Below are 288358 nucleotides of genomic sequence, written 5' to 3'. Positions count from 1 at the left end.
TGAGTTTTGGCCACTGTGTTCTCTCTTACACAGTGGCTGCTCTCACACTGTAGGGTGTATTTCTTTTCCTACTTTTACCCAAACTTGCTCAGCAGAGCTTGTTTCTTTTTCTATCTTTAAAAAATCTGTGCTACTGTTTGTTGATGGTTTTGACCAATTCTTTGCTCAGGACTGCAAGAACATAAAAACCATCTCCAGAGGGGGACTCCAGCGCCCCCAAAACCGGATAACACTCCTCCCCTTTTCCTCCTCCTTCCTCTCCTTCTTTTTCCTCCTCGCCCCCTTCCCCTTCCCTCTCCTTCTCCTCCTGCTCCTTCTTGTACTAGAGATTGAACCAAGGGCTCTCACACTGAACTATATCTCCAGCCTTTTCTTTTTTACATTTTGAGGGTCTTGTTAAGGTGCCTCAGCCTCCCAGAGTGCTGGGATTACAGGAGTGTGCCACCATACCTGGCCCGTCTTCTTAAAACTTTAGTTTTAAAATTACCATTTTCTCCACAATGAATATAATCATTTTGTCCTGCAAGTGTATATTAATAAAAATATGACTTTTTGTCTTCTTTCTACCTGTACCTATTTCTTCTATCTTACCCAGGGGAAGGGAGCATCCCATACATTGTTAGCAACGGAGCAGGGGGAAAGACACATCTTCCCCTTAGCAAGAAACAGGTCAAGTCCTGAGAATCCCTCCGTCTCTTGTGCCCATGAGATGGGCTCCCATCCTACAGTGTTCTATCCTCCTTCAGTCAGATGCGTCTCTTTCTTTGCACCCTTTGTACTATCCTTTATAACAACCTGGTAAATGCGTTTTCTTGAGTTCTACAAGTTACTCTTGTGTACTTAGGAGAGGGTGGCAGGAACCTCAATTAATTTTTGTTTTCTGTATTACATTGATTCCCTTGCAAACCCTGACTACAACAACTTCCCACTTCCCTGTACAAGAAAGAATAAGGGACCTCAACTGTAGGAGTGCTGTGAGCAGATGGCACCCACCTGTCAGTCCTTTCAGGGTCTGCCTAGCTGCACAGAACCACCTTACTCCAAATCACACCATCTTGGGGACTGCCCAGGTACAACGAATGACTGAGGAAGAATATAAAGGTCTGGTCACCTTGGCCCAACTTGAGACAATTTTGAAATGCAAACTTGTTTTAGTGTTTCCAGGACAGTAGGCCAAAGTTTGCTGTCAGTACTGTGGATTGAACCCAGGCTTATTTTATTTTATTTTGAGACAGGGTTTTACTGAATTTCCCAGCCTGGGCTTGAACTTGTGATCCTTCTGCCTCTGCCTGTCAGAGCACTGGGGTTGCAGACATGTGCTATCACACCCTGGTCACGGTGTCTCATTAGTAAACACCCTTAAATTAAGTCTCAGAGTCTGCTTCCAGGGAATCCAATGTGTGACATTGATTTTTTTAATGCCTGTTAAGAAAACTAGATTTTGGGCTGAAGCTTTAGCTCATTGGCACAAGCACCTGCCTGCCAAGCCCAAGGTCAGGAGTTCGATCCCTGGTATCAAACAACAACAACAACAAAATAACTCTGGATTTAAAGCTATATTGGGGTCTTTTTGTTTGTTTCATGTTTGAGACAGGGTCTTGTTACGTAGTTTAGGTTGGTCTTGAACATGATAGCTGAGGTGGGCCTCAAATTCCTGGTAATCCTCTTGCCTCAGCTTCCCCAGTGCTGGGATTACAGGCATGGGCCATCATGTCCAGTCTGCTGGACTGTTAAATAAATTGCCTTTCTAACAGCAAGGCTATGTCACCATATACATTTCCTTTCAGAAATGATGTTGACAGTCACCAGTGACACCCCAACAACCACCCATCAGAGTGCCTACCTAGGGGACAAGTCCAGGTCTGCCCTTGAAGTTTTCTCTACAGGTGACCAGAGTTAGTCTTGTGTTGGTTACTTTTCTCTCATTGTTGAGACAAAATACCCAGTGCCTAAAATTAAGGAAGGAAAGGTTGATTTAGCTCACAGTTTGTGAAGTTTCAGTCTGTAATCAGCTGGTTCCAAGGCAGAGTGGCACAAGGCGGAGGGCAGCAGTTTATGGTGGCAGAAGATAGCAAAAGCAGTAAGAGCCAAGTAGGGAGTTGCATTCACAAAGAAGACTCTTTCTGAACCTTATATTTTATGTAGGCCACACTGACTCAGGTGTAGTACTTACATCCATAATCCCAGCATTGGACCATGAATCACTCATGAGCTCTAAATCCATGACTACATAAGGTTTTTCGGGGACATCTAGACACAAACCATAACAAGTCCGAAGAGATGCAGTCTATGGGAATATCTCATGGCTCAGCTACCCTCACCTACCCAATTCATTTATGCACACAAGAAATACATCATGGTTCAGAGTGTTGTTCAGTTGTGGAATGTGTGCATAGCATATACAAGAGGGAAACAAAGGAACAATGAAAAAGGAGAAATAAGTCTTGAATATATGCTAAGTCACTGTGCTAACTTTAGTACTCCTAGATCTCATGATAACCTTTAGAATTGTTTTAGGGCTGGGGATGCAGCTCAATGGTAGAGCACTTGTGAAACATGTACAGAACCCTGAGTTGCATCCTCATTACAGGGAGAGAGACGCAGAGAAAGAGAGAGACAGAGAAGAGACAGAGAGAGAGAGAGAGAGAGAACACACAAACAAGAGAGAGGACACCAGGGTCCCAATATTCTTTTCCAGGGCAAACCCCCAATGACCCAATGGTCTCCAGTTGAGCCCCACCTCCTAAAGATTCCAACTCCTCACTGTAGCACCATCAACTTTGGCCCTTTTACACATGAGCTTTTGGAGGTCATTTACCATCTCAACTATAACATATGTCAATGAAAGCTTAAATCTTATATTTGGTTTTTTTGTTTTTTGTTTTTTTGTCTTTTTCCTTTTTTATCGGTACTGGGGATTGAACCCACGACTGCCTGCTTGCAAGGCAGGCGCTTATGCTGCTGAGCTAAATCCCCAGCCCCAAATATTATATTTGAAAAGAGATAAAAATGCAAAGAAACTTTATCATAGAACACTAATGTGCATGGTCTGCCTTGGAATTCTTCAGCTGTTATCTGAGTCCAAATACCATCAATGAACCTTTGTCTGTAGTTTGGTTTCCCATATGGTGCTCAGCAGAGAAACATGGCCAAGAAGAGCGCAGTCAGAATTATCTTCAGTTCCTGACACTACTGAGAATCCACAAGTAGACACTCTGGACTCTGAGTTTTGTGATGAATTGATGAATTGTGGTTTACAACATGGAAATTCTTGGTTCCAATGACAAACTAGATTTTTGCCTCAAATGGCATTCAGTCCAACATTTCTTAAGCTCGAAGTATGAATACAAAGATAAAAGCATATTCTAGCTCTTGCATTGCCCAGAGGCAGATGACAGTACCCACCAAATGACAGAGTCAATAGAGCTATAATAGAGGGAGGAGTGGGAGGATACTGAATTTGGGCACCTCCTGTGTGCCAGGCACTTCCTTTATTCATGACCTCTTTGTCTCTCCCTTTTTTTCCTCATTCTATTTCTCCCATCCCCTGTGACACTGGAAAATGAACCCAGGACTTTGTGCACACTAGGCAAGCACTGCCGCTGAGCTACATCCCTGTCACTTTCAGTTTTATTTTAAAACAGGATCTCACTAAGCTTGCTGGGCTGGCCTTGAACTCATGGTCCTCTTGCCTTGCTAGTAGCTGGGATTACGGGCATGCGCCACTGTGCCTGCCTATGTTACCTCTTCAATGCTTGCAATTCTATTAAGTACTTTCCTGACCCAGTTTTAAAATGCACGGTCATGAGTTCAATCCCCGGTACCAAAAAAAAAAAAATGCTGTTTCACTGGTGAGAGAAACAGAACCTGTGGTCACACAGTAAGTGAAAGCAGCTCAGCCTCCTGGCTTGCAGACTTCAAGCTCTGTCCCCTTCAGCCTGGCCACTCTCATAGTACAGGAAATATGAAGAGAGCTGAAGATAGGGCTAAAGGGAGAGCCGTGCTTCTGGGCTGAGGGCCAGGGACAAGCTCATGGAATAGGTGCCATTTAGGGGAGGCTATGAAGTGTGGGTAGAATTTAGCCAGCAGGGGATTCTAGGGAGGGTATTCTGGCTGGACTGAATAGCACAATCAAGGTTTCTGAGGAGCTAGGCCTGGTGGCACAGGCCTGTAATCCCAGGACTCTGGGTAGCTGAGGCAGGAGGATCATAAGTTCCAGGCAATTTAACAAGGTTCTGTCTCAAAATAAAAAAAATATTTAAAAGTGGAGGTGAGATGGAGGTGGTTGAAGATGTAGCTCAGTGTAGAGATCCTGGGTTCAATCTGCAGTAATGAGAAGCGGTGTGTGTGTGTGTGTGTGTGTGTGTGTGTGTGTGTGTGTAGGGGGCTGTCCCAAGGAATGGGAAAGGCCTGAAGACCTGTAAGGTATATTTTATATTTTACATTTTACATCAGGTTCTCCAGGGAGCTTAGCCCCTCTGAGAAGAGGAGGAGGTAGGATTGTGCTGAGGAAGGTTTCCCATGTAGTCTCCCCAATGCCCTAGCCAATCTCATGGGTTGTTCTGAGGCTGGAATGGCTTTTCAGAGACAAAGATGCCAGGTCTCTATAGCACAGTCACTGAATGTGGCTGCCCCTGAAAAAGGAAGGTGAAGCTTGGATGAGGTGGGTTTTCAGCTGAGAGCAATCCCCAGACAGCGATACATCTGAGAGCTATAATTCCTCAGTCCTTTCAGTGGCTGGAGAGTGAGTACCTATGTCCTGAAGACAAAATGTGAGTGGCCCACCCCTAAGGGCTTTTTAATGTATGCCCTGGGCAGTAAGCAGGTTGAAGAGGGCAATCATGAGACTGTAGGAGTAATGGAAGATATGGTTAATGGAAGATGAAATAGGTGAACATTGAGGCATTGCATAGCATCTTTGTTTTCTTCCTTTCTTTCTTTTTGAGACAGGGTTTCACTACGTAATTCAGGCCAGCCATAAACTCACTATGTAGCCCAGGCTGGCCTGGAACTCACAGCAATCCCCCTGCCTCAGCCTCCCTAGGGCTGGGATTACAGAAGACATTGCATTTTGTAAGAAGAAAAGGTCATTAAGTTGTGTATTAGGCAAGGTCATGGCTAGAAGTTACACCATCATATTCTATGAGCCCTCCGAGGGTGACAGGTCCCCTGGAAAACCAATTGAAATTGGTTCCATGGTCCAGGTAGACAATGCAGAAGGGAGAAGTGAACATGTGTTAGCAGGAATGCAAAAAAGGGCATGGAAGTGGCAGAAACATTGAGGATACTGAGATTCTATGCTAAGTACTTTCCATAAAAGGCCTATGAGATTTAAAAGGTGTTAATACCTTACCACGATTCAAACAAATCATAGATAACTACCCAGCTTTTCAGTGTAATTTCTACATGGGCAAGGATTTTTGTTGTTTTCTCAGCATCTAAAATGATGCCTGACAAATAGCAAGTGTTTATAGCAGTTAACTTTTCTGTGATTACACTGAGTTACAAAACTTCCAAAGTTTCAGCACCTTGTAGCAATAAACATTTACTTCTTGCTCATGGTTGTACAGTCAACCGTAAGCAACTCTGTTTCAGGTAGTGAGTTGGCTTGAGGTCTGCTCTATGTATTTTATTATGCCAGGGACCTGGCATAAGAAACAGGGGACATATTGTTATTGTAGTGGAGGGCAGGGGCCCAAGAAGGCTGGAAGGCTGGAAGAATTTGCAATGTTTTTAAAAGGCTTCCGCTAGGATCTGGCACAAGATCTTTCCCACTATTTCCATTTTGTTGGTGTAAGCAGTTCGTATGAGCAGGCATCACCTCATGGGGCTGGGTGACATACTCCTTCTCTGGGGAACTCAGGGAAGGGGAGTGAATATTTACTGAAGAGCAATTGTTATGGGTTAAAAATTGGTGGTCAACTTAATGCCAGTTGAATTAAATCAGCAGGGCACTGAGCATAGATGTTCTACCTGACGAAAGTTGCCAGCATAAATAGAGATGTGCAGAAGGAGAAGGGAGGCACTGAGGTGTTGAGGCATTGTGGGTTCTCCTACGAGTTGCTGTTTGAGCCGTTGGTTCTTCTGGAGAAGCTCTGGTCCTCACATCAAGCATTGCTTCCTGGCTCCAGAAGGAAAGACATGTGCTGCTTGGTCTCCAGGATGAATTCCTCACGCTGGCTTCCTGGCATGTACCTGACTGTGCTTATCGTCAGTGGAGCTTGGGGTCTCCATGTCGCTGAAGATGGCTGTGGTGCTTTTCAGGACAGCCCTACTCTTTGTTGTGTGATTTCTTGGCTCCAGCGTAGAACCCTCAACCTACCAGCACAGCTCCTTCACCCTGCTGACATAGACTTTCTAGCTTGTGCCACTGACCTTTGGGCCTTCCCAGCATGGATCCATAAAAGAGACTGATGTGAGTCCTTCTTGTGGGCTCTAGACCTTCAGTTGGACCAATGGGAGGCATTGTCATGAGCTCTAGGTCTTATTTTGGACTCATGTGGGACATTGCTGTGTAATTCAGGCCCTTGGCTGAATATTCTATGTCTTTGGTGCTGTGGATAGATTTCCTGCATTTTCTTGTGTTAACTCTGGGTGACCATCATAAAATAATATAAACTCCATGTCCTGATTTTAATTGTTCTCTCAACTTCTGAGTACAACAGCAATGAAATGTACAATAATGCTCCATAAATGTTCATTGAATGATTGTATGAATAAATCTAAGTGTAGGGCCGGGGATGTAACTCAGCAATACAGACCCTGCCTAATAAATCTAAGTGTAACCAATACATATCCCATTAAGTAAAAAAGGCAGGTTGCAAAGCAAGGTATATACTAGGATTAATTTACAAACACACAAACCCAAAACAAAGCCATACACTGATATATGTGCATAGTTTTTTTTATAGATGCACAGGAAAGGAACTGGAAATGAATAATGCACTACACAGCAGTGTGGCTTCAGCACAAGGAGCATGATTGGGTAGGAATCAAAGGGGACACTTGTTTTGTCCTCATTTGAAACTTTTTTCCCAAGAAAACATTTATGCTTAACTTGCATTTTAAAAAATTGTTTAAAAAAAGGAAAACAAAATAGAATGAGGTAATGTCCATTGTGAAGCTCCTCACACAGTCTGGGTTGGAAAAATGTCAAATGAGTAATTTGGAGGAAGGAAGCTAATGTCATAGTAAGAGTGACAAATTAATAACAAAATGTGCCCAAACTCTTATAATTGTTCAGTTAGTGCTCTGACATTTAAAACATATTACAACCTTTATGATAAGTACTTTTATCTGGCTTATGGAATGATTATGAAATTACTTTAACTGTAGCTTGCACTGAGGTTGTAAAAAGAGGAACATTTATTTAAGCCGTGCCATGTACACAATGTTTGTTGTACTTAAGCAAAAGTCTTGGCAAACCTATTAGTAATTTATTTCCAGTTCACACAGGACTATTCAGTCTTTTCCATGAAGAGTAATATCCTCTAAATGCCATTCTTTGTCTGAGGTACCATAAGCCATACTGGGAAATAAACTGGACAGTCAACTTTTTACCCTTTTTCTAATGCCTTCCCAGGGTAGCTGCAATGTAAAGCTCCTGAAGACAATATCACTTTATTTAGCAATGTCTTAGAACATCCCACCAGGGTTATGATAGCCACTTTTCATAGCTAGCATCTCAGCAAAAACCCAAACAATCAAAAAAGGGCCTAAAAGTGTATCTCAGTGGTAAAGCTCTCACCTAGCGTGCTGGAGACCTGGTTTCCATCCTCAGAGTCAAAGAAAAGTGTATGGCGGGGGGGGGGGGGGATCAAAACATTTGATGATGAAGACTTAGAAAAGTAGACAGGTTAATAAAACCCCATTTCCTCACCTTTCACCCTACACATTGCACCTGGGATTTTGGGTGAGTGAAATTCATTACAAAAAACAAACACTGAGCTGGGTGTGGTGGTGCGCACCAGTAATCGCAGCACTCAGAAGGCTGAGGCAGGAGGATCATGACAAATTCAAAACCTGGGCTACAAAGTGAGCTCAAAGCTAGCCTGAACTGCATAGTGAAACCCTGTCTCAAAAAGACAAAAAGAAGGAAAAAAACAACAACAAAAACCAAAAAACTAACTCTGACTTTATGCCTCCCTCCAGAAAAAAAAAAAAAGCAAAAAACTCATTTTAAAATTTGGTGTGTTTCATGTAAATACTGCAGTGCACTGTTTCTCTGCTGTGAGAAAGCGAAAGTGTAAATGAGGACCCAAATGCATAATAGATACCATGAAACAGGGAGAAAATGTTCCAATGGGGAGCGGACCGAGGAAGCGGGCGGGGAGGGAGAAAGAAAAGAAAGGAAAAGTTAAAAAAAAATGAGAGAAGAAGGAAAAAAAATGGAAACAAAGCTTTTGTAAATGAGGAGAGGAGGAGGGGTTGAAGGGAGGGTGAGGGAATGGGAAAAAAAAAGAAACAAGTTATGTTATATACAGGTACAAATTCTCTATGATGAATGTGATCATTATATATACTAAAAAATGTACTAATAAAATCTGATTGGAGGAAAACAATTTGGTGAGTTTGTTTGCAGTGCCGGGGATGAAACTCAAGGCCTTGCTCATGCTAGGCAAGCGCTTTATTACTGAGCTATACACCCAGCCCCCCAAATTTAGCACTTTTTTTTTTGCTTCTCCAAACTTCTGGATAAATTTAACACTTTTAAGGAATCTTTAAGGTAGCTCTTTGCCGTTAATCATTTCTGCTTTACACGTGATTTTCAAATTGGCAGGTAGGCTCCAAAATTCAAATTTGCTGAATTATCTAAGGTTGAGCTCCCTAGTGAGACTGGCTAATGATAATCACATTCATAGGAGGCTCACTTACAAACTAGACCTTGAGTTTATTAATTTACTCTTACTTGACCAAATGTCTCCCAGAGCACTGGTTTCACCTTCTATCTGTATCCCCTTCCCAGTAAAGAAAAGCTAAATTAAGACCAAATGATTGGTTGACAAACACTGGATTCAAGAAGAGGAAATCATACAGTTTATTTTTGTTTTGTTTGTTTGTTTTTCGTTTTTCTCGGTACCAGGGATTGAACTCACTACCGCCTGCTTGCAAGGCAGGCGCTTATGCCGCTGAGCTAAATCCCCAGCCTCAATTTCCTGCTGTACTCTTAAGATGGCTCTTTCAATAGAAAGTGTTGGGCCAGGGATGTCACTCAGCATTGCAGCACCTGCCAGCAAGCCTGAGGCCCTACATTTGATTCCTGGTACCAAAAAAGAAATCAATAGAAAGCATTAGAAAATTAAAACTCAAACTAGTTTAAGTAAAGAATGGAAGTTATTTGCTCAACTTTGAATCAAAGACTCATGTACTGAAGGCTTGATTCCCCAAAGCAGCAATGTTCAGAGGAGGGACTTCGGGTTTGATTAAGAGCTCATACAGTACTAACCTCATTAGTTGATTCATGCTGTTAATCCATCAATGAGTTTGTAGCAGAATGTGCTCCTAGGTGGGGTCCTTTTGGAGGAAGCAGTTCACTGGGGTGTGCCTTTGAATGGTGTGTCTTACCTTGGGCTCCTTGCAGCTTTCTCTGCTTCCCAGCTGCTGGGAGGTGAGCATCTTTGCATGGCCACCACCTTAGCCACATTGTCTCTGCCTTGCTGTAATCCTGGAAGCAAGGAAGCCAAGTGAACAGAGATGGGACCATCTAAAGCTGTGAGCCATCTTACACCATTTCTTCTTTACACTGTATATTTCTGATAGTGCAACACAAAGCTGCTGATCAGAGCTTACCCCCCAAAAGTACAACAGCCATCCTCAGCAACAAGGAGGACCTGAACTCCTTTGATGAAGTGAACTATTGAGATTTTATCAGGAATCCAGCATGACAAGCTTCTCCAGATCAAACAGTATACAATCTTCCTCTCCAGAGCCAGGAAGTGATGCTCAAAGAAAGGACCAGAGCTCCCCCAAAGTGAACCAGAGTCATTCTCAGTGACAAGGTCCTGAGCTCATCTGACGATGAGAAGACCCAAGTTCATATCAGGAAAGAAGCTTGACAAACTCCTCCAGGAGAACCAGCGGCAACATGAGAAGCAACAACACCTGCTTCCTCCTCTCCAGTTCTCTTTTTTATGCTGTTGACAATCTTCAGGTGGGCCTTCCACACCCAGCACCACTCCGATTCAACTCAGCTGGATGTTAGTCTGATCGCCAGTTGTTAATCCATCACACCTGGCTTCTTTACAGGGCTTTTCTTTGTTTGGATTTGGGTTTTGCTGCCCTGGGTATTAACCCAGGAATTCCTACATGCTAGATTAGCACTTTACTACTGAGCCCTTATGTCATTTTTAAAAGAGAGACTAAGTGACTAAGTGACTTATTTGAACCTTTTCCTCTTTTTTTTTTTTTTTTTTTACTTTTCCTCTTTTTAATGTAAACTTTTTTTTGTTTTTTTTTTTAGATAAGGTCTTGCTGTGTAGTTCAAACTGGCTTTGAGCCCAGGCTGGCCTCAAACTTGCAGTGATTCTCCTGCCTCAGTTTCCCAAACGCTGGGATTACAGGCATGCAACCACCATACCTGGTTTAGATATTTTTCTTTTATCTTTTGTTGGTTTCTAGTTTGATTCCTTGTGGTCAAAGAACATAAACTGTAATTTCAGTACTTTTAAATTTTTGAACTGTTTTTCTATATTCCATGGTGGATTCTACTGTTCTTGTCACCAGCTAGCGTGTGTTTTCAGCTGCGCCTAGGATGGAAATTAAATGTGGGCTACTCTTGAGCTTGCTGACCACTGTCTTCATCAGCTGTTCCTTTCTTTTGGACCTTTTAAATGGGAGGGGAGCTGGGCATAGTGGTACATGCCTGTAATTTTAGTACTTGAGAAGCTGAGGCAGGAGGATCACTATGAGTTCGAGGCCAGCCTGGGCTCCATAGTGAGTTCAAAGCCAGCCTAAACTACAGTGAGTCCCTGTCTCTTGAAAAGCCAAAACAATACATAAATAATTAATTTTTTAAAAAACAAAAAATAAAACGGAGGGGCCCAGTACAACTTCCAAAATGTTGCCTACCAGCTGTGAGTTCTTGCTTAAATTGTCTGGCAGTCAGGAATTGGCAGTAGAGCTCTTGTGGTATTTCACCCTGGGCTTTCAGTGCTGGAGGCTGTTAGCTCTTTTGGTGTTACCCACCCTCCTTGCTTTTAGGTGCCAGTAGCTGTCACTGGTTTCAGGAATGCTCCGGTTCCTGCCAGGACTGGGTCATGGTAGTTTGTTCTTTGCTCTGCAGTGTTACTAACCTCACTGCTGGCAGCCCTGGTTCCCCTGAGCTTCAGTGTTACTAGCTGAGAATGCACTACCCCAAATAGAAATTACCAATAGACAAGGATATGCCTGCCATCTGGTTGGGCACAGTGGCGCATGTCTGTAACCCTAACACACAGGAGGCTGAGGCAGGAGGATAATGAGTTCAAGACAAGCCTGGATTACACAGAACAAGAACCTGTTTTTTTTTTTTAAAGTATTTAACCTCCAATTAAAATAGATTTTTCTATTTCTTTCAGTTGTATTAGTTTTTGCTTTACTTCTCTGTTAATTTGTGCATACATATTTTAGGATTGCTGGGTTTTGTTTGTTTGCTCTTGCTTTTTTGGGACAGGAACTCAGTCCAGGCTGGCTTTGAACTCCTTGTGTAGCCTAGGCTGGCCTCAAACTCACCTGATCCTTTTGCCTCAGTCTGCAGAGTGCTGGGGTTACAAGTGTGCTCCATCATGCCCAGCTTGTAATTTTTGATAGATGGTTCTTTTTTATCATTATATAAAGTTTCTCCTTGCCTATGGCAACTTTCATTGCTCTGAAGACTATTTTTTCCCTATTATGGCTAAATCTGCTTTTTTCCATTCAGATTTTATTGGAGCATTTCAGATATATATTATGATCACATTCATCAAAGAGAATTTGTACCTGTATGTGACACAATTTGTTTTTTTCCCCATTCTCTTACCTTCCCTTCAACCTCTCCTCTGCTCCCAATTTACCAAATCTTTGTTTCCATTTTTCCTTCTTTTCTCATTTTTTTACTTTTTCCTTCTTTCCTTTCCCCCAACACCTCCATTTTTCCCCTTCCCATTTGAACATTTTTATTCTATATCACAATATCTATTATACACTTTAGTCTTTATTTACACTTTTGGTTTCTCAGAGAAACAATGCAGTATTTACATGTGTGTCCAATTTGTTTCACTTAACAGTCTGAACTCAAGGTGCATTTGTTTAATTAGAAATATCTCAAACTTATCCTTATTTATGGCAGAGTAGTACTCCATTGTATTTTTTAAAACTTTATGTCTTTTTTATTGATTCACCAGTTGATGGTGAATCTTTTCCCAACATTTAGCTATTACAAATTGTGCTGCAATAAACATGGGTGCACATATATCACTGTGCTATGATGATTTTAATTCTTCCAGGAAAATATCAAGAAAAGCATACCTGGGTTGGATACAACCTCTAGTCTGACTTTTTTGAGGACTTTCCACACTGATTTCCAGTGACTGCACCAGTCTACACTCCCACAAACAATGGAGAAGGGTACTTTTTCCCCACAGCCCTGCCAGCATTTGTTATCGGTTGTTTCTTTGTGTGTGTGTCTTTTTGAGACAAGGTTTCATTTTGCAGATCAGGCTAGCCTTGAACTCACTTTGCAGCCCAGGCTGGTCTCAAACTCACAGCCATCCTCCTGGTCCAGCCTCCCAAGTTCTGGGATTATAAGGCATGTACCATCACGCCCAGCAGTTGGCCTTAATTTCAGGGGCACTGCTGGCTTCCACTCACCACTCACACTAGTGTAGTCGATGGTGTCCACTGCTTCCCTCTACTGCTGTGTCTCTCTGTGGAGGCCTCTATTGTTGCCAGCCGTCACTGTGTGTCTGCAGGATTGAACAAGTCTCTTATGCTGTGAGTCTAGTCTCAGGGAGAACACTCCACCCGCCACCCCCTTTTTCTTTTTTCCTATCGCCTATCCCCTCCCTTGTTCTGCTCTCCTCTCCATTTACTTCCTTCTTCTTTGTTGAAGTTTCTCTCTTCACTCTCCCCATGGCTTCAATCATTGCTTGAGATCCTTCCTAGGTCCAAGAGGGCCCACTTTCCTCCTTCTTGTCTTCCTCCCATTGTCATATTCCAGTGTCTGGACACCAGTCTCAGGCTCTTTCTCTGCTGCCTACTACTCTGCCCTCTTCTTGGAAATCCCCTAAATCTGCTTTCTTTTGATTGTGTATTTTTTCATTCTTTTATTTTCAATCTACCTATTTTGTATTTGAAGTAGATTTCATAATCAGGTCACATATTTTAATCCACTTAGTTAATCTCTGTCTTTCAATTGGTATAATCAGATCATTTACATTTAATGTTAATATATTAAGATATGACTTTTATTTTAATTTTTTTTGAGACAGGATCTCACTATATATTGAAAGCTGGATTTGAACTCTCATTTGTAGTCCAGGCTGATTGACCGGCGCAGCCCCCCAATGAGACAGAGGACGCTCTTGTTGGTAACAGGAACTGCCGCTTTATTGACACAGGTTCTGGCTTATATACTTGGCTGTGGCCAATCAGAGGTTGCCACGGAGTCAGCATGGGGCGAGCACGGAGTGAGCACGGGGTGTGCATGGGGTGGCTAGTTTGGAGAGGGATGTAGCGCATTGTGGAAGCTGACGTGGTCCTTAGTCCCGGGCGGGGTATGTGAAGCGCCTGAGCCCAACAGCTGATCTCAAATCCATGGTGGTCCTCCTGCCTTAGCCTCCCAAGTGCTGGAATCATAGGCATATTCTATTTGTTTCTTGTGGGCTTTTTTGTTTCCTTCACTTGTATTTCTGTGCATTACTCAGATATACTTCAGGATTTTCTTTTGATTTACCTATAGTATTTTTTGAAAAATCTATAATGGCGGGAGAACATGGCGGACAGATAACAGCAACTACCGGAGGCTCTCTGAAAGGCTCGGCTCAGAAGTCAGGAATGATGCGGACTAAGGAGACATGAGCCGGTAGAGATATGCTCTGCTGACTCAGGAATGAACTGGGCTGAGAGAAACCAACTTGGAATGCAGTCCTGGCACTAAAATAGGAACAGAAAAGACTCGGTGTGGAGGCTGGACCCCGCGCCATTGGAAACCGCGATTTGGGGTTCCCGCCGCTCAGCGGCCGGCTGCCTCCACAGCGGCTCGGCAAGGAGAGACGCGTAGAAGCTCTGGGAATGGGAGTCTGCGAATGGAGTCGAAAACAGGACAGACAAGGAGGTGTACACTGACTTGTGGCGAGGTGAGTGAGAGAAACTGACACTCTACCACAGTTTGACTCCAGCAGAGGACTTTCTGGGCTCGGGCAGTCCTGTAAGAGCAGGGCGCGGTGGCGACTCTAGCCACACATTCCCCTCTTGGACGGGATTGGTGAAAAGTGCCTGGTCTGCGTGACGCTGCGGGCGGACTTGGTAGGCTGGCCTAACCCAGATCCCAGAGCCTGACGGTGGCCCGGAGGGGTGACTGACTCCCGCGTAGGCTGCCTAGTCCGTAACTCCCTGGTGCGCAGTGGTGGGCGGGAGCACCTAGCCAGCGCAATTTGATCAGGCTGTAGCTGACAGGCAGGGAAGCTCGGCCTCCTATGTAAGCTTGCATATATATAAGGAACAGAGAATATGGGGAAGGGAAGCAACAAGAAAGGCTCCTCGGCCCCCAATTCTGAGAAACAGGCAATAGCGGACACCGCACCAATAGACATTAAGCGCCATATAGAGAGCCTCATAGACCAATTCAGGAATGAAGTTATCAACGACTTGAAGCTAGAAGTATGCAGAATAGTTAGAGAAATGCTAAGCACCACCCAGGAAAAAACAGATGGTGGAATGGAAGAACAGAAAAAGAGGGGAGAATTGTTTGATGGAGAAAACAGAGAAAGCACAGAGTACGTGAAGCAGGTTCAAAGGGACTATCAAGAAATTAAGAAGTCTATCCAAGACTGGCATAACAGCTTGAAAGAAACTAAGGACAGACTATTTGAACTGGAGGGCAGACTCGTAATATGGGAGAATGAAATGAAAAACTTCTTAAAAATAACAAAGAAACAAACAGCAATAATACAAAGACAAGAAGATGATAAGAGGATCCATAACTTAAGGATTAAGAACATAAAAGAAGAAGTAGGGACACAAACAAGTGAACTACAAAAGCTACTCACAGAAATAATCCAGGAGAATTTTCCTAATTTAGCAAAAGGTAAAGATACTCAGATGTATGAGGCATACAGGACCCCAGCTACCTACAACCCTAACAGAGAAACACCCAGGCATATAATAATAAAAATTCCATAAATTCAATACAAGAACAGAATATTAAAAGCTGTAAGAGACAAGAAACAGACCACTTACAAGGGAACACCCATCAGAATTACAGCCGATTTCTCTACACAAACCATCAAATCACAAAGAGCATGGGGGGAAATAATTCAAGCTTTGAAAGATAATAATCTCCAGCCAAGATTGAGATATCCTGCACAACTGTCCCTGGAAATTGATGGAAAAACAAGGTGCTTCCAGGATAAAGAGGAACTGGGGAATTTGCAACCACCAATTCAACCCTACAGAAAGTATTGCAGGATATTCTAAAAAAAGAAAAATACAAAGAACCCAGAAATAGTGGTGGGGAGGCCACAACGAATGGAGCAGAGAACAAAATGAAGACAAACTGACAGCTACTGATAGAAAAAGAGCTCAACAGAAATGAGACAGAGAAGATTGGATGATAGGAACAGCTATTTTGGAGAAAATGACATCTTAATAGGTAATACTGATTTAGTATCATCTTGTTTTGAAGTCTCATCTAGCTTTTGTTCTTCTGTCTCCAATGGTCTAAACAGGTTGTATCTTATTGGATTTTATTATGTACGATAGTATAAGCAAAAACCTTTTAAAGACAAGGAGATTATACAGAAACCATTGTTCATTTTCTGTTAGTCGATTCTAAATACTCTGTAATGCTGTCATTCTCTTAAATGGTTTTACATTGTTTTGATATACTTAATGCTACAGTATACGAAGTTGTACTCAAGGACTTCAAGGAAAGAGTCAATATGGTAACTACTTTTGGGTCGGAATTATCTGGTGGTGAAACACTATTCTGCTTAAATGGTTATGTTTTGATCTGCGCTGTTTCGCTGTTATGCCCTCTTTTTTCTCAATCTCCACTCCATTATTTACTTTTTTATTTTTATCTGTTTAATTAAAGGGAAAAAAATAGCACGATATAATATAGTAACCCACTTTGACTTTCTATTATCTCGATTTGAAGCCCTGTATTACTCTCACCATCTTGTTTTTAACTGATGTTCCCCTACTCTGTTTTGCTGGATAGTATCAGGTTCCAAAGTTTAGGCATCAGCTGTGAAGACAATGAGATTCATTGTAACGCCCATTCTCATTGACTTTTATCTACTTTTGAAGACCTACAATGTCTCCAATGTTTTGGTTTTGTCGGTTTTGTTCTTTACTGTTTTGTTCAATTGTATTATAACTAATGATATAGGCAATTCTATTAGAGATAGCGGGAGGCATTATGGTAACCATTGTTGATCACCTTGTATTATGCTTTTATATTATCTATTATGTCCACCCTTTTGACTTGACCGATTCTGTTCTGTTATGTCTCATTTGGTTTTACTCTCTTCCAAAAAAGCAATAAGAACCATGGGAGCAATGAAACCCAAAATGTGTAATAGTCATTGTACAAAAGAGAGGAAAAGAAAGTGCTCTAAACTATATAACTGCATGTATATTTAAGTGTATAAGATAGAAAATGATATCACAGAGTTTTATTGGATCATTGAACAGAACTGTTTGCAGTATCATTGTTGGAATGTCCACTCTACAAGCTTTAATTTTGTGACTTGAACAATTATTTCTAAGATGGCAATATGTAATCCATTAACTAATGATTTCCTACTGTTCATTTTTTTCTTCTGTAAATCTGTATAACTTGTACCCTTTCACTGTTTTTTCTTTTCTCCTTAAATAAAAAAAAAATTTAAAAAAAGAAAAATCTATAATGACATGTTCATTATAAAGAATTTAAATAAAGGCAAACATGGTGGTGAATACCTCCAGTTCCAACATGCTGGGAAGCTGAGGCAAGAGGACCACAATTTCAAAGTTGTACCTGGGTTTCTGAGTGGCATTTTGTTTCAAAATAAAAAACAAAAAGTTCCACAGTGGTATTCATACTACATACTAGATTAGGAAGATTTTTTTTTTAAAGACAAAAAGGTAGTGGTTGCAGAAAATCTGTTTTTGCTGGCATTGGTGTTCCAAAGGCAAGAGCTTTGCTGGGTGTGGGTGCACCCCTGTAATTCCAGCACTTGGGAGGCTGAAGCAAGAGGTTTGCTGCAAGTTCAAAGCCAGCCAGTGCTACAAAGTGAGTTCAAAGCCAGCCTGAAATGCATAGTGAGACTCTGTCTCAAAAAGACAAAAAAATAAAAATACTAGAGCTTTTACCTGGCAAAGGACCTTCAAAGCTGCCTCAGATTGAAGGTCCTTCTATCCTTGTGCCCCACCACATGATAGGAAAAGACTTGCTCTAAAATTTCCTTATCTACTTTAATGTCAAACCTCCCAAAGGCAACACAATTGCCTTTCATTTCCACTCTGAAATCTCATCTATGGGAGAAAAGAAGAATGAGGAATCTTCCACAGGTGGATAGATTTTATTAAAAAATAATGACTGACCCTTGGGCTCGTTCGAATTCCAAAATGAATTCTTTTATAAACTAATATGTGTACCCAGGATTATTCCTCTCTCCTAATAATCATTTATGACTCTTCCAAAGTATCTACATTCCCCATTCTCATCCACAAGTATAGAAAAGAGCTGTACAAGCTTTCAAATAATGTCATAAGCTAATGTTAATTACACAATGTGATTGCCTCTATGCAAGAAAAAAAGGAATAGAAAGAAAAAATGGAAACAAAGCTTTTATAAATAAAGAGGGCAAGAGGGCTTGAAGGGAGGAGAGGAGAATGGGGAAAAAATGAAGCAAGATACATCATGTACAGGTACAAATTTCCTATGATGAATGTGACCATTATGCATATCTAAAATGTACCAATAAAATAAAAAAAGAAGAAAAACTATTGCTCAGATAAAGATAACTCTATTAGAGTATGAATTATCTATGAACCAACTAAAGGAAACATTGATTAATCGAGACTGGGAGATAAGCAGACTCCAGTGTTAACTTGATGCAACTCTCAAAGGAAGGCTGGAGACAAACAGGATCCTGAACAAAGCCACTCAGACACTGAGTACAAGAAAAGGACATGTTTACTTTACTGATGTCTCTGCAAGAGACTCAGGTGTCCTGAAGAGCCTTGAACAAAGCTTTGTCTGTACTTTTATATCATTTCTTCTCCATGTGGTCATTTTTCATTGGAAATGAAATCTCTTGTCTTCTTCCCATTGCCGTATTCCAGTGTCTGGACACCAGTCTCAGGCTCTGAGGTTACAGAATTAGAGGAGTGATTAAGAAGATGAACAGTGATCAAGGGAGAAGGGGAAGCAGTGAGTTCTAACAGATCTTTCCAAGTCTGTTATGCTGTGCTGATGTTATGTTATAGATGCACCTGTACAAAGCAGGGGCCATACCCATCAATTTCCTCAGGAAGGTTAGCTATTCAGTTAAGCCACAGTTGCCCAGTTTCACCCAGGAGGTGGTTTCCTCTCTCAAAAGAACTTGATGAAGTAGGAAAGTCTAAAGAAATACCCTTTAAAAATATTTCAAGGAAAACAGCAAGTGCCAAGATGATCTGGCTACAATGGACGAGAAAATCAGGAAATCTTATTGGAATTGGAAGCAGCAGTGGAAACAAAAGAAGAGTGTGCTTTTTTCTCTGAAATATAAAAAAATCAAAGAAGAAGAAATGCAGAGTAGAGATCATGGTTATATAACTGAGGTGTCCTGATGGGAGAGCTTAATGGCTGCTAAGGAACAAGAAAATCAAGATTTGTTAGGTTGCAGGAAAATTCCCAAGTCAAACTGAAAAGAAGACTCTTTGCACTGTGGAGATAAGAAGGCACTGGTTAATCTTTATGCCAGTGGACTGTTGTGGGACCATTCCCAAAGGTAACAGCGCTGGGTTTACAAAGACTTCAGTTTATTTAACATTTAGAAGTGGGAAGTACAAAGCATTATATAATTGGTTACATGCATTGAGTCATATTTTGACAGGCAGGCTAGTCTTCAACAAATTTGTTGAAACAAAAGAATTATCATAATATAGAGACATTTCAGGAACAAGAGTAGGGGGCCCTTATAGGGTGAGCATAGTTAAAGGTGTCCTTGACTAGCGCAGGGTGCCTGAAGGTACAGACTATTACTCTGACTCAGTGCTTAATCAGAGGTATGCAGCTGGGCTTTAGACACTGTCAGAATCAACTGAATTCATCAGAAGCAGCATAAACTTGGTTAGAGACCTCTAATTGTTCTCTAATTTGTATCGTAAAATATCTATAAGTTTGCTACTATTATTAAAAATAAATGTGTTCTTACATTATAAATGTGCTCTAACAGTTAGATTTCAGATGCTTCAGACCTTCATAGAAGATTGGGAGCTCAAAGCCTATTGAGCTCAAGAAGAAAGCTGTTAGGGACCACAAATTCACAATAGCTAATTTTGCATATTTCCCTATGGGCTAAAAGGAAGGATTGGGATTATTGGTACAGCCCTTTTGAGATTTCCCAATGTCTCTTCTAAGCATAAGATCATCTCTGCCTTCTTAAGTCACCTCAGGGACTTAATTCCAGGTCAAGATACTTCTAAGCATAAGATTATCTATGCCTCCTTGAGTCTGTCTTCCGATGAACTGAAATCCTTTACTAGCCCCACCTATCACGCCTACACTGAATAGTGGCTGCTTTGAGAGTAGAGGAGCCCGACCCAGAGACATTGATTTCCCAGCCATTGATGGAATACTACACTTGTCTCTGTTTTTTATTTTTCTCACCACATTCTTAAGACTGACAATTGGGACTCTTGACCAGGTTCTGGATAGAAGTCAGTTCAGTTTGACTGGAACTTCTTTCTACTGACACAGAGACAACATCTTAGAGAAACAGTAGACCTACCAGAAAAGGAAATTCAGGAGCACATAAATGCACATCATACTTATGAATCTCAGATCTTATCAATGGCAAAAGCCATGGGTAGATTAGAAGAGATGAGCCATCAAGAAGACAAGAAAGCAAGAGTATTACATGATTTGTCTTCTCTTAGAGAACTTTGCATTAAGCTTGATTGAGGCAAAGATATTATGACCCAACAGTTGAATTCTAAAAACTCAGAGTTGGAGAGAACTCTGGTAGAATAAGTAAATGTAAAATCAGAATCAAATCTATTACAGAAAACTGTCAAGTGAGAGATGCACAATTAAAAACCTTGAATCACTGTTGGCTACAATGAGAATTTTGTTCTCATTTAATCTCCCACAAGGATACTAAAATTCAGCTACTTAAGGAGAAGTTAACCTTTTCAGAAAGCAGTTCAACTAGTCAAAGCCAGGAACATACCATGCTTCAAACTAAAGTAAGATAGTTACAGATTATGATACTTTCAAAAGGCAAATTTCAGCAGAGAGATGTGAATGAGAATAAGCAATCCAAGAGATGGGTCAGCATGATCTTCCTACACTATCCCTGAGTTGTAGTCTGAAGTCTCCTTCACATTCTCCAGAACATAAAGAATAATGGTTTTCCATGAAATCCTATGTGGATTTTTAAAAGAACACAATAGTGCTGAAGTATTTGAAGTACTCATCCCTGAGAATCATGGATAGTTTAAAAATGGGTATTAAAAAAAACCAGGGGCCAGGGATATATCTCAGCGGTATAAGTGCCTGTCTGGCAAGTGGAAGTTCCTGAGTTCGATTCCCAGTACAAAACAAAAACAAAAACAGACAAGTCGAACAAGGGTTGAGAGTTTAATTAAGTGCTTTGTGTAGCATGCTTGAAGTCCTTAGTTCCACCTCCATCCCTGAAGAAAAAAGAAAGTAAAATGAAATATTAAAAACTGAAGAGAAGCTGGATGTGGTGGCACATGCCTATAATTCATCCCAGCACTTGGGCGGCCGAGAGGCAGGAGAATCATCTTGAGTTTGAGGCCAACCTGGCTACCTAGTGAGTTCAAACTCAGCCTGAATTACAAAGACAGAACTTGTCTCAAAACTAACAAAAACTGAAGAGGAAAAACTTTATTCATTTACTCATAGCATTACTCTTTCCCTTTTTATTCCTTACTAATATTTTGCATTTTCTTTCTTTTATTGTTTTGTATTGTTGTTGTTTTTGAGACAAGGACTCACTACGTAGTTCAGACTGCCTGGATTCACCGTGTATCCCAGGCTGGCCTCAAACTTGTAGCAATCCTCCTGCCTCAGCCTCCTGAGTCCTGGGATTACAGGCATAAACTACCATGCCTGGCTTTTGTTTTGGTAGAGAGATTACTCTGAGCTATACCCTCAGCTCCTCTTTATTTTTTGTTTTCAGACAGTTTCACCAAATCACTAAATTGTCCATATTGGACTTGAACTTGTGATGCTCCTGACTCAGCCCCCCAGAATGCTAGTATTGCAGGCATGCGCTGCCATATTTGTCTTGAGATTTTTTTTTTGGTACCTAGGATTGAACTCACAACCCCTCGCACTTGCCAGGCAGGTGCTTGTGCCATTGAGCTATATCCCCAGCTGAGATTTCTTTTTTATCTTTTCAAGAATATAAAAAAGAAAGAAAGGAAAGAATTTCCTAAACTCATGACCTCACACTTTCCAGACAACCTTTAATCATTCTTTAGGTCTGCCAGTGACAAATACTCTGAATTTTCCTTCATCTGAAAACTTCTTGATATTCCTTTTATCCCTGAAGAGTATTTCATCTGGATATAGAATTAAGAGTTAATTGGTTTTTTTTTTTTGTTTGTTTGTTTTTGAGACAGGTCTTACTTTGTAGTTCAGGCTGGCCTTGAAATCACTATGTAGCTAGGTTGCCTTAAACTCAAAATCCTCCTACCTCAGCCTCCCACATCATTAGGATTACAGGTATGGATCACCACATCCCGTTTATCATTCTTGCTTTTGAACACTTGAAAAGTGTTGTGTCACTTTCTTATGGCCTAGCTGGTTTCTGATAAATCCATTGCTATTTGAACTGTTTCCCTGTTGGTACCATGTCTTACTCCTTTTGTTGATTTTAACACTTTGTCTTTACTTTTCAAAAGTTTATCATATGACAAAGCACAGATTTCTTGGAGTTCACCGTATTTGAGATTTCCGGCAGCTTTTTGAATCTGCAAGGTTTTTTGTTGTTGTTGTTGTTTTGTTTTTTTGCCAAAATTGGAAAAATTGAGCTGGACGCAGGGACACACCTGTGTAACCCCAGCTACTTGGCCGATTGAAGTGGGAGGATTGCAAGTTTAAGACCAGCCTGGACAATTTAGCAAGATCTTGTCTCAAAGTAAAAACTATTTTTAAATAGCTGGGATGTAGCTCAGCACTCCCTGGGTTCAATTCCCAGTACCAAAGAAAAAGAAGAAAAAAAAATTGCAACTATTTCAAACACAATTGCATTCCTTCTCTTTTGACTCCAAAGCATGAAAATTAATCTTTTCTCTTTTTTTCTTTTTAAGTGCTGGGTCTTAAGCCCAAGGAATTGCACACATTAAGTCTTTTAATATAGTTCTATAGGCTCCTGCAACTGTGATCCCTTGCCTCAGGCCCTCATGTAGCTGGGATTATAATCATGCACCATCGAACAGGGGTGCACCACCACGTCTAGCCTTAGCCTAATTAATCTTATTAGACATATTAATGATTTTTTCTGAGGAATGACAAAGTGCCATTTGTCCTCTCTAGTGAGTGGCACAGAATAGGCCTGTCTCTGCAAGTAGGAGAAAATGGTGTTGAGAGCCAGGAGAGGAGCAAACCTGAGAACTGGAGCCTTAGGAAGGGGATTGAGGGAGGAGTCAGTGTGGAAGAGGCTTCTGCTTCTGAGCTTGTGCTGAATGCTGGGGTGAGAAGAAACAATGTTAGCAATAAATGCTGGGAAAACAATAGGGACAGTGGAGAAAAGAGCCATGAACCTGAGGAGAGATTCTTCTGTGTTCAGCTGCAGTCTGTGGACAAAATAAGGACTCTGCAGCGGTGTGAGTCAGACAGGCTTGATTTAGTGGCTGCTGAAGTTTAGATTCAGTTTGTCCCCAGGGGGTATTGACAGGTGGTAGGACCTTTTAAAAAGTGAGGCCTACAGTAACTTTTTTGATTTCCTATTAACTTGTTTTGAAGTCCTGTAATACTCCCACTATCCTGTTTTGACTGATTAGACTCTGTTCCATTCTGTATGATAGTATCAAGTTTGAGGGTATAGGCAACTAATTTGAAAGCAATAAGATTCACTAAGATGCCCATTCTGGTTTGACTACTGTCTCCTTTGGAAGTCCTGTAATGTTTACAATGCCTAAGTTTTATTGGTCTTGTTCTCTACTGTTTTGTCCAACTTTATAATATCTAATGAGATAGACAATTCTTTTTAAGGAAGCAAGAGGCATTATGGTAACCATTGTTGATAACCTTGTACTCTGTTTTACATCATGTACTATGTCTATCCTTGGTTTTCACTGACAGCTTTTTTTACCATATTTGACTTTATTCTCTTCCAAAAAAAAGTAATAGGAACTAAGGAGTAATAAAACCCAAAATGTGTAAATTTTGTTGTAAAAAAAGAGAGGGAAAAAAAGTGCTCTAAAGGATACAACAGCAAGTGTGTTTAGGGGTGTTAAATAGCTGACCATGTTAATGTTTTTGGTTGGATCACTGAACACAACTGTTTGCAGTCTCTCTATTTGAATGTTCACTTTGTATGCTTTGATACTGTGACTTGAGCAACTATGTCTAAGATGATAATGTGTAATCTATTAACTGGTGATTTCTTACTTTTTTTTTTTTTTGTAGTTCTGTATTACTTGTACCCTTACACCGCTTTATTTTGTTTTGTTTTTTCTCTTTTTCCTTTTCAATAAAATTTTTTTAAAAACTGAGGGCTACTGGGAAGAAATTAGGTTCTGGGGCTCTTGCCTTTAAAAAGCACTAAGACCCATCCCTGGGGGAGGCGGTGTCTTGGGACTGGATTTGTTACTCAGAGAAGTTGTTACAAAGCAAGCACTTTCCACATGCTGAGCCCTTCCCGCCTGTGATGCTTGCTGTTCTTGTGCCAGTTCTCGTCACACGATGACATCTCGTCACACGATGACGTCACATGATGCAAGATGAGGCTGGTGGGGCTGCCTGAGTTTGCAGTTTTGTGTCTCCAGACTTACAGCCCAAATAAGCCTGTTTGCCTCTGCAAGTACCCAAGTACTTGCCAACCTCCAGTGTTTTGTTATAGCAGCACAACAGGGACAAAGGCAAAGGCAGGTCAAAGAAGAGGCATCGGTACATCAGGCCTTGACAGCAAGCAATGAAAGCAAATGCATTGCCTAGAGGGAATTTAAAGACTAAAAATCAGTTTCCTTTTTTATTTATTTATTTTTTTGTACAGGGAATAGAATTCATAACCTTGTGTTTGCTAGGGAGGTGCCATGTCACTGAGGTATATCCCCATCCAAATCAGTTTCTTTTGTATTTGCACCTTGACCTGGCAATTCTAAGTAATGTTAGTGATAAAATACTCCTTCCAAATGAAATCTTTTGTCACTCTAGGGCAGCACTGGCAATATAATGCAAGCACATATGTTATTTTAAATTTCCCAGTAGCCATATTAAAACAACAACAAAAAAGAAATAGGCAGTTAATTTTCATAATATATCTTCTTTAACCCAATATACCAAAATATTATCATGTCAAGATATAGTGAAAATCGACAATATTATTGAAATACTTTATAGACTTTTTCCATATAAAATGTTTGAAATACAGTATGTATTTTTTAATTCCAGAGCATCTCAGTTGAGCTACATTTCCTGAGCTCAGTACTCACATGTGGCTCTCAGCCGCTGCAGCGCATGGTACATATTTAAGATGCAAATGAAAGCTGTGGTTACGGTTGTCTTGTAATAATATGTTAAGACCTTCAACTTAGCACGATGTTATTACTTATTCTTTAATAACTACATGAAAGGCAGTCTGGAGAACTCCTTATCATACCATTGTCCCTCTCAAGTGTGAGGATTCAGGCCCCTGAGTTTGTTTGCAGGTCCATGAGTTAAGTTTGTAATGGCTCACAATTATTAGAGCTGGCTTAGGCACAGTTTTTATCTCTAATTGCTGTGCCTACTGCACATTCCTGAGATTAAATAGTGGATTAAAAAGAGCAATAAAAGGCAGTGGCTGTGAATGAGAAGAAACAAAATTCAAGATGGTTCACTTCTTTCTATGTTACCACTTTGAGTTTGTATTTGTTTTTAAATTTTAAAAAAGTGAAGTAAGGTACAAAATGTGATTTTATTTTTATTTTATTTTATTGTGGATTGGAGATTGAGCCTAGAACCTTCACACTGAGCTATATTCCCAGCCATCCCTTAAATTTTTTTTTTTTTTAAATTTGGAGACAGGGTCTCACTAAACTGCCCAGGCTGGGATTAAACTTGCAATTCTGTTGCCTCAGGCTCCCAGAATGCTGAAATTACAGGCATGAGTCGCCAAGTCCAGCTTGATATTTAATACTTTTGTTGATATGTGAAAATATATGAGATGTTTTGGTGTATTTGAATAATACTGTCATCTTAGTCCATTTGGGTTGGTATAAGAAAATACCATAGGCTGAGTAGCTTATAAACAACAGAATTTATTTCTTATAGTTTTGGAGGTTAGGAAGCCCAAGACTCAAGGTGTCAGCAGATTCTATGTCTGATGAGGGCCTACTTCCTAATTCATAGATGGTACCTTCTTTCAATGTCCTCAGATGGTAGAAGGGACAAACAAAATCTGTGAACCTCTTCCCTAAGGGCACTAATCCTATATATTTATTTTTTTGGTTTGACACAGAACATTGCTGTGTAGTTCAGGCTGAGTTGAACTCATTATGTAGGCTAAGTTGGCCTTGAATTTGATGGGATCCTCCTGCCTCAGCCTCCCGAATACTGGGATTACAGACATGTACAACCATGCCTGGTACTGATCCCATTCTTGAGGGCTCCACATTCATGACCTAATTGCCTCCCAAAGCTCCTTCTCTTAATACCATCACTTTGAGGGTTAGAATTTGAATATGAATTGGGGGAGCACAGTAACATTCACACCATAGCAATTATTAAAGTTGAAATGTACTCTAATTGTTCATTCTAACATTAAGTAAGGAATCAAGGAAATGAGTAGTGTATTTTTTCCTAGATAGATAGATATGCTACAAGGATCCACTCTGAGTGTCAGATTCAGTAGGTAAATTACCAGTTTAACCAAAGAATTTAATGTCCTAATTATTTATTTGTTTTTCAGAACCAGAGATTGAACCCAGGAAGCTGAGTTGAGCTATAGCCCCTGAACTTTTTATTTTGAGACAAGGTGCTTGCTAAATTGCAAAGGCTGGGCTCAAAAAAATTGCAATCCTCTTGCCTCAGGCTCCCAAGCAGGTGGGATTACAGGTATGTGCCACTATGCTATGGCATTTACATATTCCTCCTTCCCGCCCTCTGTATGTATCCTTTAAAAAGTCCCATAAATTATACTGTGACCTCCACCTACACAATCTAAAGTAGTTCAAATTATGAGTTGTATCAAAATCTGCACAGGAAAGTTCTTGTTATTGCTTCCTAAAGCAAAACCCCCACAGCCTGAGAGCACATTGCTCCTGGTGAACTCCTCTTGTCCACTGTAATTGTGGATGGTATGCTACAGTGATCCACTGAGTGTCAGATTCAGTTCTCATATACAGGACACCAAATCAGAGCAACTGAATATAGAAAAGATACCATCTCAGTGTAAATGTGGTGGAGGAAGGAATTCCAACCACGAGAATGATAGACTATTTTTTGTACCAGGAATCGAACTCATGACCTCACACTTGCCAGGCACTGTGCCACCGAGCTAAATCCTTGGCCTGAGAATGATTGTCTTGAAACTTAGACAATTAAAAATAAATGAAGTCATGTTTACAGTCTGTGACTTGAAGGACAAATACCACTTTGTGAATGAGAAGTTGGACTTTAGATATGCTAATTAAGCAAAATTGGATATTGTATAGGATGAATCTTGGAGCCTAAAATCAAAAAGATATAATGAAACCCTGCTATCGAGTGGTTCAGTTGGGTGAGGAGTATCTCTCTTATTCTGTGCCTCTTAGGAATACATGGAGAAGATTCAGCTCAGTGCCTGGTGGAATTAAGTCTGCAGCATTTGGAACAAGGCACATATGCCTCCCTGGGGAATTTTCTTTTATTTCTAAATAGTTTCTCAGCCCCTCATGAACAACAGAGCCTTCATTTTATCTGTGTATGCCTTTGACCCTACTGTTTTTTTTTAATTTAGTTTTCTTGTGCCATCATTTATTATGGTATTATACACCTATCTAGAGTGGCATTTGTTATAATAATTTATCAATCTTTATATAGACTTTCTCCCTCAAAATATTGAAACCATATAAAGCATCAAAGTACCCAAACCACACCATAAATCTTAATTTCTTATTCCTATGCAGTTAGAATTTCAAACTATTTCAGGTGACAGTTTGGTATCTGAAATGATTAATCTATGTATTTTCTACACATAGCTATTTATAAGAAACATGGTCTTTATTTTTTTATCTGATTTTATTGGCACACTTTAGATACACATGATGATCACATTCATCATAGAGAATTTTACCTGTACATGACACAACTTGGCTTTTCTCCCATTCCCTTAGACTCCCTCCTCCCCTCCTCCTCTCACCATTTATAAAAGCTTTGTTTCCGTGTTTTCCTTCTTTTTTTCTATTTTTGTTTTACTTTCACCTTCTTTCTTTTCTCTCTTCTGCCTCCCTGTTCCCCTTGGCTCTGTGCTCTTGTGATCTTTCAGATGCCACTCCCTTCACCCAGAAAAAAATTGTTCACTTGCAAAGAGCCCTTAGGCTTACCATGACATTTACAATGTATAGAGTGTGTATTTCATGTTTATTTCTTATGTATTTCCTCTGGTCAAAAAACTAATATGCAGTGTACAACATCCAAATAAGTGATTTGACATATTTTAAACAACACATGTTCAAGTAATTAATTTTCTCATGGAAATGTCATACCATTTAACTCATAGTTATGAGCCAAATATTTGTGCAGTAGTTTGTAATGAATATATGCATAATCACAGATTGCCCTAGTTTCTTTGTACTCAAATATAATTTAAAGGGACAGAATTAGGCTAAAGCAGACTTCACATTATTTAATGCTCAGTGCATACTAGGCTGTTGATAACTGCTTATTGGATGAATAAATTTTTTTATTTTATATTTTTGGTACTGAGAATTGAACTCAGGACCTTGCATTTGCCAGGCAGGCACTATGCCACTGAGCTACATCCCCAGCCCTGGATGAATAAATTATTGACCAGTTTGGCAGATTTTTAGCAAACTTGTGACTTTAAGTTCTTGGTTAGTTGGTTTTTTTGTTTGTTTGTTTTTTTTTTTTTGTACTGGGGATCAAACTCATGACCTCATGCTTGCCAGGCAGGTGCTTAAGCTGCTGAACTAAATCCTTGGCCCTTAGTCTTATTATATTATTATTAACATAATTAACTGTATGGTATGTTTTCAAGATATATGCTTGCCAACAAGTGCAGCAAAAATAGTTATGTAATATATGTGAGTAAAAGATGTATAAAAACTGATTTATATGCTTCAGGTAAGGACAGTTGGTTATTCCAGCAGCACTAACAGAAACAAGGCAACTCACTGGCTTAGAAATACAGAAATTCATCTTCAAAGGCAAAGGAAGCTCCAGCCACCATGTAGGTAAATAGTGTCCATTCCAACACCGCTTTTCTTCAAAGAGAAATCAAACTAATCCATTGAAGAGATGTGATTCTGCCCCTATACAAAAATACATTCATCAGGGCTAGGGATTTAGCTCAGTGTCTTAAGCGCCAGCTTGGCGAACGTGAGGCTGTGAGTTTGATCCATGGTACCACCACCAAAAAAAATATTATTAAGATACATTCATCAGTGAGTTAAGGAATGAGGACAGAATGCAAGTCTTTTCTAAGGTTTAATTCTTTTTTTTTTTGAGACAGTATAGGTAGGCAGTTCAGGCTGGCCTTGAACTCACTATGTAGCCCAAGCTGGCCTTGAACTCTCAGCAATCCTCCTGCCTCAGCCTCCTGAGTGCTGGATTCGTGGTGTCTGGCACCATGGCCAGTGAATTACTGCCTTTTTAAAGATCCTGCTTCCCACAAACTTCAGGACCAAACAAAGAAAGTGGAATTTCTTATATAGAAAAAAAGAAATGGTACTGTTAATTTGTATATTAACTTCTTTATCTTTTTCCATGTATATGCTGTATAGAATTTTTTTCCTATGAAAAATAGGACCATTCCGTTTTTGTTGTTGTTTAGGCCATAATTTGAAATTTTATTATTTTTATTTTGTAAAAGTTTCCTATGAAAAATGGGACCATTCTTATGCAAAATTTTGTGTATTGCTTTTTTCACATTTAAGCATTTCTCCAAGGTACTTAGTCTTCTGGAAAACAATGTCAGCTTTTTTTTTTTTTTTTTTTTTTTTAGTACAAGGCATTGAACTCATGATCTTGTGCTTGCCAGGCAGGCGTGAATGCTGCTGAGCTAAATCCCCAGCCCAATCTCAGCTTTTTTTACTTTTTTGGTTCATTTAAATTTTCTAATACTTAAAAAAAAATGATTTTTAAGGCTGGGTATGGTGGTCCATGCCTGTAACCACAGCACTCGGGAGGGTGAGACAGGAGGATCCCCACGAGTTTGAGGCCCACCTGGGCTACAAAGTACAAGACCAGCCTAAACTGCATAGTGAAACCTTGTCTCAAAAAAAGAAAAAAATGATTTTTAGCAGCACATACTAATTGTACACATTAACCAGGTTCCGTGTGATATTTCCATGATGAACACAGCATGTACTGATAATTCCAATCCCTGTTTTCCACTCTCACCCCACACCCAGCCTAATCTAGTAATCATTATTCTACAGAAAAATGATTTTAGATAGTCATGCCATAGCCATGCTTTGTAAGTACTACAATTAATTGAATTTTCTCCTTTTTTCAGTCTTTAAAAGATTCCTTTCAAAATGGAGATATGGGCCAGGCATGAGGGCACATACCTGTAATCCAACACTTGGGAGGCTGAGGCAGGAGGATCACCATGAGTTCAAAGCCAGCCTGGGCTACATAGCAAGAACCTGTTTCAAAAACAATAGTAAAAAGAGAAATATGATTTATAGACTGTAAAATGCACAAATCTAAATAAAGCACGTAGTCCTCAGAATTCTGAAAAACGCAAACGCTATAGTCAAGATAAAGACTGTTTCTATCAACCTCCAAAGTGCAGTCATGCCTCCTTGCATTTAATACTCTTACCCCACACAGCAAGGTTCAGATTTCTATGACCATACATTTGCTTGGTCTGTTCTGGAACTTCACATAGGAGTAGTTACGCAGGGTACACACCCTTTTATGTCTGGCTTCTTTTTTGCTCAACAATTGATTTGACATTCACTGATGATGTTGTGTCTGTCAGAACTTCATGTGTTTTCATCACTGGTGATAGTTCATTGTATGGACATGGTGCAGTGTGTGTGTTCACCAGTTGGTAGACATCTGAGTTGTTTCCAGCTTGGGTCCATTATGAGTAATACTACTAGAAACATTTTTTTCTTCAAATCAGTTGTAGACTGAGTGAGAAATGGTAAAAATGATAGATGAGTTGGCGATTCCTTTCTTCTTCCTCCCTCCTCCTCTCCCCCTTCCATTCCCTCCCCTCCCCCCGCCATGCTTCCCCTTTTTTTCCTATCTGCCTCTTCTTTTTTTTTCTTCTTCCTCAGTGCTAGGGAAACCTACGGCCTCCTGCATGCAAGGTAAGTCCTCTGCACAAAACCGTACTCCCTGTTCTGTTTTCTTTTTGAAGAGGAAGATAACAGTGGCTAAGGGTGTAGCTTGGTGGTAGAGCGCCCAGCACAGTGCCAAGGCCCTGGGTTCCTTGCCTTGCACTACCCCTCACCCTCCAAGAGAGACAAGATAGAGAGGAGCAGGTCATGCAGTTGAGGGATGACAAATGAGACCAAAGGCTTTAGAGAGATTGTTAGGAAAAAGGAGAAGAAGCAGCAGAGGTGGAGTTCAACAGGACAGGTTCTTTGCAGAACAAGCCTGAGAGGGACCGCTCTGGCCATAGACACCAGGCCAGCTGCTCTGGTCCCGGTCATGGGGTCTTCTGTAGGGTCCCGGGGAGGAGGAGTTCAGTCAGAAGGGGTTGTGGCTCCCTGCCAAGGTCAAGGCTGGAGAGAGCATGAGCCAGCAGGGCAAGGTTGCCCAGGGACGAGGCTTGGGGAAGCTCGGGGAGCAGAGGCTACTGTCATTAGCAGACTGAGTGTTCCGAGTCCCCAGACGCTGCTGTGCTGGAGGGGGCGCTTTAGAGGGGTCTCTGACAAGGATGGCTGGACTGGCCCGATTCCTTCAAAGATAACCTGAGGGGAAAATTAATTCAAAAAGAGAATTATTTAAATTGCCTAAGGATAAGAACTAGCAGTAAACAAGCAAACAAGTAGGGAAACAAGAAAGAAAAAGTCTATAAAAATTAGACTGAGCAAAAAGATTTAAAACCATGTAATCTTCATTTTTAATTATGTTCTTCAGGGTTCTTAGAAGGAAAATTAACAAACTGGGTTTTTTTTGTGGGGGGGGCCAGGACTGGGGATTGAACTAAGAACCTTGAGCTTGCCAGGCAGGTACTGTGCCAATGAACTACCTCTCCAGCTCCCACCCCCACTGCAAACCACACCTCTCTTTTGTTTTTCAGATAGTCTTGCCAGGTAGTGCAGGCTGGCCTAGGACCCTGGTGAACCTCCTGCCTTAGCCTCCCAGAGTACTGGGATTACAGGCTTGTGCCACCATGCACAGCAGACAAACAAACTTTGAAGTTTCTTCCACGGCAACTTCGGTCCCTTGAAAATCACTGAATGCACTAACATTTCCCCTTAATAGTTCCATGGGCCACAATTGCTCCAGCCCTGCCAGGGTAGAGCAGTTGTTCAAGCCACTTTGATCAAGGGTGCAGCATACTCAAGGCAATCTAGAAGGGAAGCCAGGATGGTTTTTAACTGAAAGATAAATGCTCCTTTGTCTCCTGGTTTCCTTAGTTGAAGTAGAACCTGCATCTAGGACAGCTTGGTGGGACATTGCCTGTTACATGGTCACATGGAGCCTGGCTTCTCAGTGAGAAGGGGTGGTGTGCATTGGAAAGGCAGCAGCGCCGTGTGTGTGTGTGTGTGTGTGTGTGTGTGTGTGTGTGTGCACGCGCACATGTATGTGTATGTGGACAATTACAGCAAAGTCTTCTCAAACACCAAGACTGTCAAAATTTCTGCAGAACTATAAGGGAGAGAAATAACAAAATCTACATTAATTGTATTGTATTGTATTGCTTGATTGCTAAGGATCAAACCCAGCAGTGCTCTAACACTAACCTACATTCCCAGCCCCTTTTTTATTTATATATGTATATAATTTATATATATTTTTTTGGTTTTTTGTTTCTTTCTTTGTTTGTTTGAGGCAAAGCTTCCTGTGTAGCTCAGACTGGCCTTGAAATTGTGTAGTCTAGGCTGGCCTTGAACTCACAGCAATCCTCCTGCCTTGGCCAATTTTTACAATTTTTCTTTGCCTTTTTGAGGCACGATCTTGCAGTGCAGTTCAGGCTGGCCTTAAGCTCACTGTGTAGCTCAGGCTGGTCTCAAACCTGCAATGATCCCCATGCCTGAATCTTCCAAGTACTGGGACTACAGATGTGCGCCACCACACTCAGCGATTTTTACAATTTTGAGACAGGGTCTCACTAAATTGCCCAAGCAGGACTCAGATTTCAAATAATCTTGCTTTAGCCTCCTTCAGTGCTGGAATCACAGGCATGCATCAGCATGCCTGGCTTAGATTTTGTAGAATTTTGTGTGTTTGTTTTCAGACAGGGTCTTGCTGTGTCGTTCATGCTGGCCCCTCAGTGCTGGGGTTACAGGTGTGTGTCACCACACTTGGCATTTTTGTAGAAATTTTCGTAAGAGAGTGGTGCATGATAGCTCACGTCTGTAATCCCAGCACTTGGGAGACTGAGGCAGGAGGATCCTTGCGAGTTCGAGACCAGCCTGGGCTACAAAGTGAGCTCAAGGCCAGCCTGGACTGCATAGCAAGACCCTGTCTCAAAAAAACAACAACAACAAAAGAAATTTTCATAAGAATTTTTATGCCATCAACCAGAGATGAAAGGATGCTAAGAAAGAAAGGCTACTATGTGTAGGGTGACTATGCTTTGGGGTGTGTGTGTTTTGCTAAGCATGTGCTCTACCACTGAGCTATATAAGTAAAGCCTGGTTGTTTTTGTCTCAAAGAGACTTCACAGGCCTGACGTTACAAATTATTTTGAGGTTGATTTGTTTGAAACATGTTCTTCCTATGTCAAACAAGGTCCCAGGCTGACCTTGAACTCAAGAGCTTCCTGATTCAGCCTCTGAGTAGCTGGGGTTACAGGTGTGTGCCATACACTAGGCTAAAGTTATTTTGCTTGGTTTTCCATGCAGGGGATGGAACCTAGAGCCTCAAACACATACACGCATGCACGCACACATATACATATGAACACATAGAGGCAAGTCATGCTCTACCTCTGAGCTATGTCCACAGCCCTAATGCTGGTATCATTTTAACACAGAATATTCATTTTTTTTCTTTCTTTCTTTTCTTTTTTTTTTCTTTTTCTTTTTTTTGAGACAGGGTCTCACTATGTAGTTCAGACTGGCCTTGAGCTCACAATGTAGCTCAGGCTGGCCTCAAACTCAGGGTAATCCTCCTGCTTCAGCCTTCCAAATACTGGTGTTACAGCTGTGTGCCACCATGCCCAGCTTTATTTTCACTTGAAGCCAGAGAGAAAACAAAAATAATTATCAGAAACTGGGTGTGGTGGCTCACACCTATAATCCTAGTACTTGGGAGGCAGAGGTGTGAGAATCAACAAGAGTTTGAGGCCAGCCTGGGCTACATAGTAAGTTAAAAGCCAGATTGAACTGAATAGCTAGACCCTGTCTCAAAAAACAAAAAAGAAAGAGAGAGAGAGAGAGAGAAGAGGAGAGGAGAGGAGGGGAGGGGAGGGCAGGAGAAGGGAGGGGAGGGGAGGGGAAGAGATGAGAAGAGAAGAGAAGAGAAGAGAAGAGAAGAGAAGAGAAGAGAAGAGAAGAGAAGAAAAAAGAAAAAAAAAAAAAACCAGACAAAGGAAGGTGAGGCAACCTGAAGGTTATATGGGAAGGTATCCCCAGAGGAGTTTTAGGGGCCTTTAATGGCATTCTAAACTGCTTACCTAGGGTTTTGCAATGAATTTGATGGTTGAAATTGTGAAGGAAAGAAGAGAATGGAACCAAGCATGGTGATACATATTCCTAATCTCAAGACTGAGTCAAGAGGGTTGCAAATTGGAGCTCAGCCAGCGATGATTTCAAGATGTAGCTGAGTGATAAAGAGTACCTGTTTAGCATGTAGGAGGCTCTGGGTTCAATTTGCAGAACTGAAAAACAAAAAACTCTACAATCCCAGGGAACAAGAAAGACAATGCAGTTTACAAAGATTTCTGATAGAAAAGAGGAACAAGTTCTTGATGTGACAAATACTGGAACACAATAATAATAATAATAATAATAATATGACACAGTTGGAAGGATAAAAGTGCTATGCAAATTCAAAGCATCGTTATTATGCAACCCTTAAAGGGGAAGATGTGACTGCACCTTTACAGCCACTGGAGTGGTAATAAAGATATGTGGTTCCTCAGTGCCTGTGGATTTCAAAATACAGGTCCCACTTCCCCTGAGACCAGATGAGATTATGCTGCAGGCTGGGGTCTCTTGGGGACATGACATGTTCTGGCTGCTGCCTCAAATTCCCAGTAGATCACCTCACAGATTCAGTGGGCTTTGCTGCTCCAATGTAAATGGCTGCTTCGCTTCCATTAAAAAGTCTCCAGTGGCGTGGAGAGCTGTAAAACATCTGCTCGGTTTTTAGGTGATAAATTAGGACACACATGAAGGTGGTAGATTTTCATCTATGAATGTTGGAGTAACACCTTGCAGGAGGCAGGCTGGAGTGAGGGACAGACAGTTCCACTGTAGATGTGGGGAGTGGGAACTGTTTATATGAGGGTTAAAGAGAGTTTTGTTGGGGAAGCCATTTTTGTACAGAAAATACCATTCTTTCACCACATAGCCTAAGGCTGAGGGTTGAGGGCCTTGCAGAAATAACCTTATCTTTTTTTAGTTCAACCTGGGTGTCAGGCCTTTCATACCTTCATATTAAAAACACAACAACCCTGTAAGGTAAAGTTTTACAAATGGCTAAATTCAGCCAGGTATGGTGGTGCACCCCTGTAATCTGAGCACTAGGGAGGCTAAGGCAGGAGGATCATAGTGACTTCAAGGTCCTACACTAGGCTATATAGTGAGTACAAAGTCAGCCTAAACTACATAATGAGACCACGTCTCTCCCACCCCACCCCCCCAAAAATAACCTGAGACCCGGAGATAGTACAAAACATGCTGGGGTCACAGAATCAGGATGTAGGCTTAGAGATTCCACCACAGCCTCCTCACCCCACACGGTTAGTATTCATGTCTCCTCACTGGAAGCAAGAGGCAGGATATTGATGGCTCTTCTCTCTCTGTGCTCTGCATGCCTCCCTGCCTGGACATAGTTTATTTGGGAAGTGATCCCAGGGAAATCTGGTAGGGAAGTGGGGAAGTGAAGGAAGGAAAGGAAGGCACTCAAGAAATGCTACATTGCCAGGCATGATGGTGAATCCCTGTAATCCTAGCTCCTTGGGAGACTGAGGCAGGAGAACTGAGAATTTCAAGTCAGCCCTTGCAATTGTGGGAGACTGTGAAAGAAAGGAAGGAAGGAAGGATGCATGGAAGGATAGATGACAGGATGAAAGGGAAAGAGCATTACTGAACAAATACTATTGCTGGGCATGGTTGCACATGCCTGCAATGCCAGCACTTAGGAGGCTGAAGCAGGAGGATCACCACAAGTTCAAAGCCAGCCTGGGCTATATAGTGAGTTCAGCGTCACCTTGAACTACACAGTGAGACCTTGTCTTGAAAAGATAAAAAACAAACAAACAAACAAACTGCTTGCTATGGGTAACTGGGAATCAGTTCTGCAGGGAAACTTTGGAAAATGATTTATCCTCCTTGAGGGACAAGGAAGCTGGTGCATTTACATATCCCCTGGTCCTGTCCCTCATTGGCTGAAGGCTGCTGGGTTGGGAGGTTGGGATGGTTCCTTGGTGTGACAGCTGACTCTGGTGACCAGAGACCACCTTTAGATTAAGAAATGAAGATGTTGGACATTGAGGTCCTGCTGGCATACACTGACTCAGCAAGGGTGAGGCAAGAGAGGCACCAATGCATGAGGACCAGTGGCCTTCTGTTTCCATGGTGCAGGCTAAGCTGGTGCTGAGCACTGAGACTGAACTGGTACTGATCCTTGGCTCTGTGCACTCCCACCCCCAGGTGACAGCGGCAGGGAATTCAGGCACTGTCTTGCCAGGGGTCAGACCACTGCTGTGTTATGCAGGAGAACAGTGGTGCTATTACTGTGTTTTTACTTTTATCTATGGGGAATTTGGATCTTAAATGATCATGTGTTGGTAGTTTGGCCCCCAGATCAGGTACTATGGGAAAGTGGTAGAAACCTTAAGAGGTGGGGCCTAAACTGGACTTGGTGATGCATGCCAGTGATCCCAGCATTCTGGGGGCACTGAGACAGAAGGATCAAGGGTGTGAGACCAGCCTGGGAGATACAGATGATAGATAGATAGATAGATAGATAGATAGATAGATAGATAGAGAGGGAGAGAGCACTTGCCTAGTGGGAGGTTTTTGTGTTGTTGAGGACTGCCTTTGAAGGGAAGTGGGACCTGTGTCCCTGTCACTTCCTGGCCATGAAGAGAGTAACTTTGCTCCATTACACACTTCCACCATAATCAGGTTCTTTACTATCGCCCAAAAGCAGTCGAGTCAACTGATCATGCATGGATTGAAATCTGTAAAAACTGTGAGCCGAAATAAACTTTCCTCCTTCTAAACTGATTACTTCAGGCATTTGTTACAGTGCAAAATGCTGATTAACACAGGAGATATGAAATCAAAATATCTGAAAGTCACTTCCAGGGACAGGGCTATGACAGAGGGGACATGATTCTTCTGGACACTAAGTTCCAGCCATTCACTCCAGATGTTGTGTAACTCTCTTCAAAGGCTCTCTCCATGTTCTTAGCTATTAGCATGTGTCATTAAAATCTTAATTACAAGGGCTGGGGATTTAGCTCAGCGGCATAAGCACCTGCCTTGCGAGCAGGCGGTTGTCAGTTCGACCCCCGGTACCAATTAAAAAAAAAAATCTTAGCTACAATTACACTCTTCAGTCTAAATCCTGGTTTCATGTTTTGCCTGGTCTTTCCATCCCTGAGCACATCAGTAATTCAGAGACCTGTAAAATAGACAAAACCCTATAGGAGATTTGCTATCCCAAACGACATTGAACATTTGCAATCCCAAATTACACTGAAGTCTAAAACTTTAAAATAAATCCTGAGGCCGGGGGTTTAGCTCAGCAGTTTAAGTGCCTGCTTGGCAAATGCAAGGTCATGAGTTTGATTCTCAGCACAAAAAAATAAGATAAGATAAAATAAAATAAATACCGAGGCTTATATGCGCAAGCTGATGAGCCGTTACTGTTAGTTTAATCAACACTTCTATTTTAGTAACAGATGAGAGGGTCTGTCTGAGCTACCTTTGAGACACAGACATGAAGACACTTTGAGACAAGAAACTCTTCCTACAGTGGGGAATGGTTGTGCATGCCTTTAATTCCAGGACTCAGGAGGCTGAGGCAGGAGGATTACTCTGAGTTCAAGGCCAGCTTCAGATATGTAGTAAACTCAAGACAAACCTGAACTGCATAGTGAGACCCCATCTCAAAAAACAAAAATAAGGATACTCATTGAGTCAATCCATCTCTGAGACAAAAATCATTTTTTTTTGTCTTTTTCGTTTTTATCGGTACCAGGGATCAAACTCAGGACTGCCTGCTTGCAAGGCAGGCGCTTATGCCACTGAGCTAAATCCCCAGCTCTGACAAAAATCAATTTCAAAGTACATCTTGATGATTTCTTTCAATTCTTCTGGGACACTGAATAAAATTACGCAGCAAGTTGTGTCCTCAGAACGAAGTCAACTTTTGGTTTGAAAACTATACAAAGTTCACATAAGCAGGAAGTTATTGAGGCCCTATAAGATCTCTGATCCATGAAAATAGATATTTCTTTCTTTTGAGACAAGGTCTCACAGCACCAGGAATTTAGCTCAGCAGCATAAGCGCCTGCCTGGCAAGTGCAAGGTCATGAGTTTGATTCCTGGTACTGAAAAAAAAAAAAAAAAAGAGACAAGGTTTCACTAAGTTGCCCAAGGAGCCTTGAACTTATGATCCTCCTGCTTCAAATGTTTGAGTGCTGATATTATCAAAGTGTGCCACCATGTCTAGCAAAAATTACATTTGGGGGCTGGGGATTTAGCTTAGCAGCATAAGCACCTATCTTGTAAGCATACAGTTGTGAGTTTGATCCCTGGTAACAAAAAGAAAAAAATTACATTTGGTTTTATATGATGTTCACCTTGTACATACTTCATGTTACAACTAGTTATATTTACTGAACAAGGCATGGTAGATCTTTCAGTGTGTTAATGATGATCAATTGGCATCTTAATGGCTATATAGTATTCCCATTGAACAGATTCATATACTCTCTCTTTTTGATAGACACAGAGGTTATGTTTTGTTTTTTCCCATGGTAAATAATGTCTATCATAACTGAGGATTTACTATGTGCCAAGCACTGTTCTAAGTACTATGTATGTTATAACTGATTTAACCCTCATAGCAAGACATATGAATGATATAATTATTCCATTACTGATAGAAAGAATGAGATAAATAATTTCTCCAGGGTTGTCCAGGTAGTAAGTTGTTTCAGCATCTCTATTATTATAAAAAGTAGTGCCCTACCTGTGTGTGGTGGTGTACACCTGTAATCCCCAAACTCAGGAGGCTGAGGCAGGAAGATCATGAGTTTGAGACTATCTTAGGCTACATAGCAAGACTCTTTGTCTCAAACAAAACCAAATAAAAACAAATCAAACTCAACATCTATTCCCAACCCTTTTCTCCTTGTTTACTTCCACCTTTTAACTAAAAAATCCAATTCTACATTTCCCAGCTTTCTCTTAGGAGCTAGAAGAAGCCAACAAGATAGGTACAGAAGTCTGCTGGGAGCGTCTAGCAAATACTTTTGTGTTTTGTATAGTCTTAAATACAGACTAGGTGATTTAAGGTGACACAGCCATCTCATCATCTTGCAAGTATAAGGGAAAGGCCAAGGGAATTGCAGAGATGCCGCTAAGTTTGAAAACCAATGCACGAGTTGCTTGTTTTTAGATTTCATAAAATGTTAGAAAAAGTATTTTTCTTATTTTTGGGGGGAGTACTATGAATCAAACCCTGGGGCACCCTATCACTGAACTGCATCTTCAGGCCTTTTTATCTTTTGTTTTGAGATAGTGTCTTAAGTTTCCTGGGCTGACCTTGAACCTGTGATCCTCTTGCTTTAGCCCCTTGATTAGCTGGGATTACAGATAGATATTGCTGTGCCTGGTAGATTCTTTTTTTGTTTGTTTTTGAGATAGGGTCTGCCATGTAGTTTAGTTTGGCCTTGAACTCACTATGTAGCCCAGATTGATCTTGAATTCACTGTGATCCTCCTGCCTCAGCCTCCCAAGTGCTGGGATCATAGGCATGTGCCACCACACCCAGCTAAGTAAATTCTTATTTAAGCCACTGCTGCTCTGCTTTTCTGTAACTTGCAGCCCAGAACATCTTTGCATACACATAGCACTTCTTTTGCTGCTTTATTAAAGAATAAAACTTGCTTATCTGTCGTACCCTTCTTGTTTCCAAAACCTAGCAGTACAAAGGACTGGAGACCAGCTCCGGTGTAGAGCACTTCCTTAGCAAGGTCAATATCCTTTGTCTCCATCAAGTTCCTACCATAGCAAAACCAACAAGCCAAAACCTACCTAACTCAACCCACCAACAGTGCACCGGAAGGAGGAAAGGAAAGACTCAGCAGCACCTATAAGAATGATCAAAGTAATTCAGCACAAAGGACATTCTTTGGGTTACCTACAATACTGAAAATGTTGACTAGAACTAAGGTATCTTTACAAGATTTCCATATGTCTGTGGAGGTGTGGTATTTTGATCTGACCACACAGAGGAAAAGTGCTGAGTAAAACTTTACCAAAAAAAAAAAAAAAAAAAAAAAAAAAAACCCAAAACAAAAACGCCCAAAGAAAAACAAATTTACAGAAATCCCAAAACCACTCTTCAAACCCAATTCTTCTAAGAAGTAGACAACAAATATTGCAGTTTGTTTAAATGTCCCCTCAAGGCCTCAGTGCAGTCAGGGAGGCAGCTGAGTATGTACTGAAACCTCCAAAAACTGTAAACTAAATAAACCTTTCCTTACCTAATTTTAGGCATCAGGTATTTTGTCTCAGCAAGATACCAAGGTAACATTAAATGGGTACCAATCCCCCACTACACCCCTCTCCCCCAAGGACCAAGAGAGAAACAGGGAGGGAGCTGGAAAAGGGTAGGGAGCCCAAAGGCTTGCCACCAGGGTGATCTTCCAGAAGGTGAGCAACAATTAGCATGAGGGTGGTAGATTGAGCAAATTGCAGACCACCGCAGACTTTTGTGGGCGTGGTCAGGGGAGTCATTCCTGAGGACAACTCCTTCCTCTGCTGCACTTCACTCTGACCTGTGCTCAGAGCAGGGCTGTAACTCAGTAGCTGACTGCTGGGCTGCTTTTGCTAGCTGCAGTTGGTCCTTTGAGAAGCTCTTTGTTTAAAGTACAACTTGACTACAATTTTCTCTTTTTTAAAAAAATTATTTTTGGCTTTTTGAGATACGGTCTCACTATGCAGTTCAGGCTGGCCTTGAACTCACTGTGATTCTCCTGCCTCAGTCTTCCGAGTGTTGGGACTGCAGGCGTGGTGATGCCCGGCTTGATTACATTTATATGAAATTCTGGAACTGACAAAAGTGAAAATATCGTGTAAGAAAATCAGAAGTGGACCAGGAATATACCTCAGCAGCACAACGCCTGCCTGGTAAGTGCCAGGTCCTGAGTTCACCAGGTCCTGAGTTTGATTTCCGGTCCCCTCCTCCCCCCAAAAAAAGAGAGGTTTCTTTTTCCTGGAAAGAAAAAGGGGCTGACTAAGGTGGAGACTAACTGGAGAGGGTGGAAGGAAACTTTCTGGGGCTGAGGATGCGCTCAGGGGCAGAGCATTTGTCTAGAATGTGCCAGGCCCTGGGTTCTATCCTTAGCGCAGCAGAAACAAAAACTGCTCCTCACGCACTGAGGTTACACAGCAGCGGCATTTGCTATGCCAAAGTCTTGGGGGGCAGATTCTTTAGTATTGTTGTTGACTCCTCCCTTCCTTGTGATACTGGGGAGTTGAACCCAGGGCCTCGGCACTGAAGTACATCCCCGGCTGTTTTATTTTTACTTTTTTTTTTTTTAAATCGGTACCGGGGATCAAACTCAGGACCGCCTGCTTGTAAGGCCGGTGCTTATGCTGCTGAGCTAAATCCCCAGCCCCCCTTTTTACTTTTTATTTAGAGTTTTGTGAAATCATTATATTGCCCAAACTGGGGTCAAACTTGAAATCCTCCCTCACCCTGGCAAAGCTCTTGGGATTACAGGCGTGCACCACCACGCCCAGTGACGATTGTTTGGAGCATTTCACTGTGTATAATTTTTATATAAAAATAAAAAACTGGAACTAAATATTAAACTCCAATGAATGCGCGGAAGTACTTGGGGTGAGGGAACTCTGTAATTTCCTTTTTTTTTGGTCTTTTTGAGACACGGTCTTGCTTTGTAGTTCAGGCTGGCTTTAAGCTCACTTTGTAGCCAGGCCGGTCTCAAACTTGCAAGATCCTCCTGCCTCAGCCTCCCAAAAGCTGGGATTACAGGTATGAGCCACCACGCCTAGCTCTTAATTTACTTTGGCGGTTTTGTTTTTGTTTTTTGTCTTTTTGGTACCAGGAATCAAACTACATCCTCGGTTTCTAATTTACTTTGAATGTGTCAAAACAGAGTTACTAGAGGCCTTCAGTTCTCCGGTGGGGTGTGCAGAACTGGTATTGGTGAGGGTATGTGGAGAAAGAAATCATGCATTGGTGGGAATGGAAAACAGGTTTCAAAAAATTACATAACAAGCTTATTTATAATGTAGCTGTGAGAGCATTCTGGTGCAACAGAGATACAAAAGTACAAAACGAATAGGTTTGTTGAGCAGAGGTTGTGGAAAGGAGCACACAACCCAACGCGGCGGCTGGGTTGTCTCCTTTGATCAGATACCGAGAGGCAGAGGGTCCGATGACCTCTGGCCGGAAGTGGTGCATGGGGCGGGCACTGATGACGTGTGAGGAACTGATTGGAACTCTGTGCCTGCAAACAGGAAGGGGAGTGACAATTAGGGCCGAAAAAGAAGCAGGAAGTGGTAAGTGTTCCCACTTTGGCTTTCTGCCATGTTAGACCACTGCCAGATTTGTACAGTAATTTGTACTAGGGTAGGGCCCTTTCAGTAGCTACCCCAGGTGTGCACGTACACCTATACTAAATGGTATGTTATTAATTAACTGGTGGGATTTCTATCACCTACCTGCACCCTAAAGACACAACCATTCTATTTTAAATTGCAGTTAAAAGTTTTTGGTTTTGTTTTTTGGTATCAGGGATCGAACTCACGACCTTGCGCTTTCCAGGCAGGTTCTTACACCACTGAGCTAAATCCCTGGCCCTGCAGTTAAAAATTGTAAACACCTAGATAATGGCCTAATCCCCTGGCTCCCTTCTCCCGCACGAATGTAGGCTTTGGCAAGGTAAGGATTCTCTTGCTCACTGTGGTATCCTCAGCACATAGATAAGTGCCTGATTTGTGCTTGTAAGTCAGTGTTTTTTGTTGAATGAATCTATAATGTGTAGGAAAAGATGTACGTGATCCACAGTTACAATAAAAGTCAGAAAAATAAAAATAAAATCACGTTTTCCCCACTACATTGCAGTGGGAGTCAAAGGCTAAAAACCATTTTTATCAAAGCTTTCTCCATGCCCAGGTGGGATCTGAGAACAAAGAACAGGCATTAAGTGCTCAAGTGACTGGAGAGGGAGGAAGGCACCTTTTTCTTTGCTACTCCTTGTTTCTGGGGCAACAAGTTAATGGAGGCGGAAGTTGAGGTCTAAGGAAGGTTACTGAGTGGGAGTATTACTATTTTTCATACTCATGGAAAGCATCAATTCTATTGTGGGAGAAAGGCTTGCAAATCAGGGCAATTAAGAAATAAGGAAGAAAATAACTGCTTGAAAAATAACTGCTGCATCTTAAAAGTAATAGTGTGGAGGGGGAAAATACCAATTCACCAGCTCGTAAATGATCAAGGCAATAAGCCGACCTTGGGCAGTGCTGGTGTGGGACTTGGAGTTGTTTTCAAGTGGATCCTCCCGGAGGAAGGGCCCTTGCTGAAACCATCCCCTTCCTAACATCCACCAGGTGACAATGGCCCTGAGAAGTAAGGGAAACTTATACAACTTACTATTGTATACTTTTAATACAGATTCTTACTCTAAAAGGAAGGGAGAATCAATGACATCTCTCTTAAATTGAGTTGAGAAATGCTTTAACTGTAATGAGGTCAAGCTTGGAGAAATGTGGGAATGTGCTGCCTGCCCTGTGCAGCTCGATTTGAATGTGGCAGGGACTTCAGTCGCGGCAAAAACGGTGGCTGCCACTTGCCCGTCCTCAGTCTTGTGTTTTCTGGGCTCTGAAGCTGTTTTTGCATCTTCTGGTTTTCTCCTCTTAGATAATGAATCTCAGTTCTCAAATTTAGTTTTTTTTTTTACGCCTTGGGCCTTTGAATTGTGGTAAGGTTCTCCCTCTGAGATTTGACTTGTCCAGGGAAATTACAGGACAATGACATTGTTTGCAGTGAGTTAAGGGGATCAGCAGCCTTGCCTTTTATGGTCAGATCCAGCTTCTTGTCTTGCAGAGAACCATACTGATTTTGTTGCTTTGGTACCGATTAAGTCCTGAGCCTCGGCGCTGAGTTGCATCCCAGCCTCTGTATTATTTTTTTATACGTTGAGAAATTACTCAATAAACTTCACTATGTTTTGGGGGGTTATGCCACTTGAATTTCTGCATTGCCAGTTTTGCACATTTTAAGGTTTTTGAAATGTATTACTCATGTTATTTTTTATTAGTACGTGTTTGCAGTACATAATGATTACATTCACTGCGGGGAGTTGGTACAGGTACATAACACCTTTTCATTCTTTTTTCTTCTCCTTCCCTCCTTCTCTTAAGTAGCTAAGTGGTCTGGGCTGACTTGAACTTACTCTGATGATAAGGGGAATGAAACTCCCGATCTACTAGATGTTGGCTATGAGTTCATGTCCTCTAAAATGGAAGAATGAATTTTAGGAACTACAGAGGTTAAGAGTGTAATATATGTGTTGAGAGAAAGAAAGCTTCTGTCTGAGAGAGACAGAAGGGGTCCCAAGTGGGTTGCCAAAGACTCTGTCTTCTTTAGGGACTTGTACAGAGAGAGTCATGAGGTGAGATGGGTTGCAAGGTGGGTATGAGGTGGGACAGAACTGGGGCCAACCAATAAGATGAATTGCTCAGGTAAAATTGATTAAATTAAGGGCAAATTGGGGAGCAAGTCACACAATAAGTGGGCATGCTTAACAGCAGTGACTATCTGTAGTGGGGTGGGTTGCTGACTCCTGACTTCCTCAGGGTGATAGAGAACTATTTGGACTGTGGATCCTTAGGAAGTGGTTGTATTTGATTTGCCTTTTGTCTTGAGAGCTGGCCCACAGCAGGAGGTGATTGTCTCTTTCGAGGCTGCAAGGTATCTGAACTTTGAGGGCTCAGCCCTGTCTGACTGCCTATAATATTTCTAAGTCAGCTGCCTGTAACCAAGGCAATCCTCCTGTCTCTGCCTCCTGAGTGCTGGGATTACAGGAGTGTGCCACCACACCCATCTTGTATTTTGTTTCTTTTAAAAATTTATTTTTTTAAAAAAGGGTAAAACAAAACAGAACAAAGCAGATCAGAAGAAAACAATGTGACACATTTCAAAACAAGACAACAGGAGATCTACAGTGGCTACCAAAATATAGTTGTCTATATCTTCGCACACAATGAATTCTTGTGTTTTATTTCTTGACAGAGCCTCCGTATGTAGTCTAGGCTTGCTTTGACTTTGTTATGCAGCCCAGGCATGCCTCAAACTTTATGATCTTTCTGCCTTAGCCTCATGAGTGTGGGTGATTGCAGGAGTGGACCCCCACTCTCAGCTCACATCTTTTTATTCTTTACATTTTTATGTGTGTGTGTGTGTGTGTGTGTGTGTGTGTGGTACTGGAGACTGAACTCACAACCTTGTGCTTGCCAGGCAGGAGTTTATGTGGCTGAGCCCTATGTTTTTATTCTCGACTTTTCAAAAACCTTGTTTGGAATATGAGGCTAGGGTGAGGGGGAGGCAGGAGGCCCTGTTCTGACCCTGCTAGGATGGTTTAAATATGGTCAGTGGGTGGAGGCCCAGAAATAAAGACCCTTGAGCTCCTTCCTGCTCTGAGGACAGACCTAAAGTCAATGCTATTGTTACAGGCAGCTGAGTTAGATAGAAGTATTACAGGCAGTCGGAGTGAGGCCCTCAAAGGAGCCAGTGCAGAAGCCCAGATACCTTGCACACATATTTCCTAAAGATAAACATCAGGGATTGATACTCTAAGTAAGTCTCTGTCACCCTGTGGAAGCCAGGAGTCACCATCATCCCAACCCACACCATAGGAAATCATTGTTCTTAGCATGCCCATGCCCCTTGCTATGACTCGCTTCCCTATTTGTCCCCGATTTAATCAACATTACCTGAGCAATTCATCTTATTGGTTGGCCACAGTTCTGTCCCACCTCATGCTCATCTTGTGAGTTCCCATGTTGTGGTTTTGCTCTATAAAAGTCCCTAGAAGAGACCAAGTCTTTGGCATCTCACTTGGGATGCCTTCTGTCTCTCTTAGAAGTTTCCTTTCTTTCAATAAATATATTCTGCTGTTAACTTCCATTGTTCCTAAAATTCTTCAGTGTTAGAGAACACGAACTCATACAGGACATCTAGTAGGTTGGGAGTTTGTTTCACCTATATCACTATACGCCATCTCTCTCACTGTACTGCTGGGCAGGGAGCCCAGAACCTGTCACATGCTAATGCTAGACCTGTACTCAGGAGCCACACCTCAGCTTGGTGCTAGATGATTTGGAGGTAGCCAGAAAACAAAGTTGACCCTGAGGGAAAGAGCATTACTTCTGTAGCCTGTAAATACGAAAGACATACTTTCTCTCAGGGATTGTGGCCAACGTCACTCCTGTGAGAAGTGAGTTAGCTCAGAGAGCAGAGGGTCAAGGCAATGGTCCCCCAGAGACAGGAATGCAGTATCACTTCCCCTCCCCCACACCTATCCTGCATGTGACGAGAGTGACCCTGTTGGTTTGGCCTAGGAGCTAGGGCTCCAGTGGTTTGAGGGGTTATTTTTGAGACTGTCTCACCATGTAATTCAGGCCAGGTTTGAGCTACCTGTGTAGCCCAGGCTGGCCTTAAACTCAAAGCAAGCTTCCTGAGTACTGGGATTACAGATTTGCATCATTGAGCTTAGCCTCTGGTGGGTTTTTTAGAATAATTTTTAATTTTTTTGAGACATGGTCTCTTTAGGTAGCTCAGCCTGGCCTTCAATTTAACTGTGTAGCCAGGCTGCCCTCGAACTTCAGTGATCCTCCTGCCTCAGCCTCATGAGTGCTGAGATTACAGGCGTGCACCAGCACCCTGCCAGACAATGTGCATGAGTGTCCATGGCATCTTCAGGATAACCCTGAGAGAAAGTATTTTACCAAAGTTTCTCAAGCCAGTCATGGTTGCTGCTTAAAATTCAGCTTCAATTAGGAATCCGTAGGTATAGCTTTATATGTTTCTCATTGGGATTAGCCAGTATCTTTTTTTTTTTCATTTTTCTTGGTGATACTAGGGATTAGATCCAAACCCTGCATGGAGCGCTACTTCCCCAGGCCTATTATTATTATTATTATTATTATTATTATTATTATTATTTAGAGACAGGATCTTGCTAAGTTGCCCAGGCTGGGCTCATACTTGGGATCCTCCAGCTTCAGCCTCTCAAAGTGTTGATCACACAGGCATGCACCCTGGTATAGCCAACATCTTTTTTAATATTGTTGGACAATATCAAAATGTCCAAGTTCCTCATGATCTGGCCACTGACACTCTTTTCAGTTTAATCACCTGTCACTTACCTCCCTCCCTGTTTGATCTGCTAAGCTACTGGCAATTCAATCTTTGGATCATTGTGTATGTAGAACATCTGGGTTTCTCTGATGAATTTCAGTTTATCTTTTTCTGGTCTGCTAAACTCTACTTATTCCATACCTTGTATGCCTGGTGTTTGGTTCATATTTGTATTTTTTAAAAATTAATTTGATTTTCCTGTTAGACTTTTTTTTGTACCAGGGATTGAACTCATGACCTCATGCTTGCCAGGCAGGCACTTAACGCCACTGAGCTAAATCCCCAGCCCCCTGTTAGACTTGTGATTCTTTGAAAATGATGACATTGTTTTTATTAATTGAATACCTAATACCTAGAAAGTATATTATAGACTTTAAATACAAAATTGTTTTGTCTGCAAAAAATAAAAACATAATTAATTAAAATAAATTTGGGGGAATTAGGGTTTGAAGAAGAGAATACACAGGTGGGTCAATATTCAAAGTAATATTATACGACCAAAATTGAAGGCAATTAGGCTGGGCATGATGGCATACTCCTATAATACCAGCACATGGGAGGCAGAGGCAGGAGGATCGCTGTGAGTTCGAGGCCAGTTTGGACTATGTAGTGAGTTCAAGGCCAGCCTGAGCTACATAGTGAAACTCTCTCAAAACAAAGAAACAAACAAAACCGGTTGAAGGCAATTGAGCTGTAAGATTTGGGCACCACCTGACGGAATCCTCAGGCAATCTTAATTTTGGAACATGTGATTAACATTGATTGTAACTATTTCCCTGCCTTTGAAGCTCTGGCTTTGTTTTATAGAGGTGTGTTACTGACACATCAAGCATGCAGCATACAAAGAAAGACGAAAGCTAGACCATAAGCAAACTTGGTACTTAAAATGAAGTTGCTATCCCACACAACACACATAGGTGTGGACTTTAACAAAACCAGAACAGCACTAAAGTACAGAGAAAATGCTGCTCAGAGGTGGGTTTTTTTTTTTTTTTTTTTGGTCTTTTTGAGACAGGATCTCTCTATGCAGTTCAGGCTGGCCTTGAGCTCACTTTGTAGCCTAGGGTGATCTTGAACTTGCCAAGATCCTCCTGCCTCAGTCTCCGGAGTGCTGGGATTACAGGAGTGAGTGAGTCACCATGCCCAGCGAGTTTTTGGTTTTTGTTCTTAAATTGAGTACCTGCATATAAAACTGATCTTAAAGAGTAGCCAAATTCTTTTTTTTGTTTTTGGTTCTAGGGATGGAGTGTATGATTTCATGCTTACTAGGCAAGTGCTTGAGCCACTGAGCTAAATTCTGCCAAAGCAAATTTTAATGGCAGTGCAATTCTTTTAAAATAGAGCTTCAGCAGCAGGCCGTGGCATGGTCTTAGAATTATTCATGCGGTAAGGGCCTCAAAATGTATTAACCATAAAGGAAAGATTTCAGACGGATATTTAAAACTCACAGTGTTTCTGCCATGATGACTTTTAAATGTGCACACAGTTTAAGCCCAAATACATGTTGCTTCATTCTACTAGTAGACCTTTGTTATAGACTCCCTACCCAGTACTGAAGACTGAACCCAGGGCCTCACCATTGGGGTACATCCCCAGTCCTTTTTTATTTTGTAGTTTTAATTATTTGTTTATTTACTTTGGTTTTTGGAGACAGGGTCTCACTATATAGTTGAGGCTGGTCTTGAACTCACTATGTAGCCCGGGTTGGCCTCCACCTCGCAGCGATCCTCCTGCCTCAGCCTTCCAAGTGCTGGGAGTACAGGTGTGTGCCAGCATACCTGGCTGGGGCTTACACTGAGTTACATACTCAGCCATTTTTAATTCTCAGTTTGAGACAAGTCTTTCCAAGCTGGACTTGAACTTGTGATCCTCTTGCTTCACTTCTTGCTGTTATTAGAGGTGTGCCCCACCACGTCCAACTTCTATTTTTGTTTTCTCTTTTTCTTTGGTTCTGGGGCTCAAATGTGAGGCCTCTACATGCCATCCATGTGCTCTATCACTAAGCTATGCTCTGAGACCAGAGTCTAGAACTGGCAGAAGTGGCTTACTGAGTGAGCCTAAACTGTCTGTGCAAACTGTGTAGTTTATGCTGAGCATTTACTCTCCTGGTAGTCTGGAGGAGACTGTATGTGCCAGACTAGTCCCTCGGAAAACCCCTGGGTACTAAATTTTAAGAGCTTTGGGAAAACACCCTATTGATTATACCCAGAGCAGGCTGTATGCAGTGTAGGTTTAAAGAGTTAATCCCACAATTAGCTTGTTAGGAGTGAGTCAGGCTGAAGCCCACGTGACTCATAAGAGCACTGCAGATGGTGCACAGATTAGCATTATCTCCCCACCAACAGCCACAGGGAGACCAGAGATATGGTCCTAATGCTGTGGGGCTCTGATATGAGATAACACAGCAGCGGAAGACAAGTGACTCTTTCCAAATTCCTTTTCCAGAACTGTAGTTTATTTTGCTTGAAAAATGAGTTACTCATTAACCATGATGTATTCTGGTCTCTTCAGTCCTTGATGCAAGAATATTTTGTTCCCTCCTTTACAAGCCTTTTTCCTGCATCAGTATCTTATGCCCAATAGCCTCCTCACCCTGTTCTGTAGATTATACAACCAATAAATACCATGGATCTGACTGGTTCAGGGTCTTTGCTCAGCACTGAGCACTGACCACCCCAGTTCCCTGTTTCACTTTTACCTTGTTTTTGAGGTGTTGTTTTGGTTTTGGTTTTGGTTTGCAGCCTTGTGTTGTAGCACTAAACAGGAGATGGGGGTCTTTGCTGCTGTCCTCGATAACATGTTTTGTCAGAATTCATTGCTGGGGAAATTAAGTGTGGCCTGTGTGACTCCTAGACTTCATAACATAATGTCTTTTTCCCTTGCTGATTTAGCTTTATAGTCTCCCACTGTAATAAATCACAGCTGTGAGTACAATTTTATAGTAGGTCCTGTGAGCTGTCCTTGCAAATTGTGAAACCTAAGGGTGATTTTGGGGACCCTGAAATACCATATATACCATATTTGGATGTTTCTATGACTATATTTGATTTTTTTTAAAGTGTATCTCACTGTGTAGTCAGGCTGGCCTCAAGCTCATAGAGCTTTTCCTGCTTCAGCCTCCCAAGGATTGGAATTACAGGTGTGTCCCTCATACCTGGTGAAAATTATTCTTATTTATTACTTTTAGACACTCTCAACATATCTGTTTTGATTGTGTGTTCTATTTTTGTTTTTTGACAGAGATCTATGTAGCCCAGACAGGCCTTGAAATTTTGATTCTCTCACATAGCCTCCCAAATGCTGAGATTACAGGAAATGTACCACCTCACCTTGCTGACGTAGCTTCCTCTTACGATAGGCTGCAAATACACAGTCAAGGCTAATTGTCTTCTTAAAAAAATGTGGTAGAGCAAGCCTCTAGAGGTCTTGGGTTCAGTCTCCTGTCCCCAAAATAGAAAAAAAAATTTTAAATCTTACTGTTCCATACATAATTCCATAAAACAAAAGGTAGCTTCAAGTTGAAATTTTTACCTCAAATAAGCCAGCCTGTAAGTGTGCAAATTTAAACTACATAAACACTGAAACCAATTTAGGGCATGTGTAGCCCTTTGGGACTATTATTTCCATGTCAAGACACCTGACTCATTTTCTAAACCTAAAAATGCCCAAGATTTCCTGTTCTTTTCCACCTGGCAAATCCCCACAGCCTTCAAGATTCAGTTCAAATGTCACCACACTGTAGCTCAGGCTTGGGGTGGTAGGGGGTATCTGTGCGTTATTAGCTTGCATAGTGTGCTTTGTGCCCACATTTTCCATAAATCAACGATACTACACTAAGATTTAGCTCTCCCTCTCTTGAGTGCTGAGGGTCAACACTAACCTTCTACCAAGTCCCTGGACGTAGGGTACCTTAGTATGTAACATAAAGCAGCTCACTGTAGGGGTGGAAAGGCTTTTTCTTTACCTTCCTTTTTATTTTGGAGAGTCTTGCTGTGTAGTTCAGGCTGTCTTTATAAACTCACTGTATAGCAGGCTGGCCTTAAATTTACAGCAATCTTCCTGTCTCAGCCTCCCAGGCACTGGGATTACAGGTGTATACCATCATTCCCAGGTCTTCTTGGGGTGAGTGGTTGAAACTGCAGATGAATCATATGTGTGGGGCTAAAGCAAGGCCAGCCCTGAGAACTTGGGCGGCACCCAAGGCCAGCCACATGGACAAGCTTCCAGCTCCGAGAATGCAAGGCACCCTAGGTGAGCCAGGCAAACCCGGAGTGCATAAATAAACACGCTGCAGTGGCTGGCCAGCTCTTTCTCTCCCACCAGCAGAGGACGCTCCACTGGACTTTAACTTTTTGCATTCTGAAAAGTTTTAATCCTCCACCATTCTCCCTATGGGAAATTCGAGAGCTGAGCTGGATGTGGCACTCTACCTTCTTAGGCGTCCCTTTCTGGGTCTCAAAGAGAGACTGAGAAGAGAAAATCATACAAATTTCTCCTTCTCTTCTTCTTTCCTCCTCTTTTTCCTCTCTTCCCTGTCTCTGTGTCCATCTGTCTGTCTATCTCTCTTTCCAGTACCAAGTATTGACCCTGGACATTTGCACATATCTACATCCAGTTCTTTATCTTTTACTTTGAGATGGTCTCACTAAGTGTCTACATTGCCCAGACTGGGCTTAAATTGGCAGTCCTCCTGCCTCAGCCTGCAGTGGGATTACAGGCGTGTGTCAACATGACTAGGTACATATTTCTTTAATATAAATTTTACGTGACAAGGAGCTTGCATAAGGAAATAAAAACCCAAAGAAATGTTTAAATCTGAGTGTTTTTACATTAGGTTTGGTGAATGGCAACAAATCATGGGGGAAAAAATGTGATAAGAACAAAATGTGGGTGGCTGGGCTAGGGATATAACTCAGTGGAACAGCGCCTGGCTGGCAAGCACAAGGTCCCAAGTTCGATTTCCAGTATGAAAAAAAATTGGAGGTGGCAAAGGTAGTAAATTGGGGGATGTTTAGCAAGTGCATTCATTCAGATCTCTCCTGGTGTCCCCCACCTTGGAAACAGAGTTGCTCTTATCCCCTGGGTGAGTATGGTGCTTCTCATATGAGGCTTGTAGGACCTGCTTTAAGGGAAGCTGAGATCCCTTCCGTTTAAAATACTTCTTAAGGGGCTGGGGATTTAGCTCAGTGGCATAAGCACCTGCCTTGCAATCAGGCGGTCATGAGTTCCATCCCTGGTACCAATAAGAAAAAACAAAAACAAAACTTCTTATGCCAAAGTGTCATACTGGGGGGCTGAGTTCTCAACTCCATCATCATGTAATAGGAAGTGAAGTACTAGGCATCTGTTGAATTCATAGACTAAACATATTTATGTTTAGAGGTCTTTTAAATGGTTGTGTTCTGAGATGTGATTGAATGATTTTGAAAATCTTTTACAAAGAAGTCATTCTATTCCTCTTGATCATTATTCTTCACTATCACTGAGCATTTCTATTAGTAGCACTAAATCCTGGGTGGGGTGGTACCACACATCACTGTAATCCCAGCACTCTCTGGAAGGCTGAAGCAGGCATATAGCAAGTTGCAGCTTAGCCTGTGCAGTTTAGTGGCTTCCTGAGATCCTATCTCAAAACAACAACAAACAAACCCCAAAACATTTCTGGCATTTAAAAATCCAAAGCTACTCTTCTAGCTCTTGTCTTGGAGCCTGATAGTTTCTTATGGCACATCATTCCGTCTTTTTAGAAACTGACAGTGATCACAGAGAAATTGGGAAAAGGTGCATAGTTGTACCACTACTTGAAAACAAACAAGAATACCAAACAACTGCAGCCAGCATTGCTGATCTCGTGAGGCCAGCAAGGACACCCTACTTGCCAATTGTGGTGGCCCTTCTTTAACATATGTAGGACCTGGAGGTGTTGTCTTCTTGATGGGGAAGGGAAGTGCTGGGCACCCAACCTAGGGCCTTGTGTACCCCATACAGCTCTAGCACAAAGCTCTGCCCGGGCCCAGCCTTCCAGTGTGTTTTCTTCTTGCTTTCTAGCCTTCCTGCATACTGGTAGCCATCTTCCAGTGCTTGTGTGCCTTTTCTGGCTTCCCTTCCAGCTCTCATGCCCTAAATGTGCTCATTTGTTATTTTTTTTCCCCTGACAACAAGATGTGTTTATTTGTTTATTTTATTTTCAGGTTAGTCATTCTTTTTTTTTTTTTTTTTTGTCTTTTTCCTTTTTATCGGTACCAGGGATCGAACTCACGACTGCCTGCTTGCAAGGCAGGCGCTTATGCCGTTGAGCTAAATCCCCAGCCCCAAGTTAGTCATTCTTAAGCCATCCTTGGACCTCTCTTCTTCCCTTCTCTTTCCTTTGCTTCTTCTTTTTTTGAGAGTGTTGACAGGATCTCATTATGTAATTCAGGCTATCCTGGAACTTGTGATCTTCTGGCCTCAGTCTCCCGAGTGGAGAGATTATGTTCCATGAGGACTGGCTGCCTTTTTTTAAATTTCTCTCCCTATTTGAACATTAGCAACAATCAAACTACCAAATATTTCTAGAAAAAAATTTTTTGGTCTTTTTGAGATAGGGATTCACTACACAGTTCAGACTGGCTTTGAACTCACTGTGTAGCCCAGACTGGCCCAAAAATCATAACAGTCCTGCCTTGGCCTCCCAAATTTGTGAATTATAGCCATAAGTCACCATGCCCAGGTAATATTTACAGTTTAATTAAGTCTTAAAACTATTTTATATGTATTATTATCATCCCCATTTTAAAGATGTGGAAACTGAGGCCTAAGTAAGCTAAGCCAAGCTGGGTATGGTGGTATACACCTGTAAATACACAGGAATCTCGGAGGCTGAGGCAGGACGATCACAAGTTCAAAACCAGCCTGGGCAACTTTCAGTTTATCTGAGACCCTGTTTTAAAAAATGGGGGTGGGTGGGCTGGGAATGTAGCTCAGTGTGAAAGCTATGGGTTCAATCCCCAGTAGTCCAAAAAAACCCAACAAGAACACTGATGCCAGATACATTCCCTGGGGCTTTGCCTTGCCACTGTCATTGGTGCTCCTTTGATGCTGGAATTGAATGCGAAATCCAAGTTGTCTTTGGGCCTTTCTCCTTCATTTACCAAATCCAGTAGGTTTCTTATGACTGAAGATTCTTTTTCATATGTTTCCACTGTTGGTGGGAAGGCAGATTGGTGCAACCACTGTGGAAATCAGGTGGAGGTTCCTTAGGAAACTAGGATCGGAGGTCCCATTCATATGTTTTATCTTTTGTATTCATGTTTTTTCTCATCTATTCTATTGCAATCTCCCAAGTGTCCACCCACCTCATTGTACCCTCTACATTCTCTAGAGTAGAGCTCTAGCGACTAAATAAATAATATCCTTGCTCCACAGCCTTGCTTATAAGCCACTGCAATTTGTTGCCAACTCTGATTCTCGGTGTTATCCTAGTGTTTTTCCTTTTGTTTGGTGGAAATTTTTTTCCACCATCTGTATCCATGTACCTTTTTATTCTTTATCCTTTAAAAATAGTATTTCTTTTATCCTTTTTCTTTTTTCTCCAGTACTGCAGGTAGAAATCAGGACTTTCACATTGAACATATCTCCAGACCTTTTAAATTTCTTTAATTTTGACATAGGGTCTCCCTAAGTTGCTCTGACTGGGCACAAACTTGAGAACATCCTGCCTCAGCTTCCCCAGAGTACTGGGATTACAGCCATACACCACCACACCTGTCTTATTCTTTATTTTTTTTTTTTTTGAGACAGGGTCTCTCTATGCAGTTCAGGTTGGCCTTGGGCTCACTTTGTAGCCAAGGTTGGTCTCAAACTTGCCACAATCCGCCTACCTCAGCCTCCCAAGTGCTGAGATTATAGGAGTGAGCCACCACACCTGGCTTCATTCTTTAGTTTATCAAGTATTTGATGCCAGACATTATTTTAGATGATCAATGCCAAGTGTCTGGCATCAGATACTAACCCAGCTTTGCTTAACTTATTCAGGCCTCCATCTTTAAGAAGTCTCGAGCTTATCCTTTTTTATGGCAGAGCAGTACTCCATTGCATAAAAAAAAGCCACATCTTTATCTATCTGTTGGTTGATCGGCATTTTGGCTGTTTCCAAAATTTAGATACTACAAACTGTGCTGCTATAAACATGGGTGTGCATATATCACTATGGCATGATGCTTTCAATTCTTTCAGGAAGATACCCAGAAGGGGAATAATAGCTGGGTCCAAAGTTATCTCTAGTCTTTTTTTTTTTTTTTTGTCTTTTTCCTTTTTATCGGTACCAGGGATCGAACTCACGACTGCCTGCTTGCAAGGCAGGCGCTTATGCCGCTGAGCTAAATCCCCAGCCCCCTAGTCTTAGTTTTTTGAGGAGTCTCCATACTGATTTCCATAGAGACTGCACCACTCTGCACTCCCACCAACAGTGGAGAAGTGTTCCTTTTTCCCCACATCCCCTCCAGCATTTGTTACTGTTCTTTTTTTTTTTTTTAATAATAGCCATTCTTTCAGGAGTGAGGTAGAATCTCAGCATTGTTTTACTTTGCATCTTTCAAATCACCAGTGATGAACATTTTTTCATAAATTTTTTACTGTTTCTACTTCATCTGAGAAGTGTTTATTCATTTCAGATACCAGATTTTGGATTTGGTCTTTAAATTTGCAGCGTTTGATTTCTTTTTTTTTTTTTTAAGTTACATGTTAGCCTTTTGTCTGAGGAACAGATGGCAATAAATTGCCTCCTACACTAGGTTGTCTCTTCATTCTGATATTTTGTTTTGTGGTGTAAAAGCTTTTAAAATAAGAGTTGTCGATTCTTTGTCAAACTTCTGTGTGATTGGGGTTTTGTGCATAAAAACCTTTGTCTACTCCAGTGTCTTTCTACCTATTCGATTTTCAAGAAGATTTAGTGTTTCTATTTTAATGGTAAGATCTTTGATCTATTTTGATTTTAGTGTAGTGCATGGTGAAAGATGTGGGTCTAGTTTTAATCTTTGGGATGTGGAAATTCAGTTTTTCCAGGTTCATTTATTAAGGAGGCTATCTTTCTTCCAGTGATGGTGTCGAGGATCAGGTGGCTGAGTGTGCTTGGTGTATTTCTGCATCTTTTAATCTATTCCATTGATCTTCAGGTCTGTTTGCCAGCACCATGCTGTTTTTATCACTGTACTGTAGCTTTGTTGTATAATTTTATTTCAGGAATTGTGATACTCCCTGCCTTCCCTCTGTTGCCCAGGATTGCCTTTGCTATTCTAGATCTCTTCTGGTTCTAAATTAATTTTAGTATTGTTTTCTCTTATTCTGTGAGATAAGCTGCTAGAATTTTCATCAGAATTACATTAAATCTGTATAACAATTTTGGAAGTATGGCTATTTTCACTATATTGGTTCTTCCTATCCAAGAGCAAGGGATATTTTTCCATTTTTTGTTATTCTCTTCAATCTCCGTTTTCAGAGTACTGTAGTTTTCAATGTAGAGGTCTTTTATTTCCTTCATTAGGTTGATTCTATTGTGAGAGGTACTGTTTCCCTAATTTCTCAGTGACTTTGTTATTCATATACAGGAAGGTTATTGAGCTTTGAGTGTTGATTTTGTATCCAGGTCAGCTACTGAATGTGGTTGTTAAATCTGGAAGTCTTTTGGTAGACTTGCTGGGTCTTCTGAGTATTGTGTCATATATGAATAATGATAATCTAACTTCTTCCTTTCCTGTCCTTATTCATTTCATTTCTTGCTCTTGTCTAATTGATATGGTTAAAGTTTCCACAACTATATTGAGTAAGAGTGAAAACAGTGGACATCCTTGTCTTGTTCCTGATTTGAGTGAAAGCTTTCAGTTTCAGTCTGTTTATTATGATGTTGACTGTTTTGTTATAGATGGCTTTTTATCAGATTGAGATAACGATCATCTATGTCTATTTTCTGTAGGTTTTGTATCATGAATGGGTGCTGGACTTTGTCGGAAGCTTTTTCTACATCTATTGAGATGATCATATGGTTTCTGTGCTTGGCTTTGTTGATGTGGTATATTACATTTATTGATTTGTGTATGTTGAGCCATCCCTGCATCCCTAGGATGAATCCTGCTTGGTCATGGAGTATAAAATTTTGTTTTGTTTTGTTTTGTTTTGAGACAGGGTCTCTATGCAGTTCAGGCTGGCCTTGAGCTCACTTTGTAGCCCAGGCTGGTCTCGAACTCACAAAAATCCTCCTGCCTCAGCCTCCCGAGTGCTGGGATTACAGGCATGAACTACCATGCCTGGCTGGAGTATAAACTTTTGTGGTTTGCTGCATTCTATTTGTCAGTATTTTATTGAAGGTATCTGTGTCAATGCTCATCAGAGATATTGGTCTGTAGTTCTATTTTTAGGTTGAATGCTCTCTGCTTTTGGTATCAGGGTAATGCTTACTTCCAGGATTGAATTTAGGAGTATTGTGTCCCTAAGTTTATTGAAGAGTGCATCAGTGAGTCTGTCAGAGCCTGGGATTTTTCTTTTAACAGGTTTTAAATATTTTTAATAGGTTTTTAATTATATGTTCAAGCCGTGGTGGCTCACACCTGTGATCCCAGCACTTGGGAGGTTGAGGTAGGATCGTTGCAAGTTCGAGACCAGCCTGGGCTACAAAGTGAGCTCAAGGCCAGCCTGAACTGCATAGCCAGACCCTGTCTCAAAAAAAAATTATATGTTCAATTCCATTAAATTGGTATTAGTTTATTTAGAATTTTTATATCTTAGACTGAGCATGGTGTTATAAGTCCATAATCCTTGCACTTGGAAGACTGAGGCAGGGGAATCTCTTAGAGTTTGACACTAGCCTGGACTATGAAGTGAATTCAAGGCCAGCCTGAACTGTATAGTGAAACTTCATCACAAAGGGGAAGAAAAAGGCATTTTATCTAGAGCATATAAAGAACTAAAAAAGTCAGGTCAAAAATGGGCATCTGAGATGAACAGACACTTCTCAGAAGAAGTATAAATGACTAATAAATATGAGAAAGTGTTTAACATCACTGGTTATTTGAGAACTGCAAATTAAAATGCTGAGATCGCATCTCACTCCAGAAAGAATGGCTATTATGAAGAAATCAACCACTGATGCAACCACTGTCAAAATCAGTGTGGAGCTTCCTCAAAAATTTTAGACTAGAGGTCCCATTTGACTCAAATATTGCCCTTCTGAGTATCTTCCTGGAATAATTAAAAGGATCATAGTACAGCGATATAAACACACCCATGTTTATAGCATCACAATTTGTAATAATTAAATCTTGGAAACAGCCCAAATGCCCATCAACCAATGAATGGATATAAAAATACAATGGTTTTTTAAAAATACAATGGAGCATCAGTCATCAATAAAGAAGGATAAATTAAGACATAGTTAAATGGGTGGACCTTGAGATCCTAATCATAAGTAAATTGGATACATGTATAAATATATATGGAATTATCTTTCTGGCATGAGAAACTGACAATATAAATAAGGAAAATGTACAATAGATATCGTCAAATAGGAAGAAACTGCTCAAATGGAAAAGTGTATTAGGGAAAGGGAGGAGGAAAGGAAAGAAGGAAAGGAAAAAAGTGAGAAAGAAAGATCAAGTGAAAATAAAGCTTTGTGAACAGATGAGGGGAAGAGGTTTTAAAGGGAGGGGATGAAATGGAAAAAAGAGGAATCAAGATATATCATGTGCAGGCACAAATTCCCTATAATGAATGTGATCACTATGTAGACCTAAAATGTACCAATAAGCTTAAATAAACAAAAAAATAATTTTTATATTCCCTTGATTTAGCTTTGGTAATCCATACATACGTCAGAATCTGTCCATATTTCTTCTTTGTTTTCTGTTTTATTAGAATAGAAGCTCTTGGTATTGAGCTGGAATTCTACAGGGTTCATTGTGATTTCACACTTTTCATTCTTAACTGAATGAATTTGAGTCTTTCCTTTGTTTTCTTTTTGATAAGGTTGGTTAAAGGTTTAGCAATTTTATTTAATCTTTCAAAGAACTTTTATTCATTCATTCATTGTATTTCTTGTTTCTATTGCATTAACTTCTGTTCTAATTTTTATAATTTTCTCCCTCATTAAAGCTTTGGATTTGACTTGGTTCTGATTTTCTATAAGCTTGAGGTTCAACATTAGGTTATTTGAGCTCACTATATTTTTCTTATGTGGGAAATCACCACAACAAATTTCCTTTGCCAGTATGTTGTATTGGTAGTATTATTTAATAGTAGAAACTGTCTAATTTATTCTCTTTTTTTGTTTTGGTATTAGGGATTGAATTAATGACCTCATACTTGCCAGGTAGGTGCTTATGCCACTGGCTAAACCCTTGGCCCTGAAACTAATTTCTTACTTAATTTTATCTGTGATACTCGTTGGCTGTTCAGGAAGGTGTCATTTAATTTCCATGTGTTTATAAAGTGCTTTGGCTCATTTTGCCATTGATTTGCAATTTCATTGAACTATGGCCTGATAATGTACATTTGATATTTTTCAATTCCTTTGCATTTCTTCTTATTTCTTTTTGAGATGGGGTCTTACTGTGTACTTTAGGCTGGCCTTGAAGTCATTATGTAGCTCAGGCTGGCCTCTAACTTGGGTGGTACTTCTGCCTCAGCTTCCAGAGTGCTGGGATTACAAGCATGTACCATACCTGGTTCCCTCTGTTTAATATTTTGACTTGCCTGGCTTATCCATTATATTGGAGTTCATGGAGCTGTTGTCCTTGTTATCTTTTTCTAGAGTGTCCTTCAGAACATTTTTTTTTTTGCCTTTTTGAGACAGGGTCTCTCTATGCAGTTCAGGCTGCCTCTGAGCTCACTTTGTAGTCCAGGGTGGTCTCCAACTCAAAAGGATCCTCCTGCCTCAGCATCCTGGGTGCTGGAATTACAGGCGTGAGCCGCCATGTCTGGCCCTTCAGAACATTTTGATGTGCTGGTTTTGTTGCCACGAATTTCTTCTGATGTTTTTTGCATGGAAACATCTTAGTTTTCTAGTAATTTTGAAAGATAGTTTGGTGGGGTACATCTATCTGGCTTGGATGCTGTTTTCTTTTAGGGCTTTATATATTTCACTCTAAGCTCTCTTTGATTTGAAGGTGAGTGTTGAGAGGTCTGCTGTGATTCTGACAGGTTTTCCTTTATAGGCGAATTGTTTCTTTTCTCTAACTGCTTTCAATATTCTGTTCTTGTGCTGAATTTTTGGAGTATTGACTATTTGTGTTGGTATACTTTTTTTTCCTTTTTCATTTTTTTATTGGTACCGGGGATCGAACTCACGACCGCCTGCTTGCAAGGCAGGTGCTTATGCTGCTGAGCTAAATCCCCAGCCCCAGTATACTTTTTTTAAAATCATGACTAATTGGAGTTCTGTATACCTCACTCATCTGAATGTCAAAAAATTCTTTTTTCATGCTTGGGAAATTCTGCCATTACTTCTGTGAATATGTTTTTTATGTCATCTGTGCTATCTCCTGTTTTTTTCATTGCTCTATGCAATTTTATGTTAGATCAAATGTTTTTGGCGGTCCCTTGCTATTTTTAAGAAGTCTTTTCATGATTGCTAACTTGAATTGTGTCTCCTATATCTAATATTGTGTTTCCTTATTGCTTTCTTCTGCTGCATACACTTTCAGTAGAAATTTTAATCTCCAAAATATCTATTTGAATTGTTTCATGGATCCCATTTCTTACGTTGGACCGTCATCGTTTCCCTGATTTTTCTTAGCTTCTCTATTTTTTAAAAATCTGTATCTGCTGTAGAGTCCCTAACTAAGTCTTTTGTTATAGTCACTATCTCTGTAGTTATCTGAGAAATTATTTGTGGCTCAAAATTTCATTTATTTATTTATTTATTTATCTACCTTGCAACTCTTGCTGTTGGCTCTCAGGGAGTCCAGGTGGGTGACTTGACTTGTTCACCCCCGAGTTTGTCTTTGAGTTTAAAGTCTAGGGTTGCATCTTGCTCGTGTCTTTTTTTTTTTTCTTCTTCTTCTTTTAATTGGTATGGGGATCGAACTCACAACTGCCTGCTTGCAAGGCAGGTGCTTATGCCGCTGAGCTAAATCCCCAGCCCCTCTAGTGTCTTTTCTTTCTTTGTTTTTTTTCAGTTTACTTTCTAGGTTAATGTTTATAAATCGCTTATGGCAAGGAGCTTTATTACTAGTATGTAGAGCCCTTAGGAAATGACTACTTCTAAAATGTCTTGCAGGTATAGCTGGCTTTTGGGTTTGGAGACTGTTGCAAGATCCTAGCATTTCCACTGTTTGGATGCTTAAATACAGATGTCTTGTACTCTGAGTAACTGATTTGAAGATAACAATTTGAAATGTATGCACCATTGTTACCCCCAGTTGTTGTATTTTGAAATACTGTTTTATTTTTTTCTCTTTAAAATTAAATTAAATTTAAAAAAAGATTCTAGCACTTCAATTTATTAGGGATGAGAAGTTGCTCCTATTTGGCCTAGCCCCTGGTTCTTGGGCACTCGCCTATAGGATTTCTATAACGGTTAGCTAATATCAGTCTAGGCATACCTGAAAGAACAACTAATTAGAACAATCAGTTCATCTTGGCTAAAAAATACAATCAGCAATAACAATAGCAATAGCAATAGTATCAAAGACAGCCTAAAAATGACAAACTGTGGTAACAATTGATTAGCTACCATTAACTATGTGAACTGTTTTTGTGGCTGTATAACAAAATCTAAAACCAGAAAATTGCATACAGTAAATAAGCCCCCTCATTATGGTGATTTTACTCTCAGGGGAGATAATTTAAAAGGGGTTAGGGGTGAAAAATAGAAACACAAAAAAAGAGATTAGAAGCATAGTTAGAGGACAAAGGAAGATCACACAAACTTTGAGAAACTATTGAAGAAAACAGGAGAGAGAAGAAATAGAAACAAGACTACAACAACAACAAAACTAGAAACAATGTCCATACTCATAAAAACAAGAACAGTGAAGAAGACAAAAACAGAAACCAAAAAAAAAAAAAAAGAGAAAAGAAAATTTAAAAAATGTCAGCTTCCAGACATGTCTGTGTTACCAGTGGTAGACAGATTAGGCAGAGAGAGCCTAGATCCCTGTCCATTAATCCCAGCAAGTCTGCACCTTCAGTTCCAATGAAGTTCAGGCTGTTTTCTGGCTGTGAAGCTAGAACTCGATTTGTTCAGCTTGAAATACTCTGTTTGCCTTCCGCTGGTTTGAACTCTGGCTCTTTGATCTCCTCAGGGTCAGGTACCACCTGACCCTGATTGGGAGCTGCTAGATGGAGCCTGCCCTCAGCTGCTCTGAGTGGCTGCTCTAAGATGGCTACCTGCCAATCACCCTCTTCTGAGGGACATCTGAACCCAAATAACTCAGGAGCCCCACAGGCTGCTGTGATCCCTGCTTTGCTCCACTGTTTTGTTTCTCTACGGAGGCCTCTAGGTGTCTACTAGTCAGTGTATGTCCACAGGTTTAAGCCCCTCTTCCCATACAGCGAGTCAGGGCTCAGGGAAAAAGTGCTCTCTACCACCCCTTCTGCATTGAGGTGTCTCTCTTCACTCTCTCTGAGAGCTTCAATTTGTGGGTCTTGGGGATTTTGTTCCTCAAGTTGGTATTTTCCAGCATCTGGACACATCTCAGAGAGATTCTGTCCCTGCTGTTCACCATTCCAACATCTTCTTTAAGGAGCCTATTAAATCTAAAAAGACCCATTTAGGAAGCCTTTTTATTGAACCATGAGTGAAAGTAATGAAAACTAATTTTGCAAAGTTGGAAAAACGGTGAGACTCCTAATAATAATTGTTTTTGAACTCTCTATTGCTTAACTCAATAATTTTGTTTCTGAGTGAAAACTTTTTTCTCCTCTTGGGAGCTCCCTAACAGATACTGAACTTAAGCAATAATTGAAGTTGCTAAGTACTCTGCAAAATGCAGATCATTTGCCTGTGACTTTGAATCACTTTTAAATGTTCCCTAGTATTGCTTGTAGTGCATTCATAAATGGTTCTCAAAATTCCTGCAGATTTATTTCAGTTTTGTTCTCAAGTTTGTGGCCCTCCACACCCAAATATGATTGTTTTTACTTCTGAGTAGGCTATATAGAGGTGTTTTCCCTATACAGGCTCACTGGTTAATGAGTTTGAGATATATGTATACATGTCTTCATGGAAGCAATTGGGTGGCATGTTGGACTAACTTTGCTCCTCTCCAGTGGCTACAGTTGAGCCCAGGGAAGTGAGCTATGAGACTGTGGGGCTCACGTATATATGAGGTAACATCTCCATTGAGGCCTGTGTGACCCCCAGAGAAAATCCTCTCCCAGAATTGACTACAGGTAACTCATTAACCAATCTGAATCTAGCTGTGCTGTTCTTTGCACAAGAATGCTTTGTTTCGTCTTTAACAAGACATGCCTGCACATCCTTTTTTTACTACAAATCCAGCCATGGCCCTTTCACTTCAATCATCCCTGGCATATGTGTAAGAAATAAACACTGAAGTTCTCCATGAACAAGTGGCCATCCCAGATCCCTGTTATATTGCTATTTTGTATCTTGCTGTTTCTTTTTGCCATGTGCCGTAACACCTTACAAGAGATTGGGATCCACTGCAGGGGTCCCCAGTAGAAGTTAAGTTGGAGTATTATAAAATTTCATGTTATTAGATAACAGTATATCTAGTTCAGTTCTTTTTTTCCCCCAGAGTTGAGAATTGAAGCCCAAGGGTCTTCTACTAGTAAAACTACTTTCCTGTTTGTTTGAAAAATTTTGCTTTGAGATGGGATATCATTTGGTTGTCAGGTGGTCTTGAACTTGGAGTCCTTTTACTTCAGTCTCATAAGTACTTTGGGTTACAGGCATTCACACTCTGCCCATAAATTGTATTATTTTAAAAGTATTTTAGGATGTGTTATGGTTTGGGTCTGGATGTCCCATCAAAAGCCTCTTGCAATCACAGGGCCGAGAGATAGACTGAATGTAGCATTTGTGATTTGTTCATTGTCTAGTGCTGAGATTGATAGTGTGAGTGGTGCAACTGCCCTGGGGTAGATAGCCTACATACCATATAAGGGAGCTAAAGGGGCTTGCTTCTCCCTTTTGCCATTTTACTCTGGTCTGCCACAGCCACCATGAATGATTGACTCTCAGCCACATCTACCTTGAAGCCAGCTGACTGTGGACTGAAACTTCCCAAAATTGTAAGCTAAATAAACTTTTGATTTGTAGAGTACCTTTGTTCTTGGATACAGGGTTTTGCTTAGTAGTTTAGACTGGCCTTGAACTGGGAATGTAGCTCTGGCTGGCCCTGAACATGGCAAACTTCCTGCCTCTCTCCCGTGTACTGAGATCACAGGTGTGCACCACTACACCCAGTTTATGAGATTACTTCTTTATAATTTGATGTCTTCCCTGGTTTTCTTTATTTTTGTTTTCTCTCTCTCTGGTATTGAGGATCGAACACAGGAGTTCTCTACCATTGAGCTGTATCTTCATCCCCTTATATTTTTTATCTTCAGAGATGGGGCCTTGCTAAATTGCCCAGTGTGGCCTTGAATTTAAAATCTTCCTCAGCTTCCTGAGTAATTGGGATTACAGATGTGCAACACCATACTCAGCTTATCTTTGATTTTTTTTTATTTTTAATAAGAAAGAGCATTTCTCCCATAAAATCAGTATATCATTATTTTATTGACAAACATTACTGTTTCAGATTCAGTTTGGGCAATAAATGTCATTCAGTAGAATATCAATGTTTTTACTATATATATATGTTAAGATCCAGCACTGAATCAGATAGAGACTCTTAGGGGTAGGATTCAAATCAAACATGTATCCTAGAAGGATGCCCAGGTGATTGTGGCAACAGTGGGCTTTCTCTTGGAAGAGAGAGTCTGGAATGATGAGCATAAACCATAACTAATCTGGAGGGGCAGGAGGGGTGGACAGTATAGCAAAGGCAAAAGACCTAGTGATGAGAATCTGATTTGTGTTGCTCAATGCAAGCCTCACTGGGATTACTGGTGACTAAGTTTCTGGGTGCAGGCAGGATGGAAAGATACATACTTGAGAAATATTTGGAGAGCAGTTCAAGACCATTAGGGCTGAGGCTGTAGGTCAGTAGTCATAAAGCAGTAAATTGCATGGGATCCCAAAGAAAGCCATTTGGACAAGGGGTAGAAGGGGTGCTTTATTGCCAGTATCTTTCTGCGCTAGTGTTTACCCAAGAGCCAAGAACAAATCGGTTTCCACTTTATATTGTTTCTATCTTATGGGGCAATTTCTCATTAGAAATCGGCATGAAGCAAAACAACAACAACAACAACAACAACAACAACAACAACAAACTACGAGTAAAGGGAAGTGAACAGTGATCGGGAAGCAGAGACTTCAGATAGACCTTTCCAAATCTGCTGTGCTGCACTGAACTTCACTCACAGTGGACCCTGTACATGATTGGCACCAAACCCACCAATCTTCTCAGGGGATTTTGGGTACGCCAATTTACCTGCAGTTAATCCATAGTTGTCCAGTTTCACCCAGGAGATGGTCTTTTCTCTCAGTTGAACTTGCCCAGCATGCTCGGGCAATAAATAACGCAATAAAATCCAATAAATTGTATGGGGTACAATCTTAAGTTGGTGAAATGCACTTGAGATTCACACATAGTGTTGCGTGAAATAGTACTTTTTAATTAACTGAGTAGTTTTACATTTTATGGATGTACTGCAGTTTGTTTCTATATGTACTCACTAAACATTTGTGATTCCAGTTTTTGCCAATTCCAGACAATGCTCATAGGATTTTCGATGGGTAGGCTTTCATTTCTGTTGGATAAATATCCAGGAGTAAGTATCTAGGTTATATACAGATGTGTTTAAGTTTCTAAGAAATTGCTATGGGACATGTGGTATGTGCCTATAATCCCAATACTCAGAAGGCTGAAGCCAGGGGCAGGGAGTTGCAAATTTGAGACCAGCCTGTATTGAATAGGTAGACTGTAACTCAAAAAAGGAAACTGCTAAGTGACTGTGCAGAGCAGTTATAGCATGTTGCATTCCCACCAGGAATAGTTTATCTTGTTTTTCATTGACTTATTTATTTTTATTAGCACATGCCTACAGTACATAATGGTTACATTCCTTGTGTGAAGTTGATGCATGTACATAATGCATCTTAATTCCTTTATTCACAAACTTTCTTCCTCCCCACTTCCTCCATACCTTGATCGCCTTTCCATTTGACAAACATCTTATTCCCTACTTCCTGTCTTTGTTGTTCTTTATTCATAATTTGTGTTTCTCACATAAGAGAAACCATGCAATATTCAAGCATATGTGTCTGATTTATTTTACTTTTATGGTTTCAAGGTGCATCCATTTTCATATCAATGACTCCTTTTTATGGCAGAGTAGTAGTCCACTGAGCATAAGTGCAACATTTTCTTATCCATTCATCTGTTGAGGGATGTGTTGCCTGTTCTCAGATTTAGCGATTATGAATTGTGCTGCTTTGAGGATGGATATGAATGTATCAGTGTAATATGATTAATGACTAACTCTTTGGGGAAGATACTCAGAAAGGGAATAGCTGGGTCAAGTGGAATTTCTAATTTCAGTTTTTTGAAGAATTTTGATACTGATTTCCATAGTATTATAGTATTTGTATTAGTTTTTTATTTTATTTATTTTAGTATTTGTATTAGTTTATATTCCTACTAACCATGTAGAAAGGTTCCTTTCTCCCTTCTGCAGTCTCATAAGCATTTTGTTTGATTTCTTGATGACAGCCATTCTTTCTGGGGTAAGATGGAATTTCAGTGTTGCTTTTATTTGTTTTTCTAATGGCCTGCACTTTTGAACATTTTTCATGTATTAATTGGCCATTTGTACTACTTCTGGGAAGTATATATTTATATCAGTTGCCCATTTTTGATTGGGTCTATTTGAGTTCTTTCTATTTTCTAGATATTAGTTCTCCATTTGAGGTATACCTCAGAATTTTTTCCCATTGTCTAGGTTGTTTCTTCATTCTGTTACTTGTTTCCTTTGCTGTGCAGAAGCTTTTTAATTTGTTGATTCTTGGTACCATTTCTTGTGTCACTAGGGTTCTATTGAGAGAGGTCTCTCCTGTGTCTATAATCTTGCAGCCTATTTAGTGTTTCTGGGTTTTGCTTTGTTTCATTTTTTGATGTGTGTGTGTTGTTTCTTGTTGTATGTGTGCGTGTTTTCTTTTTGAGATGGGGTCTCATTATTTAGTTCAGGCTTTCTCTGAACTCACTGTGTAGTCCAGGTCCACCGCAAACTTGCAGTAATTCTCCTGCTTCAGCCTCCCGAGTAATGAGATTACAGGAAACAACTCCATGCCCTTCCAGTGTTTTTATTTTGACATTTAGATATTTGATCCATTTTGATTTTAGTTCAGTGCATGGTGAGAGATAAGGATCTAGATAGGTACAGTCTTCTGCATATAGATAGTTTTACCAATACTTGATTAAAGAGACTGTTTATCCTCTAGCATGTGCTTTTGGCCCATTTGTCAAAACTCAAGTAGTTGAATGTGCTTGGGAGTGTTTCTGGTTTCTCTATTCTGCTGCACCAATCCACATGTCTGTTTTATAGAAAGCTATTTTTATCATTATAGGGGGGTGTCTTTATTTTTTGAGGCAGGTTTTCCTTATTTGTTCAGAACGACCTTGAACTTCATATGTAGCCCAGGCTGCTTTTGAACTCACAGTGATCCTCCTACCTCAACCTCCAGAGTGCTGGGATTAGAAGTGTGAGACACCACGCTCACTTTCTTCTCCTTCGCCTTCTCCTCCTCCTCCTTCTCCTTATCTTTTTAGTTCTTTGAGACAAACTCTCATTATATAGTCCAGGCTGGCCTTGAACTTGCTATGTACCCTAGGCTAGCCTTGAACTCCTGTGCCAGCCTCTGGAATACTGGGGTTATAGGCCTGTGCCACCATGCCTTGCCTAATATTATGTGTGTGATTGTGGTGCCTCTTGCTTTTGCTCCTGTTGCTCAGGATTCCTTTTGCTATTCTAGGTCTCTTCTGGTTCCATATGAATTTTAGGATTGTTTCCTGCAGTTCTGTGAAGAATGCTGTTGGTATTTTCAGTGATATTCTGTTACATCTATATATCCAGTTTGGGAGTATGGCCATTTTGAGTATATTGCTTCTATCTATCCATGTACGGAGGGTGGCATTTTCTTTTTCTTTCTTTCTTTCTTTCTTTCTTTCTTTCTTTTTCTTTCTCCCTCTTTCTCTCTCTCTCCCTCTCTCTCCCTTTCTCTCTTTCCCTCCCTCACTCTCTCTCTTTCTGTCCCTTTCTGTCTCTGTCTGTCTGTCTGTCTGTCTGTCTGTCTCTCTCTGTCTCTCTGTGTGTGACAATGTCTTGATCTGCAGTCTGGACCAGCTTTGAACTCACTATGTAGCCCCAGTTGGCCTGCCATCGTAGCCTCCCAACTGCTGGGCTTAGAGACATCACCACGCCTGGCTTTCTGTCAATTTTCTGGTGTTTTGATTTTCTTTTTTTAGAATACTGTACATTTCATTGTAGATGCCTTTCATTTTCTTAGGTTAATTCCTAAGTATATATTTATCTTGGTACTATTGTGAATGGTATTTTTTTCTGATTTCTTAGTGGGTTCATTATTAGTTTACAGGACCATGATTGAGTTTAATGTGTTAATTTTGTACATTGTTGAATCTGGTTATTCATTCTAAGTGTCTTTTGGTGGATCTTTTTGTTTGTTCAATATAGACAGTCATGTTATAGGTGATCATATTGTCTACAATTAATAATGATTTGACTTCTTTTCCTGTACCTGTCCCTTTGCCTCACTCATTTTTGTTTACAGTACTCATCTTTATCTTGCTATGTTTCTCTGTAATAATGTTGATAGTGATAGTATTTTGTTGTCTTCATTGTGAACTTTTGTGGCTGAAAGTTTTATTTTTGGGTTATGATATATTGTTTTTCTTGTACTTAAGAGGATTCATGTATCAACCATTGTGGAAAATTCTTTACCATTATAACTTTGAAAGTAATGTTTTCCATGTTTTACTTTCACTTTCTGGAATACTACCAAGTGCATGTAATAGAAGCATGTATTTTGTGTTTTTTGACATGCCTTTTTAGTTTACATTCATATTTTCCAGTTCTTTTTCTTTTTGTGTTGGATCTCTTTTTTTCTGAGTTATCTTCCAAATCCCCAATTATCTCTTCAAATGTATCTAGTTCTTTTAAGTTTTAGTGATTAAATTTGTGATTTCTAGAATTCACATTTCAATTATTCCTCATTCTTTTTTGGTGATATATTGTCCCTTTCTCAAATTTTATGATTTATCTTCAATCTTTTGTTTCTTGTTTTTTCTTTTTGGCTTTTTATTGGCAGGTGGCATTCACAGAATTTTTGGGCAACATAATGATTATTCTAATGATCCTTTGGAATGCCTGTCTAATTCCCAAAATACCTTCACTCAAACCAATACCTAATGCCACAGCATGTTACTGGCATCCCTTATAAGACACAAGGACCAGACATGGTAGAAAAGGCCCACTTAACAAATAACAATTACAAACAAATGAAAAAAAGATGTATATAGCGTTCTTCTCAAACTAAACTAGATTTTGCAATTTTATCTTACATTTCTTAAGTCCTTCCATACGTATGAAAACGATGCTAGTGGAGCTCCATTGGGCACTAGGCCAAGAACAATACACTCCTCATCCATAAGTTCTGTGGAAAGATACCAGGACTGGTACCTGGAAAGGCCGTGTGTCACTAATCCCATGGGGACAAAGGTAAATTTGTATCTTGACAGGAAATGGAGAGATGATATGGTTGCTATGCAGTATTGTGCCTCTTCTGGGGGAGTTCATTGATAAAGACACCTGGTGATTGCTCTGCCTATTCAAGTGTTCCAACTGGTAATTCACCCCCACAAAGCCCTCTGAGCACCTCCTGAGAAATCTGACATTGAGACCACAGAATGCTGATAATCCAAGCTGCATCATCCAGTGGGGAGACATGAAAAGGACCGTGCATGAGGTTAGGACAGTGACAGTACTTCAGGGGCTGCTGCACATACCAGCTAATATCCTACATGCCTTGCTGGCTTTGTTGGTTACTGAAATATGTATTAGGTTTGCGATGGCCAATGAATTTTTGGCCTGTGTTTCAAATTCACCTCTTTTGTTGTCTATTACCTGGATAGATCATGCTTCTGATATTTATCATGCTAATGATGGTATGCATCCCAGATTAGGTATGTTTCCAGGGTCATGCATCATGGTAGAGTTAGGTGAGCAGGCTGTACCTCTCATTTCATCTATTCGCCTTTATGTGTAACTGGTGAGAACCCATTACCTTCCAGCTAGGATTTAAAAATGGGTGGGATCGACAGACAGTAATTTGATTTTGATAACCTTGGGGCCTATGCCTAAGTTTGATCAACTTAGAGATTCTCATAGACTCAAGCTGCCCCTTTGTGTAGCTAAGGCTTATTTCCTACATTCCCAGGAAGGTGATTTATCTCCCTGGGATGCGTGTTAAGCCAAATAAGGAGAGAAAAAGGCATGTACCGTTTCAAATATGTAAATTGGAGTCCTCAAGAGGAGTGTTTGGGAAAAAAATAAACAGGAATATTGGCACCTCTTTCAGATGAAAAGCCAAGGAAATCACTCCTTAGTCTGTAAACCGACTAAATTTATTAACTGGATTGGATTGGGGTTTTCTGCTCTAGTACCTCAAATGCTCTACAAGGGTAGAGCAGGACCTATACCACATACTTTATGAAAATTGGATCTTTCCTTTCAGGATGTCAGGGTCAGAGTAGGTAATGAAGTGTTTCAGATAAAGGAAAATATGCCCTATTATATAAACTTTACAAGGTAGTTAACACCGGAAATATATATATATATAAATTTTTTTTTAATGGGTACCAGGGATTGAACTCTCGACTGCCTGCTTGCAAGGCAGGTGCTTATGCCGCTGAGCTAAATCCCCAGCCCTGGAATATATATTTATAACTCTTTATATGTTTTTATTTGCCAGTCTCATGGCAGAATAATCCATTCACTTGTTTTAATTGTGTTCTGACTCATTGTATTAAGCCTGGAAAGCTCCATTCCAAAATAGTAATTATGGGATGGATGCCTCACTTTTGACTGCTTGTCAATCTTACAGAGCCTTGAAAATACTTGCCCACCTCTTTTTACTCCATACCTTGCTCGATCATTTGATATGCCAAGTGAAGCGTATGGTGGGATTTCAATTACAGAAATTGTCTCCCTAGTTTTCCTCATCTCTAATCTCGTTGTCTCCTCTGACTCTTACACATTCTGTGCAGACTACACATTTCATTAACAGCTGGACCGAGACTGCAGATAACACCTGGAAAATCCAATGAGATATACAGACTAAGCCTCAGGTACAGAAATTGTTGGAAATTGCTGTTCTGTGGCTAGGGGACCAAAAAGAGGGTTTATGATTACAGCAAGGGCTTAAGTGTCACTACACTATCACATTGTTGTGTACCACTCCTTTACCCTATAATAAGTTCTCTCATCTGTAGGAACACATTAAGGAGCATATTGAAGGTGCAACCCATCAACATATTACTTTGGATATTGATAAATGCCAGAGACATGTGCTTTTCATGTCACAGCAAACCCAAGACTTCAATCATCAAGTTCAAGATTGGGAGAAATTCGCTGATTCACTCAATCAATTCCACCCATTTACATGTTTTAAGGTTCATTTCTGGTTTTATGTTGGTATTCTAGGCCTTATTGCGGTGTTTTCTCTATATTCTTAGTATGCCATATAAAAATTGTAACCAGCTATCAACTAGACACTGTGTAACCCTAACTTACCCTGGTAAAGCTGCTTCAGCTTCAAAAGAGAAAAGGGGGAACTTCTGAGGACCAGGGTGATATGGTGTACAGCAGGCAGGGATTCATACTATTAAGTTGGCATAAAGTAAGTTGAGAGTCTGTCCTAGGCCTGCCTGACCTTTGGTGAGTCCTAAGACTAGTGTGCAAATGACATTAATCCCCAGGCCATCAGCCATATTTGAGACCACCAAATACTTTGTGTAGTCTTTGCATCTCAATGCAAGATAACATCACAGCTGAGGACTATGTAACTCTTGCCTGAATTCCCTTCCCAGCTCAATAGGTGCAGTTAGCAGATAAAAGGGTTTGTACTTTTAGCAAGAATGCTTTGGTTCTCAATTCTCAGTAGTTACTTGTATCAGCAGTTCAGCCCCAGCACACCTCCTACAGCTTGTCAGCACACCTCCCAATTAAGGTGTGCATCTAATAAATACTGGAGACACTGGTTCCTCATGGTTTTAGTCCTTTTTGGCTTTGATCTTTTTAGTTCTCCCCAAAACTAAAATGTGTTTTATTCCTTCATCATATTCTTGAGCAGGAGATTAGTGGTCCTAGGCCAGGGCACAGATAGTCATGTATGAAGACATGACAATGTCCGGGGTGTGACAATTGAAGCAGAAGTTATTTTTGTGATAGAGTTCTATTGGTATTTTCACTGTAATTGATACAGGAATTTCTGATGTTATCTTTTAGGTTTTGTAAGCAGGTACACAACCGATGTGAAAATGTTCATGTATATCCTAATATGCAATATGTATTAAGAATTTAAGGCATTATTGATATTTTATGTGCCTGCTCACTACAATTTATTTATTTATTTATTATTGTCTTTTTCAGACAATTTCACCATGCAGTTCAGGCTGGCCTTGAACTCTTTGTAGCCCAGGCTGGCCTTGAACTCACAGCAATTCTTCTGCCTCAGACTCCTGAGTGTGCCACCATGCCCAGGCTTACAAAGTTTATAGTATAATAAGAACCTCCTGACGAAATAGAAGACCAGGAAGATATTAAACATGTCCTACAAAAAGTCCACAAAAGCAAAAGATACATCATATTGATGTAAGCAATTCATGGGTATGGAACATTGTCATGGTTTATGTCAGTGGCCCCCAAAGCCTTATGCAATTCTGCATTTGTGATTGGTTCATTGTTTAGCACTTGGATTGGTGGTGTGAGCGTTACACCCACCTAGGGGTGGGTAGAGCCAGAATATGATGTAATGGCAGGAAGAAGGTGTGTCTGTTCCTCTTGCCAGCTCAGGCTTTGCTGTTTGCAGCTGTCATGAACTGCGGCTCCAGCGTGCCACCCTGCCTTGGAGCCAACTGAGTGGACTGAAACCTCCAAGAACTGTAAGAAATAAACCTATCCTTTCCCAACTTTGGGCATCAGGTATTTTGTCCCAGCAATGAGAAAAAAGTAACTAAGACAAACATGCTGTTGTTCAGTGGAAAGACTGCCTTATATGTGATAATTAATGTAAAGGTTATTTTTGTTGTAGCATTACTTTGGTATCACCATTGTAGTTCATATAGGAATATATATTGTTATTTTTTAGTCTGTGTATACCAAAATGATTGATGTTGAAAATTTTGTACCTTGCTCTTAATGTGTTAGGTAAGCGTGGTGGCACACCCTTATAATCCCAGAACTCACAAGGCTAAGGCAGGAGGACACTGCAAGTTTAAAGCCAGCCTGGGCTATGAAGTGAGTTCAAGGTCAGTCTGAACTACATAGTGAGACCTTGTCCCAAAAAAGACAAAAAACAGGAAGAAAATTTTGATGCTTTTTTTTATAACTACTCAATAAATATTAAAATTCAATAACTTATTTTTTATAGATTTTTTTCCTGTTCAGTGATCAATGTAGAAATAATTCTAAAAAATAAATGTGGTTATTATACAGCCACAATAATGAACCTTATGATGAAATTGTCATTACATCCTATGAGCTACAGAATTCCTTCTTTCATTATTCCTTTCTTTCTCTTCCTTTTCATCTTTGTTTCCTTTATTCATTATACAAATTATATTTCATTCTTCTTTCTTTTCCCCAATCCCCTTGCCTGCCTTTAAACCTTTAAATAAGGAAGGGGAAACCCTTCCTTATTTACAAAAGCTTTGTTTTCATTTTTTCTTTGTATTCTCTACCTCCTTCGTTCCTCTTCCTGCTTGAATAATTTCTTCACATTTTTCAATATCTGTTACACATTTTGGTCCTTTTACCCTTTGATTTTTCAAACTAGTGAAACAATGTGATATTTAAACATGTGTGTCCTATTTATTTCATTGAACTATGGTCTCAAGGTACATAGAGTATGGTCTCAAGGTGTATGCAGTTACCTATATATACCTCAAGCTATACTTTATGGCAGAGTAGTACTCCCTTGTATAAAAACCCACATCTTCTTTATCCATTCACCAGTTGATGGGCATTTGGGCTGTTTCCAAGATTTAGCTAATGCAAAGTGTCCTAGTATAAAACTGGGTGTGCATATATCACTATGATATGATGCTTTTAATTCTTTTATGAAGATACCAAGAAGGGGAATAGTGGGGTCAAATGGAACCTCTAGTTTTAGTTTTTGTGGTGAATTGCCACACTGATTTTCACAGAGGTTGCACCGGTCTACACTTCCAACAACAGTGGAGAAGTGCTTCTTTTTCCCCACATCCCTGCCACCATTTGTTATTGGTTGATTTGTGGATAATAGCCACTCTTTTTGGAGTGAGATGAAATCTCAGTGTTTTAGTTTGTGTCTGTTTAATGACCAGAGATTTTGAATATTTATTCATGTATTCATTTGCCATTTGTACTTTATCTGAGAAGTCTCTATTCATTTCAGATGCCTATTTTTTTTGATTAAATCTTTCAATTTGTGTCTTCACTCTGTTGGTAGTTTCATTTCCTGTGCCAAAGATTTTTAATCAGATGAAATCCCATTTGTTTGTTTGTTTGGTATTTTGAGACACGATCTCACTATGAAGGTCAAGCTAGCTTTGAACTCACTATGTAGTCCAGGCTAGCCTCAAAGGCACAGCAATTCTCCTGCCTAAACCTCCTGACTGCTGGGATTACTGGTGTGCACTGCCATACCTGGCTCCAGTTTTCGATTCTTTGTGGTATTTACTGTGAGATTGGGGGTTTTGTTCAGAAAATATTTTCTTATACCCATATTTTCAAGAGTTCAATGTATTCCTTCTTCCAGTACATTTGGGGTTTCTGTTTTAATATTTAGGTCTTTGATCCACTTGAATTTTAGTTTAGTGAATGGTGAAAGATAAGGGTCTACTTTTAATCTTTGGGATGTAGAAAGCCAGTTTTTCCAGCACCATTTATTAAACAGGCTATCTTTCTTCCAGTGAAAGTGTTTGGCCTCTTTGTGAAAAATTAGGTGGCTGAGTGTGTTTTCATTATATTGGTTCTTTCCACACAAGAGCAAGGGATATCTTTCCAATTGATGATATCCTCTTCAATCTCCTATTTGAGAGTACTGTCGTTTTTAATGTAAAAGTCTTTTACTACCTTCATTCAATTGATTCCTAAATATTTCATTTTTGTCACCTCCTCCTGTATTTTTTGAGTCATGATTTCGCTCTGTAGTTCACACTGACTTCAAACTCGATCCCCTTGCTTTAAACTTCCCTCCTGCCCCTAGTGCTAGAATTACAGGTGTGTGCCACTGCATGTGACTTTCATCTCCCTGCCTTTTTTTTTTTTTTTTTTTTTGGTGCTGGGAATCCTACTCTGAACATCTTGCTTGCCAGGGAGGCCCGCTGTATTGCTGAGCCATATCCTCAGCCCCTCATCCCGTTTGGAAAGGTGTGGTTTCCTTATTTTCTCTCGGTGAGTGTTCCTTCCTTCCTTCCTTTGTTTGTTTGTTTTGAGATAGGGTCTCAGTGTGTAGTCTGGATTTGCTTTAAACTCAGTGTGTAGTCTAGGCTGGCCTGGAAGTTGTGGTGATCCTTCCGTTTTAGCTCTCCAGTGATGAGATTACCAGGGTATACCATCATGTCTGGCTGGGTTACTTTTGTACTGGAATGGTGTAGATTTTTGAGTGATGCTGCTTAGTTTCAGTGTCAAATCTATGATTTAAGTCTGTTGGTGGAATTCAGATCATCTATGTAGATTATCATCTCTTCCACAATTATGATTTCTTCTTCTTCTTTTTTTTTTTTTGGACCGGAGACGTAACTCAAGACCTTACACTTGCAAGGCTGTTGAGCTAAGTCCCCGGCCGATTTCTCTTTTTCATCAGTACCGGGGATCGAATTCAGGATCGCAGGCTTGCAAGGCAGATGCTTATGCTGCTGAGCTAAATCCCCAGCCCCTACAAATATGATTTCTGACTTGCCTATCCTTATTCCTTTTGTTTTTTTCCCTTGTCTAATTTGTTTGGCTGATGTTTCTACAATCATACTGAATAGGAGTGGTGATAATGGACATCCTTGTGTTTTTCTTGATTTTAGTTTTTTTTTTCTTTGCTTGACAGAGTCTGGCTGTGTAGTTCAGGCCAGTCTTATAGTCATTGTGTAACTGGGGCTGGCTTCAAACTCGCAGCTATCCTTTTGCCTCAGCCTCCTAAGTGATGGGATTACACACATGTGCCACCACGCTCAGCTTCTTGTTCTTAGAATTCAATTATTGGCTATTTATTGTGATATCTGTTGGTTTGTTACAGATGGTTTTTATCAGATTAAGATAAAGACCAACTCTTCCAATTTTCTGAAAGTTTTAAACATCATGAATATGTGTTGGACTTTTCGAAATGCTTTTACTGTATCTACTGAAATGATCTGGTGGTTGTTCTTTTTTCTGTAGATATGGTTTATTACACTTATTAATTTGTCTATGTTGAACCAATTCTGCATCCTAGGAATGAATCGTACTTGGTCATGGTGTATAATCTTGATGATTTGCTGGATTCTGTTTGTCAGTATTTTGTTGAGGATTTTTGTATCTATGTCCATTAGACATAGTTATATCTTTTTGGTTATATCCTTCTCCAATTTTGGTATGAATGCAACATAATGCTTGTTTCCAGGAATGAATTTGGGAGTATTGATTCCCTTTCAATTTCAGTCAAGAATTTGAGGAGTCAAAAACAAAAACAAAAAAAAAATGCCAAGAATTTGAGGGATGGTAGTGTTAGATTTTCTAAATTTCTTGTATAATTCAGCAATGAATCCATCAGGACCTGAGATTTTCTTTGCTGGTAGATTTTTAATTACTTCAACTTTATTGACTGATAGTGGGTATTTATAATTTTTACAGTTTCTTCATTCAGCTTTGGTATCTAGGTATCTGTCCATTCTGTATTTTCCATATTATGAGAATACAGATTTTCAATATTAAAGATCTTGATTTCTGCAGGATCTGTTAAGATTTAACTCTTTTTCTTCCTAATTGCATGGATTTGTGTCTTTCTTTCTTTTTTTTCCTTTTCTTTCTTTCTTTTTTTTTTTTTTGGTTCAGGTTGGCTAAGGGTTTATCAATTTTATTTAATCTTATCAAAGAACAAACTTCAATTCATTGATTCTTTGTATTTTTTTTTTACTCTCCAGTGCCTTCATTTCTGCTCTGATCTTTACAATTTTCTCCCATGTATAAGCTTTGGGTTTGACTAGTTCTATTTTCTAGAAGCTTGAGGTTCATTAGGTTGTTTATGTGAGCTTGTTTTGATTTCTTGATGTGGGAATTTAGTGCTACAAATTTTACTTCTAAGACTGCTGTATTGCATCCAGTATGTTCCATTATGGTGTACTGGTATTTTCATGTAAGTATAGAAACTGGCTACTTTCTTCTTTTTTTCTTTGTTTTCTTTTTCTTTTTCCTTTTTTTGGGGGGTGGGGTGGGGAGGGTGTCAGGGTCTTTCTTTGTAGTACAGGCAGGCCTGGAACTCACAGCAATTCTCCTGCCCCAATCTTCCCTAGTGCTGCAATTACAGGCATGTGCCATAATTTCTTCTTTAATTTCATCTGTTCCCCATTGGTTGTTCAGGAAAGGGTCATTTCATTTCTATGCTTGTATGTTGTTTTTTGTGGTTTATTTTGCCATTGATTTCCAATTTCGTTGCATTGTGGTCAGATAATATGCATGGAATGTTCACTGTTATGAGTTAGTGTATTTTATTTATAAATATTTTTTGATCATGGATAAGTGAAGTTTTATATGCTCATTTATTTGTATGTCAAAACTTTTCTATGCCTGGGAAGTTTTATACCAGTAGTTCTATGAACAGGTATTCTTTGTAGCTTTTGCTATCTCGTGCTTTTTCATTGGCTGTGATCAATTTTTGGGGGGAGGGTACTGGGGCTTGAACTCACAACCTTGCACTCACCAAACAGGCACTTATGCTGCTGAGCTAAATCCCTGGCACTCTGATCAATCTTATGATGATGTTCTCTGTATCATTTTGTAGGTGTTGTATTGATTTTTTGTGTGTATGAATGTGTGTGGTCCCTTGCTATTTTTAAGAAATTTTTTTCATGATTGCTAACCACAATTCTGTTTTGTAGATCTGATATATTCTGCCCTCACATTGGTTCATTCTGCCCAAGAGCCACCTGTGCAGGGAAATTTCTCAAGTTTTGTTGTGGTCTCTCAGGGGGGAAGTGCTTACTATGCTTTCTTAGGGTATACCATAATGTTTGGTGATTTTAGTATTGGTTACAGGCATCTAGCTAGTAGGGCACCCCAGTTCCAGACTGCCAGACTAGGAGATGGATTGTGCCCAAGTGAGAATGCAAAGTCCAGATGAAATGTTTCCAGTGCCCACATGAGCCTGCGGTGCTTGGCTTCTAAATCCCAAGGAGTTCAGTTGTACCAGAGAATGCTCTGGGGCTGAACGGATCATGGACTGACTCGGCGATGCTTTGTGAAGTTCCCACCACCTAATTCTTACTCTTTCTACCCACAGATGCATCACTGGAAATACCACATCCATCCCACCAATTTCCCACTTGGATGCCTTCTCAGGCACTGGGATAAATTTGACCTCCAGAACCTCAAGAACATTTGTATTCCTATGCAATAAGGTGTGGCCTGCATACTCACTTGGGGAGCAGGTGTGGCCACCTTAATGGTGCCTAAAGTATAACTGCATGCTCCAATTACAGCTTTTTAGTAAGAAACAGAGAAAATGGTCAACGTTGCCTTATACTCACACCTTCGTGACTCTATACCTCAAGCCCTAGAATTAATCCTTTGGAAGCTGATGTAGCTGAGTACTCCTTCTTGTCATCTTCTCCCCCCATAGGCTATCTCTTTACAACCCTGCTTAAGCAGTGCTCCCAGAGGGTGAAGACAAAATTCTGAGTCTATCCCATATTAGGTTTTGGCCTGCCCATTGTAAGCCTGTAGACTCACGGAAGTCAACATATAAGCCACACATCACTTCGTGCCTTCATAGTTGGCAGGCATAGGTTTTACTTTCTGATTTTAGGTTTGTCTGTCTGTCTTTTTTTCTTTCTTTCTAACAGTGTCACCATATAGTTCAGGCTGGCCTTAAACTCACTATGTAGCCCAGGTAGCCTTGAAATTAGTGGTAATCCTCCTGCCTCAGCATCCAAAATGCTGGGGTAAGAGGTGTGCACCACCATGCGAAGCCCTTTTTCTGTCATTGATATTCAGTGATGCAAATGGGCAAATTTTCTGAGGACTCTGAAAAGTTTGCTGATGGATTCCCTATCGTGACAATGGCTTTTGATCCGACATGGTGAGATGTTTAGCTCATCCTGGTTTCTTGCTGCACAGCAAAAGAAAAGGGAGCTGCAAGACAGGCTAGTGATGAAGCCTTTGCAACTGTATCCAGTTATAGCCGGCCAACGTTAACATTGTATGGGCCCCAAGAAGGGCTTGAGTGTGATAACACTGGGGGTAGAGAAATGAAACCAATGGCACGCATGCGCAAGGCATGTTCAAGCATGCTTTGCACATTATGATAAGCTCACAGACCTCAGTCAGGGCGCTGAGGAGAATCCTATTGCTTCCAAATACCAGCTTGAAGAGGCACTCTGGAAATAAATTTAAATCTAGGCCTAGAGAGGGCAAAATTATCCTGGGAGTGTATTTTATTAGCCAGTCAACTCCAGACATTAGGAGGAAACCCTGAAAACTCCAGCAGGGCCCACAAGCTGGGATAAGTCAATTGGATGATGTGGTTTACAGGATCTTTAACAATTGTAACAAAAATAGAGAAGAAATGGGAGTTGAGGAAGGAAGAAAGGCAGGTGAAAGCCATCCCGGACCTAATGGATAAGGCTCATGATAGAGCTCAGGTACTAAAGGCAACCAAGGTAACCCAAAGAGTGATAGAAAGCAGTCTGTGTATTTCAGGTGCTAGCAGTCCGTGAACTGGGCAAAGGAGTGCCCTCAAAAGCCACCAAATTCTTGCTAAGCTTGTCTGAATGCAGGTCAGGCAGGACCTCTGGCACTGGAAGAGGGTCCACCCTCATTCTCAGAAGAAGAGGAGGTCATTGCCCTGGTGGCTGGGTAGAAAAATGCCTTGCATGGTCAATGATGGTGCCTGAGTATGGCCCCTCTACAAGGACATCCTACCCTTTAGGAGCCTCAGGTAATGATGGTTGTAGAAGGTAGATACATTGCATCTTACTCAATTCTCTTCTCTTATTGGGCTGACATATCATCATTGTCCTTTTAATCAGTTGTTGTGGCCTTGAAGGAGTGAGTTGGTCAGTTTTATCTACCTCCATGCTGAGCTTCTTGTTGGGAGATTTCCTTTACCAAGCTGTCTTCAGTCATGGTAATAAATGAAGTGTCCAGTACTTCCAGTAATTGGCCCTCCTTTATAGCCTAGATCACATAGGGAGTGGCCAAAGTTCTGGGAATCAAATACCATCTCCACACTGCCTGGAAGCACCCCACTCAGGGAAATAAAGATGAGCCAGTCAAATCTTTGAGTGAATCTTAGCCAAGCTATCAAGAAACCCATCCTAAGTGAATAGGTCTCCTTCCACAAACCTTAATGAGGCTTCAGGCTACCCTCAAAAACAAAATTAATCTCAGCCATTTGAGATGCTTTATGTGAGGCCCTTCCTGATGTCTGAGCTGCTTACTGACACTAAAACTCAGCTCTTCCAGTATGTTACCCATCTGGGAACCTTCTAACAGGCCTTCATGGAATATGGAAATAAGATTCTTCTGCTTCCAGGATCTAACAATTGTCAGCTGAAGGTCTACCTTGGTGATCAGATCACAATCAAGATGTGAGAGGAGGGTAGGCCCCAAAACCAACTCACTTCAAAATAGAAAGGCCCTTTCTTTTGTTTTTTGTCTTTTTCGTTTTTAGCGGTACCAGGGATCGAACTCACTACTACCTGCTTGCAAGGCAGGCGCTTATGACGCTGAGCTAAATCCCCAGCCCGGGAAGGCCCTTTCAACAGCCCTCCTAACCATGTTCTGCCATTAAGGAAAGGGAATAGATTCACCTGTAGGGTGAAACATCCAAGCTGCCTGAGACATCAGAAACCAAAAAGAGAGACTACTGGCCTTGTATACCTCTGAACCAGTGGATGACCTCAAGTTTCTTTTTTTTCAAAAAAAAAAAAAAAACTCCAACCAACCTGCTGAGCCAGGTAGGTAAACCATTTTGTTAAGTGAAAGGAAAAGTTAGCCGTATGCTGGAAGTAGAGTCCCTTCCTGTGTGACTTGTGTAGGTAGTTTTGCCACTCTCTTACTTGCTTTGATTCATCCTCAGGTCCTTGCCCCAACTTAAAAATGACCTATTTTGGCTTCTTGTTTTCAGTGTTCTTGAGTTACTAAAAAATCACCTCCAGAAGAAATGATAGTGATTACACAAAACCTTAATTCTAACCTTGTCACTTTGCTATTATCAACAGTTACTCAGGGAACTGGTTACTTTTTTCCTTGATGCTGAGACAAAATACTCAAATCTCAAAATTAGGTAAGGAAAGGTTTATTTAGGTTACAATTTGTACAGTTCTCAGTCCATACTCAGCTGGCTCCAAGGCAGGGTGGCATGGCTAAAGGCAACTATCATGGTGGCCACAAGCAGCAAGAGCAAAAAGGGCAGAGGGGGAAAAGGGAAAGCATGGCTCCTTCCCTCTGTTATATTGTACACTGGTTACCCATCCCTGGGCAGGTGCAACACTCACATTGCCAATCCTAGCATTAGACAATGAACCAATCACAAATGCTAGACTGAACTGCCTTTGAAAGGCCTGCCTCCCCGTGATGACATGAGGCTTTGGGGGGACATTTAAACATAAACATTCCACCCTTGGCCCCCTAAAGACTTGGGCACATCCTTTTGTGGGAAAAGTATTTAGCCCATCTCCAAGAGTTGCCAAAGTCCTGTTTCAGCATCGCTGCAAAGTGCAAGTCCCACATCTCCTTCAAAATCTAAGGCAAACTCTTGATTTTGAGCTCCTGTATAGATGAAAGCAAAGTTAAACACTTCCACCATTCAATGGCACAAAATAAGCATCACCATTCCAAAAGGTTCAAACAGGAGGATACAAAGGAATGGAACCAAAGGAAGTCTAAAATCCAGCAGGACAAACATTAAGTTCTGAAATTCCATGTCCAGTATCTGAAGCAATCTGGTTGTAAGCTCCAAAAGGCTTGTCCACCCCCATGGCACTTCTGGTGGTTGTAGCTCCCACAGCTTCTCTCTTGGGCTGAGTTTGCTACATCTTTGCAGGTTTCCTTAGACAATCCACACTCCTGGCTTTTCCAAACTATTGTCGACCCAAATATTGAGTTCAGTCATCCAAGTATTGTAATCCTCTTTCTAGTTTTCCTCACAATCCAAAAAGTTATATTTGTAATCCCATTGAGATGTTACTGGAATCCTAGCAAGTTAATTCCAATCTACCACCACCAATCCAACCCACTGCAAGTGTAAAGACACCAAGACATGTTCCAAGTTAAGGGCAGCCAAGGGGTCCTAGGCCTCTCCCAGCATTTATCATCTTGTGAAGAATGGGGGGTGGCTCAGGGATGAGTGATAGTGAGGATGTGGGGATTATTGAGTAACTTGAGCTGGCTGGCCAGGTGTAAGAATGGCATCTCTGTAATTTACAGCGATAAAGATATGTAGAAGAATCAATTTGCATAATCCAATTAAGGTAGCAGTGGAATTGTTTTGGGGGGCTATGGCTTTGGTTTGTGATGTGCAAACTTTTTTTTTTTAATCGGTACCGGGGATTGAACTCACGATCACGTGCTTGCAAGGCAGGCACTTATGCCACTGAGCTAAATCCCCAGCTTTTTCTTTTTCTTTTTTTTTGATATGCAGACTCTTGTGCCCTGGGGAGTCATACCTTTAATCTTGAGGCTCATACCCAGTTGAGATTCCCAGAGCTATTTGCTCTAACATCTCACGTGCTCAATCCTGTATTGTGGAGAACACTGTGTGAGGAAACAGGACTGTCTGATGGCTGTAGACTTTGCATATTAGCACCTCGCTAGCCTTATTTGCAATGCTCAGAGCCAATTGAAGAGAGAAGGAAATACCCTAGCCAGCCTTTTACATATCAGTATAAGGAAATGAGTCCCCAAGTAATCAAAGTCACAGCAATTATTTTGGATTTAAAGGGAATCACTGGAGTTGTCTCCCACACAAACTTCTGGGTTCTCCACTGCATCTTTGGCTGTATACTCACAGCTTCACATATTGCTGTCTCAGGGGCACACTGCCTGGCCTCCCAGGCCTTCTGAAATTTAGGTGAAAGCATGTTTAACCTCAGATCTCTTGCATTCTGTATACACCTAAAACCAGTGCCGTGTGTATGATACCAATTATTGCTGCCAGTTGAAATAGTAGACAGGCTTTACTCTCTCTTGGCCATAGGGGTTGAATGCCTGGGCACTCTGAACCTGATTGTGAGGAACAGATTTTTCTATGCCACTGCCATTGTGGAACCTGGTGTGGCCACTGCTGCCATTCTGGCACATGGCGCTGCCATTCTGGAACATGGCACTGTGTGGCTTTCTCCTTAAAGCAAAATCTTTGTTGTAAAGGGTGAAGTCCCATAGCTTCCTGTGATGCTCCCTGGCTATCTTTTCTATTCTTTTGTTATTTCTTAGTAATGGAGACTTCAGGTCTATGTTTACTGGAGTTTTCTTTATGGCCAAACTCACAAAATCATTTTAAATCATTCCGCTGGGCTCTTTACTCTTGATTCACAACATAAATCTGTCTAAGAGCCCCCAACAGTAGCCATGCCACCATCTCAACATTCGACTACCTTGAAAATTCTGCCAGATTAGTTAGTCTACCACCCTTAATCTCAGTCTCAGTCAAAATCTCTGGACAGGAGCAAAATGCAGACAAACTTCCTGCCAAGCCATAACACACATTGTCTGGAGTCCAAAAACCAATGTAATCCTTTCTAGCAGAAACTTCTTGAGCCTGGTCTTTAGCAGCAAAATTTCTATTCACCTTCTGGTCTTTTGAGATTGATGAGAATCTCCTACATAGAACAACCTAAGCTGTTCCAGCTCTACTCCTTCAGGTGACTCTGAATCTTTCCAAGCTCTTCCCACAAGCCATTCCCAAAGGCTCTTGTACCACATGGTCAGGTACAGTCATAGCAATGATGCCACTCCACTGGTACCAAATTCTATCTTGGTCACTTTTCTCTTGTTACTGAGACAAAACACCTGACACCCTAAATGAGGGAATAAAAGGTTTATTTAGCTCACAATTTGTGGAGGTTTTAGTGCATAATCTGTTGGATCCAATTCAGGGTGGCATGGCTGAGGGTCAACATGGTGGCTGCAGTGATCTGGCCCACGGATCGGTCCATAGGCCTCGCCTGGAGAGGGGATGGGGATGGGGGCTGGGCAAGAGAAAAAAGAGACGGAGACAGGATGCGATTCCAATCGAGTCTCGTTTATTCAGGAAGTATACATGGCTTATATAGAGTCAAACGGGACGTGGCCTTACCCGATGGGCTGGCTTGGATCTTCTCATATGCAGTGGGCCTATCAGACTAGCAGGAAGTCATAGGTAGGCACATAGGTAAGCGGACGTGATGTCAACAAGAGGGGATTATGGGAGATGTAGGCTGAAGTGGGAAGGTGTTTATGTCATGCGCATTGTAGGCAAGGGGAGGATCATGGGAAATGTAGGCTGACACAAAATGCCCTCAGGTGGGAGGGGCAGAACATTGGCACCCATTCTGAGCCGCTCCCTACACTGCAGCAGATACCAGAAGTGACTATAGCAAATGGACAAAAGGGGAGAGCATACCTCCTTCCCTCCCTTATATTGTATGCTGGCTCCCACCTCTGGGCAGGTGCAGCACTCACACCATCAGTCCTAGCACTAGACAACCAATCACAAATGCTAGACTCAGCTGCCCTTAAAAGACCCACTCCTCACCTGTATGACTGCTTGAGTCTTTGGGGGGATGTTTTAACACAAACCATAACACCCAGAAACCTGACAGACAGTCTACATGAAATTGCCCTGAGTATTGCCATTCTTTGAAATCAAATAGATTCATCAGCAGTGGTGGACAAGGAAAACCAGAGGGCTGGATTTCTAGCTGGTGAAAAGGAGGCATTGTGTTTATTTCTAGAAGAAGAGTGTTACTTTTATGTATGTCACTGTGCACAATTCAGTCCTCGACATCCCAGCCAAAAATTAGGGATCATGGTTACTTCCCTTAACAGGGGTTTATTAGGACTTTTCATAGACTTACTGTTTCAACCATGTATACTTAGTCTTCTAGTCAAACTTGTTTCTTTTTGTTTAATAGCCATTGAGCTCTACAGATGATGGCATAAGCCAAGGAACCATTTATGGCTCGTCAGTAAATCCTCTATTAGAGTATGGTTCCCATAGTACTCTATATCAGACAGGATGAGAGTTTTCCTGTCTCTATGTAGGTAGAACCAGAGCTCCTATTCAACTAGAAGTAGCTAAAGAAGCTGGACCTTCTAACAGCTGCAACTCTTTAAGATTTTTGTGGACTAGGTCTCTGGGGAGGGGTAATATAGATAGTACAGCTGGGGTTATGGGACCACTTCCCTTCCACTCATCGGAACCTGGGCAACACCCCAGAGCCAAGCCTCTAACATTTTCATAAAGGAGGCCAAAATAAGACTAATGAAAACATCCCAGGAAAGTTCTGAAGTTCCAGGTCAGGTTGCCTGCATGTTAGATCCACCTGCATTACCTACAATGACCTTTCCTCTCTCTTAACTTGTTAAAGGTTCATACATATAAACTACATGTTACATATCCATGAGTAGATTAGATGAAAGATGAAAGATCACCTCAATTGCAGATACAATTGAGGTGACTTGGCACCCTGTCAATCATTGTCAGTTATGCTCTGAAAGACCCATGGGAGGTGCCCTAGGCAGGCACACATTGGCAAAATCCTTAAGCTTAAATCCATTTTATATGCTGTGTCTGCCTTTCTTTCTGCTACCCTGGTGGTGCCTTTCTTTCCCCTGCTCATACAAACCCACTTGCTCTTAGTGTATCTTCTGTGAACCTGTTAACCTCAATAAATGTAGCTGCTTTTTACTTACTGCTATGTGTATATCATCCAATTCTGTTTGTCATACACAAGAACCTGGAGCATACCTCCTGGGAACTCATCACTCAGCAGTATTATGCTGGGGGTTGAACCCAGGGCCTTCACACTGAGCTCCAACCCCATCTCTTTTATTTTTTATTGTCAGACAAAATTTCCTTAAGTTGCCAAGTTGCTCAGGCTGCCTTCAAACTTGCACTCCTCCTTCCTCAGTCTCTGAGAATGCTGGGATAATAGGTATTTGCCATCACTTGTCGCTGGTTTTATTTAGTATTGATCGAACACTAAGCCTATGTAAGGTACAAAGAATTTTTGTGCAGAGAACACTGGGGTTTATACCAACCTGTTTGAGAAATAGAACATTATTACCTCTCATGGTAGTTTTCTACTGCTCAATTATAACCTTTATCATTTATTGCTGTTTTCATTCTCCTGTTTTTCTTCATAGTTTGTGCATACGTTTATCTGTATATGTTTATATGTATCATTTGCATATAACTAAATATGATTTGTTTTTGTGTGCTTTTGAAGTTTATATAAATGAATAGTTGTGTGTGTTCTTGACCTTTCTGTGTCTTTTTGAGGTTATCACTATAATGGCATTGAGTAGAACTAATATTTTCAGTCTTCCAACTCATGAATGTAATATTTCTTTCCATTTGTTTAGGTCTTAAAATTTAAGGCTTTCAGTATAATTTATCATTCCCTCTCATCCCTTCTCCCAGTGTCTTTCCCATGTTTACACAGATTTATAGAAAACTACAAATTTTTTTATGTTGTCCTAAATGGTCTTTTTAAAAGTTACTTTTCTAGCTCTTTGTTGTTGCTAGACAGAAATGCAATTGATTTTTTTTGACTGAATGAAATCATTTAAAGTCTAGAAAAAGGAAAAAACATTTATTGTTTTTAGGATATACAAAGTGAAATTGTATAAATTTGGTTGGGAGAGCTGGGAACAAATTCGAGGTTAACATTATTTAGAGAAGCAGAGGAACTGGGATCAAGGAAAGGCACAAAGAGGACATTAATATTATGTGTAGCATTTTATTTCTTTGTGAAGCAGAAATGGCAACATACTAAGATTTGTGAAGGCTGCATAGCAGACACATGAGTGATTGTGTTATTATTCTTTGTACTTTTTTTGAAATATGTTGTAATTTTCAAAATAAAATACGCAATGTTAACTATGTGCTCAAGATAAATCGCTTTTATGATGGATGGCCTCAGAATCCATTAACTCCAAATTGGATATTGCAAAGTGGGAGCACTGTGCTGCATCCAAACCCCAGATGTCATTGTTTTTTGTGCCCTGTGATTTAAAAAATGGATCAGCAAATACCAAACAGTTTGCATTAGAATCTGAATTTTTGAATTCTTTTAAAAAATTAGAAATCTAACAATACTCTTATTTTCATGTGGCAATAATTTAATTAGATATTAGCACACAGTTTGATTTTTGCCCAGTTATTATGAAATTTCAAGTATTTTTCAAGAGAGAAGACAATAAGCTCCCAGATACCCGTTAATGAGATCTAACAATTCTCAATTCATTGTCAATTAAATTTTTAAAAAGCTTTTCATTTAAATTTCTTTGGGTGCTGGGGTTGAATCTAGGGTCTTTCTCACACTGAGTAAGTGATGTACCACTGAGCAGCCTAGCCTCTAAAAATGTATTCTTTTGGTGGATTCTGCTAGGTATCAAACCTAGAGATGCTATACTCCTGTGCTATATCCCTGATCCTTTGTGTTTTTATTTATTTATTTATTTAATATTATTATTATTAGTCTTTTTGAGACAGGGTCTCGCTGGCCTTGGGCTCACTTTGTAGCCCAGGCTGGTCTCGAACTTGCAATGATCCTCATGCCTCAGCCTCCAGACTGCTGGGATTACAGGCATGCGCTATGGTGCCCAGCTCTGTTTTTTTATTTTGATGCATGTCTCCTTGAGTTGCCCAGGGTGGCTTTGAATTTGCAATATTCTGCCATAGCCTCTGGAATAGCTTTTTTTGTTTATTTGTTTTGTGGTACTAGGTGATTGAACCTGGGGCTTCACACTGAGCTATAACCCCTCCCTGTTTTTCATTTTGAAACAAGTTCTTGCTAAATCATTGAATTGGTCAAGCCAGACTTGAATTTGTGATCCTCCTGCCTCGGCCTATCATTGCTGAATTATAGGAGTGTGCCACCATGTTCAGCTGAAGCATTTTATTTATTTATTTATTTATTTATTTATTTATTTATAGATCCTATTATTTATTGTGTCTCACTAGGCAGTTCAGGCCTCAAACTTGGCAGGGAACCTCTTGCCTCAGCCTCTTGACTGTTGGGATCACATATGAGTGAACTATCACACCAGGCTCATTTTTATGTCTTTTGAGAAATTCATAGTCAGATCCTTTGCCCATAATTTATTTGTATTGTCATATCTAAAATACTTAACTATAATTTTTATGCAATCAAATATATAGTCAATATTCATATTACCCCAATTTCTCAACTTTATAGGTTGTTCAAATAAGAATTCTAATAAGGTACTTGAATGTTTTATGCATTTCTCAAACATTTGTATCTGCTAGTTAAGTGTAGGCTAGCAACTTCCAATCAAACTAGTTATTTATTTGTTTGGCAATATTGGGGAGTGAACCAGGGAATGTTGAGCTACGTCCCCAGCTCTTTTTATTTTATATTTTGATACAGGATCTTTGTAAGTAACTAAGTTTCTCAACCTGGCCTTGAATTTGAATCTTCCTGCCCTGCCTCTAATGTAGCTGGAACTACAGGCATGCATCCAAACCAATATGCTCTTTTTTTATGCTTTCCAATGCTAGTGGCAGCTACTAACTGTGTATGCACTGTTGCACACTTGAGGACTGCTTTTCTTTCTTTCTTTCTTTTTTTTTTTTTTGAAAGTCAAGGTCTCACTATGCAGTTCAGGCTGGCCTCAAAGGGGTGGCATTCCTCTTGCCTCAGTCTCCCAAGCACTGGGATTGCAGGCATACACCACCATGCCTGGCTGAATAGTTGAAATGTGACTAGTGTAACTGAGGGGATGGATTTTTAATTTTAATTCCAATTATTAAAACTTTACTAACTTTATTGGCATAAAATTCACATATCATAAAGTTTACCTTTTAAAGTGTACAGTTTAGTGAATTTTGGTGTTCACAAAATTATACCATGAATACATCTGTGTCAGAATATTTTACTTCATCTCTAAAAGAAACTTAACTAGTAGCCACTTCATATTCTCCTCTTGTCCCGGCACCTACCAACCTCTAGTCTTCTTTTACTTGCTATGGATTTTCCTATTCTGGATATTTCATATAAAGGAGTCTTGGTTTTTTTTTTTCCACTCAGTGGAAGGTTTTCAAGGTTTTTCCATTTTGTTTTATGTGTCAGTTAATTTATGGAAGAATAATGTTCCATGGTATACATATTCCACAGTTTACTTCTTCATTCATCAGGTAATGGGCATTTGAGTTATTTTAACTCTGACTCCTGTGAATAATTCTGCTGTAAAAAGTGCTGTACAGAGATTTGTGTAGATACACATTTTCAGTTCTCTTGCCTTTGTACCTATGGGTGGAATCACTGTGTCATATGTTAACTAAATATTTAGCTTTTTGGTGAGTTACCAAGTGGCTTCCTAAAAGGAGATGCACCACTTTAAATTCCTGCCAGCAATGTATGAAGGATCCAATTTTTCTACACCCTCACCAACACATGGTCATTTTCTTTCTTTCTTTCTTAATAACCATATTTATGAGTTCAAAGTAGTATTCTTAAGGCATTGTGGCTTTGGTTTGTATTTCTCTGATTACTAATGACAGTTTTTGCATGTGCTCATTGGATATTTGTTTGTCTTTGAATACATTTTCTAATTGTTCTTCATATAATTTTTAGTTTCCATTCATTAATTAGTTTATTTGTGTTTCTTGAGGTCAGGTCTCGCTATGTAATCCAGGTTGGCCTTGAACTTGCAACCGTCTTTCTGCCTCAGCTTCCCAAGTGCTGGGATTACAGGCATGTACCATCATGCCTAGCTTTGTGCCATTTTTAAAGTGGACTGTTGGCTTAGGGGTGGAGCTCAGTAGTAGATCACTTGCATAGCATGTGCAAATCTCTGGCTTTGAAATCCAGCAGTGCAAAAGTGCAAATACACAGACTCCCACAATGAGCAGGGTTTATTGCTTTCTTTGTATTTCTAGAAGTGTAAGCTTTTAGATACATACAGATTCTAGATAAAATTGTGTTGCTTATCAGATACATGGCTTGCAAATGTTTTCCTCATCTTCTCATTTGCCCTTTCATTTTTTCCAATGTTGTCCTCTAAAGGAGAAAAGTGTTGAATTTTCATGAAGTCTGATTTACCTGTTTTACTTTTGTTGGCTGGACTTCTGATGTGATATTTTAAAAACTCTGACCTAGAACAAGTTCAGAAGTTGACTTTTAAGTGGGCAGAGTGGTATAGGCCTAGGCCTATAATTCCTGCACGGTAGGAGTCTGAGGCAGGAGAATTGCAAGTTGGAGCCCAGTCAGCAATTTAGCAACTTAGTAAGACACTCTTTTATTTGTTATAAAAAATAAAAGGGATGTGGATGCCACTCAGGGCAAAGACCCTGCATTCAATCCAGTGTATGACAAAAAACATAAAAACAAAATACCCCAAAAACAAAACAAAAAGAAAATACCCCTATGATAGAGTATTCTGGTGCAACAGAGAAGTAAAAGTACAAAAAAGTCAGGTTTATTGAGTTGAGAATGAGGTTTAGAGGTTTATTGAGTTGAGGACGTAAGAAGGAACACACAACCCATGGCTGCTGGGCTGTCTCCTTTCACTAGGATATGAGGTATGGGACATTATGTAACCTTTGACCGGGTGGGGGTGGTGCTTAGGGCGGGCATTGTGGACATGCAAGGAGCTGATTGGCATTTTCTTTGTGCACTGAGAAAGGAAAAAGGAAGTTGTAATAGGGGAAGGACGAAGTGACCTCAGGTGGCCTTCCACTGCGAAAATGCCCTGTAATGCGTTCTAGGGTAAAACTCTCACCCTAGGATTTATGTACTCCTACTGGTAGGTTTTCTTCTAAGAGCTTTGTGTTGTTCTAACTCTTACATTTGTTTTTTTATCGGTATTGGGGATTGAAATCACAGACATGCGCTTGCAAGGTAGGTACTTATGCCACTAGGCTAAATCCCCAGCCCAACTCTTACATTCTTACATTTGAGTTTCTTATCCATTTCAACTTAATTTGCATGTGAGTTCTGATCATTATATACAGGTATGTGGCAGGAACACAATTTCCTTATTTTGTTTGTGGATATTCAATTGTGTCCACACCATTCATTGAAAAGACTGCTATCAAATTGTCTTGGCATCTTTGTCAAAAATGTGTTGACTAGCCTGGGATGGTGGCGTACTCATGTAACCTCAGCAGTTGGGAAGCTGAGGCAGGAGGATTACCTTAAATTCTAGGCCAGCCTGGGCTACAAAATGAGTTCAAGTTCAGCCTAAAATAGGTAGTGAGATCCTCTGTCCAAAACAAAACAAAAACCTTTTGACTAAGATGAATGGGATGGTTCACATTTGTAATCTCAGCTATTTGTGAAGTGAGATAGGAAGGTGACATTTTTGAGGCCACTCTGGGCAATTTATTTACATATTTCTTCAATCAGATTTATTGGTACATTTTAAATATACATAATGACCACATTCATCATAAAGAATTTGTACCTGTATATGATGTAACTTTTTTTCCCATTTCTCTACCTTCCCTTCAACCCCTCTTCCCCTCCCCATTTACAAAAGTTTTGTTTCCATGTTTTCCTCCTTTTCTTTTTTTTTTTTTACTTTTTCCTTCTTTTCTTTCCCCCTCCCCTTCCGCCTTCCTTGTTCCCTTCTCCATTTGAACATTTTCTTCCTATTTTACAATCCCTGTTATTCATTTTGGTCCTCATTTACACTTTCAGTTTCTCATGCCAGAGAAACAATGCAGCATTTACACTTGTGTGTCTGATTTATTTCACTTAAGAGTATAGACTCAAGGTGCATTCATTTTCCTAGAAATGTCTTGAGCATATCCTTCTTTACAGCAGAATAGTACTCCAGTGTATAACTACTGCACATCTTCTTTATCCCATTCACCAGTTGATGGGTACTTAACCCTGGACAATTTAAAGAGACCCTGTCTTTTTGTTTGTTTGGTTAGTTCTTTTTTTTGTTTTTTGGGTCTTTTTAAGACAGGATCTCTATGCAGTTCAGGCTGGCCTTGAGCTCACTTTGTAGCCTAGGATGGTTTTGAACTCGAAATGATCTCCTGCCTCAACCTGCTGAGTGCTGGGATTGCAGGCATGAGCCACCCACCATGCCTGGCTGCTTGGTCAGTTTTTTGAGATGTTTTTGCTATGTAGTTCAGTTTGGCCTGGAATTCACTATATAGTCCTGACTGCCCTCAAACTCAGTTGTGATCCACTTGCCTCAGCCTCCTGAATGCTAGGATTAGAGGCTTGTGCCACCATACCTGGCAAGGCCCTGTTTTACAATAACAACAACAACAAAAAAAGGAGGGAGGCTTTGTAATTTAGTAGTATAGTGTGCAGGAAGCTCTGGATTCAATCCCCCAGTACCACTACCACAACAGCAAACAGCGCCAAATCCAATTGATCTTAAATATGAGCTTTTATTTCTATATGCCTAATTCTCTGGCTTTGGTTTGTATGTATACCTGTATACCAATACCATATTATCATTCCTGTAGTTTTGTAGCAAGATTTAAAATCAGAAGAGTGAGTTGTTTTTGCAAGATGATTTTGGCTTTTCTTGGTCCTTTGCACTTCTACATAAATTTTAGGGTCAGCTTGTCCATTTCTACAAAAGAAGGTAGCAGAGATTTTGATAGGGATTTCACTTAATCTCAATTTGAGAACTATTGATAAGTTAACAATATTCAGCTCAGTAATCAATGGAATTGATGGCTTTTCATTTACTGTATTTAGGTCTTTTATTGTATTTCTTTCCATGCTGTTTTATAATTTTCAGCTGGCCTTTTATACTTTTGTGAAATTTATTCCTAAATACTTTATTCTTTTTGGTACTATCGTGGATGGAATTGTTTTTGTGACTTTATTTTTGAATTATTTATGTTATTGCATAAATACATTTCCTTACTTCCCCCCCTTCTCTTTTTTCTTTCTTTCTTGTTTCAGGATTACATATAGGCCTTGCAAATGCTATAAAAGTATTCTACCACTCGGCCACATCCCTAGTCTTTCAAAGAATTGATTTTGGAATACTAATGTATCTTGCAATTTTGTTAAGTTTGTTTATTTTTATTTTTTTAATGTTTTGGTTTCCTTGAGACAGGGTCTTGCTATGTAGCCCAAGCTGGCCTTGAACTCACTTTGATCCTCCTGCCTCAGCCTCCCAAGTGCTGAGGTTATAGGTGTGTGCCATCATACCTGGTTTTATTTGTTATTTTCAATAGTTTTTTCCTGAAGCCCGGCGTGGTGGCACACGTCTATAATCTCAGCACTAGGGAGGCTGAAAGCAGGAGGATCCTTGCAAATTCAAGACCAGCCTGGGCTACAAAGCAAACTCAAGGCCAGCTTTAACTGCATAGTGAAACCTTGTCTAAAAAAAAAAATTTTTTTTCCTGTCTTCCCCCATGCATGTATGGGATTTTCTATATACAGGATCATGTCGTCTGTGAACAGAGGTAATTTTCCTTTTTTTTTTTTTCAGCACAAAGTAATATAAGGGAAAGAAATTCCCAACCTACTAGATGTCAGGTATAAGTTTGTGTTCTCTAAAATAAAAGAATGAATTTTAGGAACAACGGATGTTAAGAACAGAACATATCTATTGAGAGAAAAAAAGCTTCTGTTTGAGGGAAAAACAGGAGGGATCCCCAGTGGGTTGCCAAAAACACTATCTTTTCTTGGGACTTTTATAGAACAAAACCATGAGGCAAGGTGGGTCCAAGGTGGGAAAAAGTGGGAATAGGCAAGGCAGACGGTAATGAGATGGGACGGAGCTATGATCAAGTGGTAACATTACAAGTTTAATTGCTCAGGTAAAATTGATTAAATGGGGATCCAATGGGGAAGCAAGTCATATAGCAAGCTGGCATGAATACAGAATAGGGTCTTGTCCTGTTTGGAGTTTGGTTAGTGGCTCCTTCTGGCTCCCTCCAGGTGATGGATAAGTATTTAGAATATCCATCCCTGATGTTTTTATTTAGGGCATGGGTGCATTTGTTTTGTCTTTTGTGTTGAGATCCAGCTGAGGGGAGGTGTCTGTCTCCCCCATAGTTGCAAAGTATCTGGTTTTCTGCTCTGGCTCCTTCAAGGGCCTAGCTATATCAGTCTGCCTATAATATTTCTAATTAACTAAGATGCCTATAACAAAAGGATTGAATCCATGGCCTTGTATGTGCTAGATAAACTTTTCCTTAGAGCTCCATCCCTATCCCCAGTTCTTTCTGATTTTGAAACAAGTTTTCCTTAAATTACCAAAACTGGCCTTGAATTTGCAATTATCTTGCCTAGTGATTACAGGTGTGCCCTTTTGCGTGGGTGAAGATAATTTAGTTTTTTCATTCCAAATCTTTAAATTGTCTCAGCTAAATTCTCCAGTGCAATGTTGAACAGAAAGTGGTGAAAGGGAATACATATTCTAGTGTTGATCAGGCAGTCTTATGATGAAAGCACCCTGTATTTCACAATTAACCACGATGTTGTAGTTTTTCAAAATTAACCATTATTGGATATTATGCAGAGGACATTTTTTGTTTTTAGGTGGTAGAGTTCTTTTCTTTTTTTGTCTTTTTGAGGCAGGCTCACTAATGCAGTTCAGGTTGGCTTTGAACTCACAGCTATTCTCCTGTCTCAGTCTCCCAAGTGTGTTAGTTACTATGCCTGGTAAGTTTTGTTTTTAATAAGTAAAATTCTGATTTATTGTTAGACAGGATCGTTTCATACCTGGTATTAAAACAGGCCAAAAATGAAATAATAAAAATTTTTTAAAAAGGAAGCAAAGGAACCTTTATTTTGTCTTTTTGAGATAGGGTTTCACTATACATTTCACACTGGTTTTGAACTCCCATTGTAGCCCAGGTTGGCCTTGACCTCTCAGCAATCATCATGACTCAGTTGCCGGAGTACTGAGATTACATGCTGTGCCACCACACCTGGTTTATTTTTGGCCTTTTAAACTGTAGTGGTTGATTGATTGTGTCAATTTGAGACATTTAAAAGCTTAGCTAAATGGGCTTAGCAACTCTACACCCTATGGTGTAGAAGAAGACCCATCCCAGGGTGGATCATCACCTCAAGGTATAAAAGGGAAGGAGGAAGGACGAATCCATGCCATTCTTGGGAGAAGCTCCAGTCTTCGACTTTGGTTTGGACCTCGCCTCCTGGCTTCCAGTATAGACTCTTCAGCTTTCCAGCATAGACTCTTCCGCCTTTCATCACAGAGCCTTCGGCCTTCTGTTGCAGACCCATCAGCCTGCTGGTGTGGACTTGCACAAGACACTAGGGTGAACTCCAGACCTTGGATTGACTCCTTCGGCCTCTAGTGTATAGACACCCTCTGCAGGCTTCCTCATCTGACTCTGTGGCTGACCATCGTAAGTCAGTCTTGTCATTTGTATAAAAATCATCTCATTTAAACCAACCATTTAAGCAGGCCATACATGGCAGGGCATGTGTGCCTATGATCCCTGCACTTTAGGGAGGCTGAGGCAGGGGAATCACTTCAAGTTAAAGGACACTCTGCACTACACTGTGAATTAAAGTGCTACCAGACCTTGTTTCAAACAAAACAAAACAACCCAAAGAAACAAATGAAGTACTTATAATACATTTAAGTACATCCATAAAAAATGTTGCTGGAATGCTTGGAATGATTCTTTTGCTGCTGTTTTTGCTTTTGTTTACAAAGGTTTTTTTTTTCTCCTTTGAGGTTATAATGAGTATGATCAGTAAAGTAGGACAGAGAACACTCTTAATGCTGGTTTGGTCATCTGCAATCATCAAAACTGTCTGACCCTGAACACTACAAAAATATAAAATGTAAATAAAAATACAACTTTTCCTTTTTAAAGTACTTAGAAGAAAAAAAGTGAAGCCTTGGAAATTTTGGTTCTTTCCTCCCATTGCAAATTCACACTGTGGTTTTGATTGGGTGGTGCTGAGCAGGTGAGTGAGCAATGTCACCTGTGGGTGGCATTGCTTGTGGGGCATGGGATCTCTGTACAAAAAGTGATCTCTTTCTGAATCTGCCACCTGAAGTGCAGGGTGAATAGGTCCTTTTTTGCTGTCTAGTCACCCTCATCTGTGTTCTGCTTCTTGGTGTCCAAGCCATCACCCTCATCTTGATCATCTTCAGCTATCTGTCTGCTGGTAGTTGCCTTTGCCTCTTCATCTCCATCTCCATTCTCTTCTTTACCATCACATTTTCCTCTGCATGCCCACCTTCCTCTTACTCTTCGTCTACCTGCAGGTCAGCCTCCCGCTTGCCCTTCTCTGGGTTAAGAGGAAAGCGAGGGTTCAGGAACTGAGGAGACAGCTGCCAGAATCCCGGTGGAGGCGGTGCAACTACAGGGAGCTGGACCCAGAACAGTGCAAAGATGGCCTTTCAGAGCAGCCAGTCTGGTGGTTGAGTCTTGTACATGCTAAGCTTGTGCTACACCACTTAGCTACACGTCCACTCCCAATAAGTCCCTTCTATTCCTAGTTTGATGGAGTTATGTGGATTTTTGTTTTGTTTGTTTCCTTTTGTGGTACTGAGAATTGAACTCAGGACTTTGCATGTGCTAGGCACGTGCTCAACTACTGAGATATAAATATCTCTACCTCTTTTTAAAATTTTGAGACAGGGTCTTAGTAAGTTGCTCACTTGGACATTGAACTTGCAATCCTCCTGCCCCAGCCTCTGAAGTAGCTGCTGAATGTTTTATAGAACACCAGTATCGGATTTTATCCAAAAGAAAGTTTTGCATGTACTGAGATGATCATGTGGTTTTTGTCCTTTATTCTATTAATATGATATATTACAGGAATCATGCTAAACCAATTTTGCATTTTTGAAATTCTTCTTAGTCTCCGTATATAATACTTTTATATGTTGCTAGACTTGGTTCACTAGTGTTTTATTGAGGATTTCTGTTTGATAAGAAATATTGACCTATTGTTTTCTTGTGAAGTCTGATTTTGGTGTCTTCTGTTGTTTGGAATGTTTGTGAAGAAATGCTGGTTCTTTTAATGCTTAGAAACACAAAATGGTGAGTGAACAAGGGTTAGCTTTGCACAGCCGAGAAGAATGGGACAGTGATATTTATGGGAACATCAGGACAAGGGAGAACTGACAGGCAAGGTTTCACTAGGGGAGAAAAGGGAAGTTGCATAGAAATAAGGTCAAAGGTACTGCCTCCTGCTGCCCAGAGCTCTTGTATCTTGCAGAAAGTCTCCAGATTGCAGGATGACCTCATTCCTCAAAGGAGATTCTCCAACCCAGCAAATATATCCTTGCTCCTAGGCTGGTTGGAGCTTGCTCAGAAGTATTAATCCTGTTGGCCTCCCCTGGGCTTTCTTCATCTGTGGGTGTGGACATATACTCTTTGAGTGTCAGCAACAGTGCTTCTCAGAGCTGGTCTTGACACGCCCCAACATGTCTTCAGTTATTTTCAGGGGGTGTCTTGCAGTTCTCAGAGCAAATTTCCTTTACATTTATTTTAAAAAGAGAGAACTCCATGCCATCTCAGGTTTGCCTTTGTGGTACATGTGCCAGGGGAGGCAGAATGGGAAGCTATGTATCACAGGAAGAAAAGAAAGCAGTTTTAAGTTCCCATTTACAAAACACTGAGACTCTTGGATCTGGGTGTTTCGAAGGGTTGTGCTATGGTGGTGTGCTTACCTAGCATGGGCAAGGCTCCAGGTCCCATCCCCAGTATGGGGCAGTTGTTAATGTATACTAATCACTGATTTATTGAAGTATTTAGAAAAGGCCGTGGCACATCAGAATAGATGCTCAGTAAATCTAATGAAAAAGCACTAAATCAATGAGTCTAAGACATGTAGTTTGCATGTGGAAGAGTAGGCAGTGTCTGGAGTATCCAGTGAAGTGCAAATGTGGAGATATCACTATTCCAGAAGGAGGCTGTAGGTGTGAACATACAGGGTGATGGATGTGTGTGGCAGCCTTAGGTCTTAGGTTTTTCAGGCAGCCCTAAGATGCTTTTTTCTATGACCCTTTAGAAAATCATTCTTGGAATTGTTTGCTTTTGTTTGGAAAATATTCTCACTGTGGAAGGCAGAGGCCTCGTATGTGTGGAGCCAGGCTGTGACTAACTGGTGGCCAGTGCATGTGAGCTATGGCATATCAGAGAGAACACATTCTACTTGGAATCAGAAGGAGAGGAGGATGTGGGGAGGGTGTATAGAAATACTAGGTCATTTGAAAATAATGAACTTGAGCATCTGGTATTCACAGAAGCTCTTGTAACCTGTCTTTTATGGATATGAAAGGAATATTGTTATGTTTAAAATGATGAAAGACATAAAATAAGCCAGTATAGCTCAGTACTGTAGTAGAACCCATGGTTAGAATGCATAAGACCTCGAGTGTGATCTTCAACACTGACAAACACAAGTGAGAGAGATAATGAAAACAAATTACAATTAACAAATTTGATTTTTAAAAATAAAAATATACTTATTGAAATTAAGATTTTAATGTATAAGCTATGATCCTTTGAAAGGGAATTTAATATTGTCTGGTAAAATTGAGGCTGTTAAGACCCTATAGCTTTTGGGGGGGTCCTGGAAATTGAACTCAGGACCTCACACTTGGCAGGCAGGCACTGCACCACTGAGCTATATCCCCAGCACTGATACTCTAGCTCTTAAAAAAGTTGTAAGTAGAAAGGTAAACTGGACAAGGGTACAATCTTCTCTAGATACTCATGGAAATTTACAAATTGTAATAGTAAATGAGATACATTGGCTGGGGATTTAGCTCAGTGGCATAAGCACCTGCCTGGCGAGTGTGAGGTCATGAGTTCGATCCTTGGTGCAAAAAAACAAAACAAAACAAAACAAAACCAAAAAAAACCCCCACGCATCATGAAAAAAGAGAAACAGTAACATATATAATACACAAGGGGTTGCAACTTAATATATGGAGCTGGGACCAAAAATATCAATCTTGTCAATAAAGATGAATGAGTTTAACTCACTTAGTGAAAGAAAAATATCTTCAGTGTGGTGAAGTAAAAGGCAACTATATGTGGTATACAAGAGATACTTCTAAATCAAAGTAAGACAGATCGGCTAAAAATAAACACAAAGATGTTCCAGGCAAATTGAAACTACATAGAGAATGTGATCTTAGTATCAGACAAAATAAATCTGTCCAACAAATAACCAGCTATGACCAAGATGATAGTATGAAATTAAAAGCCCATGTTATAATGTAGGTATAATTATGAACCTTTATGCATGAAAATTATCATTTATTTATTTTGCAGTTTTGGGGACTGAACCTAGGGCCTTATACATGCTAGGCAAATGCTGTATCACTGAGAGAGGTCCCCCCATATTTACAAAGCAGAAACTACAGATGTTAGGAGAGACACATAAACATAACTGCTAGTAGCCAACTTTTGGGGCAAAGCAGATCAAATGACAGAAATATAAAGATACAGAAAAACGGAACAACATAATAGGTAAAATAGATTTTATTGATCTACACTGGCTGGACCCTAGAACCTACAAAATGCACTTTTACTGCTCATGGAGGGTTAAAAAGAATTTCATCAAATATTCGATCACAAAGATCGGTAAATTCTGTGCCCTAGGAGAATTACACACAGTTCCCTTTTGTCATGGTACAATAAAGCTAGAATTAAAAACAACAGACCTGGGCTGGGTTTGGTAATCCCAGAATGAGGATTGCAAGTCTGAGTCCTGCCTGGGCAATTTAGCGAGACCCCTGTATCGAGATGGGGGTCATGTAGGTGGCAATGTATCTCAGTGGTAGAGCGTCCCTTGGATTTGATACCCCCAGTCCTGTGGGAACAAGGACCAGAAAGAAAGAGGAAAGAATTATTTAAGGTTAAAGGAGAAGAGATATAACAGCTAACTACTTTGTGTGGTATTAGATCAATTTCTGGACAGAAAACATTATTGGAACAATCAATAAAACCTGAATTTTAGATTAGAAAATAATGTATTCTAATTTTCAATTTTCCCCATGCTACTTCAGTTATATGAGGCTGTCCTTAATCTTAGGAAATAGCACTGAAGTATTTAGGGGTCCAGGGCCAGATAGTCTATAACTTACTCCATAGTGGACAAGACTATGAAGAGAATGAAAGAGCTGGATATATTTATGCGATCTTAGGGTCTTCAAGATTTTAGAATGTGTGTTCCACTTCTTGGCAGGCCAACCACCTGGTGGGCTGTGTTAAAATGTGGACTACTTCCATGTGCTCAAAGCTGAGATATGCTGCCTATGGGGTTAAGTAGCTGGGACACAATTCACAGGTAAAATGCACCAGCACGTAGCTCCGATTATACAGGTTTATTGTCATTTAATCTCCTGGAAGGGAAAAAAAGGCCTGAGTAACTTTTCTTTTTTTTTTTCCCCTTTCTTTGTTTTGTTTTTTGTCTTTTTGAAACATGGTTTCACTGTGCAGTTCCTGCTGGCCTTGAACTCATAGGGATCTTCCTGCCTCAGCCTCCCAAATGTTGAGACTCTAATAGGCATGTGCCACCAAGTCTGGTATAAGTTTTATTTCTGAAGTTACAATTTGTCTTAAAATTACAATTTTAAAATTAAGATTTTCCTGGTCTCCTTTCTGTTGCAGACCACTATGAAGCGGCTCTGAGCAGGATTTAAATTTGACTAGTTGGCTTTCTATGTTTATCTGTGAGTCTGTCCTAGGCCTAGGCCTCTTGCCTGGCAATGGGAGCTGATTCCTAGTAAGTGAACCTCTATGAATCACTGGTCCTGGCTGAGGTCTGTAGTGGCCTGTGAAGCCAGAGATACCTCAAAGGGCAAGACAAGGCCATAGCTGCGGACACTCTGGCTCCAACTCCAATTAACAAGGTAGAGACTGCAGCTGCAAAGATTACTCCTACAGTCTCACTTCTACCATGTCTTCATGATAAGACAGAGTTACTGAATTGACTTGATTCATGATTTGGAGACGTCCTTGAAGTGACTCCCAAGGTCCTGCTCACTGCCTGTGCTTTCCTCAGTTTCTCCACCTTTTGTTCCTTGGTCCTAATATAAGTGGACTGATCCAGAGAAGTTTTTGTCTTAACCCTCAGAGTGGCGAGCTTAAAGGGTTTTGACCCTCCTGGAGCCCTAAAAAATCATACAATTTGCCTCTTTTTATTTAACTTCTGCTGTATGCTCCTTTGGGAGATCGGGGATCTAGGTCAGGACCCGGTAGCTTTCTGCCTATCATTCCTTCTGTCTTGCTTCAATTCTACCTGTAGGTAACTGCCCTAGATGATTTTCAAAGGAATAACAATATGTCATTTACTGCCCCATTGTTGATAACTAGTGAAAAACTGGTAGCAACCTAACTCATCAATATATGACAGCAGATGGAGAAGCAATGTGTTATAATCATACAATGTATTTAAAAGACCTGTTAGCTACATATGTTAACATTTAGAAATATCAAAAACAATAGGCTGATGAAAACAAAGTAGGTAACAGGAGATTGGATACAGTCTCTGCCCTGGGTTCAATCTTCAGCACAAAGAAACAAACAGGAAGGGTAAACTTGATGTGTAAAAGTGAGAACTTTGAAGAACACAGAAAACAGTAATGAATATTGTTAGAGCATAAAAGAAGGAGATACAATCTCTGTCTTGGAGAAATTTGCAGGTCTTTAAAGAAAAATCAAGTGAATGAAATGTAACTGCAGGTAGAGTGGACACAATACAGGTAGAGGAAGGGCAGGAAAAGGGGAAGGTTTTCTTTCCCGGAAATGGCAAAAACCTTCCATGTGTCAGAACCAGGTGCTGTATGACAAGAAGAGTTTTACCCAGGTGATAGATAATAAGGATGATGTCACCTGGAAGCCCAGGGGTCCTGATGCGTGGTGAGGAACTGGCCCCTGACTTTGTGGAAACTTAAGTTTTTTGTGCTTTTTGGTAGGGGGAGGTCAGAGTGTTGATATGTAGCCCAGGCTGGCCTTGAACTCCCAGTTGTTAGATCCCAGGGTTGGGTTCCCCACCCAAACAGGCTAGAAAAACTTTTCCATGGGTCACACCTTGCCTGCAGGAAACCCCTTAACACCCTGAGTTCCTGGTACAAGGAGCCCACAGAAGACTGTACTCTTTGCTCGGTGCCCAGAACCACCAACGACATCCTGTACCCACCCCGATAATCCTCTCTCCTGGAAAGCCCCCAAAGTTTTATCTCTCTCAGCAAGATCCCCTTCTCAACAAAAACCTCCTCTTCCCCATCTTGATCCCCCCTATAAAATATACTCACTCCTTCGTTTAGGGCCAATGGTCTTTTTGCCCTTGGTCCTACTGCACCTGGTCTGCAATAAAGTTATCGCTGTTTGTGTCAACCTTGCCTGCCTCATTGGTCTCAGTTGTGCACCGGTTTTAGCCTCCCAAGTGCTGGGATTACAGGTATGTGCCACCATGCCTGGCATTCTGCCCTTTTTAGGTGGTCATTGTTTCCTCATGGGCTTTAATCACATCACAAACTCACTGGGAAGAAATTTTCCAGTTCTTAATTTAAACCAGATCTCACTCCAAAGCAGGAGGCTCTTAAAAGAACATTTCGTTTCCTGATACTGAACGGTAGGCCTCAGCACTGTGTGATATTGTTAGTGCCTTGTTCTGAAACTAGAGGGCCAGGTATCAGAAGCAATGCACAGCGTGTGAACTTAAAATGTCACTGTGCTGTGTAGGCTCACTTTAGGTCGAGACCTAATAAATGATGTATTATTCATTGAAATCTTTTGTTCCTTTACATAAGCATGCTATTTTGGACCCTTCCTCCTTGTGCCTCAGGCCCCTTAATGTCTAACTTCTAGAAGATAGCATCATCTGCAAAAATAGAGCCTGATTTGGACCCTGCCCCTAAGGTTTCTCAATGGGAAGAGGAAGGATCAGCAATAGGCAGTGGTTCATGCTGGTACCGGTAGGTGTCCACTTGACAAGGACTCCTCAGACCACCCTAAGGTGGTTGATTGCAGGAAGGCAGCTGGGAGGGTTACCTTCTGGAAGCAGAAGACTGGTTGTTACGTTATAAATTACAAAAGGGATGCTTGTGTAATCTGGCTGGCCTCCTGGGTGCCGGGATTGCTGGTGTGTGCTGCCACAGCCTGCCATATTTTTCTTTTTCTAATGAATTAATTCATTGCTGGAGAAATAACCAGGGCCTTGATAATGAGCTACATCCAAGCCCTTTTTGTGTTTTTTATTTTGGTGGGGTTTTTTGTTTGTTTGTTTGTTTGTTTTTGTGAGACAGGATCTCACCATGTAGTTTAGACTGGCCTAGAACTCACTTTATGGCCCAGGCTCGAACTCACTGTGATCCTTTTGCCTCAGCCTCGTGAGTGCTGGGATGACAGGGGTGCACCACCACACTGGGCTCCTGTTTTTTATTTTGAGAGAGGGTTTCTCTTAAATCGCCCAGGCCAGGTTCGAACCCAGCCATCCTCAGCTTCCCAGAGTGTCAGGATTACATGGGTGCAACCTTTCCCCCACAACCACGCAAGAAATAATGGGGATTCAACAGAAATAGATTAAGGTGTGATTGGGACCCGCGGCAGTGTGTCCCTCCAACCAGTAGGACTCGGTGCAATTAGCTGTAGGTGTGGGGGGAACTGAGAAATTCCTGGCTTGAACATCTTGTGTTTTTGTGTTACCCGATTCTGCACCTGGCAACTGCTGATGAGACCTTACTAACCTTTAGTTCTAGAATGGAAATGTACAGCAAAGTGATCGGAAAGGAGTTTCACCTGGGCAATTTGTGGGTTTACATCAACTTCAAACGTTTTAACTATCAAGACCAAAGCAAAACAAAACTGCTCCATTAACTCGTGTTATAGCCCGACAGGTTTGAGGGCGTCATTAGTCTCTGTAGTTTGCTGTGCATTTGAACCAAATTTAATAACAAAGGCTGTGGCAAGAATTAGAGGAGCGGAACTATAGAAAAGGTTTTGAGCCCTCTGTGTAAAATGTATCTAGTCTCAAAGTAGCAGGAAGCAAGGAAGGAAGACTCCTCGGCTGTAGCTCTTTGTCCTGGCCCGGAAGGGAGGGGCCGCCCAGGGAGGCTCCGTGCCCCGCCCCCATCCCATCCAAGCCCCGCCTCCCTCCATGACGCAGCCCCCTCTCCCCGTCACTAGGTTACCCCCCGGGGGTTAGACAAGGCCGCCAAGACGCTGGCCGGCCTGTCGTTGTCCTGCCGGGTTCCTCGACCCATAACCAAGAGCTATGGCTCTGCCGCTGCTGCCGGGCTACAGCTTCAACCGTAATGTGAGTAGCCAGGGCATCTGAAGTCAGTCTACACCCAAGTTTGGGGTTCAGGAGGCCTTGGGGGCGTGGCCATCTCTCTGGATCCTCCCCTTCCTACCCCTTCTGAATTCTAGCCCAGCTGGAGACCTGTGGTTGATTCTTCTATAGGTTGGAAGCCACGGAGCCGGAACTTTACTGTCTCCCCCCCTCTCTGCAGCTGCGGCTGGCTCCTTTTCCTATAGTACATACCTAAGGGTCCTTGTAGGTGGCAGGACACTTAAAGGTAGTTGGTGATAGTTCATTGTGTGCTGTTGCAATGCTTTAAGCACTTCGCATGGTACTGGGTTGCTCCCAGCAGCCCTCTGAACTAGATACTACTTTAATTCTTATTTTATGGAAACTGAGGCACAGTGTCAATTGTGAGGTCTTTGTTTTCTTTTGGTATATATATATATATTTATTTATTTATTGGAGTCAGGGTCTCTTTACGTGGTTCAGGCTAGCTTTCAACTCGCTTACATAGTCCAGGCTGGCCTCAAACTCGGGGATCTTCTTGCCTCAACCTTCTGAGTGCTGGGATTACAGGTATGTGCCGCCATGTGCCTGTTCCTGGTGTTTTAGAGTCAAGGTCTGTTTTTCCCCCGCAACACAACCTGCCTGTACAGCCCAGTAACCTAATAGTTATTCTCTGTACTCTTATGTGAAATAGATATAATTTTGTTATTAATTTGAGAAATATGTTGCCATTAAGGGGGGGGGGGTTGGAGATAGGTAAGGGTTCCAGCAATCTATAAAGATTAGTCCTGTGAGGGCTGGGTACTTAGCTCAGCAGCATAATCGCCTGCCTGTCTAGTGCGAGATCATGAGTTCGATTCCTGGTACAAAAATATTAGCCCTGAATGGTAGAGAGGGATCCAATGGTAGAGGGCCAGATGAAAGCAGAAAACAAAACAAGAACCCTGGCTACTTAGGACAATAAGTGGCGCCTTATTCGAATGTTTATTTAGTCGTACTGGGCTTTTGTTTTTTGAGTTGCCAGTTTGCCCATGCTGCACTTGATTTGTAGTCTCCAACAGTAATCTTTCTGCTTCAGCCTCCCAGAGTGCTAGGATTACAGGTCTGTGCCACCATACCTCGATAATAGCACCTTACTTAAACAACAGCAGAACAATGATTTTGGATTTTGTTTTTCTTGGCTTTGCCAGTTGTATCTGCAGGAGCAGGTAAGTAATACATTGACGGGAGAGAGTTAGATGGAGCCACTCAGTGTATTTGTGTAAACTTCTTAGTTGTTTCAAAAGCAGATGGCAGATTACCTTTATGAATTTTGCACATCGTCTGTGTGTGTTGGTGGCCCTAAAGTACCAGTGTGTTCTGTAGCTTCTGACCCCACATATAGGTTGGTCAGTTCAGCTTTACAAGTGGGATTGTGCATATCTTGGCAACCACAGCCTTGGCTTTAGTAATACAGTCTCTCCTGGTAAGAAAGCCTTCTGAGAGCAAAGCATGGAAGAAGATTCTAGAAGTAAAGAAACATGTTGGGTAAAAGTAATTTTAATAAGAAATGAAAGTAGAGCCTACAGCGTTGGGTTCAGCAACACTTCTGAGCACCCATAACCACCGCCTGCAGTTGTACACTGTTCTCACATGCAGTGATTAAGGGTGGGAAGGAAAAGTGCTTGGAGGAGATGATGTTTAAATCCACAACAGTGCACTGACTGTACGCTTGCTTTTTTTAAACTGTTTTTTAAAATTGTGAAGAATAGCACATACCTCCAAAAATGTTCAATGACGTGATCACAAAATGAACATCATGAAATATAATGTTGCAGGGGATATAGTTTCATGATACCAGTACTGCACAAATCAAACAAATGAACAAACCACCCAGAATATTCAGGACTCCAGAAGTGCCCTCCCTTCTTCCTTAACTAAGGTTGCCTGATTTAGCACATAAAAATATGTGTCCTGAGTATTGCATGGGACTTATTATACTAAAGTATCATTTGTTTATCTGAAATTCTAATTTAATTGTGCATCTTGCATTTTATGTGCCAACTATGACCCTGTTTATTGCCCTTTCCCTGCTCCAGATGTAGCCACTATCCTGGCTTCTATCATTATAATTAAGTTGTGCTTGTTTTTGAAAATTTTGTCCATGGAAATGTATGGTGTTCTTTTGTGAGTGGTTATTATATATACATATATATGTGTGCTCCTTTTTTTTTGAGACAGGATCTTGCTATGTAGTTCAGGCTAGGCTTGAATCGCTCTAGCCCAAGCTGGTCTTGAATTGGTGCGATTCTCCTGTCTCAGGCTCCTGAGCACTGGGATTATAAATGTGTACTACTATCCCCAGTCGGGCACAGGTTCTTTTAGTTCAGTTATGTTTGTGAAATTCGTCCACATGGCTGACTATAGAGGTGTGTAGTGTACATTTTCATTGCTCTGGCAGTGGTCATGAACCTAAGGCATGCATGCTGCAGCCGGCTGTTGTTGAAAGCTCTAAAGCATTCACCATCACTGCTTTGTAGGATTCCATTGTGTGAATACAATATCATCCATAGCTGGCTTGTTTGGTGTTCTTACAAATAGTTTTGCCTTGACTTTTCTTGTTCATGTCTTTTGGTATGATTGGTAGATCCTAAGGTATTCATATGTTCTGCTTTAGTATACAAAGTGATTTTACTAATTTAAATTCCTACCAGCATTTTATTTATATAATTTAGTTATCATTTTACTATCTAAAATTTAATGTTAGTGTTTTAAATTGAGTATTTTGGTCAATGAGTACAGCGCAAGTCTTTTCCACTTTGACTGTGACTTCCATACTTACTAGTCTTCTGAGGATTCTGTTTTACATTGTGCCTACTTGTCACTTGTCTAATTTTCTACAGGTTTGCAGGCCTGTTGTTTTCTTTCTGGCTCTCTCTCTTTTTTTTTTTTGCCTTTTGAGACAGGGTCTTCCTGTGCAGTTCAGGCTGGTCTCTAACTTGCAGTGATCCTTCTGCCTCAGCCTTCTAAGTGCTGGGGTTACAAGTGTATACCACCATGCTTGGCTCAGGCCTATTTCTTATGATTTGTAGGAATGCTGTATATATTTTTGGGTATCTTTTGAGTTGTGGTTGGTCTTTAAATTCTCTTAATTTTTTATTGTTTAGTTGGGTTTGGTGGTGCATGCCTGTAATCTCAGCACTTAAAGGAGGCTGAGGCAGGAGTATCCTTGTGTGTTCAGGACCAGTCTGGGCTACAAAAGGAGTTCAAAGCCAGCCTCAACTGCATAGTAAGACTCTGCCTCAAAAAGCAAAAAAAATTTTTTTTCTTACTTTCTTTTTTATCGATACCAGGGATTGAACTCACGACTGCGTGCTTGTAAGGTAGGCGACGATTTTTTCTTTCTTAAGCAGTTTCAGGTTGCGTTTTCTTTTGTTTGGGGTGCTGGGTGTTAAAGTCAGAACCTGGCATTTTCTCGGCGAGTGCTAGGTTACTGCTTTTTGTCTCTTTTAGAAATACTGTCACCCAGATCATGAAGATATTTCCCATGTTATCTTCCGGAAACTTTGTACTTTTTACCGCTTTCATTTAGATCTAAATCTTAACTAGAATGCATGTGTGTGTGTGTGAAAAGAGGCAGAGGTCAAGTTGTATCTTTTTACTGTGATAGTCTGTTGATTTAGGATTATTATTTTTGGAAAAGGCTATTGTTTTTCTGTTTTGTGCAGAATCATAAATCAGGCATCCATCTATGTGTGCATCTGTTTCTAGATTTATGAGTGCGTTTAAAACATCGACTTATTTAATATTTATTTATTTTATGCTTGAGATCAGTGCAAATGCATGTGAATTGGAGAGTGATGCTATACTTACTAGATATCTTGGGCTGTTATTCAAGAAGTCAGTATTTATTTATTGTTTATCCTAAGATGTGACCAAATTAGATGGCTGCATTTTTTAAATTGTTGTATTTGCTTTGATACTAAATGTGGTATGTGTTGCAAAAATAATAATTTTTTTGAGACAAGGTCTCACTATGCAGTTCAGGCTGGCCTTGAACTCACTTTGTAGCCCAGGCTGGTTTCGAACTCAATCTCTTGAACTCAGTTTCCTAAGTGCTAGGATTACAGGTGTGCATGACCACCCCTGGCCAAAATAATGGAATTTAAAAACTTGTGATTAGTTGAAACATTGAATGCTCTCTGGATTAGAATGGCCAGAAAGTCAGTAAAGCTGTATTTGTCCTTTTATTTTCCCCTGCCCCCAGCCTGATGAATTGAATATGACATGAAAAACTTTGGCTTTGTATAAATAATGTAATTACTTAGCTGTTTGGGTTTAAAATTCTAAAATGAGATAATTTTTACATAAGGAAATGTAAAAGGAACATGTTTTCTTAACTTAGCTGTTAGTAGTCATGAACAATAGATGAATTTCTGTCCACAGCTAGGTAGTATACAACTTCTGCTTCTATCAGTAAAATGTAAGAAGTATTGTGCTAAAATTAGATGTTTTGTATCACTGATGACATTAAAATATTTTGATATGAATTAATTAAAAACCTTAAGGAAAGATTACAACTAAATTTGAAATTTGTCTGTTTTGCAGCACTAGGGACAGAACCCAGGGGCTTCACACTGAGCTACATCTCCAGCCCTTTTTTATTTTGCTAAGGCACTAAATTGCCCAGACTGGGCTTGACTTGGCTGTCTCTAGCCTCAGCCTCCTAGAGTGCTGGATTACAGGCAGTTGTCTGCCACTATGGTTGACTCCTCTTTTTCTAACAGTTTACTGCCAGGTTTGTATTGAGCTAAGGGAATCTTGGGCATATTGTCAAAATGATAGGATAATAGACTTAAAAATGGACTTTTCCAGCCGAAGTTGAAAAATCTTTTGTACAGCATGTTTTGTTTTGCTTGAGACAGAGTCTTGCTTTGTAATTCAGGTTGGTGTTGAATTCATATATAGCACAGACTGGTTTTGAGCTCATGGAGATCCTTCTGCCTCAGCCTCCCCAGTGCTGGGATCACAGGTGTGTGCCACCATGTCTGGTTCCATAGCCTTTTGGACAAAATGAATAAGGAGCAGCTCACTCTTCATCTGCTTTTTAAATTTTTCCCTGTCTTTGTGGTACTGGGGATGAAACTCAGGGGCTCGTGCCTGTGCTTTACCACTAAACTACCATCAAGGAATCCAGGGCCTCCTGCATGCTAGGCAAGTGCTCTACCACTTAGGTACACTTCAGCTTCCATTATTAATTTATAAGAAAGCAAATGCTTTAAAAAGAAAAACTATGTGAATTCATCCAAAAAATAAAGCAGGAATTTAATATATTGTGACTGGCTTTGAAAAAAAATGGGGGTGTTTTAGTTAGGGTTTATAAGGGAAAGGATTAACAAAGAACACATAATTTATAGAATTATTTTATAAAGTCACCCAAAGGATGAAATGCAAACAAATGTGAGAGATCTGTCCACATACTAGAGAGCCAAAGAATCCAGCTGAGAACCTGGATCCCACTGTTGTGTCCTGAATGAGTCCAGCTAAAGATCTAGACACCATAGCAATGTCCTCCATGAGTCCAGCTGGAGGGCTGGAGCCCACAATAATATCTCATGCAAGTCTGTATCAAGATTAGTCGTATTGTTTTTGTTTCTATTTTTTGTTTTGGATGTTTGTTTGTTTTTGAGACAGGGTATCACTATGTTATTCAGGCTGGACTTGAACTTACTGTGCACCCCAGAATGGCCTCTAACTCATTGGTATCTTCCTGCCTCAGCCTTCCAAGTGCTGGCATTACAGGCGTGTGCCACCATTCAGCAGCCAGATTTTTAAGGAGGGAAAAAAAGAGAGAAAAACCCTATAGTAAATTTAGCTTACCCTTGTTTCTTTTTCATGTACTTAAAAAAACTCATGAATCAGCATAATTTGTTTTTGGTAAACAATCTAAGATTGTTATTTCTGTTTTGATCCAAAGTAGGATTGCTTTTTCAGAAAATAGGTTCAGTTGATGTAATTTAAATGAAGGCATAGGTCTATGTTAGTTAAGCTGTTTGTAATATGAAAATATGATAATAATGTTAAATAGTAAAGTTACTAAAACCATTCAACAAGGCATTATGAATAAAAATACAACCCATGATACAGTTTTATGTAGGATTTAAGAATTAAATCTTTGTCCAGGTGTGATAACACATGCTTGTAATCCCAGTACTTAGGAGGCTGAGGCAGGAGGATTGCTGGGAGTTCAAGGCCAGCCTGAACTGCAGAGTAAAACCCTGTCTGAAAAAGAAGCCCCCCAAAAAAGAATTAAATTTTTTTCAACTCACTAATTTGATGAAGTTCAAATGGAGGAAATTCCAAAATTATAATCTTGGTTTCCTCAGAGACATATATATATTTTTTTTTCAAAAAGTAAAAATAATAAAATTTATCTCCTTTATGAAACTTATGCTTGTGTTTTGCCATATAGAAATTCAATTCTGGATGAAACTTGAGATAAATATTTACAGATTTCATTTTTAGCTGAAATGAGATTTCTGGCCTTTCCCATACCGTTAAACAAAGAAGGCTTTGCTTATGCACACCAGAAGCTGAAAACTGCCGCAAAGCAGCCATTGCTTTCCTATGAATGGCAGGACACTTGACTTCAACATAAATTCTGAGCTGGCCATATGGTAGATGTGTGCTGAATTTGATGAGAAATTACCCAGCTCACACTTCCATTTTGCATTCCCACCTGTAATGAAGGAGAGTTCTTGTTACTCTGAATCCTTGGGAGAATTGGAATTGGCACTGTGTTGGATTTTAGCCATTTTAATAAATGTATAGTGTGTCTTAATTTTGATTTTTATTTCCCTAATGGCTGTGATATTCAGCATCTTTTTATGGGCTTCTTTATAATTTGTATATCTCCTTTGGTAAAATCTCTGTTCATGTCTTTTACTCATTTTTAATTGAGTTATTTTTTTACTGTTGAGTTTGAGAGTTTTGAATAATATATTCTATAAACAAGTCCATTGTGAGATATGTGGGCTGCAAATATTTTCTCCCAGCCTATGGCTTGAATTTTTATTCTCTCAAAACAAGGATACAAAATGTGTGTATATTTTTAAAAATAAAATACAATATGAATTCAAGCTGATATTTCATGCAAATCATGATTTTGGTGTTTTAATGTATCTTTGATTTTATATTTATCTTTTACTTACATAGAAAATGTTGACTCACAAGATGTTAGCATACTTGTGTTTTATTTTATCATTAATAAATATAAATCCATACAATAGTTTTTGGATTCATAATGATATGATCAATTAGAGTTTTAAAAAATAGTTTAAGTTTTTTTGTAGTTTTTTCTGTTTTGTGATTATATCCCACTAGGAATGTACCATCACATTTCTGGGTTTTAATTACATTTAAATGACTGTTGGGAGTATAATGAAGTCATCAACTTGATACTCAGTTTCATTGTACTTGTTTTTCTTTTGGCCTTTTTGAGACAGAGTCTCTCACTACAGGCTTCCCCTGAACTCGCTTTGTGTCCCAGGCTGGCCTCAAACTCACAGCAGTCTTCCTGCTCAGTCTCCTGAGTGTTGAGATTGCAGATGTACGCAGCTGTACTTTCTTTTTTTGAGACAAGGTCTCACTATGCACATCACACTGGTTTTGAAGTCATTATGTAAGTTCAGGTTGGCCTCTTGTCTTGGCCTCCCTAGTACTAGGATTACAGGCATGTGCTACCACACCTAGTTTATTTCATTGTACTTTTGATTCTGTTTTTTATTGTTTCCTTCCTTATTGGGGATGAACCCGGCCTTTTGTTCAGTTTTTTCATTTTGAGAGAGGGTCTCACTAAGTTTCCCTGACTGGCCTTGAACTTCATGATGCTTCTATCTTGACCTCCCTAATTACACACATTAGGGGAATGCATATACTTTCAATTATTAATTTAAAATTTTGTTTTATTATAATGTAAAACATTTGTATGCTGTTAAAGTCAAATCTGCAAAGTGAGATACCGTACTTGCAGAGAGGGCTAGCTTTTATCCCTGCCTCCATAATCTTCCTTCCCTACAGCCCCCAGTCCACCCCTTTATTTAGTCTTGGCTTCTCCTTCCTCTCCCCTCCTCTTTTTGTTTGTTTTTTGGAGACAGAGTCTCACTCTGTAGTCTAGGTTGGTTTCAGACTTGCGGGATACTCTATCCTCGTGCCAGGCTCCGGGTTTTTTTTTTCTTTTTTCTTTTTTTTTTTTGAGAGAGTCTTGTTAATGTAGTTCTAGCTGGCTCTGAACTCATCATGTAGCCCAGGTTGGCCTTGAACCTGTGAGCCTCTTACTTCAGCCTCCCGAGTGCTGGGATTACAGACATGTGCTACCATACTTGTTCTTTCTTTTTGGTTTTTCAAATAACAAATTAGTAAATATATTTGCATGCTTTCCTTTATTAAATAAATGGTGGCATACTCTGTACATTTGCTTACATCTTGTTTCTTTTCACTTGAACAGTAGACCTTGGAAGTCATTTCATGATGGTATATACTGTGCAACTATTTCTCATTTCCTTTCACAGCTACAGGGCTACTCTGTTGTGTACACTTGCAGTTGTTTATTTGGCCCATCTTCTTTTGATGTACAGTTATATTACTTCCAGTCTTTTGCTGTTACAAACAGTGCTGCAGTACATTACAAAAGTTATTCTCCAAAACACATCATCAAAAAGTAAAAATGAAGCCAACCTGTAGTGTGAGAGAAAATATTTGTAAGGCATATATCTGATAAAAGACTTAGATCAGGGATATATTAAAAAAACCTCTCAAACTTAACCATAAAGGGAAAATAATCCAGTTAAAAATGGGAAAGGGTCTAAATAGACATTTCTCCAAAGAAAGTATATAAATAGATTGCTATTTAGAAATATATAAATAGCATTAAAAGATGCTTAACGTCTTTACTCATTGGAGACGTGCAAATTTCACATCCGTTTTGACGGTAAAACAAAAGACACTGAAAATACTAAGTGTTGACAAGACTGTAGAGAGAACCCTCTTCCACTGCTGCTGAGAATATGAAGTGGTGCTGCCTTGGTGGAAATCAGTCTGGCAGTTCCTCAGCTGGTTAAACGAGTTACTGATATATGCTACAACAGTCCTAGGCATACACCCAAGAGAAAAAGCAGACGTCCACACAAAAATGTGTACAGGAATATCCATGACAGTATTGTTTGTCCCTATTTTTTTTTTTCCAGTGTCGGGGTTGTGCATGCTGAGTGCGGGCTCTATCATTGAACCATACCGCCATGGTGGGCAAAAGTGGAAGCAATGCAGGTTCATTGACGAATGAATAAACAAAATGTGCTTTATATATTCAATGGAATATTATCCTACTATAAAAAGAAGTTAAGCACTGATACATATTAGAACATGGTTGAACTTCAAAGGCATTGTTTTTTGGGTTTTTTTTTTTTTTTTTTTTTTTTTGGTATCAGGGATTGAACTCACGACCGTGTGCTTGCCAGGCAGGTGCTTATGCTGCTGAGCTAAATCCCCTGCCCTTCAAAGTCATTGTTAATAACAATCTTCAAAGGTCACATTTTATATGATCCCTTTTATGAGAGTGGAGTAGTGGTTGTTGTACAGCCATGCTGTGGAAGGAAGTGATGACTACGGATAAGCACAGGGTTTCTTTTGGGGCTGATGAAAGCACTCTAACATTATTGTGAACCACAAGTCTAATTTTACTAAAATCCATGATTCATACATTTTGAATGGGTGAATTTTATGATACATATATTGTATCTTAATAATACTTTTTTTTAAAAAAAATAACGCTATTGATGTGATTTGAGTATTTTCCAGAGGCTCATGTGATAAAAGCTTGGTCCTTAAAGCTATGGAGCCTGTGGGCCAAATAAACCTTTTCTCTTATAAATTGATGACCTCAGTGATAGGTTTTTCCTCATGTACAGCTCCCCTTGGCGCTGGACAGTGTGCCCCCTTGTGTTCTTTTTGTAAACTCACAAGTCAAACCTCCTGAGTCAAAGGCTCCTCCCACCTACTGTCTATAAGTCATTCTGCCAACCCCTTTAGCTCTGCCTCTGTTAAATTCCAAATAAAAAAGCCGGAAGCATTTCCTGAAGCTTCTGAAGGGTGCCAGGGTCTCTTCAGCAGCCCTATGTTACCTCAGTAAAGGCCTATTTTCCTTCCTCCTGTTGTCTCGCCAGGATCCTCCCACCTCAGCCTCCCAAGTGCTGGGATTCTAGGCGTGAGCCACCACGCCCGGCAACAGGATCATTTTGATTTAAAGAATTCTGTTACTTTTTTCCCTGTAACTACTGAGCCATCTTTGAAATCACATTATTTTAGGCTGGGCCAACTCTTGAAGCTGCTATTCATACTTCGGAAATTATACAGTACTATGTTGTTACCCTAAATGTTAATTTGAGGCCATGTGTGGTGGCACACGCCTGTAATACCGGCTCTCGCCTATAATCCGAGCACTTGGGAGGCCAAGGCAGGGGGACTGCATAGTTGTTTAAGATCCTGTCTTAAAAAGACCTCCCCAAAGTTTATTTGAAGATCAGATAATTTATTTTTTACTTTTTGGACACAAGATCTTGCTTTGTGGTGTAGGCTGACCTTTTGAACTCAATTATGTAGCCCATGTTGGCCTTGATCTCACAGCAATCCTCCTGCCTCAGCCTCTCCAGTACTGTGATTACAGTTGCGTCCACCACACCTAATTTGGAGACCAGAAATTGAAGAGCTGCTTTCCTTTACATAACAAAAATCAAATTTATACCTAACTTTGGTCACTTTGAATTATGTAATGAAGTTTAAATGTCTTGTCACCTAGGATACATTTGACTGTATTTAAATACCTGATGAACAGTTATGAAGGCCAGGTTCATTCTTTCATGTTGTAAGAACCCTGGAATATGTAGCAGCTTTATGTTTAGACAGTGGCTGATGAAAGTTGTTAAAGGGCTCAGGCTCTTTTTATCTATTTTGCCATCTTCAGAATATTGGCTTGAGACTTCATTGCTGCAAAAATGGTTGCCTCAATTCCAGTCATCACAAGTACTTTCAACTACGTTAGAATGGATAGGCAGAGAGGGAGGGTGGAATAGTTCTTACACAGTAAAACAAAACGGGTCCTAGTAACCCCTCATCAGACTCCTTCCTTCTATTTTATATGCTGATATTGAGTCATATGGCTATCCTTTGCTACAAGGGGTGCTGGAAAGTCATACAGATTTTTCTCCATCTACTTTTGGAGGTGAGAAAGAGAAATGGGGTTTATTGACTGTTGGGGCTGGGTGTGATGGTGCACATCTGTAGTCTCAGCGCTTGGGAGGCTGAGACTGGAGGATTGCTGTGAGTTTGAGGCCAGCCTGGGCTATGAAGTGAGTTCAAAGCCAGCCTGAACTGCATAGCAAAACCATCTCAAAAGACAAAAAAAAAAAAAAAAAAACCACAATCATTTAAAAAAATTGATTGCTAGGAGCCAACAAACTTTGTGTGCCGTACTGATAGAGGGGAATGAAACTCCCAACTTATTATATGTCTGGTACAAGTTTGTGTTCTCTAAATTCAAAGAATGAAGTTTAGGAACAATGGAAGTTGAGGACAAAAATATATTTACTGAGAGAAAGAAAGCTTCTGCCTGAGGGACAGAAGGGGTCCCTAGCAGGTTGCCAGGGACTCGGTCTTTTCTATGGACTTTTATAGAGTAAAATCATGGGGTGAATTGGGTTCAAGGTGGGAAAAAAGGGGACTCGCGAGGTGGGCAGAACTGTGGTTAACCAGTAAGATTAATTGCTCAGGTAAAATTGATTAAATCAGGACCAAATACAAGTGAGTTACATAGAAAGCAGGCATTCTACAGAGCAGTGACTCTTCTGCTTGGGGGTTTAGATGGTAACTCCTGACTTCCTCAGGGTGATAGAGAACTATTTAGAATACCAATCCTTAGGATATGGGTGTATTTGTTTATTTTTTGTTTTGAGTCCTGGCCCGCAGCAGGAGGTGTCTGTCTCCTCCACTGTTGCAAGGTATCGGACCTTCTGTACTGGCTCCTTGGAGAGCGTAGCCCTGTCTCACTGCCTACAGTATTTCTTATTAACTCAGCTGCCTGTAACAATACCAGCCACAGACTTAATACCTGTGATGTGAGTCAGGGTGCTCTCCTCAGCCTAGCATTCCTTTCTTAAATTTTTTTTTCTCTGTGTTGTAAAATTATACAAGTAACACATGTAAAGAGCATTGTTGTAATGGAGTTCAACCAACATTGTAATATTGTTCTTTATGTGATGGAAAACAAGCCCAATACTCCCATTAAAGCAGCATGTGCATTGTCCTCTGAATGTACTTTGGCCTTTTCCATTTGGTTCTTAGTTTGTTGTCCCCTTGCTAGACAGCAACCACGTGTGTCTTCCTCCTCCCATGAAGACCCCAACCTTCCCTCCAAATTGTCTCTCAGCCCTCTCTTTGCTAAAGCCTTCCCTGTTCACCTCAGTAACAGATGTCTCTCATCATCTCTTCTGTTGCTAGAACTGAATATCAGAGACTCAGTAATTTATTTTTTATTTTTAATTAAAATTTAGTAGTATCTGTCGAGTCTGGTAACTTGAAAGCAATTGCTTTCTTATAGTTCTGCAGACTGAGAAGTTTAAGGGCCTGACCCCCTGCTGACCTTGTCTAACCCCTCCACTTCTCAAAGGCCTCGCCCCCAAGTGCCAACATAGGAGCTTTCCCTGACAGTTCTTAGCACCATCTCTGCCCAAACCCAAAGGCTCATGTTGTTCAGACCCTTCACTTCCTGCCTTATTTCCTGTGCTGTGCAAATGTGCGTGTGGCTGTCAGCTCACTGAGAAACCATGAACGACTGTTCTGTGGGTCCCCTCCTCACATAAGAGGCCCCGACTAGGGGACTGTCCATTGTCCATTGTCCTCCTCTACCTGCAGCTGCTGTGGCTCAAAACTAACTGTGACAAACACAGCGTGGGAGAGTCTTCTTTGAAATTAGCTTCTCGCTGCTGTTCTCCACTGCTGCTATAGAACAAAATAATTCTTATTTTAGCAACAGCAGATATAAAGGAGAAAGTCATTTGCTTTTGAGGCTTAAATAAGCTATAAGGCTCTTAGGATGCTTGGCTTATACAAAGCTGCTGGGGCAGGATGAAGATGTCACTTTGCAAGTTGTGACTCAAAGCTTCTCTGTGGCCTGTTGTGCCATGCTGAGGAACATTTCTGTCTTCCTTGTCGGCATCCTGTTTGGCTTTTTCTGGAAGCAGCAGATTTTTTTATGTGTTCATCAGTGAGGACTCCTTGGGAGGTCAGCCTCTGTAACAATAGGATTCCATATATGCTAATAGTGGGAAAGCAAAGGTATTTCATGAGCCATTTCCAGGGGAGTCTGTTCTGTTTGCCAGGTGCAGAAAGGGCAGAGGCAACTTCTTAAGGGGAAGGGGTACTCAAAGCAAAGGGAAGTGAGAGATGAGCATTGTTACTTTCTCTGCCCAGGCCCCAGGTGCTCTGATTCACTGTGCACTTCCATTGTGACAAAGTGACCAGCCTGTCTATTTGAAAAACATATTCTTTGCTTTCCTAATGACATATTTAGCATCCAAACAGTGAGCATTGTTGAAATTGTTACTTTTTAGGGGTCTCTCAGGCCAATTACGTGGTTTTAATGTTAATGTTACTTTGACTGTGTCCTGAAATCACAGTCATGCTTATTATTTATTTATTTATTATGTTTTGAGACAGGGCTTTGCCATGTAGTTCAGGCTGGTCTTGAACTCATTATTTAGTCCTGGCTGGCCTTGAATTTGCAGCAAACCTGCCTAGGCCTTCTGAGTGCTAAGACCACACCCAGCCCACAGTCACATTTAAAGTAAGGTTTAAAAGTTTTGATTTTCCTTTTCTGTTTTCTATCTGTATTTATTTCTTTTGTCTTACTTCAAGATGACCCTTTGTTATCCATTACCACTTGGTAATTGGAACAGATTGCTGTATCATATTGCAGCAGAAATGTTTTATCATTTATAGGACTATTTCTATATCATTTTTGTTATTTAGTCTTTTATTGTTCACCTGTGTTTGTCTTCATAACTAGCACTTTATTAAGAAACCACCTTCATGGAACCTCCGTAACCAGGGAAAGTGGGATACAGAGGTCCTGTATAACCTTCATCCAATTTCTCCAATGATAACATCTTGCAAAATTATAATATTGTGATACTATAGGCATTTTTTTTTCAAAAAACAGGTGTAGTTTCAGCTGGTCTTGAACTCACTGTAGCCTAGGCTGGCCTAAAATTCACATCAATCCTCCTACCTCAGCCTCCCAAGTGCTGGTATTACAAGTGTGTGCCTCCGGCCCTGCATAATCAGTATATAGACATTTATGTAAACTACCCATCTTAACTCAGATTTTCCTAGTTTTATTTGTACTCACTTGTGTGTGTCTGTGCATATGTTTGCATTTCATCCCTTGGAAAGATACTACCTCGAGTTGGGCATAATTCTAGCAATTTCTAGGTTGAGGCAGGGGATTCATGGTGAGTTTGAGGCCAGCCTGGGCTACATGGTGAGTTCAAAGCTAGCCTATACTATCCTGTCTCAGCCAAAAAAAATATATCTATATATCTAGATATATATCACTTCAGTTCTTCCTGAAGCACTTTTATAAGCATATCCTACCAATTTGCCACCCTGTGCCATCCCTAACTTCTGGAAATTACTAATCTGACCTTGATTTCTAAAATATTTCAAAAATGTTACAGATGTGACAGGACACACAGATAATGCCAGCACTCTAGAGAAGGCTGATAGGACAATTGTTAGTTCAAGCCTAGTCCGGCACAACTTAGCAACTTAGTGAGACCTTGTCACACAGTTAAAAAAAAAATTAATAATTTATGTACCTTTTGGAATTGTTTTTTACTTGTCAGAATTCCCTGCAGTTTTATCCAAGTTGTTTCATAAACCAGTTGTTAACTCACTTTTATTGCTCAGTTGTATTCCATGTACCACAGTGTCTATATTTATTTGCCTACTGAAGGACAGCTAGGCTATTCCTAGGTTTTAGCTGTTATGATTAAAGCTCCTTTGAGTATTCATGTAGAGGGAGGTTTTCATGTGATGAAAAGGATAAAGGCCCAAGAATAAAATTGCTGGCTTATAAGATAATCATGCATTGGATTTTATAAAAAAAACATTAAACCAGTTTCGCGAGCACATTCCCATGTCACATGCCCAGCAGCAATGCACCTTGGTCAGTGTTTAGGGTTAACCATTTTTCACTTGAGCTGTGTGCTCAGTGTGTAGTGATTTGTTTTTCTCGTGAGTTTAATTGCCATTTCTCTGATGGTTAATGAGTTGAACATCTTATGTTTATTTGCCATCTGTGTATCTACCTTAGTGAGATGCCTGCCTTTTGCCTATTTGTAATTGAATTGTGTTTTTAATGTTTAGTTTGGAGAATTATCCATTTTAGATACTAGTCCTCTGAGTTGTGGTTTGTGTATATTTTTCTCCCAGTTGGTAGCTTGTCTTTTTATCCTATTAACACTGTCTTTTGTACAGCAAAAATTTCTAATTTTGAGGAGGTCCAGTTTGCCAAGTTTTCCTTTTGTTGACTGTGCTTTTTTGTGTTCTGTCGAAGAACTTTCTGTTTAGGCTTAGATTCTAAAGTTGGTTTCTGTTTTGTTTTTTTAATTTTTTTTGTCTTTTTTCAGACAGGGTCTCACTATGCAGTTCAGGCTGGCCTTGAGCTTACTTTGTGGCCTAGGCTGGTCTCCACCTTGGCAGCATTCCTCCTGCCTCAGCCTCCCAAGCGCAGGAATTACAGACATGAACCACCAGCTTTAAAAAAAGTTTTTTAAAAATAGATTTACAATTAAGTCTGTGATACATTTTTAGTTAATTTTTGTATAAAGTATAACATTTAGGTTGTGGTTAATTTTTTGACCTATGGACGCCCAATTGCTGCTACAGTGTTTGTTGAAAAGGCTATCCTTCATTGAATGGCTTTTTCATTTTTGTGAAGGCTCCTTTGAGCATATTCATGTGGGTGTTCATCTGGGTTTTCTGTTCTGTTCCATTGATTTATGTGTCTTTTCCTCTGCAAATGCCACACTTTTGTATTATTATAGCTGAATAGTAAACGTTAATCTCGGGGTCAGTGGTTTCTCACAATTTATTTTTCTTTGTCAAGGTTTTTCTTTGTCTTCCTCATTTTTCCCACATTGTGCTCCCCACCTTCCTTCCTGTGGTCCCAAGGCAGCAGCTGCAGCTCCAGCCATCATGCATACCTCTCAAGGAAAGAAGAGGGAGATGAATGGCAGCATCTTCTATAACCGTCCCTTGACTCAACAGTATAAAAACCTTTTCTAGGGTTACAGAACAGAGTTCTGAAAGATGCTGAGGAAACAACTGCAGAGTGAAGCTTTTTCTGGAGTTTTTAATTGGAGACTGAGAAAGGAGAAGAAATTTGGCAATGGAAGTACAAGTCAGCTACAAGAAGCCAGTGAGCTTAACTGACTTTCGGGGAAGGTTTTGGAATTCTCGATTGATTGATGCCCTTAGTTGAATTATTTAGAGAAAAAAAAAACCCAGAGTCTTGAGGAAGGTGGCTGTACATTTCTCTAGATCTTAATGATTTAAATTTTATTTTCCACTCTGTTGACTGAAACACATTATTAAATATATGAAATTGCTGTTATTTTGAATTGATGGGTAAGAATCACAGCAAACGCAGCATTTCCAAGTTAGGTTTGGAAAGAGGAAAATTAGCTTAAAAATGTTTGAGGTTTTCGTTGACATACTTTTTTATTTGCACATTTGGGCTTATTTTTAGAGTGATTTCACTTTATTAATAAGTAATGATAGCTTTCACGCTCTCATGATCTCAAGCTCTAAGATCCTACTTTACCTGAGGCAATTTCATTATTTTCTCTAGGAGGTTCACAGTATCTGCTGAATGACTTTTTCTTCTCCATAGATGTGTAGAAAAGAGGAAAAGAGAAAATGAGATTCTAAAATAAATATATGAAGGGGCGGGGGTACCTCACACTCTTCTTGGAACAGAAACTAGTCTAGAAGTTGACCAAGCAGACATAGCTGAGAATGATAGTTTTAGATAATTTTTGTATTTATTTTTATTTTTAAATTCTTTTTTGGTCAAGGTAATTCTATATAAAATTTCCCATTTACCTTGAAAAGTAGTTAGAAAAATAAATATTAAACATTATCTGCCTCTCTTCAACTCCCACATTTCCAGCAACTGATTATTACTGTAGAGGATTTCTAGGGCGCTCTCTTGTAATACCTACTCTGCTTTTAAGGGATTGACTCTAGATCCAATTACCTGAAGTAGTTCTTCCCTTCTAGGGCATGATAGTCATCTTTGCTATTATATTTGTCAAAAGCAAAACAACAACAAACTCCCCCCCCCAACCCTTCCAAACCCTAATTAAGTCCTGTTAAGTTACCTAAGTGGTCTATTCCTCTTCTCCAAGGGGGTACAAAGAATGTGAGATCTAAGGCTAGGGGTTCAGACTTCAGATTTGCATCCTGGATTCACCATTTGCATTAGTTGAGTCATCTTAATGAAATGAAATTCTACTTCAGAATCCTCATTTCTAAAATGTAGATAATGATGTGACATAGTCAGATTTCCTCTGAGAATTTGGTATTTGATGCTTCTGAAGTACTTCTCACCATGCTGTGCTTTTTAGCTATTGTGGCTATAGAAATGACATTCACATCTGCAGAGCTAGTGAGCTGTCAGGATTGTGCCAAGCTCCTTGTTCTTGCTTTTGCACACCATCTGGGTTTTGGTGTACAGTGAGAAAGAAATGAGAGACTTCGATGTGCCGGTGCCCTCAAAGATTGCAAGTGGGTCAGGAACCCCTCATGCTCATCTGTGACTGTTCCCTGCTTCTCCTTTTGGGTTAGTTTTCCTTTCCTTTCTTTCTTTGATCTTTTTTGAGGAAGGGTTTCATTATATGGTTCAGGTTGGTCTTGAGCTTACTTTGTAGCCCAGGCTGGCCTCAAACTAGCAGGTGACCCTCCTGTCTCAGCCTCCCGAGTGCTGGGATTACAGGCATGTGTACCACTCCCTGCTTAGTTTTCTGGTATCTATAGTCCTTTGGTAATTTACTGATTGTGAGATTGTTTCTGTCTAGAACACTGCTGCTCTTAAAGGGCTTCCTCTGTTATTATTGTTTATGAATTCATTATGTTCTGTGTTCTAAGTACTGTATATGATTCTGGTGATACAAGTAGGAGTCTTGGGGCAAATACACAAATGTTTAAAGCCACAGTGGCCTTTAAGACTTCATTAGGTCTGTTCAGGAAAAGAATGTTCTGCCTCTCACAGCCAGGGAAGACTTCAGTGGAGGTGACGGTTAGACAATCTTTTATTTATTTCTTACATTTTTCCGGAGCTTGGGTTATTTTAAGGAAATTATAAATACTAGAAACCCAAGAGTTTTGATTTGCAATGCTTTACCCAAAGCTATTAAAAAAGACATATGGCTCACAAGATATTTTTGTCCCTGGGGCTGCTGAAATGGTTCTCATCAAGGTCACTGCAGTGTCCGTGTTGTCAAATCAGGTGTCATGCCTAAAGCCTGTCTTCTTTTGACTTTTCAGCAGCATTTGACCCCAGTAATTGTGACTTCCTTCCTCAGTTGCTTCCTTTACAATTACTGAGACACAAACATCTGGTTTTCTCCCCTACTCACCAGCTACTCTTTTTTTTTTAGTTCTCTTTGTTAAATCTACCCCCCACAATTTCTTTACAGTGGAATATTTTTGAGCTCAGTATGGGACTTCTTGTCTGCACCATAGCATCATTGACTTTCCTACTGTAGCCTTGACCAGTGGCCGTCCACTGAAGGATGTGGCCTCTTACCTGAATGTGAGACTCGCATATCTTGCCTGCTGGCCCGCATCTCCGCTTGCTTCTCTGAGTAATATCACCACCTCAACGTGTCCGAAATAGAACTGACTCCTGGGTCTGCTTCCTCCGTCCAAAACTCATGTAGGTTCCCCCAACACTGTTCCTTGTCTCCCAACACTCACTGCAGCCTTCTAATTGCTCAGGCGAAAAGATGGGAGTTGTTAACAACTCATCTTTTCCTACACCCTATAGCTAATACATCAGGAAGTCATTTTTTATTCTTCAAAATATAGCCAGATTTGATCCTCTTCACTTTTTTACCTCTATTACTTTGGTCTTGGCCACCACTGTTTTCTGCCTCTACTATAGTTATACAACAGTGATCGTTTTACTGGATTTTGAGGTGCTGAAGTCTCCTTCTGATGATGATTTCTAGGTTCTTTCTGTTCTGAATAATTCAACCAAATAGGCATAACTGGTGGAAAACTTTCACATTTATTAATTAAAGATTGGGGAAAAAATGGGCACTGCAGAGTGAACTTAGGCCAAGCAAAAGGAGGAAACAATAAAAACACACCCTACAGTAGGGCAAGCACCTATGAAGAGCTGACAGCACATACTTAATGGTGACTGTCCCTCTTGTGTATGACCAAGGTGGCATCATGTCCAGTCAGCCTGTCAAAAAGCTCCTTGAGTTCTCGTGAGTCTTCACACAGGGCTTAGAGCTAATTATTTTGCACATGTGTCCCAGGAGCCTGTCCTGTCTTCCTTTCCTAGCTAGTTTTAGCCACTTCCTATGTGGCTGCCTTAGGCTTTGTATCCTCTGCTTGAAACAAACCTCACTGACCTTTTAGGCCTATGCCTGTGGCCCCTGTGTACTCTGTTCACCTCACATGTCATGCTCAGGGCCCCCAGGCCTGTGGAGAGCTAGAAGAATGTGGGGGTCCTGCAAGGCAGGGCCCAGCAGGGGAGCCTCACAGCCGGCTGTTAGTGACTGTAGCGGCTGTTAGTGACTGTGGCGTTCTGTGCCCTGACTTGTGAAGGGGTGGATAGGAGGGAGTGAAGTCAGGCGCAGAAGCAGGACCAGGGACTGATGGAAGCCTGGCCTTCTGTGAAGTAAGAACTAAAGATGTTGAGTGTTTGGGAGGCTGACTCAGGAGGATCGCTGTAAAGCCAGCCTGAACTCCATCCTGAAACCCTGTCTCAAAAAGACAGAAAAAAAAGAGTAAGTGTCTTCATGCTCTAGAGAAAGGAGCCCAGAGGAGGAAGGGGTGAAGGATGTTAGCCACTGGGCCAGAGACAAAGCAAACCACTACTGCAGTCAGGAGCTGGGTAGCTGTGGAGATTGTAAATGCACTGCGGTCCTCCCGCTTTGCTTAGTTGTGTGGTTTCCTGCTCCATCAATCCCTCTTCTCGTCTGCTCTCTCCAGCTCCGGGGCATGCTTGCTGCCCCCCCCCCCCCCCCCCCCCGCAATCCTGTGTCTTTTTTGTTGTTTTCTTTCTGGGCTTCTGAACACTGTCAAGGGTCCTAAGGTCACATTGCTTTCCAGATCACTATTTTTCTCTCTATCCCAACTCTTGCCCTTTTCCTATATGCTTAAACTGATGTACTTCTGTGACATTTGTATCGTGGACTCGGACCACCAAAGTTCGTTAATGTGTGTGCTGCCATTGAGATTTGAGAGCGCCGTGTCTGACCCACCAGACCCATTATGTAGTACGTAATATCTCTCTGCAAATTGAACCACTTAGAACTAAAATGTATTTAAAAGGGAAATGGCATATCTGTACCATAAATGGAGGCCATACTACTTAATCTAAGTGGGAAATCATGGTAAGAGAAAAAGCATGAAAAGAAAAAGATTTCAGTTATGATGCCTAGAAAAAGTTGGGAGTCAGACTGAGGGTGTAATTTAGGATTAGAGCTCTTGCCCAGCCTGCACAGGCCCTGGGTTCAATTCCCAGTACTGGAAAAACAAACAAACAAATGCATGCAATGAGTCTAAGACCTTTTTTGTTTTTTTTTTCCCATTAGTAGGTATTGAAGCCAGGCCCTTGCACTGCGCTACATCCCCAACCCTTTTTATGTTTTTAATTTCAAGACAGAGTCTCACTAAGTTGCCCTGGCTGGCCTTGAACTTGGTGAACCTCTTGCTCAGCCTTCTGAATAGCTCTGATTACAGCTCAGCACCGCTGACCACTACCACCACGCCTGGCTTGTTTTCTTTTTGATAGACATGTGTTCAGGAGGGGGAACCCTTAATTAAGTGAATGCCATTAAATTGGGACCTATCCTTTCCTGCTCAAAAGGGAAAGGTTAGAGAAGAATGAACTTGCCAGTTCTCTCTGTTGTTTCTGCAATAACACACACCTAGCGAGTGGCTCAGACATTTATGTGCAAGGATTCTTCCTGTTTCTTTTTGTGGTGCTAGGGGTAGAACCTGGAGACTAGGTACATGCTGAGCAAACACTCTGCCACTGAGCCATAGATTTTTAGCTTATTGGCCTACTGTGTGTGATTTTTATCAAGTTCTTCACGATCTTTCTGTTAACATGTGGTAGTGGCTGCTTCACAGGCCTTTACACTTCAGATTGTCCCCTTTGAACCTACTTTGCTGGCTCCTGAGGACTCTGTTTTCAGATGTACTTTCTCATCCTGTCCCTTAATACCTTGGGAAAGTTTAATTACTCCTTGTTGCCTGTTGTTTTGTTCTGTTTTGTTTTGTTGAGCTAGGGTCTTTCTACATAGCCCAGGCTGGCCTTGAACTCACAACAATCCTCCTGCCTCAGCCTCCTGAGTGCTGGGATGACAGGTTTTCACTGGAGTTTTATGGGCTTCCTGTCTGTATAGCAATGTGTTACACAGTGAGATAGCACATAAAAAGAAGAAATGTATACCATAGTCCCAGAGTTAAACAACATTTATCAGACTGGGTGTGCAGTTCCATGCAAGAGCACTTTGCTAGCATATTTGAGCCCCTGGATTTCCATTCCCAGCACTACAAAGAGAACCCTAGGAAGCAAATTTTTTAAAATAAGGTACTATGTTGTCTTTTTGTGTTTTCAAGAATGATCTCCTGGGGCAGGGGAGTTTAGCTCAGTGGTGTAAGCACCTGCTTGGCAAACTCGAGGTCCTGAGTTCAATCTCCGGTACAAAAAAAAAAAAAAAAAAAAAAAAAAGAATGATCTTCAGGCCTGGGGATATAGTTCAGTGGTAGAGTGGTTTGCTTTTTTTTTTTTTTTAATTGGTACCTGGGATCGAACTCACAACCATGTGCTTGCAAGACAGGTGCCTATGCTGGTGAGCTAAATTCCCAGCCTGGAAATATTAATTTTCAATAAATTGAGCTATGAATTTTTAAAATCAGTACCAGGGATCAAACTCACCACCTTGTGCTTGCAAGGCAGGTACTTAGGCTGCTGAGCTAAATCCCCAGCCCTGGTAGAGTGCTTGTTTGGTATACTCAGGGCCCTGGGTTCCAAAAAGAGTCACCTAAACTGAGAGCAGTGGCATGCACTTAAAGTTCCAGCTGTTAGGGAGGAAAGGCTGGAGGATTACTGGAGCCCCGGAGTTTGGGGCAATCCTGAGCAACATAGTTAGATCCTGTTTCTTTAAAAAAAATTCTGTTATCTAGTTGGAGAGATAAAATGGACATGGATGTGTGTCCATTGTGGTATATGCATGTGACAGAGAGCTAGTGGGTAAGCAGGAGCCTCGTGATCCTGCCCATCCTTGGGCATGGTATTTATTAAGCTCATTTGAGGTTTATGAATCTTACACCAGCTGTTTGTTCCTCTAATTGGGGTAAAATCTACATAACATAAAATTACTTTTTCTTTCATTTTTTTGAGACAGGGTTTCACTATGTAGTTCAGGCTGGCCTTGAACTTACTTTGTAGCCCAGACTGACCTGGAACTTGTAGCATTTCTCCTGCCTCAGCTTCCCGAGTACTGGGATTACAGGTGTGCACCACCATGCCAGGCCCTTAAAATTACTATTTAAACCACTTGAAGTATGTAATTCAGTTGCATTTAGTACATTCACACTGCTGTACAGCTGCCATGACTGAAGAAAAAGTTTCTCACTGCAAAGGAAACCCCATGTCTGTTAGCATCTCTTTATTACCTCTTCTTAGCCCCTGACAATCACTAATCTTTCTGTTTCTGTGAGTTTCCTTCTTTGGATGCTTAATAGAACTGGAATCTCAGAATATGTGACCTTTTACATCTGGCTTTTTTCATTTAACATAATGTTTTCAAGGTTCATTCATGTTACAGCATGCATTGATACTTCATTCTTTTTGACACATTCTTTTTGATGGCAGAATAATATTCTTTTGCATGGCTAGACCAAATTTTTTCTTTTATTTTGAGACAGGGTCTTACTATGTAGTTAAGGACTACATATATAGCCCTGGCTGGTCTTGAACTTAAAGCACTCCTCCTGCCTTAGCCTTCTGAGTGTTGGTCTTACGGGGGTTTGCCACCAAACCTACCTATGTATAGTTATTTTGTATACTTGTTATTGTATCCTGTACTAGGAATATTATATAATCTTGAATTTGCTCATTATTCCCATACATTATCCATAAATAATGTTTTTGAATATTTCATTCTTTATGTAGAATTGCCACATTTTCTGTGCTTTTCTACCTACTTTTTACTTGCCATATTTTGAGATTTGTCTATATTGACACATGTAATTTTTGACCCCTCTTTTAATACTATTTGTATAAGGAGTGCACACTCAAGGTATTTTTCCTGCAGTTGGCAGGCATTTTGATTATTTACTGTTCATCTCTCTTTTTTTTTTTTGGCACCGGGGATAGGGCTCACGTCCTTATACTTGCCAGGCAGGCGCTTATGCTGCTGAGCTAAATCCGCTGCTTGTTCGTCACTCTTGCAAACACTGCAGGAGCAGATAATTTCATACCCAGTCCTCATGCTGAGGGGCAAGAGACTTAGGAGTCAGCTTGCCATGCCATGGGACATAACATTCCTGTCACTTTTCTCTGTCTCAAGTGGCAGCCCTACTTGCCTTTTCCCCGCAGTACATGAGAGGTGATCTTGGCCCACATGCTCTACAGTGCTTGGTGACTTTATCTATGCTTTCTCCTCTCTGGTGTTTGATTAGAGGATGTCAGCTCCGAGGAGTTCCTGTTACATTTCTTTGCTTTTTTCTTTTTTTTTTTTTTTTTTTGTAATTGAAACTGGGGATGGAACTCGTGACCTTGCACTTGCCAAGCAGGCGCTTATACTGCTGAGCTAAATCCCAGGCTGTTACATTTATTTTAATGAAGACAAAAATTTTTTTTCTGTTTCAGTGAAAGTAATATTCAAATTTCAGTGGAAAAGTTACATTTTTGCTATGGACTAGAGGAATGTTTTTTTCTTCTGGTCGTGTGCTTGGCACAGACACAGGAAGGCCCAGTTAATAAGCTGATGTTCTCAATGTTCACTTGATGTTGAAATGAATTTAAAGTGGGACATAATCTTACGGATAACTACCAGTCATTATGATTTGGTACTGCATATGCATTTTGTGGTAGAAGAAGGAAATTCTGGGAACATGTGTTTACATTTGAGACAGCTACGAGTCAGAAAGAGTAACTGGCCATTTTGTGTTGTTCACAGGCGGGAAAGGAGAAGTTCCATAAATCCCAACATTGGGGCTTTTGCAACAATGTTAGAATGCTGGTGAGTGAAGAGAAGCCTGGAATAGGTGGAGAACCTCTTCTTGGGCAACAAGTGAAGAGTAAATACAGCACATATCCGAAAGGAGAAGGAAATGATGGACCCTCTTGGGTGGTGTTTGATAGACAGGTAAGTCATATGCATTGCAATTTTAAAGTTTGACATGGAGATTTGAGAAAATTAGAGTCTTCAATGTAAATGTTAAAGCTAGTTTTTCATTTTCTTTTTGGCTTTTATACTTACTATCATAGTGTTTGTTCCCTTTTTTATTTTATTATTTATTTATGTATTTTTGAGATACGCTCTCGTTATATAGTTCATACTGCTCCTGAACTCACTATGGGCCCCAGGCTGGCCTCAAACTCCAGGTGATCCTCCTGCCTCAGCCTCCTGAGTGCTGGCATTACAGTCATATGCCACCATAGCCCAGCCAGCACGTTGCTTTTAAATATATCTTCATTATGGGATGGCAAAATCAAGCTCACTAGCATATGGATTACCTTGCATACTTACTGAGATGAGAACAATTAAAATCTGCTCTCAGCAATTTTGACTTTAAAAAGTATTGCTATTAGCGCAAGTCACCATGCTGTACAATAAAGCTCTTGAACTAATTCCTCCTAACTGAAGTTTTATATGCTTTGACCTAGACTGCTTCTTGGCTTGCCTTAGGGCCTCTTCATTGATTGGAAGGTGCCAAATAGCCATCTTTCCAGGTTAATGCTTAATAGCCTGTCTTTCATTTCCTTCTCCAGACAGGGTATGGTATTACACGCCTGTAATCTGTCCTTCCTTAGACACTGTGAATCTGAGCAGGTGGTCACTTACGCTTAGTGAGTTGCTATTAACTTAAGTAATTGTGTTAGGTTGTGAATGTGGTGGTAAGTAAAAACAGAAAACATCAGGGATATAGCTCAGTGGTATAGCACTTGCCTACCATGTGCCAAGTCCTGGATTCATTCTCCAGCAGCACAAAATAAAACCCTCAAAACAGTTTTGGAGTGCTGGTTTAGTGGTCATAAATATCCTCAAATGTTCTTTCTCATGGAAGTATCTTATTTCTCCACCAATTTTGAAAGATAGTTTTGTGGGGTATATAAATTTGGGTTGAAAGTTGTTTTTCCTTTAGACCTTAGAGCATTTCACTCCAAGCTCTCTCTTTGACTTGAGAGTTTGTGCTGAGAAGTCAGCTGTGATTCTGATTGGCCTTCCTTTATTGGTAATTTGTTTCTTTTCCCTAACAGCTTTTAAGATTCTATTCTTGTGTTGAATTTTTGGAATTTGACTATGATATACCTTGTGGTAGGTTTTTTTTTTTTTTTTGATCGCTGCTAAGTGGAGTAGTATATGCCTCGTTAATCTGTATTTCAAATTCCTTTCTCTAGTAGGAAAGTTTTCTGCCATGATGTCTGAACATTTTTAAATGTTATTTGTGGTATTGCCTGCTTTTTCATTGACTCAAATCAATCTTAAGTTATTCCTCTTTGTCTATTCTAGCAGCTGCTGGATTGATTTCTCATGGTCTCTTGTTGTTTTTGAGAAATTTTTCTTTTCCTGGTCGCTAACTGCAAGACTGTCTTCAGTATCTCAGATCCTATCTTCACATTGGCCTAATCTGCTTCAAATACTTTCAGTGGGGTTTTTATTCTCCTGGATGTCTGCTTAAAATCCTTGAAAGAAAAATGAAAACCCAGAAAGATTGGTTCACTTCTCCATACTTAATGTTTTTTCATCCTTGAGGAATAAAGGGTGGAAAGGCAAGAACTGTAGAAGAGAGCTGGCTATGGTATTACATACCTATAATGCCATCTCCTTGGGAGGCTGAGGCACAAGGATTGCCTTGAGTTCACGGTCAGACTGAACCACCTAGTGAGACCCTGCCTCAACAGAAAAAACGAAAACAACACAATAAAAGGAATTCTAGAAATGAAAGGAAGAGGTGCCATTATTAAATAGGATTCTGATTTGGTTTGAGTCAGGGTTTTGCTGTGTAGTCTAACATGGCCTTGAACTCTGCTTATTTTTTTTTTTTATTTTTTGAGGCAGAGTCTCACTGTGCAGTGAGGGCTGGCCTTGAACTCCCTTATGTAGGTCAGGCTGGCCTGGTACGCACAGCAATCCTCCTGCCTCACCCTCCTGAGTGCTAGGGTTACAGGCATGTACCACTATGCCTGGCCTAAGTCTGAATATTTTTCATGTGTATGTCTACAAATAAAACACACACACATATGCTGACATGTCCACGGATGAATAAGGGAATGCATTTTAATCTTTATTTTCAGTACTAGTGACAAAACCCAGGGCCTTGAGGATATAGACAAGAGCTCCACTGCTTAGATATACCCACAAGTCTCGAATATCTTAAAAAGAAACCTACATTGACCAGTTGTTTCCCATAAGGTTGCCATATGGAAATGCGAGGTTAGCCTTGTTTATAGCCCCATATTCTATTTCTCTAGTTTGTGAACATCTTTGTTTTTAAAATTGGTACTGGGGATTGAATGCACTACTGCGTACTTGCAGGGCAGATGCTTATGCTGCTGAGCTAAATCCCCAGACCCCCATGTTCTGTTATACAAAAAGAAGATTATTGTATTATCCAAAATTAAATTATTTTAGATTTTGTAATTAAAAAAGAACTCGGGACCAGATATAGACTTCAAATCAGTATTCTAAGCTTATCTGTTTTTTTTATCTTAAATATCCTTTAACATTGATTGGTTGGCAATACTTTGATTCTAATCAAACTATCCTCAAATATGGTAGAAGTGACACACCCCCATATCATTGTGAGAGGTACATCAATTACAGCACACACTGTCTTTGAAGCCAGGTTCTCATACTTACAATATAGAGATCTGACATACCATAGTAAGCCATAGAGATCTAGCAAGACCATAGGCTTGTTTCCTGCAAAACCATCTCTACTTTCCATGTGGGCCAGTATTTCTCTCTCTCTCTCTTTTTTTTTATTTTTTATTATTTTCAATATCTAGCTCAGTGCTGGAGCTAGAACCCAAAAATAGTTTCTGGGTTGACTCACTGGGGGTGACTATGCATGGTTATCTGTTATTCACAATTTTACAGGATATTCATTTTGTAAGGGCCAAGGAAAGATTTTTTTAAACCTCTGATGTCACAATGGAGGGTATCGACAGTATTTTTAACTAATCCATTACTAAATAAGTAATGTAGACCACAATTTATTGAACTATTCTCTTGCATTTAAAGTTGAAAATTCATTTTATTTCATGTTTTCCTCAATATTTAATATGTGCACGTAAGCCCATTTTGCAGGCCTTTAATTACTTATAAAATGATGCAAAATATTTCATGAAGTTGGAATAACTTTAGCTTTAGACTGCTTGAGAAAATCAAGAGCTTGCTCATTTCAGATCTAACTAAATGCAACATAATTCTTTTGTTTATTTTGCTGGTCAACTTCAATTAAATATTCATTGAGCTTTAAATGAGACCCTAAAACTATGAAATATTTACGTGTCTTGATGAGATCCTGAGCCACAGACTAGATCCCAGTTAATACCCAGAGCAAATTATAAAGCGCTTTCTCCATTAGTGGTTGAAGAAAACAAGTCAACACTTGTTAATCATTTTTCTTAAAAACGAAACACTTTCAACTTATTGCCCGTTTTTCTAGTAGTTCTTAATCCTAGCAGTATGTCTAGGTTGATAAGCTCACGATACAAAGTGAAAATAAAGGCAATTCTTTGGAGAGTCAATTAAAATTAATATCTGTAGCAGATGTTCTTGGTGCAGATCAGTATTACTACCACTTTCTCATCCCACAGCGGCAAGTGCTCTCACGCATGCTCAGACCTATAACCCTTGCTGGAGATTTGCTCTTGGCTTCTGGAATTTGCAGCTCCAGAAACTCCTGGAAAGTGACGCTATCCCCTCTCTTCAAGAGGGGCCAGCCAGTGATTTAGTGACCTAACAAGGGGAGGAAGTCTAGTTTCCTTGCCTCAAGATGGCCAATTTTGCAGTGATTCACACTGCCCAGTCTCGTGTGCATCAGGCCAAATCCTGACCGAAGAAATGTGAATTCCCTTGTTTCATTTCCCTTTCCTTTGCTGCCTCCCTCACTCTTACAAGTTTCTCTCCCAAGTGGGCCCTTAATAAATCGGCAGGGCTTAAATTCATTTCTGCTTGTACTTCTACAGAATCCAACCTAGGAGGATGTTTTAGTTTTTATCCTTAATTTAAAAAGTGACCATCAAAGTGCTCAGCTCAAGTAGACTGTCACATTACCAGTGGAGAAAACCCAACCTGCAGTCACAAAGAGCCAGAATTTGTTACGCTGCATGGTCTCCATGGGAAACATTTCTTGTTTCTCCTTCGTTTTCATCCTTCCCCCACCCCACCCCACCTTTTTTTCCCCTCCTGTGACATGGTGTTTCTATATAGTCCAGGCTGGCCTTGAACTCTGTGTAGCTCAGGTTGGGCCTTTAACTTGCAATTCTTCTGCCTCAGCCTTCCAGTAATTGCGATTACAGGTGTGCACCATCTTGCCTGGCTTCCCCCATTTGTACAGACAATACTAGATTTTTTCGTTTTTGTTTGTTTGAGACAGGGTCTTGCTATGTATTTCAGGCTGGCTTTGAACTTACAGTGTAGCCCATGCTGGCCTCAAACTTGTGATTTTTCTGTTTCAGGCTGCCCCCACTCCCCCATTCTGGGATTACCTGGATCTCTTCAAAGTGTTCATGTCCCAGATTCCTTGTTACCTAGGGCTGGCTGTGCAAGTCATTTCTGGCAATGACATATGCATTAGGATTCATTGGGTGAGGTTTCTGGGATGGTTTGTGTGTCTGTAATGAGAAAGAGTCAGGCTTAACTTGTGAAGTTTTAATGCCTCTCAGTCGCATTTCTTTTCTTGTTTGGAATTAGAATATGTCTTTGGGCCTAGGGGCCCTCTTATGAGGACCACAAAGATTAATGGGAACCAGCTTCATGTTGGCATCAGGCAGCCACCATTTCAGGCTCAGGCTGCCTCTCTCTGAACTTGCTATACAAGAAGCAACCTCAGTTTCATAAGTTCTCAGTCTGAGGTGCATTTGGAAATCTGTGGGTTGGTGGGTTGTCACAGTGACATGGGTATGACAAGGGAGGCACTTGCCTGGGATGCTACATTTAAATGATGCCCTGAAATTTAGCAACCAAGCTAGATAATCTTTTAGTAGACCGTATTTAAATGCAAACAATTCGTGATGAACGAAATAGCAATATTTTAAATAAAGACAAGATCAGTAACCATGTGAACCACATTAAAACTTGAGGCAAAAAGAAAAATCAGTCATGTGTTCCCACCATTACTTTTCCTTTAGGTTTTTGATCCTTAATGATGATTTTTTTTTTAATGGTTTGAAACCACTTCACCTTGGGGCCAGCCCTCCCCAGGGGGTAGTGCCACTATTGAGTACCTGCAGACCAAATGTATCCCGCACATCCAGCAGTGTGAAGAAGGCAACTCTTGTAACTGAAATTTCTCCTTTAGGAGAAACTGTTCCACCTAAAATGCTAACAGTGCATGTATTGAGAAACATGGTTCTACTTGTCTAAAAGCTCTAGCATTGGCAGGGTGGGGCACGCGTGGGAGTGGGGGAGGGGGTTTGGTCTGATACTGCCCCCATCTCCAAAGGCTAGTGACAGATCAAGACAAAAGCAAGACTACTCCATAATGAGTTTTGAGCAAGATCACAAAGATTATCTGAGTCATATCAGTTATTCTCACTTGTCATTCCCATACCTTCACTAAGAAGAAACACAGATGAACAGTCATTGTAAAAATGAAGAATCATTCCTTCTCAAGAACTAAAGCATGCCGGTTATGGTGGCACACACCTTTAATGGCAACACTTGGGAGGCTGAGGCATGAAGATTGCTGTGAATTCAAGACCAGCTTAGGCAATATAGTGAGTTCAAAGCCAGTCTGGACTAGAGTGAGACCCTGTTTTTAAAAAATGGGCAGGCAGCAGGGTCTGTGGTTTGGTATTGGACGCACTGTTTCTGATCATGGCCTGTCATTAACTATCTAGGTGTCTGTGTCTTACTTGATTTTCCTCTCAGCCTTTTTTCCTTGCTAGTATATAAGATAGGGCATGGCTAGCTGATCTCTGAAACCCTTTTGCCTCTAGCTGTCTAGCTTGTTTATCCTAGAACTGATCCCAGGCCCTATATCCCCTGGCCTGGGGCTCTTTGTGATTATAGCAGGCACCCAGCATTTTACTGCTAATTAAAATATGGCACTTAGCAGTTTATGAAATGCTGCAGTTGCCTTTGTATATGATCCTGTGGTTAGCTGCTTTTATAGAAACTCACAATATTTAGAAATACATAAATGATTGAATGTTTTTATATGACTTTTATCTGGGTGTTAAGCACAATTTACATAGACTCTGCAATTATGCTCTCATTTCTTTTCATTTGTCAGTGGCTGCTAGTTAGCCTAATTTGTTTGCTGTTTCACAAATGATTGTATTAAATACTAAGTGCCAGGATCAAGGTTGATCTTATGGGAGTATGCATGCATTTAAAACGTTTCATTTTTTCCTTCTATTGTAAACACAATAATTATTACCAAAACTACTGGCCACGGAATTAGAATTTTAATAACTTTGCATTAATTGACATTGAGTTTGTAGTAAGCTGATTATTTATGTAGTACTGTATGAATCTGTATGCTTTGAACAATGTAAAAATAATTTGATGCCTTGGGTCACCTTGATCTTTCTTCTTTTTTTATTATACAAATTGTTTTATTATTTTCTCCACTGAGGGAAAACACGCACCCCAAGCAAGCAACCATGAAATATGTCTAAGGCAGCAGAAGTCAGAGAAGACTTATGATAGGATTTGGGTTTATGTTGGGTAGTTTCAGGAGGGCTTAAGGAAGCAGTATTGTTCTGGATTGTGTGCTATCAGGAAGCTGGGATGCTTCTGTGATTGGATATTTTAAGAAAGCTCATTTATAGAAAGAACAGATTAGATGAATCAATTGCTAGAACTGAGAGAAAAGCAGCCTTCACTACTGTGAGCCAGGAGAGTGAATGTTTGCCATTTTGTAGCTTGGACCACATTCTTTTTTTTTTTTTTTTTTTTTTTTTTGTCTTTGTTCAGTTGTGATTATGGAGTGGACTTATTTTTTTCTTTACCCATCACAGCCAGAGAATGGCCTTGAATGTTGTTGGTGATCTCTGAAATTTTTTATTCAACAGGAGAACACCAAGTCCAGTTTGTAAAAGTACGAAGGCCAGCTAAGTACCAGGCTGACTCAGGCTGTTTTTCTTTCTCACTCAGTACCAGTCAGAATTTTTAATTTTTATGCAAGGAGATTAAGTTATCAAGCACGTTAGAGTTTTACATGATTAGTAAAGAAAAGTACTTAAAAACAGATTCTTGAAGTTTTGCCTAGAGCCAATTGGGAATGTTACAAGATTAGAGTATATAAAAATAAAGTACAATTAAGCTTTTTAAAAATAACTGGAAATGTGTCAGCTATTATACCTCAGGTTTCAAATGGAAACCTTTTCATAGATTTATATAATTTTCAGATTATCCAACTCCTGTTAGAAGCATTTTATAAAAGATACCAATATGTGTAATTGTAACACAATTTAATTGCAGTATATTGTTTTGATACCATGTTTTACATCACAGTTACCTAAATCTGTAGTTGCTTAGTTTTAGAGAAGAAATCAGAAGTCTTGCCCGAAATCAAATATATCATGTCCAAATTCACAGTTATCAATTCTGCCTTAATTACTAAAAGCATTATAATCTTTAAGTTTATGTTAAAGTGATAAGGTTTCCAGTTCATTATACAATATGGGATTCTTTAATTTTCTTTTGAAATTTAAAAATCATTTAATTAAAACAATCCTGAAATGTAGAATAAATGTTTAGAAATAAAAAGAATGAGATTTATAAATGAGACTTTTACGAAGAAGAGTCCTTTTCTCTTTTTAGAACCTAGACTTTAGCTACAAAACAAAATTTCAAGGCCCTCTTCATGGGCCTAAATGTTTTCTTAAATAAATAAATGCTGGTCATCATGGTCATGCTTGTAATCCTAGCTTTTGGGAGGATGAGGCAGGAGGATCCCTGCGAGTTTGAGGCCAGCCTGGGCTGCAAAGTGATTTCAAAGGCCAGCCTGAACTGTATAGCAAAACCTTGTCTCCAAAAGACAAATAAATAAATAAATAAGTAGGCTTATTCTCATTAGCCTAAAGTTAAAAATGTTTTTTTGAGTTAAAACTTTAGTAGATATCAATATACCCATATTAGAATGGCTGCAAATTAAAAAGTCTAACAATATTAAGTATTGGCAAGGATAAGGAACAAATGGAATCTTCTTATATTCCTGTTAGGAATGTAAAATGGCCCCTCCATTTTTAAAGATGGGCAGTTTCTCATACAGTAACTATATGGTTACTACATGACCTAGTAATGTCACATATATCTAAGAGAAATTAAAACATGTGTTCCCATGGAAACTGGCGTTGTGGCTTTTTAGAGCAGCATTATTCACAATTTTTCAAACCAGGGAACAACCCTAATATCCATTCATTCATAAAGGCTAAGGAGAGCCAGGGATTTAGCTTGGCAGCTTAAGTGCTTGCCTGGTAAGTTCAAGGTCATGAGTTTGATCCCCAGTACCATAAAAACCAAAGAAAACAAACCCACAAACCCCCCAAAATTTGACATAATGGATAAGAAAAAAACCATGGTATATCTGCATAATGGAAACTGTTCAGCAATAAAAAGAAAGTACTGGCCGGGCGTGGTGGTTCACGCCTGTAATCCTAGCACATGGGAGGCTGAGGCAGGAGGATTGTTGCAAGTTCGAGACCAGCCTGGGTTACAAAGTGAGTTCAAGGCCAGCCTGAACTTCATAGCCAGACCCTGTCTCAAAAAGACAAAAAAAAAAAAAAAACCCCAAAAAACAAAAAACAAAAAAAGAAAGTACTGATGTGTGTTAAAACATAGATGGTCCTCAAAAATACACTGTGACAGTACATAGACTTCCCATTGCATGATTCCATCTGCATGAAAAGGAAGTGTATAAGAAAAAGCAGATCAGTAGTTGCTGATGGCTAGCAGTGGGAGACAGAAATTTTGCAGGATGATAGAAATATTCTAGATCAGCCGGCATAGTGGTGGCACATGCCTGTAATCTCAGTACTTGGGAGGCTGAGGCAGGAGGATCACTACAAGTTTGAGGCCAGCCTGGGCTACACAGTGAGTTCAAGGCCAGCCTGAGCTACATAGCAAGACCTTGTCTCAAAAAACCAAAAACAAAGCAAACAAACAAAAAACACCAAAAAAGAAAGAAGAAGTAGGGGGCCAGGAATTTAGCTCAGAGGCATAAGTACCTGCCTGGCAAGTGCAAGGTTATGAGTTTGATCCCCGGTACCTCTCCCCCCCCCCCCAAAATACATAGTCTAGATTATGATCATTATGCAACTACAAATTTATGAAAAGCTTAAAAGATATAAGTTTTATGGTATATAAATCATCATAGCTTAATATACCAGTTCATAATATTTAGCCAGAAGAAAATATTATAGTCTGGGTGGCTTAAACAACAGAACTGTATTTTTCTCACAGTTTTGAAAGCTGAATTCCCAGGTCAAGAAATAAGCAGGGCTTGTTTCCCCAAGGCCTCTCTCCTGTCTGAGGGATGACTGTCCTCTTGCTGTCTTGCCTTGCCTTTTCTTTTCTTCCTTCTCTTCCTTCTTTTTCTTTCTTTCTTTGGAGAAGATGACTGCCCTCTTGCTGCCTTTATTTATTTATTTAGAACGGTGTGGCTATTGTTGCCCTGAATTGGCAAATTCTGCCCATAAATTCACAATCCTCTGTGTCTGGTGTTTTGCTGTGTTTTCACATTGTCACCCTCTCTGCACAATGAATATTGAATATAAAATTCTTGCCATTTCTAACATTTTAGTTCACAAGTTAGGTACCAAGAAGCACTATTTGATTTGTTGACTTAAAGTTTAGACTGATTCACATTTGTCCTACATTTTTGATCTCTAGAAGCATGGTTATTTATGTATTTTCCCCCTCTGAATTCAAACCAGCTGCAGGCTTATTTGAAATATTTAAAAATTATTTCTCTTCTTTGATTCTTCGTAGGATTCTGCCCTATGATAAGCTCATCCCTAAAAAAAAAAAAAAAAAGATAAGCTCATCCCTTTGTAGTGCTGATGGTGGTTGATAGTACAAATACTGATTTTAAAATCTATCTTCTTTTTAAAAAATATTTGTGAAGTAATTTTGGACTCACAAGAACTCACAAAAATAGTACAAAATTCTTTGATTTTTTTTTTCTTTTTTTTTTTTTGAGACAGGGCCTCACTATGTAGTGTCTATGTAGAGGTGCACCTGAAACTCTCAGCAATCCTCCTGTCTCGGCATCCTGAGTGCTGGGATTACAGGAGTGTAGCACCATGCCAAGCCACAGAGTTCTTCTATGCCCTTTTTTCAACCATTAATAACATCTTATATAACCATAGTACATTATCAAGCCCAGGAAATTGACATTGCTATAAAATTATTAACTGCAAATAAAATTTGGATTTCATCAGTTTTTATATGCAGTAACTCCCCTACCCCTCCTGCTCAGTTTTGTAGTTTTATTGAATTTGATCATATGTGTAGAGTCATGTGACAGCCACAGCAGTTAGGAAACAGAATACCTGTACTGCTTCAGGATTTTACTCTGAGTATTCATTTTTATCAAAATTATAGAGGTAAAGTAAGTTTTAGAATCAAGTTTAAATGACATATGTTATGGATTAAAAACTAGTGGTCAATTTAATGCCAGCTGCATTACATCACCATGGTGCTGAGCACAGATGTTTCACCTGAGGTAAGTTGCCAGCATAAATAGAGATGTGGAGAAGGAGAGAGATTGATGGTTGAGGCATTGTGGCATTGTGGGTTCTCCTTAGTGTTGCTGTTTGAGCCGTTGGTTGTCCTGGAGAAGCTCTGATCCTCACATTGAGCACTGCTTCCTGACTCCGGAGGGAAAGACTTGTGCCACGTGGTCTCCATGATGAACTTGTCAGCTGCCTTCTTGGAATGTATTCAACTGTGCTTGGAGGAGGAGGAGGAGCTTGGGGCCTCCTCCTGTTGCTGAGGATGACTGTGGTGCTTTTCGGGACAGCCCTGGTCTTTGTTGTGAGTGTGACTTCTCGGCTCCCGCGTAGAACCCTCATCCCACCAGCACAGCTCCTTCATCCCACTGGCATAGACTGTCTAGCTTCCACTGCTGACCTTTGGGCCTTTCCAGCACAGAGCCATAAAAGAGACTTGGCGTGAGCCCTTGTGGGCTCTGGACCTCCAGTTGGACCTCCGTGGGAGGCATTGTCATGAGCTCTGGGTTTTCATCTGCACTCATGTGGGACATTGCTGTGGGATTTAGATCCTTGACTAAATATTCTATATCTTTGGTGTTGTGGATGGATTTTCTGCATTTTCTTGTGTTAACTCTGGATGCCCATTATAAAATAATATTATTGTCCTGATTTTAATTGTTCACCTCCCAACCCTGGCTACAACAACAAAGTATGAATGACATACAATAAAATGAATGTCATATGATAAAATGTATGAGTGACAATATGAATGGCATAGAATAAAATGTACTCATTTTAACATACAGTTCCACAAGTTGTGACTCATGGATGTATCTTTGTGACTATCACTCCGAAAATCGTATGGAACATCTGTCATTTCAAAAAAAATTACCCCTTCCCTCCCATCCGGCTCTCCCCACTGTTCTGACTTGTTTCACTATAGCTTAGCTTTTGCCTTTTCTTGCACTTCATATAAACCATGTAGTGTGTTCTCTCTGGAATCTGGCGTAGTATTTGGGATTTAATATTTGATGGCACTCCTTTGATAATAAGTATGTAAACCAATTGCAGCAAATGAACATAATAGTCTACCATAGAAAATTTCTAGTATTGGTGTTTTAATTTTTATTATTTGGTTCTCTGGATCGATATCCCTTTATTTTTAAACAACATGTTAGTTATATTTCTAAAAGTAAATTACTCTTGTAACCTCTTGCAGGAATTTTTAAATTGTTAAAATTGTCCATATCTTTTTACTTATTTTTAATTATGTGCCTCAATTTAAACACATGACTAAGGCATTCATTGTATTGTTGAGGGTGGTAATAGTTTGTTTCTTAGGACAACCCGGAGACACAGGTCACGTTCGTCATGTTCCTAAACGTTTTGTCAGAGGTATAAATAATAGAGAGTGCAAGGTTTCATTGTAGAATGTCAGGAACAGGGAGATGTTGGGCAGAGGACATGGCTTCCTTTTATTTGTACGATCCTTAGCTGGAGAGGCTATTTTGCTGAACAGTGTATCTACTACAGAGAGCTTTGGATTTAGCAGGTATTCTGTCCCGGGGCTGGATAGTATTATTTTGTTTTAGTAAGGAAATGTTTTCAGCATCAAATGTCCATTTTGTGACCTTGGCTGTTGATGTACTTGTGAGCAGTAATATACTTTGGAACAATAGAATGACCCAGGATACTGTACTGGGGCGGGGGGGGGGGTTTAGCTTATTTCATAGTTACTAGTGTTGCCATTTGTGTCTGGATGTCTCCCCAAAGCCTTATGTGGGGAGTGGAGGTAGGGGCTCTTTGAAGGCAGTTGAATCTAGAGTTTGTGATTAATTCAATGTCTCGTGCTAGGATTAAGGATATGAGTAATACACCCACCCTAGGGCATGTAGCCTGCATACAATATAAGGGACAGAAAGAGATTTGTCTGTCCTCCCCTCCTGTTGCTTTTGGTGTCTTCTGCCACCAGGAATGTTTCCTCCCCTGCCCGGCCACCCTGCTTTGGAGCTGACTGTAGACCAAAAGCTCTACAAACTGTGAGCCAAATAAACCTTTCCTCCCCTAATTTGGGGTATTTTTTCTCAGCAACAAGAGAAAACTAAAACAACTAGGATTATGGAATAAATTTTTTGGCTTAAAAAGCATAAAGGGCATTGTTATAAAACCATTTTTCTTCTGACTTGGGTGGAATTTAGCCTTTAAAAAATTTTTTTTTGAGAGCTAGGGATTTAGCTCAGTGGAGTAAGCACCTGCCTGGCAAGTGCGAGGTTGTGTGTTTGATACCTGGTACCAAAAAAAAAAAAATTTTTTTTTTTTTTTTTGAAACAAAGTCTTACTCTGTAGTACAGCTAGCTCTTGAATTCATTATGTAGCTTAGACTGCCCTTGAACTTGTGGTGATCCTCTTGCCTTGGCTTCCTGAGTGCTGGAATTACAGGTTTGTACCACCATGCCCGTAGAACCAAGCCTTTTAAAAATACATAAACCAGGCATGGTGGTATGTGCCTGTAATCTCAGCACTCAGGAGTCGATGCAGGAGGATCAGTGCAAGTTTGGGACTAGCCTGGGCTACATAGTGAGTTGAAGGCCACCCTGAACTATATAGACCTTGTGTCCCCCCCCACCACCACCACCAAAAAAAAGGAACACACTATGTAAGATAAGAAAAAAAGTATGTATATAGTACAAGGCACACATATATAAATAAAATCTTTTATATGGCAGGTGCTTTTTTTGTATCTCATTGATTGAATAGGTCAGTTTCCTTTAATAGGTATGAAATTTCATCATTAGCACTGATAGGCATGGCCTCCTAGTGTCATTTTTTCACCAGGAAGTATGGTTTTTGAACAGTGAATCTGAACCTCATGTCTTAGTAATATCAAGTATTTTTAATTGCTTTGCTCAATAGACTCCATAAGGATGTGCAAAGACTATTTTAGATATAGTTTTGACAGTATTTATAAGCTTCCAGCTTTGCATCCTACACTGATTTATATGTTCAGTATTTTTATACCTTCATTTTATCTCCAGAGCTCTGTGATACATACATAATTTTCTTAATTCTTTAAATAGTGCTGCAGTATCCTGTGGTTAGCAAGGGTCGTCTTCCTGATTTTTGCTGAAAGGTTAACCAGTGAACAAAGAGTTTAAGTGTTTTGCACCAGTTATATAATTAGTGATAAAGCTATAAGCAGAATATTGTAGCATTCTAGCCACTTCCCTTTCGTCTTTTGTGCATTGTAAAATTGTTTCTTAAAAAGAAGCGCACAAGTAAAAATAATTTCATGGATAATTAATGCTCATACAAGTGTATTTCGTCTTAAACCATAGATTCAGTCATGAAAATTGCAGCATAAATTATAAGAAGATTAATGATATTTTTATAATACAAAAAATTCTTTGGAAATCATCCTTTTGCCATTCTTTTAACTTACCTTTATTGACTGTTGCTTAGTACAACAAGCTACATGAGATTCAGGTCTGCATAACTTGAGTTTTACTAAAATAAGATATGCCTATTTAAACACTGGATCCAGAGGCACCTACATTCAGAGGAACCTACATTCATTAAAAAATGAATTGAGTGCTGGGTGTGGTGACTCATGCCTATTATCTCAGCACTCAGGAGGTTGAGGCAGAAGGATTCCTGCATGTTAGAGACCAGCCTGGGCCTCAGAGTGAGCTCAAGGCCAGCCTAGAAGCATAGTGAGACCCTGTATCAAAAGACAAAACAAAACAAAACCAAAAAAAAAAAAAAAAAAAAAGAAAGAAAGAAAAAATGAGAATTTTGAGATTAAAATTTGGGCACTGGTACTCAGATGTACTTTGACCTCCACAATCCCAACTGAAATGACTTCCAAAGTGTTGGAGATGGGAGGGGGGTCGTATTCATGCTCAATCTTAGAAATTGCATCTGCTGTAGTGTAGTTGGGTCAAATTGAAGAAATATACCCAAAACAAGTTGAAATTTCACTTGATAAGAAAGTGAAAAGTGGGCCAGGGATGTAGTTCAGTGGCACAGTGCCTGCCTGGCAAGTGCAAGGTCCTGAGTTCCATTCTTTTTTTTTTGTCTTTTTTGTTTTTATCAGTACCAGGGATTGAACTCATGACTGCACACTTGCTAGGCAGGCACTTATGCTGCTGAGCTAAATCCCCAGCCCCCTGAGTTCCATTCTTAATACCAAAAAAAAAGGAAAAGAAAAGAGAAGAACGTGAAAAGAATTGACTTGGGGGTTTAGGACAACCTGTAGGGAGGGGCTTTTACCTGTTTTAATTTCACAACTGTTGATGGCTTGAGAGTTCACAGGGAAGCCCAGGAATTAAGGTCAAGCAGGCACACAAAGGACTGGCCATTCTCTTCCTGGAGTGGAGTTTAGGTCAACTTACGAATTTTTTTCTTTTTGAGGCAGGGTTTTATTATGCAGTTTACACTGTCCTTGAACTCACTTTGTAACCTACACTGACCTCAAACTCCAGGCCATCTGCCTGCCTCAACCTCCCAAGTGCTGGGATTATAAGTGTGCCCCACCACGCCCTGCTTCAATTTATGAAATGTTGGTATGCATAAACTGCATGTTTTTCCTGCTGGGGACTACTCAGCACTACTCTCTCATCATGCCATATGTGAATTTATATCAACCAGCTTCCTACTGAGAAGAAGAATCCAAGGACATTAGGGTGAGTAATAAAAGGGAATGGTAAGGAACACACCTACCCTAGTTTGACAGAAAAACATCCTGTGTAGAATATTCTTTGTTCAAGAATGAACAAAGAAACTCAAAGGTTTCTGAGAAGACTGCAACATGGACAACACAGTATGCCAGAGGCAAAGGAAGACAAACAATTATTTCAGAAGTATGTTTTCTTTAGGAATTGAGTATTTCTGCTAACAATGTGCTTGTGCTTTCTGTTGAGTAAAATGAAATATATAATACAAAAGTAAGTGGCGAAAGCAAACCCTGTAAAGTGAAAGCTGGGAGGAGAAAACAGAACAAGAGAATAAATAATTAAAAGTATTGCTGAGTGAGACATTAGGCATAAAAGCAGAGTTTGCTGCTGAGGGAAAAAATATTAGTGAAGCAACACGCATTACGTGGAAAAATACCCTCAAACTGGGAAGAATGGGATGAATGACAGGGAAGGCAAACTTGAGGAAAAAGTCATATGGAAGAGTAAGGGTTTGGGGGTGTGGTGACATATGCCTCTAATTCAGCACTGGGGAGGCTAAAGCATGATTGCTCTGAGTTTGAGGTTAGTCCAAACTACTTAGTGAGACCCGTCTCAAAAAAACCAAAACCAAAAACACCTTCCCACCCTACCCTGGAAAAGTTTAAGGTTGCACAGAGGAGGATAGAGTGCTAGCATGCAGTTACTCCTGAAATTATGAGAGGCTAGATTAAAAGCAGCTGCATGATTTAACTACAACAAGAAATCAATAAAAACAAAGCCAATTTTGGAGACCACAGATGTAGATGTGTAAACTGAGTGTTTACTCTGCAATAGAGAACAAACGAAGAAAGAATCAGACCAATAATAATTCATGTCCTGGTACATTTTACATTAATGTTGAAGGTAAAGCAGAGTACCAAACATTCGCAAAGCAGTCGCAGTGAAGCTCTCCCCATCCCTCGAAGTTGGGAGATCTACATTATCTGTACTACAGATGTAATACAGATCTGCAACACTGTATTAGATGCCAAGAGGCAAAGCATAAACTTTTAGAGGAACATATCTGTGACCCAGAAATTCTACTCAGTCAATATGTTTATTCGTTAGTGAAAGCAGAAGAAAGATGATCTCAGTTATATAATTTGTCATAAATATGTCATCCACATACTTTTCCTGAGAAAATTGCTTGAAGGTACATTCTAGCCAATTTAGAAATAAAGCAAATTAAGCAATTCAACCATGGGGGAAGTCATGAACTGAAAGGATTAGTGGTGAGCAATGGAATGAAACATATACTAGGGTAATTATTAAATATAAATAAAGTTCAAAACCAAATGTAAACATTTTAAGTATTTATTGAAAGATAAAAGAATTGGGGCTGGGGATTTAGCTCTACCAATAATAATAAAAGGGACCCTAGATGCAAACTAGGGATAGAAAAAGAAACACATGTTATTTAGGTGAGTTGCAGTAAATGCTAATTTTAGGAAACAAAATAAACTGACTTTAAAATTAAAAATTACAAAGCATACATTAAAATATCAATGGGGGAAACACATTTGTCTGTATATTCTTTTTCTATGACTGGTGAATGTTCCTCATTTAACTCTGCTGATAAACATACAAGTTTCATATTTATAACTATTGAAAAAAGACCATAAAAACTATACTAGAACATTAACATTTATGTTGGTTTTGGGTGAGATTGTTGTGGCATATGAATCTTCAGTTAAGTATGACTCGGTTTTATAATTATATAACATACATTATTTACAAGAGTATGCAATTTGACATAGCTTTATGAACAAACTATGTAGAGAAGACATCAATAGTGGTTTCTAAATAATAGAAATACCCCATGATTCACTGTATTACCATTTACTATGTACTTTATAGGGAGGAAAAGTAAACTTCTATCAAGATATATTCAGCAGAGTTACAATCAGAAAAACTTACGGTATTAAATGCTTGCTTCCCCCCAAATTAAAAGTAAACTAAATTTTTTACTTAGGGCATTAGTAAAAAACACAACAAAGCAGAAAAAAAAATAACTTTAAAAGGTCAGTCTTATACATCAGTACAAAATAGATTTGAATTAAGCACAAGTACAAGTGCTCTCAAAGTTGGTTGTTTAAAATGCTTCTTGTTTTTTCAGAAAAATGAAAATACAGAAAATAATGTATTTAAACCACAAGTTCAGAAGAAGTAAAACACACGGCATCTTATGCTTATTGTAAATACTGTAGTAAATATTAATTAGCAAAATTGATGCAAGGAACACAATGCTGGAAGTGGCCAGTGACTATGGAAATGTTAGAGAAAATTGCTTATGTGCTACTCCAAATGATAAAATGATGGTGTTTAAGTGGCTGGATTGTGGGCTGTTTGCCTCTCTTCTTTGTTCTTTTTGATAGTATCAAAAATTTTACATTAAGCAGTTAAAAATTTCAAAGTTAAATACAAATAAAGACAAACTGCTAAAACAAGATCCTTCTGTCTGGTAAGACAGACTTTTTTCTTTCTTTCTTTCTTTTTTTTTTGGAGACTGTTCAGGTTGGCCTTGAACTCACTAGGTAGTCCAGGCTAGCCTGAAACTCACTATAATTCTCCTGCTTCAGCCTCCTGAGTGGTAGGATTATTGGAGTGCACCACCATGTCCAGTAAGATAAATTTCACAGGTAGAAACAAGAGTTTTCTTTCTTTCTTTCTTTTCCTTTTGAATGGAACCCAGGGCTTTCTGCATGCAAAGTGCATACTCTATTAGTCCTTTCTAAAATTTAAGTGAAGGAAAACATCGATGTGCTCTAAGGACTGCTGAGGTTCAGGGAGCCTGGTTATGCACTTGAGTTGCCTGGTGACTCCAACTAGTGGCCCGGGGACTACTAATGGCAAACTGAATTTCTAGATCACTGGCTAGATCACAGCTCTTTAATACTTACAGAACAAAAAAGTTGACACACTTGGGACCATACAAACAGATAAATGCTAATTAATAAGTCTTTATCACTTAAGTAGAAAACTATTTACAAAGTGCCTCAAATCTTGCATATTTGCAAGGTTTTTTTCTTAGTAGCATGAATAGGCGAAGTGTTGTCTGCCCCATTCATGAAATAAGTAAAAGGCTGTGACTTTTGATTTAAGCCACCTAAATAGGACTATATTTCTAAAAAAAAAAAAAACCTGAATTATGGCAAGGTGCTCTCCTGCATGTTAAAGACAGTGCAGTACATGTAGTCATGCATTTGCCATACAGACCAGACAAGTATTTTTCCCATAGACAAAGATTTTTTTGGAATGGAAAAGTACTTTCTTTGTATATGTAGATCCTGTTTTTTTTTTTTTGTTGTTGTTGTTGTTGTTGTTGAATGTGTACTTATAAATGCAAGGTTTTGTTCCTGGCACATGTTTGTTATGTCAGGCATCAAATTCAAGGCCTTGCACATTCTAACTCTAGGCAAGTGCTGTATAGCTGGGCCATATTCCCAGCCCTAAATGCAATCATTTAATTCACACTCATCTTTGAAATGCCCACTTGGCAATGCCATTTAGTTCCCTTGAGGAATGCAGGTAGCAAAAAAGGTAAATGACAGAAGATACGGAAATCTTAAATGGAGAGATGCATGAAATGTGGTAAGGGCATTACATCAGGAGTATGTGAGTGAGATGGCATTTTTTATGCTGGTATTTATCCTATTATCTATCTAACTGAGAAACATCTTTTTGAGTCCTAATCATGTTTACTGATATATCAAAGGATATGTGAGATCCTGTAATTAAGAAAAAAAACTTGTGGAACTTTGTACAGCTCAGTATTTTCCCAAAATGTGTGTATGGAGCCCTGTTTTTGACCATTATTTAAAACAAGCTCAGGGCCTCTGTGTGTTGTGGGACATACTTTTAAGCAATGTTTGTTTTAAAATGTACGTTACATAGCAAAAGCTTACCTTAAAACACTGGCTTAGTGTTTGCAAGGTTTGTCTTGAAAAGTATCATCCAATCACACCTTGTCTGCATTAACAACTTATGTTGTACTGAAGGGAAATGAAGGATTATGGCTTTTATTTTTTTTGAACACCTAAACTTTCTTCTTTTTCAGAAGATCTTATTCTCAACAAAGGGGAAATCTATGATACACTCAGTCTTATTTATAGGAAATCTGAACTGTCAGTTTCCTAGTTAAGTTTGTCTTTCTCTTCATTATGTATGACATCTAACAATAATATATATATATATATATATATATATAGATAGATAGATAGATAGATAGATAGCATGCCTTTAATCTTTGCCTTTTGAGTTAGAAAAGGGTATTGGAATTACGGCTTATTTCTCTATTCCTTTCCTAGTATTGTTCTCTCTCCTAATATTGTTATTAACCTCCCAGGTGTTAATGAATTTAAGAAATCTTTTGTTTAGTGCCTGTTATCTTTCAGGCACTAGTCTAGTATGTGCAGGGATTAAGTGCTAAACAAGGCTGCCAAGTTTGTAAACTGACAACCTAGTGGAGCAAGATAACCAATGAACATACAAATATAGTAACAACAGTAACTGAGGCATGGGCTAAGTGCTGTGCTCAGAACAGATGGAGCCGGTGGGTCTTTTCCCTCCTAGATTGGTGGCCATGGAGGGCTTCTCTGTGGAAGTAACTTCTGAGTGAGAGCTAAGTGGTCAGGAGCCAGCTGTTTTTTCTGGAGATCCAGCTATGTGAGTGCAGAGGAAACCAGAGAAGTCTGTAGTACTCAATTTCCAGGGACTGTTTTCAGGGACTGTTTTCAAGTGTAAGAGATTTTTCATTTTTAAAATGGCATGCGTGCCTTGTCGAGTCATGGGACTTCAGATTTAGGTGTGTGCTTTGGCGTACAAAGTTAAATTTCACAACTCAAATGTTTTTCCCAAAATGTGAGTCATATTCTCAGGGAAAACTGCTGTTTGCCAAGTGGACAGCTGAAGCTCTCTTTCTATCCTGTTGAAGCTTTCTAAGTCCTCCTGAAGAACAGTATTTCTAAGTGCTATACATTTGCACTTGAAGAATGATAGCTTCAATGAACAGATGCTACTATTACATACTAATTTACAGAGATGTTAGGAGTTCAGGTTCAAGACTCATCTCCTCAGTGGCAAAGACTCAACCATAGATGTCTCTAAGGCCTCCACAGCCCCTTGCCACGCCATTAATAATAACTAGTTTTTGCTTATTGAAATTAACTTCCCTTCATATGAAAGGTTAGTTTTCTTTGTCTTTACAAATAAGAACCCTCAATTTGAAAACAACTGAATTCCTGAACTTAACAACAAAGTATGGATTATAAAATTCCCATAACATACGCTTTGAGAATAAATAGCAAATCACCTGCTCACTTTTAAAGTTTAACATTACGTAAAAAAAACCCAGGAGAGTGGCTTTATTCACCAACCACTCCAAAATGGGCTGCAGAGAACTCTTACTTACCATCTAGCATTTTGGCTGGAAGAAGAACTTAACATCAAGGGCTATTCCCTTTCAGCCCTCTTCCCCTCCCAGCATACCCCAATCCTACCAGAAGCAGAAATCTTATGAAGAGGTTTTTACGAAGACATCTTGTCCTGGAACTTTGAACACATACTTGACCTGGGACACAAGCAGAGTTCAAATGCAGTGTGTTTTGCAGTCAGGTTGCCCTTTATGGGAAGACCCCTGCCTGTCCTGTTGGATTAAATATTGTAGAGGCGACTGGTGTTGTCATGCAGGGTGGTTAAGACATGGGAAAGTGGCTGGTCTTTGATTCTGGCAATCTCTCGCACCGTATACAGAGCCAGACCTGGGTGGGAATACTGGCATAAACTTCGGGGAACCTGATGAGGAAGAAAGTATGGAGCATCAGTTTCGACGAGAATTCTGTCCAGTGGGATCTGTTTCACAGCATCCCGGGCCTGCCAGGCGGAACTGTAAGTGATAACTGCTGTGAAGCCCACCGACAGGTTGGGGAAATGCTGCAGCAAGGGCTCAATGACTGGGTAACTGCCAGTGAAGCAATGCCTGTGGATCTTGTAGTCAGGGGGCACTAGTTTCTTCATGATGACCAGTAGATCTTCATCAGCGTCGCGGCAGTGGATCAACAGTGGTAGCTTGAGAGATACAGCCAGCTTCAGTTGTTTCTCAAATACCCTGAACTGCTCCGGGATAGGTGTGCTGCACTTGTGAGAGTAATCCAAGCCTATTTCTCCAAATGCCACAGCCTTCGGGTGCTGTAAGGCACGCAGGATATTTCTTTCTTGATAGTCATTGTAGTAACGTGCAAAATGAGGGTGACAGCCAAAGGCCCCCCAAACCAGATCTTCTTTCAATAGCGCCTCCCATAGGCCATGTTTTAGAGTACGAGGATCACAGAAATCAGTGATGCAACCTTGAAATTCCTTAGGGAAGGACTTATATATTTTTCTGAATTTGGCAAAGGTCCCTTGGAAAGACAGCTTGGTATACGTCATGTCCAAGTGACAGTGGGAATCAATGAAACCCTTTGCTGGGCTGGACTGCTCCAAGTGACTAGTCGGCTGGAAGCCATACTCATGTGCTCCACTCGCCCATGACAGTGTCTCCTCTTGATAGTTTTTCTCCTTCAGTTCTGCTTCTAAACTTTCGGAGAAATGAAATGATCTGGAATTCTGGGATGCATTTTCTGTCATCTTTGTCTTTCTGGGCATATTTTGGGAGTGCATTGCAGAGTAGGAATAAGCACCCACAAAATTCCTGCTACCCCTCTTAGCCTGTAATGTAGTAGTGATACTGCTGTCACCACAGTCCAGGTGTGAATTCCTGACACTCTTGATCCAGGAGCTAGTGTAGTCATTCCACGGGCTATAGTACAAATTAGGCTGTTGAACGCTATAGTCATTCTGGTGGGTCAAAAGCGTTGAAACTACTGGGGGACTCTCTGAGAATGGCTCTTCCTGAGAGATTCTAAGTGTTGCAAGTGCATTGATGTCATGCCAATAGCTTCTTGAAGAAGGATGCTCGAGCACCACCATTTGTTTAGACTTTAGGGTTGGTGACTTGCAGTTATTACAATTCACAATTTGGAGGGGCGAAGAGCATTTTTCACAAAAGAGCACCCTTTGGTTACCATGTGGCTTTTCACTGAGCATTGTGTCAGGAGTTATAACCACTTTCTTCTCAACAGAACCAGTCATCCTGGGAGCTGACTGTTTCTGAGGGTAAGAGATTGTATTCCTGGCTGGCGGCATGCCAGGGGTAGGACGGTCTACCACTTTTGGTTTTGCACCAAGGGCACACCTCCCCATTTCTCTCCCCGAGATGCTCTGGTGAATCATCGAAGGGCCTTGTTCTTCATGCCAATCCCTCCTATTTTGGACCTTTGAGTCCTCCTTTTTACTTGGATCCTCAGTTTCAGAGTTCTTGGAGTAAGAGAAACTCTTTTTGTAATTGCGGCGGTAGGCGCCATCTCGAGAAGCCATCTTTGAGAAACCGAACGGTGGCGTGCTTGGCCGATGCCGCAGACTAAAGAACGTGATCAGCGAGTCTCTGGAGACTGTTCCATCCACACCTGGGCCTGAGCGGAGGAGGGGGGGGGGAATTTAGTGGCTGGATGAACCCTAGGAAAACCTCCACACAGGTTCCACAAAATTCTACTTTTGCAAGTTTCAATCCTCTACCCAAAATAAGGGCTTTTTAAAAGTCATGGCCCCGAGCCCCTTCCAAACCACCTCATTGAGTTCCCCGGGGCAATTGTGTCCCTTAAGGGATCTTACCTAAGGGCCACAGGGGTAGATCGCACTACTGCCGCACTTTAGGAAGTTTTCCGCAGCTTTCCAACTATCTGGTATCCTTTTCCGTGTCGTGGCGAGACAAGATTACGTCCACTGCGACTCACCAGCGACTCACCAGCCGTTTGGAGAAGTCTCAGCGATCTGGGATTCACAACGCACCCGGCTAGACATCCGAGCCCTTGCAGTGCCTCGGAGATTGCCAGGCGCTTTCCATGGCGCCTCAGCTACTTCCTGTGAAAGCACTGCAGCCGCTAGGGCGTCCAAGTGCTTCCGGATCATCCAAAGTGCAACTTTTGATTTGCAAGGGAAGGAGGATCCTTTGGGGGCATTAAAGCCCGGAATTGACTACGGAGTGCCTTAGGGATCATGCATGACCCACGTTTTCCTACCTGGATCTGGCTATTGGCCCAGGGGATCCTGAGCCTTAAGGGTGAGCACAAGGGGGCCCAATTGAGTCTCAGGAGCAGCACTAGACAGCTATGCTGGCCTCTACCCACTTTTGCCCCTACCCAAAGCTCTGCTGAGTACCCCCCTCCTGGCCTCCTCCAGCAGCTTCTGCCATCTCCGACCCATTCCCAGCGTTTCTGCGTGCGGCAGCCTCGCCGCGCTTCCACCAGAACTGCTGTCATCGCTGCTGCCATGTTGTGTGGTATGTCCCTCTCATCCCCGGTCTTTTGGAAAAGCCTACTCATAAATATGCATGTTGAAAAACATAGTTGTGGTACATATAACCATTGTTAGGCCTTTGTTATTTTCTCTTGACATTAGTGCGTATCCTAAGTATGTACCTTTTTTTTTTACTGTTGCATGATCCCCAAACCATCAAGTGTCTAAAGGCGTCTGAATATTCTTTGCAGTTCCTAGAGGCACCATGATTTCCCAAACCTTTTCTTTTCAGTACTCTTTAGAGCTCCTCATTTTAGTTTTTCTCCCCAATAATAATAAGAACATCTTGGCTCATTTAAGTTTGTTCCACTTTCATTCCTTTCTTTGTGCTGTATGGCCAGATTTGGAGTTCCCGAGAGGTTCCTCATAGCACCACATTGTCTCAGAAGTATTGTAGTTATTTAAAATTCCATCAATCTGGGCATGATGGTGCATGCCTATCTATAATCCCAACATTTGGGAGACTGAGGCAGGAGGATCGTTGCAAGTTCGAGACCAGCCTGGGTTACAAAATGAGCTCAAGGCCAGCCTGGACTGCATAGTGCGACCCTGTCTCAAAAAGACCAAAAAAAAAAAAAAAAAAAAAAAAAAAAATTCCATCAGAAGCCAGCTGCAGTGGTGCATACCTATACTTCCCTCAACTTGTGAGTTGTGAGGCAGGGGGATGACATGAGCCCAGGAGTTTGGACAAATTCTAACCCTAACAACCCCAACCATGATGAAGGGTCTGCTTTAGTAGAAATGCAAAATTGATGTCATATTGTAATTTTAGTTTACGTTCATTTCTTAGAGTGAATATTTTTTATTTGCTGACCCACTCTTGAATTTTGTTGATGCTCTTTCCCGATTTCTTGTTTATGAAATTATTTATATTTATTTACTTATGTATTTATTTATTTTTGGTCTTTTTGAGACAGGGTTTCACTATGCCTATTTTTTCCTTTTGGTACTGTAGATTGAACCTAGGACCTTCACATTGAGCTACCATGTCTCCCCTTCCCCACTTTTTTTGTGTGTGTTTTTGAGGCAAGCTATGTTGTTTAGACTGGCCTTGAACTCACTATGTAGCCCAGGCTGGCCCTGAATTCATAAAGATCCTCCTGCCTCAGCCTCCCAAGCACTGGGAGTATAGGCATATGCCTCCACTACCAGCCCTTAGCTCATTTTAAGTTTTATAAGTTATATTTTGAACCATGGTCTTGCTAAGTTGTCTAGGATAGACTAGAATTTGTGATCATTCTGTCTCTGGCTCAGAAAGTGCTGTAGTTAAGTGACACCATGCTCAACTTCTTTTAGGATTCGTAAAAAATTATTTTGAAAATTTTTATAAACTTTTGTCATGTATCCTAAAATTTTTTCACTAGTATGTTTGCTTTTTATTTATATTTTAGTTCATATTGGATTTACATCTTATTTTTTAAGTCAAATTTTAGTCTTTTCTTTCTTTTTTTTTTTTTTTTTTTGCCCCTAAGTATAATGTCGTCTTTTCCATCTGAGGCTTTCACAAGCCTTTTTTTTTCTTTTTTTTTTTTTTTGTGTTAATGAGGTTAATTTGTTTTATTAAAGCTAACGATCTGTCTGGTATTTGTCCTGGACTATAATTTGTTTTAGATGGGGATATAAACTCATGCTTTTCCAAATTTTTCTTTTTTTGCTTAGTGATGTGTGATTGCTATTTCATTATGTGTTAGGTTCATGTACTTCAATAGCATCTATTTCCAGACCATCAATTCTTTTCCACCTGCATATTAGTGTCTTGTTACTCTGATGTATTGTGTCATTTTAATATTTGAGGTGTTATGTATAAAATCTGAGAGAGCCTAGGTCTCCTTTATTGCCTCAGTTTTTATACTTATCTTTTAGAGGCCTATTGTGTAGGAGCTTTTTTGGAGGTTTCAACAGGGGAGTGCAACTACTAGTATACTCTTGCCGGAAAAAATGGTCCTCCTCTTTCATGGGTAGCTGCTTGGGTGAGCAGGCAGCTTTGCACACATGAGCTTCCTCCCTTCCCAAGGGACTTAAGTGTTGGGGTGGGGGAGGGAGGGGACATCCACCAAACCAGCCAGGTCAGCCTAATCAACCTTGGCCATTAGTGGGGTGACAGATGCTGCAGTGGGTACCCTCATCTTCTGATTGTTTATCAGGTTCATTTTAGAATTACTTAAAAGGCTCTCTGAAATACTAGTGAAATATCCACTTGAGCTGGGAGTACAACGTCTGTAATCGGGATCCCCACAAATTCAAGGCTAACCTGAGCTACATAATGACTTCAAGGCTAGCCTGAACCACAGAGAGACCTTGCTACAAAAATAAATAAATAAATATCCACGCGAAATATTAATTTAGTCTGTTATCCAGAATATACATGTCTTTTTAATCAAGTTCTTCTGTACCTACTAGGAAATATTTTGAGGTTTTTTTTTTTTTCTGGATTACAGAGTTAATTCTATTGAAACATATTTTGTTCTTCACAGTCTTTTTTTTTTTTTTTTGAGGGTCTCACCGTGTAGCGCAGGCTGGCCTCAAACTCACGGTGATCCTCCTGCCTCAGCCTCTTGAGTGCTGAGGTTACAGATGTGTGCCAGACCTTTCATAATATTTTTTACTGGTTGTTGCTATTGCTGAAAAATGCTTTTGATTCACTTGTGGTTATACTTGAAATATTTTATTTAGTCTTAGTTTTTCAGCTTTTGCCTGTACCATAATTTTCTCTACCCATGATGACAATTTTTTTGTCTTTTTTGCTAATATTTTTACTTTATATGTTTTTCCATTTGTCCAGAACTTCTAAAACCAATATTAAATAATTTTCTGGCAGTAAACATTATTGTTCTGGTCTTGATTATGGTAGTCACAGTTTAATTAAATATAATGTTGGCTGTTTAGGCTGTGGTTTTAGAGCAGATGCTTTGTAATCATGTTAAAAAATTACCTTTGCATTTAAAAAGTAATATGGTAGGCATGGTATGAGACTATCATAACATATTTGCTCTTATTTTCTAATTTGAGGCTGTGTTTGCATCTGAGAGGAAAATGCAAATTTTTGTGTGTGTGCAGGTAGTTTATGACCGTCACAGATTAGACTATTTTATTGTATGTTACTTATGTTGTCTAAATCATAATTAGTGAATGAAATAATTCTGTAGTAGTGGTTCCTTTTTTATTTTATGAAAAAGCGAAATTTCCTAACACGATAATAAGAGAACAATAGTTAATAGTTCTTAACCTTGGCTTGTGCTTGGTAAGCACTTGGGTAGCTTTGAAAATCACTGCTGCTTGAGGCCATCCTGGGAGCTTGTGCTTTTCTTATGTGGGTTGGGTGTATATATGGGAGTGGCCCTTCTCCTGTGCCTACTGCTGTTCCAGGATTTACAGGTTTCAGTGGTTTGCTAGTCTGGCAAGGAATTCACCTGCAGAGCTTTTTTTGTTTTGGTATCATAAGGGGAGTTTCAAGTTTGAAGCAATCTATTGTTAAATCATCCTGGTTGAAGCCTTTAAGGAGGGTAATTCTTAGATCATTATTTTCACATCTGATTTAGTTTTAGCTCATTCATTGTGATTTTGATGTCACAGTTACTACAGAAAATCATTTGTTTATGAATTTAAAAAGTTATTTTCATGTCTAATTGTGAGACAGTTTGTCTTATTTGTTACATTTCTGTTATGAACTATCTCATTTAAGTTCTACTGAGTTTTGCTAAATCTTAGCTATTTTGTTTATTTAAAGAATTGTTAAGGTTTATTTGTATTAGTTTTTCTCACTTTAAAATTTGTCTGTGCTTGTGTCCTTTTTTGCTTTCTACTTGTCTTCTTTTTTCTGCTTTTGGCTGTACTGAGTGTTGAACCCATGGCCTGCACACTGGGCTACTTCCCCGCACTTTTATTTTTTAAAAGGTCTCACTAAGTTGCCCAGGCGGGCCTTGAACTTGCAGTCATTTTGCCTCCCAGAGTGCTAGGTGTACAGGCATGGGTCACCATGGTTGGCCTTTACTCATTTCTTTATAACAATTTTTTTTCACTTTCAAAAGTTTTATTTGAACGATTTCTTACTGTTTTTGAACTCTGGCTACATTTCAAAATTACCTGCAAAGCATGTGGCAAAAAAGGTAATCTTTTCCTCCCCCATTGCAGTGTTTATAGCTGAGACCTCCATAACAAAAGATCTCCATAACAAATAAACATACCTGTTATTTAATAAAAGTCTCCTGTGCCACAGAAACCTTTAGAGATGAAAGGCCAAAGAAATAGAAAGTATTTTTATAGATGATGGGAAGACAAAAAGGATATTCTCTACTGGTAATAAACTGGAGGGAAATTAATAATGCCTGTTTGATCGGAATCTTTTCTGTGTCCATATGTGGCAGTGTGTTCCTAACTGAGGGAAAGTCAAGAAAAGTCACAGAGTGACCTTTTTAGATTTTATGGCCTGCTTCACAGGAGACTGGGGAGAAAATTGTAAGACCTTCCTGCTTCTGTTGATTTGTCCAATGTTAAGGATGCTGTGTTTTGGGATAGTGCTTCCTGAATCCCATCAACGGCTTGAAAAAAATACTCATTCTGATTTAAGGCCAGAGAGGTGTACTTCCACCTAGTGGGGAGGCTGAAGTAGGAGGCTCAGGAATTTGCAACCAGCATGGGAAAGATAGTGAGACACTGTCTCAAAATAAAATATGAAAGGGGCAGGGAGTGTAGCTCAGTGGTAAAGCATTTGCCTAGCATACACACAGCCCTAGGAACCACCAGAAAAAAATTATGATTTAGAATTTTACTAGATTTTTATACTTATATTAGTATTGTAAAATGTATCTTCAGCACACTAATTATTAGAAGTCACAATTTTTGCTTGTTACATTATTAATTTCTAATTATATTAATTTATGATCAATCATTTAATTTGCTTTTAAATATCCTTATTTTTGCGCACATTTGTAATCCCAATACTCAGGAGCCTGAGGCAGGAGGATCATTGCAAGTTTGAGATCAGCCTAGGCCACAAAGTGAACTCAAGGCCAGCCTGAACTGCATAGTGAGACCCTGTCTCAAAAAGATAAAAATAATTTCCTCATTTAAAAAAATTTTCTATAAATCTACCATTATCATGTGTCAAGGAGCCATCTTCTATATGTTATACAAGATATATTATTTATTTCATTGAAATAAATGTCTATAGTCATGACTGGCACTATTGATTTAAAAATAAGGTTTTTAAAAGAAACAAGCAATATTATATACATGTACCCACTCCCCAGGGTGATTGGAAACAATGTATTGCAGACATGTACAATTTAAAAACCAAACCAAAACAACAACAAAAAAACACAGCTTTTTTTGTTTTGTTTTTTAGTTTTCCTAAGACAGGATCTCAATGTGTAGTCCAGGCTGGTGTTGAATCACATATGGTCCAGGCTTGCCTAGTGGCAATCCTCTTGCCTCAGCCTCCTGAGTGCTGGGATTACAGGCATGTGTCTTCACAGCTGGCTAATAACAGCTTTTTAAAAGAAGAATAAAGCATCATTAACTGGATACAAAGTTTTATTGTTTACTAAATTATAAGAGCATGCATTTATCTTTTCTATTATCACCAGTTAAATTGGAGCCTTTTGCATAACATAGAGCATAAATATCTTATTTTACTTATTTAGTTGTATGTTAGGGCTATAAAACTAACTCTGGGCTTCCTGCTTGCTAGATAAGTGCTCTATCACAGACCTATGTCTCCAGCCATTTTTTTTTTTCTTTTTTGAGTCAGTGTCTTGCTATGTTGCAAATGCTACCCTCGAATACCTAGGCTCAAACAATTTTCCTGCCTCAGCCTCCAGTGCTAGTAGCCTAGATGTATTACAGTTATGATATTGGCCTCTTTTTAAAATGTTAAGCCTTACTGGTGTTTCATCTTTTTTTTCTAACAGCTTCTCTAGAAATTCAGCTATGGATTTTTGACACCTAGATATTTGATTCCTGAGTAGTACTCTCTATGACTCATGCAGTGGTAACACCACTCTTCCCATATTTAAAAATTGTGTGGGGTAGTCTGAGAGATGAGGCTTTAGCTTTAGTTTTATGGGTACATCCTAGCCTGCGAGGGCCAACCTTCTACACATAATTAGGTTTTGTGTGCCTGCTGCACTAGAAAGTGATCATTTTGATAGCATTTGAAGTGAAAATTAGCAAGCCAAGTTAACATCTAGATCTTTAGGATACACAATGTGAAGCAAGCAACTTAACTGACATAAAAATAGGATTATCTTTTTCCCTGGAAAGTTGATTTGCACCATATAGTAAGTTACAACTACTTGCTCATCAAAATGCATTTCCTACTGCTTTGAGGTTCTTTAGGCCTTCATTTTAAAGAGATTTTTGAGTCTAGAAATGTAAACATTTAAAAATTGCCCTCTGTAGCTAATTAATTTCATTTTTATATCCTCTAGGCTGAGATCAAAACACCAAATTCCTTGGGGATCTGGAGGGCAACCTTGTATAATTACCGAGGGACCTGCAGAAACCTGTGCAAAGATTACATACTTGCCAGGTGACATGTACATCTCATTGTCAACAATGCTGCAGCCAGTGAAGTCTTCTAGGACCTTATTTATCCAGTGTCTTATTGACTTATTAATGACAACAAAACCTTAGCTCCTATGTTCATTTCTGCAAGTTTTCATTTCTGTTTCATTTTAGGTCCTCCCCTCCCCCCCGGATACTGATAACATCCTTTTCAGTTGTGATTAGGACATTTATCTTTGTCAGATTGCTTTTAATATCTTTGGTATGTCTTGCTTCACATTCTACTTTGCCACATTTTGGAATTTACTCTCCCCCCCTTTGTTTTCATCATTCTTTGACTTGCTTTGTAGTTTTCATGTCAAAGTTTGGCAGTCCTATATTCTCACAGGATTAGAACATTGAAATGCCAGTCGGTCCTTTTTGTGGGCGTACTGGAGCTCAGGCTAAGATAATATTTCCTTCCCTTTATTTCCACTTAGCATCTTTTCTTTTTTAATACATCATTTAATGGACAAATATTTTAATGATTATATGCATGACAATTGTCAACTGACCTGCAAATTTATACCAGTAGCACTCTATACATTGGGGCGGGTAAGAAATATTTCTTCATACTTTCCTTCTACTTGATTGCAATGAAAAAAAAACCCTAGATTGAAGACCCCTTATGTTGAAAGCTTAATGAAGTCCCAGGTCTGTTCATTTGTTTTCTTTTTTGAGACAGTGTCTCACTAGGCTTGCCTTGAGCTCATGGTAATCCTCCTGCCTCAGCCTCCCAAATGCTGGGATTACAGGTATGTACCACCACACCAGGCTAGCTGTCTGTTCTTTTTTGATGTTCCAACATCCTTTCCCTCTTTTTTTTATTGAGATGTAATTCACATAACCTAAAATTCCACTTGAATTGATTGAGTCATTGACTGACATACTGGGGATTGAACTCCGGGTCTTCATACTGAACTACATCCCTAGCCACTCCTACCCCTTAAATTTTATTTTTTTAAAAAATTTGAGGCAGGATTTCACTAATTTGTCCAGGTTGGACTCAAATTTGGAATTCTTTTGCCTCAGCCTTCTGGAGTGCTAAATTACAGAGGTGTGCCACCATGACTGGCAAAAATTAACCATTTTAAAATGTTCAGCACAATTCAGTATCTAACATCTTTCTTGTAATTGATATAGAATTCATATAGCATAAAGTTAGCAGTTAGCCATTTAATGTGTTTTAATTTTATATTCTTTTAATTTTTTGTTTTTAAGAGACTAAAAACCAAATAAAATAAAACAGAATAAAGCCATTCAAAACAAAACAGTGAAAGTGATACAGAACTTAAAACAAGATAATAGGAAATCAATACTGGCTACCATAATACCTCTTGTTAGCATCAAAATAGCTGCCCATACCATCAGACATAATAAAATCAAATAAAAAAGAACAATAAAACCAGTCAAAACAAAACAGTGAAAGTGATACGAGACTTCAAAATCAACAATGGTTACCATGACGTATCCTATCTTCAAAATAGCTGCCCATGCCATCAGATATAATAAAATCAAACCAAACAAAGCAGAATAAAACCAATCAAAACAAAACAATGAAAATGATACAGGACTTTAAAACAAAGTAATAGGGAATTAAGGATGGCTACCACCTTCCCTTTTTAGGCGTTTCTTCCCCTTTCACTTTCGTAATATCTACTGTACATTTTGGATCCCACTAACTCCTTCAGTTTTTTATACTAAGGAAACAACATGATATTCACCTATGTGAGTCCAAACCATTTCACCCAAAAGCATGATCAGAAGTGGCATCCATTTACCTTCAAGAGTCTTGTGATCATCTTTCTTTATAGCTGAGTAGCTTTCCATTGTATAAAAATGCCATATCTTTCTTCTCTGTTCTGTGGGTCCTGATGGCAGGCTACCCCTGCTTTTTTCAGGTTCCCTGTCACATAGAACATTGTTTTTTCTCCTTTTATTTTCAATCTATAAATTTTTATTCAATTCAATGTGTTTCTTGTATACTGCATATTGATGGATCTTGTCTCCTGATCCACTCTCCCTGTCTTTATTGGTGAATTGAGGCCATCTATACTAATGGTTAGGGCCAACATGCTGTGGTTTGCCTCTGCCATGCTTTTTTCCTGCTGTTGGCTCCCTGCTTTTCTCCTCCATTCAATTGTTTACCCCACTTGACGATCTCACTTTGTTGCTGTTCCAGGAACTGGGGTCATTTTTATCTATCTATAGAATGTCCTTGATTATTCTTTGTAAAGTTGCTTTTGCGGTCATGAATTCCTTCAGTTGTTCTTTGTCATGGAAGTATCTTATTTTGCCATTAAATTTGAAAGATAGCTTTGCAGGGTATGTCGATCTGGGCTGGAAGTTGTTATCCTTTAGGACTTAAAATACCTTATTCCACGCTCCTCTTGATTTGATGATTTATGTTGAGAAGTCTGTTGTAATTCTGATGAGTTTTCCTTTATAGGTTATCTGTTTCTATTCTCTAACAGCATTTAATATTCTGTTCTTGTGCTGAATTTCTGGGATCTTGATTATTGTATGTCTGGGTGTAGATTTATTTTGGTTATGGTTAGTTGGAGTTCTAAATGCCTCACTTATCTTATGTCAAATCCTTTTTCCATGCTTGGGAAGTTCTCTGCTATTACTTTTGTAAATAGTTTCTTTATGTCATTTGCAATGACTCCTGCTTTTTTGCTGATCCAGTTTTCTTTGTATTGTCTCGTAGCCGTTGAATTGTTATTTATTGGTTCTTTCTTATTTTCAAGAGATTTTTCCTTTCTTGATCACTAGCTGCCATCCTGTCTTCAAGGTCTGAAATTATATCTTCAGTTTCTTTGAAGTGGGTTTTCCAGCTTTCAGTGGAGCTTTTAATTTCCTGGATATCTCTTTGAGTCTGTTTCATGCATTCAAGGTTTCCCTCATTCTCCTATGATCTTCCTTTTTAAAAAATCTATGTCTTCTTTAGATATGCTCAGCAACCCTTTTATTGTATTTGTCATTTCTTCTTTTCCTTGAGGTATTATTTCTGATCTGATTTGTTTTACAGCCTCATGAAGTAGTTTCTTTACTTCAGGTACTGTCATTCCAGAAATTTCAGGTGTTTGAGTTCTACTTTCTTCCTTGCCCATGTCTCCTGGACTTGTTCTGTGTGGGCTGGAGGCCAGAGATTGCCTTTTTCTCCTTCATGTTGATATTTTCCTGGATCCTTATGTACAAGCAAGTTGTGGGGCCACAGGCACTTCTCACATTGGCTACCTGGTCCACAGTGTAGGGGCATGGGTCAGGCACTTGTATTTCCCAGGAGTGGTGGGGTGTGGGGTAGGCTTTTCTAGACAGTTGTGGCTTTTCTGAGATGTGACTGGCTGCTTCTCTTGGCTTACACTGGCTATCCATGGGAGAGTCCTGATGGTGACCAGCATGTATATAGGCACTATGCTGGCTGCTTCTCCCTGCCTTTGCTGGCTACCTATGGCAGAGTCCCTATGGTGGCATTTTTGTTTTATTTTAAAAAGATTTTTTTTAAAAAAACCAGAATAAAGCCAATCATAACAAAACAGTGAAAGTGGTATAGGACTTCAAAACAAGATAATAAGAGATCAACAACAATATAACGCTTCTTGTTATCTTCAAAATAGCTGCCCATACCATCAGAAATAATAAAACCAAACAAAATAAAACAGAATAAAACCAACCCAAGCAAAATAATGAAATGATACAGGACTTTAAAACAAGATAATAGGGAGTTAACAATGGCTACTACCTTTAGAAAGAAATCCCCCATAGGTGCTATACTGCATATTTTTATGCTCCAAATAGATGCTCAGACCACCAGCTGTGGGCTTGCAAAGTCAGTCAAATACTAAATGTCACAAGGTTGTTTTTTCCATCCCCAGTAGCTATCATCCCAGCCTGTGTTTCTTCGGATCAGCTGATTGCTGACCGGGGTAGGAGAGAGGTTGGCTCTGCTTTTCTCCCAGCCTATGCACTAGCTGGCTCACAGAAAGGGGTTAGCTTCTTGTTTCTCCTCCGTGTGGCCTGTGACTGCCCAAAATTAGCCATTTTAAAGTGATCAGTTCAGTGACTTTTTAATCATATTCATAATATTGTACAACTACTACTTCTATCTAGTTGCCAAAATATTTTAGAACAAAACAAGATACCTGTATCCATCTGATAGCATATTACCTGAAATGCTTGCCTCATAAAAATTGGACCTCTGCTGTGATTTAGCTGGAAAATGTTCCCCCAAGGTCTCACATGTGCAGAGGGAGGCTTTGGGAAGATGATGGGCTCTTGAGGGCTCTAATTTCATTACTGGGCCAGTCCGTTGGTGAGATCCTCATTTGATGGCACACTAGGATGCAGTGGAAACCTTGGAGGTCAAGACTAGCTGAAGGGAGTGAGTCATGGTTGTGTCAGCTGGGGGACTATATCTTGGCCCTGCCCCTTTTCTCTATAGCTCTTTCCTTCTCATTCTCTATCCTGGCTCTCCTGATGAGCAGCTTTCCTCTGCTAGGTGCTTCTGTCATGATATCGTTTCCTTGCCACAGGACTAAAAGTAATGAAACCAGCCAACCATGAGCTGAAACTTCTGAAACCATGAGCAAACTTAAAGCTTTCTTCCTGAAAGTTGGTTTATGCCTGATGCAGTATTTTGTTACTCCAATGAAAACCTTCTAGTTAAAGTAGGCAGGCCAGATCAATTCCTTGAGAAAGCCACTGAACATAGGGCCATTTTGGGATGAAGTCAGAGATGATTTTTTGAGTGGTGTGAATTCCTGGGCTCACCAGATTCTTAGAACCTGTTCCTATAAGATCAGTGCCTGGTCAGTATCAGTAACTGATATGTGCATTTTGAATACTGCCATTTCATTAAGTCTAATTTCTAACATCATTTTTTGTTTTTGTTTTTTTGAGTCTGGATCTTGCTGTGTAGTCCAGGCTGGCCTTGAGCTCACTTATAGTACAGGCTGACCTCAAACTTACAGCCATCCTCCTGCATCAGCCTTCCATGAGCCACCATGCCCCGGTGTAAGATCATTTTTTGTAATTAACAAAGTGTTTTGTGTTGCTCAGATACTTTGTTAGAAATATGGGCTTCTGATAGAAATTTACTAAACACTCTTGGAATATGTATAGGGTAACTGACCACCACTAGAGTGTAGGTTGATATAGATAATGTCCATGTTGAATAATCCTGGAGTTACATCATATATATAGTTAACTTTTTTGTTGGTGCATTTTAGATATACATAACGATCACTCCTATCATGGGAAATTTGTGCCTGTGTGTGATATATCTTGCTTTTTTTCCATTCCCCTCTCCTCCCTTCAACCCATAATTAACTTAACTTGTGCAACTTCTATTATAACAATTGATCAAAATTGAGAGGCAGTGAATATTTAAATGGATCTCAAGCAATTTGTGCCCCAGGTCAAGCTGGAAATGCTAGCATAAATATACTGTTCTCACACTTATCCTCAATCACCACGTCCTGCTCAGTGTGTGAGAAGACTGCCTTGTGGAGATTGATTCTGAAGGTGATTACTTTCATGCTACGTGGCACCTAAACACAAATGCTATTTCAACTGGTGTTTAGAGAGAGGCAGACAATCTTGTGTGTTAACATGGGAGGAAAAAGGACTTGCATTTTACTTGCTGAGAGGCAGTTTTCTAAAGTGGTTAAGGACTTTTCAAGGATTTTTTTTTATTTTTGATACCAGGAATCTAACTCATGGCTTCCTACTTGCCAGGCAGGCTCTGTGCTGCTGAGCTATATCCCTGACCCACAAGGATATTTTTGACTGATTTTTATCATAAGCTTTTTGGATAACACCCCCACCCCCACCCCCACCCCACAGTGTAACATGGGTCTGGCTTTTCAAGGTTCCCAGAGAACTGTAGTGGAATGTCTATGCTTTAGAAAAATTACAGATTTTCTTGTTTAGATTGCCTCATGGCAAACTATTAGTAGGATGGAGATTCAGGATAATTTATTTCAAAACCCAGTAGCTATGTGTTATTATTAATGGGAAAAATGACAACAGTTGCTTTCATTGTGTGAGAAAAACTGTTCTGTTTCTCTAACCCATATATGTAGAATTCCATGGTAAAATTCCACAGACACAGTTTATGGTAAGGCTGAATGATGGGTTTATTGCTTGAATATCATTTTCTACTTCTAACCAGACAGTGATGAAATTGTAAAATCATCTTTATGTACTATAAGTTAGAGCATGTATCTGTGTAAATGATGTATAAAATGTCGTTTTGGAAAAATCCCTACAACTATTTTCTTTACACTAGTAAAAAGTAGATGAGCAGTAGCTTTATTGATTTTAAGTTTTCTGGATTTTCTTTTCATAGTTTCTAATTATGAATTCAACAGGTATTATGCTTTGATGCCTATTTGGAAGATGAACTGCTTGATAAAAGCCAAGAAATATATAGAATAAGATACTATAAAATCTACTTCTATCCGGAAGATGACACAATTGAAGTAAATGAACCAGAAGTGAAAAACAGCGGACTGCCTCAAGGTATCTATTGAAAGCAGCATTGTGGTTATTTAACTTCTAACTCTTGCCATTATGTACTGTCTTTCTTTAACTTTTGAAAAGGCCCCATAGGAGTACTTAGGTATCTTATCTTGTTTTCAGTGGTGATATAAACATACTGTTAGTATGTAGTTAATGTTAGTGACTGATCAGCTTCCTATAACCCGCACCTCAGTATTGGCCATTTCTGTCACTGCTCTGAGGCACAATGTGTCATTTCAAGTGCTGCTTTAGTATGAACAGACTCTCCTGTGTCTCTGATCTTGTCCTAAAACTTTGGTCCCTTTGACATGGCTACCTGGTTTCCTTCACAACATGCTCAGAAGAAGAGAAAGTTGTTTCCCATTGCCACTTCCAGACTGGTATTCTCTCTTTTTCTTGCATTTCTTGTCTTTTGTTTCAACTGCCTTTACATCTTCCTTGTACATGTTCACTAACATCATTTGTGGTGATTAACAAAACCTCAGTGGTATCTCAACAGAGTTCTTGTTCCTGGATATGTGCCTAGGCATATTTACCTGTGCTGTGCTCTGGCCTGGTAAGAATTAGCTCTGTGGCCAAGAGAGACCCAACCCTGGGCTGCATTATTAGACTATAGTGGAGATCAAGGGAAGAAACTGGGGTTAAATTCTGGATGCCGAGAGAGGACAGTAACTATAAGGGTGAAAGGACTGAAAATTATCGTGTTTGAGACTAAAGAGTAGAAACGGATATTTGTCTGTACTGTAATGGCAAGATTCAAGTATGCCTGACAATGTCTTAAGATGTCTAGGGGTGTGTCAGGGAGGGTGAGTGACCTTATTTTCTGTGTCCTCATGGATGGTATCTAGGGATCAGAATTCAAGTCATGTTTAGCTTTGTAGCAGAGAGCTGTCAGAAGCTGTGATAGGTGGTCTTGGCTTGGAGTCGGAGGTGGTTTCTGGTGTAGGGTTGAGGAGTGGGGTCCCTTATTTGTTCATTCGTCTCAATGGATGCCCCTGGAATGCGGTTGAGATGTTCTTCACTGATAGCTTGGTAGAGGCATTGGAGAGGAGTTGAGCGTTTGGTGATCGGTCTAAATGATCTTCCAGAGTCCTTTGTTTCCCAAGAAGCCTTAATTCTTGGGTGAGATTTTTTTCTTTGTCTTTTGCAATATTGTTACCTCCAATATCTGAGACTCTGAAATTGCCCTCTCTGAGTGCAGTCTCCACTCCCTTTTACGTTCCTCATTTGCCTATACCTAGTGAGCACAGCAGCTATTCTTTGCTGTTCCAGTAAAACATGCCCTATGTCTTTCTGTTCCCCTTACTACCATCCTAACTCATGCTACCCTCATCGCTTTGCTGGAGGAGAGAAATAGCTGCCTACCACTTGTGGTCTCCCTGTTTCCACTTATGTTCCTCCTACAGTTTGTTGTCTATGTGGCAGCTATGGTGTTGTCTGAGATGTTACCTTGATATGGTAGTGGCCTCTAAGAAGCATTTGTGCAGGGTCTTCCTGAGGCCACAGAACACAAGGATCACGGGCCAAATTAAATCACATAACTCACATGATAGATTAAAATAATTGAAGACACAGCAACAGTTGGGGGTGTGCCTCAGTGTGGAGCACTTGCCTGGCATGTTTACTACCCTGGATTCATCCCCAGCACAGGGTGGAGGTAGTGGGGACACAAAACCTAACAGAACTAACTTACACAGTGAGAAGCAAAGAGAAAGAGACAAAACAGGTTTCTACCTTTGGACCAAATTCAAGTGGGTGAAAGAACCACACTCCTCTCTCTCTGTTTCATCAGCCTTATCTTTGAAGTGTGTGGTTTAGAGCCTAAAATTGAGAGCCAAGCAAGGAGAACCACAAGCAAAAAGGGCCCTGGGCCATGGGCATATGCTTGCTGTGTTGTTGAGCTGCAGGGATGAGTGTGCCTGGCCACAGCTGTAGCTCACCAGTGAGCCTACTGAATAGTCATGGGTTTCACTTGTGTTTCTTGGACAGAGGATGCATGGGGCCAGAATGGGTGTTGCCAGTGAATGAGTGGCCGAATTAAGGCCTCATAAATATTGAGTACTCATGAATATTTAGTGCCCCATGTACAGTGTGTCATGAATATTTAGAGCCCAGGTGCCTCATGTATATTTAATATCTACTGAAAATTCATTCTCTCTTAGTTCTTCTATTCCTTCTTTTTGAAGTTTAACACACATGTATCCTGCTTACTATCTCTTGTTTAGTATATCTTATATTTTCCACCTATGCTGAATAAAATTTTTGTTTACTAACCAGTTGCTTGGGCCCGATTCCTCCAAAGTTACATACCACAGTGAGGGAGAAACAGGAATTTGGGGGCCAGGGGCCCCAGAGAGAAAGGTTGTTATGCGTCCTCATTCAGTATGCACAGGGACTTCCCTCAATGCTCACAAGATTGAAGTTTTTCTTATAGTTTCTCTTCATTGTGTCTGCTGCTTAGGATGATCACTTTGGAGCCAACCAGCATTGCTAAGAAGTGTTCTTTGAAAACTTGCTTTGTGCTATGCACTGTGCTGGGCTTTGGAAAAAATCAACAAGAGGACTAGGACCCATCATACCCTGGTCTTCTGGGGTTTATGGGCTAGCGAGTTAGGACAGGGAGCACGGTTGTTAGGGAGTTTTACAATTTTTTGGACTAGAATTGCGGAGTGTATAAATGAATACAATGGTGGTAGGAATAGAAAGTAGGGGAAGGCTTCTTTTTAAAACTATAAGTAATTGTCTTTAGTAAATATGATAAAATCCAAAAAAATAAATGAAAAGAAAAAGAGGCTAGGGTTGTAACTCAGTGCAAAGGCCCTTGGTTCAATCTCTGGTACTGTAGTCCCCACTACTCCTAAGGCTGAGGCAGGAGGGTTGTTTGAATCCCAGCAGTTTAAGGCCAGCCTAGGCAACATAGTAAGATCCATACTGGGTACAGAGTGTCCTGTGTCTTCCAAAGCTCTTTAGAGTTGCTTATGGACTCCTATAGAATCTCCTTTTAAGTATCTTGCTGGAATATCCAAGATGATATAGAGAAAATGTCAAGGCATCAAATATGCTGAGTTTGTGTCCTCAGAAGTCAAAGAATGAATTCTAAGGAACAGCAAAGGTTAGAGTAGGAAAATTTATTGGAGAAATTAAATGGGAATAGGAATGGGGATAGGATAGATCCTGAGAGACAGGACGGGTCCTAAAATAGTTTTCCCAATTGGGGAGGGCTTTAAGAGACATTTGGTTGGCAGAGTTGATGGTTCTTAAGCAGTGATTAAATATAGAGAGTAAGACCATCCCTGAAGTTAATACTGACCTTGTCAGCTTTACTGAAAAAAGGAAGCGGGCTTGGGAAAGTGATTCACTCCTTCTGAATTTGGTTTATATTCTGAGGATTGACTCCAAGGCCTTGTGCATGCTGGGCAAGTGCTTTAGCACTGAGCCATATCCCAGTTCCATCTGAAGCTTATCTGATTGCTCAGAAGCCTCTGTTCTAGGGGATGGTGATAGCTTTGTAAAGGCCAGGAGTAAAGAACTTGAAATAGGATTGGGATTTGTTGCTGTGAGGTGTGTGTGTGTGTGTGTGTGTGTGTGTGTGTATGATGAAGCCTTTGAAGGAGTGTTGGGACATGTGTGTGGTGATGTCCACCAGGCAGGTAGAAATTTGGGATGTGTTTTTAGGAAAAACGTCTATTCTAGAATTACAGATTGGGAATCATGGGTGCCCAGATCATGACCAGAATGAATCTGCACTGCTGTGTGGGAGGAAAGCCACTGTTGAGGCTGTTCAGAGAGGAAAGGGCTTCAATTCACTGTTCCTACTGGTTTGCCTACTTGGAAGGAGCAAGTGAAGTTTGGTGTGAAGAGGCAGTCCATGTGAACTGTCTTCACTGCATTGTTCTTTGTGTTTCAGCTTGCATACTATCCACCCGTCATTTATTGGAGAATTTATGACTGAATGAATAATGAGTAAACCTAAAATATGAAAATATGTTAACATTTCAGAAAAAGTTTTCACAAACTTTTAAGGTTAAAAGTATGAGATTTGGTTTTTGGTCTTTTTGAGCTGTGGTTTCACTATGCAGTTCCTACTGGCCTTAAACTCACTTAGTAGCCTACTTTGGCCTGTAACTCACAGTGATCATCCTGCCTCTGCCTTCCAAGTGCTGGGACCACAGATATGTGCCACTGTGTTTTTTTTTTTTTTTTTAATTTGTGTGTTTGTTTTGTGGCAGGATCTCACTAAGTAGTCAGTTTGGCCTAGACTCACTGTGTAGCCCAGACTGGCCTTGAACTCACTGCGATTCTCCTATCTTAGCCTTCTAAGTACTGAGATCACAGGCATGTGCCACCATGCCCAACCATATTTTGTAAAGGGACAGGCAGTTTTAGACTTTTTGGGGTCCTTTTAAAAAACATATATAATAAGACAGTTTTTAAAGGTTGCCAATTATGTATTAGAAAATTAGAAAAGACAACTTTTCATTTTTGTGAGTGTCTGTTTTACTTAAGTGTATTTGATTAGGTGAGTAACTGTTACTTTAGTAAAAATTATTTTCTTACAGATTTTCACTTGAATACTTGCTCTTTCATTCTCTAACCAAGGTTTTCTTACTTTCTGATCATTTCTTTCACTGTGATTCCAAATTTGCCCAAATGATGGTCTGAAGGTCACAAAACATCTGAAACCTTCATTATATGTTGTTATTTTAAAATTATTTTAAGTGGAAGCTCATATCTCTGTAGCTCATTGGCCTTTGCCCAGTTTATTTTTATTATTTTATTATTATTAAACTATCCAAGAAGAGATACAAAAGGCACCCTATTGGAAAGGTTCTTACTAAGACTTCAGCTCTCACACCCTGTTGATTTCAGATCTTACAAAGGCAGATTCCAAAGGCAAGTTGAACACAGTAATAATGATGCACTTGATCTTTAAAATTTTTTTTATTTTAAAGATAATAAAATCCAACAAATAAAAACAGAATAAAGCCAATCAAAACCAAGCAGTGAAACTGGTACAGAACTTTGTAGTAGGATAGCAAGAAAACAGCAATGACCACCATAGTTTCTATCTTCACAATAGTTGTCCATTTGTATTTGAAAATTATATTTGTTATTTTTTAAAATACTTCATGGTTTCTCTTTCTGTATTTTTATTTTTTGCTTTGTTTGGTATTGGATTTGTTATTAATAAAGACTCAGAAAAAGAAACCTGAGTAAAAGACTATTTGAAAGTCTCTGGAAAACTTCAGAATTTCTGATTGACTTACTGTCTGTGGTCAAGACTCCCTTAATGAAGATGCAGCTCGAGGGTCATGGTCAGAATACACAGTGATCACACTGTCTAATGACATTCAATTTGTCAGCAGGGTGAGAAACTTGGAAGGTTGTAACAAATTCTGTTGAAAGCAAATATGAATAACTACTCTGTCATCAAAATTTGTTTAGAGTGAAATATTTAATATGATGATTTTTGTTAAGGGAAGTATGTTTAGAAAGCAAATAGTTTGAAAAATCATTAAAACACCTACTTCAGGCTTTACTAACAGATGGGGAAAAGGAGAGGGTTCAGAAGGAGAGGATAGGTAATGTTTCTGTCAGTTATGTGTTAGGTGGCCTGGGCCCCACCTTTTATGTACCCATGGGCCCTAGGATGAGGTTAGGGATCAAGCTGACATGCTGCCACCAATGGTGTACCTGTCATTTCACAGGTTTTGGCATTTCCCAAAGGACTGGGAGGCTGTATGTGCTTGTTTCTTGTGGACCTGCCCATTCAGAAATCAGTACAACTGGATTAATTATACTTGCCCGCATTTTAGTTGTCCGTACTATCATGTAATTACATAATTGCTTTTTCGGGGTGGGGAGAATTTAGGATAAGCCAGAAATAAGAGGCTTTCATTAGCAAGGTACAAAAATAGGCATTCAGTTATATGCAGCTTCTTAATCAGAGGAATATTTTAAAAATTACTTCAATATTCATGATTTCTTATTGGCAAAGAGATTTGTGTGTATTAGGAGTCAAGTAAGTCACTGGTGCAATTCAAAGCTTCTTTAAATTTTTTGCCAGGATATCACTGTCTTTTGGGTTAGATGTGTTCTATTTATAGAATTTGTTGCTTTTCTCCTGGATTGTAGTTCAAACAGTTTCACATCAAGCCAGGTATGTCAGAGGTAAACCCAGTAGTTTTTACTCCTAATTGTCTAACAGAATTATTGTCAGTCCAGTACTGTACTACTGAGTCCAAGTGAATCTGTGCTAAAAAAATATAACAATTAAGATTGCAGCCTCATTTCTGGCATGGTCTATTCCACTTGTCCTCAATTGAAAGCTATCATCAAACTCTCCTACCGCACCTCAGAACTTTCTGTTCTGCAGGCCTGGTGTCAAGAACTGGCTTTTACATGGTTCTTGGTGCACCCTTGGTTAAGGACACTGGTAGATAATAATGACTTGTTTTGGCTTCTCAATAGATGAGTAGTTCTTATGCTTTTTTAAAAAAAAATGCGCTAAAATAATTTACCTGATTGAAGTCTGATGTGGTCATACATGACTGTTACTCATGCCTGTAATTCTATCATGAGAAAGCTGAGGCAGGAGGATTGCTGTAAGTTTGAGGCTGGCCTGGGCTGCATAAAGAGTTAAATGCCAGCCTGAGCTATGTAGCCAGAACTTGTCTCAAAATAACAAGTATACAACATTTATCCAATTGAAGTAAATTAAGTCAGTCATTTATATGCCATTCATTCTTACTGGACATATATCTAATACTATTTGTCATAATATAGAAGAGGCTTTGCAGTAGGATTGGTAGATAGTATATAAAATGCCCAGTTAAATTTGAATTTCAGATAAGCAATGGTGAAGTTCGTGTCTAGAGGTACCCCCAAAGGCTCATGCAGGGGCCAGGTGTGGGGTCTCATGTCCAGCACTTGAGAGGCTGAGGCAGGAGGAATGCTTAGAGTTTGAAGCCAGCCTGGGCTACGAAGTCAGACTGCATAGTGAAACCCTGTCTCAAAAAGACAAAACAAACAAACAAACAAAAAAAAGCTTCATACAATTGTGGGGAGCTTTTCAGAAGTGGCTGAACCTAGAGTATGTTGTACTAGGATCAAGGCTATGTGATTACTAAATCAGTCCATGGATTGGTTTGGCATAGTTCTGGCTAGGATTAAGGGTATGAGTGCCACCACCTACCCCAGATCAGGTAGCCTGCATACAATATAAGGAGCGAAAGAGGGCTAATGTGTTTTTGCCTGCCTGCTTGCTGTAGACTATTTCTTCTCTGTGGTGCCCCTTTGCCCTTTAACTTGTGGGAGTCAGGTATTTTGTCTCGGCAAAGAGAAAAGTAACTAAAACAAACTATCCCAAATATTTCTTTGGAAAATACAGTAAAAATTTACTCATTGTCTTCATGGCAGTCACATGTTTCTGGGCACCCTATATTTATCAAGTTGCTAAATCCAGGAATCCTGAAGGGTAGACGTTAGGGTGGGAATAATTACTGAATGGAACATTGTAGAATGTAAGAGTGGAGGTGAGTGACTAGTCTTTAAAGATAGGTACTTGTGTGTGGTGGCTGTTCACTAAACATTGTGGAGGGAAGGGGAGGTGGGAGGTAGTAGTAGCACAGTGTGCAGGTACCGTCAGCGGTGCCAGGTCCTTGAAGGATCAGAGGAGAAAGAAAGCCAGGATCCACTGGAGAAGGTGATACTTGAGTAGTACCTTGAAAGTGGCACCTCCTATAAAAGGGGAAAGATAAGGGCAGGACCCTTAAGAGCAGCAGCATGAGATTTCAAAGGTGGGAAAGTGGTGGGGCAAGTAGTTGGGAGGTGTTTGGAGCAGACCACAATATGTGTGAAGAAAAACTAGGCAAGGGGACATTACAGTACCCTGGGGCTATCTTCTGGTGCTTATTCAGTGGTTAAGGGGGAGGGTAGGGTTATTATTTCTCATTATGATCAGGGATATGAAATTTTTAGTTTTTTTAATTTGCTGTGAGGCATGTGCCAGATTATTTACATATAAAAGAGTTATTTTTGTAAAATTAAAACCTCAAGGGTAGTATTTTCAAAAAACAGTAGTAAAATTGAAATAGTCATTTTAATGGAGGAATATAGTGAACACAAATGGAGCAAAAGATGCTATATGTTTAAGGCTCTTAGTTTGTGAGGATACAAATTTAGTACACATGGCAACAAAGGTAAATTGTACATTTTTCTTCACCTATTCAATGCTTCCTCTAGTCATAGATGCCCCTAGGTCTGCAGCATTACAAATATGGTGGGGGGGGGCACAATTAATAGAAATAAGAGACTAGAGCCAGGGATTTAGCTCAACGATATAAGTTCCTGCCTGGTAAGTGCGAGGTTGTGAGTTCGATTCCCAGTACCAAAAACAAATAAACAAATGAAAAGAAATAAAGACAATAGAATCTTAATTCTGGTAGGTGAATTCCAAAAAAACCCCCAGAATTTAGTGGTGTGAGTAAAATCTAAGATAGATCCCAACTGAATGACATAAAAACACATTAAACATAACTAGATATATGGCCACTTTGATCTAAACCACAGGGAAATATCCAGAAAGTTAAAGCTTGCAAAGTATGTTCAGATAACAGTGCTTTTACAGAGGAGGACAGATGTAAAATATGTCAGTGAGGACAATCTGGCGAGCAGGCCTCTGATGCCTGGACCTGTGTCCCTGTTGTCTTTATGGGGTAGTTTAAAAGATTAAGCACCTGAAAGGAAATATAGTGCTTTGGTTTTGTTTTCCATTTTGTAACGTTATTTTTATTTGTCTACCTCCTTGACTTCAGGTACTCTCCGGTGTGTGCCAAAGATATGGCACCATGCCCATTTCTTTGATATTCCAGAGCAAAACTCCTTGCTGGTGGGGTTCCTGCCATTTATCCTGGAAGACTATAAACACACAAATCCTAAGTAATAAAAATTATAATCCCCACAGGACACAGTTGAGAGATCCTGGAAGTATATTACTGAAAGCCCTTGTGTGCAACTGTACATTACAAATGACAGACATTGGTTTTCTGATTAACACAGGATTGCGATGTTGGATTTCTTGTTAGCAAAATGTTCTTGTTTAGCATCAGACCTGCTCAGTCTTTACAGCCCATGGATGGTCAGGCCTGTTTTTTGTTACCACAGAGGAATCCCTGGCCTCTTCTGAGAACTATTTAGTGAGAAAACCATGGGCCCAAGAGAATGAGTGTGGAGGCCTCCAGAGAGGGGAAGGTGACTCTGGTGGGCACCATATCTGGGCAGGGTCACTATGGGTCAGGCCGCCTGCACTGGAAATTTGCCCTTAGAGCAGAGACGGGCTGCTCTTAAAAGAGTTCACCATAAATCTCTCCTTCTCCTGGTGGCTGAAAGCTCTGTTACCCATTTCTCACCTATCTTTCCTTAGGGGAAAGATAAGGGCTTAAGGGCTCTTCTTCCTTTCCTTCATGTACAGAGTTGGTGGCCAAAGTGCAGTGAGATACAGTTCAGTGAAAACTATGGCAAGTGATAGTATTTAGTTACAACCTGAAATCTTGAGTTGAAATTTTTTTTCTGCTGTTTGGGCATGATCCTGAGCATAGCACTTAAGCAATGCAAGCTTTGGTTTTTTCATTCATAAACTGAATATTCATGTTTTATATATTATCTATCTGATGAAATTATTGTAGATTAAATGAAAAATTTTAAATGAAAGTCTATCCTAGGTCTATCATGATGAATGTGATTATTATTTAAAAGCCCAGTGGTTCTTCATATCTAGAAGAATATTGGATTCCTATTCAGAGTCTTACCGAATAAAAACCAGTAGTAACCTGCTTATTTGAATTTTTATGATGAAGTGGAAAAATAAGATTAAATTCTTGAGGAATCTCCTGACTGTTGAGTAAATCTTATGCATTTAAAACAATTGTCACAAAATAAGTATTTTAAAGTGATATATAATGATTCCTGAAAAATACCTGAAATCCCCATCCAAAAGGGGATTTATTTATTTATAAAAATAAATGTTTAAGTATGTAATTTATTCTACATGTCTGATCTTAAATGATTAAGTAATTTGCATACTGTTTTCAGTGGCATGAATTAAAGGCTAATTGAAGTCTAATTTTTTTGCAGTAAAGTTATATCATCTTTTATGTAGTGCCGTTTAAAATATTCTAGGCCAGTTCTAATTTTATAGTTTTATTATTTTAATTTGATGTACCAACTAATTAAAAATTGCTGCAAAGAAAAGATGAAAATGATTTTAGTTAATTTCCCCTCCACAGTGTTCAGTGACGGTAAGTGAAGACAAATGGAACTGAGCTCAACACAGTTCTTGGAATATAAAGATATTCATTAATTGTTCCTGAATGAATAAAGAATGAATAATTTTCAAGTATTTCTAGACTTTGGGGAAAGGCACCATTCTCAGTGCAGTCTAAAATACAAAGAAAATAGATTGACATTTTTATATTCAAAGACTGCAGCAGAGGTCATATAAGCCAGTTGTTACTGACCAGTAGATCCTTGGGTTGCTCTGCTAACCCTTTGCTCCTGCAGTAGATTCTCAAGTCCTAGTCAGTTATGGATATTGAGAGATCATTTTCCATGGGTGTCTTGCATTTCTGTGCAAGCAGAGGCGCTGTATGTTCTTTGGAATGCCTCTTCAAGGATTTCTGAGAGAGAGAGAGAGAGAGAGAGAGAGAGAGAGAGAGAGAGAGAGAGAGAGTGAGTGTTTTACTGAGGATTGAACACAGGGTCCTCACACTTTTTCTTTTCTAATTTTTTTTTAGTGTTGAGACAGGGTCTTTCTAAGTTTCTCAGGCAAGGCTTGAACTTGAGATCTTTCTGCCTCAGTCTCCCAGAGTGCTGGGAATACAGATATGTGCTACTAGGCCTGGTTCAATGGTGTTTATCTGTGGCAATGGCTGTGGAAGAGTTGTGGCAGAGATAGGCTCCCTCTAGAACAAACTGCAGTTTGCTTATAGCCTGGGAAGGTAAGAGACAGTGTTTCCCTCCAGAACAAAGGGCAGATTACTGTCCAGTTTAAAAAGGTGCTTATTGCCCACTGTAGAAGGTTTGGGTTTTTTCAATCAGGGATCCTGTACTGTTAAGTAAACATTGCCTTTGTAGGTATTATTGTGTCTGCCAGTGGAAATTGGAATGTAGGACAATGGTGTAGAAAATGCAGTTTTGTTTCTACTGTTACTGCACCTGCGGAATAAACTGCTCTTTGTCTCTCACTGGAAGTGAAGGAGCATCCTAGGGTTAGAGGTAGAGATGGAAAGAGAAGAGAACCTTTGGCTGAGAGTGCTTCCTAAGGTTACGAAGCAGGCAATAACCTTTACTCGATGGGTGAATGGATGAAGATGAACAGAATAGAAGAAAGAATAAGTTGATGGAGGAAAGACAATCCCATGAAGCCTCATAGCAGCTTAAAGCCAGTCATGTTGATTGAAGGCTAACTCACAGTATCGGCAAGTACTGTGTTGAAGTGTATTCACTTTTTTGTTTTTTGTCTGAGCCACAATGATACATTTTTATGAGTACTCTATGCCTTCTTTTGGTTGCTCACCTTGAGTGCTTTTCCGTAGGAATAGACGTGATGGCAGTAGGGGTGTTTCTGGTCACTCAGAATTGTGGCCCTGGAAGTCTTAGCACTCTGAGTCCCTCAGAGTTTGAATGTGCTAATGCCACTCAATAGGACAAGCCTTTCCCCTGCTTCCCTGTGGCAGGAAAGCATTTAGGGTTGTTCCTGAGATATTGTATAACTTCTTGTTAGCTTCGTGATAAAGCAATTGCATTGTCCTTTATGCTACAGGTACTTTCATTCGGCGTCATCGAATTGCTCTCCCCGCTCCTAATGATGATCAGTTTTATACCGTGTATGATTTCAATATCAACATTGACATCATCTTCTATGGCCGAACATTCAAGATTTATGATTGCGATAAATTCACAAAAAACTTTTTGAGAAAAATAGGAGTCAAGTTAAATCCCCCAGGACAACGTCCAGAAGATCCCTATTTGAAAATGCGGAAAGAGGTAAGAAATTGTATTTGTGAATTCTTGTCTTCATAATAAGAATTTTTTATAGCCAGGAAAGGGTGTTCATGGAGATGTGAAAGAGCTTTTGGAGCTATAGTTGCTCTAGTTGTCCTTCTTTCCCTTTGGGATGGAAAGAAAAATGAGTATTGGCTTCTCAGTGTAAGAGTGACACCCCCTTCTCCCAGTTCTTTCTGTGGAGTCTCTTGCAGGGTGTAAGGCTATTCAGTGAACCACTTCGTTTGGACATTTCTAGGAGCCAACAGTTGGCTTCGTGATAACCAAGAGTGTATGAGCTGGGCCAACACTTCCTTTCCTTGTCTTTTCCAGTTTTGACTGCCTAACTCTGGGAAAAAATTAGTGCTCACTTCGTTAGTACAGATACTAGCATCTGTACTACTAATTTAGCGAACCCAGGCTTGTGTCTACCTTCTTTCTTCCTCCTCTGGACTCCCAGCTCCTCTTATGACGGCACCACACGCTGAGGTGCTTGGGAAGAGTGAAAAAAGCAGCAACTGTGATGTCCCTGTGTTATGAAAGGATGCTTGGCCTCAAAATTGGACGCTGCTTAGCGTAAGGAGTAAAGGCTCAATTTTATTTTTGTATTTTGTGTCTTTTTGTAGTTTTTAAAATGATTCCTTAACCCAAGTTTTTATATTTTCCAGAAGAATCTGGATCCCCAAAGGGAAGTGTCATGTGGAAGATCACACACCTAGTCAGTCTCCTTGCTGGGACTGGAATGCAAATCTCATGGCTCTTACCTTGATTTCCATGACCTTTGTTTGTTTCTCTTTTCTTTTTTAATTGACATATGGTTACACACAGGAAAATATAAAGTCACTAATATATTGTTAAATGAGTCTTAACAACTTACATATGCTCACATAACATGCCCCTAAATCAAGATGTTGAACATTCCCATCTCTTTAGAAAATTTTCTTATGCATTTTTCTAATCAGTTCCTTTTCTGACCCAGGGATAACTACTGTTTTCATTTTTATCCTTACAGATTAGTTTCATCTGATTTTTTTGTTTATTTGCTTGTTTTTTGAGATGGAATCTCATTATGTTGTTCATACTGGCTTTGATGAAACTCACTGTGATTGTCGGCTGGCCTGGAATTTGTGGCTGGGATTATAGGCATGTGCCACAATGCCTGGCTGATTTTTACTGTTTTAAAAACATGTAATCTATTTCCTTGCAAAAAGATAACACAATTTGGAATAAAATACTTAGATTTGTGTTTGATCTCTTGTTAAAGCTGCCTTATATGATTATTAATCTATACCTGCCTCTTAGCCTCCAAGTTATTCTTTAATGTCATAGGCACAGAACTTTTTGGTGTATCTAAGGTACAATGTGTGTATATTGGTATATTAAGAGATCTTTTGATTTGAGTTCATTTGTATGTTTTTCTAAACCCCCTTATCAATAAATGCAGTCTTTAGAACTACCAGAGAGAACCTTAAGAAAATGGATCCATATGAACTACCACCCCCTCACATGTAGCTACCCTCGTTCACTAACAATTGATATTATATGATAGTGGTTGAGAATAATATATTAGATAAATTACCAAAGCACAGTGAGATTGCATAGGATTATAAAAGAAACCCAGCTTTGTGCCAGGAATTGAGAATAAGTACCAAGTATAGCCAAAAAATTTTTTTAAGTAGTTTCCTTTCCAATTGGGTGAATTGTTTTAACATTTATTTCCCCAGAGAGAAAACTCTTTAATAAATATAGAAGCCTTTGGAAAATTAGGAGTTTAATAAGAAGCTTTTATATTGACTTTTATGCATTTAGTTCTTTAGTGTTTGCTGCCTTGAAATATAAAGTTAAAATTAAACTTAATCTGAAAAGAATCCCAGTGGTATATAATCAATAATACATTTATTAAGAAATCCTTGTTTTTGTACCGGGGATCAAACTCATGACCTTGTACTTGTCAGGCAAGTGCTTATTCTACTGAGCTAAATCCCTGGCCCTATTAAGAAATCTTATAATACCAAAGAGATAGTTTTTAATTACTGGAAGTCTAGGTCCTGTCACATCAAGAATCATGATGTAGGACTTCTGGAAAACCATTGTGTGTTTTAATCTGGTGGTCCTCTTCCCCGCAACTGAGGGTAAGACTACATAGACTATTTTTTTTTTTGAGGGGGTACCGGGATCAAACTCACAACCTTGTATTTGCTAGCTAGGCGCTTATACTGCCGAGCTGAAACCCCAGCCCCCAAATCCACAATTTCAAGAATTTACGGAAATGATTACATAGCTTGATTTGGGACAATACCTCCCTTGCCAAATGTGTCCTTCTTTATACAGCGTAACAGTTGTATGTGGCTTCATTACATAGACTGGGGCCAATTCTACTCTAAGACAGAGCAGAGATGTGAGACAGAGCCACACCACAGAAGTTGCGATGCTCACATTTCCGAGGCAGAGGGCACTGAGGCAGGCTTTTATGTGGACAAGAAGCCCTTCATTTTCTCTGTTCCCGTTTCTACTGAGCTTTCATATTCTTGGTATTGAAAGTTTTTGAGCAAAATTGAACCATAAATACATTTTTTTCCTTTTCCCTTCACAAAAATCTGAATAAGTAATAAGCATATACTCATTCATATAAGCATATAAGTATGAATTTCTAGTAAACAAGGGGAGTTTTTTTAGTTGAGATACAATCAACATAGTCAGATACGCAAATCCTAAAGCACGTAGATCAATGAATATTGAAAAATGTATACAACTGAGTAACCAGTGTGAAAGTCAAGCTGTCACGTATTTTGGATTATGGATATAGCTCTGGGGGAGATGTGTACGGCCCTGGATTTGATCTGTAGTACCCCTCCTCCCATGTAGAATACTCCCTTCACTCCAGAAAGCACCCTAGAAAGTTCCTTTGTTCTTATCTGTCAAAGCCCTTACCCAGAAGCAATTACTGTTCTGGTTTTGGTTACCATAGTTAGTTTTGTTTTAATTTTTTTAACCATAGGTTAGTTTTATCTATTTTTTTTATTATTTAAACAGAAAAATAGAAAGGAAATAAAATAAAATAAAAGCAAAGCAGTAAAAGGGTACAAATAATACAGAATTTCAAGGAAAAAAATACAATAAGATATCACTAGTTAATAGGTTACATATTTTCATCTTTGAAATAGTTGTCCAAATTATAAGATTAAAGCATGTAAAGTGAACATTCATACAATGAGATTGAGTTTTGTCTATTCTTAAGAAGCTAAGTCTTTGAGAAAGGTCAGTTTACAAAAGTTTTACAAGCATATAGTTTACTATATTAAAATAATGTTTAACAAAATAGGAAAATGTGTCTGTATTCTTAAGGAGAAAACTGATTATAAATGCATGTATATGTTAGTCAATTGAGATTTTTTTAAAAAATCAGTCTACAAAATTTGTCTTTATGTGAGTTTTTGCTTGCATCATATAAATGTGTATACAAAACTTGCAGTTGTTCCTGACATTTTTTCCATTTGCAGACATTGGACCACGTGGAGCCCCTTCGACCCTATGAATCCTTTGACACTTTGAAACAGTTCTTGGAATATGATGGGAAAGTTTTACGTTTCTTCTGCGTGTGGGATGACTCAGCCTCATTGTTTGGAGAACGTAGAGAACTCGTCCTACATTACTTCTTATCTGATGATACCATTGAAATCAAAGAAATATTGCCAGAGAACTCAGGCCGGGATACTAGGTCATTTTTCCTCCGGAGGAGTAAATTACCCAAGGTAAACTGCAGGCACAGAATCACTTGCTGTAGTTTTGCCTGTGGGCTAAGGGATTGGGAATGTTGCTTGTTATGGCTGTGTAAAGACAGTTACTATATTGCAAATATGTAGAAAACTTTTGTTTTATATTAACATAAGAGGTATAATCAAAATACACAGTGTTTTTAAATTTTTTAAAAATTGCTACATTAAAAGACATATTGCTAGGACTCTCCCTCGAAATACTTCCCCTCTCTTCAACACACTTATCTCATGGTCTTGGCACTTTTTAAAGTAGTTCTGGAATCTTCTTTCCTGAGCATTTTTACAAGATGTAATCAGAAATAAGGTGAATGCTGCTGCTGAGCCATCTAACAGAAAGGCAGGCTTATAAAATCATCATGGTATGTCCTCATCCAATTTATTCACTGAATCTGGTATTGTATGGCTTCCAGCTCTTCCCCAAAGTCAAACTGACCATGAAAGGTACATTTTGAATCAATTCAGGACATGGAGGTAGCTACAGCAGTGTGAGTAAAAATATGTAAGAGGACTTCCAGAATGGCATCAGAAAGTTGCAAGAACAATGGAGTAAAAGTGGTGGAAATTGCTGGGCATGGTGGTGCTCTCCTGTAATTCCAGCACTCGGGAGGCTGAGGCAGGAGGATCATTGCAAGTTTAAGACTAGTCTAGGCTACAGAGTGAACCCAAGGCCAGCCTGAACTGCATAGAGACCCTGTCCCAAAAAGATTTTAAAAAATACATTTTTTTAATTTAAAGAGAAAAAAGAAAGGAAAAAAAAAGCAGTAAGAAGGTACAAGTAATACAGAATTTCAAGAAAAAAATGTACAGTAAGAAATCACTAGTTAATAGATTACATATTGTCATCTTAGAAACAGTTGTCCAAATTACAAAATTAAAGCATACAAAGTAGACAATCGTACAGTGAGATTGCAGACAGTTGCTAAAATACATTTTAAAACTAAACATTCACTGTAGTGGTTTTTGTTTTTTTTATTTTGTTTTGTTTTTTGTTTTTTTGGTGCTGGGCATCCCCAGGGCCTTGTGCATATAAAGCCCTACCACTGAGCCACATCTTCAACCCTCGCTGTAGTTTTTGATACACTCTTCCTATATCTATGAAAGTGATTCAGAGAATCTGACAAGTTGGAACATTCTGAACTTAGCACAAGCAAGGAAAAAGGTCACATGTAAGAAAAAGTGCCAGTGTAACAAAAGGGCCAATATTATTCTTGGACTTGCATGGCACACTGACATGGGGCCTCTGCAGCCTACTGAGGAGCTGATGATGCTGGTCTGAGTTGTAAACACATATGCACCTATGTTTGGATATCATAGACACACACTGTATGCACAGGAATAAGTCTTTTGAGTGCTTTGCCACCTTTATCACCTTATTTACTATTCAAAAGAGTGTCAGACTGATTTTAACAAATAATTGGCCATTTGGAGGCCAATATATCTCTTGGGTGCTGGAGGAGGAGCTCAGAACCAGACCAAATTTGAATTATAGATCTGCCTCTTAAAAGCTGTGTGACTTTTAGCAAGTCAGTTAACCTCTCTGACCTTATTTCTCCATCTATAAAATGCAGTTAACGGAGTCCTGAGGTGACTATAAGAACTGAATGGGGTAATATAGTGGAAAACTATCTGAGGCCCAGTAAGACATGTATGGACACATAAAAACACAAAGCCTTTTTAAAACTATGACTCTGTTATATTTTATTTCTGGTTTGACTAAAGTACTTTTTAACTTAGTTCTTAGAGTTCCTAAAAAGGTTACTGCAGTGTTCATTCCTTATTCACCTAATTGCCAGCTATCCTGTCTTCCCAGGAGGCTGATCTGGCTTCTCCACGTCCACTGCCAGAAGTTCTGCTGGGTGGCTTGGAGACAGGGAGAGACAGTGTTGTCCCTAAGGAAGTGTTGAGATTAGCACAGCAGGCAGCCAAGAGGTGCGAGGAAAGCTTGTTTTTAAAATGGCTTTGAAAAATAGACTAAATATAAACAATAGAGACACACCTGACATTTACAGTGTACCCTGCCATCAGTTACTTTGTTTTATTTATTCATTCCCCAAATATTTATGGAGGGCTGAGTATATACTGGCTCTGGTGTGACAGTGTGAAGGTAAATGAAGTCCTGCTTCATGGAGGTTAGATTTTCATGGGGAGAGAGACAGCAGGGATGGGTGTTCTCTTGACACTGTGTCCTTTGAGAAAGCAGAGGAAGTGATGCAGGAGAAAGAGATGAAAGAACTAAAGCTCTGAGAAGATACCTTCTTGGCCACGGGGCCTATAGCTAGTAAATGGTGAAGAGCGTTTGTGTCTGAATGTACTGTTCTATATTACATGGTTTGCTAATGCCACATGTCTCATAAATTTCACACATTTAGATTTCCATTTTTTGTCATGTAGCTTAGGAGTCAGATTTTTCATCTGTGTGTGACACTTTTGATCATTATCAATTTACATAAGTTAAAGAAAGTATTCCCTGCAGCTCATACTATTGCTTGAAACCACCTCCACTGCATACAGGACCAAGCAGGGAGCCAGTATGTTCCAGGCCACATTTTTATTAGAGCCTTACCCATCTGTTGCACCATGCGGCCTGGTGGCCAGCAGGGACTCTGCTTACTGAGCAGAGTACTAGGTAAAGAATGGAAGCAGGTTTTCTTTAGGAGTGGTGGATGAGTAGGTCCCTGGGAGGGATTGTAAGTCACTGGAAAGTTGATTGCTGCTGAAAACATTAAAACACCACAGAAAGTGGTTGAACGCTATGGCAGATACTGGTGAAGTTTGGATTGGGGACAAACAATGGGGTGGAATGTGCCTAGTGACTTGGTGAAGGACTGAGAGTATGGTAACCTATAGGCTGGGAGGAGGTGAGAGAAATATTGCGCTTCCTTAAGACCACGAAGGATGCACAGAGTGTAGACCAGCTCACAGAGGATTTAGACAGGAGGATGGGGCCTGTGTATTTTCCTCTGAATGATAGAGAAGAACCATACAATGTATATTTCTCATATGTGTTTCTTGATTGCACCATCTCCTTGTCTACCACACCTTATTTTGATTTTGTCTTCCAGTATGGCCCACCTGGAGTCTATCAACCGGGCCAGATAACGAATTATTCAGTTCTCAATGTGTTTGGTGGCTTGTCCAACCAGCAGAAGTATGGCTTCATGATGGATAAGCACAAGGCAAGCACTATTGCATTTTCTTAATGCTTCTAGTGTAACTTCCCCAGAACTTGAGTAGTAGGGCGAGTTATATACTTTCCCTTGTGAATTTTGAATTCAATCCATGACTACCTAATGTATTCATACATTGTATAGCATTTAGCAATAATGAACGTGCTTAAGTGCATATACAAATATATGTATCTCATCATTGTTGACAAGCACTATGGCTTTAAAATAATACTTAGAATATTCACATTAACTGGTTGCTATTTGATTTTTAAAGTTTAATTATAAGTGATATAACTGAATTTTTAAGAAAGTTTTTTTTTTGGAAAAGGGTGCCTCGTTCTTTGGAAGGTCCATGGTGCCAATGCTGTGTTCTTTTGTTTTTATTAGCTGGGAAAAATACACCAAGAATTTTACAAAGATAGTGACCTGTTTTTAGGAGCCACCATCAATGTGTGGGGAAGGAAAGTGCTCCTCTGTGACTGTGATGAATTTACAAAGTCTTATTATAAGACTAAATATGGAATCGGTAAGTAATATGTATGCCATGTGAAAAAATATTTTAAAACTTTGTTTCCTGGTTAAGATTTTACTCTGGAGTTTCTTTCATATGTTATAACTCACAATTACTACCATTTGTTCACCAGGATGCTAAAGTCACTGACGTGGAATGGTAGTGTTTACATAAAGCCTTACATACATCTTCTGTATACTTGCCTTTTTTTTAAAATTTTGAGACCAGTTTTTACTAAGTTTCTCCAGCTTCCCCCTGCCCTCAAGTAACTGAGATTTTAAGTACATGCCACTGTGACTGATATCTAATATAATGTAAATGCTATGCAAACATAGCTATATTTTTTTAGGGGACAATGATAAAAAAAAGTCTGTAATGTACAGAGAGCTTTTTTCCCCCCTCTCTGAATCTTTTCAATCTTTACTTGGTTCTATTTGAGCATGGGAGCTCATAGATCCCATGGATTGATTGTACTTCTTTGTGAGCCTTGGACTATTCTTATGGGTGCACTTCCTTGTGGGATGAGGTGGAGCCAGAATCAAACCCAGCTGCATAGACAAGGTCTTTTATGTCTCGAAGAGGAAGCCCACCTTCTGTGTTTTGGTGCAGGAGCATAGCTAGAGTTCCTGTTGCCCTGGTGATCCTTCAGTGCAATGATGGAGACCACTCAGTACAGTTTGTGTATAAGCTGTCTTGCAGCTAGAGACACTGCTGTGTGCATATGCACACAGGAAACCATAGCTTAGCTCAAAACAACCATAAATCACTATCACTACCAGTTTTCTTTTAGCTAATAATGCTGCCCAGAATATATGCCACCCTGGGCAGGTCCTCCCCTCCCTCTGTTTTGATGTCCCCATTGTATGGCATTCCTGGCCTCCTGGAAATCTTTGTGTTGTGAGAAAAGGCACACAGAGGGGTTAAAACAAAATCTTTCAGTTTTATTTGTGGGTTCATTAAGGAAATTATTTCCACTGTGTCTACATGCTAGATTGCTCAAGATGTGTGGGTGCCACAGGGACCAAATTGGTGGCCTCTTCTTATTTTCTAAAATTGATTCTCATTGGTGGACAACTGAGCATATTTACTTTGGTGATACAGGCAAGAAGCAGCCAGGGATGTGCAGGTAGCGGGCTGCTGTGGAAAAGCTGCTAGTAGTAGCCTTTTGTCATTAGGAAGAAAAATTCAGTGTATAATAAGTGCAGATGTCTGTTTCAAACCAATACAGCTTCCATACAGATTGAAAATTTGATAATGTGTCACTGAAAACTTGCACCTGAAGATTACCTTTACATAAAGGATGTGAAAGGTTGAAAGATTACCTTTATATAAAGAATCTGGTAAAGATTCTCAAACATCGTGTAATTGCTTCAACATGGAGTCTAACATTTGGCTGATGTTTGTCGGTTTGATTTTGACAAAATAAGATTTGCATTAGTGAAGATGAATGTTGTAGTGAAGCAACTTGGTAAATTGTCTGTGTCTTAGCAACTTCTACAGGGAATTTTCTAGGCAGTGTGAACCTGCGGGTAAGCTCCAAATGTGGCTGTCCTGGATAGATGCATCAGCTTGAAATGCTGTGGAGTCCATTTTAGTTGAGTCCTGGTGCCTAATTTCCAGTCTACTTCTTTTGTTCACTACATAGATGTACTGTATTATGTTTTTAAAAATTAATCTGTGTCTTTAAATCTAATACAACATGAGTGTTATACATTTAAACAGAAAATTATGGAAATGCAAAATTATGCTTCATTTCATAGTCACTGACTTTTTATATTTTTATAACATATGTTAAATTATCCTATTTAATAAGACACTATTATTGTACAATATCTTGAGTTACAACTTGTACTTGATGTAAGTAATGGCTAGAAATTATATCTATGATGGAGTGGAGGGAAGTGAGAAATACTCTCAGATAATCTTTACAGTGGCTTTAAAAAACATGTTTTGATAAGGCTAAATTAATATACTTAATGTTACTTACTTATTTCTGGCATTTAAAATTTCAATTCAGTGATCCTTGTTTTTTGTCACTAGTTTCTATGACATATTGCTAAAAGCAATAAGCATGAAAAAATTCAATCATATAGCATTACAGTTGACAAACATTTAGAATCAATTTAAAAGAAGACTTCCTTCAGTATTATTGTTTTGGTGGGGCTTACATTTCTAAAATAACTAATGTGGTTTTAAAAATTTGTAAGACAGTATACATTTTATACATTTTGCTTTGGTTGAGCATGGAATGGCAGGTGGAGGCCATGGGTAATTATGGTCCTGTCAATAATTACAGTCATATTTTCTCCCTTGTCAGTTACTGTGGTCAGTAGAATACTTAGGTGTTGTCACTGTGTAGCAAGCCAGAAGGAGCTGACAGGTGCCAACAACACAGTCAGCGACCTCTGTGGCAGGTAGCCAGGGACAGATTGCTAATGCATTATTCAGCCTTGATGCTTTAGATCCTGTTGGCACCCCAGCTTATTTTGGGGAAAGAAAAAATGGCAGATAAAGAGGAGTTGCCCATAGTCCCAAGCAAGGTGCATGGACAGCCTTTCTATTTTTGTAGAAACAAGGGCTTAATAGAATTATGAGACATTTGAGCCCCTGTGTGGAATCCAATCTGGCTCTCAAGTAATTCTTTCAGTGGGGTGTGATGGCATATGCTGGTGGTTCTAGCACTTGGAAGGCTGAGGCAGGAGGATTGCGAATTCAAGGGCAGCATGAATTACATAGTAAGAGCTTGTCTCAAACCCCACCTCTCCCTGAAAACAAAAGAAAATAATTCCTTTTGTACTTAGTTTTTGGTTTTTAAAGACAAGGTGTTGCATGTAGTTTACACCACCTTTGAACTCACCATACGGCCCAGGTTGCCCTTGAACTTGCAGTAATCCTTTTGCCTCAGCCTCCCAAGTGCTAGGATTATAGACGTGTGCCACCAACACCCAGACCTTCCTTTTTTGTATTTTAAAAAAAAAATTTTCATTGCTGTTTTTTTGAGATAAGAACTTGCTACATAGTTCAGGCTGACCTCAGACTCATCCAAACCTTCCATCTCAGCTTCCTGAGTGCTGGAACTATAGGTATGCACCACTATACCCATCTTAAAAATCTAAAGGCAATTTGATTCCATAGAGTTTTTGTATGTCACAGCCCAGTATGACTGTTCCATTAGGCAGTTTGACTATCATGATTGGCTGTAACAGGTACTCCCGCAGTATCCAATATGGTTGAGAATGGACTGGCAGGTGGAGGTCTGTAAGTCTTTGTAGGGTGAAGGTTAGAAAAGGCTTCAGAGCTTCATCAAGCCTTTCTTCTACTAAAGCCAGGGATTTGAAAGTCCTTAGCTTGGGTAATTATTTTCTCTTTATCTTGTTCTCTTTTTCCTTTTCTGTGGTTGTTTTTTTTTTTTTTTTTTTTGGTACTGGAGATTGATCCCAGAGCCTCACACATGTTAGGCAAGCACTGTATCACTGAGCTACATTCCTAGCCCTTTTTTGATGAACCTAAAAATTTTGCTTCTTTAACCTTCCCTATATACCAAAGATGGTTGATGATTAAATGATTTCTAAGAACTTCAGAGCTCCAATATTGTGCAATTCACTATTTTACTCCCAAATAAAATTTGAAATTATTTGACTTAGATATTGGTACAAGCAGAGGCAGATTTACCTTGAATGAATTACAGTCTTTAGAGTTCTTCCTTTGTGACAACCCTAGCCCAAAGCCTTGGGTTAATTTTGTCTTAATAATTCAGCATTTTTTGTCTTAAAAAGCTTTTTTCAAGTTAAGTAAGATATAGGCTCTTCTCAAAGCCTGGCTCAGTCTCTGGGTCACTAGAACAAGAGATGAACTTTGAGGTAATTGAAGGCTTTTCCCAGTAGTGCTTCCAGTTGAGTTGATGAATGGAAAATCACCATGAAGGAACATAAGAGGACTCCAAAGACAATTAACTTGTCATTCAGATGTGGGCCCCTGCCATGGTGAATGTATGCAAATTATCTGGAGCAATGATATTTAAAGTTGGATCTTGGGCCAGCTTTCCAGTCATCTATGTGGTGTTACAAAAGTCACGGGTGATGGAGTGCAACGGTTCTCAGATTTTATACACTAGATGGCACTGTGGGTGCAGAGGAAAACTAAATTGGTTCTTTTGTTACTTAAATCTAATGCAAAGATTAGGTAGTTGAGCAAACAACACTGTTATAAATCCTCTGGTGTGGAGTGTGGGGGGGTGTATAGAATACACTTTTAATTACATTGCAGTTCAGTTTTTCTTTTGGTTTGGACTGCTCAGATTAGTACATAGAGTAGTATATGTCCCCTCCTGTAGGAAACTGCCCATGGCCCAGTTTTATAACTCATGTAGGCCCCTCCTGCCACATGCATGGTTCTTGTCCTGAAATGAAGGTACCAGACAGTGATGTATTTGATGTAACGATGAGCAACAATAGAGTCTGCTGCAATTCTGTCTAATTCCAAGTTTCAAGCTTTCCTCTCAAGTTGTCTCTTTAATTACCATAAAAATAGCAGAGGACAGGCTCACAAAGTCTGCACAGGCATGCTGGTTACCCCTTCTCACCAAGCCAGTGCAAAAATATTCGATGGCATGTTCTCTTTGTCAAATGTCTGTGGCAAGCATTTTCTGTTAGGATGGAACAATGCTCTTGGGGATTGTGCTTGGGGGAATTTCACACAAAGGCTGCTAGGAAGTCTGAGAAAAGGTAAAAGCTGAAAATGTTTCCAAGTTCAGTGTTGGAGATAGATGGGCTCCACACTCAACCTTTTGATAAATCAGGTTTTTTTAAAAAAAATTCACCTCCTTTTTTTTTAAGGGTTCAATTGTCTTGGGTGACAAATTGATACCCATTTTCTGTTATGGTGGTTTGCACTAAAATTTGTACTTTTCATCTATTAGAGATTTGAAAATAGAAAAGGAGATCTTGGCTTATTCAGGACTCCTTTGACAACTGAAACACCTGTGACTACTACAGCTTGGAGAAGAAGTGGAAAGTGGATTAGGTAGTTTGGCTTTGTGCTAGCTTCTTTGCTTTTTGTGGTGGGGCAAACATAGTGACTTGGGTAGTTCAGGCCAATCTGTTACTTGTTCTAGAAAGCACAAGTTGCTTCTCAAACATTCCACAGCGTGGCAAATACGTACACAAGAACTTGTGACTATTACAGATATGTTCCAGGTCTCTCATCACCTCTCCTTCCTCACAGACGGTAAATACATAAATAAATCAACAAATCCAATCAGTAGTATTTAGCAGTGAGCATTCTCCCCAAGAGAGTAGACAGTTGGGTATTTTGTAAGTTTTCATGGTTTTTTGTTTGTTTTTGCTTCATTACATTTGAGTCCATTTGCAGTCTTTCCGTGGGTGTGACAGGAATGGCCTGCAGCAGTAGTTGGTGAGAAGCAGAAAGTTTTATTTTTCCATTTGTTTTTGAACTAGATAGTAAAGCAGCCTGTCCTCTGGTTGAGTTAAAGGAGGAAACTGTAAAATTAGGTCTAGGAGCAGGAGCTGGCAGATGAGGAAGGGGAAAGGTGAAATAGTCAGGAATCTTTTCTATTTGGGGAAGAAGTTTATTAGTGAGTGTTGACTGAAGGTAGGAGAGGGCTAAATTACAGGTCAAAATATGGAACGGATGGCATAAAGTTTCACGTTTGAATTTTCATTCATTAGAAAAATCGGGAAGAACAAAAAAATTCAGAAATGGGGATGTGATGACAAAAGACAAATGTTTACTTATTGACACAGATTTTTGTTTTCTTTTGAACCAGTGGCCATTATTGAGCTCTGTAGTTTTTGTAAACATGATTGAAACCTACTCTCTCACAGGATTTTGTTATGTTTTGTTTGAAAGAGTTTAAAATAGTCTACAAAGATCTCCATGTTCATGTTGAAATCATAACAGATCTTTCAAAACAGCCATAATCAGGGCGAAAAAAAATATTGATGTTTTGTTTGCCTTTGTTTTGTTATAGAGAACTTTACCTCTGTTTCATGCAAGCCGCCGCCTCCTCCAAAAATAGAAAGGAAATTTCCACCTTACAGTGGCTTTGGGTCTGAAGAGGATTCTCTCCGTTCCTGCCTATCCCTTAAGCCCATGCCTTACCAGAAGAAGTTCCCAAAAGAGGACAGGTACTTGTGGGGAACCATGATTTTAGTCCTACTTTTTCAAATGTGTTTGGGGTTTATAACATAGCTCTCAGGGTGACACAGGTGTTACACAGCTCAGTTGATCTCAAGTCTAAGTACACACTGTTGTAGCTTTTTAAGTGAAGTTGATTAACAGGTAATTATTGCCATGTTTTTCCTTGAGTGCTTATTTAAATGTGTCATTTGGAGGGCTTCAGAGTCACATTATTGACATTCTGTGTTGCCTTTCATATCTTTTTATCTGTTTGTCTCCTGAAGATAGTCCCTCGAAAATGATGTAGACAAGGAGTCGGCAAACTTAAAGGGTCAGATAATCAATATTTTGGGCTTTTGGGTCACACCAGCTCTGTCACAACCACTTAGATGTGTTGTAGTGTGAAAGTGGTCATAGAGTGTTAACACATGTGACTGTGTTTCAACAGAACTTTTTATGGACACTGACATTTGAATTTCATAGGATTTTTACAAAATATTATTCTTTTGATTTTATTTCAACCATTTAAAAAGGTAAAAACCACATACCTCACAGGCCGTACACATACAGGTGGTTGGCTGTATCTGGCCCAGAGACTGTGGTTTGCTGACCCCTCATACAGAGATTTCAACAATTTGTGTTTTTCCAAAATCTTATTTTGGCAGTTAATGTTATTTTGATTTGAGAGATTTTGCTATGTTCAGTAACAGTAGATTGCTCCTATAGCTCAATATGTCAAAAATGAATTTTTCAAAGTATCCCCAATATACCTGTGTTAGAATGTGCCTCTTGAGTCACGAATATAGAAAGTGATCTCTGCCCAAGGCTACTTTCTGCTTCTTCAGGGAGAGCAGGCCTTGGAGAAAGGAGTTAGGGAATAGCTGGTGGGAATATTTTGCAGATGATTGAATATGATATGAACTAAAACTTGTCCTGAGTGAAGGAAATCATGGGTTGGGAGATACTAAGGAGAAAAATTATAAAGGGAATAACACTAGAAGAAGGAGTAGAAAGGACAATATCCTATCAAATCAAATGGGATTGGTTATCTACAGCCTTCGAACCCCTGAAGGAGGGAGAATAATAATTGTACTGTCTCTATAAAAATGGTTGAAATCTCATATTGAGAATTGTACAGGATGTTAAAAAGTCTGCTTTTGCCATGTTGTTTTTCTTGTTCAAGAAACAATCTTGGGGCTTTGGAGTTTTATTTAAGACATAAACTTCGTGCTACTCAAAGTGTGATACTCATACTTGTTAGAAATGCTAATGATTGTGTCTCCCTCCTACTAGCTAAGACAGAAGCTTTGGGAGTGTGGCTTTGCATTGTTTCCCTGGCCATCAGGGCAATGATTTTCATCTCAGGAGAGGGATACTAACTTTCTGGACATCCTCCCTCACTTACGCCCCAGTGTTTGTGGGGAGGTTCCAGGGTTGGGCTCTTGATGGATGCTTTTCACTAAATGCTGTTTTTAAGGGCAGCCGGCTGAAGAAGGTAAGCAAGAAGAATGGCCCTATTGTAAAAGGAGAGAGACGTTTTCTTATAAGTAAACAGGATGAAATGGTATCCAGAGCTTTGCTTCTGGAAACCAGGGGAAAGCAGTTTTTCCTGGGCAGTTGACTTAGTCTCTCTGTCTACCCTGTGTACATTCACTCAAGAACCATGACTGCAGACAGCATTCTACATTCGTGTTGTCTCCATGGCTGAAGGATGGTGGTATAGCCACAGATGTCTCTAATTTCATTTCTTTCTGTCCTCTGCTCAGTCTGTGCCAGGAAAACACTTCCCTCAAGCTCCTCCCACACAGTGACCTTGTTGTTTCCATAGTAACTGCACATTCGGCTGGAGACTCATACATGAGTTTGAATGAACCAACATTTCAAAAATGTGATAACCTAAGGAGGGTGATCTCATAAATCTTACAAAGGATGGTTCCTTAGCACAGATAAAAAAACTGTGAACTGGGACATGAAATTACATATGGCTTATACTGGTTTTATTTATTTCTGTTAAAACAAATTTACTGAGTGCTATTGTTCGGAGGTTAATGCTGTCTACTATGAGTCATTGGAACAAATTTCAAATTAAAACATGTAAGGTTTTTGATGGCCATGGAGATCTTTATTGTCTGGGTAAACTTCACTATAGTGGCTTGCTGGGCAGATTGTCTAATCTTGGGACAACCAGAATAATACCCTTCTCACTGCATTGTGCTGAGTTAGTTTTACTTTGAGTGCCTACAATACTCTGCTGATTATACCTCCATTAATATTACTATCATAATTAGTGATTACTGTGCACAAACTACTGTATAACATTTCAACTCATTTACTCCTCAAAATAGCCTTGCAGAGTACATGAAATTATTACACCTGTTCTTCACGTAAGGAAACTGATGCTCAGAGAGGCCCTGCTACTTCCTGAGCTCACACAACTAAGTTTTAGTTGAACTTGGATTTGAATGCAGCGAAGTCTGACTTCTGGACTCCCCTTCCTCCCATGATAGGGGGATTACTTGTTTATGCAATTTGTGGGCTCCCCAAAACTTAGAAGTCCTTAAGATTAGGACTCCTAAGAGAACATTGCTGGCTATGTACTTAGGAGCCAATAAATGTTTTGTACAATAGGAAAAGGAGTAGATAAATAAATGAGCACAGTAAGTAGAGTAAGTATTCACTGGTCTGGTTAGTAATGGTATCTCTAGAAGGTTCAGATGACTTCCATTAGGAAGGCTGTTATCCCATACTTAGGCAATTTGTGACTATTGACCATCCAAAAACTCATAGTTTAGTCTTAGTCTCTTACTTGTTTCAGATACTGTCCATTTGTCATCCCTATCAGCCATCCACCCTCTCTAAAAACTTTCCCCATTGACACAAATAAGCCTTCATGTGCATTTCAGCCACAAGACTTTATAGCTGTAAGTGTTTTTGAGTGATATGTAACTCTGCTTGAGTCATGAATGTTATTTTAGTCAACCAATATTTCCTGAGCTCTGACTTGGGTACTTGTGATAGGTTGGTGAACAAAACAGACAGGAAGTCCTGCCCTCACAGAACTTCCATTCTGGGTGTAGAAGGTATGCAATAAGATAAAGATAATACATAAGAACCTTAGATAGTATAAAAAAGGGGATAAGTGCCATGGACAAAATAAGGTATTGAGTTGCTATAAAAAGGATGAAAGGGAACTAGGAGTATGGGCTGACAAACACCACCAGTCGCAATTTCATTCATTCATTCACTCAGTCACTTACTCATTCATTCATTCATTGGTGGTACTGTGGATTGAACCCAGGACTTTCCACTGAGTTACCTTCCCAGTCTTTTTATTCGTTTATTTATTTATTTTTCTAATTTTGTAACAGGATCTTGCTAAATTGCCAAGTTGCCCAGGCTGGGAATTTAACTCAATGATCCTCCTGCCTTTGTGTCCCAGAATGCTGAGATTCTAAGCATGTACCACTGCATCCACCTTGATTGCAGTTTATATAGTGTGTTTTGATGCACCTCACTGAGGAGAGGAAACATGTTTCTAGAGGCTGAGGCAGGAGGATTGCCATGAGTTCGAGGCCAACCTGGCTACATATGTGAGTTCAAGGCCAGCCTGCACTACATGGTGAGACCCTGTCTCCAAAAGGAAACAAGTATCCCAGCAAAAGAAGATGGTTATTTGTGCCACTTGCTGCTGATTAGTCAAATTAGATATGGGCAAAGAAATTAAGCATTGGATTTGGCATTGTGAAGATCATTGTTGACTTCTACAAGACGGCAAGAGCCTTTTAGTTAGAGCAACCCTAATGGAAATGGATTTAAGAGAAAATAAGACAAGAATTTGAAGCAGTGATTATAGATAACTCTGCACTATACATAGAAAAGTCATTATGTGGCTTCGAGATCTCGAAGTTTATAATAATTTGCTTTGGGATAATATGAATAAACACATTATTTGAAACAATCAAACAGAAAAGTACATATAGTGCTAAATTTGATGCATTGTTGTGGTTGGTGCATGAGGTGATCAGCTGGGAGGGCAGAGTATAGTAATAAGATGTATTCTGGAAGGTTGATAACTAGCTTACATATTCAAACAAATATCTGAAGACAACTTGTAGTGTTTTTGCATTGTGCTCTGGGGACTATGTCATCAAAATTTCCTGGGATGCTTATTAATGCAGGTTTCTGGAGTTGCAAGTTGACTACTAAGTCAATATCTCTCAGGGTGAGACTGAATTCTGCATATTTAATAAGTTTTCCAGGTGATTTTTGTGAACTACTAGTCAAAAGATTTTCCTGAGATTATATTATAGATTGATGAGATCTCTAGAACGTAAGAATTATGTGAAAAATGGTACATTGAAAAGTCTACCTTAACACATATACTTAGAAATTTATGTAAGTGCTAAGAAGTTAAAATTTATAGTAGTATTCGTTTGCCCTGGATCAGATCTCTTTCAGTTATTACAGTGATATTTCGGGCATCTGAAAAGTTATGGGTCTTTCATGAAAGGGGCTGCTGAGTCTATGTGTTAGTTGCTATTCCAATTATGTACCAGAGAAGATGGTTGAGAAAGTATAGCTGGCCCCCAGTCCTGGGAACTAGGCACTAAGAAAACAGAGCTGTGGTGCTGGGCTGTTTTGCCCAGCTGCCTTGGGGCTAGCCTTACAAACTGCTGAGCTCCGTCTCCCATGACGCCTCAAGCTGGGAATCTTGGCCCTATGCTTTCTCAGCCCAGCTTCTGCAACAATCCAAGCAAAGGGTAGAGAAAAGCACTTTCTGCCTCTGCAAATCAAAAATATTTTGTGTGTTTTTTTTTTCAATCACCATGAACACAAAGAATGAATGTCAGCATAGGAGAATCTGCAAGTGAGGACCATTCTGCCTAGTGTTGTGACAGGAAATGATGAAGGACATAGTTGATTTTATTGTGTGCTTCCTTGGGTAATTATTTTGTTTAATCAAAGACCTTACTATGCATTTAACTATTTGATATAAGATCCTTGTTTCACTAGTTGGTATCTACAGATGTGGTTGTGCTAAGGGAGTGTAAGTTAATTTCTTCATTGATTAAGCGATCAACTTTGGGAACTTGTAATTCTACAGTGTGATCCTGTCTTGAGCCTACTGTTCTATGTATGCATAGAGTTTTTAAGTGCAATTTTTAGAGTATATGGGCATAACTTTCTACACACATTTAACATAAGTGGTACTTAGAAGGTTTAAAATTGTTTTATTAGATAATGATTAATAAGACACCATGCTTCCCTCTGGAAAATAAACTGAACATGGCTACTTAGAATATAGGTGATAAGTGCTGTTAAAAAGGGGTGTGTCTATAGTATTTGTCCCTGGAAGGGAATGGGGAGTGATACTTGGGAAGTGGAGAAGAGATTGCGGGGGCATGAGACAGTGGGTGATCAGATAGGGAGGTGGCTGTAGGCACAGGTAGGGCACACTGTTTGGATTGACTCAGGCCACAGGGCTAGGCACTTGTGCTTCTATCTGACATGATCATTGTGACTGTTAACAGCTGTGTGTTTAGAGAACAACTAATTAATGTGGCTAGTTTGAGTAGTGTGTTCATGACATTTGCATTGGATACATTTCCCCAGTGTGCTATTCAAGACATGTAAAGAATAAGAGGTATTTTAATATACTGAGAAAATCTCTCTGTATTTATATTTAGAATCTTACTAATATGATTTGATCCTTTCACTTTGAAACGTTTAAGTTCTTATATTAAATCTGTAGCATACACTTTTGCAGACATTTTCAACATATACTATTTATGGAAGAGTACTTGTATAATGTTCTACCCCTTATTTCTCTTCTATTTAGCTATGGCAATATAGGCAATGTACTCCGTTTTTTTGCAAGACTGATCACAGTCAATTGTGCTGATGCAGACAGGATGTTCGTTATTTCATATTTTCTCAATGATGGCACACTTTCGGTGTTTGAACCTATAGAGAGGAATTCAGGTAAGAGGCATCATTCAGTTTTTTCCTCAGAACATTGAATCATCACTTGGAAAATTAGAGAATATGTTCTGATTTCATAGCTTAGTTGATCTACAGTAGTGTGTGTGTGTTAACCAGCATACTATACTTCTTTTCACAAAGATACCTAAAATGGGGATCCAAACACGTAAAATGTTAAACAGAACAGTTCTATAAGTTGTGGTTGTCTCAGCCCCAGGGTAAATCCTCGCTTCCACTGTCCCCTCTTTCTCTGTAGTCTTTAAGGTTCTTCTGTGGAACTCAAGGGCTTCAGCATTGTGGTCTGGCTGCCACCAGTGCTACTTAGTTAGCAAGCCAAAAGAAAGTTCATGTTCTCGGTAGTTCCTGCTTACGGAATTATTGTTTGAGTGGAAGACAAGGGTCCCAAATATACAAATCTAATCTTCACAATCTATCATTCTCCATCTTTGCCTTTGTCTATTGAGACTGTTGCTGAAGTTGCAGGCCCTAGGTCTATAAGATGCTCTCCACAGCCATTGCAGAGGAGAACCACTGACTTAACAGAACTACAGTGGTACCTCAGTTCCCGAATTTAATTTTTGCACAGTATGGTAAGAAGCCAAATGGGATGTGAAGCAAATCAAATTCAATGGTTAGGATCAGTGTTGACCTTTAAGGGGAAATTTGATTGGGTTCTCGTCCCCTTCTTTTTGTGACCAGGAAGGTATTAAGAGTTAAGTTCATGGGCTGGGGATTTAGCTCAGCGGCATAAGCACCTGCCTTGCAAGCAGGCAGTCATGAGTTCGATCCCCGGTACTGATAAAAAAAAAAATTTATAAAAAAAGAATTAAGTTCATGAACCAAGGTACCACTGTATAGGGCCATTCTGTTCTTTATCTTGAGCATGTTTACAACTTTTGTCTGTGCTGAATATTTGGGAAAAGTACTCAGTGATGTTCTGGTTAACCAACTCCTTGAAAAAAAATTAAAAACTTTGACTGGTACTGTTTAACAATTTTCATGGTGTAGATATTCCAATCATGACCAGTTTCAAGAAGCCCAGTTTAACACCTGGCTTGAAAAAATCCCTGAAAATTTAACAATTAATTCCTGTGAGCTGGTGTGAGCCATTTAGCACCACCACAAGTAATGAATAATTTGTATAAGTAAGTCAGCCACCACAATGAGTTGAATAATAGAAAATCTTAAAATAGGAAAATTGAATAGGGAATGAATATGCCCTGCAAAACATTTAGCTGTGTACAGCTAGAGTAGGGAAAACGATGCCAAGCAATTTGCAGCCTGTATAAGACAGAAAGGGAGATGGTGGTAATCCATTACTAGCTTCTAGTAGTGGCAGCTATCACCCAGTACCTACTGTTATCCTTACTTTTCAGGTTAAATTTGTGCTTCCCTACTAGGTCCTCCAAGAAGCAAATGCTGAGACAGGATTAAATGTGCAAGAGATTTATTAGGGGAAATGCTGGTGAGGGAAAGTGTGGAGTGGGGCAAAGGATACTGGAGAGCCATCAGACTGCAGTGTAGTTCCGACTCCAGTGTCAGAGGGAAGGAAGAAAAAGGAGGTCTTAGACTGAAGTGGAATTTTAAGGTAGTTTCTACGAGACTGAGCCAAAGTTGCTATGTGGAAGAGACTTTATCTTTGCGAGAAGGAGCCTTGCATAGTCGTTTGTTGGCAGTGGCCTTTGGGAAGCATGGCCTTTGCACACAACTGAGAATGGATCATGGCACATGGCAGGTAAAACCTGCCATCAGTTATGTTCCTTCACAGTAGGTGATCTGAGAGGGATCCTGCCCCATCCCCATAAAAATTTTATTCCCATCTTACCAGTAAGAATTCATGGAGAGTCAGAGAAGTCAGAAAGCCCTGAGAGATCGTCCAGTAGGCAGTGACAGAGCAAGGAGGGACTGTAGCTCTATTCCACTCCAAGACCTGTGTCTTTCCAACACCTGTGGTGTCTGAATATGGTAGCAGGAATGTGATGAAGCTGACTGCCAAAGCTCGTCTAGTCTCAGGCTGTATTCATAAGGTACTGGAGGCTCCTGTTCACCTCTGCTTGCTATTTTCCAAGAGGTCACAAAATCCATAATGCCTGGCAGAAAACAGAAATGGTGAAGATTCTGGAAAATGAGAAATATGTGGCCAACCAAAGATCCTTTCCCTGTAGGAAAAAATGAGTTAATCATCCTCTACAGTTATCTTCAGATACTTTGGTCATCTCCAATACAGACCTCTCTAATCTTTAATCTGCATGTTAGGTTACTTGTGAGACAAATAGGTGCAAGTGACCACACCTGAGGAATTTGCTAGCTGATACTGTCTCACAGGCTTTACAGATGATAGCCCTGCAAATGAGCCACACTCCCAGTGTGCTGCAGTGCAAGACTGCAGGTCCTTGCTGAGTGCTGATTGGGCTAGGAAGGGAGAAAGGAAGGAAGGAAAAAGCTGAACTATCATAACACTTTTTTATTAAACACATTCACCTAGGAGGTCTTTTTTGCTCACCCACTGCCCGCTTCTTCTAGAAATCCATAAAACTTCACAGATACGTTGTACAGTCCATGTCTGAGGATGGAATAACTCTAAAGATGAGTCCTGGTTCTTTTAAGAATTAAGGGTACCCATAGACTTTTGTATTTTCCTACAGGGCACACTGGTGGATTGTTCTTAAAAAGAACTCGTGTGAAGAAGTTTGGGCAAGAAGTTTTTAAAAGTGAGCTCTCAGAATATATCAAGGCCGAGGAGCTGTATGTTGGTGCCAAAGTGAACGTGAACGGCAGCCTATTTGTTTTGCTCAGTGCTGATGAGTACACCTTAAACTACATGGAGAGGAATGCAGACAAGGTGAATTTACTTTGCATAACTCTTGACTTACCTCAGCCTTCCACAGTGTGTGTTTTTCTTTCTCCTGAGTGTTTTCTTCATCTTGCCACTGGTTTTACATTGTGCATTCACACATGTGGGCATGAATAATGGATCCGTGCGACTTGGCCACAGGTCCCATTGCAGAGGCCAGGTCCTTGTCTCTTCTGTTTACACGCTTGGCTCTCCATTGCCCAGCATCACAGATTCCAGGCACAGGCAGGAGGCAAGCCCAGGGTTGAATCAAGTTTCCTGGGTTTTCTGCTGACGCTAACAATGTTTTCAGAAAGAAATCCAGCAGCTATAGGAAAGGAAGAAGAAAATCTGGTGCCACATACTGTGCCATCCCAGTTAATTGGCACAGGCCAACAGAGAAGGCCACAACTGGAACAAACAGAAACCCCAAGAGAACTTCATAGTTGCTGGGATTGCAGCTTCCCATAACAGTGGCCACCTGAGGCCTAAATAAGAATTTAACTTGAGATTTGCCGCTGTGAGGTTGAAGAGTTTTTTGTTTTTCTAACTTGAACTAAGATGGGAGATGGATTGGGTTACTAAAAGTGCTATTACGGCAGTGCTAGTCAGTGAAAAGAACATATTGATAAAGTTTTGCTTTTTTCTTCGTTCAGACATGTCTGTCTGTGAATCATGCCTGCTATTGAAAAGTCTGTCCAGAAAGATTCTGTTTTAAAAGTTCACCTATAAATAATACTGTGTATCATTTATATACATGCAGTACCAATTTTGATTCATTTATACATGCAATACTCAGGGTTAAGTTGCTAGATTGTGCATCACATCGTGTCAGTTTGGATCTTTCAAGTAGCAAATGCCAAGATAAAGTTAGATATGCAAGAGGTATGTTGACAGAAAGGGCTCAGGGATAAGAGGGAGAGGGAGCAGGAATAGCATAGTGTGTGCAGGACCTTCAGAGCATGGTGCAGGGCTAAGCTTTGTGAAAGGAGAGAGGAAGGAAAAGAAGGAAGGCTGGATGGGAAGAACTTTAGCCACGCAGTGTAGCTCTGAGAAAGTTTGGCCAGGTGGATGGGGAGCCAAGAGCTAAACTGGCCTATTCAAGTGGTCCCAATTCAGGTAGGCATGGCCCAGCTCTAGTCCCTTTGTGCTCAGTCATCAGGTGGGATAGACTAGGGAGTGTCTGGCCTACATGTAAACACTGCATGGATCTGTAAGATACAGTCGCCGGATGTTGTTGGCTAACAATACTTTTCCCTGAAGGATCTTTTTTGAGAGAAGGCCCGAGCAGCACCCTCCATGGCTGCCACACCATCTCTACATTAGTAGCTGGAGATTCAGGTCATTGTAAGACCATGAACCAGTAGCTAAATGAAAACACTGGACTCTAGCAAGAAATTCAATAAACAGGCAATTAGATTTCTAGAGACCGGTAAGCAGGCCTACCTTGGAATCTGTTCTCCACACTTTACAGTGAAGAGACTCTAGTTATTTATCTTTCCTGAGCTTCAGTTTCCTTGTCTTTGAAGGAAGAGTAGCATCAGTGCCCTTTTCATAAAGTTGCTAGAAAGGTCAGGTGCTATGATAATGATTGTGAAATACTTAGCTCTCTGTGGTCCATGGTAAGCTTAGTCATTGTAGCAATAACTTAGGGTTCTGTTTCCAAGCACAGGGTGAACCTGTACCTTAATATTAAATATATACATGATTCCTGACTTAGGACTGTTGAACTTAGGGTCTTTTGATTTTACTATGTTGCAAAAGCAATATGATTCAGTACAAATTTCAAAGTTTGAGTTTTGGTCTTTCAAAGTTTGAGTTATCACAGTGTGGTCCTATCCTCTGTTGTGATGCTGGGCAGTGACACCAACAGCTCCCCATTAGCGGCATCATCACAATGGGACACAACCAGTACTGTGTGACAGGTTACATGTATTCAGTGTACTTATGACTTCAGGTATTTTCAACTTACTGTTGGTTTATTAGGACATAACCTCATCCCAATTTGAGGATCTGTATATAGAAAACATGTGTTTTTGTGGTGGTACAAATTGAACCCAGGGGCTCACACATGTGAAGATAGCACTCTACCACTGAGGTTTACCTCCATCCAAAACACATAGTTTTAAAATATAAAGAGCTTTTCTCTTTCCTCAATGATAAAAGCAGGATAGGGCATTATCTGATATCAGCATACCCAGTGAAACTTTCAGTATTTTAAAACTACTTTAAACTAATGGGGAAAGATTAATATACTTTTTCTTTTGGTTCCGGGAACCAAACTTAGGAGTAATATACTCTTTAAATACCAGTCTGAGTCTTTTCAGAAGAACTAATAGATCCCGTCATTGAAATAGGTGAATGGAAATGCCAAGACACCTGGATTATTTTGTCATAGAAAAGAGGAGCTTTATACTAAATTACCACCAATGTTTTTGTTCTAGAATTTCTTTTTCTCATTTTGGGTCTCTTAGGTTTAATTATTTATAACCTTATGCTTTACCACATTGAATAAGAAGTATTCCTAATGAGTCAAAAAGCTGGTCACCGGATAGGAGGCTGGGACAATGGGCTGCCCAGAGAATGAATGTATGGGGAACACAGTGCCTATGTGGATCTTTGACATCCAGCCTTGCTCTGATCAGTATAGGACTTGGTGGCCAACAGATCCAGGGGGACCCATTCTAAAGATGTGGAGAAAATGAGGGTGTTACGTACTCAATTTTGAATTCTCATTCTCTTCATTAGGGTCTGTCAATTCTGGGTCAGTATTGTAGGATTCCAAGGAGGAAGTAGAAGGTGGAGGCACAGACCGTTTTCTGGTCTTCATGGCTTTCTATCCCTTAAGACTAATTTTCTCAGATGTGCAGCTGATGCTAATGTCACTTGTTCCTAAAATCTTAACTCAGTAGGTAATGGAGCTAGTAATGTTTTCCATATTGGCCTCTTTGGGTTCACTGTGTGCAGTCTCTTTGTCAGCCAGTGGAAATAATTGGGCTTCAATTATTAAGAAATTGAACAACAACAAATACTGGCGTTGCTGTGATGAACTAAAATGAGCCCTCCTTCATTGTTGGTGGGGATGTAAGCTAGTATAACCATGATGGAAATCAGTGGAGATTTCTCAAAGGACTGAAATTAGAAATCCCATACGACCCAGCTATGTATGTTAGGTTTCTTCCCAAAAGAGCTTAAGTCATCATACTACAGTGATATAAGCATACCAGTGTTTAAAGCAGCACCATTTGTGATAGCTGAATCCTGGAAGCAGCCTGTATACCCATCAGCAGATGATAGGATAAAGAAAGTGTGCTATCTGTATGTAATGGAATCTTACTCAGCTAATATGAATGACCAATTTGAGACATTTATAGGAAAATGGATGCACCTGGAAAATGTAATGTTGGATGAAATAAACCACACACAAAAGCTTAAATATTGTGTGGTATCTCTCATTTGAGTGAGGCAGTGTACCACTAAAGAGTATAATAAAGGATGGATAGAAAGGGACAAGGGGACAAATTGCTTATAAAAGGGAAAGGATCCAAGGGAACAAGGGGAAAGGGCGAGGAGGAGGAGAAAGGGAAATAAGTAGAAAATGATGTCCCATGTACAGGAACCTAATAACCTCAATTAATGTAAACATAGGCACAACCTGTGCTAAGATAAAAAATATCAATGAGAATGAAACATGGGATAGGCGACCTGGAGGAGGAGGAAGGGAAGGGAGAGGGGATTTTCAAAAAAGGAAGAAATTATGTATAGGTAACCATTCCCCCAGATACGATTGTGAACTACATGAACTGCAAACATGTACAAATAAAATTTAAAAAAAATACTGGGCTCTGAAAGTCATATTTATTTAAGCATATTTATTAAAGATGTCTATCATTTTTCCCTTCTAGTTCCCATTAAGCAATATTAAACTCATCCTACAAAAGCTGAAAGAAGAAGAATCAAAATCGAGAGAGATCAAGCAAATATTTGCAGCTGCTGACTGCAACCACACAAAGATGATGGAGTTTAATGCATTCAGGTATGCTGTATTCTGCGGTGAGACTCCTTTTATCTCAAGATTGTCTAAAGAGCAGAAAGAACTGTTACTGTCCTAATGCTTCTTAATCAGTTTCTTTGCATTTGTAGTACTTTGTGGTTACGTTTTGGCCACTAAGAGTGCAGTAAATTTTATGCATTTACCTATAAGAAAAGTATATAGGTGGGAACAGAGAGACAAAAGCGTATTAAGTCACTGGATCGCATTGTCTTATTAATTTGTGATGTTAAAAGACTTGGCGGGGGTGGTGGGGTGTGCCAGGAATGGTGCCTCTGAGTGAGAAAGGCCGAAAAAAGTCCATCTGAGGGCACCCTCCAATATCTGTGGGGCAAAGGAAGGATGTCTTTCCAAGAATACAATTAAATTGGAAAAGATAGTGAAAACTTCACTGATTATCAGAGGAAAGGTGATACTTATGTATCTCTGTGTATATATGCTCAAACACATGTGTGTTCTGAAAGATGAAAATATGGGCATTAAAGGAAAATATATGACAGTAATTAGAAGTATTACAAGAAATGATGAACAATAAGATTTTCTGTAAGGTAAAGCTAAATTCTGGGGCTGTCCAGTGATTGACCTAGGCAAATTTCCAAACAGCAGAAACAGGGAAATTCAAATTCAGGGTCTAGTACAATCGTGAGAATTCTTAGCTTGAAAACAAAGTGAATGGAGCATTCAGGAGAATGTAAATTAAATCATGGATGGAGGACAAAGGGGACTTTCTCTTTAGGCTGAGAATTTTGGCTCCTGAGAACAATAGTGGCTGAAGCTATATAGTAAACTGGGCTTGATGCAGTCAAGATGTGGACTGAAGTGAGGAAGCGAGCTCAGGAGAGGGGAGCAGGGAGGTCTTTCCAACTTTGTGTCTACAGTTGTCTGTTGCATCACTACCTGGTGGCCTAGAGCCTGCCACAGGGCCTAAAGTATCCCAAGAGTTCATTTGTTGTTTTAACAAAGCTCTTTTGTATGTCCAGAATGTTCTTGTAAGAGAGGCAGTCAGAGGACATATTTTTATTGTTTAGAATTCCCAACCTTCTGGGATCAATAAGAATTTATAGTTCTTTGTTATTCTTCAGAGGCGCATACACATGTTCGTGGTGTTCTGGAAAATAAAATGCTGACAGATTAAAGGACAAAGATAATTATTCAGGCCATGAACTAATAGAAAGCAGTGGAGGAGAGAACAAGAAATTTCCATCAGAAATGAAGAAATGATTTTGTTTTATTTTTGCTTTTTTGTCCTTTTACAAAAGCATCCATTCTTCAATACTCTCACAAAGACTATTGGAAATACTTTAGTGAATTCATGGAGTTTTTAGAAAATTAGTATATATTTGCAATACACAGTAATTATATTCATCTTGGGGAATTGGTTCTTATACGTACTGCATCTTGATCATTATTATTCTCCTTTCCCCCATGCTTTTCTCTTTTCCACTTTCCCAGATCCCTTTCCCATCTCCACAAAGTCTATCTCCCTATTTCCTACCATTTCTCTTTTATTTTACTCTATAAATTATACTTTGAGTCTCTTACATAATGGAAACCATGCGATATTTAAAACTTCTGTGTCTGGTTTATTTTGCTCAAGATCCATTCATTTGCCAACAGATGACTCAAGCTTATCCATCTTCATGGCTGAGTAGTACTCCATTGTATATATATATATATATATATATATATATATATATCATATTTTCATTATCCATTTATCCTTTGATGGGCCTATACCATAGTTTGCTTGTGAATTGTGCTGTTGGAAGTATGGGAATGCACATATCACCATAGTATCATTACTTGAACTCTTTGATCATGGGATTTTTGGGAAGTACTTCAGCTTGGTAGGATCTCCAAGGAAGAGTAACTGCCCTCCAGATGGAGGCCTGACTCAAACTGTGGGTGGGGAAAAACAGTTGTCATGCTGTGTGATTGGAGGGGTGACCTCAGGCACTGCATATTCTCAAAGAAAAAGTTCCCCATCCCAGAAATTCCTTCAAATGAAAATCAACTCAGGTTATACTCAGCCTAGAAAAATCCTTCCATGGTTTGTCATTGTCCTTACAAGATCCCAACATTTGACTGCAGCCAAAAGGACCTTGAGTGATGTGAGTGTTTATAGTTCTAGTGTTACCAGTTCTTTTTCTCCAGCCCTGTCCTTTGATCTTACTGGTTGCTTTTCAGTTTCTCAATCCCATCAGGCTCCTTCCTGCCTCCAGGCCTGTGCACACAGTTGCCTCTGCTGGGAGGCTCTCACCACTGTGCTTTCCATGGGGAATTCTTGGACTCATTCCTCAAGGGGCTTTCTTTCTCTGATTATCCTGTCTAAAGTAGATTGTCCACTGTTATTCATAGCCCCTTGTTTATGTTTTTCATAGCACAGGTTCAGTTGTTTTACTTAGAGATCTGTTTACTTGGCAGAGTGTGTATTTGTATTTTCTTCCATTAGAACATGAGCTTGCTGAGGACAGGAACTTCGACCGTCTTGTTCACTGCAGTATTCCCAGTCCTTAGTTCTGTGATTAATACAAACATAGTTGCTGAATGAATTAATAAACTGATTTATTCCTTAGGGCAGTGGTGGTGAATCTGTGGCACATATGCTGCAGTGGGCTGTTCATATCACTGAAATCTCTAAAAGGTTTGCTGTCCCTGCCTGAAAGATTCTAGTTTCGAGGTGTTTGTAATGTCTCTGTGTTAGCCCATTTTTCCATTGCTATATCATAATATGTAGGGCCAGACAATATGTAGAGAAAAGAGGTTTATTTAGCTTACATTGTGAAGGTTCCAGGGCTGGTACCTTCATTGACTCAGCTCTGGTGAAGACCTCATGGCAGATGTTACTATGGAGGGATCACATGCATAAGAGATCATATGGCAAGATAGTAAGTCAGAGAGTGGGGAAGGGCCAGTATTCTCTCTTATAAAAATCTCCTTGTAAGAACTATGCAGGGTCCCATGAGAATTCCATTGATCGCTTCACAGGGCGATGCCTCTAATTACACAGTCATATCCCACTAGGCCTCATCCCTTAAAGCTATCCCACCTCTGACATTATCACACACTCTTGGGGTACAGAATCAAATCCATACTAGAGCAGTGCCCAAATGAGAGTGTAGCCATGACTCACCATGTCCTGGTCCGTCCATGTGACTTACTCAGGGTGGATCCCTGAGCCTTCTCTGCTTGGGGCTCACTACTGTCAGCTCCTGCACACTGTCTTCGTCCCTCTCGTGCTTCTCACAGTGCTGCCTGGGTAAAGACTAAGCAACTACACGAATGATCACTTTCACATCACCCCTCGATTTAATTCTTTTCTCAGCGCTTTCACTAGTAAATATTTTTCTTTCTTTTGCATATGTGTCAATGTGTTTCTGTGTGTATTCTGATTCCCATCAGAGGTTAACATCTTCGAAATTGCTACAGTCTTATCCGTGATCACAGTGCTTAACAAACTGTAGGATTAATAAGTATGAATCGGGCAGGTTCATTTTATGTAGTCCTCATTGCTTTGGCTAGTCTTTCTCCTGACCTGGAAATAGGAATATCTCTGGGATTTTTGCCCCTTGGATTCCCTTAGGCATTCCCAAATAACTTTCCTTAAATCGACCTCATTTTCCCCTCCCATAAAATGGTAGCTTGGGACCATGTCCTGGTCACTGTGCATGTTCCTTGGACTCAGGACAGAGCCTTCCTTGAGTCCCAGCATCCTTCAGTCTCACTTGTCTTACCTACTCTTTGGCACTGTACTTCTTTTGTTTTTTATTTCAAAGAGAGGAACTGCACTTCTTACCTACCTTTGGAAATTTCCCCTACTCTCTATCCCCAGCTTCACAATTGTAGATCAGCTGTCCATCTGTGTTCCCTCTGACTCTCTGGAGAGCTGCATAACTCATGTTTTCTTAACTCTCATGCTGCAGTGTTTTGCCAAAATGACCTTCCTAAAGTATGAGCAGGTCATTTCTCTGCTCTAAACCTCACATCAATTCATTGTTTTCAGGAGAAACCTGAGCTGTCCAGTGTATCATGTGAGTTTGCTCATAATTTGTCCCTTGCTTACCTCTATCTCCTTATTTCCATCTCGCTGCAAGAATACTTGTAGAAGCCACCCTTTATTGAGCATTTACTATGGGGCCAAGCAGCCTGCTAAATTCTTTATCTCTTCCATAACTGGGAGCCCTCTATGGAGTTGTTACTTGTTTACTTCCCTGCCTTCACAATCCTGCCAAGTACAATAGATGTTTTTTGAATAATTTAATGGATGATTCTATTTTGGAGGAACATTCAGTCTAAAGCTTGCAGCAGATAAATAATTGATTACTTTGCACCAGGAAGAGCCATCTGTCTTCTGCTTAGTGGAGTCAGGGAAAACTAGACCTGACATTTACCAGTCAAGTGACCTGAGCAACACCACTTTACCTCCCTACCTCCCATTCTTTTGTCTATATATCATCTCTAAGATCCTTCCTTTGCCCTGACATTCTGAAACTCTTCAAATTGTAGGTTTATCATACACTTGTAAACTGTTCCCTGTTCAGATTTGCATGTTGACATGGTTGAGAAAAGCAGAGGCAGGATTGCAGCATAGGCCACTGGGCTTTGCCTCTGTGGCCTGAGGTTTCTGTTCAGCTCAGATGCCTTCTTGTATACCTGGAGCCTCAGATCCTAGACCTGCTATGTTGTCCAAGTCCCTTCCTCGCAGGAAAACCTTGAGGACAGGGCCTAATAATCGCTTATAGTGTGGGAAATGGTTCTCTTTTTTCATTTAGGTGAGGAACATTTCTCTTTTACCTAGTTTGAGCCACCAGTTCTGCTTCTGCTTCTGGCCTATTTCACCTATGAGAGCTACCGATTATTATCTGAGGGACTGCAGAGAGTTCTTTATCAGAGCAGGGCAGATTTCAGCAGGGAGCAGGGTAGACATCAGCAGGGAGCAGCCTTAGGTTTCAGGCAGCTGAGTACATGGGTAGGGTGGGGCTTTCCAACCTGGTCTCTGGATTCAGAACTACGGGCACTGGCAGCTGCAGCCTCCTCAGTGAGACTCAGCGCCAGAGAGGATGCAGCCTGGCCCTCCCTCTTCCATTCTGAGCCTTGATTCTGCCCATCAGCGATGACATCTTGCTCCATGTAGTTTGGGTGTGTTTATTTCTTCTTCCCATTTGAGTGAGGACCTCAGAGTGTGCCAGTTCACCCTTGTGTCCCAGATCTCTTCAGCACCCTGTATATCAGGCCAGTGAATTATGTGTGACACAATTCTTCCTCAGACTCCCATTATTAATTACAAGGGCAGTAGTTGTCCTGTGAACATCCATGTAATAAATTCCTTCTAATATTTAAAGCCTTGAGAAAATGTTCACACTTATAAAACTAAAATCTTTCCTGAGGGAAGTTGTGTACTATAAATAGATCAGATCATTGGCTTTGGACTTGGCAGACCTGGATCCAACTCTTGGCTCTCTCATTTACCAATGTGGCCGAACAGTTTTTCATCTATAAAACAGGAATAATACCACCTACTACATGGAGCCGTTGTGAGGAATAATAAGTATGATCCCGTTTGTAATTTCTTACTCTGACACGCTGACTAGTACATGGTGAAAACTCAAAGAAGTCCAAACCTTTATCTCAATAGTTGCAAGATGACATCACCAATAATAGTTACAGGAATCTACGTACTGTTTTTATTATGGGGTCATTTAAAACATTCTCTAAAAAATGCAGTTGGAAAAGAAACTCATAAAACTTTGGAGGCCATGAAGATGGAAAATAATAAACATCATCATCTTTGGATTTAGGTTAGGAAACACTAATGTAATCTACCCTATTTTTGACCTTTACTTCAAGGAAGCAGATTACAAATTTGTGCTTAGAACATAGTAATGATCTCATCCCAATTTATCTAGGACAGTTATCTCTCCCTTTATATGGTTTTGCTCTATCTTTATTTGGAGTACTCTGTGTACATTTCTGTTGGTGTTTTTATTGTACAATGTCTGTCTTTTAAGAAAGCCACTGATCTACGAACCCATATGAAGAAAAGCAAGAACAGATTCCAGAAACATTCAAAGAGAGGCTCATATTATGAATCAAAGAGATACTTTGTCAGTATTTGTGGCATATATTCAAGATGGGGCTTCAGCCTATTTTAGAAGAATTAAATATAAATCATGTGATGTGTTTGGAAGAATGTTGGCTTGGGAATCTGAAAGATGGAGATCTTTGGTTTGATTCTGCCACTGTCTGGCAGTGGTGTTTGTATTGGTGAGACTTTAGTTTTAAAAACCAAAATCCTCTTTGGCTAGTTAAGCAGAAAAAGAATTTATTGAAAGAATCCTACATGGTTCACAGTATCTTTGGAAGGACTGGATAAACAAGCTTGAGGCCGAACTTTCGGGATAGTGCCCAGACTTGGGCTATAGAATTTGTTTGATGAGAAAATGACCTCTGTTACCACTTCAGCTACCACCACTGAGTTGTTGCTGCCCCTACATTGCTGTCAAGGACTTGATTGGACTGCAGCCATCACCACCATCACTTTTGGCCATCTCGAGTCCTTTGCCACTCTTGAGAGCTGGACTACTCTGATGCCAAATGTGACCCACAGTGAGCTGGTTTTTTCCTGTTCCTCCCTTCTGAGTCATTGTTCTGCGACTAGTGGAGCCTGGGTCAGCTGCATGTCTCTAACTGCAAAGAAGGCTGAAAAATTGAGCTCTGACTCCCATCATGGGGAGCCAGTGAATATAATATGGAAATTTCTCTAAATAAAGAATGGCTACTTGAAAGGTAGCCTTTTTAAAAGTTTCAGTTATGAGCCAGGGATTTATCTTAGCAGCATAGGTGCCTGCCTGGCAAGCGCTAGGTCGTGAGTTCAATTCCTAGTACCAAAAAAAAAAAGTTTCAGTTAGGATGAGTAAGTTCTGGAGAGCTACTATACAACATGGTGACTCTAACAATAATAATATATTTTGTACTTAAAAATTGCTGAGAATAGATCTTAAATCACCACACACACACACACACACACAAAGGTAACTGTGTGAGGCTACATTGTTAGCTTAATTTAAATCACTTCATAGTGTATACATATACCAAACATTACACTGTACATTATAAACATATGTAATTTTTATTTTTCAATTCTATTTAATAAATCCAAGAAAAACAGAATAAACAAAAGATAATTTTTCATATGCCACAAATATCTAGGGATAGCAAATCCAGTCCAGTGTGAGCCAAACAGGGAACACAAATGTATGTGGACATTAGGGACTAAAGTTACTATTTCTAACCACATCAAGCAAACACATCCATAGTATTATTACTTCGAAAATAGTGTTTTAATTCTCACCAAGCAGTTAACTGAGATACAAAGGTCTTTCTTACACTTGTTATTTCTGCAGTATCGGATAAAAATTTGGTTTTAAATTGTCTAAAGTGAAGGTACAGGATTAGCTGCAAATTCAAAGATTAAAGGTTGGCAATTACTTGTTTTGTTGGTTTTTTTTTTTTTTGCTTCCCTTTTGTGTTTTGAAATTTGCAGTCCAAACATAAAAATCTATGTAACTGGTGGCTCTTGGAAAATAGAAACTAGACCCACATTTCTCAAATTATTTGGGGAGTAAAGTAGCACCTGTCCTTAGAGAGTGCTGATTCTCTGCATTTCTTTCCATTATCTACAATTCCTTACTGTCTTACAGCAGGACTTAAATTAAGTCATTACAAGGCTCTTGGCAGCCATAAAATTGCACTATTTTGTTATTCTAGTTATTATGGAAATTGACATTTAAGAATCGTTGTGTAATATAGCCCTTGTATAATAGTGTAAGTTTACGTATAAGTAGTTCTATTTTAAGTAAACACCATCTTTAAATTTGAAACCGAATGTCATTGTGTACTTGAAAAATCTACAATGATCAATTTAAAAATAGAACTGCTAAGTATACTTGGGAAAATACCTAAATCTAAGGAAATTATATACAAAACAATAGCTTTATTTTGCATCAGCAATAACCAGTCAGCAAATACTCTAAATGGGAATACTTTTCAGTGTATCAACAAAAGTTATAAAGTCCCCAGAAATAAATTGGATAAGAAACAAATGTGTAAGACTAAAATGAATACAGTTTTAAAACTTTATGTTATTTCTGAATATGAAGACAATATTGTAGAAAATTCTAATCTGTCCAACTTAATCTATACATTTGAAATAATTCCAATCAAAATTACAAAGTAGGTTTTATTTCTCAGGTTTGTGGGAAAATTATCTCATTGATTGCAGAGGTCTATTTATATGGACTTTAGAATATGGAGAAAATTTCAAATTAGTAAAAGAAGAATGAAGAATTTTTGGTGAGAATTGATTAGAAATGTTTTGTAGTTTTTGATGGGGCACTGTCTCTAAAAACTGTGAAGAAAAGACAATTGTATTAACTACAAGAAAAACATATTTCTCTGCAGCCAAAGATATCATAAACAAGACTAAAAGACAAAGGACATAATGAGAGAAAATACTTAAATTAGTGGAGTAAACCAGGGATTAACATTAAGAATTTATAAAGAACACCTATAAAACCAATGGACAGAAATAGATTAAGGACAAGAATACATAATTTATAGAAGATATACCAATAATCTTTCAACCTTTGAAAAGATACCCAACAATAATGCAAGCTGAAATAATGGAATGTTTCCAGCTGTTATATTGGCATTATGTTCATACAATGTAATGGTAACTCATTACTACAAAGGAAAGAATTTACCGATACACTCAACAATGTAAGTGAATGTCAATACAGAATGAAAGAAGCCACAAAAGAATACATACTGTGTAATTGCATTTATATGAAATTGTGGAGTAGGAGAAAGTAAGAATAGTAGCTTCCCCTTGAATGGGGGATATGGGCATTATATGCCAGAGTACAGGTGAGTGTGTGGGTAACAGGTACTATTACTGTCTATTGATAAGATTAGTTCAGCTTTTGGGAGGCAGTTGGCAGTGTCTATCAGTATCTATCTAAAATTAAGACCTTTTAAACTAGTACTTTCACTTTTACAAATTTGTTATTTGGAGAATTTTGACAAATGAGTTTTTACAGATGGGTTAGGAACAATGTATGTGTGTGTGTGTGAGAGAGTGTGTGTGCATGTGTGCAGACACACATGATATTTATTGCACCAAACTTGAATAGCAAAATTGGCAATAAAAAATCAGGTCACCTATAGGGGAGTAGTTTGAAACCATCTATTGTGTTAGTATTCTTTAGCCATTAGAAAGAGTAAGATAGAGCAAATATGCAATTCCTGAAGAAATGTTCATTTTATCAGTCAGTTTTGGCTAGGTAATCTTTCAATAGCAAGCAGCTCCAAAATCAGCAAAGCTTCATTTCTTGCTCACTCTATGCATTCATTTGATTGGTCCAAAGTAGCTACTCAGGGCCTGGAGCTTTAAAGAAGGGGAGGAGGGGCTGGGGATTTAGCTCAGCGGCATAAGCGCCTGCCTTGCAAGCAGGCAGTCGTGAGTTCAATCCCTGGTACCGATAAAAACGAAAAAGACAAAAAAAAAAAAAAAAAAAAAAAAAAAGGGGGGAGGAGGAACTGAGGTGATAGAATGATATTATCCTTAATATTGTGAGTTGCTTTGCCAGAAAGAGAAATTTTTAGCAATTTTGAGGGTCAAGCACAACAGTTTTCACCTGGGAAGTATATTTCATTCATTCCTTCAATTTATTGACCAATGCTAGTCACAGGACCCCGCACATGTACTCAGAAGTAAAAAGAGAAACCGGATATTGCTGAGCAGCACTGATACCTATCACATATATATCCTACTGTTTTCTATGTAACACAATTCAGAATGAAGTACAATATGATCATATTTGTGCCCCAAATTTAAAGGTCCCAATGTGCATGTATATTTAATATAAGTATTTTAAGAAATGTAAATGCTTTGGAAAAATTCTATCAGACTACACACTGAGTTAATAGATAGTGCCTCATTTTTTTTAAAACAATGAGCAGTTGTAAAAATAAATACATACATACAATTAAAACAAAATAACCCAACCAAATGAAACCAAAAACCTAGATAAAATGCTTTTTGAACATTTTTTCCAAAAAGAATATTTTATTTCTTCAGTTTTCTGGAAGAGCAAATGACAGATGCTGGAAGAATGTTCTGAGCAAAAGTTCAGAGGCTCAGAATTAAAATATAGCAAGATAGTTGGGCCAGGCGTGGTGGTGCTCACCTGTAATCCCAGTGCTTGGGAAGTTGAGGTAGGAGAATTGCTGTGGTTTTTAGGTCAGCCTGGGCTACAAAGTGAGTTCAAGGCCAGCCTGAACTGCTTAGTGAAACTGTCTCAAAAAGATAAACAAGATACAAGTTGTTGTAGTTGATGTGCTACTCTCATTATTGATGAGAGTCAAGTAATCTTAGTCAGCTTACTTAAAATTCTTAGTATTTTATATCAATATAATTAATTAGAAAATTCCAAACTTTTCTTCTTTCTTTCTTTTTGTTTTTGTTTTTCTTTTTGAGACAGAGTCTTGCTATGTAGTTCAGGCTGATCTTGAACCCACTCTGTGGCCCAGGCTGGCCTCACACTCACAGCAATCCTCCTGCCTCAGCTCCTCATGTGCTTTGATTGCAGGCTTTTAGGTTTTGGGATAGAATATTCTTTTTGAATTTCAAATTCTTAACAGATTATCTCCAAAGTGTTACCCATTCATTTTATCCAACAAAATACAAAGATATATATATATATATATATATATATATATATATATATATATATATATATATTTTGTCTTTTTGAGACAGGATCTTGTAGTGCAGTTCAGGCTGGCTGTGGGCTCACTTTGTTGCCCAGGCTGGTCTCAAACTTGCAACAATCCTTATTTCAGCCTCCTGAGTGCTGAGATTATAGGAGTGTGCCACAACGCCTCGTGTTGAAGATTTTTTTTATGTTCAAAATATTTGAAAGGACTGAACCGTGAACACTTGTATATCTACAGTTGTAACATCTATGCCTTACTTGATTTGCTTTTTCACCCCTCTCTCTGTTTAGTATATATCTCTTTTTTTTCTTTTTCTTTTCCATTTTTTAAAATTTTATTTAAGTAGAAAAAAGAAAAAAAACAGAAAAAGGGTACAAGTTATACAGAATTTCAGAAAAAATAAACAGTAGGAAATCACTAGTTAATTACATATTGTCATCTTAGAAATAGTTGTTCAAGTTACAAAATTAAAGCATATAGAGGGGACTTTCAAACAGTGAGACTGCAAACAGTTCTGTTCAATGATCCAACAAAACTCCATAATATGGTTATCTATCTTATACACTTAAATATATATGCAGTTATATCCTTTAGAGCACTTTCTTTTCCTTTCTTTTGTATAATGACAGTTACACATTTTGGGTTTTATTTACTCCCACAGTTCTTATTACTTTTTTTTTTGAAGAAAGTAAAACCAAATGTGACATAACAGGACAGAGTCAGTTAAATCAAAAGGATGGACATAATACATAATGTAAAAACAAAATACACGGTGATCAACAATGGTTACCGTAATGTCTCTTGCTATCTTAAAAAGAATTGACTATATAGTATATATATATATATACTATATAGTATATATATATATATATACTATATACTCTTCATTGATCCATTAATCCATCTTACATTTGGTATATTTCTATGGAAATCACAGATACCATTTACTTCTAAATATTTCAAGCATGGTTACCATTTGTTTATAGTTTTTCTTTTTATATAAAATTTATATTCAATAAAATGTACAAGCATTAAGTGCACATACACTGTTTTGATGAATGTTATATATATATATACCTCTACAACCCAATTCCCCATTATGACACAGAACATTATCATTACTATAGAAAGTTCTATCGTGTTCCATCCCAGTCAATCCCTGCCCATATCCCCCATTCAAGGGACAGCTACTATTCTTACTTTCTCCATTCTACAATTTCATATAAATTGCAGTTACACAGTATGTATTCTTTTGTGGCTTCTTTCATTCTGTATTGAGATTCATTCATATTGTTGAGTGTATCAGTAATTCTTTCCTTTATAGTACTGAGTTACCATTCTATTATATGAATATGCTATCATTTGCTTATTCATTTCCCTGCTGCTAGATACCTAACTTGTTTCCAGTTTTTGGTCATATAAATAAACCTGCTCTGAGCATACTTCCTTAAGTCATGAGCATATATTTTTATTTCTCTTAGTTACATACCTAGGAATTAAATTGTTGGATTACATAGTAGTTATAGTTTTAGCCTTTTAAAAAGCTTGTAGACCTTTTATCAAAGCCTTTAGCAGGGCATGGTGGCACACACCTGTAATCCCAGTACTTGGGAGGCTGAGACAGGAGGATTGTTGGGAGTTCAAGGCTAGTCTGGGCTGCAAAGTATGTTAGAAGCCAGCCTGAACCGTATAGTGAAACCTTGCCTCAAAAAAAGCTTTTATACCAGTTTATATTCCCAGATCCACATGGTCAATATTTTATTTGATGGTTTTTGTTTTCTCTATTATGTTTAATCAGCCTGCCAAAAGCTACCTCAGTGTCACCAAAGTATTCTTCTATATTTTCCTGTAATAATTTGTGATTTTACCTTTTATTTTTAAGCATATGCTCCATTTCAAAGTGTACTGTTTTGTATGAGTTAATTTATTTTAAAATTTATTTTATATTCTGAAAATGCTCATTTGAAATTCTTATAGGCCAAAACATTATTAAAGAAAAACTAATTCTAGAATTTTAAATTATATACTTAACAGGCAGAAGTTTTTATTATTTTTAAATTTTTGTGAAATTAGTGACAATGTCTTACCCATTCTTTCTTTTTATTGCATGGTATAGGTCAGTGGTGGTGAACCTGTGCTGCAGTGGGCTGTTTGTTATCATTTAAAGCTCAAAAAGGTTCACCATCACCGGTATAGAGATATTGTGTGTGTGTGTGTGTGTGTTTGTGTGTGTGTGTGTGTGTGTGTGTGTTATGTTTTGTTTTATCTCATGGTACTGAGGATTGAACCCAGGGCCAGGGTAAGCCACTTCCCCAGCCCTAATTTTCCCCCTCCCCCTAATTTTTTGTTTTGAGACGGAGTTCTGAGTTGCCTAGGATGGGCTCAAATGTGTGATCCTCCTGCTTCAGTTTCCCAGAGTACTGTAATTTCAGGTGTGTGCCAACGTGGCCAAGTTGTTTCTTATAGTTTTGACTGTAAAAATTATAAGTTTTCCTTCAAAGGAGTATGAAAAGCTACTTTCTTATGTTTTATTTTATATTACAATTTTCTTATATGATATATTCTTGTTTCTTGAGGATTAAAGTGTTCTCATTAAATTAATATCCCAGTTAACTGAGGAATGCTAGGTTCCAACGCTCTTGTTTACCTTAAACATGTGATGTATTATATTTTCCAAAGATGACCGAAACTGTTTTCCATCCACCGTGCTCATTTATAATGTTAACTTGCTATTCTTTCCACTGAGGTAAGATGTTATCTCCCCTTGAATCTTGAATTAGCTTGTGTCTCACATGTGAAGAATAGTATATAACAGTATTGATGCTATATGACCTCTGGGACCAAGTTAGAAAAGATACAGATTGTACATTGCGAACTATGGCACTTGCTTTTGGAGCCTGAACTGCCATGGAAGAAGTCGTAGCACCTTATGGCTACCATCCCATGAGGGAAACTCAGCTTCATGGAAAAGGCACATGTAGGTGGCAATTCCATTGCTGGTCTCAGTAGGGATCTCAGCTGGTGGCCCTTGGCATGCATATGTCAAGCCTTCATTATATAGTCTTCCAGCTTGAAGCTCTGAGTTCCTGATCCACAGAATCCTTAAACATATATCGCAAGATGGCTTTTGTTGTTGTTGTTTTGTTTTGTTTTTGTCTTTATGAGACAGGGCTGTGCTATGTAGTTCAGGCTGGCCTTGAACTTATTCTGTAGCCCAGGCTGGCCTTAAACTCATAGCAGTCCTCCTACCTCAGCCTCCTACGTGCTGGGATTACAGTGTGCACCCAAGAGGGATTTTTTAAACTATTTATTTTCATGGTAATTTGCTGAACAGCAACATTAACCAGAGCAATATGCATTGTTGCCCTCCAGGGAATTAAAATACTGAAAATGTGTGGTCCTCAAACTCAGTATTTAGTTTTTGATTATTTTGGGTCAGTTTGATGTCCTTTAGTGCCTCAAAGTTATGGTTCTCTACATTTATAGCTGTAGAGAGGGAGAAATCCTGTGCCATACTTTGGAAATTGCTTTAGAGAAAAAGACTCCTTTAGTGATACATTTAATAAGAATCCAGAATGTGAAAATAAAATGCTTTATACTTGGGCTTTCTACCTAGAAAAATAGGAACTCTCTCTTCCCTTCACCTGAATTGAGCTGGCTGAGGTGGGAACTTTTGTGAGTTTAGATGAATTTTGCGTCACAATCACAGAACTGTACACCAGTTAGTAGATTGTACTGTCTATGAACCTAAAAATAAATTTAAAAATCAAAACTGGTTTTAGGAAAGAAGGCCACATCTTTCTGTTAAATTGGTCTACTGTGTATTCTTCAGGTAGTGCTACCTGTATTAATTTGTTACTATAGCATCATGAGTCATGGTGATATATAGCAAGTTAAATTCTTATTTTTCTTCTTTAAATTTACCCTACTTCTTAGAGTTTTAAGTTTTCATATCAATTTTATGACCACTTCATCTAGCTCTATAAGGAATATTTGCAAATTTTGAATGGGATTGTGTTGACTTTATAGATTAATTTGGGGGCAGAATTTCTATCACTATGAAATAAACTCATCTATGAATATAGTATATTTTATTTTATAGTATTTATTGCTTTGTACTTTATAAACAATGTCTTTTTACTTAAAAATTACATTTCTTAGTTGATTGCTGCTGTTATGGCTGAATGTAGGTTTTTTTTTTCCTCATTTCTTTTATATTGAACACATTTTCTGTTTTGAGTTCTCAAAGTCTATATATTTTCTTAGATTTTATTTTGGACAGCATCATTTAAACTGTAAATAATTCAGAGTTGCTTCATCCTTCTTAATCTATATGCTATCTTTCCCTTTTTTTTTTTTTTTGTCTTTTTCATTTTTACCGGTACCAGGGATCGAACTCACGACTGCCTGCTTTCAAGGCAGGCGCTTATGCCGCTGAGCTAAATCCCCAGCCCCTATCTTTCCCTTTTGCTTGTTTGTTCCTTCCCCTTCCCCGTTCCCTTTCCCTTAGACAGGGTCTCACTAAATGCAGTTTGTCCTTGAACTCACGGAGATCCTCCTGCCTCAGCCTTCCATGTGCTGGGATTATAGGCATGTGCCACAATACCTGGCATGATATCATTTCTGTTTATCTTATATTTGCTACCACTACAAAGAAAGCAGCATGGAAGATAAATAGTAATTGCGGGTATTCTGTCTTTTCCCTGACTTTAAAGTGCATATTTATAATATTTCATTTTCAAGTACTAAGCTTTTCATAGGTTTCTGGCAGATTTTATGCAGAACTTTCACATCTTTGTTCATGAAAGAGATAAGCGTGTATTATCTCTGTCTTGTACCTTGTTTGTCCACTTCAAATATCAATGTTGTATAACCTTATAAAATATGTTTCAGAACATTTGCTCTGTTTCTTAGAGTAGTTTTGTCAAAGGCAGGTAGTGTTAGTTCTATGAAGATTTGTGTAAGTTGTCTGCCAAACCATTTGACCCTATTTCCTGTGGGCAAATTTAACTGATTATTCACTTTTTCTGAGGGTATTGATCTTATTTCAGATATTTATTTATTCTTGAGTTGGTTTTGAAAATAAACTTCCTTGTCATCTAATTTAAAAATTGTGTTACCTTTTTAGCCTTATTATTGTTGATTTCTGCCCTTTTCTTTTTACCATCAACTTTTTAGTTATCAGTTTTTTAGTTGTTATTATTATTTGGAACAAACTTTCACTGTGTAGTTCAGGCTGGCCTTGAGCTCACTTTGTAGCCCAGGCTCGCCTCAAACTCACAGTGATCTTTCTGCCTCAGCCTCCTGAGTGCTGGGATGGCAGGTGTGTGCCATTATGCCTTTTAGTTGTATTTTTTAAACTTAGTTTTACATTTCATTGATTCTTGTTCCGGTTTTATTATGTCCTTCTTTATACTTTCTCTGTGCTTATTTTCTAACTTCTTGAGTTGGACATTTGTTTCTCTGAGTTTTACTTCAGGTTTCTAAGAAATACACTTCAGGTTTTACTTTACCTTCTAAATACTACTTTAGCTTTAGTGTGTTTATTATTTGTTATCCTTGTATACAGCATTCTGATTGTTTTTATCAAATTTACCAGTCTGTGTCTTTTGATTGAGGAGTCAAGACCATTCAGGTCAAGAATTATTCCTGAAAGATATTAACTTTTTCCTGTCATTGCAATATTTCTCTGTTACTGATTGCCCCTCCCCTTGTTGCTTAACTACTAATATTTTTATTCCATTAGACTTTTTGGTATGGCTGACTTGATTGTCTCTTTCTAGGACATCCTTTAAAAATTTTTTGAGTGGTGCTTTGATGGTCATGAATTTCTTAACTTGCTCTTTGTCATGAACAGAAGTTATTTCTTCATCAGTTTTGAAAGATAGTTATGCATAATATATTAATCTGGGTTGACAGTTGTTTTCCTTTAGGAGTGAAAATGCTTTAAGCTCTCCTGGCCTTTAAGGTTTGTGTGAGAAGTTTGTTGTAGTTCTAATGGGTTTACTTTTATAGGTGATTTCTTGGTTTCTAATAGTTCTTAAGAGTCTGTTTGTTTTTCGTATGTATTTTGTAAGCTTGCTGATTATTTTGTTAAGTCCACTATGTGTTTAGTTTTAGCATCTTTGAGCTTGCCAAATACCTTATTGATCGTTTTTGTTTGTTTGTTTCTTCTTTTATTGTTTCATATAATTCAACTGTCTGACTTTTTTGGTGAGTCTTTTTGAGACAGGGTCTTGCTATGCAGTTCAGGCTGGCCTTGGGCTCACTTTGTAGCCCAGGCTGGTCTTGAACTTGCAAAGATTCACCTGCCTCGGCCTCTTGAGTGCTGGGATTACAGAAGTGCACCACTTTTGAGTTCCGCTCCATTGATGCCCCAATGGATAAGATTTGGGGAAATTGGAAGTTTTGGAGGGAATCATTTTGTTGCCTTTTGGGGTTGATGTGAAGTGTTGCAGGTTGATTGTAATGGAAAGACTTTGTTGCTAGCACGGGAACCTTTTTAGTTAGCATCTGCTTTCCAGTGACATACTGTGGATTTGGCTGACTATAGGCCTTTGCTTCTGTCTGAATATTCAGTCAGTTCTGTTAATTTGGGAAGGGTTGGGATGGGAGAGCTTAGCACAGTTGCTCCCACACCCAGTTCTTTGGAAATGAACTGGAGTATTATCGATGACATGATGATGAATCAGATATTGGCATGTAGTAAAGACCAATTAATAGCAGCAACTGTGCCATCTGGCAATAGCAACGAAGTCAGCAACCGTAATAGAGTGTAAAACAAACTTGATATTGACATACCATAAGAACCAATAAAGGCTATTATTTTACCACCCTTAACAATAGAAGAGATCTGGAATTATAAACACAAACACAAACCAGATATTGACATTCAGTAACTAAGTGCAACAACTATACCATCATTAGCAATAGAAAATAATTCAATAGTAATAACAGAGTCAACTAAATATTTAAAGATTAATAAAACTTAAAAGAAATATTAGTGCACTATAGTTCAGCAGCACAGCTCCTGCCTGGCACGCTTGAGGTCATGAGTTTGATTCTTGGTGCCGAAAAGAAACCTTAAAAAAAAGTAATGTTAGTAAAGATGGAGGGAGTGATGAATGGAAAAATGAAAGAAGCAAAATTTGAAAAACAAAGAAAAGGAAGACGAGGAAAGAAAAGTGAGATAAAGGATCCTATTGAGCAGTAAAAGAAAATTAATAGAATTAAAGTAACAGATGTGCCACACATGGTGGCAAACACCTGTAAACTCAGCACTCAGGAGGGTGAGGCAGGAGGATCACTGTGAGTTTGAGCCCAGCCTGAGCTACATAGTGAGACCTGCCTCAAAAAACAAAAGCAAAACAAAAAGAATTAAAGTAGCAGAAAATAATAACCAAAAGAGGGAAAGATAGCAAAATAAAAGACAACAAAAGAAGAAAAAAAGAGCCCCCACACCTCAACAAACAAACAAAACAACAGGAACAGCAACAAAACAACAAAAAAGTAAAAAACAAAAAATCATCTGAAGATTTCAGTGAGTAGTTTATTTCCAGAGTCTGCAGTATTGCAGTCTATCAGGTAGGGTAGGGATAATGAGTCACTACTAGGACCTATTTGGTTTCCATACTTACATTTTTGTGTGTGACTACTGAATCCTGCCCCATCTCATGTTCTGTGTGGTCTGCCAGTGGTATCCACCCTAGGACTGTATGAATTGCAGAACCTGCCACTTGCCATGTCCTTCTGTGTGCCCAATGTCACAGCTTTCTCCACATAACTTTATAGCCTATGGGTTTGAGGTGTCTTTCTTCCTTGGCAGAGGAGGAAAATAAGTAGACGTCTGAGATGTTGTTCATTGGATGTAAGGTAGAGGGTGAAGTCCAGCAGACCACTGAACTTAATGCTAGCATTTTCTTTCTGAAAGCCACCGCCAGCCTGAGCCTAAACTTGGACCTTTCATGGAGCTAGCACTACCAGTGTAGTCTGTTGTTTTTCCCTGAAGCTGCTGACTCTCTCTGGGTTTACTTGTCTTAGCAGAGCTAGTTCCCCTTCCAGGAGCCAGGGTTATTTTTCCAAGGCAGCTTCCTTTTTTCTCTGTATTTACCTGCTTTCTCCAGCCATAGTTTCTGTTGGCTCCCTCTCAATTCCCAGAGATGATCTACTTCTGTTTTAGCTATTGGTCTTTACTCTGCCTTTTTTTTTTTTTTTTTTTTTTTTTTGAGCCAGGGTCTCCTATGTAGTTTGGGCTGACTTTGAACTCATTATGTGCCCTGACTGGCCTCAAACAGCAATCCTCCTGCCTCAGCCTCCCAAATGCTTGGGCATACAGGTGTGTACCACCAGTGCTTGGCCAACTGCCTTTTTGTTGTTGTTGCTTGCTTGTTTTGAGACAGGGTTTCACTGTGTAGCGTATAGTGGCTATGTATCCCAGGCTGGCTGTGAATTTGTGGCAATCCTCCTGCCTCAGCCTCCCAAGTGTTTGTATTACAGTTATGCAACACTGCATCTGGCCAACTCTACCATTTTTAATCTGCCATTTTCCTTCATATATATGTATTTTCTCGTATTGTTACAATAAAGAAATCCTAAAATGATTTTGTCTAATTGTATGAGTTTGTTTTTAAATATCCAGATATTTACGAGGCTGACTTGGAGCTCTTGATTTCTCTTTTTATTACATTTGTTGAGAAACATGGTTTGCATGCTACTAAATTGATATTTACTGAGACTAGCTTTTTAATTCTAGGAATAAAACTGGCTTTTGGAAATGTATTTTTTTTTTCGTTTTTGAAGTTTAAATGGGTAAACAATTCTGGCTTTGCAATTATTTTCCTTTGACCTTTTGAAGATATTGTTCTATTCTACCCTCCATTGTCAATTGTTGGTCAGTGTCTTGTTAATATAATTGTTCCTTTGTAGTCAGATGCCTTTTTTCCCCCCTTTGGTTGCCTTTTCCTGTTTGACTTTCTGCAGTGTGATTAGAAAGTGTCTTGGGGCTACTTGTAATTCTTGAGTTTGAGAATTATTTTGAACCATATATTTCTTCGAATAGCTTCTCTTGTCCGTTTTCTCTATTTTCCTTCTCAGACTCTGAATCTTTGCTCACTGACTCTTCTCAGCTCTCAGCTATTGTTTTTATTTTCATGGTTTTTTTATTCTGTGCTGCATTCTTTGAATTTTCCTTATATCTTTCAGTCCATTGATTCAATTGCTGTACTTTTTAGCTGTCTAGTGGAGATACATGTTTCATCAGGATAGTCTCATGCTTTTTTTTAAACAGCTACTGCATGTTTGTCTAATTTCAATAATTTTCAATATAACAATACTGTGCTCTATTACTTTTTTTTTCCAGTTGTCCCAAATTTAAGGGGTACTACCTGTCCTTGTGTTATATCTGCTGACTCTCACTAATGGGTGATTGCTTCCTTTCCTTTTTTGTGGGTTCGTCTTAAACTGTACTTTCTTTTCTCACTAAAGTTTGTTGCTTGCATTAGTCTTCAGTGTAGTTTTTTTAAAAAACCTTTTGAACTAATTGTAGCCCTGCAGAACAATTTTGAAAATAGCACAGAGAGTTCCCCCTGCCAGCTTTTCCTAGTGCTAACATCTTATCATGGCATAATTCTCAAAACAACTTGGGGACAATACTGTGAGCTAAAAGTCTTATTTGAAATCTACTCCTTTTGCTTTGAAGGTCACTTCAGGATCTCTCATCCAGGGCCACACACTGAATTTAGTCATCACTTCTTAGGTCTTGCTGTCATAACCATTCCTCAGCTTTTCCTTGTCTGTTATGACCTTCATAGTTTTGAGGAATAGTAATCAATTATGTTGTAGCATGTTCCTTGCTTTAGATTTGTCTGATGTTTTCTCATAGTTAGACCAAAATTATGTATTTTTTTTGGGCAAAATACCATAGTAGTGATGTTTTGTCTTTTTAGTGTCTCTTATCAAAAAGGGTTAGTGGTGTTTATATGTCTTGTTACTGGTGATGTTGACCGTGGTCATTGGTGTTGCCTAGATTTCTCCACTGTGAAGTTACTCTCTTTCCTTTTGTGGTTAATAAATACCTTGATAGAGATATTTTGAGACTATACAAATACTATTTTCCCTCAAACTTTTCCCCAGTAGTTTTTGTGTCTACAAATAGGACTTTCAGAGTACCTTCATGTTTGTCTCTTTAGGTGACTTGCAAAATGTTCGTGTTTCATCTCTTAATCTTAATTTGTTGCTTTGGAACTTTACACGGTAAGTGAGTAAAATGAAGTCGTATTCCAAGTTTTTATTAGGCAAACTGTTGGCTTTAAGTTCTGTTAGATAAGGTTTTTTAGTACCTGAAGACTCAACTGACAAAGCCTCTTTGTCATCTTTCTCAGGCAACAAGTCATTTACTAATCTTTTTTTTTTTTTTTTAACTTCAGTTGTAGCCTTTTATAGTTCTGGTTTTCTGTACAGATTTTATGTGTGACAGTTTTAAATTCCTGCTCTCCAAGTCTAAAGGCCTTGTCTCATGCCTGAGGGAGCATTAAAATCTAAGCCCTGGCAGGCAGTGGGAGAAACCTGTAATCCCAGCTACTTGAGAGGCTGAGGCAGGAATATCCCAAGTTGGAGGTCAACTGGGACAATTTAGCTGAGAGCCTGTCTTCAATTTAAAAAAAAGGGCTGTGGCTGTAAGTTAGTGGTAGAAAACCACTGAATTTAATCCCCACTATTGAAAAAAACAACACACACACACACACACTGTAAGCTGTTACCTAGGTTTGCTCCTTACCTCCCTTCAGCTGCTACCTTTTAGCTTGCATGCTTTCCTTTCTGACTGTCAGTTCTCTCTTTGCCTTTGGGTCTAAGGAAATCTCTCTCTCTCCCCTTCTCCTTTTCCTTCTCTCTCTCTCTCCCTCTCTTCCTCTCTTCCTCACCCTCTCTCCCTGCCCCTCTCTCCTTCTCCCTTTCCCTCTCTCCCTTTCTCCCTCTCTCTTTTTCCCTCTCTCTCCCTCTCCCTCTCCTTCTCCCTGTCCCCCTCTCCCTCCCCCTGCAAGCTCAGCCAGGAGTTTGAGTTTTAATTGCCACCTAGCCTACCTTTTTGCCACACATAATTTCTTTTCTGTACCATAAGTCTCTCTTAAATTACAGTGGGGAAAATACTGACTAGGCACATGATTATTAGGGAAAGTCACATTATTATTAATACTTACATTGAAGTAGGTTTGGCTGGGATGGTATAGTCCTAGTTAAAATCAGCTCCACTTCTTAAAACTCTTAATCACTCTCAGGCTTTTCTCTTTCTATTTTTGAAGTATATCCATTCTTATAACCTTGAATTTTATTGCTAGAAAAAATTCTTGGCATTTCAGAATAAACAAACTATATAATGTTGTGCCAAAATAGATAGAATATTTCTTATGTTTCTAAAGAGTGGAAAAAGGATCAATTCTTTTTCTGAAGATTATATATATGTGTATATGTTGTATTTATTTCTTTTTCCATGATTATGTTCTTGTGGGAATGGGTAAACCATTAACAGTGAAACTACTATTTCATCCAAAATACAGTGTGCTAATGATCTGTTTTCTAAATGAAGTTTCTATGAATAAAAGCAAGGCAGCTATGTGGGCACATAGTTGCTAACAGATGACCTTGTTCGTGCCGCCCATGCTTTCTTCTTTAATTAGAATCCAGACTTTGTTTAAAACATGGGAACAGTAAGTAAATGCTAATTTGTAGTTCTTCAGAGGGAGAATTATGATATAAAAAGTGGGATATAAAGTGGGAGAATACAGCAGGGCAGAAGGGTAATGACATCTACATCAGCCTAAGGGCAAACCCTGCCTGATTACTTTTCATTCAAGTAAATTTTGTAACCTAAGGTACTGGGTATGGAAAGTGTACTTTATAGAATAACAGTAAACTATATTAGTTTATCATTCATTCATTCATTCATTAAGTAAGCATGTAATGAGCACCTACTATGTGACAGGGCCTATGGCAAGTGAGAGAGGCCCATAGATGTGTGAGCTGACTGGGATACTTGTGCTCTTGCATTGCTAGTTTTGGGGTGCCCAATCTGGGTCACTCTTCTCAACCATTTTAGAGGGGTCCCTCCTTTGCAGTCCAGTTTTGTCCTGACTTCTCCAGCTCACAGCAGTCCCTGATACTTTGAACTCATTGCACTTATGCTTTATGCCATTCAGCATGTCTGTGTATTCCCACATACATATTAGTTGAAGAATGAATGATCAGAGGTGGTATCTTTTTTTTGATACAGTTTTCACTCATGTAATAGTTAGGATCTGATTAACAGGGGATTCTTTGACTTACGTTGCCTTTCTTGAAGGACAATTAGTTCTACCCCTACTAATAATTATATTCATATCTAACATTTCAATGCTACCTACTTTGTGACATGTTTAGAGGAAATGACTCTCCATAGTAGCTTATTTACTCCACACAACAATCCTACAAGGGAGGCCCCTTCATGAACCACTTTACAAGTGAGGAAACTGAAGAGCAGAGAGACCAAGGAAGTTATCCAGGGTCATATATTAAGGTACACACTTGGATAGTGACAGTAGAAAGCATACAAGTAGGACAGAATTTCATCATATGCTGAGATTTCCTTTCAAACTACCTAAAGTTGACAATTCATTTAGCCTGTGTAATGCCTCAGTTCTTCATCTGTGAAGCGAGAATAATTCAGAAGGTGACTGTGCAGATGTTAGATGAATTAACATGTGCTATATACCACAGCACAAAATATCCATAACCTAACATCCACTTTCCACAGGTCATGTGTAAGTGGCACTCTGGGTATAAAAGCATGTGTATGCTCCTCGGTGGTGAAACAACTTGCTCCACCAACTTTAAGACTTTTGTTCTTGTTTTCTTGATTTTGCCTTTTCTGGAAGGCTATCTTGTAGAACAGAAATAGTTGGGATAGGGTCTTTTAAAGTTTCTTGGTAGTTATCCCTTTACTTTTCTTCTTACTATTCCATTTATTTTTAAATTTTTATATTTTTATATATTTTATATACATATATTTATATATATATAAAACATATATTTTATATTATTTTCTTTTTCTTTTGAAAAAATATAAAAATTTCAGAAATCAAATTATTTCAGAAATCAAATTAAAGTATGTTCCAAAGACGCAGACAGTGCTACAACCTAAAATGGGTACATGGATAATGACAGTAAAATAAAGCATACAAGTAGGAAAGAATGCCTGGTCCAGTAGTGGTGCTGACCCAGAGTGTATTTTCAGGTTCTAAAGTTGTGGGCATTTACTAACAGTTAGCCACAGTCAGTACAAAATAAGAGACCTGAACATTTACAGGATTCATGGTGTTCCTAAAACAACAATAAGCCAGTTGCTGAAGGTAAGGGATCCTAATGCAGAACCCAACAGAACGTTCTCTGGCCACTCATAAAGAGGATCCTCCAGTTAATGTGTGGGTGTCTAGGTAGCTTCCCTCTGGGAGTATCCAGTTGGCTGTTTCTGTCAGTATTCTTCAGAAAAAAATAACTTTTCACCAGAATACTGGTTAGTAAAAGCAGTTCTGCTGAGAGCATCCTGTGCTATGGCCCAGGTGCCCAACTTCCTGAGATCCAGCTTCACTGAGGGTGCCCTTGCTAACCACTAGACTGAGAAAAGTACAAGATGGTAGGATTTGGGAGAGTGAGTAAGCCATCTTCTGCTGCAATTTTGATTTAAATATATCAGTGTCATACTCAAAAAGCATTTATTCACGTGACAGATCTCTGGGTTGACTGGGGGTCAGTTGATATGGGCTAGGCCCATCTGGGGCGACTCTGTTCCACCAGTCTGTTCCAGAACAACGTGGACCCAGTGTATAAGGATCAGCTGCAAGAGGTTCTGAGGCCAAAGAGTGGCAGCCAGACTCAGGATTGGACAGAGAGCCACTGCCTACATGTCTTGGGTTACGGCAAGGTCAGAGAAAGAATTTGCATAATGGTCAGGACAAAAGTGACTTCTGAGCCAGAAGGTACCTGGTTTATCTCAAGTTAATACTGAAGCATACACAAAGACAAGACAGGGACATCACAATCCCTGACTTGAAATTATACCATAAAGCTACTGTGCTAAAAACAGTGTGGTATGGACAAAAACATACAGACCCAAAGATCAGTGGAACAGACTAAAAGATGCAGAAACAATTCCAGACACACTAAGCTACCTTCTCTTTGACAGAGGTGTCAAACACACTCACTAGAGGAAAGATAGCCTCTTTAATAAGTGGTGCTGGAGAAACTGGTTTTGCTTGTGCCAGAGATTAAAATTGGACCCATATCTTTCACCAGGCACTAAGCTAAAATCAGAGTGGATCAAAGATCTTAATATGAAAGCAGAAACATTAAATCTGCTGGAAGATAGAGTAGGTAAAACTCTTGAAGGCTTTGATGTAGGCAAAGACTTTATGAACAAAACTCCAGATGCACAGGAACTATCACAAAGAATCAACAGCTAGGATCTCATCCTATTGAAAAGCTTTTGCACAGCAAGAGAAATCATCAACAGAGTGAAGAGACAACTCACAGTGTGGTAAAAAATGTTTGTCAGCTGTTCCTCAGACAAAGAGTTACTATCGAGAATATATCGAGAACTCAAAAAAATCAGTTCTCCCAGATTAAAGACCCAATCCAAAAATGGGCATCTGAGATGAATACACACTTCTCAGATGAAGAAATACAAACAGCAAATAAATATGTGCAAAAATGTTCAACATTGCTGGTCATTGGAGCCATGCAAATTAAAACAACACTGAGATTCTACCTCACCCTGGAAAGAATGGCTACTGTCAAGCAGTCAAGTAATAACAAATGCTGAAGGAGTTGTGGGAGAAAAGTCCCACTGTTGGTGGGACTGAAGACTGGTGCAACCACTGTGGGAATCAGTTGTAGATTCCTCAAAAAACTAGGACTAGAGTTCCCATTTGACCTAGGTATTCCCCTTCTGAGTATCTTTTGGAAAGATATATGTGCACCCATATTTAAAGCAGCACAATGTGTAAGTGCTAGATCTGGAAATAGCCTAAATGCCCATTGACTGAGTAATGGATAAAAAGGATGTGGTACTTTTATACAATGGAGTACTACTCAGCCATAAAGGATAAATTTTGAGACTTTTATAGGTAAATGGAAGCAACTTCAGACCATACTCATAAGTGAAATAAAATGGACATGCATCTGTAAGCATCATTGTCTCACTAGTGTGAGAAGCTGAGAGTAAAACAATACATGTATACCTATATATGAATGTCTAAAAGATAGCTGAGGCAGTTACACTACTGATTTCTCTGAGTTCATTAAAGAAAAAGATTTGTGCTGGTACTGTTCCGACAATTGAATACAAATGTTTTGTGGTCTGGGTGAGTGATCTGGAGATCACAGTGTGCAATTTGTGTACCATTGTTGCTCCCTGATTGATATGTTTTAAAATTTTGTTTTGTTTTGTTTTCCTTTTTTTCCCCCTCTGAAATGAAATGGGTTTGAAAAAAAATTATTGAGGCATATGTGCAGTAGCATAGTCTGAGTTCATGAACCTCTGCATCCATGCTAATGGTGTCATCGATTTGTTGTGTGCCAGGAAATTATGTAGGAAAAACAGCAGGATTATTCAAGGATGACTGCAATGGTTATGACTCGGGACAGCTTTAGTGGGCTCAACCCAAATCCCTACACCAGTGATGACAACAAGCCTTTTAGAGCTTTCAGCAGTGACAAAGCTGTGGCACATGTGCCATGGATTTACAGCCCCTACCGTCCACGGTCACTCTGCTCTAAGATTAGGTGGTTCACCCGCACCTATCATTCTGATGGTGATGGCAGAAGTCCAGTCAGTGAATGAGAAGCATACAAGACTGCTTGGAGCCTAGGCTCATGTCTAGCCCACTTTGATTTCTCCCACTTTCTTTTGGCCAAATCAAGCACCATGGGTGACCTCACTGTCAGAGAACTGGAAAGAAATTAAGCCTCTCTGGAAGTTGAAACAGTAGAGATGCATGGGGTAGGCCATAGCTACTGGAAGAGTAGAGTCTTGAGTGCAGTGTCCCACAGAGGAGAGAGGCTAACTCACCTCCCCCTGAGGCACAGAGTCCTCCTACTTCCATACGGGTTTACAGGCTTGGCAGGAAGTGGCTGTGGCTGCCTAGCCACTGATGCAGCAGGTCTGTGGTTTGAGAAGGACTGTGCACTAGTACCTGCCTGAGTGGCTTACTCCCTCCGTAAGTAAAGAATATGACTTGGCCCTGAAGTGGCGGGAAGTTAGAGTTGTGACCGACAACAAATATAAAGCTTTCCTGTTTTATATTTTAATTGACTTATGTTCATTTTTCTGTTATTTGTATAAGTAGAAATGTGAAACACTTCCTAGATGAGCATATTTCATTTATTTGTTTGGAGCCACATATACTTTATATAGGAAGCTATCAGCATATACTTTCTTCTGTTGCTTTTAACTGCTATATTTAGAGCTGACGCTCTGTGGTTACACACTAGGATTCATGGCCTAGACTAAACATACAATGTTTAATACAAGGAGTCAGGAATAACTTGTCATCATATTATTTGGACTGAAAATGATTTCTTACTGATGTTGCAAAGTTTCAGCCACTGTGAAAACGTAGTTGAGTGGTTTGCCTGTTAACATCAGGTAGTGCCTGTGACTTCTAATTCAAATAAGTGATTTAACGCTCAACCCAGAGCTGCCCTCTCTCCAAGTTCAGAATTCTTCCTAGAAGACCCATAGCAAACAAACAAACAAAAAATAGACAATGTTGAAAATTGAAGAAATTTTCCTGAATCATATTCTGGTAAGGAAGTAAATGTTTTACTCATTAATAGACGTTTGCTTTTTCCCTTTCTGATTTATATCTTGGCATAGGAGAGCCAGTTGCCTTAGTGAGAAGTTACCGATTGAGTATAAGCTCAGGATTATATTAAGTGGTCCTAGGGAAGGGCCACTGCTAAGGGGTGTACGGATTGTGAGATGCATAATGCAGGCCACTGTACATAGAGGGCTTCTTTTGGAATTTTGGTGTCACTGGTTAGGGTACTGGGACAAGGCTTTCTGCTTTTACTCAGCTACTTAGCCTCCTTTTTCCTTACCAAACCTCTCACCCAAATGCTTGTGCTCCAAAGCTTATTTTCTTCCCTTCCTCCCTAAGTAAATTTAGGAAATTTCATATTTCCGTGTATTTAGGATAGAAACAGTTAGATCCTTTCTTTAACTGCTCCCCAAGCACACAGAAACATGTCTCTCTGTCTTTCTCTCTCTCAGACTGTAGTATCTGGAAACCACAGCTTCATACCAGCATTCAGAGTGCTGTAAAGATCTTCATAAGGTTCCACAAACAGCAGAAAATTATATCTGAATTCTCATGAAGATTGTGAACATGATTTATTGGGTGAAAAATTGTTTTTGGGTTTTGTTTATTCTTCGGAATTGTGATATGGTCACAACAAAATATATTAGCACCAACAAGAAGAGGCCATTTTGAGAAGCACACAGACCAAAATAGGGAAAGACTTGTACTAAAATCTACAAAACACATATTTTCTGAATTAAGTATTAAACAAGAAGCACAAATAGAAGATTGGACACTGGAAAAGACTCAGTAGTAAACCAGAGAATTATCTATAGAAACACTCCCAAACAGAAAAAATAAGAAAAGGAGTGAAACAATGGAAGTGAAGAGGACGGAAATGGAGATAGTGACCTGAACAGATGGGAATAATGTAGTGGTCAAAGAATATTTTTTTAAAAGTTCTTTCTTTTTTTTTAGGAAGTGCTGGAGATTAAACCCGGGACTCTTAGATACTAAGCACATGCTCTACCACTGAGCTATAATCCCACCCTTAAAAAATGCTTTCCTAAACTGAAAAAGGACATGTAAAAGGAAAAAAAAAAAACCTCTTAAAACATCAAAGCCAAACTGACACAAAACAAAGCTTAAAAAAGCAATAGAACCAGTGACCCCAAACCAAAATGATTCAGCCTCAGGTAATACAAGGAGCTACCAGATTAAATCTCCAGTGCTCTGAGGGTAAATAAACTGGGAACCAGTTGTTCTTTTTGTTCATGGGTCAATAGACATGTCTTTAAGTCTTCAGGAAAATAGCAAATATAATTCCTTTAGTACATTTCTCAAAGTAGCATACTACTTTAAAAAATTAATCTAAAACATGAGAAAAAATCAAAATGAACTCAGGTGGCACATCTGAAAACACGGGAGCAGCACTGAACGTGAAAGCAGGTTTCATATGCACACATGCTTATACATGTAAATTCAAAGAGAAAACATTTCAAAGCAGTGAATGATACCATTAAAATTTAAAAGGCAAATGACATGGCTTATACTGTAGATAAAATGATCAAGATTTAGGAAGAGAGATTAGTAAACCAGGGCTAAATTCCTCATTTCATCTGGCAGTAAAATTTCATCCTTGTAGTTGATAATTATGTTATCTGTCTATTTCTGTATTCATTTCTGTGATACTAGAGATTGAACCCAGGGCCTTTGAACTGAGCTACATCCTCAGCCTTTTTAAATTTTGAGACAGGGTCTTAGTAAATCACTACATTACCTAGGTTGGGCTTGAACTTGTGATCTTCCTGCCTCAGCCTCCTGGCATGCTGGGAGTGTACCACTATGCCCAGCGGGTTTATAATATTTCAAAGCTATTTCAAGTTAACCCAAATGTAATTCTAGAATCTAGAAGCAAAATATACTCATTGTTGTAAAAGACAATTAGCATTAATGGAAATAATACTTGAAAACTGAAACACAAAACAAGATGATGGGAAGGCAAAGATATTTTAGGACAGGTCTTGACAATAAATGTAAACTGTCTGATTGCCACCTGGAAGCATCATGACACATTCTGCCTGCTCTAGGTTGACATACGATCACCTTTCTTTTACTTTCCCATTTAATTCCTCGAGTTCCCATTTTGTGGAGTATCTCTTTCCCAATATGCTTGGGACCAGAAGTGTTTCAGACTGTGCAGCTTCTCAAGTTTGGTAACATTTGCACAGACTTTACTTGTTGAACATCCTAACTTAAAACCAAATTCCAAAATGTTCCAAAACTGAAACCTTTTTCCCCCCATTACTAGGAATTATATCCAAGACCTTAGACATGCTAAGCATGCACTGTAGCCAGCTACCTGGCTAGCCCCTTTAAAATTTTTATTCTGAGACAAAAGTCTCCGTGGACTGTCCAGACTGGCCTTGAGCTTGTGATCTTACTGCCTGACCCTCTGGCGTAGCTGGGATTACAGGTGTGTGCCACTGTGCCTTGTTTGAAATTCTAAACTTTTGGATTGCTGGCTTGGTAATTCAAAATGTTTTGGATTTCAGAGCATTTTGGGTTTTGGCTTCTCTGATTGGGAATGCTTAATGACTTCTTCTTGGAGTTACCATTATGTTCGTCTTGAAACTTCTTTTCTTTGTGCGCTCTTTGATTGTCCAGGAGGAAGGGTCAGATAGCTGCCAAACACGAGTGCTGTGGATCCTTGCTGCCATAAGGCTGATGTGGGAAATGAGTTCTGCCAGGCTAATGGACCCCACTAGGAGAAAGTCATGGGCTGGGTTTTCAGGTACTCTAAGTTGGGAGAGACATGAGCAAGGCTGTGTGCTAAACAGAAAGCACCAGTAGAGAGCAAGAAATCAAGGACACAGATGACATACTTTACAGCTGATAGGCAAGTTCTGGACTGGGGAGCAGTTAGGATGGAGTCAAGACCCAATTACGCTTTTTCCTTTTCCCCATAATGGATGCTTCAAGCTTTATTCTTCAACCCTAGTTATTCCACTCAACCCTTAGGTCTTGCGCGTTCCTTCCACTCCTCCCAGGAGCCCTCAGCAAAGGATCCATCTGCCCACTTTTTTCCCTAATACTCTATCTGTTCATACTGCTCCCTGATTCTGTCCCTATTGGTATTACTCTATGTCCCTCACAAGATTCCCTTCATCAACAGGAAACTCAAGTGTCCCAGCAGGGCCCATGTGTGTGCCCCTCGTGATTGGTTCCCACCCTCCGGCTCTCTAGTTTATTTTTGGCTTTGTTTCCACTATGCTTTACTCATCTTAAGAACCCTGCACATTTAGTTCAAATCTTGGCTCCACCACTCACTTGCTCTGCATCCTTGGGGGGCAGAACTGAAATTCTATGGACTTTCATTTCTCATCAAAAAATGGCAATAATCAAAGTTCTACTGAAAGGATCATCTTAAGGAGTAAATGATTTTATGTATATGAAGCCGTTAGATCAGTGTCTCTCATAGATGAAGCAATTAGGTCAGTGTCTGCCATACACTGAGCATTGATGATAGCTCCTATTCTTAATACTTTGTACAATTCCTCCAATGTCTTATATTCTTGCCCTCTTTCATTTTTTTGTGGATATGGCTCTTTTTGCCCTTTCTCCCACTAGCAAATTGTCTTTCATCTTGAAGGTTGATTCCACTACCACCTCTGCTGTGAAGCCTTCCTGAATTTTTCCCCTGTGTGTCACACAAACCAGACTGGATGATGAGTACTTTCTTTGAACTTCTGGACATTATTTATTGTAACCCTCTTTTTCTTTTTTGTTTATTTGGATTTCCTTCTGGTCTGTTTTTAACTCTAGGGTTCAGGTATTCAAGGCTGAGGGTCAAATCTCTTCTATTGTGTTCCTCCCTCTCTCCATCACTTGAAAGTTGGAGTTTAGTACTTAGTCAATGTTTGTTGAATGAGTGGACACCTGAATCAGGGACACATGCAGACAAAACACACTGTTTCTTAAATAAGGCAAAGAAGTATTTAAGTTTATTAGTTATCAGTCAATTAAAATGATGCATCAATTTTACCCAGTGAGTTAACAAACACTTTGAAAATGGATAATATTCATTGCTGTGAGCTAACTAATTCCTGATGGGATGGTAGAAGCAATTTAGCATTATGTATCAAGATTCTTCAACGTTTTCCTTCCTTTTGCTCCACTAATTATACTTCTGAATCACGATCTGGAGGGAATAATTGTAAACACAGATGAATATTCATGGATACAATTTCTCATGATGATGTTTATTTAAAAAGTTAAGAGAAAACAGTGACATATCTAATATAACATATTTGGGTGAGCATTTTGTTTTCAGAAGAATATGTGATAACATGGAAACGCTTTATTAGTTAAATGAAAAAAAAACAGATTTAAAAATATGCTTATAACTATTAAGAAAAATAATGACAAAAGCCTCCATGTAGAAAACAGACTGCAAAGAAGTGTGCCAGAGAATGTTACTTGGTTGTGTTTAGGTGGCAGATGTGTAGATTATTTTTCTGGGGTTTTTTTGGTGCTGGACACAGAACCTAGGGCCTGAGGCATGCTAAGCCCTCTTTTCTTTTTATGTCTTGCTTTTATATATTATTCAAATTCTCTATGATTGAAAGTGTCTTACTTTTACAGTGAAGCCAGTGAATTTTAAAGTGTGTGTCTTAAAAGAATTAAGATCCTGCCTAAATTATTCATAACTGCTTGATATGAGTAAGTCTTGAGTTAGTATGTTAGTTAAAGCACCCAGAAGGCAAAAGCCTGGTCTTGTATTCAGCCCGTTGTGCATCAGCCAGTGCCCACAGGTTTATTTAGAATCGTCTTCCATGGAAGGGCTCCCAATTGTTGCTGAGCTCATGATGGCCTTTTAGGCAACCAAGTTGGGAACAGTTGAAAATAAAAAGCCAGAAAATGAGTTTTTTTCAGAGACAGATGGCTTCTGAACACAGGGTGGGCATTCCTGAAAAGAACTGGTAGAAAATGAAGAACTTTGTCTGAAAATGAAATGAATATTTACCTCTTTTTGCCCATGTTGCAAAATAGTCACAACCATCCAGACATCTATTTGCCTTACAAAAAACATTCATACAGATATAAAAACCAGAAGCAACAACAACAAAAATCACTGACACTTCAACATGTCTAAATGTATATTGTACCAAATTGTAGCAGAATTACAGGTAACTATTTTAAAGCATGTCTAAAATTATATCTCTGAAGGACTGTTACTGATGTTCAGCAATAGCTCTTAACTGTACAAGAATATCTTTTTATTTGGCTATATTTTAATAGCCCTGAAGTTGAATGCACCAATACATAATGAATTTCAAAGTAAATAAATTAAAATTACCATGTACATTCCACTACATGTCAAAACAGGAAAAGCCATAGTATTTGATGTGGAATGAAGATGAGAGCAGTAATAAAGAGAAAACAGTAAGCTGCTTACATTTATTTGGAATAAGAACACAGGGTCAATGATTTTCAATGTAGATGTACTTCTTTTTAAAAATTATCTCATAAAAATCCGTTTACAAAACAGATGAATTTGGCAGCAGTTATTTATATGTCATAAGATTGTTTAATTTCAAACAGACATATTTCAAGGGTCAGTGTGCTTGTCATTAAGAACTTGACAAAAATTAGAAGAATTTACAGCAAAGATGTTAGGTGTCATTGCCAATTAAAAATGACCCAAATGAATGTAGCATATTGATTTGTAACAAAAGAGGACATCTAATTTGATTTGTAAAAATTGAGTATCTGTGGAACTTTTGTGTTTTCTCCAGTGTATAAAGGAAGGCCCATGTAGAGCTTGTTACTTTATCATGTTAGACTTACTCCTGAATATGACTATTTACAACAAGCAGGCCATTTTCCTTTTACAGCCTGCAGATAAATTCTAAGATTTCAAAGTCATCAAAAACATTTCTCATTCCTCTGAGATAAACTCACTTAAGAGCTGTCACTCTTCCAGTTTAATACAACTTAAAATTATCTCCATAGTGAGATGATTAGAATAATAAAACATTGTTCCTGTTGAGAGTTTAGGTCCAGGCACTATGCTAAATGCTTTTTATATCTTGCTAACTTAATCTTCATTTTTCATCTGTTCAGCAAATTATTGTACAGAGCTCACTGTGTGCTAGGGACTATTTATTGTGGGTTCAGTGGTTGACAAAGTAAACGAGTAGCCCTGCCCTCTGTAGGAGGATGGGGGATTGATAAAACTGATTTGCAAACTGAGAAAATTATATATGAGGTTAAAGTATAATCCATAGCACTGAGGAATAGGAATCAGGGAGGGGCTTTCAATGGTAGAGGGGTGGGTTAAACTTGCAACAGGGTTAGTCAGGCAAGGCCCTGTGGAGATGCTGACATTTGATTAGATGAAAAGATGCCCTAAAAGAGGCAAAGGACCAACCTTTAACTTACTGGAGGAAAGAGCATTCCTGTTAGAAGGAACAGCAAGTGGAAAGGCTTTGAGGTCGGAACAAAGAGTACAGTAAGGTGTGTTCGGATTGAGATGTGGGACTTTTATAGAGGATGACTTTCTGGGGAATAGTATGAGAGGGGGTAAATCACATTAGGCCTTGTAGGCTTTCCTGAGCCTTTTGGGTTCTACTTTGAGAAAGATAGCAATCCCTCAAGAAGGTTTTGCCTTGTTCTTTAAAAAGGTCAAAGAACTTGGTAAGTGGTTATGAATGTCAGCTGGTCCTTAGCTAAATGTGTTTGGCCAGACATTTGAGGTGATTTGGCGTCATGCGTGGGCTGACTGAGGGAGAGCCAGACACCAGCCCTCTCCTGTGAGTTGGTGCCATTTGCATACTGCAAGAGAGGAGAACCACCCTGGTACCCATAAAAAAGAAAAAGACCCCCCCAAAAAAATGAGAGAGAAGAGAACCAGAAGTCAAACCAGAAGTCAACTGGAAGCTAAGACCTTCTGTGAGTTGACATCATGTGCAGGCTGACTATGACAGAGACAAGAAGAGCCCCCTCATGACTGGCTGATCTGCAGAAATACAGGCTGTGATGATAGCTAATGAGATAAAATACCACTTAAAGCCATTAGTCTGATCATCTATTCAGAGGATAACAATATGCAGTGTAGCATCTATAGGAGATCTCCTTCTGAAGGAGATAATTCTCTATTATCTTGCTTCATTGTATCATTCTGTATATATCTGTATCATTCTTATTGTTTGGTTTGGTTGGGTGTTCTTCCGTTTTATCTTGTTTGATTTTGTTGTATCTGATGGCATGGGCAGCTATTTTGAAGATAACAAGATACATTATGGTAACCATTTTGGATTTACTATTATCTTGTTTTGAAGTCCTGTATTGCATTCATTGTTTTATTTTTATTGGTTCTACTCTGTTTCTGTTTTGTTTGATTTTACTATGGCTGAGGATATGGGCAGCTATTTTGAAGACAAGAGGCATTATGGTAACCATTGTTGATTTCCTATTATCTTGTTTTGAAGTTCTGTATCACTTTCATTGTTTCGTTTTGATTGGCTTTATTCTGTTTGATTTTGCTTGGTTTTAGTGTCTCTAAAATAAAATTTTAAAAAAAGAAGGTTTTGAATAGGAGGATAGGGTAATGTGAATATTTGAGCAGGATCATTCTGGCTACTATGGCAAAATAAAATTCTGTGATGTAAATGGTCTTGCTTAATTCTACTAATACAAAAAGATTCAGAGACATTAATTTACCACATTTCTCACTTATTAATTAGTTGGATCAGAATTTTAATTCAGGTCTGTGTAATTCAAAAGCTTTTCCTACTAAACTACCCCACCTCTCAGTTGAAAACAGGCTTGGGATCTTGGCTGGAGTAGATGATTTTCTTAGCAGTAGTCCCCTTCTCCCCCTTTCCTCTGAGTTCCTTGTCCTCTCTGGCAAGGCCACCATGTTGCACAACTATTTATACCATAAGTCTATAAATGTACGGTATTCTTTAAAGATGGACGATGAAGCCCAAGAAGCCCAAGTGGCCATATGTAATGGCCTTGTTCTTTAATAAGGTCGAAGAACTTGGTGATTATGAACGTCAGCTGGTCCTTAGCTAAATGTGTTTGGCCAGACATTTGTTTTGACCCCACTTTGATGTATCTTTCCATATTGACACATCTTGTACCAGCTAACTCAGCCAACCTCTGATGACTGACAGCATAATTGTTCTGCACTATGCCATGCTGGGGCATGACAGTAAGGCAGAGGTTTCTGCTGTGTGTGGGGGCAGTTTAGGCCCACAAGGGTGAGTAGCCTGAGGGAGGGTAGGGAATGAACACAGGTATGTAGTAGCTTCTGGAGAGAGAAAGAAAAACACGCTTTATTTGATGAAAACTAAATTGAAGGAAGTGAGAAAGGGCACTACCTAATTGTCACCAGAACTGCTGCTTGGTTTAGTTTAGGCTACTGCAGACTTTCTCATAAGTTTTAGGGCTGAAGACTTATGCTCTTGAGGCCTTATTTATGCCAAAAGTGATTTTTTTGTTGTTGTTTATTTGAAAGACAGTGCTTGAACTTTAATGATTTAAATGTAAGAAAACACTGTGAGATTTAGTGTTAGAAAAGGAAATTTTGACTCATCATTACTTGATTGGAAGATTTTAATGAAATTATGTCTTTTAAAGTAGTTTAGCATTTCATGTTTCAGAATTCTGCATGGTTACCTTGGTACTCTAGAACAGTTTGGGTTTTGTTTGTTTGTTTGTTTTGTTTTATCATTTTAGGTACAAAAAGAAAATCATGGCAGCATTCCTTATAAGGTTAACTAAATAGGGCGGGGCATTTTTAGCTCAGTGGCATAAACACCTGCCTGGCAAGCACGAGGTCCTGAGTTCGATCACCGGTATAAAAAAAAAAAAGTTAGCTAAATAGTGCTGTTGTAATGTAGTACTATACTGTATAGAATGTTAGTGCCAGGAATGTAGTGCAGGGTTGGACAGAGACAAAGATAACTTGGCATTTGAATCTTTAAGATTAGTTAATATCCATCTGCAAGTACAAGATCAATTAATAACTGCCTTTAAAATATGTTTTAAATTTCCTCAAATGAATGGGCAAGAAGTACTGAAATAAGCTGGGTGTGACAGCACACACCTGTAATCCCTGCATGTGGGAGGCTGAGGCAGAAAGATTACCATAAAGAGTTGGGGATTTAGCTCACTCAGCTAGCTTAGCTAGCAAGCTGGAACCCTGGGCTCTGTCCTTAGCATCAAAAAATCAAAATAAGTAAATAATGAAATAAAAGAAAGATCACCATGAATTTGAGACCAACCCAAGCTACATGGTGGGTTCAAGACCAGGCTGAACTACACAGTGAGGTCCTGTTTTAAACAGAAACCCAGACAAAACAAACAAACAAAAAGAATCAACCAATAAAAACAAGAAGAACAACAAAAAAGTTCTGAAATCAGATGCTGGTATCAGATCATATTTTAGGTTGAGTCTGAAGTTTTGGGGGAGGGAGGGCTGTGTTTGGTGAAAGTTAGACCTTTGTTTTTGTGGTTGCTGCTAATGAAAAGTGGAGTGAGTATGCCAGGAAACACTTCAGTGGTTCCTCAATGAGTTAACTATATGGCTCAGCAGTTCTACTCTTGGCTATATATCCATCCCCTAAATTGAAAAGCTATTTGTAGCAGAACTGTTCACAATAGTTAAAAGGTAGAAACAACCCAAATATCCTTCAGTGCATGCGTGGCTCAATAAGATGTAGCACATTCATATAATGAAATACTATTCAGCCACAAAAAGGAACTAAGTACTTATACATGCTATAATGTGGGTGAATGTTGAAAACATTATGTTACATGAAAGAAGCCAGTGACAAAAGGCCATATGTGGTTCCACTTAAATGAACCAGAATTGGCAATTCTACAAAGATATAAAGCAAATTAGTGTTTACCAACAGGGCAATGGTCTGGGGGCAGGAAGTAAAGAGAAATGGAATTTCTTTGAGCTGATGCAAGTGTTTGGAACTAGACAAAGATGGTTGTTATATATTACTGATGTCTTAAATGCTATGAATGGTAAATTTCGTGTTAGGTATATTTTACCACAATTTCAAAAAATGAGAGTGTACTAGGTTTGGCAAGACTCAGGTCTCCTGGGTGAGAACCTCACTGCAGAGACCTGCGTCATGCTGCTGCTCGAGTCAATTCTGGTGTCCTGTGGGACTAAAGGCCTTGTGAGAGATGGCATGGCTGCTCTCATGCGAAGCCATGGAAAACTCTGCTGTTTAAAACCCAAGCATACAAAAACCCAGAAGATATAAATTTTAACTGCAGTGAGGCTAGGAGAATTTAAGTTTATCCAATGAAAAGAAAAATAAACTTTTATGATCTTCTGGTGCCATAATAAGTTTAGTTAAAAGTGCGTGGAAAATTTCTAGTTCTTGCCACACATGGTTTTTTCCTTTGTCCTCGGGAGTGTGCCACTTAGCCCTCTTCACCCTGTGTTCTCCTTTGGAAAGGAAAAATCACCCCACTTTTGAATGGTCTCTATTTGTGACAATCAAAGTCATATTTGACTAATACAAAAATTCACTAAAAATATGTTTAAAAAAGAGAAACCTAAACAATAAGGGATAATGCTGCTAATGTTTTTGTATGTATCTTTCTGGGTTCGTTTTTCTTTTTTTGTTCCTCCTATGACTATATACACCTGTATGTTGAGTTTCATGGGATCATATTGCCTTTATCAACATAACAGGGACATTGTTCATACCAGGAAGTACCAATAAATGGACTATTAATGGTGGCATAGTATTTCATTCTCTGCATTGTCCTGACCCATTATTCTATGACCAATGTTGTAAAAGAACCAGGGAGGACCTTACCTTGTGGACAATTAGTCCTCTGTCAGAGATGATTGGTGACTTGGGATTTTGTAATCTACTTCCTTTTAGCTTTTTGTGCTGGATAATGATAGTCTTCAGAACAGAAGTAATGACCTGTCTCAGCATAACAGAGTACTCAAGACAGTGTCATTGGCAAAGAAAAGAAGTATATTTAGCTTATAACCTTTTATGCTAGAAATTCCAACGGTATGGTACTGGCATCTTTTCGGGTCCTTGTTGCATCATAACATGGGAGAGGGCATTATATGGCAAGACAGAGCAAGTGTGCTAGCTTGGGCCTGTCATCCTTTTTAAAGATACCAGGGACATTGTGGGAGCCCCACCTTTATGACCTCCTAATTACCTCCTAAAGATTCTATATTCAAATATCATCAGTATATGAATTTAGAGATTACGTTTCGGACACTTGAATTTAAGGGAACACATTCAGACCATAGCGTGAGCTAGGCATGGTGAGATATACTGTAATCCCAGCACTTAGAAGGCTAAAGCAATTGAAAATTCTAGGCCAGGCTGAGATATGTATCCTATCTCAAAAACAAACAAGATTCTCAAACTATAGCATTGACAGTAAAGGGAATAGATGGCCATAAAAATTCAGCTCAAAACCCACTGTTTTCGGAAGCTTTTCCTGAACCCCACTCAAACCAGTAACTTTATCATCTCTCCTAGCAGAACAGGACAGAGTAATGTAGAAGAGCATGGGCTGTGAAACCATACTGCATGGGTCACATTCTTGCTGTTACATAGGATGGTTACTCAGTGTTTCTGTGCTTCAGTGTTCTCATCTGAAAAATGAAAATAATAATGACTTCTGAGTCAGATGGGGCAATCTATGACAGGAATACCTGGCAGCATATAGCCAGTCCTCAGTAAATGATAGATGGTAGAATTTGTTACTGCTGTCACTCACTTGATTCAGCTAGCCCTCCCACCGTGTGGATTTGTGAGTTGATCCATATGCTTGGAGTGTCCAAATACGGTAAACACTCTGGAAAGTTCAGGGACCTGTGTATCTGTTACAGTATCTGTTACTGTATGAGCCCCTTGCTTATAGTACTGATAGGTGTCTGATCTGACATGCTGAAATGATGGGGTCCTCTTGGTTGAATTGGCCTTCATTTCCCAATAAAAACAACCCCAAAACTCCAACAGACAGCCCTCAAAAAGCTGGAAAGTTGAGATAGATAAAATGCAGTTCCTTTGAATAGGACAGCACCATGGCCTTTACTGCTCTAAGGAATTTCCTGACTAGGGGAACTTAGAATTCTTCAGTGATTGTGACGAAGATCACAGTTATGTGAAAGAACTAAAAGCTGTTATTCTAAAAGACCAGTCGATAGTAGAAGAGTAAATAAAATCTGAATTCCCTTCATTAATTCAGGATTCTTGGGTATTGGAGTTATTTTCAATAGGTACATTTCTTGTGAAATCTTATGTAATTACCATAACATTTTATATTTTAATTATTTTGATTTAGTTCTTCCTGATGTATGCTCCATAGTCTATAGCTTTCAGGTAGAATATATTGAAAAGAATACAGCCAATTTCTTAGACTTTGGATCCACATCATTAATATGTTGTGTTTTTTTTAGCTTTGCCAAATAATCTCAGTACCATTTATATTCTGTCTTAGTTACTTTTCTCATTGCTGAGACAAAATATCCAACACCCAAAGTTAAAGGGGGAAAGGTTTATTTAGCTCACAGTTTATAGAGGGTTCAGTTCATAATCGGCTGGTCCAAGGCAGGGTGGCACATGGCAGAAGGGCAACAGTTCATGGCAATGGAAGGCAGCAGAAGAGAGCAACAAGCCTCTTTCTGTCCCTTATATTGTATCCAGTGTACCAGGATTAGGGTGGTGCCAATCCAGTCAACAGACTGATCCAGCAATCACCAGGCTTAATCCCAGCACCCTTAATCCCATTATTCCTCTGGATTCAGCCACCTTTGAAAAAAAACCCCTATGACCACATGAGGCTTTGGTGGGGTGGGGAGTGGGGGACATCTAGACACAAACCCTAATACTTCTAAAGATTCAGATAGCTGTCCCCTACACAGCTTGTTTAACTTTTATTTTTCCTACTTGCCAATGTGTGTCAGTTTTTATTTTTCACTACAGAAACATACATGAGTGCTTTCTCCATCCCTAAAACACTTTTCTAATTTATGAATTTGTGAGTGTGTACCCTGGGAAACCAGGAACCCAATGCATTTACTATTTTGTGTAATAAAGGAAAATACTTAGTGACAGGTATTTGAAGCATTCATGGACTTCACTACTTTATTTCTAGGTTTGCAGGTTGTTGTCTGTTAGAATTCTGACTTTGGAAAAGTGCCATTTTATTTATAAACTAAAGTGCTTAAGATGTTTTATCCTAGCATTGGTGTCTTCCTACTACTAAATTAAAGAATTATGTTAAAGAATAATAATCACTTGTGCTCTACACAGTTGGTAAATGTTTTATAAAATGGAATTTGGATCTTTTTAATGGAAGAAAGGTGAAATACTCTTAGGTATTGTTTTGTGAGTGTTTCCTGTTTTCTTTACAGAAACCTGTTGTTGGATATAACCTTCAATAAACTCACAGACCAGGAGATTTTAACTATTGCACGCCACTACCGCGTACCTGAGGATATGCGTACAGATGTGAATCTCTTAATTGCACAGGCCCAACAAAAGCTCAAGAAAAATATGTTTGAGCATTTTGACAGAGTCATTTCTAGCTGCGTATATGAAGATCGAGAGAAGTAAGCTTTGTTTTATTGATTCTCATAAAATATTTAAGTACTTTAAGTACTGAGTAATGATTAAATTTATATTTTATACAACAGGACAAAAAGAAAATTGACATGTCTCTTTATACTCCACTATTTAGCCAAGGCACCTGGAATCATTAGAGGATAGGGGCAGTTTTCCCCTACAATGTTTTTATTTCTTTCTAAAAACTCTCAACTAAAACATAATAATTCAAGATGTTACAAGGTTTAATTCAAGATGTTACAAGGTTTAAGGCTTCATCTTACAATTTTTTAAGTACTAACTGGGACTTACAAATTGGCCTTTTATAATACAGAGAACAGGGAATTTACATGTAAGCTTCATATTGAATTTCTCTGAAATTATTTCTTTAAAAATAATGGAACTCTGTATAATCTGTTTCTAATACATTGATTGTGTTTATTGAGTTCATTAAATCATTGTTTTATATATATATATTGTCTTAGTCACTTTATGCTCGTCGCTGAGACAAAATACCTGAAGCCCAAAGTTGGGAAAGGAAAGGTTATTTCTTACAGTTTTTGGAGGTTTCAGTCCACACTCAGTTGGCTCCAAGACAGGCAGGCATGGCTGGGCTGCAGTTCATGGCGGCCACCCACAGCAAGCTCGAACCAGCAAAGAGCAAGACACACCTTCTTCCTGCCATTACATCACATCCTGGCTCCACCCCTATGTGGGTGGAGCACTGACACAATCAACCCAAGCACTATACAATGAGCCATCACATGAACAATGCAAACTCATGAGACCTGGGGGACACAAACATAAACCATGACATATATATATATATATGTATATATCTGAATGCAACCATTGTGATATGTTTTGGGATTTATCTAATCCATAGACCTGATATAGTGCAGAGAAATATAAATTGATTGATTTCATTTGGGATTGGTAAATACTCATTATTGCATATCATTACCATCTGTCTTCCCTGTCAGCCTTTTGTTCATCTTCAGATTCGAAGTTGGTACCTATTTGGCCCACAGCTGCCCTGAGTATCTTTGAAGGTCTAGTAATTTATCTTAAAAATAAGGAGCATCTTTTTCTTAATTCACAACATAGCCTCATTGAATTATTATATAGATGTTCTTTTTCCTTGAATCTTGAAGCTTCCTTAAGCCTCCTAGAGGATGTATGGAGTGAGCTTTGTGTGGCACTGGTCCTCTCTTCCCCATGGTGGTATCCCTTTTTTCTGGGATGGGAGTGTAATTTTCCTTGGTTAAAGGAATACCTCTGGGTAGAATGGAGCTGCTTGATCAGACAACTTGGCTTTCTTCTAGATCTGACAGGCATTCTCATTGTTAAGGAAAGAGCCAGGGTTTTTTTCCCCATTGATTCTGATTTTGTGTGGTGCATGGCGAAACACTGGCTAAGCGAGAACACCAGATAAGCATTTCTGGGGGAAATGACTGTTGGGTCTCCTCTAGAGACAACTACTCACATTTGACAAAATTGAAGGAAATGTTAAGGCCCCCTCAGCTAGTTTTCAGGTTATAAAGTTTGGGTCCAAGTAGAAGACCAGAAAAACACCCTAAAGTTATATTATACTTGTGTTGGAGGCTCTACATGTTTCTCAAATTAGGATGTGTTTTCAAATATCAAAATCATTTCTGACTGGTGGTCAAGAATGCAGATCGATTACTTAGAGCAACACTCATGGCTATTGCCTTAATAGGCAGTAACTATCACCAACCAAGAATCTGAACCTTGAAGGAAAGACCTTCCTAAGGACAGAATCTGTTGACTTCTGAAATGGAAACCGTTAGTGAAATAAAATGTTTATTTTTTCTTACTGTGAATTCCAGTACCAGTTTTTATACTTACTTCCATGACACATTTTTAAAACATACCACATTTTTAGTTTTTCTCCTATAGTGTGTAATTTTGCCAAAAGGGCACAAGGTATATAAAATCTCATTTGCTTTGTTTCATTGCAGAAAAAATGTATTACCCAATAGAGACATCAAAAGACTGTGCAAGTCCTACAGGTTTCCTTTGACTGGTGATCTTCTAGAAGAATTAATGTCCAGGTAAGTAAAAGATCCTGCATAGTTTTGAGGATTATTTGGGCTTTTACTTCAACTGTTATTTACCTTTGCCTGTTTTGATTATATCATTGGTGGCCCAGCTCCCTTTAAGTAGCGCAAAAGGAAAAGTTAGTCATGATTTTCAAATTTATAGAACCTGTTAATCATTGTTTTGTCTTTTTGACATTAATGATACATACACACGTTCCAGGGACAAAATGAAATGTACGATGTGGTATGAGGACTTAGGGTCATTAGCACAGGGCTCTACCCTGCTCAAGCATTTGATGTACAACATAGATTGTGGTGCTATAAAAGAAAAGTACAATGAATTGCTTTCTAAAACACATCACTTCTGTTGAATCTGATTTTGACATTTTGGTTTCACCATCCTAGTTATCCAGATTTTGGTCATCTTTTGTCTCCTATGGCATCATTCTACTTCCTCCTCTGACTTAACACAGCTTGATAATTCTGATATTTTTGGCTTTGTGCTAGACTTTGTAATCATTGCTTTGATGCATTACTTCATTTTCTTTTTAAAAACAATTTAGTATAGTCAGGACTATTATCTTTCCTATCTTACACATGAGGATGTTGAGGTTTAGAGAAAGATATTTTTTTTCTAAAGTCATATATTCTAGAAGAAGAGTTGTGACTTTATCCCTTACCTTTTAAATGTACCTCTTGTTTGTAATCACTTGGAGTTATTGTCTACTGATAACCAGTATATAGTGGTACTTTGGTTGATGAACTTAATTCTTTCCATGATTCTGGTGGCAAACTGAATTGGACGAGAACCGAATTAAATTTCCCGATAAGAGCAACACTGAACCCAACCATTCAGAGCAACACTGAACCCAACCATTCAGTTTGATTCAGTGTTTATCCAATTCCGTTTGAGACCAGATTATGGAATAAATTAAGTTTCTGAACTGAGGTACCACTGTGTTAGGATGTTTCACCCCTTCCTACTGCTGCATCCATTCTTTCCTCTCTATTCTCACTGTCATTATTCTTCTTCTGACATACATTTCTGACTATTGCAGGGATTCCACATTGGTATTTGTTCTACTGTAACCTACATTTTAAATCTAATGTTGCATACAGTAGTTAAGTATCTTTTAAGAACAAAAGTGTCATCATGTCATTCATATTCACAAACCTTCTGTGATGTCTCTTTCCTCTCTATAAAAAAAAGACCACACTCCTTAGTTTTGAACTATAGTGGTACCTATGAGTTCATTCCATGATTCTGGAATACATGACCATGTTTCTGTTTTTGCAGGAAAGACAACTGCAGTCATGTTTGTCAATGCAGAGTTTGCAAACAAAAACAAAATTTTACCACATGCTTCTGTTTGCGAAGCAAACTGTTTGCAAACAGAAGTTTTTATGAACCGAGGTACCCACTGTATTTCTCCCTGTCATCTGGCTTAGGATTCTTAAAAGAGTGTTCTTCTTACATAGGAGCTGTGAGACAAAGAGAGAAATAAAAGGAATATTAAAAACGAACCCCACTAGGGAGAACTAGGGTCCAAGGTGTCATGTAGGGAATCCAGAGGGATGTACATCTGGCTAGATATATGCAGTATGTGTATTGGATAAACCTTAGAATGATTTTTCTAGAGTGTCAGTTCTGTTTGTTTTGCTTTAACTCTATTTGCGCTTATTTGTATGTAGCAATATGAACAATAAATAGATCAGTCTAGTGTAAAAGACCCGGGATGAAATAACAGGCCTAGAAGTTAAGATTGTCCGTAATTAGCACATCCCCAATTCTCCCTCCACCCCTCATAGTCCAGTATAGTGGATCATCTCTCATTTCATACAAACTCTTCTTCCTTCCCACTTTTTTACTTTTTCTCTGGCTCTTTATTCTCTGTCCCTCCTTCCTTCCTTACCTTCTTCTGTCTCTCTGTCTCTGTCTCTCTATGTCTCTGTCCCTCTGCTCCTCTTCTCTCCTCTCCTCTCCTTTTCTTGTGCTAAGGATGGAACTCAGGGCCTTATGCACACTAGACAAGTGCTCTACTTCTGAGCTAAACCTCCAGGTCTTCTCTGGCTATTTTTTGAGGGGGTAGATGGGTACCCAAGAATCGACCTCAAGACCTCACACTTGCCAGGCAGCTGCTATGCCACTGAGCTACACCCCCAGACCCTGGCTATTTCTTTAATAAAAAATAGTTACCAATTTTCTTCACTTACTCAAAGGCCGCTCTTCTCTCTAGAGACATGTTGGTGCCACCTCCTGTAGCCTTGCATTTATTTGGTTGCTGATTGCAATGATTATTTCTTCAGTATTCTCACAACACTGTTGATGTTTCCCTTTTGGTCTCAGACCTTGTAATAGAGTGCTGATGTTGCCTTTCATCCATTTAGATGCAGTTACCTACTTCTAACCTGTTTGATTTACCACGTGTAAAACAATTGTCACAGGTACCCTGTCCCTTACATTCTTTGACTCCACTTACTAGCTCTGTGATCTCATATAACAGTTTTGACCTCCTTGAATCCCTTGATTTTTCTCTAAAAAGAGATAACTTACTTACTTCCCACCTGGTGCTAAGTAATGACTGGGAACTAGGAAAGAAGTTCTAGTTGAGGGCCGTAGGCCACAAATCTGACTAGAAATAAACTAGAAAAATTCTTGTTTGTTTATTTATACGTATTTATAGTACATAATGTTTCCATTCATCTTAAGTGATAACATGAGCTTAACATATCTTGATTCTTTTTATTCCCCTTCTTCTCCCCTTTCTCACCCCTCTGTCTGCCCCTGGATCACCTTCCCGTTTGTGAAATAGCTTTCTTCATGGAGGAAGCCTTGTTTTTGGAAAGTTGGATCTGAATGGTTTTCACACATTAAGCTGTCTTCTTGTCAGGAAGCTGCAGATGTTTATTAGATTATCACTTGATTGGCTTAGGGACGAGTTGTCCTGGGAAGTTCAGTAATGTGGGAGCCTGGCCTTGGAGGACCTAGAGGTTTCTGATCCAGTGTTGAGGCCACCACGTCATCATCCTCCCATTCTCAGCAGACTGTTTTGTCTTTGTCTTTATGATTTGACATTTAATGCAAAGAGACAATTCCACAATGCTTCGAAGTTGTCTCAGTCTCCAAACACATCTGTCTTCAAGCCCAGCTTAGCTTAGAGGAGGTCATCCCTCTCTTGTCGCTCAGCAGACCATGTTCAGTCTAACTTTGCTTCTAATTGTGCAGTGACCCTTCTCCACACTCAGGGGAAACTTCAGACTAATCAGATTAGAAAATGTCTCATTCCCATTCCCCTCTCTCTCCAATATGCCCTGCCATGATTTGGGTCACATGCTTGGTGTTTTGCATCATCTCCGCAGATTCCTTTCAAAGATTGCCCTAATTCCTAATGGGCCCATCAGCCTGCAGCTCACATTTATATTCTACATTCTTATTGTTCCCCACAGACTCAACAGGGCTTTATGGAGCCTTGACCAGAGTCTCTTTCTGTACAGCCCTCCTCATGGCACGCTAAGCCAGAGCCCCCTCTGACGTCTGCAGTCTCCCTCGGGGAGCCAGGCACAGAGTTTGTTGATTTTGTTCAATGCGTACTCTGCCCAGGTGAGTGGATTTACCTGCCTTGAGATGAGGCTGGGCAGCTACTGAGTGGCTGCATAAATCTTCTGTATGAATTCAGATTGTTAGATAAAAAACAGTATGGCTAACGAATTGGGATCTTTCTTTCACTGAGTGACTGTTACCCAGGCATTTTTCCTTGACGCTGTGTTTTGGTACTAAGACTTCCCCTCTATTCCATTTCTGTTGTTCTTGTAATCCAAGTAAGTCTTTACTTATCTGAGTTTTCCACAATCCAGGCTACAATCTGGACTTGAAAATGTTTTCACCTCCAGTTGCTCCAGCCCTGATCAGTTTGTGCTATGGGAAGCAGTATGAGGTCACTTTACTCCCCAAACAAATTCATTTCACAATGAACAAAACATCAGGCGTAAATGTTATACCTACGGGTGGTTATTATCCATTAATGATAGGAGTAACACTTTGTGTTGATAGAGTTCTTAGGGCCTAAAAATATTCTGTAAAAATTTGAGCATATTGAAAGGTATATTTTAATTGATCATGCTCATTATTCTTCACTTCATTAGTGTGAACACTGAAGTGTAAAGGGAGTCTCTCACTGAAAGAGCGTGTTCAAGGCCAAGGCAAATCGCAAATGCAATTAGAACTAGGATTCCCTCCCTAAGTCTTTGCTTCCATTGGTGCTCCTAGGGTGGAGATTTTGTCTCATTCACCTTTGTACCTAAAGAGACTTCTCTTGTTCTGGTGCACTATACATGAGGGAGAAAACCCTGGGCTTGGGATTAGTCTGACCTAACTCTGAAGCCCTGCTCTACTTCTTCCCAGGAATGTGGGTCTTGTACACGTTTAGTCAACCTCTCTGAGCCTCCATGTGGATGTGGATATCTCTCGGTACCAATTATTAAGAATTCCGATTCTCAGTCCACAAGAGATGGAGAGAATTCCAATGTCTTTTCATTCTGTATTTCTTTTGGGACTCAGGAGTAAAGAGATGGACTCCTCCCCTGATTGTAGCCTTATGAATCTCGACTTGGAGTAACCAGAAATTTAAGTGCAGCTTTTCTCCCAGCAGCTTTGTCCCAAGCTTGTCTTTTATAGCTGGCTTTGGGTTCCATGGAATGCTTTAGAATTAGCCTGCCAAGAGAGTTGATGCCTCATCCAGAAAGATCCGTTAAAATGGAAAAAGTTAATGGGGCTTTAAAATCATCTCATTACACTCTGCCCAGGCTTGCCTCCCTTCCCCAACCAGAGGCAAGGTTGGGCTCATGTCATTTCCCCCAGTGATACCTGGCAGTGAGGCGGAGGAGCAAGCATTAAGCCATGTGGCTGCTGTCATTGCATTTTGATGTTTAATGATGTTTTCCAGAAAGGAATACACTAGCACTCTCCTCCTCATTCTGACTCTCCTTCCCCCTTTCCCTCCTTCCTTCTTGCTTTCTTTCCTACATCTTTTGTTTTTTTTCTCTATGTCACACATTCTCACCCATCTACCCAGATGCTCAGATGCTTTCTGCCTTTTCAAATATAAGGTGATTTTTAGTTGAAGTTTTTTTTTTTAATATCCCAAACCATGTGCCCCAATAGAGCACTGACTCTGTACAGTTCATACTTGGCAGCCTTGACTCACCTCACCAAGGATCTCTGTGCTGGAATGAAAATAGGAATTTAGAGGCCTGGCATTTAGACATAACCAGTTACTCACTGGCAGCTTAAACAACACCATCTTGCCAACCCTAAGTTGGAGTAACCTACCTACTAGTGGATGGCGCAGAGCTCTTCTTTTTCACAAGTGTCTGGCCTCGAAGACTTTCACCAGGTGTTTTCGGTACACTCCTGTTTGCTGGTAATGAACTAAAACCAAGTGCAACTAGGTGAGTCCATAATGGATCTTCACTATCCTCCCTCCCTTCCAACCCCTTCCCTTCATCAATGAGGTAGCCTTTGCAACAGAGAGGAGCCAAGCTCCTCTTCAGCAAAATACAGCTCCCACTAAGCTTTTACATCCACAAAGGATGGAAATTAAGAGCTCAGCGTTATTCCCTGTGGCTGCTACAGTTTTCAAGCCATTCATCATTTTGGGGAGGGGGAGCACACACATCAGTCCAATGTCCCATTAGACTCACTTCTAAGAACTCCCACCTAGCAAGGCCTCAGGAAGCATGTTTGGGGGACTATTATTATTTAGAGAGGAACCAGAGAAATTGGCCTCCCTCCCCCTTCTTCTACAAACATGTCTCTTAGTTTGTGAAGTGAAGGAAATGGTGAATTGCCCAAGTATCAAAGGGAAAGAAGAATTTATGGAGGCTTTAGGAAAACACTTTAGCACTGTGAACCAGGACTTAAAAGTAAGGAGGCTGACTTTTTAACAAGCATAGAAACACTTAAAAGCCGAATTAGTGTTGCCCTTTAGGGCAGTCATCCTGGAAGGCTATGTGCTGATTCCGACAATGTTGCCATAGAAAGTTCTTCTTTGGAATCACCTTCAAAGCCTTTTCAAGTGAGTTTCTTCCAGAGTAGCAAATCTCTCTCCTTTGGCTGTGGATCACAGTTTTAGCTAGAGCCAGATGTCCTTTGGGAAGGAGTAGAGAAGGCAGGTGGAGAATCAAGATCATATTTTTGATTGAAAGCTTAGTGTGACCATGAAATAAAGAAATATATTTTCTATAGGTTTTTTTCCCCCAGATTACTGGGGTTTGACAAATGATGACTTTAGTCATGAGACAGACTCATGACAGGTGATGGGGCATGGGGCAGTGACCTACAGAGGTAACTGAGGTGGTGACTGGCCTACTTGTCTCACTACCTTCATAGTCAAACCTCCTTCTCTCTCTGAACTCTTTCCCTACTTGGTCTTCTTTCTCCAACTGGTCCTATTGTTAGAACTAGAGATCTTCATGTCTAAGTTCTCTTTTACAACCACCTCAAACAAGCATAGTGTGTATAGGATGGAATACATATTATCACAGAAAATGATGACATGAAAAATCTCACCATATCAGGGGTCCAAGAAAGAAGCTACATGCAGATTTTGGGAGCAGGGAGAAAGACAGAGACTCATGCCAAGTGAACAGGCTCTCAAGTAGTAGCATTCATTTCTTCCCAAAACTGACATTTCCATGTTTATTACCTAGAAAAACATGTATCAAAGTCTCCTATCTTTTCAACATTCTTTAAATTTTTATTTGTATCAAACTCTAATGCATGTTCATGGGCAGAAGTAATCCAGTCATTCTGAAAAGCTTATTCCAGCAACAGCAGACTCTGGTAAAACAGCAGACTTTTAACCCGCCTAACTGCTGCTGCATGCATTTAAATAGCACAAACTTACTGGTATTTTTTAATTTTTTATTTGTAGATACTATTTACTAACTTCTGTTACGATGATTGAGAATTTAACATAATTCTGATTTCCATCACTGTTCTTTTTGTATGCTTTTGGAGTCCCCTCTTTGTTCCTGATGTTTTGAAATTTGGTGAAGGGATGGTGTGCGTGTGTATGCTCACGGGTGTGTGTATGCACATGTGTGTGTGTGCATGTGCATGTCTGTGTCTGTATGGATGCACCGTGCTTACAACTTTTTTAAAATTTTATTTACGGAGAAAAAAAAAGGGTACAAGTTATACAGAATTTCAGAAAAAATAAACAGTAGGAAATCACTAGTTAATAGATTACATATTGTTATCTTAGAAATAGTTGTTCAAGTTACAAAATTAAAGCATATAAAGTGGACATTCAAACAGTGAGACTGCAAACAGTTCTGTTCAATGATCCAACAAAACTGAGTAATATGGTTATCTATCTTATACACTTAAATATACATGCAGTTATATCCTTTAGAGCACTTTGTTTTCCTCTATTTTTTACAATGACAATTACACATTTTGGGTTTTATTACTCCCACAGTTCTTATTACTTTTTTTTGAAGAGAATAAAACCAAATGTGACATAACAAAATAGAGTCAGTCAAATCAAAAGAAGGGACATAATACATACTGTAAAAACAAAAAACAAGGTGATCAACAATGGTTACCATAATGCCTCTTGCTATCTTAAAAAGAATTGCCTATTTCATCAGTTATAATAAAATTGAACAAAACAGTAAAGAACCAAATCAATAAAACCAAAACATTGGAGACATTAGAGGACTTCAAAAGAAGATAATAGTTAAACCAGAATGGGCTTCATAGTGAATCTTACTGTCTTCACAGTTGTTGCCTATACTCTCGAACTTGGTACTGTCAAGCAAAACAGAATAGAGGAAAATCAGTCAAAACAAGATGGTGAGAGCAATACAGGGTTTCAAATCAAGTTAATAGGAAATCAAAGTGGATTACTATAATATATCCTGCTATTTTTTATTTATTTTTCCCTTAATTAAAAAGATAAAAATAAAAAAGTAAATAATAAAAAAAGGAGATTGAGATAAAAGAGGATACAACAACAAAACAGTACAGGTCACTACATAACCATTTAAGCAAAATAGCGTTTCACCACAAGATATCCCGACATAAAAGTAGTTACCATAGTGTCTCTTTCCTTGAAATCTTTGAGTATAACTTCGTATACTGTAGCATTAAACATATCAAGACAATGTAAAATCATTTAAGAGAATGACAGTATTACAGGGTATTTAGAACCAACTAACAGAAAATGAACAATGGTTTCTGTATAATCCCCTTGTCTGTAAAAGTTTTTGTTTATATTATCACATATAATAAAATCCAATAAGATACCACATGTTAAGACTGATGGAAGCAGAAGAACAAAAGCTTGATGAGACTTCAAAACAAGATGATACTAAATCAGCACTAGCTGTTATGATGTCTTGTTTTTTCCAAAAATTTTAGCTGTTCCTACCATCCAACCTTCTCTGCCTCATATCTGTTGAGCTCTTTTTCTGTCACTAATTGTCAGTTTGTTTTCTTCATTTTGCTTTCTGCTCCATTCATTGTGGCCTCTCTGCCACTGTTTCTGGAATCTTGGTATTTTTCTTTTTTAGAAAGACCTGCAGTATTCTCTGTACAGTTGAATTGGTGGTTGCAAATTCCCTTAGTTCCTCTTTATCCTGGAAGCACCTTGTTTGTCCCTTAATTTTTAGGGACAGTTGTGCAGGATATATCAATCTTGGCTGGAGGTTATTATCTTTCAAAGCTTGAATTATTTCCCCCCATGCTCTTTGTGATTTGATGGTTTGTGCCGAGAAGTCTGATGTAATTCTGATGGGTGTTCCCTTGTAAGTGATCTGTTTCTTGTTTCTGACAGCTTTTAGTATTCTGTTCTTATATTGGATTTCTGGAATTTTAATTATTATATGCCTGGGTGTAGCTCTGTTTGGGTTGTAGGTGGCTGGGGTCCTGTATGCCTCATACATCTGAGTATCTTTACCTTTTGCTAAGTTAGAGAAATTCTCCTAGATTATTCCTGTGAATAGCCTTTGTAGTTCATTTGTTTGTGTCCCTACTTCTTCCTTTATGTTCTTAATTCTTAAGTTATGGATCCTCTTATCATCTTCTAGCCTCTGTATTATTGTTGTTTGTTTCCTTGTTATTTTTAAGAAGTTTTTAATTTCATGCTCCCACCTTACAAATCTGTCCTCCAGTTCAGATAATCTATTCCTTAGTTTCTTTCAAGCTGTTATGCCAGCTTTCAAGAGAGTTTTTAGTTTCCTGGTAATCTCTTTGAACCTGCTTCACGTATTCTATGTTTTCTCTATTTTCTCCATCAAACAATTCTCCCCTTTTTTTCTCTTCTTCCATTCCATCTGTTTTTCTTGGGCGGTACTTAGCATTTGTCTAACTATTGTACTTATATCTTGCTTTACTTCGTTAAATGCTTCACTTTTGAACTCGTCTATGAGGCTCCTGAGATATTGCTTTATGTCTGTTGGTGCCGTGTCTGATATTGCATGTTTTATGTCCTCATTCTCCTTTGCATTTACCTTTCCTGGATCAGTGTTCTCAGGATTGGGGACCAAGGACCCTTTTTTGTTGCCTCCTCTTCTCATACTTTTTTGCTCCTTCCATACAAGCGTATATAGGAGGCCCAGTTTCTTTCTTTGTCGGTTACAGTTTGTTTGAATATGCCAACTAGGTGTTTCCGCCCACTGCAGTGTACTAGGGAGACAGACCTGGGCAGCCTCTGCTGGGCCCACCCCTCCAGGTTAACCTGCTGAAGGCTTCACTGCTAGGGTGCACCGCCAGGCACTGAGACCTGTTTTGGGCTAGCCTACTGGGTCTTAGTCCACAGCTTCACCCAGGTCAGGTGCTCCCCACCAATTCCGCTTGAGAGGGGAATATGGGACTAAAGTCACCGCAGCATCCTGTTCTGGCTAGTCTGCCTGGTCCCAGAATGTCCTCTGTTGGAGCCTCCTAGTCTATGGATGGGTCCCCTTTCCTCTCACTCACCGCAGGTTGATGTACGGCTCCCCACTAGTCCCGCCCTCAACTCCGTTTGCTGATTTCAGCTCTCAGAGCTTTTGTGTCACTATCCCTGCTGTGCCAGCAGCGGTGGCAGGAAATTCAAGCTGGGGTTTCCAGAAGCGTGGGTTCCAGCTTCGGTGCTGAGATTTTATCTGTTCCGGTCATAGCATCGGGATTGCATTTCCAGTTGGTTTCTCTCAGCTTAGTTCATTCCTGGGTCGACAGGGTATATCTCCCCTTGCTTAGGATTCCTCACACTGTACCATTCCTGGAATCTAAGCTGGCTATCTCAGAGAGCCTCCATAGATGCTGTTATCTGCCATGTTTTCCCAGAAGTCCCAAGCTTACCACTTTATGGGCTCTTGCAGTTTAGAAACTCTTCTGAGTACATTTCTATTAACTTTCTATTAATTATTTAATAATTTCCTCCCTTTGATTTTGGTTTTATTGAGGTTTTAAATCTCTCAAATGTAGGTACGTTTCTCTCCCAAATTTTCCCATCTTTACTATGATGTATTTATTAAGGAATTTCCTCTACTTTCTACTCCAGTCCTTTTACTATTGTATTTTTAAATGCCAAAGACGTGCTTTTAGGTCTCATTTTTTTTTATTTGTAGTCTTCTAATCTCTTTTTAAGAGGATAATATATTTTTATATACCATATTTTAACATTTTACTCTCTGTTTTTGGATTGGTCTTTGTTTCTCTATTTTTTCCCCCTCCTGTTGTCGTTTTGACTTGTGACCTTAATGCTGGATGCTCTGGTATTGCCAGGCTAAGGATCCTGCTCGTTCATTAAGTTTTACTGCCAAGTTAGATCCTAAGGCTTTGTCTTCATTAGGGAAGCTGGATATTTCTCTTGACCCATTCAGAGCATTGAGAGGAGTCTTGTCTTCTCCTGCTAGCATAGAGGGAGGGTAGGAGGGGAGAAGAGAGGGCACTTCAGCATGGTCAGTGGTATTCTGAAAACCAGAAAGGAAAAGAAAGGATGCAGAGAGCCCTCAGAATCCATGTGTATTCCTCTTTTCTGCTTCCATTATGCTTCACCTTTCCAAGACTGCAGTTTTTTTAGCTGAATTTTTCTGGAGAGCAAGCCTCTATTCCATACAGGGAGAAGCACAGTTGAAGAAGATGCTTGGAGGTGTAGCCACTCGGGGTTACTCAGGCTTTCAAGCAGTCCTTGCTCTCAGTGCCTTATCCCTATCTTTACTGGTACCTGGTATCTATGGTTGCTGAGTCTCTTAGGAGTTTTGTGGGCCACACTGACTGATCTTTCAGCAACCCCTATTCTCCAGCCATGGATGCTTAGGGCTCAGCTTCCTTTTCTCAGCTCTGTCAAGTTCATTACCAGTCCTTGATCTCCTTTTCATTTGGGAAAAATTTTTTAAATCTCTTTTCCAGTGTTGTCTTTTCTCTAGCTATCTTTGTCATTGTTTTTTTTCCCCTTGTTATTTTATTTCATTTTCACAGAAGTGTTTTTTATTTTTTATTTATTTATTTTTTTTGTGCTGGGTATCATGACCTCATGCTTGCCAGGCAGGCACTGTGCCACTGAGCTATATCCTCAGCTATTATTTCATTTTTATTCATTTGTAGATGAAAAATAGGATTTGGTGGAAAAGAATAAGAAATATCTATAATCATGATTTACTGCAACTCTGTCCACTTACCAAGATCAAATAATTCTTCCAAGAAATATCAGCTGGGTTTATCTTTCTTTTCTTTTTTTCTTCTGAGACAGAGTCTTGAGCTCACTATGTAACCCCAGCCTAGTCTCAAACTCATGGCAATCCTCCTGCCTCAGCCTCCTGAGTGTTGGGATTACAGAAGTCTGCTACTATACCCTGTGTATTCCTTTTAATTGAAAGATTCTTTGTTTTTTTCCCTCTGTGTTCCTTGGTGGAAGTGCAGGGTGATCCCCCATACATTGAAGTCCTCAAAGACACAAATGAAGAGAGAAGCTTGAATTATTTTTACACGTTAGCTAACTCTTCCTTTAAGCCTGATTTTGGAAAGACGAGATCTTTCATCTGTTTCCAAACAAAAAATTTGTTTGGAAAATTTATCATTTTCAGCTGTACACACTTTCATTTATAACTTTTGATCCTTTTTTGTGTATTATTTGACCCAAATATGCTTCTCAAAAATCCTCCTAAATGGTTACATGTGTGGAGTTTCACATGTCATAACTGGGCATTCAGGAAAAACCAGGTAAACATGAGCAGGCATCAGAGTAGTGGTAACACAGTCTATCAGAACTTCCTGTGGTGACTCATAGGGATTTTTCTGTGAGTTCCAGTGCCATCATCTAAGGCAAAGGCAAATTCATCCAGAGTGATGCAGATAAGAGGAACTTCAGGAAGACCTTCCTAAGGAAATGACTTTTGAACTGAGACTTTGCCAACAAAGTGACCAGAAGGTGCAAAAATGCTTTGCCTTTCTGAGAATAACCTTGGCATGATCAGGGAACCAGAAGAAGGCCAATATATTTGGAACTTTATGACAGGGAGAGTTTTCAGTGAGGACATACAATCCGAGAGGTTAACATGAGCCAGATCAAGTTGGGTTTTATAAGACCTGATAAGGAGTTTAGCTTGTGCTCTAAATGGATTGGGAAGCCATTGGAGGATTTCAAGCAAGGAAGTTATTGAGTGGACCTCTTTTAAAAAGAAGGTGGTCTGCTGCAACATGAGAGTAGATGAAAGTAGCAAAACCAAGATGGGAGCCTATTGCTTTAATCCAGGTGAGAGATGATAGTGGTTTGGGATTAGGGAGCAGTAAAAGAGATGCACAGAAATAGGCAGATTTGTAATATGCTTTGGTTGTACAACCCACTGGACTGCTTAGTAGATTGTGTATGAGTGGTGAAGTCTGATGTGATCCTAAATCTATTCAGTAGTCTAATGACTGGTTCCCAAATTACTGAATACTATGCTTCTGAACCCTAGGATTAAATAAGTGTTTCGCATAATTCATGTTGTGGGAATTTACCAACAAATTCCATACTGTAAGGATAGATAGAGATAATTATTTCATTAGTGATCTCATCCAATTTCCCAGGCTTGTGCCTTTAAACATTATCTAGATAACTACTGAGGCCTACACATAAGCGTGCAAGTCGTTCTCTTTCTTGAGCATCAGACTCATAGGCCCAACTGCTTCTTTCCCATAGAAATAGAACCTACTCCAAACTGAACTCGGAGCCTTGCCTTGTAACCTGCAGCCCCTGAACTCTTTCTCATCTTGGCTGGGACAACTCCAGTTTTCAGTTGCTAAATAAAGCAAAAGCCTTTGCATCATCTTGAGTCTTCCTACTGTTTCTTATACACTGTGTGCATTCCTTCCAGAATTCTACAATCATAAAACCTTCTAAATTGACCATGCCTCACTGCCACCACTTTCAATGCATCAATTGGCATCATCTTTTTAAAAATGTATGGGATTCTGTCTCAGTCCTTTTAGGCTGCTACCACAGAAGGCACAAACTAGGTGGCTTTTAAGTAACAGAAAATTACTTTTTATATTTTTAGAAGCTAAGTCTAAGATCATGGTGCTGATATATTCAGCGTCTGGTTCAAAGGTGACTCTTTCCTTATATGTCCACATGGCAGAAGGGCTGAGGGAGCTATCTGGAGTTTCTTTTATAAGAGAACTAATATCATTCATGAGGGCTCTGCCCTTATGATATAGATACCTCACCCCTAGTAGCATCGCACTGGTGATCAGGTTTCAACATACAAATGGGAGAGGAGGGGTTAATCATTCTAAACATCGAAGGGCCCAGCATTTTTCAGTACAGTAGGTCCAGTGGCTCTCAATTTTCCTTAAAATAAAAGTCAGCCTCTACATAATCTCCTGACTTCATCTCCTACTCAGATATTAGGAAGGGCTTTCTTTAAAGTTCCTTGCTATTTTGGAAAGCTTCTCACAAAACATCTTTAGTTGATTGAGTTTTAGTTCTCTCAGACATACGCAAATAAAAGAAATAATGGTCCTGCATCATGGCTACAAATCTTTCTGTAAAGAGAGCGTATCCTTTAAAGGAGTTGAAAAGGTAAGTGTGCCAAAATTCACAGTGGTAGGGGGCAGTATGTTGGAGCTGTAGCCCAGAATCATTGGCCAAAGGATGTACACAAAAGAATTACAGAATTACCTTTCCCTCTTTAGGTTACTCTGTTTATTTCACTTTGTTTAGATGGATGAGTCTATGTGACTTCACTTTGTCACTATGTGACTTCACTAATATTTCATTTGTCATTGCTAATTTTTTTATTAGTTTATAAATGTGAACTATTCTTTTCCTAACACTTTGTGAAGAAAGGTGAAGTATATACGGGCAGGAACTTGAAGAAGGATGACTAGAACAAAATCTTAGTGACAAACTAACCTTATCGTTTTCCTTAAAAAATGGTTCTACCTGATCAGGAGATAATTTATTTGGCTTTATAAATTGGCAGAATGTGGTCAGATTTAGAATATGTGGCATTATATATCCCTAAGTATTTCAGTAAGAAGAAGTATTTAGGTACTGTTTAGGTTATTATAACAATTGTGTTGAAATTATTGTGGGTTTGTTTGTTTGCAATGCTGAGGATTGAACCCATGTCCTTCACACTGAGCTTTGGGGCCCCAGCTCTTTTTCAAGTTTTTATTTCAAGTCAAAGGCTTGCTAAGTCACTAAGTAGCACAGACTGGACTCACACTTGCCATCTTTTTGCCTCAAGCTTCCAAATTTCTGGGATTACAGGTGAGCGCTACCATGCCTAGCTAAAATTATTGTGTCTTACTGGCCAATATGCTGTTATGGTTAATGATGAATTTAAGCCTGAAATAGTGATCTAAGAAATATGTTATTTTTGACCTATATGTCTATGGCTCAAGGTAATATGTTAATTTTTTTCAGAAGGAAAATGGTCTTGTTTTTTCTGATTATAAATCTAAGATAATTTGTATGCTATAGAAAATTATGAAGGAAAGGCCTATCATAATTTCTTTCCCCAAATAGTTGTTCTTAGTACATAAGTGTATTGTTACCACTTTTTTCTGTGCCTTTTTATATAAATATAAATATAAAGTAGGATCATAAGTGTACAGACTATTTTATAACCTTTTTTTAGTTGACAGTATATCAGGAACATACTGTTGACAACAAATCTGGATCTATAACCCCTTTATGGCCATATAATAAATGAAAAAGATGACTTTTCTTATTTCTAAAAATATAGTAGTAGACTAAATTAATCTAGGCTTGTCTGAAAGATTTAACAGGTATAGCGTATGCTTTAAAAGTATAAAGACATTTTATTTTACTGACATAATATCAACCACTAAACTAAAAAGACATTCAAATATTCTTAAGAAAATATAGTGGTGTTCTTAGTTGCTAAATATAAAATTTGTTTCTTTGGCAGCTACAACAAATATTTATTGAACACCTACTTGTGATTTAGGTTCTGAGAGTAGATTGGTGTACTAGCTGAAAAATCTGCTCTCAAAAAATGTATATTTTGAAGGATCAAAAGTGGATAATAAGCTAATAAGAGATAAGATAAAAATCAGACATTGAAGAGCACATATAGTATACTTTCATGGTTCTGAATTTTGCAAACTGAATCAAATTATATATTTTCAGGTTTGAAGACAATGAAGGACAAATAAATTATAAGTCATTTTTCCATGTCCTGAACTGGAAAACGAATCCAGTGTTGGAATTGCAATCCTCAAGTTACCTTAAAGAGGTAAAATTAACACCTATTTTAAAAATGAGCTCTGGCTACCTCCCTTGCATTTCAGTATCTGTATCTTTAAATTATTTTTCAATGTAAAATATCAGCATCAGTGCTTTTGGAAAGAATGCTTATGTGTTTCTGGGTATTTGTGTTCAAGGCTAATTCACTTTCCATGCTCTGCAAACATCTGCTCTGTAAAAGCATGACTTATGCCGCTGATTTTTTTTTAAACCTCAGTCATATCCAATTATATAGAAAATAGGATAATAGGTTACAGTTATAAATAGATAAAAACACCATTATCAAGGGATTCTGGTAACATCATCGTAAGCCACCAAGAGCAAATCTCCAAGGATGCTTGTACCGTGAAACCTAGTATATCTGTGGCTGCATGCACAGGTCTGTTGAGGGTGCAGCAATAGAGCTTGGGGATGTATGTATCATAGTGGAGCCAAATGTAAAATAAAAATTTAGTAGAAAAATGCTTGGTTAGGGAAAACAAAGTTCATGTGATCAGATGGTGTTCTCAACACTGTGGAATTGTCTGAATTCTCTAAGATCTCTTTGGACCAATTGTCTTTAAGGAGTGAGTGGGTGGGTGGAGGTTTGTTTGTATTTTAACATGCTCCAGAAATTGATTTTCTTGGGAAAGTCCCTTGATAAAGCAAATATCATGTGGTTGATGCTCCCAGAAAGGATGCATTTATTCCTCCTGGTCTCTGCTGGCTGATTCCTTCTGGCCTGAGCTGGTCTTGTGCCCCCTGGGAGTTTCCTCAGGCATGCAGCTACTCCAGAGTGTCAAGGACAGCTGTAGAACTTACAGATGGTTGGGGACAGTGGTGCCTGGGAGTCAAAACAGAGCTGAGTGATTTTGAATTATTCCATTTAACTTACCTTGTCATGTATAAATTTAATCCTTAGACAAATCAGGATTAAATATCTATCCTCAGTAGTCTTTGCTCTGTACTGGGGTCCAGCGACAAAGGTCCTCTTTACTACCCTTGAGGGACCCACTGCTGGGGAGTCAGAGCACTCACGATTATGAGTGCGGTGTGATACACCCTGCATGAGATGAGGAGGAAGCTGCTTCTATATCAGGTTGAAGGACAGGAAGTATTCTCGGAGAGGTGATGCTTGGCATTTCAGTGATGAATGAAGTGATGTGGAAAAGGTATTTGCTACTGACTCTGAGATTTGGGGCAGCACAGCACTTGAACAGAATCAGGAGGTCACTGGAGGGAAGGCCCACTTGGACTATGAAGCTGGAGATGCCTGCAAGGACAAGGCACATGTGAATATTGTCCTGGAAGATCTGGAGACCACTAATATTTATTTTAATTTTAAAATATTGTTTTAATTATACATGCTTATAGGGTACAGTGTCACACACATACACACACACACACACACACACACACACACAGTGTATAATGGTCAAATCAGTTTGTAGCATTTTCATCTCCTTAAACCTTTTTCTTTCAATGCTGGAGAATCAAACCAGGGCTTTGCACATGCTAGAAAAGTGCCCTGCCACTGAGCTACATCCCCAGCCCTGTTTTTAAAAAGTCTTAAGCATACATGATTAACACGTTTGATGAAAGAGAGCAACATGATCAGGGAGCTTGCTCTGACAGGGCAGTGGGTAGATTGGAGAAAAGGGGTGGAGACAGATCTACTGTGAGGTTGTTAGATGCCCCATCTTTAGGCACACTCACTGGGAGGCTCTTGATCTCACACTGTCACCACAGAACAGCAAATCACAGTATTTACTGGATTCCAACCCTGGCCTAAGATCTCAAAAGCTCTTAGTTCATTTAATCCTCATAGAAACCCTATAAAATGGGTTCTTTTTTCATTTCCATTTTAGAGATAAGGAAGTTAGAGATACAGGAAGTATATGGTAGAGCCAAAATTTTAATTCAGATCAGTTCTACTGTAAAGAATAAAACATGAGAAATGGTGACTGGGAGTGTAGTTCAGCAGTAGTGTATATGTCTGCTAAGACACTGGGTTCTAACCCCCACAGGAAAAAAATGAGGACAAGGAGGAGAAGAAAAATAAATAAAAGCACAAACAACTTTCAGAACTATAATTATTATTGAAGATAGTGGATTTAGTTCATCCAAATTCAAGATCGTATCACTAAAGTAAATCAATTCTATACTCTTATTTTCCGGGTAACTTTTAAATTTTATTTGTTTGTTTGGTACTGGGAATTGAACCCAGGACCCTGTGCTTGCCAGGGCTTGTGATGCTGAGCTATATCCCCAGCAACTTTTTAATTTTTATCTGTCTGATCTCTTCCTTCCTTCCTTCCTTCCTTCCTTCCTTCCTTCCTTCTTTCCTTCCTCAGTAGTAAGGATTAAACTCAGGGTATTCATACTGAACTGCACCCCCAGAACTTTCTGGTTTTTATTTGGAGATGAGGTCTTGCTAAATTGACTGGGCTGGCCTGAAACTTGCCTCGGCCTCCCAGAGAACAAGGATTATAGGTGTGTACCACTGTGCCTGATTGTGAATATTTTAATTTTATGTATGTAAAAGAAAGAAATGATAGATGGGTTGATACTCTGCCTTTTCATTTACTGTTCTTGTTTTCTCTTGTGGCTCTCATTCATTTGCCCCATCAGGACCTTCTCCAGCCCCTTCCACCTTGCTCTGAGCCTTCCCTTCTCTGCTCTGGCCTGTGCCTGATCTTTATGACTGTTTCTGTGGTTCTCAGAGCCCTTGAATTTTCAGTTGCTCAGTGAGATCCCCCAGCAGCAAAGTGGAGGGCGGGAGAAGAATGAAATAATTTCCCCTCCTGCCGGTCACACCCTCCTCCTACAAAGGACATAGCCTGTCTAGAGGTCCGATTCATGTGCAGTACCTGCCTACTCCTGTTTCTGGTGCCCACCCTCACATACCTGGCACACCCAGGTGGGTTTAATGGTTCCCTGCTCTTTTAATCTCTAAGGACTTGAGGTTTCCCTCTGTTGGTTTCCCTAAACATTTTCTACAATTTTGTTAATATTGTTAGCCCTTGTATACACAGGTTCTGTAGCCATGGAATCAACGAACCACAGATAGAAAGATATTCAAGGGAAAAAAAATTGTGTTTGTGCTGAACCTGTACAGACTTGTCCTTATTCTCTAAATAATACTGTATAACTATATAGCATTGACATTGTATTAATATTGTAAATCACCTAGAGGTGATTTTTAAAGTATATGGGAGGATGTGTGTAGGTCACTGGTGGCAAACCTATGGCACACTTGCTGCAGAGGGCTGTTTGTTATCATTTGAAAGCTCTCAAAGATTCACCATCACTGGTATAGGTTCTATCCAAATGCTTTGCCGTTTTATATCAGGGACTTGAGCATGCAGAGATTCAGTATCCATGGTGGGGGGGGGTGTTGTATAAGCAGTTGCCTTCACATACATACTGAGGGACCACTGTAGGCACTATTAAACTGTTATTTACTTACGACCTCTGTTTCCCATTACACTGAAAAGTGACACACGTACTTACTTTTCCTGGTTAGCAGCAGCCTTTGTTGGTCTTCTCCTTGCTTTCTACTTCTCTCTTGCATTCCACTCAGTCCACTTCCCAGTTCACCTCTGGCTGAAAGTTTCATCATTTATTTTACAAAATATGTTCAAACATCATGCATTTGTCTGCAGTGTGCTTTTGCTGTTTAATCACAGGAAATTCCTCCAGCTTAATGTGTATAGACCTGAGCCACTCTTTAACAGGTTTACTGTGGATATACAATAGTTTATTCAGCAGCTTGTATGTTAAGAGGCATTCACGTTGTTTCTTCTACTTTTTCTCAAGATGTGGGGTCTTACTACGTTAATTTCTATTTTCCTGATGATTGTTGAGCTTGAATGAAGTTTAGTCACCTTTTTATATACAATTCACAGTAAGAAAGACTTTTTCACAATCCAGTATGCAATATATAATGGAACAAAAGCTTTATAAAGTTATACTATTCTAACTACATATGGTGCAAAATAATGTATTCTTCTCTTTTTTCCTTACTCTCTTCCTCCCTTTGTCTCTTCCTTTCTTTTCCATTCTCTTCTCCCCTCCCATTCTCACTTTTGAATGTAACTCCTGACCCATTAAATTTGTGTCATGACCCTCAAAGTGATCACCACCCACACTGGAGGAGGAGTCACTGCGTGGGAAGGCCAAAGATGCACTGCTCCTGTAGTCGCCCCTCCCCCACGTCATCACTAACTGACTGTGAATTCAGACAGTTACTGGGCATGGGACCTCAGGCGTTTTAGAGAGACAGTGTAGAGCTGCAGCTCTGAGTCAGAGGGACTTTAGTTCAAGTCTTTAACTCCTCTGTCAGTTAACTGGGTGGCTTTGCACAAGTTACTTTCTTTTAGGTTCCTCTCTTTCTCTCTCTGTCTCTCCTTCCTTCCTTCCTTTCTTCCTTCCTTCCTTCCTTCCTTCCTTCCTTCCTTCCTTCCTTCCTTCCTTCCTTCCTTTAAGACAGTCTTACTATGTACTTCAGGCTGGCCTTGAACTCACTATGTAGCCCAGGCTGGCCCAGAATTGACAGTGATCCTCCTGCTTCAGCCTCCTGAGTGCTGGGATGACAAGGATGTACCACCACGCCTGGCCTCCATTTGTAAAATGAAGATTAGACTAGTTCCACCATTAAGGTTATTGTGAAGGCTGAGACAGTTACATGAAGCACTTGTTTTAATTCCCATCTTCAATTCCCATTGAAGTAAGGGCTTCAATATTTATTCTTTATTTTTTTATTAATCATTTATTTATTGTTTATAAAATAGAGTTGCCTTACCTTCCTGAAGTCAGGGGGCTATGCCCTGAGCAGTCCATTCCCAGGCTCACATAGGTGATTCTGTCCTAAATGTTAAGTATTAGGACATTTATAACTGGGAATGTCACACCTGAAAGAACCTCTTCTTCAGCAGTAGGCTCTTCCAATTGTTAGTCATCCATGGAGAGAACTTTACTCACAGGGGTCTCAGTAGTTCTGTTGGCCAAATCTAAAAGTATTTCAATTTGTACAAGACGTTTGGGAGGGACTGTTCTTTTGGTCAATTGAAAAAGAAAAGAGGAGGGAAAAGGAAGAGAGGGAGGGGAGAAGAATATAAAATGCTACCTGATTTTTAAAATTTAAGTTTATTGATACAGTTGAGGTAAACAGAATGACCACATTCCTTTTTTTTTGTATTTGTGTGTGATGTATCTCATTTCCTCCCCCGCCCCCATTCTTATCCCGTTTTCAAACCCCCTTTCTCTACTTGTTTACAAAGCTTGGTTTTTATTTTATCCTTCTTTTCTCATTTTTTTCTTTCTCTTCCTTCCTTTCACTACCTGATCATTTTAACCAACAATAAGAACTTAACCAAATTCAAGAGCGTTTACAGCACTCTGGTATTGCTACACTTGTCCTGTTTCAGAAAGAGGATGTAAAATACCATGAGCATGTTATCAAGGATTTTATAATCTCATGTGGAAATATTTAGTGTTAATAGATTGAGCACCATTTTGCATAATTTGTACAATTAGAATCATTAGTGAATACTATAGTATCTACTGAACTATGTAAGTTTCTAAGATGTTAATATCTAATAATGGATTGGATCTTGTCACAGGTTGGGTACTTTAGGAAGCAAATGGAGTTTGACATGCAGGATGTTTATATGTGAATATTGATAGCCTCACCTGTTGTGGATGGTAGAGGGTAAAAACAGGAGTGGACAGAGAGAGGTTAAGGTACCATGCACGTCTGAAGACAGCCATGGCTGGCCCAGGCGGAGAGCTTTGGAACTAGAATTGCTTTCAGAATTGTCCTTAGTTAGACCAAAACAAACTGGTCTTTTTACCCATGTGACTTGATTCAAGAAAGGGACATGACCTAGGACAGTGAGTCTTGTGTGTAGCCGAAATCTCTCTATAGCTGAGGTAGTCCATGTAGGGGATGCCCAGAACTGGGCTATCAAATCAAGGAGATTCTGGATAGTACATCACAGCTTAGCAAAAAGCCACTCTTGAAGCCCTTGTTGATTGCTTTTGGTGGCAGCTGAGAGCTTGCTAGTATAGCTCAGCCTTGTCTTGATTCCTGATTCTTCGTTGTATCTGATCTTCCATACATATCAGGGAACTGATAGGAGAGTAGTTCTGCCAGAAGAGACCATGGAGGAATTACACCAGGTGTGTGGGGCCCTGGATCCACTTGGGGAAAGAAAAACTATGACTTAGAGCTTTGGGGACTACCAACATTTCATGAATCTGATAGAGCTGAAAGTCACATGTGGAACCTGAGGGCAAGATTCCCCAGTGTGAAAGCGCCCACCCCTGAGCGTGATGGGATGAGATGGAAGGTCCTTTGGCAATAAGGAATGGCAGGCTGAGCTTCTGTGTGGAAGCAGTTCCCAGCTGAAGGCCTGGCATAGGGAAACTACATAATTCTTGCAGTATACGAGCTAGACAGGCTGGCTGTGGCTACAATTCCAGAGTTGACATGGACAGCTCGCTGTAAGTTACCTGTACTGCCATTACTCAGAGGCTGAATACCTTTACTCTTGGATTGAATCTTTTCCTCAGCATTATCTCTTCCCTGTATAGGGGACATAATGCCAAATAGGTCTTAATACTGTGGTAGACTGAACTCAATTCTGACTGCATCAGTGTTAATGGATAGGAAGAATGGTAAGGATTTAGGACACCTTTTCAATCTAGCCTGACTAACTTCTTTGCATATAGTGGGCAGAGAGGGAATAAAAACCACAAATAAGAAAGATGTGTGTTTCCCATCTCCTGATGCCACTTCACATTGACTGAGCATGTCTAGAAGAAAGAGGGTAGGAACTCGGGGAGTAAGTGGTACGGTCCACATAGGTTGGCGTCCTAGGGCAGAGAGCAGTATGAAAGATCTTGAGGGTCATGTGGAGAATGACCCAGCATAGTTGATTACCAGAATAAAGACTTTTTGTTCAGGAGAACAAGACTCAGAGCTGGGGTATAAAGCCAGGTCCAGACTAATCTCCCAGACTCAGATGTAGTTCCTGTGTATATGATAGTTAAGTGGCCTTAGCTAATAGGCGTGGAGTCTGACAACAAAAAAGCCAAATTTGAAGGTGACTATGGTGTAGTTAGTCCAGCTTTGATTAGTCCTGCTGCTCTGGTAAGAAGTTTTCCCTGTAGGATGAGTGTAGCCTATACCACACATTGTGACTCTTGGCCATGGCCTATAGCCAGTGGGCTGTCACTAGGTATCTTGAGGGTGAAAGTGGGGATCCCATTGTCATCTCTGTTCTGTTGTGCTTGCTCACAGATGGTAGCTGTAAAACTGGCAGAATAGGTTCCACTGTTGAAATCCTGTCTGGTTAATCTCAGAAGTCACGTTAAAAAAAATACGCACTAAATCAGTTCTCATATAAACTTTATAACTTACACTGTATGACTGGTGTCTTATCTTTTGACATTTCTGAGAAAAATTGGATATGGCTTTGTTTTATGAGCACTGTAACTGCAGAAGCATTAGTAGTTGGCTCTAAAACTCTTTCTTTCACAACAGGATGATATATGGCCTTGGCAGCAGGAAGTAGTGGGTTAGTTGGGTACACCTTGTGATACCTCTTTGGACATCCCATTTGTTGGCATTTAGAGCACAGACTATCCTGTGACATCTTATTGCTCTAACAGGCTTGCCAGAATAAATGTGATTTTCAGTTTGTAACAGAAAAGCTACGACTCAGAGGGATTCCTAAGGGTTGGGAACATATAGTCAGAGTCTAGTGCCGGCTTTTTAAATAAGCAGTTGTTTCTAATATTTGTGGTTGAATTTAACTGTTCAAATAAAAGATTTGAACTGTTCTCATGAACTGTTCTCTTTCAACTCTCATTAGATGTCAAAAATCAGTAGTAAATACATATCTATTACCTGACACAAAGCAATAACTTAGGAGGAAATGGTACTTCTGGAATTTGCACTGGATGACATCTACTTGAATTGTATATACGAACTTATCACTAAAGTTAAGAAAAATCTGTATCTCCTTAAAAACTTTATTTTCCATATAATGCAATTCCAAAGAAAGGTTTCTTGTTTAGAAAGTATTTGTGTCTTTAGCTATACTCTTACACAGATGGCAACTCTATTGAAGCTTCATCTTAAGCAAAAAGAAGGAATTGCGAAATATTGGCATGGCCATAATATCTCTCTTTATATGTGAGCTTTTCCTTATGTTACCAGAATGCTCGTGATTACTACAAGAAGTACGTGCAAAATCCTCTTCCTAAAGTGAATTTCAACTTGATTTGCTGAAATTTAATTATTTTTATGATTCTCTACCTAATTTGATTATTTCTAAGGTCATGCCTCTCCTTATTAGAAGGAAGAAAATCTGAGAAATTTACAATTTTGATTCCATATATTAGTGGAATTTTCTACAAATTTGTAGATATTTTCCATGGAAACATCCCTTTTTAAGCAAGCAGAGAGAAGTAACATGGTGAAATCACTAACATGACTCTATCGGCCTTGCATTTGGGAAGAATAAAAATAACCTTGTTTCAGTGAAGCATGGAATTTAATTGGCTCCCAATCTTTTTCCCTCATGCATCTGGTGGCCAGTACTACAGTAGAAAATTTTAAACTAGAAGACATAATCCAATTAAATTTCCTTTTAAAAATGTCAAAGCAAATAAATCCAGGGCTTATTAGCTCACACACAGCTTTGCTATTCTCACTGGGCAGCTGCTGTTTACTGGGTTTTCATCCAGTACCATCTTTGCTTCCCATTTCAAGGGTGTATGATTTTTTTTAACAGATCAGCAGCTATAATTTTTCACCATCAATGAACAAGTAATTTATTGCCAACTTCTCTGACATCTTAAGTGGCTTTAGTGACAGCCAGCTTGGAATATGTCATAGGGCCGTCATGGAGACAATGATTCCTTGCCACTCAGAATCATCATATTGTATCATTGAATTTCACTCTGCACTTCATAATTCTTCCTTCTTCCAGAAAATGCTATGTAAAACATTATTTAATGCTCCAGATTACATTACATTTTGTTCTGAGATTTGGGCACTGCCTCTTAAGTTATCTGGAAGTCACTTTAGAGACCTTGGATTCATCCACAGTCTTCTGGGAAGTTGTGTTCCAAACAGCTGTGGCTTTCACAGACATGTTTTTAATTTTGCTAAAGGCAAGCTTGGGTAGTGTCTTCATCTGATTTCCTCTAGAAGCAGACTTGGAGACAAGGGTTTGAGTGTGAGTACTTTGGGGAAGGGGAAGGGAAATGAAAGGAACACTGGTAAGGAATTAGCAAGAGTGAGAAAAGGAAAGGAGGGACTACTAAAGGGCATATTATCAAACCAGTTACAGATGTGGATGACAGGAGCTTAACACAGTCGGGAAAGGCTGGGACCCAGTGGCCAAGATATGCCTCAGAGTTATTCTACCCAAAGTGCAAGGAAGCTGCAATATTCATCTGTCAGTTCCCCTCAGTCATTGGTTGAAGGCTTCTTTTGAAGTGGAAGAAAGGAAATAATTCCCTGTCACTTGTCACTTGCCACAGGGGCAGGAAGAGTGGGTCTCAGAGGCTAGAGAGAAGCTCAAGGGCAAAGGAATGCAGATTGCTGGCTATTGGAACTTGGGCTATTGTGTGCCAGAGTGGAAAGGGTGAGAGAATGGGAAAGGGCGACTTCAGAGCCTGTGACATGAAGATAGTACAGATTCCAAATATGCACTGCCAAGGGTCTGTCATACCCTAACATGCCCATCCTGTTGACTGACCTTATTTGCAATGGGAAGGATCAACTTCTATGGAATGAGCCCTCCTGTTGGAGAATTGCCAGGCAGTTATTCCTATTTTAAAACTTATATATGGGCTGGTAAAACTTATATATGGGCTCAGTGGTGTAGAACTGATCAAGCATGCTCAAGGTCCTGGGTTCCATCCCTAGCACCACCAAAAGAATGTACACGTACTACTGGGAAAACCATATGATCTAGAGTTTTCTTTGCATTTTGTATTGTAGGGCAAATAAAAGCTTGATATTTTAACTCACTGCCCAGATATATAACTTTTGTAACATTGGCAGATTAGAATAATTAGTGATAGTTTGGTTATTATGTCACCAAGAATCTCTTCATGGAACAAAGGAATCAGCCATGTGGTTCTTTTTGGTGGCTCCAGTTACAAGAAAAATTCAACTCCCTTACTTCCTACCCTCTCTTGGATCCCTAATTTGATTCTTTAGTCCATTTTTATGTAATACTTGAGAAAATTTCCCTAAAGTTGGGGTGTGGTAGTAGGCAGATCTTGGATGCCCCAAGCACTGCAAATGTATCTGTTGCATTTATCAGTTGTTTCAGGCAGAAAAAGTTACTCCCACTTGAAACCTAGAGAATAGTGACAAAGGGAAAAATGATCAAGAGACTTGGATTCTAAACAGAGAGGAGAGGGGCTGGGATTTTCAGGAGAACTCATGAGATCCATGGGGTTTTAAACAATCAGGATTTAAAGAAATGGACTATTGTTATCTTTTTGGCTTAAATTACCCTTCATTTAAACTTCCTGAATATTTGCTTGAGTTTCATTGTGTCTGTCTGGCTTTTTGCTAATAAATTTGATATTAATCTCCAAATTTTTGAGTTATTATTCTAGTGTAAGTTGTTTTTCTGTTTTTCTCTTTTATTGTTGGCATTTAAATCATCATTCCATGCTACACACACACACACCCCACATTCCCACACACTCCCATTTTCGTGGCCTAATAAGCTATGAGGCAGGGTCCTCTCGTACTGCTCTGTTTCATGAGAGAATGTATTTCTCAAGTAAGCTCATAATAATCATACGGGTTATATAATATGCTTTAATTATTTTTATATTAAAAACTTATCCAAAACATCTAAAAGAGAATAGTGATTTTGAATGTATATATTTGTACCATTCTTCTGTAACAAGATTAAATTTAAAAATATTGCTTAAGAACGAAAGTCCCTTCCAAGTATGTAATGAAAGCTTGAGGATGTGTTGAGTAATGGAGTCGTGGGACTGTTGATCTCAGCCTTCATTGGTTAAACTATATTGCTTATTATACCCACCATCGTTCACTACCTTTTGGTGTAAGGAAGGACATGTCACTCAATTCCATGTAGTATAAATTGTACAAAACGCCCTTTAGATGTTGGTTTTGCTGTCATCTGTCCAAATGTTTATTTTCTTCTTCACACTGCCAGTTGGTGGTTTGGATTTGACCTCTGGCAGGAAGCATTCTTGAGAGAGAAGAGTGTCACCTCAGGAACCGCATTGTTTTCTACTCAACTTTTCTTGTTGCTGCTTCGATGGCTTGCTTTTGGAGGATGGCCCAGCAGATAGATGAACATGGCTCTTGACACGCACTGCTGCTGACAGTCCTGGCTCCTCAGTGCCTGGTGGTTTGGCTTTAGACAAGTTACTCAGTTTTCTTTTCTTTAAATAGGTAATCACACTGATGCCTACTTTGAGATTTTTTTTCCTGTGATGATTAATACATGTTAAGACTGCTTTCATATAATAATTACTCAATACATTCATTATTTTTACTACTAGCAGTGCAAGTATTTAGAAGATTACTGTAACCCTGCAAAAATCTTCAAGTAGTTCATCATCATTAAGACACCACTTAAATTAAGATTTTGATGCTTTAAAAGATGCCTGGACTCAGTGGCCATAGTTTTATAGATCACTTGCATTCCAGTGACTTCCACATCTTTGTACAGTTCTTGACTCTGACTTTATGCCATACATATCTCTAGGTGCTTACCAGAAAGGAATCCTCACTTTCACTTTGATGTCCCATGGGGACTTGAAATTAAAAAATGTCCAAAAATCAACTGATTGTCCCCTTCGAATCCTTGTTTTTCCACTTAAAAAGTTTTAAACTCTGTTTCTTCTTCTTTTCCTTATGACATTGCCTTGGTTTGAATATTGTCCCCACCCCCAAAAGTCATATCTGTTCTGTACCTTGCAATGTGACTTATAAGGAATAAGGTCTTTGAAAATGCAATTAGTTAAAAGGAGGTCACACTGGATTAATGTGGATCCTAAGTCCAATGATTTATAACATGAGCGTGTGAAGACACAGAGATATACATAGCTCAGTGCAAAGATGGAGGCAGAGATGACAATGGTCTTGTAAGTCGGGGAACTCCAATCATTTCTGAGAACCTCCAGAAGCTAGGGGAGGGCATGGGTCAACCCTGCTAACACTTTGGTTTTGTACTTGTGGCTTCCTAAACTGTGTGAGAGGGAGGAATACATTTCTGTTACTTTTAGCCATCCCTTTTGTAGTAATTTGTTGCCTCTGCCTTAGGAAAGTAATCTAGACAGACACTCAGCTGTCTATATTATAAATATAGAATTCTTAGAGCTACCCTTTCCTATGTTGATTTTCTAGGGCTACCGTAATGAAGTGTCACAAACCAGGTGCGTAAAACAACACAGGTAGCAAAGACATGGTGTCACATGCCTATAATCCCAGGCCCCCACCCCCACCCCCGGGGATCGAACTCATGACTGCCTGCTTGCAAGGCAAGTGCTTGTGCTGCTGAGCTAAATCTCCAGTCCCTAATCCCAGAACTCTTGGAGGCTGAGGCAGGAAGAATGCCAGTTCAAACCCAGTCTGGGCAGCATAGTGACTTAGTGACACCCTATCTCAAAATGGAAAAGAGCTGGTGGTACAGCTTACTGTGAAAGCCCTAGGTTCGATCCCCAGTACCACAAAATAAAACAAAAAATCTGACATTTATTCTCTCATAGTTCTGAAGGCCATCAGTGCAAAACTAAGTGTCAGCAGGACCACACACCCACTGAAACCTGTGTGGTTTCTTTGCTTGCCCTGAGCTCCTCTATTGGTTTGCCAGTGGCTGTTGGCGATGCTTGGTTCCTAGCTACACAGTCCCAATTCCTTCTACCCATGTGCCTGTCTTCACATGGTAGCTGTCTTATAAGGTGCTTACCCTACTCCAGTATAACCTTATCTTTCTCACAATAACTTCCCTAATTACATCAGCAAAAACCCTACTTCCAATTAAAAAAGAGTTAGTAATAAAAAGGACCCATTTCCATTTTAAAAACTACTTCCAAGTAAAGTCACATTCTGAGGTACAGAGCTTAGAATTTTACTGTCTTTTTTGAGGGGGATACAATTGAACACCCAACAGCCCCTCCCCATTATAACCATTTAAAATTTTGCACCTTCTAGACAGTTGGATCTCCTGCAGCAGAATCTTTTCTGGCATAGCCCCTATTCTCTAGCCTGGCCTCTGCTGTACTGGTTATAGCACAGTCATCTTCCCTCAGCATCATCAGTCACTTCTCTCGGGATTATCACCTACATTGATTTTACTGCATTTCACTCTTCATGAATCCAACACATTGTCTAATCCACTGCAAATCCGATTACTTTTTTTTTGTACCGGGAATCAAACTCAGGACCTCATGCTTGCCAGGCAGGTGCTGTGCTACTGAGCTATATCCCCAACCCTCAGGTTACCAGTGTTGCACTGGCCAGGCCCTGTCTGTGGCTTCCCCTCACCACAACGTGGAGTCTGAAGTGGTACAGAAGGCCTGAAGGTCCTTTCCCACTTCTCTTTCCAGCCATCTCTTGCCACTTTGCACCATGTGTCCCAGACCACTGTAAGCTACTTGTCCTCTCTTGAAAATTTACCTTGCGTATACTGTTCCCTATGTCTAGAACACCCTTCTGAGCCTAAAACCTGTGCTGAGCTGCTACTCATCCTGTAAGGTTCACCTAAAGCATCACTAACTCAGCGTGCTTCTAAAATTACTCCACTTAGAATTACCAATCCTTTCCCTGTGTATCTGTTACACTTTACTGACCCTTTCCCTGTGATTCTGGTTACTAATGTAACATTAGCTGTGGGTGTGGCTCCGTGGTAGAGTGCTTCCCTAGCATGTGCAAGACCCAAGGTTCCACCTCTAGTACTGCAAAAGAAAGAAAAAAAGACCTTATATATAAAACAATTAACCTTGATGATATAAAGTCTTTTATATATATATATATATATATATATATATATATATATATGCATACCGGGGCTATATGATGTGTGTATAGAGATCTAGTATAGCCCATTGTTCTAGGACCAGGATGAACAAAACAATATGAGATTAAATCAAGCACAATAAAAAATGATACACTGAAGAGGTGCAGCAAACATGGGGTGGATGAGGCTGCTGCCAGCATAACAGCACTGTTTTACACTAAACTTTTTTTTTTTTGTCTTCATTTTTACTGGTACCGAGGATTGAACTCACAACCACCTGCTTGCAAGGCAGGTGCTTATGCCACTGAGCTAAATCCCCAGCCCCTTACACTAAACTTTTTAAAAAATAAAGTTCAAGGAATACACTCTCATGATGAAAAATAAAGTAAATGCATGAGCCTGTAACATAGTTGTTTATTATAGCTATTGAGTGTTATATATGGCACATAATTGTATGTGATATATTTTTAACTGACTGGCAATGCTGTGGGTTTATTTAACCAGCACCACTATAAACATGAAACACAGTGTGCTCATCATGGTGGCTATAACATCACTATGCAGTAGGAATTTTTCAGCCCCATTCTAGTCTTAAGGACCACTGTCATGCAGTGCATTGGTGACAAAAACATCATTACACAGCATAGGACTGTGTTACAGTAGCCGATCCCTGAGAATATGAGTGAATCATTGCTCTTTCCATGGCTTATTGAAGAAACAATAACCAGACAGCCAGTGTAGTTACCAGTTTGGGTTTTAAATCTTTGGAAAATCGAGTTCTTAATAAAGTTATAGTAAAGCTATCAGTGCAAGAATGCTACCTGACAAAAGCACCAGCATTTCAGTGATTCACAAGGCACATTTATTTTGTTGTCCAGAGGGCTATGGGTCAGCTAAACTTGGCTGGATGGAGCAGTTTTGGCTCCAGGTTGCAAGTTGGGCCTGGTCTTCATTATCTCTTTGTCGTTCTTGAGCCAGCACATTAGAACCTCCATTGGTGACATATCTGCTAACAGTGCCTAGGTCACAGCCATCCCTGTGGCCAAGCCCATATCAAAGGGAAAGGAAGGTAACCCCTTTCCTCCTCCTCCCTGGTGGCTCTGTCCCCCCTACCCATGGGAGGATCTGCAGTCATCTAGCAAATAGTGCAAACATGTAATTTTAACAGAGGGAGCTAGCAAAGGAGTCAAGAACAAGAATTGAATCTACCTTTAAGTCCTTCTGATCATAAATGGATAACAGAAACTTCTGCCTTGAAAGTAAAAGGTTCTGTAAACACCAAGAATCTGAGGTCAAAGTTCCAAAACTGCACTTTGAAATGTGGCTCTAATTGTATCTGTTTCTTTTTTTTCTAGAAATGTGAAGATGTTTGGTTCGGTATGCCATCACCTATTCCTGTGAAATTCGTTCGATACTTGGACCTTTTGATGGATGCGTATGGTGTAGAACAGGAGTGATCATAACCGTTTTGGCCAACTTTATTTGATTCACTGCTCTAATTTTGCCAAGTTTACTTTAGTAGATATAATTTCATTAAAAACAAAAAAGAAGGTTGATAATGGAGATCCATAAACCACAATTAATTTTCTTTTGTCACTAGTTTTTCAAAACACCATATTGTATTGCTGATGTACTGACACTATTAAAAATGCCATTTAAAGAAAAGTCAAACATTTTTATTGTATGTGTGATTTATGAATACCAAAGAATCTTATAATAATTTTCCATCCAACATAATTTGATTCAATTACAATACAAAAAGAAAATGAGTTTTGATGGCTAAACACAGCAATATAAAATCAAATTATATCAGAGCAATAAGTTGTGATTCTATTAAACCTTTTTTTGAAATATTTTGACACATTTATTACTTATATAATTAAGTTTTATTGCAACTCGCCTCATCAAAACAATCCTTAAATCTCTCCTGATTGAATGTATTTATTTTCTGAAATTAGTAAAGTTATGGGAAGAGAAAGAACCTCCTCCTTGCCAACACACATACATCTGGGAAAGAAATTGAAACACAATGCAGTGTTTATATTTTTAATGTCTTTTTGGTATCTAAAGTCAGCTCATTCACTTTGCAATATATGCGTGTGTATATAATTGTATGAACAAAAATGTATTGTCTAATATATTTAAAAGATGTGGATGCTGCAGATTTTGAGGATTTATTTTGGTTCATTTTATATTCATATACCACCAGCCCCCAGTCCAGGAATTTAAATATTCTAAAACTACATTCACCTGCTGCATTTCCTTGCCTCTGTTTTTATTTTTCTTCAGCAAAACTCTTGTCATAGGCAAACGTGCATATTTGATTAAAAATCATAGTCAGGAATTCTGGGGATTCAGTGTCAGAAATATTTCCCAGTCCACCCCAGTCCTCAGTGTTAGGTGCTGAGTATCATAAATTCACTTGCCTGGTGTATTTATGATACCCAGTGTCTTTAGAGATCAGGACCCAGTCAGAAAGGGACTGCTGTGGGGGGAGGAAGAAGAGCTGATGATATCTCAGCGTCTTCTCCTTCTTGCTACGTTTGAAGCAGCATCTTTGCCCATAAAGATGTACCAATTTGTACAACAACAATGCCTGTTTCTTTTCTTTTTCAGTTGAAGCTAACCAATAAGCTATTTTTCTTTGTAAAGCTAGGATAATCCATATATGCCATTGTTAGACTCTATCGGACTTCTCAATAAACGCGTATGCTCAGTATGTTTCACATACTAGAACCGTTTACCCATAACCCCTATTTTTGATTGCTTGATTTTTTTTTATTCTGTCTCTTTTTCTTTCCTTTCCTTTCTCTTTCTTTCTTGTTTTAAAGACAGCTAACAGTGCCAAGCCATTTTGTCACTTTAACATTTTCCATTCCCCAGAGAGCAAGCTTTTAGAAAAATGACATTTTTCCTGGAACTTTTCAAGCTGACACATCTGTCACTTACCTATTATTCAACTCTTCACTCGGTTGCCTTTCCCTCAAGAGTTTAAGTATATAGATAATTTAGCCCTGGTACGGTCTTGTATTTCTTTTGAGAAGTAGGGGAAGAAGAGGAAAGGAAAAAAGCAACTGTGGCAACAACTGTTCTTTCTGTGTGTGTTACTGCCCTGGTTGTTGCTGGTTCAAGGCCACCATTAGCAATGAAATGGCCGTTATAGGAATCATGCCGATAAACATGATACATTGCAGCCATACAGACACTTTAAAGAATTATTCTTTTTGTAACTAAGCCATACACTGAGGGAGATTTATAATTTAGAGATAATATCCCCATTAGTAAAGTTTATGACCCAATAAACAGCTCCCACTAGTTAATAAATGCCAAAGCCATAAAAACAAAGACTATTAATGTAATAGAATTTCTGTACCTCCCTCGTTTGCTGGTGGTCTGAAGACACTGAAAGGAAATGCTATCTTAGGAAAAACATTTATTCCCGTTATGTAAATACCAATGAATTGTCTTACAGTCCATCTGGAAGTCTCCCAGCCCCCCTGGTCTCAGGTGGTCCTGGCATGCTGTTACATTCTACTTAGTTTTCAAGCAGTAGATACCGGGATTTTAGCACAAGGGAACTCTGTGACTCAAACCTTTCGGGGAGGTAAGGAAAAGGACTGGGATTTCTGCTGCTTCTCTTCTGTCTGAAAAAGAAACACTAGCTGTTGTCATTGTTCCAGGGCAATAATTTTGAAAGAAATTTCACATCCTTCATGTACACATTTTTTTTTTCTCTCCATGTACACATTATTTTTAGTTCCTACATTCTCTCATTTTGAGGGAAAAGCAAATGCTGCCTATGGATGTCAGGTGAGTTGAAGGTTAATATGGTGAGACCTTTTGTCCTCAGAACTAATTATTAGTACTTTTTGAGCCATGGGAATGATCGATAGTCTTTTAAAAGACCAAATCAAGTGATGTCTTTTCCTACAAAATTGATGAAAAGCTGTCAGGGTTCCCAGGTGGTTTGCTGAGTCACTGTTGTGAAGTGTGCATGTAAACATTACAATAGTTTGAACATTTTGTCTATTTTAGCCCATAGATTGCTTTGATTCAATGGATGTCAAATACTTGCATTTCTCTTGCTTTTCCAACTTGGGTTTATCTTGATTTGAGTTGCTTCATAGTTTTATCCATTTGTTTCTTCTTTTGCCTTCCCTTTTTCCCACTTATGAATTTTAGTAGTTTTAAGTTCAATAGTTGGAGTCTTTATGAAATAATAGGGCTACACACAACATATTCATGATACTGAATAATGCAGAACCCATTGAATAATGAATTGTCATGGTCTCACTAATATGGCCATTCTCTTTAATTATGAGTATAGATCCCCACATTGGTCGTTAAGTGACCTTTTAGACAAACAGCTTCCAAGTGATAGTGGAAACAGATCATCCATTGATGTGGCTCTACTTTTTCGTCGTCTTGGGCAGTCTGAGCTATGTAACATTGAAAGCAGGTTAACACCTTTCCAAGAATGAGCCATTTCAAGTTGACAGCATCTTCAGTGACATGGTGCTTTTCATTTCCAAGAGAATGCAGTGTGTTAAAATGTAAAGCCCACCAAGGCAAAATCAGATTCTCTTGAGCCCATAATAAACTTGGACCAGTAATGCAGCAAATGTTGTAATTAAAAAGGGGTATTGCTGACTGTGGAAATTAGCTCAAGAGAATTTTGCAGCTCCCCTCCACTCACCTTTTCCCGGGCTATATATTGTTTTAAATATACATTTTCACTCAGGGTCAATTAAATTCCCCCAAACTAACAGTTCTGAGACAGCTTTGTCAGAATGGCCAGAATACACATCTTGTTTGCATCTGTCTTTGGTCCACAGTAAATTTCCTTCCAAGAGGACTTTCAAACCCATTATGTGTCTGTTGTGTGACACACACAGGAACCCAAGGGTCAGCACTGCTGCTCAGAAGCAACTGGAAACAGCTAAAAAAAATGTGGGCAATGAAAAACTCCACAGTGGCTCTGCAAGCCAAGAATTAATGGCTCACTGGAATCAGTAGGAGTCTTTACTTCTGAATACTCGTTAGTTAAAGCAGCGAAGCCTGATGTTATGCAAGTTAGAGAAGGAAAGGAGGACCGCCCCTCCCCATTGTCTATTTTGAACAAAATATGCACATTTAACTCAAAGTGGTGAATGGTTCGCATACATCAAACCAACTATTCATCCATCTCCCAGCTTCCTGAGCACCGCTTTGCATCTATGTAAAGCCAACAATAGAGCAAATTCTTGTTATGATCCCACTATAATATTAAAATCCAGAGGAGTCCACAGCTTGGTGAAAACACAAAAATGCATTCTCCTTTAGAAATCGCTCTGCCAAAGTCATCTTTGTGTTTCCTTTTTCCTACTCGGCCTATAAAGAACATCTGACTGAAACAGGAACTTGATAAAAATTACTTTTGCCTGCTTTTTTCTCCTGTGCCACCACCGCTCTTCATTATTGCTGAGAGGCCACCCATGGCATACAGAGCAGGAGCTGAAAAGCCATTTCAGAGGGCTGCGAATTTCCCAATTTAGCTGTGACCAGAGCCTGCAGAGGGAGAAGGGAAGTGGCAGTGACAATTGGGGAGAGGAGCTGGGTTGAGAATGGGGACTAATGTGTGTAACTCACTTTAAAAAGTTTTGAGTTCCCTCCTGAAGGAATAGGAAGTACTGAAAGATTTTCATTTTGGTTATGAGAAGATTATGCCTGTATTTAAAAATCTGGCTGCCTTGTGTGTTGTGTGAACTTTTAAGAGCCAAGTTTGGCAACAAGAAGGCTGATTAGGAGACTATCTCCAGAGAAGTGATGGATGGTTTGGATTGATGTAATGCCGGTGGGTTGATGAGGAGTGGAGAGATTCGTGACACATGGGATGCTGCAGATGCAGGACATGAAATAAAAATGAAGATTGAGTCATTTTGACAGCTAGGTAGAGGGTATTGCTGCTCACTGTAATAGGCTACACTAGAATTGTACCTTAGGCATACTAAATTTAGGGTACCCAAGAAATGGGTAAGTGGTGATGTCGATAAGGCAGCAGATTAGTAGGACTGAGTCACAAGAAGATGCATGAGTTTGGAAGGATTGCTCAGCAGCATGTTTTCTGACTGTAGTGCCTGGCATATTGCCAACTGATAGTAAAAAAAATATGCTTCATTGATACACAATGAATTGCACGTGTTTAAAGCATTATATGAAGTTCGAGTTCCTCCCACAGTTTTGCACATTCTAATCAGTGTGTAATATCTCATTGTAGTTGGGTTTTTTCTCATTATTGAATTTTATTTTTCTCATTAGTTTGAGCATTTTTTTGTTTAAACTTAACTCTTTGATATTTACCAGTATTTGTTTACCCCCCAGACTGTAACTGTCTTTCCATTCTTTTAGCAGGGCCTTTTGGAAGGCAAAAGCCTTTTGTTCTGTTGAAGTCATTCTTTTAGCATTATGCTGTTGCTATTATAGCTAATAAGTCCTTGCCTAAGCCAAGGTCACAAAGATTTTCTCTTATGTCTCCTAGAGGTTTTATGTTTTTCATTTAGGTCTGCAGTCCATTTCAAATTCATTTTTTAAAGATGGTGGAAGGTATGGTTTGAAGTTTATTTTTTACACATTACAATGCCATTTAATTTGCTTTGTGTTTTGACTCAAAAGCATTTGTCAATATGTGTGTGGACCTATTTCTGGACTTTCTATTCTGTTTCATTGACTTACATGTCTATATTTACACAGATACCACAATATCTTTTTTTTAATTATGTATACCTTTATAGTAAGCCTCAAGACCGGTAGTACAAAATCTCCAGCTTTATTTTTTACATAGCAATTGTGGTTATTCCAGATTACTTGCATTTCTATATGAATTTTAGTATCAGCTTGTCAGTTCTAAAATCTTTTGTAGGATTTTCATTGGGATTGCAGTGAATCTATGGTCAGTTTGAGGAGGATTTATAGCTTTAAAATATTGTGTCTTCTCACCCATGAACACATATCACTTCTTTTACTTAAGGTTTCTTTATCTCAGCAAAGTTTTGTAGATTTTAGTGTTGCAGTATTGAATATATTTGACAAATTTATCTGTAAGTATTTTACAGTTTCAATGCTAATGTAAATGATAATTTTTTAATTTTTTAAAATTTCTGGTCACTAAAAGCCACAAATAAAAGTGACTTTTGTACATTGACATTGTATCCTTCACCCTGAATAAACTCATTTATTAGTCTTGCAGCTTTTTTATAGACATCTTCAGTTTTTTTTTTACATAATACACATAAGTGATTACAGATCATCAGATTTTTCCCCATTGATGATGATGGTCTATGAATAAGTTTGACTTCTTCATTTCAAATCTGGATACCTCCTATTTCCTCTTCTTATTTTACTGCATTGGCTAGACCTTCCAGTATAATGTTGAATAAACGTGGGGAAGGTGGATATCCCTTTTTTCCTCATTGAAATTAGGAGAAAAACATTCTGTTTTTCATCAGCAAGTATGATGTTCACCATAGAGTTTTGGTAGACACTCTTTATCAGGTCTGGGAAGCTTTTTTTGTTTTTTTTTGTTTGTTTGTTTGTTTTTTTTACTATTCCTGCTCTGCTGAAAGATTTAATCAGGAATAAATATTGGGTTTTGTCAAATGCTTTCACTGAATCTATTGAAATAATCATTTGACTTTTCTTTTTCAATTTTGTTAATATAGGGACATTAATCATAAAAATGTTTCAAGTTAAAGTTCATATCACATAACATTAACCATTTTAAGTTATAAAATTCAGTGGCATTTAGCATATTTACAGTGTTATGCACCAGGACCTCTAATTCCAAAGCATTTTCATCACACCAAAAGGCAACTCCATTCTCATTAAACAGTCACTCCATGTTATTCTCTGCCCTCAACCCTAGTCAACTATCAATGTGATTTATATCTCTGTCAACTAACGTATTTTTGACTATTCCATACATGGAATCACAGTATGTGACTTTTTCTTTTTTTTGTCTTTTTGAGACAGAGTTTCACTATGCAGTTTAGGCTGGCCTTGGGCGCATTTTGTAGCCCAAGCTGGTCTCCACCTATAATATGTGGCTTTTGGATTTGGTTTCTTTCACTTAGGATTTTTTTTCTAGCCCTGGGAATTGAATCCCATGCTCTGCACATGCAGAACAAGCGCTCTGCCTGACAGCACTGAGCTACACCCCAGCTCAGCATAATGTTTTTTGAGTTTCTGTTTGTTTGTATGTTTTGATACTGGGTATTGAATTCAGGATCTTTGCACTGAGCTGTGTCCCTCAACTGCCCTGCCTTTAAAAAAAAATTTAGTGACAGAATTTCACTAAAATCTTAATTCAGTTTTGTGCCTATACCATGATTTGGTTATCCATTAAGTCACTGATGGACATTTGGGTCATTTCCACCACTGTTCATAGTACTGCTATGACATATATTATTTGTACTTGTTCTGAGTACTAGTTTTTACTTCTCTTGAGAATATACCTAGGAGTGAAATAGGTAAGTTAAAAGATTGTTCTATAGTTGACTTTCTCAGGAACTGCCAAGCTATTTTTCATAGTGGCTGAACTATTTCATATTCTTAACATCAGTGTATTATTATAGACAGCTAAGGTAGATAGAAATATTATAGGCATTCTGATCAGGCGAGACCTTCGAGGAAGTCTCTACAGAAGGTGAGAACACATTACAAGCTATGGCTGGATGCGCATCTGTTGAAGACTAGGCTTCAAGATAAAGATGGAGTGGCCTGGTCTGCATGCCTCCCCCAGGGATAAGCAATATACTATAATTGGTGTCAAGTGGTTAAATAAAGCAGTTGGTCAGCTAGGTGGGTTACCAGGACCTCCTGATCCATCCATCTTTTCTTTAAAAAAAATTGTTCTTTTCATGTACATTTGCTGCATGATCTGCTTTCCCATTGGATCAATATTACCTAAGTGGCTATACTTGTAAACTTATTGGTTGGTCATAGTTTTAACCTTTGCTGTACCCACCTCATGATTTTAAACCCACCTTATAATTTTGCTCTACAAAACTTCCTCTGAGAAGTGTGATCTGCAGCAACCCACTTTCAGGTCCCCTCCCATCTCTTAGGAGTTATCTCTCAAAATTTCCCTACTCTTAACCTCTGTGCCTTAAAATTCATTCTTCAGTTTTGGGGAAGACGAACTCTGCATATCTAGCAGGTTGGGAGTTACATTTATTTCCCCTATATCATTATGCACATTCTTACGTTTCTGCTAGCACTTGTTATTTTCCTTTCTAAAAAATGTATAGCAATCTTGGTGGGTATGAACTGGTAGATCATTATGGTTTTGATTTATTTTCTTAGTGACTGATGACACTCAGCACCTTTTCCTTGATGGCCATTTGTATATCTTTGAAGAAATGTCTACTAAAGTTCTTTGCTCACTTTTTCATTGAAAATGACCTTGATTTTTG

The 288358-nt window shown here is 39.4% G+C and overlaps 2 protein-coding genes across 4 annotated transcripts; one reads left to right on the top strand and one right to left on the bottom strand.

The window, feature by feature from the left end:
• The first annotated feature begins 105601 nt into the window (after positions 1-105601).
• Positions 105602-280574, top strand: Efhc2 (EF-hand domain containing 2). Of its 3 annotated transcripts, none has more exons than XM_063245748.1 (15): positions 105602-105735; positions 130254-130442; positions 167214-167364; positions 179186-179409; positions 182907-183158; positions 186245-186358; positions 186737-186875; positions 192850-193006; positions 198838-198980; positions 201626-201822; positions 205719-205849; positions 246896-247093; positions 249068-249160; positions 264778-264883; positions 280265-280574. In XM_063245748.1, the coding sequence occupies exons 1-15, from the start codon at positions 105694-105696 to the stop codon at positions 280364-280366; spliced, it is 2238 nt and encodes a 745-aa protein (XP_063101818.1). In that variant the 5' UTR covers positions 105602-105693; the 3' UTR covers positions 280367-280574. The 3 variants fall into 3 exon arrangements, with proteins under 3 accessions (XP_063101818.1, XP_063101820.1, XP_063101819.1); XM_063245749.1 differs by lacking the exon at positions 105602-105735 and adding an exon at positions 105803-106299; XM_063245750.1 differs by lacking the exon at positions 264778-264883.
• Positions 151399-154259, bottom strand: LOC134475512 (putative deoxyribonuclease TATDN2). Its single transcript, XM_063246539.1, has 3 exons — positions 154124-154259; positions 153750-153947; positions 151399-153413 (listed from the first exon to the last, which is right to left on the bottom strand). The coding sequence occupies exons 1-3, from the start codon at positions 154257-154259 to the stop codon at positions 151558-151560; spliced, it is 2190 nt and encodes a 729-aa protein (XP_063102609.1). The 3' UTR covers positions 151399-151557.
• Positions 280575-288358: the final 7784 nt, after the last annotated feature.

This window comes from Cavia porcellus, unplaced genomic scaffold, assembly GCF_034190915.1.
Source record: "Cavia porcellus strain 051 isolate PalLab524CR breed Dunkin Hartley unplaced genomic scaffold, mCavPor4.1 scaffold_3, whole genome shotgun sequence".
Taxonomy (NCBI): domain Eukaryota; kingdom Metazoa; phylum Chordata; class Mammalia; order Rodentia; family Caviidae; genus Cavia; species Cavia porcellus.
This window is presented reverse-complemented; position numbering and strand designations above follow the sequence as displayed.

Excerpts from the sequence above, each read along its gene's own strand:
- LOC134475512 (XM_063246539.1), bottom strand. The coding sequence starts at position 154,259 with ATGACAGCAGTTCTGGTGGAAGCGCGGCGAGGCTGCCGCACGCAGAAA. Across the intron at positions 153,948-154,123 it reads TTGGGTAGGGGCAAAAGTGG|GATCCTCCTTCCCTTGCAAA; the intron begins GTAGAGGCCAGC and ends ATGCCCCCAAAG. Across the intron at positions 153,414-153,749 it reads CGCTGAGACTTCTCCAAACG|GCCCAGGTGTGGATGGAACA; the intron begins GCTGGTGAGTCG and ends TCCTCCGCTCAG.
- Efhc2 (XM_063245748.1), top strand. The coding sequence starts at position 105,694 with ATGGCTCTGCCGCTGCTGCCGGGCTACAGCTTCAACCGTAAT. Across the intron at positions 186,359-186,736 it reads TCATGATGGATAAGCACAAG|CTGGGAAAAATACACCAAGA; the intron begins GCAAGCACTATT and ends TGTTTTTATTAG. Across the intron at positions 186,876-192,849 it reads TAAGACTAAATATGGAATCG|AGAACTTTACCTCTGTTTCA; the intron begins GTAAGTAATATG and ends GTTTTGTTATAG.